The sequence below is a fragment of the Pinus tabuliformis genome, chromosome Q (genome assembly GCF_031772625.1).
Source record: "Pinus tabuliformis cultivar Carrire ecotype Pingquan chromosome Q, CPIR1, whole genome shotgun sequence".
Classification (NCBI taxonomy): Eukaryota; Viridiplantae; Streptophyta; class Pinopsida; order Pinales; family Pinaceae; genus Pinus; species Pinus tabuliformis.
In genome coordinates this window covers 285621955-285910312 of record NC_142296.1, presented here as the reverse complement: position 1 = coordinate 285910312, position 288358 = coordinate 285621955, and positions in this window count along the sequence as shown.

The window sequence follows — 288358 nt, the reverse complement described above, 5'->3', positions numbered from 1 at the left end:
AGGGCCATGGGAGTCAAAAAATGAGAGTCTAGTTTGGTAGTCTTGGGGTAGAGCTGGAGCATTGGCTGGTATCTGCAGAGGTGCATATCTGTTAGCCATATTTATGGGGTTTATAGGGTTAATAGGAACAAATGGGACAACAGGGATTACAGGTGTAACCGGGTTAAGAGGATGGGTAATAAGTGGGGAACTGGTTGAGGGAGTATGTGCAGATGGTGAAGATGGAAGGAGAGGACTTTGAGGGGTTGATGGTGAACTGGGGAATTGGGTGTGGAACGGAAAAGAACTTTGGAAGGAGTGGGAATGAGGATAGGTTGGTCCGAACTTATATTTGAATCAGCAGGCTTGTCCTGCTTTTGCTGTCTCCTTATGTTCTTTGGTATGATATTTGGGTTATCGACAATGATGGGTTGATTAGGGTCAGGGTTTGCCCTAGTGTGCCTTGGGTTTCTTTTGGGAGCCAGCTTCTAAGTATTCTTTTAGAACTTTATACAGAAGTTTTATATGTACAAGGACTGAACAAGCATTCTGGAATGACTATATAGGTCTCAAAGCTAAGATGAAGATTCCCTAGTTAGCTCTTCCCTAAAGCTGTCCCTGTGTTTACAGAAACAGTCCTAAGGCCTCTTGGCTAGTTTCAGGCTTGATGGTAGCTTTTGAAAATAGATAGTAATTGAGAAAATCTTAAGTCCCCAGTGGAGTCGCCATTTATGTTAACACCCAGGTTGTTCCCTATGACTCCCAAGGGAATACGGCTGGGGTAACCACTAACCAATCTTTGGATCACTGTTTCTAGCCAAACTGTGATCAGAGAGAGCCCTCTCTGATCACAGTTTGGCTAGAAACAGTGATCCAAAGATTGGTTAGTGGTTACCCCGGCCGTATTCCCTTGGGAGTCATAGGGAACAACCTGGGTGTTAACAACATGTATGTGTCTATGTTATTTAATCAATTGATCGATTAGATTGCAAATACACAGAAACTTGAAATGGAAAGACAGCAGAGAAATATAGTGACCAAATACCTATCCTCCATGGCTGCATCTCCGGTCTAACTCTCAGTGGTTGCTTTATTTTATTGTGGTTAATGCAGGTCACATAGGGTGGTTCTTGGATTCCCCAAGCCACTAGAGTGCATAGACTTTTTTTCCTACCAGCTCTTTGACCTCTCTGGTCTTACAGATCCACTCCGGGGTGGCTTGAATCTCTCAAGCTCTCTAGTGGTGGATGCTCCCTTTGGTTAGCTAGGCCCTCTGTCTTCTTTCTGCTTTTCTTTGCTTTACCGTCTTCTTCTGTTCTCTGTTCTTCCTCTCTGTGTTTAGTCTTCTTCTGTTCTCTGTTCTTCCTCTCTGTGTTCTATCCTCCTCTGGAGATTCTCATCCCTCTTCTGGAAAAATTAGATTACCTAAAATTTAATTGGGAAAAAAAATCTGAAATATATCTATTAAAATTATTTAAATATATTTAATCAAGGAACATATTAAGCTAACCATTAACACTGTGATAAATTATATAATATAATACTCGACAAAAAAAATGGATTTCTATAAAATTCCATATTGCATAAACATACAAATTTCATGTTATCAGGCATTTTAGGTTTGAAATAGAGTTGAACATTTTTTCAAAATATAAATGGCACTGAAATAGAATTTTTATTTAACTTAAATAATTATATCACTTACAAATATTTACAAATTATTAATTTATAAATAAAAAATATAACACATATCAATATTATGTTTTACAAAGAGCCATTCTCTGGTTAAGTTATTTTGTAGCTTTTTGATATATCTCATAATCCCTCGACAAAAAAAAAGTGGATTTCATAATAAAATTCCATATTGCATAAACATTACAAATTGAATCATTGTTATCAATTGATGCATTTGCAGGTTTGTGGAGCTTCTGAAATTTTAGGATTTGGCCAAATTATTATGAATTAATATTCTTGAAATGGAAAGACAGCAGAGAAATATAGTGACCAAATACCTATCCTCCATGGCTGCATCTCCGGTCTAACTCTCAGTGGTTGCTTTATTTTATTGTGGTTAATGCAGGTCACATAGGGTGGTTCTTGGATTCCCCAAGCCACTAGAGTGCATAGACTTTTTTCCTACCAGCTCTTTGACCTCTCTGGTCTTACAGATCCACTCCGGGGTGGCTTGAATCTCTCAAGCTCTCTAGTGGTGGATGCTCCCTTTGGTTAGCTAGGCCCTCTGTCTTCTTTCTGCTTTTCTTTGCTTTACCGTCTTCTTCTGTTCTCTGTTCTTCCTCTCTGTGTTTAGTCTTCTTCTGTTCTCTGTTCTTCCTCTCTGTGTTCTATCCTCCTCTGGAGATTCTGATCCCTCTTCTGGAAAAATTAGATTACCTAAAATTTAATTGGGAAAAAAAATCTGAAATATATCTATTAAAATTATTTAAATATATTTAATCAAGGAACATATTAAGCTAACCATTAACACTGTGATAAATTATATAATATAATACTCGACAAAAAAAATGGATTTCTATAAAATTCCATATTGCATAAACATACAAATTTCATGTTATCAGGCATTTTAGGTTTGAAATAGAGTTGAACATTTTTTCAAAATATAAATGGCTAATTAATAATTAACAAAAGAAATAGAATTTTTATTTAACTTAAATAATTATATCACTTACAAATATTTACAAATTATTAATTTATAAATAAAAAATATAACACATATCAATATTATGTTTTACAAAGAGCCATTCTCTGGTTATTACTAACAAGTTTCAGTAAATATTTAGCCATATAAATCATAACCCATAATTTAATATATATCACTCCCAATTACAAACTTGCCATCTAATTTAAGCTCCAAAATTTCATTGCATCTATGTACCGAACTTTGAATCAGCGAATTATTAAACGAACCGAATCGAACAACCGAATTTTCGAATATTTCCGGCCAGTACGACCGAATTTGGTAACTATGGCTATGATTGACAACGATTAACAAGGATTGATATTATAGACCTAAGGGAATAATAAACCCAAGGGATTGATATTATAAACCCAAAGGAATAATAAACCCAAGAGATTAATATAAAAACCCCAAGGGATTATGAACCCAAGGGAATAATATTAAACCTAAGGGACTAATATTATAAATCCAATGTAAATAAACCCTAAGATAAATAGTATAAACACTAAAATAAACATGATTGACCATCATTGATTTCCATATTGAGACAATCCTTATCACAATTCCATGTTGGACCATGGTTGACCATGGTTCACATCATAATAAACCATGGTTGACTCGGGAATAATAAACCCAAGCGATTGATATTATAAACCCAATGAATTAATTCAAAAAACCCAAGGGATTATGAGATCAAGGGAATAATATTAAACCCAAGGGACTAATATTATAAACGCAAGGTATATAAACCCTAAGTGGAGACAATTTTGGTCATAATGTGAGATCGAACCATCATTGACCACAATTGACGATGGTTGGTTATGGTTGACCATGATTTAGATTATAAACCCAAGTTAATAATAAACCCTAGGGATTGATATTGTAAGGGAAACATAAACCCAAGGGACTAATATTATAAACCCAACTTATATAAACCCTAATATAAATATTATAAACACTAAAATAAACATGATTGACCATCATTGACTTTGATATTGAGACAATCCTTATGACAATTCCATGTTGGATCGTGGTTGACCATGGTTGACATCATAATAAGCCATGGTTAAACGGGGAATAATAAACCCAAGCGATTGATATTATAAACCCAAAGGAACAATAAACCCAATCGATTAATATTGAAAACCCAAGGGATTATGAACCTAAGGGAATAATATTAAACCCAAGGGACTAATATTATAAACCCAAGGTATATAAACCATAACTAGAGACAATTTTTGTTATAATGTGAGAGGCGGACCATCATTGACCATAGTTGACCATGTTTGGTTATGGATGACTGTTGTTGACCATGATTGATATTATAAAGTAAAGTTAATAATAAACCCAATGGATTGATATTATGAACCCAAGGGAAACATAAACCCAAGGGATTATCAACCCAAGGGAATAATATTAAACCCAAGGGATTAATATTAGAAAGCAAACATTGGCAAACCCAAATATAGATATTACAAACACTAAAATAAACATGGTTTATTTTCATAGTGAGACAATCCTTGTGACAATGCGAGATTGAACTAGGGTTGGCTATGATAGACAATAGTTGACCATGATTGATATTATAAACCTAAGTGAATAATAAACCGAGGGGATTGATATTATAAACCCAAAGTAATAATAAACCCAAGCGATTATGAATGCAAGGGAATAATATTACACCCAAAGGGCTAATATTATAAACTCAACGTATATAAATCCTAAGATAAATATTATAAACACTAAAATAAACATGATTAGCCATCATGAGTTGTAACATTGAGACAATCCTTATCAAATTACATGTTGGACCATGGTTGACCATGGTTGACATCATAATAAATCATGGTTGATCAGGGAATAATAAACCCAAGTGATTAATATTATAAACCCAAAGGAATACTAAACCCAAGTGATTAATACTAAAAACCCAAGGGATTATGAACCTAAGGGACTAAAAACCAAAACTCCAAGGGATTGTGAACCCAAGGGAATAAGATAAAACCCATGGGAGTAATATTATAAACCCAACTTATATAAACCCTAAGATAAATATTATAAACACTAAAGTAAACATGATTGACCATGGTTGATCTTCATATTGAGACAATCCTTTTCACAATGCCATGTTGGACCATGGTTGACCATGGTTAATTTTCATATCGAGACAATTTTTGTCGCAATGCAACGTTGGACCGTGGTTGATCATGGTTAATTTTCATATCGAGTCAATTTTTGTCACAATGTGACGTTCAAGCATGTTTGACGATGATTGACAATGGTTGACCATGTTTGCTTCTATAAAAGATGGTTGATCATCATCAGCCATGGCTGACAATGGTTGACCATGATTATTCATGATTGTCAATGATTTTTATATGGATATAAATTTTGTCATAATGCGAGATTGAACCATGATTCAATACAGTTTACCATGGTTGTTTATGGTTGACCATGGTTGACTATGATTGATATTACAAACCCAAGTTAATAATAAACACAACGGATTGATATTATGAATCCAAGGGAAACATAAAGCCAAGGGATTAATACTAAAACCCAAAGGGATTATGAGCCCAAGGGAATAATATTAAACCCAAGGGACTAATATTAGAACCCCAACATTGGTAAACCTTAATATAAGCATGATAAACACTAAAATAAACACGGTTTATTTTCATGGTGAGACAATCCTTGTCACAATACGACATTCAACCATGGTTGACCATGATTGTCTATGATTGAAAATGGATGACCATGATTGATGTTATAAACCTAAGGGATTAATAAACCCAAGGGATTGATATTATAAACCCAAAGGAATAATAAACCTAAGGTATTAATACTAAAACCCTAAGGGATTATTAACCCAAGTGATAATATTCAACCCAAGGGACTAATATTATAAACCCAACTTATATAAACTCTACGATAAATATTATAAACACTAAAATAAACATGATTGACCATCATTGATTGTCATATTGAGACAATCCTTATCACAATTCCATGTTGGACCATGGTTGACCATATTTGACATCATAATAAACTATGGTTGGCGAGGGAATAATAAACCCAAGTAATTGATATTATAAACAGAAAGGAACAATAAACCCAAGTGATTAATACTAAAAACCAAAGAGATTATGAACCTAGGGAAATAATATTAAACCCAAGGGACTAATATTATAAACCCAAGGAATAGAAACACTAAGTGGAGACAATTTTTGTAATAATATGAGATCGGACCATTATTGACCATAGTTGACTGTGGTTGGTTATGGTTAACCATGATTTATTTTATAAACCCAATTTAATAATAAACGGAAGGGATCAATATTATGAAGCCAAGGGAAACATAAGCCCAATGGATTAATAGTAAAACCCCAAGGGACTATCAACCCAAGGGAATAATATTAAACTTCACGGACTAAGATTATAAACCCAACATTGGTAAACCCAAATATAAATATTACAAACACTAAAATAAACATGGTTTATTTGCATGGTGAGACAATCCTTGCCATTATGCGATATTCAGCCATGGTTGGCTATGATTGACAATGGCCGCTGACCATTATTGATATTATAAACCTAAAGGAATAATAAACCCAAGGGATTAATATTACAAACCCAAAGGAATAACAAACCCAAGGGATTAATACTAAAACCCCAAGGCATTATGAACCCAAGGGAATAATATTAAACCCAAGGGACTAATATTATAAACCCAACATATATAAACCCTAAGATAAATATTATAAACACTAAAATAAACATGATTGACCATCGTTTCTTTTCATATTGAGACAATCGTTATCACAATTCCATGTTGGACCATGGTTGACAACATAATAAACCATGGTTGTCCATGGAATAATAAGCCCAAACGATTGATATTATAAACCCAAAGGAACAATAAACCCAAGGGATTAATACTTAAACCCCAAGGGATTACGAACCTAAGTGGATAATATTAAACCCAAGGGACTAATATTATAAACCCAAGGTATATAAACCTGAAGTGTGGACAATTTTTGTCATAATGTGAGATCACACTATGATTGACGACAGTTGACCATCGTTGACTATGACTGATATTAAAACCCAAGTTAATAATGAGGCTAAGGGATTGATATTATGAACCCAAGGGAATAATATTAAACCCAAGGGACCAATATTATAAATCCAACATTGGTAAACCCAAATATATATATTACAAACACTAAAATAAACATGGTTTATTTTCATGGTGAGACAATCCTTGTCACAATGCAACATTCAACCATGGTTAACCATGGTAGGCTATGGTTGACAATGGCTGACCGTGATTGATATTATAAACCTAGGGGAATAATAAACCCATGGGATTGATATTATAAACCCAAAGGCATAATAAGCCCAAGTGATTAATACTAAAACCCCAAGTGCTTATGAACCCAAGGGAATAATATTAAAGCCAATGGACTAATATTATAGACCCAACATATATAAACCTCAAAATAAATATGATAAACACTAAACTAAGTATGATTGACCGTCGTTGATTTTCATATTGAGACAATCCTCATCACAATTCCATGTTAGACCATGGTTGTACATGGTTGACATCATAACAAACCATGGTTGATTGGGGAATAATAAACCCAAGTGACTAATATTATAAACCCAAGGTATATAAACCGTAACATAAATATTAAAAATACAAAAATAAACATGGTTGAATTAATAAATCCTAAGAATTAATATTTTAAACTGAAGGGATTAATGAACCAGAGGGATTATTAATATTATAAACCCATGGAACTAATAAAACCAACCGTTTAATATTATAAGAGATTATAAACCCTAGGATTAATATTATAAAACATACAATTATAAACCTTAAGATTATAAACCCTGAATCCAACATTATAAACCCTAAATCCCAAAATAAATATTATAAATGAAAATATTAAACTATAATTTATTCAATGTTGCAATATGACATTGAACAAATTGCAATGTAATGTCTCATTGTGGCAATGATTATCATGTTGCTTGATGCTTGTCACACGACAACCTTGTTTGTCACACTGTGATGTTGCTTGTCCCTTGGTTGACCACGGTTGATCATGGTTGATCATGTTTGACATTGATTAACCATAGTTGACCATGACTCACCATTTCCAACCATGGTTGATTATATTCAACCAATGTAGTGCTTGGAATGTTCTAGGTTTTCTTTTGTTGACAAGGATTCCCATGGTTATGACTATGGTTGACCAAATATAACCAGAAGGTTGTGACAATGGTTGTGACTATGGTTGACCAAAGATGACCATGAATGACCATGTTTGACCAAGTCTTTCAATGGTTGAACATGACTGGATGTGGTTTGATATATTTGGGCATAGTCAACCATAATTTTCTATGATAGAATATGTTTGTCCATCAACGGTTGACCACATTGAACCATACATATCTTGGTTTACCATGTTTGACCATTAGGGATGGGTAAAATAATAGGTTTGCTAGGTTGAAAGGGATGAGCATGGTTAACAAAGGTTAATCATGGTTGACTATAAATAACAAAGCGTGTACATCATTGAGCATGGGCGACAATGTGTAATGATATTAAAAATGTTAATTTTAATATCATATTTTTCAAATATCATAATTAATATTAATAATATAATTATTAGTATATAATTTATATTTTTAAATTGTTTTTTTTTTCTAGGTTAAGACTAAACTAAGCACCCACGGGGAATTGAACCAGTGACCTATCGCAACGAGTGCCTTAACAGCGCACCCATTCACCGTCAATCCGAAACCCCGTGGGCTATATTTTTAAATTGTTATTAATTACTTTATTATTTATTTATTAATATTAATTCTATTTATATCAACCATGTTAATGTGTTTAATTATATTGATATTGTTAATCAAGTATTATTAATATCTATATTATAATTTAAATGTTGTTTATAATATTAATGTTATTATGTTAATAATATTAAATGTTAACCATTTTAAAAATTTATTATGATTAATAATATTATTTTTCTATACAAATATTATTAACGATATTTTTAATAATATTATTTTTAATAATAATCTTAATAACAATAATAATAATAAATGATGATGGTGATATATATCAATATTAATGTTTAAAAGGATTAATATTAATGTTATATAATAATTTATATTAATATTAATAATATTTAAAGATGATTATGATTAAGCATAGTTGACTTAGGCTTGTTATGGTTGAACATTATTGGCCATGGTTTGATATATTTCAACATGTTAATCATATTTTTCTATGATAGAATATGTTTGTCCAATTTTACAATGTTTGACACCTTTAAACCATAGAGAGCTTGGTGACCATGTTTGGCCATTCTAACCTTGGTTGATCATAGTTGGACAATATAATTACTACTAATAATATCATTATTAGTACATAATTTTTAGATCTAAATTTTTATTATTACTTATTACAGAGTAAATATTATTAATATTATTTATCAAAACTAATGTTAATATCATTAATATTAAACAAAGTCTAATATTTGCTTTTAATTATATTAATTATTAATATTATAATTTAAACATTATTGTTCAAATATAACCGTTACTTGAAATTATGTCTCTACATTGCTAAAAATATTTAAGCCTTTGCCATGGTTTGCCTCTTCATCTGGCCCTTTTCTGAACTACACTTGTTGGTTCGAAATGCGTTGGTCAAAAAATCTGATGTGATTTCTACTGAAAGACTTTGTTTAATTCATTATGGATCACAAAAGCTTGAATACAAAAATCATTAATACTATCATTAATATTTTTTAAATATCATAATTAATATTACCGTTAATATAATTATTAGTATATAATTTATATATTTAAGCCTTTGCCATGGTTTGCCTTTCATCTGGCCCTGATGAACTACACTTGTTGGTTCGAAATGCGTTTCAAAAAATCTCTATGTGATTTCTACTAGACTTTGTTTAATTCATTATGGATCACAAAAGCTTGAATACAAAAATCATTAATACTATCATTAATAATTTTTTAAATATCATAATTAATATTAATAATATAATTATTAGTATATAATTTATATATTTATTTTTTATTACTTACTATTAGCTTTATTAATTAATTATGATATTTTAAATACTATTATAGCTTTAATATTATTAGGTTAATAATATTAAATACTAATAATTTTTTAATAATTTTAAAAATTAACTAAGATTAATAAGATTAATAATATCGTTTTCTAGACATTATGAGAATTATTTTCTAGAAAACTAAGTTTCTACATCATTGATTATGGGCGGCAATGAGTGATGATGATATGAAAAATATTAATACTATTTTTATATTCTAAATATTATTAATAATTTTAATATTATTATGTTAATAATATTAAATACTAAGCCCCATAGGGTAGGCGAGTTGGTAATCACAATGCAGTGAAGCTTGTTAGAAGGGCAGGCTTCGTACTGAATGTCACGGGTTCAAATCCCCGGGACTTACCCTAGAGCTCTATAGAGGGGTGGGCGTAGCTCCTAGTGGTTATAGAAGTAATGGTCAAAATCAACCCCATGTAACGCGAGTTGCGAGGCTGCCCCTATTGCCAATTCCACTGTAAGATATATATATATATATATATATATATATATATATATATATATATATATATATATATATATATATATATATATATATATATATATATATATATATTTTTTAATAATTTTTTAATTTTTAAAAATAATTAAGATTAATAACATTAATAATATTATTTTGTAGACATTATGAGCATTATTTTCTAGCTAACAAAACATTTACATCATTGAGCATGGGTGACAATGAATGATAATGATATTAAAAATGTTAATGTTGATATCATTAATACTATCATTAATAACTTTCTTAAATATAATAATTAATATTAATAATATAATTATTTAAATTAAACAAAGCATTTCTGTAGAAATCACATGAGATAATTTTTTGGCCAACATATTACGAACCAACAAGTGTGGTTCATCATGAGAATTAATATAATTATTAGTATATAATTTATATATTTAAATTTTTATTAATTATTTTATTATTTATTTATTAATATTAATATTAATATTAAATCTATGTATATCAACCATGTTAATGTGTTTAATAATATTGATATTGTTAATTAAATATTATTGATATCTGTATTATAATTAAAATGTTATTAATAATATTAATGTTATTATGTTAATAACATTAAATGCTAACCATTTTAAAAAATTTATTATAATTTTTATTTTAATAATATTATATTTTAATATTAATAATAATAATAATATATATATATAATATATAATATATATATATATATATATATATGTTTTAAATGATTAATATTAATGTTATATAATAATTTATATTAACATTAATAATATTTAAAGATGATTATGATTAAGCATAGTTGACTTAGGCTTGTTATGGTTGAACATTATTGGCTATGGTTTGATATATTTCAGCATGCTAATCATACTTTTCTATGATAGAATATGTTTGACCAGTTTTACAATGTTTGATACCTTTAAACCATAGAGAGCTTGGTGACCATGTTTGGCCACTCTAACCTTGGTTGATCCCAGTTAGACAATATAATTACTACTAATAATATCATTATTAGTACATAATTTTTAGATCTAAGTTTTTATTAATAATTATTACACAGTAAATATTATTTTCTAGACATTATGAATATTATTATATTACTTATGTTATCAATAATATTCTTTTTTATTAATAATATTATATTAAGAAGATTATTAATTATATTTCTTTTATTATTATTATTAATTATGTTGATATTTATTAATATTAATGTTTTTACTAATTAATATTAATGTTATACAATAATTAATATTAATAATATTAAATGTTAAAATACTTTTTTTTCAAAATTTGACTAATTCTATTAATGTAACAAAAGTAGTACAAGGAGGCATGGGCCTCTGCACAGCAAGTCCCAAATTATGCCATGTTTAACAACAAAAGATTGGAAAGAGACTGCCCCGCACAGGGAAACGAGTCCAAAACTATAAGAGTTTGCTACCCACGTAGGGGTAATAGCCTGTAGTGCTAGAGTGGAACAGTTTTTTGAAAAACCATCAAAATTAACAACATTGCATAAAAAAACACTAGAATAGACCCATAGTATTGGGAGTCGGGTACCCAGAACCTGAAAAACTTTGACCAACTAGGCGTTGTTAGGAGGAGGAGGTTCTTCCACTATCAGGCACGTGTACACCTCCATGGCACCTGTACACCTCCATGTCATCTTCTGCATCCTGCTTATCTCTCGGTGTTTCTTCCATGTCCTTGAAGCGGCTTAGAATGGTGCGTCCTTGAGCTGCTTCTATGCGTCCATGAGATGCCTTGCTGCTTCTATTCATCCCTAAGCTACTTCCATAGGATTTTCTGTTGCTGGTGCTGGTTTGCACCTATGTATTGCAGGCTGGGTCTTCAGAGTTTTGTGGCTTCTCTCTAAATGCCACCGAGATAGTCACTATTATGCAGGGACGTTCCAGCGTGTAGTGAAATTGAAATTGTGCAAAATGATTGGGTTGCAGAGATGATACAGAGGTAGCAAGAGGATGGGGAGTAGCGTCAACAAGCCAAGGACCTGTAGTCTGAGCCCGCCCCCGACCGCTGTGAGTGGCTGGGTAGCATCCACGGAAATGAGTCATCGAAGTGGAGGATGAGTTAGGGGGGGACGAGTCAGATTGGTTCAAAAGGGGGTGTGAATTGTTCTTCGTGTGCTACTACCCCTCCTGCAGTAGACAAGGCATGCTCACGTGGCCCAAATTGAGTGGACGAGGACGAGAAGGAGCAGTGCCAAAGAATGAGTGGTCAATGAGAACAGAAGGACCAGTTATCAGCGGTTCAGAGAAGAGATTCAAGACCAAAGAACCAGTCCAAAGGCAGTATAGAAGACTTTGCGAGAAATGTGCATCATCCACCATCTCAATGTAGCATAGAATTTGACAGCTTCTCCCCGTTGTGGTGTGCGAGCTCGGCTCTGAAGCAGCAGGGAGACAATTGCAGTTCAGAGGTGGTGAAGCCAGGGGAAGATGGTCTGAAGAGGCCATCTTAAAAACGAGATTGATGAAGCCTCGTCCCACACAGTGAATTAATATGCCATTATTTTTGGTGGTGAGCTTCTAGGTGGAAGCGTGGGTGGCCAAGTGGCCTCGCCACTCGCCAACCCAAGGTCGCTCCATAGTACCAGCATGCCTAAACACTTGCATCCATGAACTTAATGTTAAAATATTATTAATATTTAAATGTTACATTATGAATTCCAATAATTTATAACATTACTATTAACTTTATTAATAAATATAATATTATTGTTAAATTTCATTATTTATTATTAAAGGTAATATTAATATTAATATTAATATTAATATCAATAATATTATTATTATCATCTGAATATTAATACTAATTTTAGCTATTTGAAACATAATTAAATTAAATTGTAAACCTTAAACATAAAGCTTTAACTTGAAACTAAAAAATTCATGCTAAAAAGTGAAACAAAACCTAAAACAAAAATCTCAAAACTTAAAACTAATATCAAAACATTAAATATTAAAGGATACTTTAAACTAAAATCTTAAAACATAAAATCATAGATCTCTCAATTTTCACATTACTTCAATCTCCAATTGAACTACCCTAAAATAATTTTCAATATATAATTAATTAAATTAAATAAATAATAATTTATTATAATAAAAAAAATTGACATAACATTATAATCACAATAACCAATATAATTAATTAACATAATTAGATGATGTTGTTGAGGTTAATAATCCATTATGATTAAAAATGGAGTTGAGCGAGACAAAGTGATGACAATGACCATTTCTGTAAATAAAATGCTACGAGAAATAAAATAGTATGTGTGCCATTGCCCTAGCATGGATGCAATATAAGCACTAAACTATAAGCATTGTTTTAGGTTTTCTAGAAATAAATGGAGTTGTCATAATCAATTGGCCTTTACAACTACATTAGTAAATGTGGTTGTGCTAGTTATAAACTAATAACTTTTTTGGTGTGTGGAGAGACACTGAATCTTTCCTCATTTCCTTATCGACTACTTGTACTATTGTTTCCTCTACTGTATATTGATCGCCCTTAGGAAGAGTTACCATCCCTCTGATGGCACGGGGTAGGAGGGCTTCGCTGCTTCTGGACCAATCCATCGGGAAACTACTGAGTTCAGGCCATCATAACCTATTCCCATCTCATGAGTGTAATCAGAAAGAAAAGAAATTAAGTTAATTGTAGATTTTAAAGATAAATTTGATTAAAAAAAGTTAAATTTGAGGCAAAATAATCCGAAAATATTTCAAATTCCAAATTATTCTTTAAAACTGTAATCAAAATTAAATTCAACCCTTACCATTAGCACCTACAACCCTACCTTAGATGTGATGAATGTTCTGTGTGTGAGCTCTAGTGTGGTGAAAGGAGAACCTACTTTCTTATGTATGGAAACAAGTTTAGAGTTGAATCTAATACTTCCATCAAGCAAAGATTTGGCTAGTGTTTCCACCCTTCTTTTTATGCACCCAGATTCTAGGCAATACATACTTGATCTCTTGAACTTGAACATTATAATAAAATAAAAAATTAACCTAATAGGCTGATTATAATTTGTTTTCTTCCCTTCCTAGGTTTGCGTTGAAAATAATTTTACATTCTAATGACAGATAAATTACCATGTGTAGTTTTTTTATTAGTTCAACATCTTTCTGGACACCAGAGAAATTTGAGAAAACTTGTATCTTGCATGATTAGTAGCCAAGTGAAATTTAGTGATTAATTGTTATTTTTATTTTACAAATTAAATTAATTGTTAAATAATTGATTTTATTTTTATTTCTAAAATTCTGAAATCTATAATTAAACTAACAATATTAGCTTATCCATCAAGCAGACAATAATTTGCACTAAGTGTATCTGGTACACCAAGATCTTTCCACACATTGGCCCATAAAATCAAGGTCATCTGAGAAGCTAGAAGATAATCAAAGCGCCTCTTAAGGCCAATCCTGTGTGGATCCAATCCCCATACAAAATGTTGGCTCATAAATTTTTGCATGCACAAACATAGTATCATTACTTCACTATTATGCTGAAATTATGAGATGAGGCCACACAAACATGTGGAGGGCAAAGGCTATTGCCAGCCCTGCAATGCCACCCCCTATGATAACAATATCAATTTCTTGATGTCCAAAGAAGAACAACAATCCCACGCAGTAGTTTTCCTCCCACCTTTCTGCCTCCAACCTCACCTGCAGCAACTTTGTTCATGCGATCTAAAACAATGAAGCCCCAAAGGAGATATATGTTGATTTAAGGGGATAATTCTCAGAGGGATATCTAGAGAAAAATTGATGACAATGATCATTTTTGTAAATAAGTTGATTGAAGCCAACTAGTAGCACTTTATATACCTTATCATAACCTAGAATAAGGTCCTGTAAAATTTTCATGGGCTTGCTCATTCTCTCTCTTCTAGCATGCATTTCATAGACTGTTAGTGGATGATATTGAACTAAATAATTTGTGGCACTTTATTTAGCCTTCCGTCCAGGCTATGCTTGTGAGTAGCCTAAGCTCTTCTTTCTCTCAGATGAATGTAATATTTTTGAGACTTGGCCTTAGGTTCCTCCACCAAAATATTGGGCAAGAATTATGAGGGTTACCCCTTGAAACATGGAATATAGGGTTTGAGTTCTCCTTATGATCTTTGCAACCTTTGGCACATAACTAAGATTTGTTGATGACCCTCCTCATTTCCTATAAAACAACATATCAATTAACACTAGAATTGAGTCATAAAAAAATGAGATTAGGTATAATAAACCATATGTAACTTGATTGAATAAATTTATTCAACCATCATAATGTACATTAAGAAGTAAAGTTTGAGTTATTGTTAATTGAAATCACCTTGAAATATCCCTTTTAAGCTTAATCTTGCACATATGTCTCCATCACGCTCTCTCTTATCAATTTCTCCTTTTCATCTTGAGGAATTGAAATCTACTTCTTATCTCTTGAAAGAGACCATGAGGCACAAAGAGAATATAAACACTAGGCCATTACACAACCACACCTATGACAAAGGTGCACAAGTAGAATATTAACACATAGTCTTCCTAAAATTTATGAGAAAGATGGTGCATGAAAATTAACACGTAGTAGTCTTGGTAACTTTTATTAGAAAAATGGTGCATGAAAATTAACACTTAGTCCTGGTAACATTTTTGAGAAAGATGGGGCAAGTGTCCTCATGGTAACATTTATGAGAAAGATGGGGCATGAAAATTAACACATAGTCTTAGTAACATTTATGAGAAAGATGGGGCAATTCTCCTCCTTATACATTTCAGAATGTAAACAGACATGAGTTTTGGCACTAATTTTTTAATTTAATTTTTTCTTATCATTTTTTCTAATCCCACATAAGTGGAGATGAATAAGAGGCACAATAAATTTTTAATGATCATTTGGTAAAAAATTAATTTAAGTAGGGTTTAATCACTTGATTTAGATATGCAAGGAAGTTATCGCTTTAAATTTCATTCATTGATGGAGTGGCTATGACAAAAATATACTAGCATCTTTCAATTTTCAGGGTTAGATCAAAAAGATTAACAAAATGATTAAAGTGTCGAATTCCGATAGGAGAGATGACTATGTGTGTAATTAGAAGATATAATTACATACAAAGATAAGATAAAATTGAAAATATATATAGAGATTTTACACCTTGCATAGTTCGGTCAATATTGTTATGCATTTAAATAGTGTTGAAGGTTTACTTAAACAAAGAATAATTTAGGGAAATGGGAATTAGCCCAATTTTTTTTAGAATTTTGGGACATGCCAATTTTTTTTGAAAGAACACCAACAAAATCAATTTATTTTTTTCTATTTTTCTTTTAAACTAGAAATATATGAATCTTATAAGATTTTGTACCACTATCATATCAACATGGTCCTACTATTAACATGTCGTGAATAATGTTGCATCTGAGGTCCATATACAACTCTATGATGGTACTTTGTCAGCGCTTGAACAGCCTAACCACATCACGTCATCCCTACTTAACTCATAATTTTCTTTTACATTCAATTCATATAAAACTATATACAAAGCTATATATGTGTTATGACTATTAACAAATTGAATAACTTATTGGTGCACACACTAATGGAGAACCAGATAATTGTGAAACACTCTTATGCATCGAAATGAAATTGATGGCTCACAATGCATATAGGAATTTTTTGGAAGGGAAATAACCAATTCTCCTAAAACTTATGATACAACCAATTTGATCCGATCTAATTTATGCTTCTGTTCTATTATTTATTACCATCCAATTTCATTTGAACTAGGCAAAACCACCTTGCCGTACATCCCATTACTTCTTGTCAAATCACCATTTTTTTCATTCTTATTTGACAACAAAGATACACCCTCATTATTACATTGTCAAATCACCTTTTTTTTTTTCATTCGTATCTGACAACAAACATGCATTCATGTAGGATAGCACATCATATTCAACATCCACTAGAATACCAATGCGATGGTGGGTTTCTAACTCTACTTTCAGTGATTTCATAATCACCCTATGAGTGACCTTAGTTAAAGATTTATTGAATAAAGGTATTACATGTATGTGTCTATGTTATTTAATCAATTGATCCATCAGATTGCAAATACACAGAAACTTGAAATGGAAAGACAACAGAGAAATATAGTAACCAAATACCTATCCTCCACGGCTGCATCTCCGGTCTAACTCTCAGTGGTTGCTTTATTTTATTGTGGTTAATGCAGGTCACATAGGGTGGTTCTTGGATTCCCCAAGCCACTAGAGTGCATAGACTTTTTGTCCTACGAGCTCTTTGACCTCTCTGGTCTTACAGATCCACTTAGCGGTGGATTGAATCTCTCAAGCTCTCTAGTGGTCGATGCTCCCTTTGGTTAGCTAGGCCCTCTCTCTTCTTTCTGCTTTTCTTTGCTTTACCGTCTTCTTTTGTTCTCTGTTCTTCCTCTCTGTGTTCAGTCTTCTTATGTTCTCGGTTCTTCCTCTCTGTGTTCTGTCCTCCTCTAGAGATTCTGATTCCTCTTCTCTCTTCCTTCATTTCCTCTTCCACCTCTGTCTAATCGCCTTCTGCAGCTGAAATTGCACATGGTACTCAGCGAGATGCTTTTGAGTCTTAGTTGTATACTATATTCCAGTTAGTAGATATCTTAGTTGTATAAATTTTATAATGGGTGCTAAGTAGAACTGGAGTATAGTATAGTTACCAAATTAGAATTTTAATTTTATTAGGTACGGGAATAATTAGATTACCTAAAATTTAATTGGGGAAAAAAATCTGAAATATATCTATTACAATTATTTAAATATATTTAATCAAGGAACATATTAAGCTAACCATTAACATTGTGATAAATTATATAATATAATACTCGAAAAAAAAAATGGATTTCTATACAATTCCATATTGCATAAACATACAAATTTCATGTTATCAGGCATTTTAGGTTTGAAATAGAGTTGAACATTTTTTCAAAATATAAATGGCTAATTAATAATTAACAAAAGAAATAGAATTTTTATTTAACTTAAATAATTATATCACTTACAAATATTTACAAATTATTAATTTATAAATAAAAAATATAACACATATCAATATTATGTTTTACAAAGAGCCATTCTCTAGTTAAGCTATTCTGTAGCTTTTTGCTATATCTCATCATCCCTAGCCTATTTATTATCATAATATATATAATATATATATATATATATATATATATATATATATATATATATATATATATATATATATATTACTAACAAGTTTCAGTAAAAATTTAGCCATATAAATCATAACCCATAATTTAATATATATCACTCCCAATTACAAACTTGCAGTCTAATTTACGCTCCAAAATTTCATTGCATCTATCTACCGAACTTTTAATCAGCGAATTATTAAACGAACCGAATCGAACAACCGAATTTTCGAATATTTCCGGCCAGTACGACCGAATTTGGTAACTATGATCATAGCCAACCATGGTCAACCATGGTCAAATGTCACATTGTGACAAGGATTGTCTCACCATTAAAAAAACCATGTTTATTTTAGTGTTTATAATATTTATATTATGGTTTATCAATGTTGGGTTTATAATATTTGTCCCTTGAGTTTAATATTATTCCCTTGGGTTCATAATCCCTTCGGGCTTTAGTATTAATCCCTTGGGTTTATGTTTCCCTTGGGATCATAATATCAATCCCTTGAGCTTATTATTAACTTGGGTTTATAATATCAATCATGGTAAACCATGGTCAACCATAACCAACCATGGTCAACTGTGGTCAATCATGGTCTGATCTCACATTATGACAAAATTTGTCTCCATATAAAAATCATTCACAATCATTGACAATCATGGTCAACCATGGTTAGCCATGGTTGATGATGGTCAACCATGTTTTATAGAATCAAACATGGTTGACCATAGTGAATTGTGGTCAAACATGTTTGAACATTGCATTGTGACAAAAATTGTCTCGATATGAAAATCCACCATCATCAACGATGGCCCAACGTTGCATGGAGACAAAGATTGTCTCGATATGAAAATTAACCATGGTCCAACATGGCATTTTGATAAGAATTGTCTCAATATGAAAATCAACCATGGTCAATCATGTTTACTTTAGTGTTTATAAAATTTATCTTAGGGTTTATGTAAATTGGGTTTATAATATTAGTCCCTTGGGTTTAATCTTATTCCCTTGGGATTTTAGTAATAATCCCTTGTGTTTGTTATTCCCTTGGGTTTATAATATCAATCCATTAGGTTTATAATATTAATCATGGTAAACCATGGTCAAACCATATGGATATCGAAATCGTCCATGCTCAACCATCATCCAATGTTGTGTTCTGACAAATATTGTCTCAATATAAAAATCAATGATGGTCAACCATGGTTAGCCTTGGTCCAACCTTGCATTGTGACAACAATTGTCTCTATATGGAAATAAAAAATGGTCAACCATGTTTATTTTAGGGTTTATAATATTCATGTTAGTGTTTATATACCTTGGGTTTATATTTTTCATAGCTAAGGTTTATTATTCCGTTGGGTTTATAATATCAATCCATTGGGTTTAATATTATTCAACAATGGTCAACCATGATCAACCATGGTCCAATGTCGCATTGTGACAAGGATTGTCTCAGTATGAAAATCAATTATGCTCAACCACGTTTATTTTAGTATTTTTAATATTTATGTTAGGGTTTTTATACCTTGGGTTTATAATATTAGTCCCTTGGGTTTAATATTATGCCATTAATTTCATAATCCCTTAGGCTTTTAGTATTAATCCCTTAGGTTTATTGTTCCCTTGGGTTTATAATATCAATCGGTTGGGTTTATTTTGATGTCAATCATGGTCAACCATGGTCCAACATGAAATTTTGATAAGGATTGTATCAATATGAAAATCAACAATGCCCAATCATGTTTATTTTATTGTTTATAATATTTATCTTAGGGTTTATATATGTTGGGTTTATAATATACTCGTTTGGGTTTGATATTATTCCCTTGGGTTCATAATCCCTTGGTGTTCAGAACATTAAACACCATTTAATTAGTAATATAAGAACTTTAAATAGAGCGTGAAAAGAGGTGCATAGGACGAGACGATGAGGGATTGTGGAAGCGATGGGGTTCGATCTGCGCACTGCTGCCAGCCTTGGGGCCAAGCTAGCGAAACGAGGAGCCATAGCAGCAGTCGTTTTGGACCAGGAGACAAAAAGCGAAGTCCTCCGCCAGATTGAATTCTACTTCAGCAACAGCAATCCCCCACGGGAAAAATTTCTCAAGAAAAATATTCAGGAAAGCGACGACGAGTGGGTGTGCTTGGCTCTAACATGCGCCTTTCAACGAATGAGAAACCATCTTGGTCTGAAGGAAGCCGGGCCTGAGAATGTACCAGAAGAAATTGCTGCTGCTGTTGGCGAAGTCATTCGGATCTTGGTTTCCACCCTCCGGGTCTCCGATGATGGAAGCGGGATCTATGGTGGGACTGAGATTTTGGGGAACCTCCGGAGCTCTGCAACGATGGCGCCTTTCTCCCCCCTGTTCGCAGAGACCCTCCCCAAGACCCTCGACTGTTTGATAGAGAATTTATGCTGGCCGGTAGATGATCCCCATTTGCTGAACATTAATCCACGCCCGGCAGAGGTACGTTTACAATATTCGTTTCCACATTTTGGGTATTTTCTGCCACATTCTAACCAGCAGAATCCTGGGTTTTCCGGCCGGATCAATATCCTCCGGAACCCTCTGCCTGGGCGTGAAATTCGAAAGAACCCACAGATGCGGTGCCGAGAGGCGGCTGCTAGGGTTTTCTGCCCACCTAGAACAAAATCGACAATACGAACTAGAGGATCTGAGACTGGGCCTGGCACAGGAGCTTCCTCACTCAAGCCGGAGTGCGAATGGAAAAGAGATGGGGGACGCGCGGCATCCTGGTTATCAACTGGACAGAGGAAGCCCAGCATAAAAGTAAGGGGACTGACCACTGAGGACCCCTTAAATCTGGGAGCAGTGACAAAGTACTCCAAAAATGACTTGTATAAACCAGATCTGGAGACCCCATGGGGCGGACAAAATAAAAATAACAGGGGAGCGAGGGTTTCTCTATAGAAAATAACTAAACCAACGCAGATTTGCCACAAAGTGGCTGAATCATACTGCCAAGATACAGATTGGATCCAAATCTTCATCAAACTAACAGGGGGAAGCCACCGATGCATGTGACTCAGCACGAGATCAAACATACAAGAGTTAAAAAACGAAATACAAAACCAACTAGGAATACCCACAAAACAACAGAACCTGATCTGTGCAGGTCGTAACCTACAGGACCATCTTACTCTATAGGAATATGGGATCTGTCAGGATTCAACCATTTTTCTTAACCTAAGACTATGCGGAGGATGCAACGGATCAGGCTCAAAGATTCCAGGCTCCTTCCGTGATGCAGTCAAGGGGAAAGAAAAAATGCAGAACAAACCAATGCCACCACCAGAGCAACCAGGTCCATATATAGTAGAACAAAAACTGGAATTCCCAACACTCCAAGTTACTATACCAGAGGTAACTGCACTACACTCTGTATTCTCTAAACATGCTGTCATATGTAGATTTAATGGTTACTGGCCAAAATCTGATGCTTTACATCAATGGATTTACTCCCGCTGGACACCAGAATGTGATATACACCTATGTTCAAAAGGTTTTTTCATTGTTAATTTCCATACAGAGGAAGAAAGGGATAGTATCATCAATGAGGGGCCTTGGTTTTGGGGAAATACTGGCCTCTTTGTTACCCCTTGGTTCGCTGAATTTGACGCAAACACTATGAAAATCTCAATAATGCCTCTTTGGGTGAGGCTTCACAACCTCCCATTACACTTCTGGCATCATATAGTATTATCAGCCATTGGGAATTCCTTGGGGAAATTCCTAAAAATTGATGAAGACAGATACAGCAGAGGAATCTTCACCTTTGCCAGAATTTGCGTTGAAGTGGACCTGAGTCAGGGGCTGCCTGATCATATTTTATTGAACTATAACAACACTCAGTGGACTCAACCCCTAGACTATGAAAACACTACATTTAGATGCCGCAGTTGCCGGCAAATAGGACACCTCCAATATACTTGCCCACTGGCCAAAAAGAATCCAAAAGGAAACAAGAAACAACAAAAAAAGCCCAATGGGTGGCAACATATAGAACCGCTGGAAGAAGAGGACATTCAGCCAGAGCATACAGTGAACCAAGAGGAACCTGATATAAACATGGAACAGAAGGGCACATAGGAAGAAAAAGCACCAGACCCTCAAATGGAGGACCATATTCAGTAGCAGCGAATTCCTCAGCTGGAAGTTAGTGGCATCAAAAGAACTCATGGATCTGAAGGATCAGAATCCGACAAAGAACCTCCAGTGAACACACAAGAGTACCAGCAGGCCATCATTGTTCCCCCTCCTGACTCTCAGGGTTGGCATAGGGTGGAGAAGAAGAAGGGCAGGAAAGTATAGGCTTGATGTATTTTTTTATTTTTTATTTACTTTTTACCTTTATCATTGTATATGTCCTACTCATGGACCACTATATGCATATGCTCTAAGCATCTACAAAATGTAATTTATTTCATCTATGAATATAAATTACGACTTTTCCACGGGAAAAAAAAAAAATCCCTTGGTGTTATAGTATTAATCCCTTGGGTTTATAATATCAATCCATTGGATTTATAATATTAATAATTTTTAACCATGGTCAATCATAACCAACCATGTTCAAGCATGGTCTAACATTGCGTCTAAGAAAGATTGTCTCGATATGAAAATCAATCACGGTCAACAATGGTTGACCATGGTCCAATGTTGCATTGTGACAAGGATTGTCTCTATATGAAAATCAACCATAGTCAACCATGGTAAACCATGTTTATTTTAGGGTTTATATACCTTGGGTTTATAATTGTTATCCCTTAGGTTTATTATTCCCTTGGTTTTATAATATAAATCTGTTTGGTTTATTGATCTAATGATTCATACTCCTAGGGTTTAATATTATTCAACAATGGTTAACCATAATCAACCATGGTCCAATGTCGCATTGTGAAAAGGATTGACTCAATATGAAAATCAACCATCCTCGACCATGTTTATTTTAGTATTTTTAATATTTATCTTAGGGTTTTTATACCTTGGGTTTATAATATTAGTCCCTTCGGTTTATGTTATGGAACCAGCTCACAAAAAGATAGAAAAGATAGTTGAATGCCTTAGAATTCAGCCTCTTCGAGGGGGAAACCTCCTCTACATTACACAAATGAGCAATTCTTGGATGATACAAATGAAACGACCTCCTTTCTATATAGGAGTCTAAGGGGTCATAACATAATCAGATCCAACATAACAATAATAATGTAAGGGGATAATAATAACAATAGTGGGCTTCTATGAGGTACAATAGTAACAATATGGGCACTACGTGGGTACATCAATATAATAAGTGCGTTGTACTAATAACAATAACGGGTTACACTAGTAGTATAGGGGCCTAGCATGCCCCTCTCCTTCAAAAAGCGTTGTCCTCAACGCTTAAGTAGTTCTTGATGCTTCTGTATAAAATTCTTGTCCTCCCATGTGGAATCTTCAGTGGGTAAGTTCTTCAACTTGATGAGATACTCTGAAATTGATCGCTTTCATAGCTGTCGGGTTCTTGTTTCTGTGACTGCTTCAAGTTCCAATATCATTTTTCCTTCTTCTTCAATTTCTTGCAATATTGTTTGAATTGGGATCTTATGCAACTTTTGAATAAGTGGCCATACTTCTTCGCCCTTCTTCCATTCATCCCTTGATTCATTTATCCAATCTGGTTGGATAATAGAAATAACACAGAACAATGCTTCCACATCCTCATCCTTGAAGAGTCTTCCCATTTGGTAAGGTCACCATTTTTTAAGTACATGTAGTACTGCCAACATTTCCTTCTCATAAATAGCTTGCTTGAGATGTAGCAGTAAAAATACCCAATCACCTACATCAAAAATTTTTTCACTACGATGTTGATCTACCTATTGTTTCGTTTGATTTTGCACCAAACTGGCGTTATCCTTTAAAAGTTGGAGAACTTGTTGTTGACGCTCGATGTGATATTTCACTGCTTGAAACTTTTTCTTCTTGATATGTCCTTCTTTCCCTAGAGTTTGAGGAGTGGTAATTTCTTCCAATCCTTTACAAGGTATGGTCAGATTCACTTCTTGATGCTCGATGTGATCTTTCACTTCTTAAACATTTTTCTTCTTGATATGTCCTTCTATATTGATAGTTTGAGGAATGGTAATTTCAACCAATGAGTTACAAGATATGGCTGGATTCATTTCTTCTTTCTCGATGTGATCGTTCACTTCTTGCACCTTTTTCTTCTTGATATGTCCTTCTATCTTGAGAGTTTGAGGAGTGGTATGTTATGAAACCAGCTCAAGAAAAGATAGAAAAGAGAGATCAACGCCTTAGAATTCAGCCTCTTCGAGGGGGCAACCTCCTTTACATTACATAAATGAACAATTCTTGGATGATACAAATGACAAAACCTCCTTTCTATATATAGGAGTCTAAGGAGTCACAATATAATCCAGCCGACCTAACAATAATAATATAAAGCCACAAAAATAACAATAGAGGGATTCTATGGGGCACAGAAATAACAATATGGGGGTAATAGGGGCACAACAATATAAATAAGGGGTATAACTACAATAGTAATGGGGTAATCACTAGTATTATAGGGACCCAACATGCCCCTCTCCTTCAAAAAAGTGTTGTCCTCAACGCTTGAGTAGTTCTGGATACTTCTGCATAAAATTCTCATCCTCCCATGTGGAATCTTCAGCGGATAAGTTCTTCCACTTGATAAGATACTCTGAAATTGATCGATTTCGTAGCTGTCGAGTTCTTGTTTCTGTGACTGCTTCCGGTTCCAATATAATTTTTTCTTCCTCGTCAAGTTCTGGCAATATTGTTTGAACTGGGAGCTTGTCGCCTATAACCTTCTTTAAACATGAAACATGGAAAACTGGGTGCAATCGAGAAGCTGCAGGAAGCTCCAATTTGTATGCCATAGTACCAATCTTTTGCAACACCTTGTACGGACCATAATACTTTGGTGATAATTTATTATCCTTCTTAGCTTGCTTTAGGGACATTTGCTTATATGGTTGTAGCCGTAGGAATACCCAATCACCTACATCAAAACTTCTTTCACTGCGATGTTGATCTGCCTGTTGTTTCATTCTATTTTGTGCCAACACGAGGTTATCCTTTAAGAGTTGGAGGACTTGTTGTTGATGTTCGATGTGATGTTCCACTGCCTGAACCTTAGAATTTTCTCTTAAATATGATGTGATGGATGGTGGTTGATACCCATAAAGTGCCATAAATGGGGTCATTTTTGTTGCTGTATGGAAGGAAGTGTTATACCACCATTCAGCCAGAGGCAACCATTTGACCCATTGTGTCTGTTTATCAGATACAAAGCAACGAAGATATCCTTCCAAACATTTGTTTACTATCTCAGTTTGCCCATCAGATTGAGGATGATAAGATGAGCTATGAGCTAACTGAGTACCAAGACAAGAAAATAATTCTGTCCAAAAATTTCCAGTGAAAATGGGATCTCTGTCACTTACAATAATCTTTGGGTTTCCATGTAGCTTTTGAACTGTTTCCATAAATGCAGTAGAAACTGTACTGGCTTTAAATGGATGTGATAATGCACAAAAGTGTGCATACTTGGTAAGTCTGTCAACTACCACCATGATGACACTCTTTCCCTCAGACTTGGGTAAACCTGTGATAAAATCCATTGAAACCTCCTCCCAACGTTGGCTTGGAATGGATAAAGGTTGTAATAGACCCGGTGTCTTAATTGTTTCAACTTTATTTTGTTGGCAAACCAAACATTCCGCCACAAACTTTTGAATATCTGATTTAAGGCCATCCCAAAAAAATTCCTTCTTAACCCTGTGGTAAGTTTTTAAAAATCCTGAGTGCCCTCCTAAGGGAGAAGTGTGCAATTCCATAAGAATCTTTTGTTTTAGCTGGGAATTCTTACAGAGGTATAAGCGATCTTTGTACCATAACGAATCATTTTTCCAGCTAAATGTATCAGAAGTACTGGAATCTTGTTGTAGCTTTCGAATAAGTGCCCACACTTCTTCGTCATTCTTCCATTCCTCCTTTGCTTCGTTTATCCAATCTGGTTGGATAATAGAAATGGCACACAACAATGCTTCCACATCCTCATCCTTTCTTGAGAGTGCATCTGCCACCACATTTTGCTTCCCTTTTTTGTAGATGATTTCAAAGTCATAACCCAACATCTTTGTGACCCACTTTTGTTGCTCTTCAGAGGATAATCTTTGTTCTAAAAAGTATTTAAGGCTATCATGATCCGTTTTTACCTTGAAGTGTCTTCCCATTAGGTAGGGTCGCCATTTCTTAAGTGCATGGAGTATTGCCAACATTTCCTTCTCATAAATAGCTTTGCTTAAAAACTTTCCCTTGATTGGACGACTTTCAAAAGCAATGGGTCTTTCATCTTGCATTAGAACAGCACCAATTCCATTTCCTGAAGCATCACATTCCACAATAAAGGTTTTTGTGAAGTCCGGTGTAGCTAAGACCGGTGCTTGGCACATTGCCTCTTTAAGATGTTCAAAGGCCTTTGTTGCTTCCGGAGTCCATGAAAATGAATCTTTCTTCAATAATGTTGTTAGAGGTGCTGCTATTCTCCCATAATTCTTAACAAACTTGCGATAATACCCTGTCAACCCAAGAAATCCTCGCAGATGCTTTATGGATGTGGGGATTTTCCATTCCTTAATGGCTTTAATTTTGCTAGGGTCTACCTTAACTCCTTCATGAGATACAATATGACCCAAATATTCCACCTCCTGGACTCCAAAGAAACATTTGGATCTTTTTGCATATAATTGTTTCTCCTCCAATAGTTGTAGCACCTTGTCAACATGTTCAACATGATCCTTCCAAGACTTGCTGTAGATTAGTATATCATCAAAAAATACTAACACAAATTTTCTAAGGAATGGTTTGAAAATTGAATTCATCAAACCTTGAAATGTTGAAGGTGCATTGGTAAGGCCAAAAGGCATGACCAAAAATTCATAATGACCCTCATGAGTTCTAAATGCCGTTTTCGGAATGTCTTCAATCTTCATTCTGATTTGATGATATCCCGAACGAAGATCCAACTTGGTGAAGTAAATTGATCCATGCAATTCATCCAGTAATTCATCAATGACAGGAATGGGGAACTTATCTTTAATAGTGAGCTTGTTGAGCTCCCTATAATCTGGACACATGCGCCATGATCCATCCTTCTTGTGCACCAATACTACTGGAGCTGAGAAAGAACTTTGACTCGGTTGAATTATACCAGCCTCTAGCATTTCTGCAACCATACGTTCAATTTCACTTTTTTGGACATAGGGATATCTGTACGGCCTGATGTTTGGAGGAACACTTCCTGGAATCAGATGAATAGCATGATCATGATCACGCATAGGTGGGAGACCTTTGGGAGTCTCAAATACCTTGGAATGATTGTCCAGGACTTTTTGGAGATCTGGAGAAATAGATGATTCCAATGTGGAAACATCTAGCGAACATAATTGTGCAATTACACCTCTTTGCTCCTTTTTTAGAAGCTTTGTCATGCCATTAGAGCTGATTATCTTTCCTGGTTTCCCTGCAATACCCCTTAATTCAACTTCCTTTCCTTCCACAGAAAATTTCATGAAAAGTTCTTGAAAATTAAAAGCTATTGTACCCAAGGATTGTAGCCATTGGACTCCTAGTACAACATCAGCACCTCCCATTGGAATGGAAAGCATTGGGCTAGTCAATACATATTCTCCCATGGATAGCTTGATATTATGGCACTTTCCAGAACAATTTATTGTTCCTCCATTTGCAATCATCACTTGACACTCTGGTGCTGGATATAGGAAGCAATTCAATTCTTTTGCTACCCTACAATGAATAAAATTGTGGGTGCTTCCTGAATCAATCAACACTATTACCTTTTTCTTCTTGATTTGTCCTTCTATCTTGATGGTTTGAGGAGTGGTAATTCCCGCCAATGCATTACAAGATATGGTCGGATTTATTTGTTCTTCATCTAGGCTTTGTTCCTGGAATATATCCTCTTCTTTTGACCTTTCTTGCTCCTTTTCTTCTTCCTCTTCACAATCTATGTAGAATAATTTCTTCTCAGCACACTTATGACCCTTTGTGTATTTGCTATCACAATTGTAACAAAGCCCTTTTGCTCTTTTTTCTTCCAATTGTTGTGGTGTCAACCTTGTAGGTTGTGGAAGACTATGGGCAACAACACTTCCGTCTTTATAGTTGTGAATGGTATGCTTCCTAGTTGCCATAATTTTGCTTTCCATTTTTCTTGCTAACCTGAATGCCTTCTCTAATGAATCAGGTTCCCAAAGGCGCACATCATGTTGGATATTATCCTTTAAAGACCCTATGAACACATCAATCCTATGCTCCTCTGGAATATCTTTTACCCTTATGTTCAATTTTTGGAACTCCTCAATGTGCTCCATTATTGAACCCTTTTGTTTGAGACTTATCAATTGGCTAAAAAAAGTGTTGCTTTTTGTATCCTCATAATGTGCTATCAATTCTTCCGTAAAAATTGCCCAAGTGATAAATTGTTTACGAGAACAAAGCCATTGATACCATACAAACTGATTTGGTTCCAAATATAAAGTTTCCATACGTACCTTTTGTGTGTTTTGCACATTATTGAGATCGAAAAATTGCTCCATCTGTAATATCCATGTGGCGGGATCCTTGCCATCAAACTTCCTCATATCGATTTTTGGAACATGGTGAGTCTTCGATCCAACATTAGAGTCTATGGAATCATGATTAACATTTCTTTTGTTCTCATCATGAGTTTCCTTTAGTACTCTTTCACCCTTAGTGGTCATTTCTTGTAGCAACTTATTCATATTTATCTTCAATTCTTCCATCTTATCATCCATGCCATCAATTTTAGTGTCCATGCCATTCACCTGAGATTCCATGCCCTTTATCTTAGATTCCACGCCATTTATCTTAGCATCTGTTAGCTTTTGTGAGCGTGACATTTGTTGCACTTGTTCTTGTAATTTTGATATATCATGTAGCATTTCTTCCTCTTCTTCATGAGTCATGCTAGAGCTTTCAGGTTCCTTACTAGGTGTTTGCATTTTCTTTCCTCGGGGCATCAGTTACCGATAATAATGCTTTACTATGCCCTTTGAATTCCTTCAAACCAAGCTTATGCAAAAATTAAAAAAAAACTACACACCTTTTTTTACTTTGTAGAAGCCTGATATTGAATCTGATGTATCTCTGTAATTTCGAATCATCTAGTTCTGAAATTGTGACATGTAGTAGCCTTCTATGTCCTCTTTCCAATGCCACTAGTCTGATCCAAATTGGATTCTCCAAGAAAGAGTTATGCACAATCTCCCACAGTGACTTGATTATAGACTAGTTCAGTAGAGCGAACTTGTATGAAGTGCCACGTGTCACTGTTTCAACCTTTGACTCTAAAAAATATATAAAAGAAAACTACAGTCCGTCCTCTTTCTGTACCTTCTTACGAAATTTCAATCCGATGCTCAGAAAGAAAGTTATGACGATTTTCCCTAGGTCACCTGTTTTGAATGTAATTCAGGAGTCTGCAAAAAGACCAACTTCCTCAGATCATATCTCCGAAACTATCACGCGAAAACTCTGAAATTTGGACCCAAGGTTCAACACGATTTCTTCTCAAATGGGTTTTTTTTCGACTTCTGAAACGTCACAGAAAAAAAGTTATAGCGAAAATGCCACGATGACCTGTTTGGAGCAGCGAAACCCTAGAATCCAAAGCTCTGATACCAAATGTTATGAAACCAGCTCAAGAAAAGATAGAAAAGAGAGATCAACGCCTTAGAATTCAGCCTCTTCGAGGGAGCAACCTCCTTTACATTACATAAATGAACAATTCTTGGATGATACAAATGACAAAACCTCCTTTCTATATATAGGAGTCTAAGGAGTCACAATATAATCCAGCCGACCTAACAATAATAATATAAAGCCACAAAAATAACAATAGAGGGATTTTATGGGGCACAGAAATAACAATATGGGGGTAATAGGGGCACAACAATATAGATAAGGGGTATAACTACAATAGTAATGGGGTAATTACTAGTATTATAGGGACCCAACATGGTAATTCTTGCCAATACTTTACAGGATATGGTCTGATTCATTTCTTCTTTTTCTGGGGTGGGGTCGTAGTGTATATCCTCTTATTTTGATGTTTCTTGATCCTTTTCTTCCTCCTCTTCATATTCTATGTAAAATAATTTCTTCTCAGCACACTTATGACCTTTAGTGCATTTGCTATCACAATTGTAACAAAGCCCATTTTCTCTTTTTTCTTCCAATTGTTGTTGTGTAACCCTTGTAGGTTGTGGAAAGCTAGGAGAAACAACACTTCCATCTTTATAGTTGTGAGGGGTATGCTTCTTGGTTTCCATAATTTTGCTTTCCACTATGTCACAAAGCCCTTTTACTCTTTCCAATTGTTGTGGTGTTGCTCTAAACAAGGTGTTTCTCTTTGTATCTTCATAATGTGCTATCATTTCCTCCATGAAAATTGACCACGTAACAAGTTGTTTATGAGAACAAAGCCCTTCATACCATAAAAATTGATCTGGTTCTAAATATGAAGATGCAATACATACCTTTTGTAATAGTGGTACACCATGTATATCAAAATATTGCTCCATCTGAAGTATCCAATTTACTAGATCCTTGCCATCAAACTTCCTCATCTTGCTTTTTCTTGATTTTAGGAGCTCGATCTTGAAACGACTGTAACTCTGTACTTTCAGATCCTTAAGTTCTAAAATTGTGACCTGTAGTAGCCCTCTGCATCCTCTTTCCAATGTCAAAAGTGTGATCCAAATTGGATTCTCCAAGAAAGAGTGATGTGAAATCTCCCAAGATGATCTCATTATATACTAGTTCAGTAGACCCAACTTGTACGACATGCCACGAATCACTGTTTCGACCTTTGGATCTGAAAAAGATACACAAGAAACTACAGTCCGTCCTCTTTCTGTACCTTCTTACGAAATTTCAATCTCATGCTCAGAGAGAAAGTTATGACAATTTCCCCCAGGTCACCTCTTTGGAATGTAATTCAAGAGTCTGCAAAAAAACCAACTTCCTCATATCATATCTCCGCAAATATAGCGTGAAAAGCTCTGAAATTCGGACCCGAGATTCAGCACGATTTCTTCTCAAATGGGATTTTTTTTAGCTTCTGAAACATCACAGAAAAAAAGTTATAGTGAAAATGCCACGATGACCTATTTGGAGCAGCGAAACCCTACAATCCAAAGCTCTCATACCAAATGTTCTAAAACCAGCTCACAAAAAGATAGAAAAGATAGTTGAACACCTTAGAATTCAGCCTCTTCGAGGGGGCAACCTCGTTTACATTACACAAATGAGCAATTCTTGGATGATACAAATGAAAAGACCTCCTTTCTATATATAGGAGTCTAAGGGGTCATAACATAATCAGAGTCGACATAACAATAATAATGTAAGGGCATAATAATAACAATAGTGGGCTTCTATGGGGTACAATAGTAACAATATGGGCACTACATGGGTAATCAATATAATAAGTGGGTAGTACTAATAACAATAAGGGGTTACACTAGTAGTATAGGGGCCTAACAGTTTAATATTATTCCCTTGGGTTCACAATTCCTTGGGGTTTTAGTATTAATCCCTTGGGTTTATTATTCCATTCGGTTTATAATATCAATCCATTGGGTTTATTATTTGCTTCAGTTTATAATATCAATCATGGTAAACGATTGCCAACCATGGTCAATCATTGGGTTTTAGTATTTTAGTATTAATTCCTTAGGTTTATTTTTCCTTTGGGTTCATAATATCATTCCCTTGGGATTATTATTAACTTGGGTTTACAATATCAATCCTCGTCAACCATAACCAACCATGGTGGGATGTCGCATTGTGAAAAAATTGTCTCCATATAAAAATCATGGACAATCACTGTCAACCATGGTCACTCATGCTTGATCATGGTCAAGCATGTTTTATAGAATCAAACATGGTCAACCATGGTCAATCTTGGATTTTTGTATTAATCCCAATGGTTTGTTATTCCTTTGGGTCAAACATAGTGAATCATAGTCAACCATGGTCAACCATGCTCAAATGTTGCTTTGTGACAAAGATTGTCTCAATATGAAAATCAACCATAGCCAACCATAGTCAACCATGGTCCAATGTCACATTGTGACAAAGAATTAATTATTATTATGTAAATATGAATTAATTATTATTATTTTTATTTAATTAATTTATATTCATATTATTATTATTTAATAATATTTCATTAAAAAAATATTATTATTGCTTAATAATAATTAAATTTTTAATTGTTCTTTATTTATTTTATTAGTAAATTATTATTATTTATTTTATTTTTATTATAACTTATAAAATAAAATAAAATAAAAATATTTATATTTTTTCTAAAAACAATATTAAAATTTAATGCTTTTTAATAAATTAAGTAATTATTTATTTACATTCTATGAAGATATTAACAAATTATTATTATGACTTTGAAATTGTGTTGTTTTCTGAGGCATGCGTGAGGCGCTCTGCAAGAAGCGATTAGGGTTACTCTGCAACCCGTGACGGCGCAAACAGCCGACCGAAGACCCTGTACCCATACCAAATCGAAGCTCTGAGAGAACAGAGCACCAGCACTGCGCCAGTCAGGCGCCATGGAGACAACGCAGGGGGGGGCGACAGGGCCCTCCCCAATGCAGCAGGAGCAGGACAATGATCTCCTTTTTGGCTCGATCAATAGGGAGATCCTGAACAGAGAAGATTCGACACAGCAAGAGAACAAAAAGTCGGAAGATCCTCACGGCCAAGACAACGGACCGCAGGACAAGGGGAAAAAAGACAAGGAGGAGGCGCCAAAAGTCACCTCAGCCACCTGCAAACCTGTAGCTGCAGAAAGGCCAAGAATCGAACTTCAAGGACACCTGATAAATGCCAGAATCGAGTTCATGAAAGAACACGCCATAATAGGGAAATTCATAGGCTTCTGGCCTACGGAAAGAGCCCTATATGGATGGATAGCCGCCAAATGGAAACCAAAAGGGGATGTCCTGCTGCAATTAGGACCGAAGGGTTTTTTCACAGTTATTTTCTACTGTGTTGAAGACAAACTCAGAGTATTAGGAACAGGCCCTCACTTCTTCAATGCAGCGGGTCTGTACATGCGAGATTGGATACCCAGGTTCAACCCAGACAAGGAAGACCTAACCTGGGCACCAGTATGGATTCGACTGTACGGACTCCCCGATGAATATTGGGACGAAGATTCCCTCCGGAGGATTGGAAATGGCGTGGGAGAATATATCAGAACGGCTGAAGAAACCAAAACACGCAGATTCATATCATATGCTCGCATATGTGTCTTCATAAGGCTGAATGAAGCACTACCAGAGTCGATAACGCTCTCCCATTGGGATGAAGAATGGATCCAGCCCTTGGACTATGAGCATGTGCCCTTTCGTTGTAGAAGATGCCATGCTCTTGGGCACTTATTTAGGGATTGTCCTCTGAATGCCCCAGATCCGTCTCAGAACCCCTCAGCCACTCCCAATCAAGACGGGTTCACCAAAGTACCCAGCAGAAGGCGCTCGCACAGGAAAAACACCAACGGGCAAAAGATTCAGCAGAATAACACCAAAGGTCAAGCATCTAAGAATAGCTTTGAAGTTTTAGCAAACTCTTCAGAGAATGAGCCCATGACATTGGAGATCCGCCCCTCCCAGCCGTCTTCCTCTGCACCCCCTCCTCCGCCGCCCTCATCCCCCACCCGCAGGACTCCGGCTACACCCCCAGATCCTCCTGGGGGCGCTATGAAAGTCTTGGCTGAAAAGGATCAGGAAAGGGAAAAGGGAAAAATGAAGAACCCGCCATCCAGCACACATCCTTACGAGGAAGAAGGCAATCAAGTAAAACCGATGGAGGAAGAGCCCGAGAGCATTGACTTACAAGGCCTGAATATTCAAGAGCTGGAGTTAGCATGCAAAACAAACGATTATGACAACATCTCTGAATCCCAACTCAACACTCTAGAGGTCGTCATATCTAGAGCTTTTCAGCAGCAACACTTAGAGATCCAACCTGGAAGTTTATGGGATGGCAGCCAACCACCAAAAGAATCTAAGAAGCGAGGAAGGAAAACCGACTTGCAGAGAACAATAGAGCTCGGGCGGCTTCTACTAGACTCTGGAAGGTATGCGAAACTGACAAAGTATTACAAACCCACTGTTAGCAGTGATTAATGAAGTTAGTCTCTTGGAATTTAAGAGGGCTCAACAGCCCAGAGAAACGTAGAATGCTAAAAAACATGTTTAGAATGGAGAAACCACAGATCTGCTTCCTTCAGGAAACCAAATGCAACAGCATTACCATAGATAATATTCTCAAGAAGGCCTGGCCAGGATGCCGCTCAATAGCAGTGGATGCTTTTGGAGCATCAGGGGGCTTAGCCATAGCATGGAATGAACAAGCAATAGAACTCTCAGATTACAATGCCTCCCACCATTTAATACAGGCAACCTTCCATATTCAGGGAACGAAAGTGTATGGAAACCTCTCAAATGTTTACTTCCCACAGGACACTGGGAGTAAAATAGCTCTTCTCAGCACTCTTGAGGCTCTGAATAATAATAGAAGGTTCCCTCTGTGGATAATAGGGGGCGACTTCAACATGATTACGAAACTAGAGGAAAAGAAAGGAGGGCGAAACAAGCTGGAGCAAGACTCCAACCACTTCAAAAATTTCATACAAAACGCCTCCCTCATAGATCTACCATTCTGCAATGGAATGTTCACCTGGAGCAATCGCAGAGTGGGAAAGCATCACATCACCTCTAAGCTTGACCGCATCCTCATCTCGGACAACGCGATCCATCTGGGAGGAGACCTCAATGCAGCCATTCTCCAGCACACGGGCTCAGACCATTGGCCAATAGCCCTTCAGTGGCAACGGCTGGGGGATCAAATGCAAAGACCCTTTCGCTTTGAAAGCTTTTGGCTCACACACCCTGAATTCAAAGATTTAGTCAAATCCATTTGGACCTCCTTCGCTCCCCCAGAAGGATCCCGGATGTATCAATTTCAACAGAAACTCAAACACCTCAAAAACCACATAAAGAGATGGAACAGAGAAACCTTTGGGGACATATTCAAAGCCCAGCAAACCCTCAATATGGAGCTAGCAAACCTTCATCAGAAAATAATCACAGAAGGGCATACGGAAGGCACCTTAGAACAGGAAAGAAGCCTCCACAGTCAAATCCAGGAAAGGCAGAAGCAGGAGGAGCTGTATTGGAAGCAAAAATCTCGAATAAAGTGGCTAAAAGAAGGAGAACGCAACACGAAATTCTTCCATAGCACCACAATACAGAGAAGGATGAACAATAACATCCCTTTCATCCAAAAGCAAGGAGGAGAGAAGCTCGAAAAGCATGAAGAGATCGAAGCCGAGCTACGCAATCACTTCTATCAAATCCTACAGGAGCCCGAAGGAGACAGGAGATTAGCCATTGACAAAATCACTAGCAATATACCCAGAATAGTTATGGAAGAACACAATGAACTCCTTCTCCGTCCAGTTTCCCCTCAGGAGGTTGATGAAGCCATGTTCCAGCTCAAAGAAGGAAAAGCACCAGGGCCTGACGGTTTCACGTCCACATTCTTTCACACATTCTGGGAGCTGGTTAGACAAGAAGTCTGGCAAATGGTAGACGAGTCGAGATCCCTTCACTGGATGTTACCAGCTCTCAACACCACGTTTATAGCCTTGATCCCCAAGGAGAAGGAAGCCATCACACCAGATAAGTATCGACCAATTGCGCTGTGTAATGTTATATACAAAGTGGTCTCCAAAGTCGTCGCTAACCGGCTGAAGCCTCTGCTACCGATGCTCATTTCCCAGGAACAATCCGGCTATGTGGAGGGCAGACAAATTATGGATGGCATCTTCCTAACGCATGAAATCATTCACTCCCTCAATCAATCCAAAAAAGCAGGTATGCTTCTCAAACTCGATCTTTCAAAAGCCTTCGATAAACTCAGCTGGACCTTCATACAGCAAATGTTAAAAGCTTTTGGTTTTAATGCAATGTGGATACGATGGGTGATGAGCCTGATAAACTCATCTCAATTCTCCATTCTTGTAAATGGCTTCCCTTCCAAGCCTTTCAAACCCTCAAGAGGAATTAGGCAAGGGGACCCTCTTTCACCCTTCCTTTTTGTCCTCATGGCAGAAGGTCTAGGTCGTCATATCAAGAAAGCTCTGCAAACCCACCAGCTCAAAGGTATCTCTGTCCACAATACCCAAGCCACCTCCCATCAGCAATTTGTAGACGATACGATGCTTTTTGGCTACCCCTCAGCCCAGGAAGTCGCCTGCCTCAAATTCTTACTTTCTGACTTTGCTGAAGCCTCAGGCACGGATGTAAACTATTCCAAATCGCAAATCTTCTTCTTCCACACGCCTCCCTCTGTAAAATCTGCCATTGTTCGTATACTTGGAATCCCGAGTGCCTCCCTCCCCTCAAAGTACCTGGGAGCCCCCCTCACAGCCTCTGCTCTCAAGCACTCTGCATGGCGCTCTCTCTTAGAGAAGTTGGAATCCCGCCTCAGCTCATGGACGTATAGATCTCTAAATCTCGCCAGCAGAGTGGTGCTTATTAAATCCGTGCTTCAAGCCATGCCGCTATATCTCTTTTCCATTCTTGCAGCGCCCAAATGGGCCTTGAAGAGAATAAGACAACTTCAACGCAGCTTTCTATGGGGAGGAACAGCTACTAATAAGAAATGGGCCCTAGTCAAATGGCCCACAGTCTGCCAACCAAAAGAAAAAGGAGGTATAGGGTTGCGGGATCCGGAGCACAGTAATGCCATCATGTGTGCTAAAATCTGGTGGCAATGGATCACGAATCCGGAAAAGCCATGGGCCAAGCTCTGGACAGCTAAGTATGCAAACAATAGACCCCAGGAGGAGCTCATCCATTTCATCCCATGGGAAAATGGCTCGCTGGTTTGGAATGCGGCCAAACAGCACTATCACTTAATACAACAACATAGCTTTTGGGAAGTAAGAAATGGGCAAACAGCAAGGTTCTGGACCGATGCTTGGAGTCAGATGCCAAAGCTCCATCACACCCTCCACATACCCATGGAACACGTCAAACAGGAACAGCAGCAGGAAAAGATAAACTACTACTGGGGACCAGCAATGGACAATGGATTTAGAAAATGGAATCTTGAAACACAATGGGCAATCACCACTGATCTGCAGGATACAGGGGTTTTAGAAAGGGAGCTGAACAAAAGAAGAATACGACAGAATGAGGAGGATGACATATTAAGATGGGGATATCGCCCGAAAGGGGATTTCACCACCTTAGAAGCTTATAAAATTCTCTGCAATAATGATACTAACCCAGACCCCATCTGGACCAAAATATGGAAGGTCGGTTCCTGGCCCAAGATATCATACTTTTTATGGTTGGTCGGTCACAAAAAAATCCTTACATGGGATAAACTGCGAAGAAGGAACTTCCATGGTCCCTCGCGATGCCCAAACTGTGCCCATCAGGAAGAAACACTTCACCATCTACTGGATACATGCCCTCTAGCAAATCTACTTTGGGAAAAAGCGGGCTTCAGGTGCCAAAGAAGATGCAGAACACACAGCGATATTATCGAATCCCTTAGGCACTGGACACAAAACCCATACAAGAGTGCTCTCCTCAATGGTTTATGGAATCTTTTACCAGGTCTCATAGCATGGTGCATCTGGAAAGAAAGAAATAAGAGAATCTTTAAAAATCAGAGCACGCAGATAGAGGAGGTCTGGACAAAACTTTGTGGGAATCTAGGTGAAACTCTGAGCCTACACTCATGGACAAAAGAAGACTTCCCCACGCTGGATAAGGAGATCAGTATACTCAGCAATTGGCATCTAAACATCTCGCAACCCCAACAGGGGATAAATGCTAGCGCCCGCAGAAACTCAAGCACCGATACTTGGAACGCACCACCAAAACACTCTTTTAAGCTCAATTTTGATGGAGCTTCCAAGGGCAACCCTGGAAAGGCAGGCTATGGAGGAATCCTTAGAAACCATGAAGGCACACCTCTGAAGATATTTATGGGATCACTAGGATGGGACTCAAACAATTCAGCAGAAATCGAAGGACTATGGCAAGGACTTCTACTCGCTGAAACTCTCCAATTGCATCCCTTGATTGTGGAAGGAGACTCCCAAATCCTCATAAACATGGCCAAGAGATTGCAAAATGGCTCTCATGCAAAAAGAATCACAAACAGTTGGCGTTTGGCAGCACGCCTCGAAGCAATTGAAGTTGCCCTTCGCAGTGACAGGGTAATTTCCTTCTCCCACACAAAGAGAGAGGGAAACAAAGTTGCCGACCTTCTTGCCAACATTGGGGCTGAACACAACTACACTCTTCTCATAGGCGGCCCAACAGAGATCTTAGAAAACACTCAAGCCCAAGAGCTGAACAAGCTAATAAAAAATGATAGAGCTCTCCCGGATGCGGGTGCCACGTCGGGAGATCATGGTACGCCACATGGTGTACATGGGCAAGCATAAGGTCGAGTCTCTCCTTAATTGCTCCACGCCGCCCTGGCCAGCGAGCGTGAGAGCCAAAGGAAGACGGGACGGCCATTTATGGTCTGAGAGGAACCATAAACGCAGAGGCAGGCGGGAGTTATGGGGCACCAGCTCCAAGGTGAACCACCGATGCATAAAATTGCAGAAGATGGAGAATGTCGGGCAGTTCGATCTTCGGAGGTGGAGGTGTGGGTTTCAGGGCTCAGAGAGGATTCTAGGAGCCACCTGCGAATTCTCTGGTGCAGTGGAAGTGTTGGTAAGTGGGCAGTTATGGCGCCAAGGCAAAGGCCTTTCAGTCGACGCGGCACAGGAAGAAGAGATGCTTCGCGTCCCCCTGTCAATCGGGCTTCAAGTTGCTGCCGATGCCTTTGTCACAGGGTGGAGGAAGCCAACCCCATCCAAGCTCAGCAATTTATGGAAGCCAAGCCACAGAACCCAGAAGCTGCTCCACTTCCGGCGTTCGGCTCAGCGATTTTCTCTATCAACAATCTGCAAGGTAATTCGAGCATCCAGGCTCATGTTTCAGTCTTATTTGTGGAAGAGGCGAAAGAAATCGAGGGGGAACTATCCCAAGCTCCCATTCAACCAATGGATACTCCCCATGCCCCAATTCAGCCTGCAGAGAGTTCCAAAGCAGCTGAGGACAAAGCTGGGGCACCATCTGAGCCTGAAGCTGCTCTGCCAGCCTCCCAACCAGCAACAGCAAAGGGCAAAGCTAAATACGACTGGGGACCTCCACCAGAAGGAGAATACTGGATCTATCCAGAAGACTCGGAGGAGGACTCTGATGCCTAGTCGCGCGCTCAACACAATTCCAGCTCTCTGTAGGCACTCAGGTTTTTTTGTCTACTGTTTAATTCGCCACAATTGCTTAAGATATAGAGTTAATCGTTTTGCTTGGTCAGATAATTTTGACGCTCAAAGTAATTCCGAACCCCTGCGTGGGTCTCTGATGGTTTCTCTTCAAGGTTCTTTTCCGCCCCTGCGTGGGTTTGGAAGTTTCTTTCATGCCCCTGCGTGGGTCTCTGATGGTTTTTATTAAAGTTTCTAGTCCTCACAGCCCCTCTGCTCTGGCAAGGGCTCTCAGTTTGCACAGAATGCACATGAGATTGGTCTCTTTTTTGGCCCCTGCGTGGGCGCTTAAGCACTGGAAAAAGGCCCCTGCAAGGGCAATGGACTCAATGCAGCTCGATGAGCAAGAGCGCCAACCCAGGCCTCTCGCAATGTATAAACCTGAATGTAATCGTTCTCAGTTTTTACTGTAAATAATAGAAGTAGAATAGCCTTTAACGATAAAAAAAAAAAAAAAAAAACAAATTATTATTATTATTTTTATTTTTATTATACATTTGGAATGATTTGTGTCATAGATAGTAATGAAGCCTTATAAGTATATGAGCCACATTTACTAAAATAATTATTATTATTATTATTAAAATTATTATTGTTAATTAATATTTTTAATATTATTACTATAATAATATAATAATAATTATATTATATTATGATTATAATAATAATAATAATTATTATATTATTATTATAATAATATATAAAAATCATATAATATTATTATTATAATATTAATATAATAATATAGTTGTTATTATTTATATGATTGGTCTTTAAAAAAATACATATAATAAATAGTTGGTATTTAAAAAAATAACTTTGTGTGCCCTCCTTCGTCGGGTCCTTTTCTTACCTCTCATAGCTAGTGAGCCTATGTGAGTGAAAGAAGCCTTATATGTAGTTTGATGAGTCCCCTACTACCTTTCTTAGTGAGTCTAAATGAGTGGCCCGGCCGGGCTAGTATTTCTCCTTCCCTAGCCTTCTTATCTAAGCACATAATAATTATAGTTGGTTTTTAAAAAAATACACATAATAATTATATACTTAACATAATTATTGGTTTATATCAACCATATTGGAAAGTACAGTTATATATGCTTCATATAAGTCTATCCCCTTATATCAACCAAGTTAGTAAATGCCATTATACTAATATATAAAAATACAAAAATTATCATTTCTATTTAAAATTTAACATACTTATTTGACTTAAACACCAATTATCAATCTATCCATCTCTGTTAATTTTGTAGGTTGCAATTTCAATAATTATAACTGATCTTGTCCATCACAGTTGATATTATTATATAACAGTCTTCATTATTTTCCCTTGAGATTCTCAACCAAACAATGTTATAAAGACCCTCCGCCACAGCCCGATGGTTTTTATTATTCCCCACTTTTTCAAAAGCCTGAAACCAAAACTTTGCATCAAGTTATATATCATACATCAAAGTCTCATGTAAGGAAAAGGATATTATAAAGTAGCCAAGGTAAAACTTAAAAGCATATCGTGCTTCTAACAGTTGTATCGGGTGTTATTTATCATAAATCAAAGTCTCAGGTAAGGAAAAGGATATTATAAACTAGCCAATGTAAAACTCAAAAGCATATCGTGCTTTCAACAGTTGTATCGGGTGTTGTGAAACTGATTTTTCATGTGGAACAAAACCTTCTGATGCCAATCAACCTATGATGCTTGGATAAGAGTGATACTGTGCTGCATGTGGAACAAAAGCTCCAGATATCATGCTTGGATAAGAGTGAAAAATAATGTTCATGCATATAAAATGTCCAAGATAATTGGAGTGTTTGATCCAATGCATGTAAGCAACTTTAGGGTTGAACTTACAGGTTCAAATGGGAGCGAATTCCGATATCCTGAGTTTTAGCTTCTTGAGTTAGATGACCCCACAGGCCTTCTATTGATTTCACCGATGAATATTTTAGGACGATAGGACAACCCAAGTGGGTAGGAAAATGCCCCAAATTTACAACCGGAGACACTGTAGGAGCATTTTCAAGGAGCCTACTGTGTACCACTGAATTTACAAAATATTCAAAATTTACAATCGTATCTGGACAGACGAGAAAAGGCTCTGAGTAACGATTTTGGACATAGAACATTGTTGGATAACAGTGACCAAAAGCTATTGTGGCATACGCTTCGCCAAATTTCCATCACAAAAGAAAAAGCATACGATTCCACTTTAGCAAAGACTGATTTCTTATCTCAAACCCTACCAGCATCTATTGTTTTAATGAAAGTTGAGGGAGATACCGATCTCAACGTTTCAAGAGGACCCTGGCATGACGAATCTTCATCTTCAAATGACGGCAATGAACCCCATGTTCATAACATAGTTGCCAAATTCGGTCGTACTGGCCGGAAAAATTCGAAAATTCGGTTGTTCGATTCGGTTCGTTTAATAATTCGCTGATTCGAAGTTCGGTACATTAGATGCAATGGAATTTTGGAGCGTAAATTAGACGGCAAGTTTGTAATGAAATTGGGAGTGATATATATTAAAATATGGGTTATGATTTATATAGCTAAATTTTTGATGAAATTTATTATATATATATATATATATATAAATAATAACTTACAGTTTATGATAATAAATAGGCTAGGGATTATGCGATATAGCAAAAAGCTACAGAATAGCTTAACCAGAGAATGGCTCTTTGTAAAACATAATATTGATATATGTTATACTTTTTTATTTATAATATAATATTGTTTAGATAATCTTCGGCAAAATCACATAACCAATCTTTTGTCGACGCGTTTCGAACCAACCAGTGTGGTTCATCGTCAGGACAAGTTGAAGAACCAATCTGGCCTAGCTTGCTTAAATAGAGGTGCAGAGACTCCAGGGTTAAAAATACCAATGGCTAATTTTGACCAATGACCCTAGTCAAATTAGTTAAATTAATATTTACCTATTTTTTGTAACTTTTTATAAAGGCGTTAATTAAAAATATAAATAATAAATCAGTCTAATATTAATTAATTAATAAGAGAGTTCTAAGTAGTACCCTATCTAATAATCTAACGGTTATATCGCATTTATTTATTTCTACAAAGTAATAAACCCTAATAGGTATGGTAAGAATGGTAATAACTTTTTAGAATATATTATTTCTATCTATTATTTACATATAAAGGTTTATTCCAAAATTAATTTTAATAAGATATATATGCTTATTAACTGATATATAATTCCAAATAAATTGTTAACTCTTAATTCTACCTAGAATTTTGCTCCTTATGGTAAAAATCATAAATTAGGGTTATTAAAGACCAAACCAATATATCGTAAATATCTATAAGACCCCATGGTTAAATACTTAATATTTGGAAAAGATTCGTCGATGATACTGGTGTTGTCTGGTCTCACGGTCCTGATGAGCTGGATCATTTCTTTTGTCACCTCAATAACCAATCCGCCTCCATTAAATTCACGATGGAGAAGGAAGAGAATGGTTGTCTTCCGTTCTTGGATGTCCTCATCTCGAAGAAGGCGGATGGTTCCTTTTCTCATCAGGTGTTTAGAAAGAAGACGCATACTGAGCAATACTTGCATGCCTCGTCACATCATTTCCCCGCTCAGAAGTTAGGAGTTCTTAGCACTCTTGCCACCCGTGCTGTGAGAATTTCAGATAAGGAGAGCCTGGAAACTGAGAAGGCTCACCTCCTTGATGTCTTTGAGAAGAATGGTTACAAGAGGCACCTCGGTCAAAAAGCCTTCCTCAAGGCCAGGAAGGAGCCTTCAACCCGAAAGGTTCCTAAGGATCATGTTCTAGGTGTGAACCTTCCGTATATCCAAGGGACCACAGATAGGATTGCGAGGATTCTAAGGAGGTATGATGTATCCGCAACTTTTAGACCTCTCAATACTATCAGTGGCTCCCTCAGGTCTGTAAAAGACCCGGTTGACCCTAAGAGCATGAAGGGTGTCTATATCATTCCTTGTTCCTGTGGGACCCCCTATATTGGTGAAACTGGTCGTTCTATCAATCAGCGGATCAGCGAGCATTCTGCTGACTTAAGACATGGTAGGACCAAGTCCTCGGCCCTGGCTGAGCATGCAGGGAAGACTATGCATCATGTATGCATAGAGGAGGCTCAAGTCATTGCCAAGATTCCGCAGTTTCACCATCGCAAATTTAGAGAGGCCCTGGAGATTGAGAAAAGGCCGAGCAATCTCAATAGGGATGATGGCTGGAAGATTAGCCGTTGCTGGGTCCCAGCCCTGTCTTCCTAGCCTCCTCATTCTCCTTTGTATTTTGTCTCTAGGTTTCTGTCCTCCTTGTTTCTCTTTTGGCATGTTTATCCTATTATTTTGGTGTATTTTAGTCTTTCGGGCTTCCTGGTGAATTAACCTTAACCCATTTTTCATTCTTTTGGGCGGTCTTTTGATTAAATTCTGATTTTCCTTATTTCATTAGTATTCTATTATTTTCCTAGAATTGAGTTGGCCTTTAGCTTATGTCGAGTAATTAATTTTATTGAAATATTTATCATCAAACTTAAATAGGGATCTTTAAAGTGGGTTTATGGGTATATTATGTTAGATTAATAGTATTATCATCATAATATTAATATTTAATATCAATAAGATATATTAATAGTATTAATATTTAATATCATAATATTAAATTAAATATGGATTATTAAGGTATGTTTATGGGTATATTATGATAGTATTATCATCATAGTATTAATATTTAATATCATTATGATAGATTAATAGTATTAATATTTAATATCATAATATTAAAGATTTATCATCAAAATTAAATATGGATTATTAAGGTAGGTTTATGGGTAAGGTATTTTATTAATAGTATTAGTGTGAGTATATTTAAACTTAAAATATTAAGTATTTAACCATGGGGTCTTATAGATATTTACGATATATTGGTTTGGTCTTTAATAACCCTAATTTATGATTTTTACCATAAGGAGCAAAATTCTAGGTAGAATTAAGAGTTAACAATTTATTTGGAATTATATATCAGTTAATAAGCATATATATCTTATTAAAATTAATTTTGGAATAAACCTTTATATGTAAATAATAGATAGAAATAATATATTCTAAAAAGTTATTACCATTCTTACCATACCTATTAGGGTTTATTACTTTGTAGAAATAAATAAATGCGATATAACCGTTAGATTATTAGATAGGGTACTACTTAGAACTCTCTTATTAATTAATTAATATTAGACTGATTTATTATTTATATTTTTAATTAACGCCTTTATAAAAAGTTACAAAAAATAGGTAAATATTAATTTAACTAATTTGACTAGGGTCATTGGTCAAAATTAGCCGTTGGTATTTTTAACCCTGGAGTCTCTGCACCTCTATTTAAGCAAGCTAGGCCAGATTGGTTCTTCAACTTGTCGTGACGATGAACCACACTGGTTGGTTCGAAACGCGTCGACAAAAGATTGGTTATGTGATTTTGCCGAAGATTATCTAAACAATGTTATGGATCACAGAAGTCTAAATTCCTTAATTATAATATAATAATTTGTAAATATTTGTAAGAGATATAATTATTTAAGTTAAATAAAAAGAATTCTATTTTTTTTCTTAATTATTAATTAGCCATTTATGTTTTGAAAAAATGTTCAACTCTATTTCAAACATAAAATGCCTGATAATATGAAATTTGTATGTTTAAACATAAAATGTCTGATAATATGAAATTTGTATGTTTCTCTAATATGGAATTGTATAGAAATTCATTTTTTATTGAATATTATAATATATAATCTATCACAGTGTTAATGGTTAGCTTAATATGTTCCTTGATTAAATATATTTAAATAATTGTAATATGTATATTTCAGATTTTTTTTCCAATTAAATTTTAGGTAATCTAAATTTTTCCTGTGCCTAATCAAATTAGAATTCTAATTGGGTAACTATACTATACTCCAGTTCCAGTTAGCACCTATTATAAAAGTTATACAACTAAGATATCTGCGAACTGGAATATAGTATACAACTAAGATGCTTTAGTTCCAGTTAGCACCTATTATAAAATTTATACAACTAAGATATCTGCGAACTGGAATATAGTATACAACTAAGATTCAAAAGCATCTTGCTGCGTACCATGTGCAATTTCAGTATGTCAAAACTCCGAATTGGAATGCTGATGAACTAGTAGATATAGACTAGGATGCTCTCTTGATACCATTCTCACGGTGCAAATGTTCCAGAATTCCTTCATGTAGCCAACGAAGTATAGCCTGGGACAATGAACAGCTTTTCTGACAACAAAACTGGAAAATTACTGAATTATGTCGGTCATAGTAATGACCCTTCAAACTTGATAGGTTCACCTAGAATTTATCCTTTGCTACATTTTTGCACAATAATGTTCTCGAGAGGTTCTTACTTTTCGGAAAACTTATACATGTGACAAGTGGGAACCTAACTAGGAAGGAACGACAACGACTTGAAAAAGAAAAAACAACTAATCTCTTTTTGAAATTCTTCTTAGTTGGAGATGGTTCGCCATGGAAAAATGGGTCGTTTCATGTCAACGCATTGGGCTAAAGATATCCTTTAATGGGAAAAAGTATGAAAGGAAACTCTTGCAATAGCTATATACTTAAATTATAACTTTGAGGTTCATGGGAGAGATCCAAATGGATATGTTGGTTGTTTGTGGTGTATATGTGTGGTGTTCTTGATTAAGCTTATTAAGAATATTCCGTTTTTATGAAAATATATTTTATAAAAATTATGTAGATTGTATATTTGATGTTTATCATTATTTTGTGTGGTTAGTTAATCCTATGTTTGAGTCATGATAGTTTATCTCAGTGATCTATTAATGAATTGATTCCTAGAGGTATGGTAGATTCTCAAATTGATTCCTAGAGGTGGAGTTGTTAGTCTAACGCTGAAGAATTGAACATGGGCCAAGGATGGTATACCATAGTGAGGTTTGCCATTACACCAAAACTAGTAGGCATTAGTAAACTTCCAAACATGTAACATTACCTTGATGGGGTGGTTAGTCCAATAGATTGTAAGTGAAAATTCAATATTAATGGATACATTAACTATGTTAAATGACTAATCATTGAAGTGAAGAGGAAGCAAACAAGAACTCGCATATTGGCAACCTCTAGTTGAAGAATATCCAATATTTTTTATGGTGAACCTTCCTCTAGATGTTTTCTTCATAGTTATCAAAGATCTATATAAAACAAAAAAGTTTAAGAGTTGAGTTGTTGTTGTATTCTAGTGAATAGTATAAATTGGTTACGAGCAAATCCTTATACAAAGAAGATACAAAGTAAAGATAGAGATGAAATCACATACATAGGATAAAGTAAAGAGAGAGAACAAAAGTAGTGTTTGACTAGTAACAACACCTCTTATCGTAATCCACGATGATCGCCCCTCTTACATTTTGATGAGATACATCTATATTTATAGTGGACTCTTGACAATGACAACTTATTTAACTACCTAACTAAACGTGTTGGTAGACATGAGGTAAGTTGATTAGACTAGAAAGTGGATTCAATTGGAGAGTCAACCTAACATACATATTGATTGAAGGCCATGTCAACCTATGGGACTAGTAGACTAAGTTGACTAGCACCTCCAACATCTCCACCAACCTCACTTTATTCTTTATCCTAAAGAAGGGGAGACATAGAGTTTTAACATTTACAAAATTTGAGGGAAAAAATACAATAAGAGAATAATATGGTGAGAAGGAATAATTCTTCAAGGAAGTGCATCTATTAGAGACTCAAATTATTTTTCAATTGTGGTTGCTTCAGGTGTTGATGTAACCAATTGATCTATTGTCTCAAGTGGTTAAATATGCACATTTTTATCCATGGTCTTGATGTCTCTTCTTTCTTTCTCTATAGGAGGCTAATTTGATCCTTTCATCTCCACCTTAGCTATAGTTGATTGACATTGATGCAATTGTGGCACATATTTAGAAACACTTGGGTGTAAAATTTGGTATTTGAGTCAAGGATGTGAAAGCTCCTGTATTGTTGCCATTGTTTGAGTTTCCCCATATGTTCTTTTGTGTATTGTTAGGGCCCATGTTTGCAAATGTTGTTCAAAGGTGTTTCACTCATTGACTAAATACTCCACCTTATCTTCTAGTGACTTTTTTTTAAATGTTCTTCAATTGTTTAAACAAGGAACTATTCTAAAAAATATTTAATATTGATATTTTTTCTAATATGTATTGCACTAGATTATTAATCTTTTGTAGGTTGTGAAAAGTATTATTTTCCTCAACTTGCACCTCGTTCCTTCTCTAAGCCAATGGTTTCCTTGCATAGACTTGATCTAGAATCTCTTCTTTTGTTGTATTTTTGTGTAAATCTCTACTTCTACTCTTCCTTTGTTGTTTTTTTGTGTCAATCTCTACTTCTAGTCATTCTTTTAATAGAGCTTTCCTTTTGGTTCTTAAGTCTTTCACTAACTTTTTTTGAATCCTATACTTGTTGTAAGTGGATAACAAATATATTGTCTAGTTATTCAAAATTATATCCCTTATGGAAGCACAATCCATTGTTTATTCTAGTTGTTATTTTACTTTGTCAAATGAAGCAAACATTTGTTGTAGGAGAGAGCATGCTTCATCAACTCACATGCTTTCTTGTTGCACTACTATAACTACTCAACATCTCCCTTCATTTGTACATTGAGGTTGACTAGCTATTGTACAAGGACTACATATCCTCTAGTTTATCCTCCCCTTTTGTAGTGGTTTAAATATGTAGTTTTTATTTGGTAAGTTCCACACATTTTTTCTAGATATCCCCTTCATTATCGTTCTTCTCTAAGGACCATTTCCACATAACACCTGAGGCTGCTTGTGAAATGTGAACAAGTAATTTTAAAATATGTGTGATTGGTACCTTGTGTGGATCAATTGACATGGTTAATATCGAGGTTGACTTTGTTGATGTAAATGAGGTGATATTTGACATTTTATCCCTTTTCCTATGGAGTGGATCCTTAACTTTCCTTTTGGATAACTCTAACCTTTGTTTCTCATTGTCTCGCCAATACTATTGTACTAACTAGATAATGTTCTAGTGTTGGTGTATTCGAGTTCATTGATGAGATTGTTTTAATTGTTGTGTGGCTTCAATCAATTAGGGATAAAGGAGAAATAATTTTATGTCATTGTTGAGTCAAATGTGTATCCTATTTTTCCAGTTCTATAATAATCTTATCTTGTAGAGTATCCATCAGAATATTTGACTTCATTCTTCCTAAAGAAATTTATTCTTTAGCCTACTCTATGCTATGTTATTATTTTATTCCTATACTAATTTATTATTTTATTCCTATACTAATTTATTATTTTATTCCTCTACTTGTGTGGCCAAGGGTGGAGGGGAATATCTAGTGATATAAATTTGGATAGGCTTGGATCACTTGGTCCTTATATTTTTAATTTTTGGAGCCTTATTGGTTCCTACTTCTAGAGTAGTTTGACTGCTACTACTGAGATTCAATTTCTTCTCTTTCTTGTTCCTCCAACATCTTATATTTTATTATTTCATTAAATAAAGTATTGGCATGTCCCAACTCTTGTAGGATATGATATTTTATTGAAGAATTCATCATCATCTCCCTATATTTCATGTACCTTCTAGTTGACTTCGCTTTTCTGGTTTTTTCTTCTCGCACCTCCAATGTTATTTTCTCATATCTTTTCTTCTTTTGGGGAGCCATTGAAAGAGATGTCCTAAGTAAATTTGACCTAATTAATTCCAAAATCCCACACATGTTTTGTTAGGGCACTATAATACTAGTGATTCCCCCATTACTATTGTCATTGTATCCCTTATTGCTATTGTTGTGCCCCTATTGTCCCCATATTGTTATTATTGTGCCCCATAGTATCCCACTATTGTTATTTTTGTGCCTTTATATTATTATTGTTAGGTCGGCTTGGTTATATTGTGACCCCTTAGACTCCTATCTATAGAAAGGAGGTTTTGTCATTTGAATCATCCAATAATTGTTCCTTTGTGTAATGTAAAGGAGGTTGTCCCCTCGAAGAGGCTGAATTCTAAGGCATTGATCTATCTTTTCTATCTTTTTGTGAGCGAGTTTCATAACATGTTCTTATAATTTAGTCTACTTGGCTTGCTCCTTTTGTTCTAACTTCTTACTCAATGATGCTTCTGTAATTGTTGAATTAGCTCTAAAAGGTTAATTGTATAACTCTCCCTCTTATTACCTTCTGGTTAGTTGTCAATTACTAGGGTGATTAGTTCTTCATTTGGATGGAGGACTACTTTTGGTATGTCAATTATTTTCCTCAATTCCTTAAAAATAGAAAGTGAAATCAGTTCATCTACTAGGTCCTTGGGTTGCACCTATTTGTTGTTCATGTACAATACCTTAGTTGTATCCAAATTCAACTGAATATGGGATGATAGTGGTAAGTCATAATGGATATGTTGTGTGACTATCCATTTATTTCAGACATCCTCCATATTCTCCACCTAGTTCTTGAAGACATCTTATAGAAGAACATACTTCATCTTCCCTCACTACTTTAAGGAAAAGAATGTGTACTTTTTCAATACTGGAACTCTTCTTTTTTTTAATGTTGTGTCCTCAATTCACGAGAACTATGCCATAGTTATCCAAATAATTAAAGAGGCAATTGTGATCCACCTATCATATTTTTTCTATTAATTTTAGTTTGTCTTGATGATGTGTGAAAGGGGGTCATCCTCATTGAATTTCCTCCCCATCTCTATGATATGGCTAATCACCTCCAAGACTTTCAATTCTATGTTCAACAATTGACGTTCCAGAGTAAGACATAATGTCATGATGGTGTAGGTACATTTTATGTGTGGTTGCTTTAATTTCCTAATGATAAAGTGTAATATACCTCTCCAAGCACCCTTTTTTAACACTAAAAGAACTCAATTAACTCTATAGGAACTTATATTCTTCTCTCCCATACTAGTTTCTTTTATAAAGTTCATTCCTTCAATAAGATGTATATAAATATAATTTTTTTCTATTTAGACATGTGAAATCTTTATGATATTGGATTCTCATTTGTTTATAACATCTTCTCTTCGCAATTCCTATATTGATATTTGTATCTAAAGTTCCACTAACATTTTTGGTTTAAAAAACCTTAACCCCTTTTTCCTTAATATTCTCATTTTAGGGTAATTGGTAATCTATACCAAATCATTTTCCTAGGTAAAAACATTATATGATTTCCAAGCCCATCTAACGTTTGTATACTAGACATTTTCTTATTGATATGGATATTTTTGGTGTTCTCTTTGAATTTGGTTGGTTAACTTTTAAATTCATTTATAACTTACCTATCATACTTTTTGACAATATATTGTATTTTATAATCCAATGGTCCTATCAAATAAAAATATGTTTTTAAGCTTATTATTAAACTGGAATTATATACATAGTTACTTTAGTTCGAATGAAAATGAATATGAATATGAATATGAATATATATATATATATATATATATATATATATATATATATATATATATATATATATATATATATATATATATATATATATATATCACCCTTTACATGTTAATTTTATATAAACATAGGTCATATATCAATTATGTTGGATGCACCACATATGTGTTTGTTTGGTTATATTGTGTCACAATCACTGATATTAATATTTACACTTTCCATTTGTAGTTTCCATCTGGTATTAACCTGATAGTTTATTCATCCAATTCAATATGGGTTTATTGTTAGGATATTCCGACACATAGGAAATAGTTAAGTACAACTTGGTCTAGTATAGAGTTAGGTATAGAGTTAGGTAAAGTGTGTTTCTTTACCTTGTACATTTTGTAACTTACAATCTGACGATGATGATATGTATTGATCCGATGGTTCATTCTCTCCTCGGTATTACCGACACTTGATCCGTGGCTTAATACCCGATTGGTCCATGATTTATATTTAAAGCGCATGGAGGGTCATTTGTAGGGTAATTCGTCTATGAGAGAAGGTTATGTAAATTTTCATTCTTTTATTAATAAATTGCCTAAAGTGGTCGCGTTGGCTCAGGCCGTGGACTGTTTCCCTCTTTGAGGGTTTTAACCACGTCAAAAATATTGGTGTATTGATCTGCGATCTGGTTGTGAGCGGTGTCCTTTGGTGTTCTATCTGAGGAACTTACCCTGTAAATTCCTACATGGTATCGGAGCTATTTGAGGGCCGCATCCGTTGGTGATCCAAATATGAAGCAGGTAGAACTGCATCCGACTGTTGTTTCCCAGATCTACTATTTCTGACTACTTTCGGGCCGAGAGGACTTCTCTATTGTGTTGGGAGCATCTGTTCCATTGAGGAACCCCTTTCGTTTCACGTGAAAAGGCTTCCGGTAGCCCTAGCTGTGTCATTTTTAAGATCTGGAGGTATACTGTGTTTATTTGCAGTTTACAGTTATTTTCTCTCTATTTATTTCGGTTTTGGTTTATTTAGCCTTTTTTATTACCAAATTTATACCTTTCATTTCTGTGTATGCTCTTTGCCCTGTGACTCTGTGCGATCTCGGAAAATCAGAAACAGAAAGGAAGGATTTTTCTCATGTGTATGCTCTTTTCCCTGTGCCTTAGTGTGATCCCGGAAAATCAGAAACATTGAGGAAAATATTTAGTTTCCGACTAAAGCTAACTTTGAGCCGCAAGGTTCATTTTTGAAAATATTTAGTTTTTCGGCTAAAGCTAACTTCGAGCTGTAAGGTTCATTTTCTTTGCATGTCTGTGTTGGGTTTTTTGTTTTTTGTTTTGTAGGGAAAAAGAGCTTTCTCAAAGCAAGCACGCAACCCAAAGCACCCCCCCCCCCCCCCCTCTCTCTCTCTCTCTCTCTCAAATTTTTTGTATAGCTCAATTGGTTCAAAGCTATTTTAAGAGAGTAAAGGTCTTGGGTTCAAATCTCCTTTTTGTGAGGGCGTATTTTTCATTTCCGCACATTCCCGCACTTCATCAGCATCTTCAACAACCTTTTTTCAAAAGGCCATAACTTCTTCATCTAGAAGCCATTTTCAGAGCCATTTTTTTTAAACCAGCCTAATTTTTCGAGATCTATCCATTGGAACACTTAGTTTCAGCATCTTTAGCTTCAGTTTTTATTGAAATGGAAAGTCAATACCAAGTTACCCTTGACAGCACCAACTACTTCCAATGGTTTTCCTACATTGAGGATTTACTTAGAAGTAAAGGTATCTACAGAATAGCCTCAGGCCAAGAAAAGAAACCGAAGGATGAAGATAAGGCTGCTAAATGGGAAAATAGGCAAGAACAAGCATGTGGATTGATAGGGATGTCATTTCTCCAAATCTTAGATTCCATATTGCAGAACTTGATACTCCTGATGAAGCAATGAAACAAATCAATAATGTTTTTGGGATTAAAAATGAACTTAGAGCCCATCAACTTGAAAATGAGTTGCTTACATTGGACCCTAATAATTTTCTTGCATTGAAGATTTCTTGTCCAAGTTCAAGACCCTTAGATATCTCTTGGAAGGTGTTAAGGTTAAGAAGGAAGATAGTAACCTTATCTATTCCATTCTTACTAAGTTGGGACCACCCTACTCTGTGTTTGTTTCCACCTTCCATTCTACAAGAGAAGCCTTCATTTCTCAAGGAACAAACTACAAGTCCCCTTCCTTTGACTCTTTTTGTGATTCTTTAATAAGAGAACAAGAAAAACTCTTACACCTTGGTCTTCTTAATCTTGGAAACTCTTCCAAGAAAGCGTTAGCCGCCCAGCAGCAACCAAATTCAAAGAATCCTAAGAAGTCATATCCTAAAAAGAATGGTCCTAAACCAAACAAGGGTCCTAAGCAATTTCAGCCTCAAAATGAAAAATCATTTCAACAAAATGATAAGACAAATAAAAACAAAGGGAAGAAGACTGATAGACATTGCAACTTTTGTAATCGAGATGGCCACTTAGAATCCAAATGCTTTAAGAAGATCGAAGCCATGGAAGCAGCAATGAAGAAGCATAACATCCATTTAGAGCAATCTTCAACTTCAACTTCATCTTCAGGAATGGCACTTTCTGCATGTGGTTGTCAAGCATCTCGGTCTGGATATGCACAAAATTTATCTTCTTCTTCTCATTCTCATGAGTGGCTCATTGATTCTGGAGCTTCTTATCACATGGCCAAAAACAAAGCCATGTTTTCTTCTTTAAATGATTGTAACACCAAAAATATATATGTTGGTGATGATAGATCTCTTAGTGTTGTAGGGACTGGAACTGTTCATCTAGACAATGGTCAGTTTAATGATGTATTATGTGTTCCAGCCTTATCCTGCAACCTTCTATCTGTATATCAGGTAAAGAAACACACTTTACCTATCTGTATATCAGATAACCCATTCAGGTGAAGGTAAAATCGTTGAATTTTCACCTCACAGTGTTGTAATTAAGGACCTAAGAGATCTTAGATAGATTTTAGCTACTGGCATTGCTGATGATTCTACAAGGTTGTATAAGTTTCACAACTTTGGGTCATCAAATCTTCCCTCAGTATTTGTTGCTCATAATGATGAAGTGAGCAAACTTTGGCATGAGCGATTTGGTCACTTAAACTATCGCTCCCTTCAGCATCTATGTAAAGAAAATATGGTGACAGGTCTTCCTATGGTATCTTGCAGAGATGGTGTTTGTTCCGGATGTGTACTCAGAAAACATCATTGGGAGAGTTTTGAAAAACGTGCCTCTTGGCACGCCTCAGCCCCTTTACAGCTTGTGCATAGTGATTTATGTGGTCCACTTCCAGTTGTTTCATTCTCTGGCTACAATTATTTCTTAACTTTCATTGATGATTTCTCCAGACGCACTTGGGTATACTTCTTAAAACTCAAGAGTGAAGTATTTAACACATTTTTGGCCTTCAAGGCCTTTGTTGAAAAACAATCTGGACATCAAATTCTTAAGCTAAGATCTGATAATGGCGGAGAATATGTTAAAAACACATTCATCAACTTTTGCACTGAGAATGGAATTCAAATGCAACATACTGTTCCATATACTCCACAACAAAATGGTGTAGATGAAAGGAAGAATCACACCTTAAAGGAAATGGCTAATTGTATGCTACAATCTAAAGGACTTGGTCTTAGTTTTTGGGCAGAACAATTAATTGTGCAAATTACATAATAAATCACACTCCTACTAAGGCTTTAAAGAATATCACTCCAGAAGAAGCATGGAGCTCAATCAAACCAGATGTAAGTCACTTTCGTGTTTTTGGAAGTGAAGCGTGGGCCCATATTCCAGATGAAAAGCATAAAGCTTTAGAACCTAAGAGTGAAAAATGTACTTTTGTTGGATATTCTGAAGATGTCAAAGGCTATAGACTTATTCCATTTAAGTCCAAAAATGTTATCATTAGAAGAGATGTAAAATTTGATGAACATATATCGGCCTGCGAGCCTAGTCCGGCGGATGTGCCACCTCTCCCTATCTGTTCTACTTTTGAAAACATTTCTTCTTCAGATGATGAAAGTGAGGATGACAATCCTCCCCCATCATTTCAGGATCCTCCTTCAGCTCCTCAGCTTCCAAAATGGGTTCGTGCTACTCGAGATGCAGCAGGTGATCTTGCCAGTGATCCTACAGATCAGCGACGCACACGTTCTCAGTTTGACAGAGCCTCTTCTTTACTGGCTCAAACTCCAGTAAATTATGATCCTGACACCTTTGCAGAAGTTTCAGGCCATCTAGATTGGGAAGCAGCTATGAATGAAGAATATCATTCATTATTGGCAAATGATACATGGGATCTTGTTCCTCTACCAAAGGGACGAAAACTTGTTAGATGCAAATGGGTTTACAGAACCAAGTATGGACCAGATGGGAAAGTTGATAAACATAAAGCTCGTATTGTTGCTAAAGGTCTTTCACAGGTTGAAGGCATTGACTACAGTGAAACCTTCTCCTCTGTTGCCAAAATGAACTCTATCCACCTTTTTCTTTCCCTTGCTGCCTCATTCAAATGGGAAGTCCATCAGATGGATGTTAAATCTGCCTTCTTGCATGGGGACTTGCATGAAGAAATCTATATGGAACAACCTATTGGCTTTATACAAACAGACTCCACCCTTGTATGTCAGCTTAAGAAATCCCTTTATGGTCTCAAGCAAGCTCCTCGAGCTTGGTATGCCGAAATGGATAACTTTCTTTTAGAATCTGGCTTCTCTAGGTGTCATTCTGACAATACTGTCTACACCAAGAAAGTGGGCAAGTCTCTTATCATTCTTGTTCTTTATGTTGATGATCTTATCGTGACTGGTAGTGATCCCAACCTTATAAACCATGTGAAGTCTAGCCTTAAAAGGAAGTTTGAAATGACAGACTTAGGACACTTACATTATTTTCTCGGTCTTCAAGTCTTGCAATCCAAGGAAGGTATTTCCCTTTCTTAGTCCAAGTATGCCTGTGATATTCTACGCCACTTTCACATGGAAGACTGTAAGCCAGCCCCTTCTCCCTTTGAGTCTAGAGTCAAACTTTCAGTCACTTGTACTTCTCCTGAAGTTGATGCTACCTTATACCGTCAACTTGTAGGAAAACTTTTGTATCTAACCCATACTCGTCCTGACCTTTCCTTTGCCATTGGCCTTGTTGCTTGGTTTATGAAAAACCCACATGAAAGTCATTGGAAAGCAGCTAAAAGAATACTTCGTTATGTTCGAGGTATAGTTCAGTTTGGGATTCATTACAGTGTCGAAGCAGCTCCTCTATTGGTTGGTTTCACTGATTCTGATTGGGCTGGTGACCCTGATGATCGGAAGTCTACTGCCGGTTATGTGTTCACTCTTGGTTTAGGACCTATTACATGGGCTTGCAAGAAACAAGGTGCCATTTCTCTTTCTTCAGCAGAAGTAGAATATCGTGGTGCCGTAGAAGCTAGTAAGGAAGCCTTGTGGCTTCGTCAGATCCTGTCAGAGTTTGGCTTTCAGCAGCAACATCCGACTACACTTTCGTGTGATAATCAAAGTGCCATTCAGCTATGCAAAGATCCAGTCCAACATCAGTGCAGAAAACACATTGAACTGCACATGCACTTCATCAGAAAGCTCATTCATGGCCATGTTCTTGAAGTGCAATATTGTTCAACAGATGATCAAGTTGCAGACATCTTTACAAAGGCTCTCACAGAGGCGAAGTTCACTAAACTTCGATTTATGGTTGGAGTTCAGGAAGTTGTCACTAAGGGGGGATAGGCTCTAGTGCCTCCTTCCTTCTCCTATTGTGTCATATTTGTAAATCCTTCAATCCTATCCCAAGTTGTTCTTGAGGGGGGATGTTAGGATATTCCGACACATAGGAAATAGTTAAGTACAACTTGGTCTAGTATAGAGTTAGGTATAGAGTTAGGTAAAGTGTGTTTCTTTACCTTGTACATTTTGTAACTTACAATCCGACGGTCATGATATGTAGTGATCCGACAGTTCATTCTCTCCTCAGTATTACCGACACTTGATCCATGGCTTAACACCCGATTGGTCCATGATTTCTGTTTAAAGCGCATGGAGGGTCATTTGTAGGGTAATCCGTCTATGACAGAAGCTTATGTAAATTTTCATTCTTTTATTAATAAATTGCCTGAAGTGGCCGCGTTGGCTCAGGCCGTGGACTGTTTCCCTCTTTGAGGGTTTTAACCACGTCAAAAATACTGGTGTATTGATCTGCGATCTGGTTGTGAGCGGTGTCCTTTGGTGTTCTCTCTGAGGAACTTACCCTATAAATTCCTACATTTATGACATTTATATGAATCTTCTCTAGACCTTTCCAAGTGTGTATGTGTTAGTCATTTGTGACTCTATGAATTGTATTTTTACTTATGAGATCAAAAAATGACATGTCATCCGAGTGATCAATAATGTTACAGGTCGTTTTGTCACATTCAACCAAATGTCCTTGAACCTAGATCAATCATCATCCATTCACACTTTGCAATTACCCCCCTACAAAGACAAAGGCATGTCCTTTCCATAAGTTCTAACAATTTTGCATTATATTGGCGAAAAAACCTAACTTAGGTCCTCATTACACTTTCTAAGTTTAGTAAGTGTGATGTTGTAGGTTGCATCAAAGGAAAAAGAACTCGTCAACATAGATTTCTTCCACTACAAGTGCGATGACCCTTGAGATAAGGAAAAAAATATATGTAATTTCAAAGCTTCTTCTTTTAGAGGCTTCTATCATGATGTTTCCATTCTTTGTTAAATATTTCCTTGAATTCCTACAAATAATGTCTTATCACTTATCCCATAAAGCTTATCCCCTTCTAAAGTGGATCTTACCCTAGTTTAATGGATCTACAACCTCCTAATTTCTCCTATAAATGAATTATCTTCTATTAGGACATGGTTGGCTTTTGGAGACTCTTAGTTGTGTCCCCATGTTGCTTATTTGTGTCTATAGGTCCATAACCAATCCATATGCTTGAAGTATGATTGAAGGCTTTCTATTGTGGTAAAGGAAGCATAAGATATCTCGGACAGATCTACAAGGTCAAGGTCTACAAGAGTTGTAATCTTCTCCTACTTTTATTAATATAAGAATGCCTTGTTTTTCTATACATTATGCCTCATTTATGCATATGTAGAATAATGAATCCTTGTATTCTTGTTTAGAGTCTTTTGTATATGTTTTTTGTATGTTTTGGATCTCTTACTTGTTTTGGATGATTTGCAGGTTCCAATTTTAGCATTTATATTTGAAGCTAAAGCTTGAAAGTGGGGAGAAGAAGAGATCTTATATTGGCTTGCAAGTAGGTCTTTCTTCCATATTTCAAACTTCTCTAAGGAAATCAAAGCAGTTTTGTCTTGGTCTTTTCTAGATCAAGCCACTAGTTCTAGGGAGGTTGCTTATATCTGTAGAAGGAATTTATCAATAAAACAACATGGAAAATTCACTGGGGAATGACATTTTCTTTAGTGGTTTCCTTTGTCTAGCATCTTAGAACCTCTCAAAACAATTATATTTGACTTGTTCACATAGTTATTGAACCTATAAAAATATAATTTCAAGCTTTTTTAGGGTTAGTTTTGCATGTTTTAAGCCAATTTTGGCCATCACACTTTTTATTCTAAGAAAAAGTGGCCCAATGCACTTATCTATCTTTTTATGTGTGATGAATCATACTAGTTTCGATACATCACCTGTGATTATATTGTAAGTGGAAAAAAATTGCATTTTCCTTTCCTTTCTCTCAATTTTGTTTTGTTTGCAATGTCTTCTTAAGTATCTGGTTTATTCAAGGTCTATGTAAAGCTAGCAACTTGGTTGGAAATAAGTTTGATTTCCTTTTTTATGAGAGTTTGTTTCTTCTTATCAATTAGGGTTTCTAATCATTTGTCTTTGTTATTGATTTGTTAAAATGCTTTCATGTTACAATTATGATCTATGTGAATTCTTTTGATTCAATAATCTAGTCATATTTCATATTTCATTTCATTGGAAATTGAAAAGGAAAATAAAGGAAAAATTTATTTTCTCACACATTATAGCTTTGAATGTTTGAATTGGAATAGTAGAATTTAAATATGCTTTTTGGAAGTTCTTTTTTTTTTTCTGCGTCATTGTTTTAAACTCCTTCCCTTCTTTAGTTAGATCTCCATTCAATGAAAAAAACTTCATTTTCTCATGCTTGTTACATTCTAGGGGTTCAGATGAATTCATTTTGAGCCTTGAAACTGAAACCTTAATTAAGATATACATTAAATTTTATCAGTTAACTTATGGAGAATTTGGAACATTAAAGACACTTTTAGTGGCCTAGGCTAGAAGAGATTTTTTTATGTCTTTGAATGTAGGCATTGTCATTACATGTCAGCGTTAAATCCCAGGTACGTTTGGATTTCCACATACATTGGAGTATATGAGAATATTCTTCCACGTACGTTTTGGAATATAGGATGACATTCCACATACATGTATATAGGAACACCCCCATCATACATTTATGCATTAGAAAACACTATTACAACCCACGCTTCCACGTATCTCTGATTATATTTTGGAAGTCCCCACTAGGTTGAAAAACTTCAATATGTAACCTTTCTGGTCATGTTGTTACCTGTGATACACCCAACCTAACATTCAGGGAGATTGCATGCACGTACTTAATTGTATATTGCAATTCACAGTGACTTTGTAAAACTTTTATGCCTAATTACCCCTTTTTATTTATTTGTGTTTTTAATTTCTAAAATCAATTAATTAACCATGGAATAACATCCTTGTCATTCATGTAGAATGAAAATATTTCCTCCTTTACCTCCAGAGGCAACACCTGTACACTGTAGAAATAAGAAAACACAAAGTACCAAACATGGTACTTCAGAAGCTACCCCATCTGGAACTACATTTTAAATGAATCAACCATAATCATCACTTCCAATTATTACCAACTTGAAGATACATCCTTGGAAACTAGTGAGTTAGATATAGTTGAAACTTCTCAACCAGAAGTTACTGAGACATTAGGACCTGAAGTTATAGAACCTGGAATTGTAGACATAGAAATACTACAACCTAAGGAACCACAAGTTACTCAAATAATCACTTCAAGAACTTATTCTTGCACTCCTATGCATTTTTATTATCCACAACTTTTGTCTTCAAGTACATAAGAAGAACAAATTCCACGTAGTTTATTGAGTATAGAGGAAATTACTGAGGAAGAGCCTACTTGCCCTCAAACTCCTATTCACGTGATAGGAACTCCACTTTATCAATTTTTTCCTTTTGTTAACCATGATACTCAATTACATTCTCCTTTACTTCAAAACCCTTGATTTAATTCACTCTTGAACTCTCCTTGACAAATTTGTCCACACATTCCTTTGACAAGTCTAACCATGACGAAATCAACGACAATCACCCAACCTATATTTTCCATTATGAGTGAATCGACTGAAGTTGCAATGACCTCTATGTTCATTAGTTCACAAGAAACACACATATACAATAGTCGTTCAAGTCCACCTGGATACCAGTCATTGTGAGGAACCTTTTCCGAGTCGTCAACTGATCCTTGTACTTCTCCTTTACCTTCGTCATCTGGGATATTATCTTCTCCATATTTATCAAACACCTCAGAACCACTTCCACTTGTTTCACCCCAAATACTTTCAATCAACAATATGGTGCATTTCTCAATGGACTAGGACACCCACAAAAACATACTCCATCTTATATTAGGTACCCTCCCATCGGGGGACAATGTCCTCCTTTCACTTCCCATCCTCCAACTGGGGGGAAACTTATTGTTGAAATGTTCCCACCTGCTGAACAAATGTTACAAGTTGGTGTTCCACTTATCACAATTCCTCTTCCTACTAGTGCTCCATTTCCAGGAATGGTTGACACTCCTTGGAAAGATACCCTTCATGTGTCTTCTCAAGCTAGTCATATCCTAACTCAAGTTCTGACATATCAACCTTTCTAGGCTATGCCCCACGTTCCTACTTTTCAACCCATCTAGTCTGTACCTCAACTTCCTATTAGTAAACTTATCCAAGTCACACTTCAAACAACTCAACCTATTCAAGTTGTATCCCAAATAAAAACCACGGGGGCTTCACTAACAAAGAAATACCATATCATGTGCATTCGTATTGGGGCATAAAAAATAAGGAAAAAATGAAGTAATATATTGAGCATATAATAGGGGGGTAAAGAGCTTTTATATGTTGTATACAAATATGTGTGTTATAAGGTATTGTTTATACAAAAAATTGGCAACCCGAAGGAAAAAAGCAAGTGGGGTGGAGAAATAGAGGCTAAGGAGGATTGTGCGAGTATTGGGAGTGGGAGGGGGAAAGAAAAAACTATGGTAATATTAGGTCCTTAGTATCCTAATATAATTTTACTTAAATTTTTAGCATTACCATGGAATGACTCAGGATGTTTGAGAGTGGTTCTGACCTCATTAGATTTCATATGGAGAAAGTAGAATTTTACATCTCACTCAAACTCCAACAGACTTATTAGTTTTTTAGGATTTCAGGATTGGGAGGATTGCAATGTTTCCATTCGACTTTTTTATTTAATAGGGTATGGAACTCGTATTTATTTAAGATAACCAAGCCTTCTATGTACCTTGATTTTAGTGACATTGGTTTTCGAACTCCTCTATCATGACCCTACTAAAAATATACCCATCAGTCAAACAAAAACTTGACTTGACATGCTATGTTTTTTCTATCTTACATTAATGCTTAGAGGGTGACATTAATGAAAAATATCCTAGGATAGGCAATTATTTTGATGATATGTAGGTATTTTTTGTAGCATGATTGTTTGGATGCTAGAGGGCATCCATAGCCTATCTGTTGATGTATTTTTGATTCAGAGATTAATTGCACTAAATGGTATTTTGCTTATGTGCCCCCTTACATGCTATATAAATGAGAACTTGTAATTTGTGTACTTTTGGTTGATGAAGATTATAACTACTAGATGAATGATGTTATATGGTTTAATCCATGTTCTTATGTTTTTTATCACAAACTCATATTTCTACATGATTTTGTTGACATACATGAATCAAATATATACAACTATATATTATATAAAATTCACTCCAAAAATTACTCCCAACCTGGGATATTTTGAAAATGTCACTCCTCACTCCTGCCTCCAGTCCCACTTACCGCTTATATTCCCACATCCCACTTCTGATCCCTCTCCTACGAAACCCTTCTCCAGAAAAAACATGCATCACATTACTAATACCTCTATGATCTATGACTAATGTGTGTATTAGAATTTTTTACTTCTTGCTCAGCTCATGATCCTACCAATGACGGGGCAGTAGAGAAGACAATAGATATGGAACCTTCACCCTTTCCTTACATCAGTGATGAATAGGTTGAATGAAATAGTGAAATAGAATAGTGTTTCGAAGAAGGTGCCTTCATTATAAGGGAATGCATGTCATACCTTTAGTTAATTTCAGTTTAGATGTTGTTTCAAATTTATCAATTTGAATTTTGGATATATTTTTTCTATTATTTGATCTTTATTTTACTGTTTTTAGCATGCATGATCTATTATTACTAAGAGGTTGCAGATCCTTAGTTAATTAGAATATTTATGCATGAGAAATTCCCATCTTAGGTAGAGGACATAGATCTCTATGAAGGGATGCATGCTTGCATGCTTCAGTTCATCTCTTGATGGAGACACACTTACTTTCCACTCTTACCATGACACTACAGTGCACTAGGTGATCAAGTTAGGGCTATAGTTTGACAAATTCAAACTAGATAGGATTTTTTGTCTATACATATTTATTGTACTTTCTCTCCTCTCCCTATTTTATAAGTGAGATGAAAGGTGTGACATTGTGTTGGTTATCGAGGTTTTGTTTTGAACTGTTGTAGTGTATATTTTTTAGTATTCAATAAGAAATAGATGTAATGGAAAGTTCAAAATTATGTGTTTTCCATTAAAATCTTCCACAACATGTATTTGTAAATCATTCAACTTATTTCCTCCTCTTTTTATTGAAACTTTCAAGTTTTCAGCTACCTAGTATTTAGGTTATTCTTTCTAGGTGAAAAATATTCTTACCATTGTTAATGAAAATAAAGGGGTATAAGAAATATTAATGAAAAAATGGATCCCTACAATATCTAGTGAAAGTAGGGGATTATTAAATTGGAAAGATATATTCAGTTCATATTTGTAGGGGGTTAAATAAAGTACTTTTCAAATATATTTTAGAATATGTAGTCAAATTAAGGGTATTGTTTAGTATGCCACGATCACATGTGCTATGTTAGAGGTTTGTTGAGTGAATCCCCTATGATACAAACTAGTCAACCAGTAATGGGGATTCCTCAAATTCCATCTACCCAACATGTCTAGGGTGTATTACAAACCCCACCTAATCCACTTGGTCAGAATACACCGTACGTATAGGTAAATCAACCTGTTCAAGGCATGCCATAGGTACAAACTAGTCAACCTTGTATAGGAATGATGCAAATTCCATCTAGAAAACCTTTACAAGGTATACCACAAATCCTTGTTGGCCAAAAAAAACCATACCACAAGTAACTTATTAAGGTTAGTACATCCATAGTCAACCTTTCCAACCTTATCAAGGTTTTCATGGAAATGGGAAACTTGGTATGGGTTATCATACTTGTTAAACTCCTCCTTACCCTGGTAGAATGCAAATGGTAGTGGCTCAAGCCATTCAATTTTATCTAGGACATCCCCCACTAGTGGTTAAACTTTACCCAAAAGGTTACTAGTCTCCACAAATAGAATTCAATAGGAAGTTGTCATTTATTGTAACATTAGAGTTACCATATCTCTCCGAGATTGCTAATGACCCAATCTATCATTCTCCTTGGTGGATGACTATTCTAGCTAAGTTATCGAGTGATATTCCCAAGTTTGATGGGAACCCTAGAGAAGACCTATGAAACAATATCATGATTTATCATTTCTAGTGGTCTTCTAACTCCTTAAATAATGATTCCATTCGTTTTCGTATTTTCCTGCAAACTCTTACTGGTTTGACAACAAAATGGTATATATAATTACCCATATCTTAATTTAACAACTTCAATGCTTTGGACATAACATTTTTAACTCATTTTTAGTTACACATTCATTACAAGACTAGTACCAAGATTTTCAACTCTCTAAAACAATCTGACTCTACTCACATATCAAATCCCATACATGAGTGAAGTCGTCATTTTCGATTGGTCAAAAACTTTATTCTGGATCATCTTTTGGTAGAATGTCTTGTTAAATATTTACTACCTGATATAATCAAGGATGTTTCCAAAGGAATATACATTACTGAAGAGTACATTATTACTCGTGCCTAGTATCTAGTTCTATTTTATACCTAATGAGGCACACAGTACCAAAAAATACCTAATGCTCTACGACCATATCATACTATTCCACCTCCTCCTTCAAAGGAATCACATGATGATAATGGAATGTTTGAATCGATCTGTAAATAGATGATGATTAAGTCTTCCAGTAAACCAAACCAAAAGTTTGTTCCTATTGTGAAAAATTAAAGCCCCTCTCTCACTACTCATGTGAATACTTCCAATATTAATATTATTCAATATAAGAGAGGAAAGTATCAACAACTAGGAATTTAAAAGAATGGTAAAGGAAAGGGAAAACAAGAAAACCCTCCACAGGACAAACATAAAAATCAGTCTCTTGATGAGAAATGCAAGCCACATTATCCTTGTCTCATCTGTAATGGAGATCATTCCACCAAAGATTGTCTATATCAAACATAAATTAATTGATTTTTTGAAAGTTTCATATACTGCACCTACTATATTGGCAAACCCTTTTTCGAACTAGGAGACAAATATCATTGCGCAAAATCGATCCTCCTCTTCCCAATTATTGATGTTAAATTCTACATGAAATAAGGAATATGTCTGTTAGGCCGCCAAATTAACATTCACTTTCACTCTATTTTTCACATTTATCCGCATTTTGTTACCTCATTCCATTACATCATCATTACTACATGAGTTCACATCTACATTTTCCAAAGTTATTAATTTCATGTATTTAGAGTGAATTTATGATTAAAAGTTAGAGAAATAACATGTATTTTCTTATACCTAAAAGTTGCTTGAGTTTGATGACATATGTAGATCATTTGGAAGTTTCCAAGGCACCCTTATGTGTCCTCCCAAGATCAAATTCGAATTTCAACTCAAGAGGTGGACCATATTCCAAGGAGAAAGGTCATGGAGATCTAGATGTGTCATGGGATTTATATCTAGTATTTAGGGATAAGTTGAGACAAGTATGGATCTAGTAGATATTTAAGGGATCTACATTTATTGAGTAGATATCCCTAATTCATGTATAAATAAGAGAAGCATCCTTCAAAGGAAGGAAGAGAACAGTTATTAGTTATTCATTAGCATCAGATTTATGATTGTTCATTCAACATGAATAATATCATTTTCTCCAAATCACGAGTTATGAGTGTTGTTTGATTCTTAAGGTGTGATAGTTGTTCATGTGTGCTCATTGAGGAATGGAAAGATCCCCATAATGAGATAAGTACACTTTGTTGTAGAGTAATCTTGTGAATATACTAATTTTAATTTTGATGTTCATCTTATTTCTTTGTTGTAAATACTTGTAGATAATATCAATATGACTTCATGTTATGACCATGTTTTGTTGTGTGAAGGTTGATCTCCTTTCAGTAGCTAGTTTTGATGTGAGAAGGACAACCAGTAACTCTTAAGTTAGGAGCCTCTTCTCCATGACCTAGATTGAACTGAAACAATATTTACTTTCTTATATGCTTTCCTAGATTACATTTATGTGAAGATTGATTTCCTTTCAATGGCTAGTTTTTATGTGAGAAGGACAACCACTTCCTCCTAAGTTAGGAGACTCTTCTCCATGAGCTAAGAACTGAATTGAAAAGAACATTTACTTTCTTTCATTTATATGCTTTCTTTTCGGCTTTCTTAGATGTTTGGCAATGTTATTATAGAAATATTGTAGAAGGGAAATCAAGACTCTTGAACAAGAGACTCTTCTCTGTCTTCTAAAGTAAACTAATTCCATTGTCAAACATTTGTAATATGCATTTCCATTCTAAACAAACTTCCTACACTTGTTTCATATGAGGTCCCATATATTTTGGTTTGCTTCTAAGTTTACGAAACCCCCAAGTTGGCAAAATAAGTGATAGGGATTTAATAGAAAATTAAATCACCCAAGATTTTGGCGTCATTGTTGGGGAAGGAAACTTAGATGTAATCTAGTTAGGACGATTGTTTAGGAAGCATTTTCATTTAGGATCATTTTGATTTAGGGTTAATTACATTTAGGCATTTTCATTTAAGTTTATTCTCATATAGAAAACATAGAAATAGAACAAAAATAAAAAACGCCCATTCACTAAAAATAAAAACAAAAACACAATAAAAATCCATATGTATATATGGAAGAACGATGAGTATAAGTTTGGAACAACTCACTCAGATCCTTGCAAATGTCAGGATCTCCCCTTCTTGTGCGAAGAAGAGATCTTGACAGCAGCCAAAAGCTTAACTACTCCTCCAGAAGAAAACAATAAATTAACATTCGAAGAATCATGTATGTCTGATGATGAACAATTATTTGAATAGGAGATTGAAGAGGACGAAGAGAAGTTGCAACATGATCTAAATCAGAGTGGAAATCACGCCTATGAAAGCTTTATCGAAAGGTGGTTTTGATGGTTTCAACAAGTACAACATTAGATCAATTTCATTTTTATTTCATTAAATCACGCTCACAAAAACTAGATTCAATCATCATTGTATATTTTCATTTTAAAATTGTGAAATTGAAAATGAATATATTTTTATTACTATTTTGTGAATGGTTACATTGGAAATTTAATTACACGTAATGGTTTGTAATTTTCAATTAGCATAGAGTAGGTAGGATGAAATTTTATTTTTTGAATAAGTATGTTCTCCTCCTGCGTCTTTGCACGATCTCGAGGATCAGAAGGTAGAATGTTTATAAATGTTTTCAGGGTTGCAATATGCTTGTCTCCATTTTCTAAAAAAAGCATCCTAAATCAATAAAAAAATCGTAGGTTATTTTAGGGTTAGAATAAAATTTAAATTCTTTTTAAAAGATTTTAATTTTAAAATGATATAAAATATTAGAATAAAATTCAATTTTATTTTTTTCCTAAATGATTTTAATATATAAAAAAAAAATTGAATAAAATTCAAATTCTTAAAAAGAAAAAATTTGATTTAAAAAAAAAAAGAGAAATTCAAAAGAAATTTAGGAATGAAATTCAGTTTGTTTTTAAAAGATTTTTAAAATAACATAAATTTAAAAAAAAATAAAAAATCATTAGAAATAAATTTAATCTCTTTTTAATTGTTGCAACATAAAAAATTAGAAATAAAAATTTAAATTCTAGTTAAAAAAAACAATATAAAATAAATTTCATTTTTTTTTTATTTTTAGTTCTTAAAAACAATACAAAATAAATGATTAAGAAATTAATTTCTTTTTAAAAAAGATTTTAATTAAAAAAAAATAACAACATAAAAATAAATATACGGTTTAATTTATTTTTCTTAGTTTTTTTATACAATACAAAATAAAACCATTTTAGTTTAAAAAATAAAATAAAAATAAATAAAAACAAAAATCAATTTTAATTTAGTTTTAAAAAAATTAAAAAGAAATCAAATTTATAAAAATAAATAAAAAACAACAAACAATATATAATAATAATAATAATAATAATAATAATAATAATAATAACAACAACACAACAACACATTTTAAGAACTAAATCAAACCATCGAGATTTCATTTTTTTGAATATGGATTTGATTTTTTAATCATTCAATCAGGTCATGGGAACTCTTCCAACTGCAAGGTGTTGAAAAATTGTCTTTTATTGATGAAGCTCACCTACTGACAGAGGTTAACAAGGTTGAGTGCACATAGAAGACAGAGGAAATGTGCAGAAATATTGTGATGTATGACTTGTTATTTGTGATCGTGAGCCATCCTTTGGTTCTGTTGCTGGCACCATACGTTTTTTTCAATTTATGATCAAGGTAGCCATCTTTCATGGAAGAAAAGACTTGGAGTGATTGAAGAAATTGATCCTAGAGCTAGTGGGGGATGAACGGTTTCTTTTGCCTTTGCGATGGTACCAAGATGGCAAGATAACAACGAATCCCAAAAATAATGGAGATCTTAAGTAAAAACCTAAATCCTCGAAAATCCATGAGTAAAATCAAGTTTCTGTTAGTAAAATATGGAAGAGATCACACCAATCCCTCATGCAAATTGTAGAAGATCTCCTTTGAGCTAGACTTTTGAAATCCGAAAATTGGTTGAGCGCTACACTGGCTGAGATCCTAAAATTGGGTGAGTGCTTCACTGTTGAGTGCTTCGCTAGAAGAGGAAGTTGTGGTTGTGGCAATACACTCAATCTGTTGTTATATGATCAAGGAGGTGCAGAGTTATAGAGACGCATTCCAAAGCCGTTTAATTTGCATATATGTGCGCTGTCTAGAATCTGACAGATGAGCCATGTGAAGATAGATGGTTTGCCAAAGTCAATGATGTCATTGCATGACCATACACAAAAACAGGTGAATTGAAGTATGGAAAGATAATAAATTTTTGAAATTAGCATTGCAACGATGTTTAGTTAGGTTTGAGAATGTGTTGCACCAGTAAAAGGATTAGTTCTGTCGAAGAATGTGTTGCATCGGTCAAAGGAGGACGTTGACATGAGCATGAAGAGTAGCACCCACCGTGGAGCCCTTATGTTGGATTGTGGAGCTAAGCTTTATGGTAAAAGGTTTTGTAGGGTTTTTGTTTATTCCTCATCGTTCCATAAGGGTTTTGAACATTAGTTATTGATGATGCACATGGAACACTTGTTTGTGATGAGAATGGTAGAATAGTTGTAGAGCAATTCAATGAGGAAAGCGATATTGATATTTGTGTTGAGAAATCTCCAACAAATCATCAAGAATTGTAAAGATGACTTGATAAAAAATTGAATTCATACATGATAGGCATCCAATGACTTCTTGAGTGATGTGTTCATAATATGCATCTGCTACCGAGGCATCCAATTTTAAAATAAGTTGCAAAGATCTCAAAAGTTCATTTGCAAGATTTTCTTTGTAAGGAATCAAACGTTGACAGATGCATAGGAGTCCAAAGACAACATTTTTTTCAATGGCACATGGCATAACTATTGATTGCACTATAGCAACAATATGCTCATAAACACCCTGCCACAGAGCATAATTCTATCTTGGTTGTTTAGAGTAATTGCAATGAATAATTCAAGGCAAAAAACAACAGTGTCTTCATATTCATGTGAACTACTACCCTTTTGTGGTCAACCTGCTGCCCAAATGAGGGCCCTATGATGAAGAAAAGGGTTTTGGCCTTGAGTACATCTATGGCAATTATTTCCAGCTCCTTGAGGCAAATGAAAATGTTGAATTTTGAATTCGCACTGAACATAATCACTAAATACTTGGAAACATCATATCATCTCAGAATCCTTTCCACTATTCATTCATGTCCATGTGGAAATAAGGATATTTACATGTACTATGTGGCTGTTGTGCATGAATGATGGCATTCTACTTGTGTGTATTCACCCACATAGATGTGTATACTTGGTGTACATTTGTGGTTTTGTTGTGATACCATGTCGAAAGGAGAGAAGGTCATGGTAAATGTTTGTGATCTAAGCCAAGGACTTGTTCGTTAACTCTCACCTACTTTTCTTGGAAAAGCCATTGAAGGAATTTTCCAAGCAAGAGATGTATGACTAATGGATTGCAAATATGTTGAAAAGGATGACGAGAATTCGGTTTTGCAGGAACTGATGGAGAAGGCGGACGAGTTCACTCCATCAAAGTGATTGAGGAGTTGTAGATCGAGGTATCATAAGGTTGTTCACCAGACATATGAAAAACATCAAGACACCTTTTGACATCATTTGCTGGCACTTCTAATAAATGCCAAGTTCTCTAGTTGTTAGACATAGCTGAGCAACGTTCGGGCCCGTCCACATCGTGGAGAACAACGCAAGAATTTTGAACCTTTTCCACCATCGCACAGACCTCCGACGAAGACTAGGACCACACATGTGTAAATAATGATGAGGATTCTAGTGCAGAAGTTGAGGGGCACCCACATTACTACAAATTACGTGTCCCCAAGAGCTCTTGCCACTGATATGTTCTTTTCCGAAGGAGTGACGCTGTGGCCAATTGGAGTACGTTTAAGCGATTAAGGGAGGTGGATGATGTGGCTTCGATGGTTGTGTTCTTGGCGAGCGACGAAGGAGCATCGGTTGATTCTCAGGTTGCTTGTGTCAATAGAGGTGTGCTTGGATAGTGCTCGTTGCACTTTGTTTTCAAAAAAGTTAATAGATTTGATTTTATTATATTTTTTTGTTATTTCTACTTTTTTTTATAACCGTACAAAATAAATTTTAGTTTTTTTAATCTATATATATATATATATCAAAACAATACAAAACAATTTTTGTGATTTTATTATTATTATTATTATTATTATTTAATAACAATACAAAAAAAAAGTTAAAAAAAAAACCAACAAAACAAATAACAAAAAAACTGAAGTACAATAAAAATAAATCAAGTAGAACACTGCAGTTTCATTCTTCTTTACAAAAAAATGACAAAAAATAGCTCATGCACAATGGTGTCAAGTGGTGTTGGTGAGTGGAAAACAGTGTAAAAATTATGAATGAAATTTTTGAAAATAAAGTGTTAGTTGCCAGAGGAAAGGAAGGAGAAAAAGGACATGAAGGCATGGGCATACTTTTACAAGAAACTCAATAGGAAGCTTCATCTTCAGGAGTCAGATCCATAGGTCGGTCAACATACAAGGACAAAATATCAAAGAAACGGAGGAGGCAAGCATGGGGTCATGCTTGAACATCACCAAGAGGGAGATGTTGGCCCTCGTCTTTGGTCTAATTTTTCTTAATAAAACATACTTAATTCTTATATTTTCCATCAATTTTCTATCACAACCACCTCATTTTGATGTATTTTATGCATATTCATGTATTTAAATTTAATTTTTGAATGCCCAGTCAAAATCAGATATGTTAAGAGGTGTGGCAATTGCCAAATAATAGGAAGACCAATAGTATCATATGAAATGCCACTTAAGCCACAAGTGTGCATAGAACCATTCGAGCAATGGGCTCCTAGGTGTCCTGCAAATATGACATCCATATAGCTATTACGAGAATTTTTTATTCTATCAAAAATTTCACTTGAAATTCAATTTTCATAAAAACTTCTAGAAATTGAAAAATTAAAATTAAATACCTGAACGTGCATAAAATACATCAAAATTAGGTGGATGTGACGGAAAATGGATGGATAATATAAGAATTAAGTAAGTTTCCTTAAGAAAAAATGGACCAAAATTGAGGGCCAACATCTCCCCCTTGTTGATCTTCAAGCATGTCTTCATGCTTGTTTCTTCCCCTTGGACCTTGTTACCCAGCTGTGTATCCTGTTCCTGACCCTGATGCCTCCTGTTGTGCTGCCTCTAATAGATAATCTATCCCCATGTTGTGTTATTCTTTATACAAAGTAGCCTTGACCTTCTGTTTTTCATATTTGTTTTTCAACATGTTCTTTTCTTTAAGCCACTTGAATGCCTATTTGCAAAGTATGTCATTCTTTCTATTTAGTTTGCCTATTTCTTCAGTTAATTTTTCATTCTCCTTAATCATCTTTGCATTACTCTTCTTACTTGCCTTATTTTCCTTTTTCAATTGCTTTTCCATAATCTTATTTATTTCTAGCTGGTCTGTTAATTCTTTGATTTTTCTCGAGTGTAACTCTTTACGTTTTTGACCAAACCTTCCTGTTCATCTGTACTGTCTTTGTCATTATATTCTCTAGGGCTTTATTTGTTTCCTCCACTTGTCCGTTTTCTTGAGGATTCAAGTCATATTTAAATCACTAATGAATTAAAAATAAAAAATCATTAATTAACAACAGCTCAAGATGCATGAATAAGCAATGAAGGAGACTCCTAACTTGAGAGATCTTTGGTATTCCTCATCACAATTCACTCATCATTATGCTATTGTTAGAAAATTGAAATTGCATAAAACTACTTAAACACAATAAATATGAATTCTAGTTTTGATCCATTAATTTAACAGAAGGAAAATTAAACTTGAACACTTTGTTGTCCCTTCTTATCAAAGTGATAAATAAACTAAGATTCATCAGAAATATAAATCATTACACGCCAATACAAGTAAGAAAACCTGAAACAAAGCCAATAAACAAATCTGAAGCAACTAGTTCATGAAAATTAAGCTAGTTAACAATGAAGTGTACTTAGCTTGGAGTGGGCACCCTCCACCCTTACCTTTCGCACTTGAGGATGCTATAACTACTGCAACTTCAGTCACTCATCCATACCAATGAAAAAAAAGATGGAAGTAGAACAAGTTCTTCAAATTAACTTCAAATATTCAAATGTCTCAACATAAAGTTATAAAGAAAACTACATACATAAGCCTTCAAAGTTTTGGCTTTAAATAGAATATCATGAAACAAAATGATATAAAGTCCCTCTAACAACTATATCTACTCATATCCATCTATCTAAGTCGAATCCATCCAATCTATCTCTAAAAATATGGACAGTCCCATAAAATCATAAGACTGCCCTATTTCCTAGGGATTTTCTGCATGATTGGTCTTGTTTGACCAGCTTTGACTCGGGCTAATTTAGCTTGTTTAGAATGAACCAATTGAAGTTTGTTTAGTCCTAGTTCGCAAGCTTTCAATACATGTATCCACCTCAAGCCTAGGTGTCCTGCAAATATGACATCCATATAGCTATTACAGGAATTTCTGATTTTGTCCAAAAATTGCACTTGAAATTCAATTTTGCATGCCATAATGGCAAGTCTTCTCGCCAAAGAACAATCGGAATAAGATAATGTCCCTTGTTTGTTGGATCTTGCAAGTGGCTCAACATTAGCTCATCTATTAACACTTCGCAGGATGTACTTGGGTACCATGGCACTCATTAACATTAATGGTGAGTTTACCTTTCATTAGTTAATGACATTCATGAATGGCCGATAATCTGATGACTTCTTTCCATGTTCGACATTGACACATTTATTCACATGGAAAGAATTGTGCCACGATATGGAACGACATGAAGACTATACAATTTAGTAGTAGGTTCAACAATATTTTGTACTTTGGAACAGATGTAGCAGTAGTAATAAAGGATCCACGTTCACGACTCCATCCATCATGTATGCAACCAAGACATAGATCACATACTTGTATTCTTCATTCCATGATTTAGCAAGGAGCTACACTATTCTACATCTACACAGTTTGTCCACCTAGGTAAGTAAAGTTATGTCCTTTTCTAGCCTTTTATCATACAATTCCTTCAATACTGAAATTATAATAGGAAAATGTTTCACCATGTTAATTTTCATACCTCATATTCACATTCATACTCCATTATCACCTTTAATATGTCATACATGTCCTTTATACACATGTCATCCTAACCAGCATACTTTTTCCAAACAACTACTATTGCATTGTGATTCAAACGTTACATGTTTTGCAAATAATGATCGAAGAATGAATGGTTGATTAAATGTTTTCAAAGTCTTTTGATGCAACACAAAAATAACAAAAGTATTGCTACACAAGAACCAATACTAATCAAATTTTGGTTGTTACACAAGAACCAACCAAAACAATATGTTGCAATCAAATATTTTCAGAAAAAAAAAAAAAAAAAAACTTTGTAAAAAGGAGAAAATTTTTCAAAAAGAAAATTATGTGAAGTTAAAATATCGATATCAGCCAAAGTCGATATAAAAGAAAGACAATGCAAAAATATTAAATCATAATTAAGTGATTCAATGCAATAGATTACATGAGGACATGCAATAACTTAAGTTGTGGGCTATGTTGGGCTGCCAAATTAATATTCACTTTCACTCTATTTTTCACCTTTATCTGCATTTTGTCACCTAATTCCATTACATTTTCATTACATAAACTTAGATTATCATTACTACATGAGTGCACATCTACATTTTCCAAAGTTATTAATTTCATGTATTTAGAGTGAATTTATGATTAAAAGTTAGAGAAATAACATGTATTTTCTTATACCTAAAAGTGGCTTGAGTTTGATGACATGTGTAGTTCATTTGGAAGCTTCCAAGACACCCTTATGTGGCCTCCCAAGATCAAATTCGAGTTTTGACTCAAGAGGTGGACCATATTCCAAGGAGAAAGATCATGGAGATCTTGATGTGTCATGGGATTTGCATCTAGTATTTAGGGATAAGTTGAGACAAGTATGGATCTATTAGAGATTTAAGGGATCTACATTTATTAATTAGATTTCCCTAATTCATGTATAAATAAGAGAAGCATCCTTCAAAGGAAGGACGAGAAAAATTATCCGTTATTTGTTAGCATCAAATTTATGATTGTTCATTCAACATGAATAATATCGTTTTCTCCAAATCACGAGTTATGAGTGTTTTTTGATTCTTAAGGTGTGATAGTTGTTCATGTGTTCTCATTGAGGAATGGAAGCATCCCCATACCGAGATAAGTACACTTTGTTGTAGAGTAATGTTGTGAATATACTAATTTTAATTTTGATGTTCATCTAATTTCTTTGTTGTAAATACTTGTAGATAATTTGAGTATGAATTCATGTTATGGCCATGTTTTGTTGTGTGAAGGTTTACCTCCTTTCATTAGCTAGCTTTTATGTGAGAAGGACAACCAGGAACTCTTAATTTAGGAGTCTCTTCTCCATGAGCTAGACTGAACTGAAACAAGATTTACTTCCTTATATTGTTTCTTATATTACATTTATGTGAATATTGATTTCCTTTAAGTAGCTAGCTTTTATATGAGAAGGATAACCAGTTCCTCCTAAGTTAGGAGACTATTCTCCATGAGCTAAGAACTGAACTGAAAACAATATTTACTTTCTTTCATTTATATGCTTTCTTTCCTACTTTCTTAGATGTTTGGCAATGTTATTATAGAAAGATTGTAGAAGGACAATCAGGACTCTTGAACAAGAGACTCTTCTCTATCTTCTAAAGTAAACTAATTCCATTGATCAAACATTTGTAATATGCATTTCCATTCTAAACAAAATTCCTACACCTGTTTCATCTAAGGTCCCATATATTTTGGTTTGTTTCTAAGTTTACGAAACCCCCGCGTTAACAAATTAAATGACATGGATTTAATAGACAATTAAATCCCACAACAATGTCTTGGTGGATAAAGGACTATGGTAATCAGAATCCTTCAAATGGAAAGGTTATTGATCAACCTTCCAGTTATACTCCACTTACTTTTGGTCCTATGCAAATTGAGAAACCAACTACTGGACTAATAATTAAACCCCCTCCCAAGGGAGTTATTCATAAATCATCATTTAACCCTCGTGTGAGAGTTGTACAGAATTATAACATAGTTGAAGATCTTGCTTAGGATCCTTCATTTATGTTGATTCTCAAAGTTTTGCAAAAATTCCCAATGTAGAGGAAATCATTGTTAGCGGCGAGTGGAGAAGTAGATCCTTCATATTCATCCCTTGTTATTTTTAATCATGAATACCATATTCCAAAACATCCAACACAACCTGTATTCATGATTCTAGTTGTTGTTGGAGGCAAAATTGTCTTTCGCATGATAGTAGATGAAGGTGCCTCTACTTGTATCATGTCACTATTATGTTGGAAAGCCATAGGTTATCCACCACTTAACTAGTCACCAATGACCATTAAAGCCTCTGACAAAAGAGGGTTCAAACCTTATGGAATCTTAAACTCATTATAAGTGGAATCAACAGGTAAACAAGTTTTAGTAGAGGTAGAAGTCATTGATGGACCATTAGATTATAACCTCTTATTGGGATGCACTTGGATTTATGCTATGGCAACTATTGTCTCGTCTCATTTTTAGACGATTTATTTCCCTCATCAAGGGGGAATTGTGGCTATTCATCAAGTTTCCTTCTTCACCATTGATTCCAAGACTACTGGTAGCATACTTGTGGATAAAAACTCACTTCCTTATGATAATATTACAGTAGGATTATTAAGAGAATCATCCTTACTGAGAAATTTCGCGCTCCCTCCTACCAACATTTGTAGTACAATTGCTCTGATTAATATGATTTCATCTAGTACTATTCCATATGATCCTAGGATAGTACCTAACAATTCCAATATCGATTCTCTTAGTAATTGTATGTTGCACAGTAAGGCTATTGAGTTGGCTTATGAAGCTATTCACTAGCCCTCCCCAAAAATTACTGAAACGAATGACTTAGTGAACTTGGTCCACTGCCATCTTAAGATTAAGGATTATCTTCAGATTCTGAACTTTTGACGATATTTTCCTTATCAATGAAGGCATCATGGAGAATATGTCATTAGACAAGAAACCCTAAGATGATAATAGTCAACGTTACCCTTTTTTACCCCAACTCGAATTCCTTGAGAATAATTTTAAAGAATTCTTTTCACCGAACATTACTAAGAACCATCAAAGTTCCACCTCCTTTTAGGAGGTAATTTACGAGAAAAAATTGGTGAATATCAAGGAAACCATTGCCCTCGATATTTTGGTCCAACATAGATGGTTGGAAACATGCAAAAGAGAAAGTTGAAGTCTGTACCATAAAGCACATAAGAAGGCATAAATGAGAAATAATTTATTTTGAAGTATTAAAATAAATTCAAAAATAAATGAATAATGTGTTGACAGTATGATGCATGTGTTGTACTTGATGGCAACCAACTCATAGAAGATCAACTCAATTATATATATCTAGATGAATCTACGGAAGAGATATCACATGTGACAGAGTGCATGGGATGCCATACAACTCAAAGGAATCAGATGACAGTTCTCAGGTTAGCTTTGCCATCAAGTCCAAAGGGGGAGATTGTTGGCATTATGAGACAAGTGTTGTCCTTGATGGCAAATCACACAGATGATAAATTATAGTGCAACAAATTCACGCACTTTCATGAAGATAAAAGTTTCTTTCATGTAGAGAAAAGTTCACGCACTTTCATGAAGACAAAAGTTTCTTTCATGTAGAGAAAAGTTCACGCACTTTCATGAAGATAAAAGTTTCTTTCATGTAGAGAAAAGTTCACACACTTTCATGAAGATAAAAGTTTCTTTCATGTAGAGAAAAGTTCACGCACTTTCATGCAGAGAAAAGTTTCTTTCATGTAGAGAAAAGTTCATGCACTTTCATGCAGAGAAAATATTCTTTCATGTACAGAAAAGTTCACGCACTTTCATGCAGAGAAAAGTTCCCTTCATGCAAGAGAAAAGTTCACGCATTTTCATGATTGGTTCATGGTTTTAGTCCGACAGGTTTTGATCCTATGGTTTTGGTCCGTGGTATTGCATCCAAAAGTGTTGATCCCAAGTATTGGGTCCGTGGTATTATGTTATTATGGTTTTGGACCGTGGTATTGTAAAAGGCCTAAGACTATAAAAGAGGAAGGAGATCATTTGGCAAAGTATCATATGAATTATTGAATATCTGATAAAGTGCTAGATCTGGAATACTGTGATTGGGTTATGGTGCAGATCTGGATCTGAGCTAAAGAGGGATCTCACCGGCTGATGGAGAACAAGATCTAAGGATAAATCGGGATCAAATGGTTTGAAATGAACTATCTCTATATAGTTGATTATGCTTATTCTAGATCTGTATACTGACGCTTGTAATGATCTGAACTGGGCATAACTTAAGCTTGAAATCACTGCAAGTCATGATTGAATATTTATAGATCTATACGTGGGTTGGCTTTGGTGAAAGTGCGTATGTACTGTTAGCCTCCTATACCAATAGGTTTTCATTTCTCATGATTGACAGTGGAAGTGCCAAAAAATGTTCATCTTCCGTGGTACTAAGGTTCCATTTTTGTGAAAGAAACAGACAGTTAAAAAATGTAAAGAGGGTATGCCTTAAAAGAATAATCAAAAGGCAAGAAATGAACTGGTGAAAGAAAAAATAAGTGAAATGAACCCCAAATAAAGACCATGAAAGTGGCTAATCCAAAATGCCACTGCTACTTTGATGGGTGGTCCAACAGCTTAAGCTGGGCCATACCATGTTTTAAATTGCATGTTTTAGACTAGAAAGGAAGTACCTTCTCAAACAGTTCAAGCTTGACAGATGACTAGGTGGATAGAGAAAGGAAGGAACCCAACTGCTTAATCTGGGCCTTTGGAAGTCATAAGGGTAGACTTAGATAGGAGGACAGCAAAGAGAAAAGAGAATTATCAGGGTTTGCAAGGCTAAGTGCACCCATCCAAAGGAAGAAAGAATGTCAGGCATATTAGGCAGGGTAGGCAGTTGAAGGTTGCAGAAAACAAGATCTAAGCATATGACATGAGAAAAATCACATATGATGTCACCAGTAGGAGAAAGGCAAGAGCAATGGCCTATTTGGCAAACTACCAAACCATCACTAACTTCCCTCATCCCCTTCAAAAGTTTCTTACTAACATCCCCTTGAGCACTGTAGGATCTGCCTGAACAGTCCTCCTTACATTTCTCATTTGTAAATTTCATGTCAAGTTGTGACCTCTCTCTCTGAAAAGAAGCCACATTTCCTATGTAAAATCATTCTTCACTCCCATCTGCTTCTAAAGCTAAGTTTACTCATCAAACTTAGCTCTCTATTCCTCTCTCACATCCCTAATCCATATTAATTTCTAATTTTACTATATAAATCCCTAAGTACTACCCCTCCCCCTACTATTATAGCATTCTATGCAAAGAACCCAGAAAATATATAAATATCCCCCCCCCTTTAGCATTATAGCTAATTAGCACTTATATGGGAGACATTAGTCCATCAGGGACTATAGTGAACCCTTACATGGGAATTACTCTAACCCCTGGTTAGATTAATAGCCTACACTAAACCCTCTCCTACCCTTTTTCCGAAAAAACCTATGAAAAATCCCCCCCGCGCTCAAACCTAATGTTAAGTGTTGTTCGACCCCGACACATTAACCCTTATGCGCTTTGAAACCCATTTAACCCTCCTAACCCAAAGTTCTAAACCCACAGTATTTAAATGATTATTTTATTGTTTGGCGGGTCCCCACCCAAACTTGCACGCTGGGTCGGGGCGCCCGCCAGCCGCCGATCTTCCCCTGCCCCCAATCCAAAGGTGGGCGGTTAATCTCATTCCTGGACCTGTCGTGGTTTAGCGTCCGGGGAGCGGGTGGTTTTGCTCCTGTACGCTGGACGCGTGGCAGCCACCAAGGTTGTTCGGAGCCCCTCTCCCCATTACCGCCTTTCCCCAATAGCGGTGCGGGGAACCCGGAAACCGCCCTCCCGCAATCCGCCTCCCCTGTCGCGTCACTCCTGCATCATGACGACGTCATACCCAAAGCCCCCGCCACCGCGCCATGTCGCCCTCCACGCCATCTTGCCGCCCCCACATCCCTCCACCATGTCCCGCCACGCTGGCTTCCAACTCAGCACCCATGTCATCATCCGTACCCGGGCCCCACTGATGACGTCATGCTGACGTCATCGTGGAAAAGCGCCAAAAACCCATATATGCCGAATTTGTCGTTATAAACGCGCAATTGAACCATTTTGTGTCATTTTCGCCGGAAAGGAGAGGGAGCCGTTCTGTTCGTTTATTCCAAAAATTGCCTCCAGACTTCGAATTCAAAGCTTGGGACGCCGCTGCTTACGAATTCAGCTACATTCTCCATCCATTGCTCAACCCGGCAGCTCTCGGCGCTAATTATCCAGGTATTTGCCGAAATTTACCTATTTTGCCCGTGTTCATGCCATTTCTCTGCAGAGTTATCCACTAAATACCTGGTAAATCCTAAATTAAATACTGTCATTCAGTAAATGCTGGCCCAAAAGAATCCACATTGTCCCCTTGTTCAAAATTCACTGTTGAACAATCATTTTCGGCCTTAATTTGCAATTTACCCTCCAACTGCCCGGCATTGTTCCCTTTTGCCGAGCATATCATTGAAGAACTACATTTCACCAGCTTATAGTCCTGCCCCCCCTCTGCAATTCATCCTCACTGTTCACAATCTTGGTGAATTTACCAGAGCAGAGCAGAGGCAAGTCTGCTTAATCTACTTACTCCTCTTTGAAGATATATCTAGCATCACCTGCATTCAGTCTGCCACCTGACTTCTAAAAAGATTTACAAGCTATTACATTCACATTGTTACATGCAGAAACTGCATTTCAAAGACAACACCTAAAGGCTATACAATGGCTGCACCCACAGCTCTTAGTGTTGCCCCCATGAATCCACCTAACAAAGAGCTTGAGGCCATGCCTCTTGCTGATAGAGATTACCTCATCCAAGACCTTGTGGGTGACAGGAACCATTTACAGACCTTCCAAGAATTGAGGGACAACTATTTGAGAAACAATGACACATATGGGATATAGGAATCCAATCTACCTTACTATTTTCTCCCATCTGTTAACATTTTTCCAGAAATCATCCGCTTATGAGCTGAGAATTATGATCCAAATCATAGAGCTATCAAGTCTCCATCTGGGAGCATACTCTTCCACATCAATGCTGACTCCATCAACCAGATGCTCAACTTCAAACAAACTCAGCTGTTGTATCCCTTCTCCATGAACTATCTACTGGATACAGGTGCCAAGCTTTCCACTGCTGACATTGAGAAGATCACCAAGACATTTATGAGAGCTGACCGCCAGCCCACAGGGCCACCTCCTTTCTTGCATGTCCATTTTACTGATGTAGGCCAACTTCTGGTTGACATGATTTCTTATGTGTTGGGCCATAAAACCAGTGAGCACGTTGATGAGACAGTGCTGGTGTTATTAGCTGCTTACAACCCAGGCCAACCTCCTGCTTACAAATATAACTTTGCTAAATTCATAACCAACAAGATACATGACCAACTTTTCAAAGTGGATAGGGAGGGTATATTCAAATATTCATCATATATCTACCACTTGTTCATGTATTATCAATCCGAGGCCTTTCAATGCCCTATTAAGAAGCTGGATTCTAGGGGAGAAAGAAGGTCTGTCATCTTCTGGTCATCAGTTTTCCACCAAGTCCAAGATTCACCATATTCATACTGTGAATTTATTGATCAATTTGTCTACCCGGTCTCTTGCCTATTGATGAGATCCCCTCCTCCCAGAGTGTCATTTGAAATCCAGAAAACTCTGCAGCTGTCCAAAAATTATAAAATAGGTGATTGGTACCTATACCAAAATCATACAGTCATCAAAATTTATGGCTGCGAGCTCTGTCCATATAGGCTCCTGAGATATGTACCAATGAGACTGTTTGCCTTCGAGTACTATAGGCAACTTATTAACTCTGACCTCACCCACTTTCATAGTGCCAAGAAGAAAGCCCACCTCAAGTTCAAACACCACCTGGGCCCCTTTATCATGAACAAAAAAGAGGGATGGCAAGAGGCTGAGCAAATCCTCAAAGATAAATATAAGCTATCAAGAAGCTTCTGCTGGGTCCCTTATGACCCTGAAGGCTTCATCAGTGCTAGAAGAGTCAAGTACAGGCTGCTAGGCTATGAGCACTGTAAAATTCCAAAAATTGAGCAGTATGCCAATCAGCAAGAATGGTTGCAAGACACATTAATTGAGGAACTAACTCAAGAAGAAATAATGCAAAGAAATGTCAAGGATTTGGAAAAAACTCTTGACTTAGATTCTGTGCAGCAGGTAATTTTCAAGCAGCCGCATCCGGTTGGAGAAGGAACCTCAACTACTACAACTGCACCAGCCACCCAGGTGCCATCTACAGCAGCATGAGGCACAGATAAGGGCAAAGGAATAATGGGTGCTGAAGAAGAGATAGTAAAAGAAAAGCTTGCCTCCTCAATTGGGCAGCAACAATATCAAACCCCTCCACCAAAAACAGAACCACCAACAGTGCCTCCATTGCAGACCCCTGCACATGAGGAGAGGGGCAAGAAACGGGACAGAGAAGAGTCCACTCCCGCTAGTGGATCCTCCCAGCTACCTGAAGCCAAGAGGCAAAAGTTTGACTCCCAGGTCATAGAAGAAATAAGCGAGGAAGTCCTTGAGAGTCCAAGGAAAGAAGGAGGAGACAGTCAGCAAACGGCTACAAGCTCTTTTGAACAAGAGCAAGGATTACAGCTTGGCATGGAGGTGTCCTCCTCCACTCAGAAGAACAAGAAGCCTTCAAGCACCAAGGCTTCCTTCAAAGAGATAAAGGCACAAAATGAGCTGTTGAGAGTGGAGGTATACAAGCAATTCCTCAAAGCAACACCAGCTAAGAAAGAGAGGCTGATGTCAGTGTATGATATACAAGAGGAAAAGATAATCCTCAGCCACTTCAAACCCAGAGTACCGCAGCCTCACTCAGCTGCAGATTTTGTAAAAACAAAGTTGGAAGTCATGGCAAAGGACATTCACCCCATGGACCAAATAGAGCTGCACAAGCAAACGGGGGAAATGGTCTATGCCACCTTGGTAGACAGGGCCACAATGGCCCATGAATTGAAAGAATCGCTGAAGAACACCAACATTCAGCTAGATTTCGAGAGAATGTCCTCCACGGCCAAGGACAACAGGATTAAAACACTGGAGGACATCATTGTGGACCTAGGACATGATCCTAAGGACCCAAAGGGTGTGAGGGCCCTCATGAAAAAGAAAGAAGATGATATTGCTGCATTGAGGAAAAGACTAAAACTGCTTCCCACTGAGCATCCTCAAACAGCAGAATTGCAAAAGGAAAAGGAGTCTGATGATCAACTCGATCTAATAATGCAGCTGAATCAAAAATTTATTGATCTGGAGAAGGAGCTAGAAGAGGCACTGCAAGACAAACAGGGAGAATCAACCTCCCAACCTGCTCAAACTACCTCAACCACTGCCACAACAACAGAGGCAGTAGTAACCCTTGCAACAACTACAACAACAATAGAAGCAGCAGCAACAACAACAACAGCTCCTGAGTCCAGCTTAAACATGGATGAATTGACAAAGGTTATCAAAGAGCTGCAGCTTCAGGCAACCGAGATCAAGCAGGCCAAGGAAAAATTGGCAGAACTGGAGGCTAAATATGACAAATCAAAGATGACTGTAGTAGATCAGACTAGAGAAATTAAGGCCCTCAAGGACAAAATAAAGGCCTTAGAGAAAGAGCTCAAACTTGAAAATAATCTGGCAGAAATAAAGAGGATTTTGTGGGCCCGGATTGACCACTCCCTTACTAGACAATGGAAGTCAATCAAGACAGTGCATGAACAAATGGAATTGATGGGCCAAGCACAAATTGAGAGCCAAAAAGCTAGAACAGTATTAGGGAACAGGCCAACAGAATAATAAATTTTCTCAACAATCAGACCAAGGAGGAGCTGGCAGCCCTGAACATCATTAACAAAACAGATGCTGTGCTTACTGCTAAAAAGGTGCTGACCCTCAGAAATTTTGTACAAACTGTAGAGAGAAAATGTCATGAAATGCAGGCTGAGGTGGATGAATACAAGCTCAAAATGGGAGCACTGCAAGAAAAGGGATTGCGCAGCCTACTAACCAGCACAGGAAGACTGCTCCCTCGTGAGCAATATGCTGCCAGGATGACAAATTTTATTGAAAATCAAATCACTGCATCCACCAGTACCTCTGAGGAAACATGGCCTCCAACAGGGCAGGGCCTCTATGACAAGCTTGAAAATCTATTTTTTATTGAACATGAAATCAATCACTTATTTGAGGTTCCACCAAATTTTTATAGGTATATAGAGGCAGATGAAACCTTGGTAAAAATACAAAGACACCAACTTCCCAAAGAGGATTGGTGGCAGGCAATGCTACAAATTTTGCCTCAGTAATATCAGTTGCTCGGTCCTAGTCAACTTCAACTCAGCCAAAGGCAAAAAGCAGAATCTGGGCAGTATACAAGGCGGCCAAAAAGGGGTGACTCAGCATGAAGACAGCGACAGCAAGCCAAAACATAGGAAATGCGCAAATTTTGGGCAGCACGGCTTCAGCCGACTCCATCGGTCATAAATTCAACATTCTCTGACCATTTTGGACTGCTAATACACTAAGCAGTTACTGCAGCATTTATTTTCTCAGCTGCAATCCTCCAGGAGTTGGCACAATATTAATGAGCCATTAACTCACCAGCTAGATATTTTCTAATGTAAATTTTGTATATATACCTCCCCTTGCAACGTATTTGGGGTTGGTGATTTTCACTCTAAGGCAATATATTGTATGTTTTTCAGATGATCTAATACAAAAGGCTGGAAAAGCTCAATGTTTCTCGAATGCTTGATGTCTCAATGATGCTCTGCGTGCTGTTGCAGAATTCCTGTGCTGTCTAATGGAACAATAAGTTTTCTCAATCTATGTATTATCTTCTTATGTTTGTTTGAATCGTATGCATGTTTCACCAATCTAATAATAGAGAAAAAGAATAGTACAGGATATGTTTGATTACACCCTGTATTCAATCTCTGTTGTTGAAAATGTTTTCTTCAGAATTAATCATGAACATGAATTCTTAATTGCTCATGTTTATATCAATTCTATAAATATGAATGTTATATAGGAATTCTTCAGTGCTCCTAAGTAATATTCCCACTGTTCTCCATATCAGCTTACTGAAAGATCCTTAGTTGCCTTTCATGCCCTGATTACATCACACCCAATTACAGATTTAAAGAATTGTTCCTTAGACACTTATCTGGCTCTGTAGCATCACTGTTGTATCAACGCAGACATATCAAGCAATTAAAAATCATTGACCCCATGCCCAATGGCCTAGATCACCTTGTAACCATATATCTGTTCTGACTAAAATCATCATCCAGCAAAATTCAAAACAAAACCTTGAGCATCATAACTAGCCTAAAATATTATACAAACAAAGTTAAATCACAAGAGAGAGCCCTCTCTGGTTACAAGTAGGCTAGAACTTGTGACCCAAAGATTGGTTAGTGGTTACCTCGGCCGTATTCCCTTGGGAGTCAAAGGGAACAACCTGAGTGCTAACATGTACGTAGGTTTGGTTCATTGTAGTAGCATATACCATTTGAGCTATGATGTTTAAAGTTACAGGTGGTTCAGGTTGTTGATGTGTTCTGATGACTGTTTAATGGTGTCAGTATTCTACATATTCAGTTTGATTGATTGTGTTGATGGATGAGATCTAATAATGGATCAGGATCATAATGACTCATATTTATGTGATCTAATGGACTAGATCTGGTTGCTAACTCACATATTATCCTTGTATATGTATTGATCTGGTGATTGGGTGATTCAGAAGATTGATTGATTATGTGCTTCAATAATATTAATGGGTCCAGTATGAAAATTGGATGAAACGTGGCCTTTCAGATTGTGTTGTGCTTTAGGAGTATCCAGTATGAAAATGTATGAAACGTGGTACCTGGAGGAGAGAAGATTGTAGGTTGGCGCCTACGTACTATTATCTTAGCTGGTACAAGAGCTAAGGGGGTGGTAGCTCCCTTCCAGTAGCAGTTGAAAACTTTGGAGCATTGTATCAAGTAGCAACATGCGTAATAGTAAATGGATCGGCTAGTACAAGAACTATGGGGGTTGTAGCTCCCTTCCAGGAGAGTATGGAGAACGAGAGAAGGTTGTAGCCTTCTGCAGGTAGAAGCCTGTGTATTGGTATAAGTCTGCACCAGTACAGAACTATTGTAAAAGGTATTTCTTATTAAAGAAGATTGAGACAACTTGCAGCAGGTGGTTTTCACCCACATTGGGTTTCCACCTTACATCATGGTGTTCATGTGTGCTTCTTGTGTGTGATGATCTGTTCTATTTTACTACTCCGGTTTACTGCTCATATGGTTAATAATTTTCTGATGCACTCATTAGAGATCAATTAACTGAATCATAAGTTTACTGAATATACATGGGTATTCTTAACTGAAGCAACATATATGACTCAGACTCTGGAAATGAAAAAGTTATATTGATTTGATAATACTGATTCACCCCCCCCCTAGTATTATTTCCAACATAATGAACACTTTAAAACTGCATGAATAAATTCAAAAATAAATGAATAATGAACACTTTAAAACTACATGAAAAAAATGTTTATTCCAAATTCCAAAAGTCAAAGCAGTCAAAAGGTCCACCCTGCACTCATCGATATGTGTGCATATTAAGCACATAAGAAAGCATAAATGAGAAATAATTTATTTTGAAGTATTAAAATAAATTCAAAAATAAATGAATAATGAACACTTTAAAACTACATGGAAAAATTGTTTATTTCAAATTCCAAAAGTCAAAGCAGTCAAAAGGTCCACCCCGCACTCATCCAGATGTGTGCATATTATAAATGTGGTTTTCACTTTTACGATTATTTACAGATGTCACCCTCAATATCGGAGCCCCCTCCCCCTAAATCTTTGTTTGAATTTTATAAATATGGTGGGAATAGATTTCATGCGATTATGAAATAAATACAATGTGGATGGGAGGCTGAATGTAATTCAATGTGATTATGAAATAAATGCTTTGTGAATGCAAAGCTAAGTTAAAGATATCAGTTGAGAGAGGGATGGAAGGCTAAGTTGGTAAAATGAACTGATAGGAGTAAAATAATTTTAGAGCTGTAGCAAAAGAAATTCATGGGTGCAGGAAAGTAAATACATGAGAGAAAAATAAGAGGGAGATTTTGCAATAGTACATTCATGAAAGTAATGTATAGGTGAGGAAGAATAGAGCTCTTTATGTAAACGAGTTTTACACAATAAAAATGAGTTTTTACACAAAAGCAAGATATTTTTTATTTTACAAGGATAAAATTCAAAACAGAAATGGTAAACATAGTAAAAATGAGTTTCTACACAGAAACAAGATATTTTTGTTTTTACAGGGACAAAATTCAAAACATAAATGTTTTACCAGCCATGGACTTACAAGAAAAATAACACATGGTTTTGCAAATCCATCCAAAAATTTATTGGAGTAAAATGAAAATTTACAGGGCAATGCAAAAGGAGAAGGAGGACATGGTTTTTGAAAACAACACATATGTTTCAAAATCTACGGGAAGAGAAACAATACATGGATTTAAAAAAAAACCCAAGTATTTTTGAAACAGTATATGAATTCATAAATCATTCTAATAAGTAATTAGAATTATGAATTTCATTTAAATATTTGGAAATATTAATTTAAATATACTATTTAAATCCAAATATTTTGTGACAAAAAGATGCATTTAAAAGATGAGGATAAGTGTTCAAGGCACATGACAGCAACAAGATAAGCAAGGACAAAAGTGCATATTCAGCTCAACATTTCAGAAAAAAATGTAGTATGAGGGACAATAGTGCATATCCAACCCAACATTTCAAAACAGAATGCAGTAGAAAGAGGGACAGCACAAACATCTGCCAGCAAGACAAACAACATTGCTCATTCAAAGGCTCAGTCACCATCAGAATGGCCATAATGATCCAAGTAGATGTTGGTGGCCCCCACCTATCCCACTTGGACCCCCACAACTATCTCTTTTAGTTTTTCAGTTTCCTTAATTGTAGCACATTTTACTATTTTTAGCATTTCTTTGGGTCCTGAACTTCTGGAGCCGTTTTGAGGCCCTAAATGACGTTTTTTTGGGAAATCTCGGAGCAATATGGGTCCATGGACCGATGTTCCTCTTCCCAAAGTTATATTTCTCAGATAGATCCTTCTAACGATCTATTGTACATATCAAACGGAGATTGGGTGCCAAAGTTATGAACCCAAGAAGTTGATGTACCAACTTGCCCAAAATGGGGCCCATAATTTGGCGTTTCATCTTCTAGGGTTAGGTTTTGAGATTTAAGGGTTTTCCATTGTTTATCAACAATAAATAGGCCTTTCAGCCTCATTATAACACAGTTCAGAGGCATGTAGCCACCACATCTCTTGTCAAAGATAAGATACCATCGCCCTAGCTGGTTTATTTCCATTTCTGTTTGTAAGCATATTTCAGTAATTTACAGTAATGAAATGAAGTATTATTTCCATTGCATATCTATATTTATGGTTATCTCTGTAATTTATTTTGTCCCTGTTTAAAATCTGGATCAATGGTATCAGAGCAGTTTGCTTTTTCTCTATTTTTCTTTGCATGTCCCCAACGAGGTCGGGATATATGGAGTTAGGGCTTGAACTAGTCGAACCTTTGCAAGACTAGCCTCATAAATCCCGACGGCCTCCCATGGTGGATGAAAAGAAAGACGAGGGTGCATGAGATCCTATCAAAATCTTGCTCGAAGAATCCCTCGAGCGACAAAGGAATGTGATGATAGACAACTTTACGCAGATCCTTCAGCGGCTACCCAAAGGTGACACATCGGCTTCCAATAGCTACTCTAGAAACGCCACACTGTTTAAGGTACAAGTTAATTTTGAAATCCCCATATTCGAGGGTCATATGACACAAATGCCATAGATAAATGGTTAAATCTACTAGAGGGTTATTTTTCTGTTCATGGATTTTCGAGTCGGGAAAAGATTGTTTTCACTCTTGTCAAAGCAGCCCCCCATGTCAAGGACTAGTGGGAAACCTACTACGAGTAGAAGGATGAAAGTACAAGCTCACTATTTTCAGTTGCACCCACTTGCAATTCATTCCGGGATGCCATCAAGGAGCAGTACTACCCTATAAAAAGCTATGAGGACAAATACGTAAAGTGGACCACGCTGTGGTAAGGAAGGGACCAAGCTGTGCTAGAGTTTACCAACATTTTTCATACCCTTCGAACATAGTTGGGTATCAAATATTCTGAGCTACATCTGGTACTCAAATACTACGGCTGCCTACACAGATACATCCAAGAAGAGATGGAGTTCCTCAACATCTCCTCACTCGGCATGGCATACCGATACGCTGTCAAAATCAAGCAAAAGTTCAAATAGAAGAAGTGATACTTTGGGTCTGTGAATCCGAAGACCAAAGGAAAAAGCCAAGGCGGGGTGACCCAAGACAACACGTCAAAGCCGCAACAAAGGAACAACACTAGGAAGCTAAAGAAGGACACAGGAAAGTGGTGTGAGTTCCACAAGAGTCCCACTCATAACACAAGTGAGTGTCAGACCAAGTAGTCGCTGGTGGTTGAGTTGAAGGCTCCCAAATTAGATGAATGTTTCAACCTGTTGAGGGCCCTGAAATCGGGTCAACAACAAGGGGGATACCCACCCGGTCGGGAACCTGGTTGGCGGCTCCGTGCCCGTTTGGTGTAGCGGGTCCGACTGGGGATAACGGGACCAGCTTCGTGTTTTAAGGGGGTGTGTGTGTGTAGAGTTTGGTGATGTGTGTGTGTGCAGAATATGATAATGAAAATATGGAATTATTTCTAAGCTAATCTAGTTCTAAACTCTGAGACTGAATTTTATACTACTTTAATCTATCAAGAACAACACATCTAATCTACGCTAACCCGGGATAGAACTTTTTCCATTATGCGATCTAGAAAGATTTCACACAATAACTGGTAATGAAGATTATTCAGCTATTATGAGAATATAAATCAATTAAGATGAACCATCCTGCATAAAAAGTTAAGCAAAACGGTTGTGAACAGCATATCGCATAATCAGTTATTCATGTATTAAGAACAAATCAATGACTCCACCGTACAAAAGTGCCAAATGGTAGTCCATTCATTCATACGTTAACATATAAACAACATCAGCTGTATATTACTCTAAGAATGCAAGCAGAAACTCGTCAAGAGATAAAAGTACCATTTATGACTGACTTTATACTCACAGACCTGAAGCAATAATGATCTATTTGTACTTACTTCTAATGCCTACTAAGAGTACAGAAGTGCAACATCAGTAGCAGGTATTAAAATGCAAACATAAATAAATCTTGATCCGTCCATTCATCAAAAACCCCCTCCGAGGGTGCAAAAGTGCATGTTCTGAGGACAAGTTTTTTGACAAATTTCCGGACCCTTTTCCAATGCAACGAGAAGGGTTAAATACTACTAACCGGCTAATTTTAATTACACAAATTTAGGGAACGGCTTCAAATGACCGCCCTTTTACTAAAACAAATTTATTTCTAAAAACTGAATCTAATTTCTAACCACTTTTGTATCTGCTCCTTAGTGTTGTAAGCGATGCGCTGTTCGCTGTGAAAGAGTCGGCTACTTGTCCTTTCCTTTTTTTCAAGCTTGAAAATTAGAAATAACAAGAGTTGGCACCTCTTTCTGACAAACTACAAGATATTTTTGAAAGTGTTCTTCTGGAGGAGTGTCTTCACGGCGTGTATACTTAGTACAACTCAGATTTCTTTCAAACTGATTGTGTTGTTGCTATTTCGGTTTCCGGTCGTGCGAATGACTCAATGAGCTGGGGATTTTGTTGCCTGAACGATTTTCTCAATTGAAACTTGTTTCCATTCTTTGTTCCAGGCTTTTCTGAGACGTCTTTCCCCTTAAGCGTTTTTCTTTTTGCTTTACCCAATTTGGGATTCAGGTTCTTTCATAAACGCTTTGCTTTTGTGCGCCTTTGACTCTGAGTCCTAGATAGCCTATTTCCATCAGAATTTGTTGAGTGATACTCTAGGATCCGCGGTCCTGCTGTATGCGGTATCCATCTGCGAAGTCATCTCCTCTCTGTTCTTCTAGTTCTGGCGCTTTTCCTTAGATGTTTCCTGCATATAGATTTATATCAGTTGCTGACTTATAGTTCACGTAAATGAAAAGAGACAGAAGAAAAGATTGACATGAAAGCAATTAAGTTCTAATGAATGCATAATCATGTCACCCATTATGACTTGACTCTTCGAAAAACGCAACATAATCATCTTTGGATACACAGGCGTACAATCATTAATTTCCCGTAAGGTGCGCGCCTAATTTTAGGCTCACAGATCATGCCGAGGAATGCCTGCGACGAATGGCTTCTGCGATTTGCATCGCAGCATCGAAGATTGCGATGTAAATAAGTGGTATCGCAACAATTGATGGTCTCATTTGTCGCACACCATAGATCGCAGGTCGCAGCTTTGCATGGTCGCAGATCGCATATCGCAATATCGCAAGGTCGCAAGGTTTTTCGCTTTGTCACTTTGTGCTGCTTATGCGACATTACGATGTGCGACGTCGCATATCGGCCGTCGGCGGTTCTTTAGGTTTTCCCCTTTTGAGCGCTTTTAATGCACGCGATGCGATGAGTTCTCGCGTCGCTCCTCCTCAGTGTGTTTATGCGCTTTGGGAAAGCGCTCCTTTTTCCTTTGCGACGCGATATAGCTCTTAGGGAGTTAATACAAAAGATTTTTCAAACAAAAATATTTTTTGGATTTTTTGGTTAAGGGTCCCCCTTTGCTTGATGTTATTACTAATATCAAACAAAGAGGGGGGTTGTTGGTGACCACAACAATGGCGATTCACTGTGAAGAACCAGTTATCTCTGCATTTCTATTGACCGTTCACTTCCGAAACAACAAAAATTTTATATGTCTAAATTTTGTTATGGACAGATAGAGTAGATTGCCCCTCACCTTGTCGACGATATTTTGTCTCAACCCTTTTTATATCCCAATTTCTTGCTTCCTCAGGTTTTTTTTCTTGCATTCGCATCAGACATTACTTGGTCTTGATAAAAAGATAAAATAAGGTCTTCTCTGCGTACTGGCTTAAAAGTATGCTCATTTGTCGTAGGTAGAGCCTCTGCTGCCCGCAAGCGTCCATAGCCTCGACAGGGTTACCATGTTATCCAGCAATGATCCTTTTTCCTGCTTGAGGTTACTCGCAACATTCCAGAGAAAAATCCTTTTTGACACACTTTTCCTTTTTTAATTCTCTAAAGAACAATGTCTTGGTTTGGTGGCCAAATTATGACACAGTCATTCACCTGATTTACACTTTTGCTGAACAAGCCGGCTCGTGATGAGACCTCTTGTCTTTTGATTGCAACAATCTTAAGTCGTTTCCCTGTTTTGATAGACAGTATTGGCAAAGTCAGCAAGTTATAATATCTATGATCATGATAAGTCGGCTCGTGATGAGACCTCTTATTCTTTGAGATATAGTGTTTTGTTTGGATTGTTTCTCTGAATGCTGTAATTTCCTTTTAGCAGGGAGGAAGTCATTGTTTTTCCTTAAGAAAGCTCTGGACGACAATAATAGAGTTTTTGAAAACAACAGTTTTGCAGAGAATGCTTATTTTATTATTGATGATACCTTTCATGGTGCTGATACAAAACAATTCTTTTACCAGAGGTTGCTTTTGTCAAAGTTTTTTTTAGAGGTCGAAACGAGTATCGTAATCAAAGTGAAGTTAACTCTATTTGTCAATAATAAAATTCAGATTTTCAAAATTTTTGCTATTTGTACAAGCGAAATCAAAATCTGATAGAGAATTGGCGTGCTCTTTCATGAATCCTTTTTAAATGATCATTTACAACGGGTTTTATTCATAAAAAGAGAAAAACAAAACAAAATAAAAACTAAAAACTAAATCTATCCTACAAAAATTAGAAGAATTCTCTTCTATGGAAAATATAATTTAAGAATCAGTCCATTGACAGGTAAAGAATCTCTCCTTCCTGCCAGATCCTGCAACACGAATGTAGATGGGCCTACGACTTCTACAATCTGAAAAGGGCCAAGCCACAGCTTCTGAAATTTCGTATGTTTTCCCTTTTCTTCATCAGCCTTATCCCATTTCAAAACTAAATCACCCATATGGAAGTTTTTTCTGGTTATGATGCTTGAGTCAAAAGAAGATTTTATTAGCGCTTGGTGATGAGCATGGGTTTTCCTAGCATTTTCTCTTTGTTCTTCTAGTTTGATTATTTCCATTTGTCTTAATTGTAAAGAGGAAGTAGATACTTCATCGATATATTGCACTAAAGACAAAGAGGGAATGACTAGGTGAGTCGGAAGAACCACTTCTCTCCCATAAACTAAATTAAAGGGAGAAGTGCCGATTGAAGCTTTCTTTGTGATTCTATCAGCCCATAAAGCATTTACCAGCGCTTTGTGCCAATTCCTTTGGTTTTGGTCGACTGTTCTTTTGATAATTCTGATTAGGTTCTTGTTTGTTGATTCGGCCAATCCATTACCTTGCGGATAGTAGTTGGCAGAATATTTCAGTTTGAAACCTCTTTTAAGCGCAAACTCAGTCATAGTATTTCCAGAAAAATATGAAGCGTTATCAAACATTAATGCTGTTGGCAATCCAAACCTAGTGATGATAAATTGATCTATGAATTCAATAATATTTTCATAATGAACTGTCTTGAGAGGAACTGCTTCTACCCATTTGGTAAAATAATCAGTTGCCGTAAGGATATACTTATGCTGCTTAGAAGAGTGAGGAACGATCTCACCTATTATGTCCAAGCCCCATTGACTGAATGGTTGGTCGATGATGACTGGTTGTAGCGGCATGGACGGTTTCCTTTGTTTTCCTGCAGCAGTCTGGCAGACTTGGCATTTCCTTACGTGATTGTATGAGTCTTTGAATAGCGTGGGCCAATAATATCCTGCACACAAGATTTTATGTGCAGTCGCATCTCCGGCATAGTGTCCGCCCGCTGGTCCATCATGGAGTTCCTGCAAAACCTTTTCGGCTTCAGTTTTCTCAAGACACCTAAGAAGCACAGAATCGTAATTCCTTTTAAACAAGACATCATTTATGAGCTGGTATTGTTTAGCTTTTAATCTCAGAGCTCTTTTCTTGGTATGATCCAGACGTGATGGAGCATACCCGTTCTTAAGAAAATAAATGGTGTCAACATATGATGATTCTGCATCGTTTAGGCTTACCTCATATGTTTGTACCTCTTCAGATGAGTTCTCCGGGATTTGCGATGCTCCGGCTAACATCTTGCAGAAGCCTTGACCTCTTACGATGTTTGCTGGTTTGATCTCGAGATCATATTCTTGTAAAGCGGTAATCCAATTAGCTCTCTTTTCGCCCACGTCTTTCTGCACTAAAAGGTTTCTTACCGCCGGAAACGGTACTACGACTTTAGTGTGGGCTTTAAGCAAGAAAGGTCTGAAATATTTGATCGCTTTGAAAACAGCATATGCTTGTTTCTCTACGTCTGAGTAATTAATTTCAGCACCTTGTAAGTTCGAGCTAAAGAATGCGATTGGAGCCTCCGCTTTCTCTTGATTTGCTTGGGTCAAAATCGCAGCATAGGATTTCTCTGAGGCAAAAGTGTATAAGGTAAAAGATTCCGAAAAATTTGGGGTGGCCAAAGATGGAGCATTGATGATAGCTTGTTTGATTAAGTTGAACGCTTCGTGCTCATCTAGACCCCATTTGAAATTTGAATTCTTTTTTATCATATTTTGTAAGGGAGAAATAATACGTGAAAAATCCGGGACAAATCTTTTGACAAAATTGATCTGTCCAATGAAGGATTGCATGGCTTTCTTGTTATGGGGTATGGATATTTCGGAAATTTCCTTGATTCTGTCGGGTTCTATATGAATACCAGATTTCGACACTATGAATCCGAGCAATTTCCCTTCGCTTAACGCAAAGAAAGATTTCTTTGGGTTGAGCGAAATCCCATACCTCAAGCATCTTTGAAAGATTTGCTTCAAATCTTTGAGGTGGTTGTTTCGTTTTTTGGAGTACACTGTTATATCATCCAAGTAAATCACCACTGATTTATTGACTAACCCTTTAAACGCGATGTCCATGGCTCTCTGAAAGGTAGCTCCGGCATTGATCAGACCAAATGGCATCTTCCGATATGCATAAGTGCCCCATTTGGTTCGGAACGTAGTCTTTAACTGATCATCGGGATGCACCAGTACTTGATTGTATCCTGAAAATCCATCCAGGAATGACATTAATTCTGAGCCTGCTACTGCCTGTAATATTTGCTCCATAGGTGGGAGGGGAAAGTTATCTTTCTGACAGGCTTTGTTGAGATTTCGGAAATCGATACAGATTCTAATGTCTCTGTTTTTCTTCCTAACGGGCACCATATTGGATACCCATTTAGAATGCCTGACGGGGAAGATTATTCTGGCTCTCAACAACTTATTAAGCTCAGTTTTTATCTGATTTTCTAGGTTAGGGCGTATTTTTCTGAGCTTCTGCTCGACAGGTTTTTCATTGTCAATCATAGGGATAACATGTTGAATGATAGAAGTGTTGTATGTTTTTAGTTCATCGTAATTCCAGGCAAAAACGTTTTTGTATTGTCTCAGAAGACGGATATATGCTGATTTCTCTTCAGGGGCTAGGCCGTGACCTAGGTTAACGTTTTGTGGCTTCTGATCGGTCCCTAGGTTTACTAATTCATAGTTCAGGGTAGAACTGCAAAGTATAGCATTGGCAAACCTTTTAAACTAACTTTTCAAATCATATAAATCTTCTAACTTGACCACCGATTTCGGTATAGCATTGTCAGAGCCATTTTGTTGTATTTGATGATCATGATGGTCTTCGTCGATTATCTGATTTGAGTAGGATCCTTCAGAAGTAAGGAAATTTACGATGTCAGGATCGTCGTTGAACACTCTCCAATTGGTGATATTGTCAGGGATGGATGGTCTAAAGATTAATTCTATTGAAAACCTATCAGGACTAAAATCTTCAGAAGGGATAAGTCTAGAGGCTACGTTAGCTAACAGGTCTGCGCTCACGTTTTGAATTCTTGGAATTGACGAGATGTTGAATGCTACGAAATGTGCAGTGAGATCTTGAACTAATGATTGATAATGCTTTAAATGACTTGACAGGCAATGTATGGTGTTACGTACCTGTTTTACGACGATCTCCGAATCTCCAAAGACTTGAAGATACTTAACGTTTAATCTGATTGCTTTGTATAGGCCTTGAACCAAGGCTTCATACTCCGCTGTGTTGTTCGTGCAATCGAACTCAAGTCTGCATGTGAGCATAATCTTATTCCCGTCTGGGTTAATCAGAACGCATCCTGCTCCTGCCCCCTCATTTGATTTAGATCCGTCAAAATATAATTTCCAAAATGAAGATGTATTTACAGAATTATCTAAAAAACTAAAACATTTTGAGTCATCAGTTTGGGAGAAATTTTCAACTTGGGATAAAACTGAATTCTCTAAGTATGGTGAAATATGAGCATTGAAATTACCTAGGAAAGAATCTATTGCGTAATTGCCTACAATGCTGCTATTGTACGTTATGGCCTCATTTTCTCCTTCCAGTTCTGTCACTATGTATTTTTGGTGCAATTCTCGTTCAACCTTTATCTGATTTGGTTTACCATTGTATGGTAACCACATGTGCGACCAATCGGTTGAAAAATATCCGTGGAGTTTTTCCGACCAATCCCTGCTAAGAATCAAACCATAGAATTCAGGGATATCAGCTACTAGAATGTCGATAACCTGACACACTTTTGGGTTAGACGACAATGTTATGGTCACCTGATTGAGTTCACCAATCACTTCGACTTGGGATCGATCAAGTTGAACTATACGTAATGCGGATTTTTGAGGTTGCACATTCAATTTGGCACATATTGACCTGGGTAAAATATTCGTTGAAGCACCAGAATCGACCAAGCAATTGTGCACGTTTTTGTTGAAGATTTCATATGTGAGAAGAAAGGAGGAGTATGAGATCTTGATCTTCCTCCAATCAAGGCGATGTCATTTGGATCAATTTTATTGATCGTGTTGGTTGGAGGCCTTCCCAGATTGTGGGAAGCTACAGCTGTAGGTAAAGATGTAGTAGGCACAGCATGTAATTCTTTCATCATTATTTTCTGCTGGTGTTTCAATTTACTCAATTCGTACAGAGTGATATTAGCCCTAGTCTTCTTCATATCATCAATGATGTTATATTCCATTTCATCCGACACTATTAGTGTTCTTGATGGAGGCGTTTGATCAGATTGGACTGGGCTAATCTGGGTCGCTTTAACAGTTGTCTTTTTTGTTGCGACCTTTTCTTTTGTTGTAGGGCTTGCGCCCTTTTGTTTTGGGGTAGTTAGGGGAGGATCAAGTTGATTTTTGCTTCTCATGCTAACAGGAAATTCTTCTTGATCCTCTTCTTGTGGGAGGATGAAGTCCCACATTCCTTGTAGTTCTACGACCTCTTCCTCGTCGGTCTGCCCTTCAGTGGTATTCTCTTCTTCTTCGTCTTCTTCAGATTCAACGTTTGAGACAACACTAGGTGGTCTTACCTCCATGGGAGGATTTCTTTTAAAAGTCCTAAAGGGATTTTTCGAAGAAGTCTCTGCTACTTGTTTCTTAATATCAATCATCTCATTTGACATGGCTTTCAACACTTTTTGTAATCCTTCCAAATCGAAAGGATCTTTCGTTTGCTTCTTCTTGGTGTCTTCTTTGAAAGAGATCTTCTTAGATTTGCGTTCTTCTATAGAAGATCTCTTTTCTAGGGCTACCACGCATTTTTCCACTGCTAACGCTTCTGTTAAGTTGTCGACTAAGGTGGTCTTGTTTGCCCTATCTACGAAGATGGCCAGGTTTGGAGGTAAAGCCGTGATGTACCATTCACATCTTACTTCCTCGCTGGGTTGTGAGGCAGCGGGGATTTTGTTGAGGATCTTATTGAACCGTAAGTTAAAATCTTTAATGGGTTCTCTAGCCTCAGCCTTAAGATTAGATAGGTCATTGATCAATGTCGCCGTGGATCTGTCATCACCAAACTTGGTGAGGAACTGACTTTGAAAAATGTCCCAGCTTGTGATGGATCCGGAAGGTAACGAAAAGTACCATGACCCGGCTGTTCCTTGCATTGTATAAGGGAAAAGCCGGACAATAGCGTCTTCGTTAGTGACTCCGTTGAGATTAACGGAAAGCATGAAATTATTGATATGTTCCTCGGCTAGCATGCCTGCTTCCGGATTGAATTTAGGCAGCCATTTCTCAGGATGGGCCGGTATAGGGCTCAGGGGTGGAGGCATTAAAACCGCCCCAGGATTGTTCCATGGAGACTGGGCCATCGTTGAGCTGCTAATTAATGGAAGTGCAGAAGATGATTTCTGATGCTGAGAAGATGAAGATATTAAGATCTTTGATGTTTGAAGAGGAAGGTTTGTAGAAGATGGGTGAGTGAGTTGGAATGAAAGAGTGGGTGGTTGACTTCGCGGTGAGGGAGTTGATATGGATGAAGTGGATGAAGGAGTCTGATTGTCAGACTCTGGTGGTGTTTTCCTTGCTCTTTTCCTGGTAGGGAGAGGGAGTTCACTTGGTTGTATGCCAAATTTTTCACTCTTTGATCTGGTAAGGGGATGAGCAGGGTTGTACTGCGAAGTCACACTGCTTTTAGATTTATCAGACTTCTGGTTAAAAATAGAGAATCCCTGGAGTTTACGAATCAAAGTTCAAATTTCAGGGGGTTCAAAGATAGATTGGTCTGATATATTCGAATATGTAGCAGCGGTAGATACTCGAGCGACTTCAAATTCCGGGTTTAACCGTGTTGGAGAAGTTGAGGGAGTTGATGAGGGTGTATTACTCTCAGAATGGTATTTAGATGTTGCTTTAGGTGCCATTCATAGTTCGTGCCCTCCTTCTAGTGCCAAATATGTTGAGGGCCCTGAAATCGGGTCAACAACAAGGGGGATACCCACCCGGTCGGGAACCTGGTTGGCGGCTCCGTGCCCATTTGGTGTAGCGGGTCCGACTGGGGATAACGGGACCAGCTTCCCGTTTTAAGGGGGTGTGTGTGTGTAGAGTTTGGTGATGTGTGTGTGTGTAGAATATGATAATGAAAATATGGAATTATTTCTAAGCTAATCTAGTTCTAAACTCTGAGACTGAATTTTATACTACTTTAATCTATCAAGAACAACACATCTAATCTACGCTAACCCGGATAGAACTTTTTCCATTATGCGATCTAGAAAGATTTCACACAATAACTGGTAATGAAGATTATTCAGCTATTATGAGAATATAAATCAATTAAGATGAACCATCCTGCATAAAAAGTTAAGCAAAACGGTTGTGAACAGCATATCGCATAATCAGTTATTCATGTATTAAGAACAAATCAATGACTCCACCGTACAAAAGTGCCAAATGGTAGTCCATTCATTCATACGTTAACATATAAACAACATCAGCTGTATATTACTCTAAGAATGCAAGCAGAAACTCGTCAAGAGATAAAAGTACCATTTATGACTGACTTTATACTCATAGGCCTGAAGCAATAATGATCTATTTGTACTTACTTCTAATGCCTACTAAGAGTACAAAAGTGCAACATCAGTAGCAGGTATTAAAATGCAAACATAAATAAATCTTGATCCGTCCATTCATCAAAAACCCCCTCCAAGGGTGCAAAAGTGCATGTTCTGAGGACAAGTTTTTTGACAAATTTCCGGACCCTTCTCCAATGCAACGAGAAGGGTTAAATACTACTAACCGGCTAATTTTAATTACACAAATTTAGGGAACGGCTTCAAATGACCGCCCTTTTACTAAAACAAATTTATTTCTAAAAACTGAATCTAATTTCTAACCATTTCTGTATCTGCTCCTTAGTGGTGTAAGCGATGCGCTGTTCGCTGTGAAAGATTCGGCTGCTTGTCCTTTCCTTTTGTTCAAGCTTGAAAATTAGAAATAACAAGAGTTGGCACCTCTTTCTGACAAACTAGAAGATATTTTTGAAAGTGTTCTTCTGGAGGAGTGTCTTCACGACGTGTATACTTAGTACAACTCAGATTTCTTTCAAACTGATTGTGTTGTTGCTATTTCGGTTTCCGGCCGTGCGAATGACTCAATGAGCTAGGGATTTTGTTGCCTGAACGATTTTCTCAATTGAAACTTGTTTCCATTCTTTGTTCCAGGCTTTTCTGAGACGTATTTCCCCTTAAGCGTTTTTCTTTTTGCTTTACCCAATTTGGGATTCAGGTTCTTTCATAAACGCTTTGCTTTTGTGCGCCTTTGAATCTGTGTCCTAGATAGCCTATTTCCATCAGCATTTGTTGAGTGATACTCTGGGATCCGCGGTCCTGCTATATGCGGTATCCATCTGCGAAGTCATCTCCTCTCTGTTCTTCTAGTTCTGGCGCTTTTCCTTAGATGTTTCCTGCATATAGATTTATATCAGTTGCTGACTTATAGTTCACGTAAATGAAAAGAGACAGAAGAAAAGATTGACATGAAAGCAATTAAGTTTTAATGAATGCATAATCATGTCACCCATTATGACTTGACTCTTCGAAAAACGCAACATAATCATCTTTGGATACACAGGCGTACAATCATTAATTTCCCGTAAGGTGCGCGCCTAATTTTAGGCTCACAGATCATGCCAAGGAATACCTGCGATGAATGGCTTCTGCGATTTGCATCGCAGCATCGAAGATTGCGATGTAAATAAGTGGTATCGCAACAATTGATGGTCTCATTTGTCGCACACCATAGATCGCCAGTCGCAGCTTTGCATGGTCGCAGATCGCATATCGCAATATCGCAAGGTCGCAAGGTTTTTCGCTTTGTCACTTTGTGCTGCTTATGCGACATTGCGATGTGCAACGTCGCATATCGGCCGTCGGCAGTTCTTTAGGTTTTCCCCTTTTGAGCGCTTTTAATGCACGCGATGTGATGAGTTCTCGCGTCGCTCCTCCTCAGTGTGTTTATGCGCTTTGGGAAAGCGCTCCTTTTTCCTTTGCGACGCGATATAGCTCTTAGGGAGTTAATACAAAAGATTTTTCAAACAAAAATATTTTTTGGATTTTTTGGTTAAGGGTCCCCCTTTGCTTGATGTTATTACTAATATCAAACAAAGAGGGGGGTTGTTGGTGACCACAACACAACCCTCAGTCAAAACTTGACAAGGGGAATGGCAAAGGGAATCAGATCATTGATGCGTAGTCCAGCTCCATTGTTGCCACCGCTAAGATCTAGAAGAATGAGCCCGAAGATCCAGAGGAGGGGGAGCATCTTTTCCACTCACAGATGTGGGTGAAGGGTTCGACGCAACAATTCATTGTTGATAGTGGCAGCCAAAAGAACCTCATTTCAGGAGAGGTCGTGAAGTGGTTGGGCCTACCGAATACACCACACCTGCAACCGCATAGTATCGGGTGGCTTCACCAAGGATGAGATCTCCAAGTTCGCCAGCAGTGCTGCCTTCCTTACAGCATCAAAACCTTCACAGATGAGGTATTGTGTGATATTACACCTCTGGATGTTTGTGATGTACTGTTAGGCCAGCCATACTTGTGGAGGCGACATGTTGTGTATGAGTCAAGGCCTCATGATGTCATTATTTTTTTGTGTAATTCATTATACAGGATACTAGAGGTAGCCCCACCTACCACCACCTCTTTGATCACTACTAATAAAGGCAACAAGCTCATCTCACAAACTAGAAAATTTATTTTTTGTCTGGTTCACTCCCAAAGTAAGGGAAATATCGTTGCTACATCCATGACCATCGTGAAGGGTCCCTCCACGCAGTAGCAACAGCAAAGGGATACGGTCATGAAAGAACACAGGAACAACTTCTCCTCACCCACAAGGGTGCCAAAAAAGTTTTAGCTGGGAAACAAAGTCTGGTTGCATCTGCAGAAAGAACGACTTACAAGGGCTCATGAGAAGCTTTGACCACGCCAACATGGTCCTCACACCATTACCAAGGCTATGGGAAATAATGCTTTGAAGCACAACATTCCCCCATTCCTTCGCTTGCACCGAGTGTTCAATGTGGACTGTTGGCGACCATGCTTCCTACCATTACTGGACACATCAGAGATTGCAGAATAGCTCACCAGGGACCAAGTTCAGCAGATGGAGGAACTCAACGCAATGGGGACCATTACATCCTAAGGGGGGAGGAATGATCCAGGTGGATGTTGGTGGCCACCCACCTATCCCACTTGGACCCCAACAACTGTCTCTTTCAATTTTTTAGTTTTCTTAATTGTAGCACAGTTTACTATTTTTAGCAGTTTTCGGGTCGTGAACTTTTGGAGCCATTTTGAGGTACTAAATGACGTTTTTTGGGAAATATGGGAGCAACATGGGTCCATGAACCAATGCTTCTCTTCCCAAATTTATAGTTCTCGGATATATCTTTCTAACGAGCTATTGTACGCATCAAATGGAGATCGGCTGCCAAAGTTACGACCCTGGGAAGTTGATGTACCAACTTACCAAAAACAGGGCCCACAATTTGGTGTTTCATCTTCTAGGGTTATGTTTTGGGATGTTAAGGGTTTTCAATTGTTTCTGAACAATAAATAGGCCTTTGAACCTCATTGTAACATAGTTCAGAGGCATGTAGCCACCACATTTCTTCTCAGAGATAAGCTACCATTGCCCTAGCTGGTTTATTTCCATTTCTGTTTGTAAGCATATTTCAGTACTTCACAATAATGAAATGAAGTATTATTTCCCTTGCATATGTATATTTATGGTTATCTCTGTAATTTGTTGTGTTCTTGTTTAAAATTCAGATCACAGAAGCAACAGATTTCAAGCAGTCAGTAAACCAATTCCAAACTGGAATGCACATTACATGCAGGCAATTTAGAGTTTCTTGTAGGAAAATTAGAGATATTATCTTATATTTAGTTTATTATGCAAGATTTCTCTATAAATAGCCACAATGAGCAACAATTCACTTTAAAGGCTGAACATAAGATCAGAAATAATATAGACTTCTTAGTACTTAGTTATATTTTCAGAAATATCTACAGTTTTCTGGCAGATATCGTTTGTAATAATTTTTATTCACATTTTCCTAAGATTATTAGAGAATATTTCTTAAATCAATTCATTTTTGGTATTTGATATTAGTTTAGCAGAATATCTCAGGATATTTTTTAATTATTAGTATAAATACTTCACTGTTTGAAGTATCAAGGGTTGATTTCCGAATGTAATTTCCTTCAGCATATTGTAATTTTAGAAGCACCAGAGCATCAGTAATACAAGGACATTTCACAAGATTCCTGTGGTGTACTAAATGGTGATGTCCCTCTTCTATTTATTTGTGTAAACATTGTCTTTCCTTTCTCTGTCATTTTGAATATCTGAATTAATCAACAGAAACTGTGATAAATAGGATTCTTTACTTAGAGCGCCCTATTTTGGCTGTTTTGAATTTTAGTGTCTTCCAATCATGTTAGATCAATGAATTCTTAATTTCTCTTTGGTCTCTCTTGAACCTTACACTTCTGCTATTCCACCATCCATTTAATTTATGAAAATATCCACTTAGTGCAACCTAGCTTGCCCTGTGAGAACTCTAAAATTCGATGGAAAACTCCAGTTTAGTTTATAGACTCCATAGCCCAATGGAATTATAACACTTGAATCAACCAAACCAATCAAACAAAACAAACAAGCAGAGACATAACTATTCCAAAATTCACCTAAAAAATGCTAAATTAAACAGAGAGATCCCTCTCTGAAGTTGGCAGGGCTAGATCCCAAGTTCCAAAGCGATTTTGATGTTGTCCTATGTGTTTACTCCCTCAACCTAAAAAATAGAGAATGAAAACATAATGGAGACCATACTTGGGATCTGAAAATTTCAGGTTCCAAAGAAAAGTATATCAAGTTCCAGATCTGATTACTGATGGTGGACAGTGATCAGACACAAGAAGGTTGAATCATACACCTGGCGACTCCACAGGGTTTCAGCTCAATCGGAAGACTCCACTGGTAGAAGAATTCAGAAATCAAGACATTCATGACGACTCCACTGCTTACTGGTTAGGTTGTTTCCTAGAAACAAGATGACAAGGTATGTGGTAAACCCTATATATTGTGAAGTTATAAAAGAAATCAAGGATTACTTAGCAGATTTTCAAATAGATGAAGTGTTTTCAATGACCGTGCTTCATTGTTTGAGATCTCTCAAATCTTCTTCTAAAGGTAAAACTTGTTTTGTCGAATTAGTTTTTGAAAGGGTTGAAAAGGAGATTGAGATTTTAGATGTTCAAATCCAATGATATAACTTCCAAGATCCTAAACAGCTCTTGGAAATTATCCCTCCTCTCAAACGAGAATTAGTAGTGATGCATGTTAATGTTCAAATTGAGCATTTTTTTGAGAGTAAATCAGATGAATCATATCGGAAATTGTATAATGATATAGAAAGCATATGTGGAATACCTAATCATGACCATAAATTTGCAGAATACTTTGAGCATCAAGTAACATGTCATATCTTTCATGATCCCATAGCTATCTATATGGAGAAGTTTCTCGCTGCAAAGTCCCAATCAATTTCTAGTGCCTCCCCTATTTTCCATGATTCCAGAGCTCTCTCTCATGAAGATCAAGCTAACAATTAGTTTCTAGTGCCCTTACAAGCTCTAGTTATAATTCTTCTTAAAGACAGGGAAGGAGCCAAGCTATTGGATCAGATTTTGATTGGCTATATTGGATATTTTACATTGTGTAAAGTCCAACATTTGGTCTTAGAATAATATTGTATATACATAAATAAGCTTACCGGGTAAGCATCTTTTCAGCATTCATGTTTTCAGTGTGCAACATTGGTTTCAATTGTTAGTTTGCACTTTTACAGTTTGCAATACAAAATTCAATGTGTAGCTTCAGTTGATATTTCAGTTGTCAGTTTGTTGTTTTACAGTTTGCAGTAAAAAATTCAGTTTGTAGTTTCAGTTCATATTTCAGTACATAGATCAATTTTTGGTTTAAAATTTAGAACAAATGACTAAGGTTTTAAGTTGTAGAGGTTTTTTATGACAGAGAAAGGTGCAGATTCGAGATCAACCCAATGGATTAAGCTACTAGTCTACTGTGTTCTTGACACTTCACCAAGAAGTGCCATCCCTAGCTTGAGCCATTGTTAGGGTCCTATAATTTTTATAGGATATCTTGATTGTAGCTGATCATTATTATGTTTGAGATGTTGTAAATAATATTTCTGCCTGCAAATTATTTCCAAAGAGACACCAAGTACCAAGATTTAAGGAGATTTTTGCATATAAATATTCGGATTAGATCATACTACAGGGATTTTCATCAGAAAGAGCTTAGTGTCGGAAATAATATTGAGAGGGGGGGTGGGTGAATTAGTATCATCAGGTCAATTATTTTTTATTTCACAATCAGATTTGTATACGCTACTTCAGTTAGTGAAAACCGCGTATATATGCAACTACAGTTAAGGAAACCAATGTATAACCAACAAACTTGTAATTTAAATTATTCTTCAGATGTTGCTCATTAATCTGTGCATCAAACCATATAAACAGTAACCAGGAATAGTAAAACAAAATAGGCAGTCACACATAAGAACACAAGATATAAGGTGGAAACCCAATGTGGGTGAAAACCACCTGCTGCAATTCGTCTCTATCTTCTTTTAATTAGAAACTTCCTTTTACAATGATTCTATACTAGTGTAGTTTTATACTAGTACGCAGGCTACTACCTGCAGAAGGCTACAACCTTCTCTCGTTCTCCAGCTTCTCCTGGAAGGGAGCTACAACCCCCTTAGCTCTTGTACTAGCTGAGGTACTAGTATGTAGGTGCTGACCTACAAAAGGCTACAACCTTCTCTTTTCTTTCAGGGACCACATTTCATAAATTTTCAGACTAGATCCATGAATAATATCAATCAAACATCAAGTATATCTGCATCAACCAATCTCTTTTGCACCAAACAAAACTGAATCAAATAGTCACTTCTCTGAATCTTGTACCCAGAAAACAGTAACAGTTACCAGACACCAATTCTAAACCCAGAACACTGCAGCAATAAACAAAAGTAGCTAAAACATATTTCAAGAGATGTACGCTACTTCAATGTGTACAACCTGCGTGCATACGCTGATGAATTAAGGCCGACATGTGTATACGCGATTTTGAATTACACATCCAACATGTATACGCACCTTTGCTTCACTGAACCTGCATACAGATCTATGAAAGATAATTTATCCTTTTCACTTATTCAGACATCAGTTATACCCAGATTATTAGATTTATAGATCAAGTCGTGCACCAAAAATAACAGATCAAAATCACACAAAGATACTACTATTCAAGCCTTAAGATCTTGACCCATCAATAGTACTTATCCTTTTTCTTGTGTTCAGGTTCCTCCTTGATTCAGATCCAGCTATGCACCGTAACCCAATGACCAGTATTCCAGATCTAGCTCTTCATAAGATATTCAATTCTTGAGTCAATACATTTACACAATACCATGGTCCAAAACCATAAAGAATCAATACCTTGGACCAAATACCTAGGTTCAACACTTCTGATGAGATACCATGGTCCAAAACCATAGGTCCAAATACTAAGGACTAAATACCATGGATCAAAAATAAGTTTTCCCACACGTATGCACTTTTTCGTCCATGAAAGTGCATGCATACGCATAAGCGATTTTTGGTCGGCAATCCCGCATGTATATGCAACTTCGTCAGAGGTAACCTACGTATACCTCTTTTTCTTTCATTTCGAGAGCATGAACGGTGATCTACCATCTAAGTGAGTTGCCATCAAGGACAACACCTGTGTCATAATGCCAACAATCTCCCCCTTTGGAATTGATGGCAACCCCAAGTCACTCAAAGTCATTCTCCCCCTTTGACATCAAGGGAAAATGGTTATGCTCCCCCGTGATTTCATGATGAAATCTCTACTCTGCTGAGCTATCCATGCTCCCCTTAACTGTAGCAAGGTCTGCAAGAAGATGTTGTACAAGAAGGTACATAACTTTATACATCATAAACAACCTTCCTACCACCAAAGGCTCATACATACATCCATCTCCCAACCAAGTGGGGATTGAATCATCCACCCAACCAAGTGGGGATACACTGAAAGTTTACACAAGATAAAACAAGAACATTGCATTATACATCCTAGGCATAGTGGGGAAATCAAAGTAGGCCATTACATGACCTTGATAAGAAAAGAAATACATGAAATAGAGACGAAATATCTACAACCAGACTATGATAGTTATGAACAACTATCATCAGAAGCATCTGTCAATCATCATTTAGATCATAAACCATGTTCTCCTTCTTCACTTGTTCCCCATGAAACCAAAACACTGTGAACTTGAAACAAGATCTTCTAGGATAATGGAAACAATGCATTATTAGAAGAATATGTATGCTTCCCTCTGAAGCTGTGCCAGATGGTCTCTGTCAGACCCATATCAGACTCCTTTCATCTTGAGCCTGGCCCATTGTTTGTCTTCAAACCAACATATACGCGATTGTATCCACATAAACCGGCATATGTACGCGGATTCTCCTCATTAAACTCGCGTACAACCACTTTTCTCTGAAAAAGACAGGTTTCAACAGCAAGATGATGCATCAACTACTCCCATCTTTTGTCTGAGGCATTCAAATGTCTCCTTGGGCGGTGGTTTGGTGAGTATATCAGCAACCTGTTCCTTGGAGGGAACATACTCCAATTTGAGCTTTTGTTCAAGCACTTTTTCTCGAAGAAAATGATATTTGATAGGTATCTGCTTGGTCTTTGAATGCATGACCGAATTTTTTGAAATATTGATTGCACTTGTATTATCACATAAAATGGAGATAGGTGGAGTACAAGTGATTTGAAAATCTTGCAAAATTTGCATCATCCAAAGAAGTTGTGTGCAGCAAGATGCAGCAACCACATATTCCACTTCAACTATAGATACATAAATTGAACTTTGTTTCTTGCTAAACCAAGATACTAATTTGGAACTCATAAAGAATGCACCACCACTAGTGCTTTTTCTGTCATCGACGCTTCCTGCCCAATCTGCATCTGTATATGCATGAAGTGTGAGATCTGTATCTCTAGGATACCATAAGCCATAGTTTTGTGTCCCGTGAAGATATTTGAAAATTATTTTAACCGGCTGAAGGTATGATTCTTTCGGATTTGCCTGGAATCTTCCAGCTATTCCCACTGCATGCATGATGTCTGGTTAGGTACCTGTCAGATAGAGCAGACTACCAATCATGGATCTATAGGTTGGTTGATGTACTGCTGCTGAATCATCATCGGCGCTGAGGCTGCATCCTATTACCATAGGGGTACATACTGGTTTCGAATCTTCCATGCCATATTTCTTCAAGATATCCTTGAGGTACTTGGTTTGTGACAAAAAGATACCGCCTTTATTTTGTTGGACTTGTAAACCAAGAAAATATGTAAGCTCACCAAGCAAGGACATTTCAAATTCTTTCTGCATCATCAAAGCAAAATTTTGACTCATGGCTTCTTCATTGCTACCAAAGATGATATCATCAGCATACACAACAAGTATTAGGAATTTATCATTATCAATTTTTACATATAGATTGCTATCATTTGATCCTTTTGAAAAACCCTGTTGATGGAGGTATTTTCCAGATGATAATACCAAGCCCTTGGAGCTTGTTTAAGACCATAGAGTGCCTTCTTTAGTCTGCATACAAGTTTTGGATCATTTCCAAGGATGAATCCATCTGGTTGCTCAATATACACTTCTTCTTCTAAGTCTCCATTTAAAAAGGTAGATTTCACATCCATTTGAAATACTTTGAACTTTTGAGAGCTAGAAAGAGCAAGGAACATTCTTATGGCCTCAAGTCTAGCAACTGGTGCAAACGTTTCTTCAAAGTCTATGCCTTCTTGTTGAGCATAACCTTTACAAACAAGTCTGGCCTTGTTTCTAATAACATCTCCATTTTCATTCAGCTTGTTTTTGAATATCCATTTTGTCCCGATGACATTCTTATCATTCGGTCTAGGAACCAACTCCCAAGTGTTATTCTTTTCAATCTACTCTAGTTCTTCATTAATGGCCTTGACCCAGCATTCGTCTTTGCATGCTTCTCTTACATTTTGTGGTTCAGTGGAGGAGAGCAATGCTAGATAGCTTGAGGCTTCTGAAATAGTTCTTCTTGTTTGTACACCCGTCTCTTTCTACCCCAAAAGTTAAGTTTCTGGATGATTCTTCTGAATGTAGCTAGATGGAGCCTTTTACTCTATCCTTATCTGTTCTTCTAGTGCATCATGGGTTTCTTCTTCATCATAAGTCTAATTTGATGTTGAAGGATAGTCTTCATCATCCTCGAAATCTTCGTATTTTACCTGCCTAGGAATATTTCCTTCTTCATCAATCACTACATCAATACTTTCAACAATTTTTCCAAGTCTTTTATTGTAACACTTATATCCTTTGCTGTGGGGAGAGTAACCAAGGAGGATGCCCTCATCTACTCTAGGTTCAAACTTGCCAAGGTTTTCATCAGTCCTTTTGATATAACATTTGCTTCCAAAAATTTTGAAGTATTTTACCGTAGGAGTCTTACCATACCAAAGTTCATGAGGAGTCTGAGTGCTGTTTACCCGGACATTTGTCTTGTTGAGAATAGTAACGACAACAAATGCAGCTTCACCCCAGAAGGTTGCGGGAGTTCTAGACTCATCAAGCATAGCAAGAGCCATTTATTGAACCATTCTGTTCATCCTTTCTACTACTACATTTTGTTGAGGAGTCCTTGAAGTAGATAATTCTCTTCTTATTCCATGTTCTTCACAAAAATCGAAAAATTCATCCGACGTAAATTCCCCCTCCTCGATCAGACCTGAGGCATTTGATTCTGTGATCTGATTCATTTTCAACCAAGGCTTTGAATGCTTTGAACTTTTCAAAAGCTTCATCTTTATGATTCAGAATTCCTATCCAACACATCCTGGAAATGTCGTCAATGAACAATATGAAGTATTATTCTCCTCGAGGGGACCTTTTCCTAGTTGGACCACATACATTAGTATGGACAAGTTCAAGCGACCTACTAGCTGATCCTTCCTTCTCAGGGAAATTAGTTCTGGTTTGCTTACCAAACTCACATGATTTGCATATTGTATTGTCTAGAATTCTGATGTTAGGGAGATCACGAACCGCCTGATATTTGCATGCTTTCCTTATCTGAGAGAATCTTAGATGCCCCAATCTTCTGTGCCATAGCCAGTGTTCATCACTCTTGCTTAGATAGAATTTTTGTTGTCCTCCCTTGAGTATGTATAGATTAGTTGGAGTTCTTATTCCTTTGATCACTGTTTCTCCTGTATCAAGCTCACGAAAAATACATCCATTTGATCGAAATATTACCTCATTTCCTTGATCACACATTTGATTGACACTCAATAGATTATGCTTTAAGCCATCAACATACATAACATTTCCAGCTTTGACCTTTTCTTTCAAAAGAACAGAACTTTTACCTTTTATGAATGCAGGGGTGTCGTTTCCAAATGAGACCTTCTTTTCCTTTTCTAAGGCACTATATGACTGAAGTTTTTCTTTATCACCTGTCATATGTTTCGAGCATCCACTATCAATGAACCATTAATTTTCTTGTCCTTCCGCATATAAGGCTATACCACATCTTTCTGGTTGTGGTTCTTTCTTTCTCCATATTTTGGGACTCAATGAAGCTTGCTCCTTCTGAGTTGTTTGCCGAAACCTACTCCTACATTCAGAATCTTCATGATCGAAGTTGTTACAAATAGAACATTATATTTCATTTTCAAGAGTAGAAAAGTTATTGTAGGTCCTTTTCATGATTCCAGTCACACTCCCTTGATTTCGTGCTTCTCGGGTCATGATGGTCTTGTAGGCAACACATTGAGTTGCTTTGTGTCCAAAGTTATGGCAAGAGAAACATTGGCCATTGAAGAAATTCCTGCGATTATCAAACCTTCCGTCCAGGTGATTGTAATTTCCATTGCCATTCATTCTTGAGGTAAATTGAGAATGATTTACCTGTGGTTGGTTGTAGCTTCTGTTCATCTTTCAGGTAAATTTCCCTCGATTTACTTGGTGATCTCTATTCATCTTTGAAGTAAATTGTCCCTGATTTACCTGATGATCTGCATTATGCCTTTGTTGTCGATTGTCAACTTGTTCACTTCTCCTTGCTGCTTCAAGATAAATTTTGGAGGTAGATGGCTTTTGTGCTTGCGATGCTTCTTCAGTATACCCAAGACCTATCTTGATTAGAGGAGAACATTTCACTTTGATAATCTCATCTAAAGTTTCAGATCCTTTAGCAAATCTAAGATTAAGAGCTTCTGTTTTCTCAATATCTTTTCTAAGTCCCACAATTTCACATTCTAACTCTTCATTGTGTTTTTCCCTTTCAGCAAGTTGGAATGTCAGAGTATCTATAATCATATTCTTTTCTTCTAAACAAGTTTTAAGTTTAGAAATTTCTTCATAAAGACCTTCTTCATCTATAGCATCTAAGAAATCATCATCTTCAAAAGCCATCAAAAGTCTATAATTTACCTTTTTCATCTTCATCACTATTTGAAAATCCATCACTATCTTCATGTGTATAATAGCTCTTCTTACTTACATTCTGTTTTCTGTTCCATCTAACTTGTTCCTTACCTTTGTCAAGCTTATATTTATGAGGACACATGGCTACATAGTGACCGACTCTTCCACAAGCAAAGAATTTAAAAGGTAGCTTACCTTTGAATCTTCTAGAACCCCATTGAAGATTCTTGACAAAGTTTGATTCTTCCTCTCCTTCTGACATATGTCCTGACTCATTGTATTCTCCTTTTCCCGAGGATTTGAATGTAGGTTCTCTCATGTATGATGGTCCCCCTTTTCTCATTTCGAAAGAAATTAGGATTCCATGCAGCTATGACATGGTAATGCTTTGAAGATTCTGCATTTCTTCTATGGACAAAACTTTTGATTCAAACTTAGAAGACAAAGATCTTAGAACCTTTTCAACCAAAGTAGCTTCTTTTATCTCTTCACCCAAGTTTTTAATACAATTAACAATCTCATCTATACATAAGAAATAATTAGCCACACTTTCATCATTGTGCATTCTGAGATTCTCATATTGGATTCTTAGAGTTTGTAGTTTTGCATGTTTTACCTGATCATCTCCCTCATAGCTGAGAACGATCTTGTCCCATATTTCTTTTGCGGTTTTGAGCCGCATAACCTTGATGAATTCTGATTGAGATAAACTCCCTAATAGAGTATTGAAAACCTTTGCATTTGTTTCATACTGCTTCTTACCAGCCATATCTATAGGAGTTGCTGATGGAAATGTGTATCCTATTTCCACAATATCCCAAATTTTTGTACCAAGACATTGAAGATAGGCTGTGATTCTTACCTTCCAATAGACGAAGTTGCTTCCGTCAAAGATTGGTGGCCTGATAGATGCCTCCTTTTCGTAGTTGCTCATGATGATAGATCTTCCTTCAAGTGATCAAGCTTCTTCTGAAGGACCTGCTCTGATACCAATTGTTGGAAATAATACTGAGAGGGGGGGTGAATCAGTATTATTAGGTCAATTAATTTTCATTTCACAATCAGATTTGTATACGCTACTTCAAGTAGTGAAAACCGCGTACGTATGCAATTGCAGTTAAGGAAACCAGCGTATAACCAGCAGACTTGTAATTTAAATTATTCTTCAAATATTGATCATTAATCTGTGCATCAAACCATATAAACAGTAACCAGGAACAGTAAAATAGAATAGGTAGTCACAAATAAGAACAAAAGATATAAGGTGGAAACCCAATGTGGGTGAAAACCACCTGCTGCAATTCGTCTCTATCTTCTTTTAATTAGAAACTTCTTTTTACAATGATTCTATACTGGTGCAGTCTTATACCTGTACGCAAGCTGCCACCTGCAGAAGGCTACAACCTTCTCTCGTTCTCCAGCTTCTTCTGGAAGAGAGCTACAACCCCCTTAGCTCTTGTACTAGCTGAGGTACTAGTACGTATGTGCTGACCTACATAAGGCTACAACCTTCTCTTTTCTTTCAGGGACCACGTTTCATAAATTTTCAGATTGGATCCATGAATAACATCAGTCAAACATCAAGTATATCTGCATCAACCAATCTCCTTTACACCAAACAAAACTGAATCAAATAGTCACTTCTCTGAATGTTATACCCAGAAAACAATAACAGTAACCAGACACCAATTCTGAACCCAGAACACTACAATAATAAACAGAAGTAGCTAAAACATATTTCAAGAAATGTATGCTACTTCAATGTGTACAACCTACATGCATACGCTGATGAATTGAGGCCAACATGCGTATACGTGATTTTGAATTATAGATCTAGCATGTATACACACCTTTACTTCACTGAACCTGCGTACAGATATATAAAAGATAATTTATCCTTTTCACTTATTCAGACATCAGTTATACCCAGATTATCATATTTATAGATCAAGTCGTGTGCCAAAGATAACAGATAAATATCACACAAAGATACTACTATTCAAGCCTTAAGATCTTGACCCATCAATAGTACTTATCCTTCTTCTTGTGCTCAGGTTCCTCCTTGATTCAGATCCAGCTATGCACCATAACCCAATGACCAGTATTCCAAATCTAGTTCTTCATAAGATATTCAATGCTTGAGTCAATACATTTGTCTAATGATCTCCTTCCCCTTTTATAGTCTTACGCCTTACACAATACCATGGTCCAAAACCATAAAGAATCAATACCTTAGACCAAATACCTGGGTTCAACACTTCAGATGAGATACCATGGTCCAAAACCATAGTTCCAAATACCAAGGACTAAATACTATGGACCAAAAATAAGTTTTCCCACACGTATGCGCTTTTTCATCCATGAAAGTGTGTGCATACACATACGCAACTTTTGGTGGGCAATCCCACGTGTATACGCGACTTCGTCAAAGGTAACCTACGTATACCTCCTTTTCTTTCATTCTGAGAGCCTGAATAGTGATCTACCATCTGAGTGAGTTGTCATCAAGGACAACACCTGTGTCCTAGTGCCAAACCTGTGTCATAATGCCAACACTTAGAAGCATCTTTCCAATGGTATATTATTCATTAAAATCCAATTCCCAGATTGAAGGAAAGAGAAAGTTGAAGTCTGCACCAAAAAGCACATAAGAAGGCATAAGTGAGAAATAATTTATTTTGAAGTATTAAAATAAATTCAAAAATAAATGAATAATCAACACTTTAAAAATACATGAAAAATTTGTTTATTCCAAAGTTCAAAAGTCAAAGGAGTCGAAGGGCCCACCCCACTCTCATGCATTATTTACCCCCAAAGTTAAAAGCATCGAGATCCATGAACCCCTCCGACATTTAACGAAAGGGGGGTCATGAAAGTGGTTTTCACTTTTACCATTATTTACAGATGTCACCCTCACCTAATTTCAGACCCCCCTCCCCCTAAACCTCTTAGGGTTGGGGTCAGGAAAGTGGTTTTCACTTTTACCATTATTTAGAGATGTCACCTTCACCTAATTTCACACCTCCCTCCCCCTAAACCTCTTAGCGCCCACCCCCCTCTAGAATCCATTAACTATTTTGTTTTGAATTTTATAAATATGGCGGGAATGAATTTCATGCAATTATGAAACAAATACTATGTGGATGGGAGGTTGAATGGAATTCAATGCAATTTTGAAATAAATGCTTTATGAATGGGAGGCTAAGTTAAAGGTATCATGTGAGACAGGTTCAGGGATGGAAGGCTAAGTGGGTAAAATGAAGTGAGAGGAGTAAAATAGTTTTACAGCTCCAGCAAAAGAAATTCATGGGTGCACGAAAATAAATACATGAGAGGAAATAAGAGCCAGATTTTGCAATAGTATGCTCATGAAAGTAATGTACATGTGACGAAGTGTAGGAAAATAAATGCATGAGAGAAAATAAGAGGGAGATTTTGCAATAGTATGCTCATGAAAGTAATGTACATGTGAGGAAGTGTAGGAAAATAAATACATGAGAGAAAATAAGAGGGAGATTTTGCAATAGTATGCTCATGAAAGTAATGTAAAGGTGAGGAAGAATAGAGCAGTTTATGTAAACGAGTTTTACACATAAGAGGACAAGTAAAAATGAGTTTTTACATAGAAGAAAGATATTTTTGCTTTCACATGGATAAATTCAAAACAGAAATGTTTTACCAGCCATGGACTTACAACAAATTAAATAACACATGGTTTTGCAAATCCATCCAAAGATTTACAGGAGTAAAAGGAAAATTTACAGTGGAATGTAAAAGGAGAAGCAGGACATGGTTTTTGAAAACTCAAAATCCATGGGAAGAGAAACAATACATGGATTTAGAAAATAACCCAAGGATTTTTGAAATAGTATATGAATTCATGAATCATTCTAATAAATAATTTGAACTATGAATTTCATTTAAATATTTGGAAATATTAATTTAAATATATTATTTAAATACAAATATTCTGTGACAAAGAAATCTATTTAAAATACCATGTATAAGGCAAGGCACATGACAACAGCAAGATAAGCAGGGACAATAGTGCATATTCATCCCAACATATCACACAAAAATGCAGTAGAAAGAGGGACAATAGTGCATATTCACCCAAACATTTCATAACATAATTCAGTAGAAAGAGTGACAACACAAACATCTGCCAGCAAGACACACAACATTGCTTATTCAAACGCCCAGTCACCACCAGAATGCTCAGAAACAGTAGATTTCATGCAGTTAGTAAACCAATTCCAGATTGGAATGCGCATTACTTAGAGGTAGTTCAGAGTTTCTAATAGTCAAATTAGAGATATTATATTATCTTTAACTTATTATGCATGATTTCTCCAGAAATAGCCATAGTCAGCAACAAGTCACTTTAAAGGCTAAACATAAGATCAGAAATAGTATCAAATTCCTATTGCTTAGTTGTATTTTAGGAAATATCTACAACTTTTTGGTGGATATTGTTTGTAATAATTTTTATTCATATTTTCCTCAGATTATTAGAGAATATTTTGTAAATCAATTCCATTTTTGGCATTTGATATTAGTTTAGCAGAAGATCTAAGGATATTTTGTAATTATCAATATAAATACTTCATTATTTGAAGTATAAAGGGTTGATTTCCAAATGTGATTTCCTTCTGCATATTGTAATTTTCAAAGCATTGGAGCATCAGTAACACAAGAAACATTCATAGGATTCACGTGGTGTACTAAATGATGATGTGTCTCTTCTATTTATTTGTGTAAACATTATTTGTCCTTTCTCTATCATTTTGAATATCTGAATTAATAAATAGAAACTATGATAAATAAGATTCGTTACTTAGAGCACCCTATTTTGGATGTTGTTAATTTTAATGTTTTCCACTCAAGTCGGATCAATGAATTCTTAGTTGCTCTTTGGTCTCTACTGAACCTTACACTTCTGCTCTTCCACCATCCATTTAATTTCTGAAAAGATCCACTTAGTGTAACCTAGCTTGCTCTATGAGAACTCTGGTGAGCACCAATATTGCAGCAATAATGCTGCAACTCCTGGGCTGCATACTTTACTCTTATCAACCTGATAGTTCGTAACAAACTTGGAAGCGTCGGTGTTTTATGCACAAGTACTAGTTCTCATTGCAGGTTGTCACTTGGTCAGCCGATGCAAGATCACTAGGAGCTCAAGCCAAATTCAATGGATTCTAGAAGAAGCTCTATATGTGATGAAAGGAAAGAAAGATTGATGTTATTCTAACTACAGAAAGGAGAAAGACTGAAATGTAAAGCAAACCTAGTGAACCATAATTAACCAACTAATTCTACTTTTGTAGAAAGCACTATGAAAATCATGAAAGGAATGCCATTACTTATTCAAGGAATCAAACAACATCTAACTATGCTATTTGTGGAAGTAAATAAGCAAAAAAAATATTTTTGGATTTTTATGTGAATTTGATATGCATGTAATTTATTGTGTGTGAGTGTGGCAGCGAATAGGTGGTGTTGAAGAGTGGTTTTGGGACTTTAGAGGATGTAGGATGGTGTGGATGGGTCCTAGGAGGTCTCAGGTGGCCTTCTGGAGGCTTTTCCCACACTCAGCCTTCAAAAGAAATCCTACAGGAAAATCTATAGGAGGACACAGGGAATCTATAGGAGGAAAACAGGGAATCTATAGGAGGCCTACAGGAGGAGGCCGAGAGAAGTTTTCAGTATTTTGAGGGTGTGAGAGTGGATGAAAAAGGTGGATGAAGGTTGGAGTGAGGTGTTAGGGCACGTAAGGTCTACCGTGAATAACCAAGAGAAAAAAATATGAGTGGGTTTGCTCAAGGAGAGAGGAAGAAGTTCTATGGAAAAATGCAGGAAACTAGGGCAGAATTGAGGTGATATTTGGGAGACCTATAGGGCATGGATCAGGTGGAGGGTGTGATTGCTAATAAATTGGCCTACTTCTGGAAACGATCTGCTGCATAGAAATAGATAGTCAACCAAGGAAATCAAGCAACAAGTGAAATGAATGCATTTAGGAAAAATAGAGTTTTGCATAAAAAAGGTCTAAACTATGATCTATGAAAGGAAATGCTGAGAAATGTTGTAAGAAAGGAAAGCATGAAAGAATACTATTGCAAATCAAAAAGTGAGCATAATGAAGAAGATCTAAAGCAACCCGGAGTGGACTATTAACCTACTAAAAAGCTGCAAACACTAGAAGTCCTATGAAGGAGGAAAATATGTTTTTTGGGGGCAGCAAGAGGGTCTTTGCCTCAAATCATGGTCCCAAAGGGAGGAATAGAGGCCAAGGAACTGTTTCTAGCCTTTTGAATCTTTGTTTATCACTATTTAACATGCTACAGAAAGCGCAAATGGAAGAAAACTACTGAATCATCAAAAGCAACCTATTCTTAACCATAAAAGGAATACATCTAACAACAACCTAATCTACAAACTGAAATAAAGCATACAAATACAAGTAAAGAGGAGCTTGGCTGCTTGGATTGGGCCCTAACCCAAGAGCTTCAACCCTCTAAGGTAACTCAGTGCTAGCTCAAAAAGGATCCCATCTTTATTATCAAAACAATAGCAAGATTACATGAAACTATCCCAAAATAATAAGCTCGAAGTTGGAGCAGAGATTACATAAGCAAAAATCCAACAAAAATTTTACCTTAGTGAGGCCCTAGGCCCCTCTACTTATAGAAATGAAGCTACCAATAGGTTCGTTAAAGTCATGGAGTCTTGGCTCCCAATACTCGAGATAATCATCAATCATCCTCCACTTGCTCGGTTGCCTTCTAGTGCATGATTCAGCTACTTGTACTCTGAGTTGAATGAAGGGGAATTCAAAGTGAGGAGTAATAAATGACGGGGAGTCCCCCCTATACGTCCTCTCCTCTGTCTTCTTCGAGTTATTGCTGCCATTTGTCCACTTGATCCTTGACTTTGACCTCAAAATCAATCAATAATCTGCATTAAATACATGTTAGACCATATGGCACAATAACTAACTCAGCTCACTCTATAAGCATAAATATAATCAGAAAATAATACAATAAGCTAAGAGAATGGTTGAATTGACTAGGTTAGGAGGTAAAATGAGCCCATATGATTACCCATTTATGAGGCTCATCATCACCCCCTTACTAGAAGTGTTGCTCATCCTCTGAGCAACTTAGTCAATCTCCTCATCTTTTATGGCCTTGGTGGCCTCCGTAGCATCCCAGGCTTCTGATGTGGTCTGCTGTTCTTTGCCATAGAATCTTGTCTTCCTGTCTATCTCCTTCCATTGCTCTTCCTCTTCTTCTTCCCTTTTACCTTATAGCATGCCTAACAGCAGTGGATGACTCAGTTTGAGGCTAATCCAGTTGACCTTTAGCCTCTGCATGGAGTGCTTGTACATTGGCACTCTTTTCAGTGCCTCCTTCTACCTCATGGGGGAATGATACTCCCTAATCTGCAAATTGTGTTGTAAGGTGTTCCATCTCCTCATGCATGCATGCACACAGTCATCCCCAAGTAGCCTTTGCATATCATCAAAGTGTGCAATGGCTTGTTCCTGATTGGTGAGATATCTGGGGGCAATCTGAGGGTCATTGGCAAGCAGGTTGTGTGTGTTGATGAGTGCCATAGGATCTGATGGCTCATCTCTTATCATTAGTGGCTTATTCTCCTCCTTTATCATCAATATTTTTATTTCTTCTACCCTCAATTATTCATGGTTCATCCATGAGTCCATTGCCATTAATTGCAGGTCCCCTACCTTGGCATTGGGGTCCCACACATTCATGTCTGTGAGGGCCATGTTATGTAGGTAGAATTCTGCCATATTTGCCTTATCCTCTGAGGTGCTTTGGTCACACAAATCCATAAACTACCTGTAATCTTGGAAAGGCATTGTGCCTATTTGTTCGAAAGTCTTTATATGGAATTCTAACCATTTGTCCTTGAGATAGAGGCCATAGGATTTGGCTAGTGTTCTGCATTGCAATGCCTCCATGGATAAGCTGGCCATGCATGCCAACTGAGTCTCTTTCTCTTGCAGCTCCCTCCTTAGCAAATCATTTTCAGTTTCAAGGTGGCTTTTTGTTTTCCATATGGCCAACATCCTCAACTCCTTTGGATTTGGCTATTGCATCCACCTATGTGTTCTTACTATTTCTTTCTCCAATTCAAAGAATAGTGGTATTGCAAATTTTTGTGGGATTATCCTTCCTCCTTCAAGTATATTGTAATAGGAGGCAAGACTAGGCTAGGGATTAGGTTCTTATAGTTGTGTTGCTTCCTCCTTTACCTGTGGCTATCCTTCTATCCTTTTCTCAAGTTTTTGGGTCTCTTGTAGTTTGGACAGTGTCTCCTGTAGAACTGCTTGAGCCCCCTGTAGGACTATTTTTTGGTCCTATAGTACTACCTTTTCCTTTCATGTGGAAGATCTAGGAGTCCCCCTTTCATATGTTACAGGTGTCTTGGAAAGGGATTCTTTCACTTGGCAGAGGGTGAATCTTCAATTGTAATTGGCACTTTAGAATAGGGTTGAGGTTTGCCTGTTTTGATCCTTGTGCTCTTCCTAGCCCTGAAATACATGGAGGCCTGTCCTTTCCTCTTTCGATTTGGCTTGATTGGTGTACTGAGGGTAGTGAGGGCAGCTTCTACCTCCCTTTCCAAAGTCTTAGGGGACTCTTCTCCTTGTTCTGCCTTTTCTGCCTCTTTTTCTCCTCCTTCTGTCTCTTTTTCTGTCTCTTCCTACTATGTTTCTTCAACTCTCTCATCCTCTATTTTAGTTTCTTCCTCCTTCCTTTCTTGTTCTACTAAGTCATAAATGGCTTCACCTTCTCCCTCTTGCTGCTCTTCCTCCTCATTGCCAGTAGGACTGACATCATAGGTTAAGGCCTTTATGTCATCCTCAACTGTCATGTTTCAGAAAACTTCCCATGCTATAGGGAGTGTAAATGTATGGAGGGCTTCCTCCACTAGGATTTTGATTAACCCATGGCGAGCTAGCTACTCTGAATTTCCTGTTTGAACCTTAGTGCTCGAGTCAATGAGGGACTGCAGGAGGAAGTAGGGGATACTGAGCTTCTGAGGTGTTGGAGTGTCCATGCCATACCTTAATTCATGGAGGATTCTAAAGTGATAACCATAGACAATGTTGTACCTCCCCTCATAGGAAATGTATTTGATTATTTGATAGCTAACCTCATCCCAAGGATATGGTATCCTAGCCCTTCTAATGCCATTTTTATCCTCTACATGGGTTTCATTGTCTTGGAAAAAGTTTTTCTTGGTAGCCTGGACAATTGGTTTCTCATCCTTACTCCAAGGTAGCCCAAGAGGAAGGGTATTGACCCTACTGATAAATTCAAGGGTTAGCTTCATCGAAAAACCTATAAAGGTGACAATGGCATGTGTTCTTGTGTGGGTACCAGAGAGAGAGCAAACTCTTGGGCAATTTCCTCATCAAACCCTTGGAATTTCTCAAAGAAAATTTGCCCTTGTGAAGATGTCCACTGTTAACACCCAGGTTGTTCCCTATGACTCCCAAGGGAATACGGCCGGGGTAACCACTAACCAATCTTTGGATTACAGTTTCTAGCCAAACTGTAATCAGAGAGGGCTCTCTCTTTATGATTTGTCTCTGTTATGATAGTGTTTTAGGCTAGTTATTATGCTCAGGTTTTTGTTTATGTTTTGGTTGAAGTATGTCTTTCAATGCCTAAGATGTAATGTTTAGACAGTTGTATTTCATTGGGCAATGGAGTCTAGAGCTGTGAAATGTTTGAAATGCTTCAGTGGGAATGTTCAGACTGCAGGGCCTATTGGGTATCTCAACAAACAAAATTTAAAGTTTAAGTGATGATGTATGATGATGCATGTTTAGCTAATGAAAAGCAATTAAGAATTCTCCATTAAACTAATGCTGTGAAAGTGAAATATATTGTTCAGGAGCAAACTTGAATTCCTGAAACAAGGGTCACTGTGAAAGATATATTCTGAAAGTGTAGCAATTAAGAATTACACTTATCAAGATTATAACTGAGGAAAAAACATTCATTAACAACATAGATTGAGCTCAGGGTATTCCTTGAATAAATCCTAAAGGCTATTCTTTTTCTTTGCTGCTAAATACTTAGAACTTAGAAACATTTATGGATTGTAAAAGATTGAAACACAAAATGCAGAGAGTTACAGAAAACTTATTGTATATGAGATGCACAGGGATCCTGCCAACTTCAACAAACACCGTGAACGCATTCAAACAACTCAGAACTCTGGAAATTCCATTACTTCTGTTATTAAACTTTGTGAAGATTACAGCATAGGAACTTCTTCAAAAGAAATCAACAACAACCCTTGCAAGCTTATGCGAGGGGCAAATATATACAAACGGTAATACAAAATATCTATGGCGTTGAGTCATCTGAGAAATAAATATTTCACCAACTTTGTACATAACAGCAGATAAAAAGTTATTGCTGTCTTTAATACATCATAAATGTTCATTTATATCAGTCAGAAGATATTTTGGCCTTTGGAGGCCACTGAGTCGGTTGGAATGATCTGCTTTAAATGCTGGAAAATGCGCTGATGTGGCTGCTCTGCTGTAACTTTTCGGTCCTGTCATCTGTAGCTGTCCATCTTGATTTGCTGGCCGAAAGTTCTGCTGAGTTGGCTCAGCTTTTATCTTTTCATGCATGCTGATTTTACTAAGTTTTCCTGTGCATGCCAATTTAATTTTTTTGATGAAAAACTTGAAGAATGGCTTCCTGGTCTATAGGATCATCTGTATTGCCTTTGTCCACCATTCCTGTGTGGGTAGTTGATGCCTAAGAATTGCATCCATAGTCTCATCTGCCTCTGTGTATTTATAGAAGTTAGGAGGCACTTCAAACAGGTGATTAATTTCATTCATTATGAAGAATAAATTCTCTACTCTATTGTAGAGACTTTGTCCTGTAGCTGGCCCTGTTTCTTCTGAGGTGCTGGGCCTTTCAGTGATCTGACTTGTGGCAAATGTATTGACCCTCTTGGCATACTGCTCATGGGTAAGCAGTTTCCCTGCACTGTTCAGTAAGCCAGGGAGACCTCGGTTCTGTAATACCACAAATTTGTCCATAAATCTGTTCACCTCGGTCTGCATGTCTTGGGTCCTTCTCTCCAATGTCTGCACTAAGTTTCTCAGTGTAAGGACCCTTTTTACCAACATAATAGTCTCAGTCCTGTTAGGAATTCCCATGGTTGCTAACTGAGAACTTGTTCTGTTATTGAGCACATTGATCATCCTGGTGGCAATTTCAGGCATATTGCCTAGAGCTGCCCTTGACCTCTGAATTTCCTACTGTGCTTTTCCAATGAGCTCCAACTGCTCATGGATTGTATCAATATACTGCCATTGGTCAGTAATAGACTGGCCAATATTGGCCCATAACACTGTCTTGATCTCGGCCACCACTTTATCCAGTTGGAGCTCCTTTATCCTGTCTTTGAGGGCTTTTATTTCCCTGCCCTTTTCTGCCACGGTCTGCTTGGATTTGTCATATCTTTCATTTACCTTGGCTAATTTCTCTCTGGCCTCATTTAGTTCTGTCATTTGTGCTTCCAAGGCCTGAATCTCATTTCTCAGCTTTTGCATATCCAGTCTTGGGGCCTTTTCTGTTGTTGCTGGTGGTGCTGAGGTGGATGGTGCTGTCTGTCTTGTTTGTTGAGGAGGAGGAACAGTAGTTGGAGCAGTTTCCTCAAGGTTTATTATTTCAGGAGGAGGCTGGGAGGTCTGACCTTCTTCTCTTTGCTTCAAAGCTGCCTGTAATGCTGCCTGTGCAGCCTCTGATTCTCCCAGCTTTTCTTGAGTCTGGATTAGCTGCTTATATAGAGATACCAGCAAGGCTGAGGCATCTTGATCATGCCTCTGCTGGACAATTTCATCTGTTTGAGGATGAATTGTGGCTGGAATTTTGATCTTTCTCCTCAAAGCTGCCATGTCTGCATCCCTCAACTTCAATATCTCTTGTATACCCTTGATATCCTTGGGATCATGCCCAATTTCTATGATTATATCTTCTAAGGACCTAATTCTGTTGTCCTTAGCTTGAGAGGATGCCCTTTCCAACTCAAGTTGGGCAGCTGTATTATGAAGGCCATTCTCTAGCCTATAATTATCCAATGTTTTGTCTGCCAAGGAGGCATACACCATCTCACCTGTTTGTTTGTGTAATTCAATTTTGTCCATAGGCTGGATGTCCTTGGCAAGGACCTCAAGATTGGTCCTTATATAATCTGCAGGAGACTGGGGCTGTGCTACAGCTGGCAAAAAATGACTCATGATCATTTTGCCTTCACTAACATCATACGCAGACATCAGTCTTTGCTGGTTAGTGGGAGCCATTTTCAACAAATGATTGTATAGTTGTATCTTTATTGGCTCATTCCTCCTCTTTATGTCTATGAACTGCTGTTTGATTCCTCCTTCAGCTTCTCTTTGGTGGCTTGAGGAGCTGACTTCTCCTCCTACTGTTCTGTTCTGTTCCTCTTGGAAGGAACTAGCAGATGCTTCTCTACTGGGTGGGCCCATGCCCAGGGACTGCCCTATTGGCATTTCCTCCTCAGAGAAAGGATTCAGTCTCTGTCTTTTCTCACCATGACTTATTGATGTGGTTAAGGGAGTCTCTCTGTCCCTTTTCCTGCTTATATCCTCCTTTTGTGGAGTTTGGAGGATTGATGCTTCAGCTGATGTTTCTTGCCTAGGAGGCACCGTGTTTTGGGCCTGCTGTTCAGTGAAAATTGGGGCCTCAACTGCCCCTTCTTGCTGTGGGGGCTGCTCTTTGTCATGTTGCCCTTCTTCTTGTTGTAATTCCTGTTGTTGTTGTTGTTCTACCTGCTGTTCCACCTCTTTTTCTGTTTGCTCTTCAGTCATGGGAGGTGGTTGCTCTTGTTCCACCTGCTTTTCTTTGCCTTTGCTGGATGTCTGTTGAGTGTCCATGGCAGCTTGCTGATGTGTTGTTGAAGAAGAGGCAGATGCTCCAAGTTGCCTTTGATATGATAAGGAAACCTGTCCACAAGTTTCCAAGTCAGCCTCTTTTTTCAAATTCCTAGCCTCTCTCTCTAGCATCTGCTCTCTAGTAGTTGGCTCTTCTAGAGTGCCCTCTTTCCAGCTCAAAGAATTTGCATACTTTTCAACATGAGGCAGCCTAACATGTGCATAGTTACCCAATTTGTATTTTATCCTTCTGAGGGAGATAAAATGATTAGGGTCATAAGGTATCCATTTGAAACTGGTTTACAATTTGAAGCCCTCTAAGATCATATCTGCCTCCTTCCATCCCTCCTCTCTTTTATTGTATAGAAAAGGGCCTAGCTGGTTCCTTACCTTCAGCTGCACCTTCTTATTCCTACTTTGGAAATGGAAGCAGTCTGCATTTCCAAACTGCCTGAAGTATTCTAGGGCAAAAAGTCTCATAGGGACATACCTTGGCAGCCTGTAAGGGTCCAACTCACAGCCATATATTCTGATTACTGTGTGGTGTTGGTAAAAATACCAATCACCAATGCTGTAGGATTTGGAGAGATGGAGAACTCTCTGCATGTCATCGGTCAACCTTGGAGGAGGGACACCATACAGCAATGTCATAGCTGGGTGAATGAACAGGTCTATAAATTCACAGTATGTGTATGGTGATTGAGAAACATTATGGAAAACTGAGGTCCAAAACACAACTGACCTTGGATTCCCCTGGGAATTTAGTTTCTTGAGGGGAATGGAGAAACTGTCTGGTTGATAAAATAAGAACAGATGGTAGATGTATGAGGTGTATCTGAGCACCCTTTCCCTTTGCAGATTCATTAGTCTTTCATGGATCTTTTCTGCAATATAGGTGGCAAAGTCATAGTGTACAGCTGGAGGCTTTCCAGGAGAAAATATGGACAGCATTGCCATTATAGTGTCATCAACATCCTCAATTCCCTTGTACCCCAGAACGTAGCTGATCAAATCCACCAGCATTCTGCCCAAGTCATTCAGGTAATGATATCCAATGGGAGGAGTCCTCATAGTTTCAGAGCTTGGCTGCATGAATAACTGATTAATTTTAATGATCTGGGCACTTGACAAATTATTCCCCTTCTTCACTAAGTCCAGCATGGAGAGAGGAGTCAATGGCCTTGCAGTATGGAAATGCAGCATTTCATTTATAGTTTCTGGGGTGATATGGAACAAGATTGAGCCTGTAGGGCTGAGAACAACTCTTTGGCATGGATCATAGCATTCCTGGCACTTGTGGATCAAGTCTGGAAGGGCATTGACTTGAGGGAGGTTGTAAATGGGAAAATTTGAGTCCCAAATCCCTAAAATATCAGCTCCACCAAGGTGTTGGGCTTTCAATTCATTTAGCATGTGAATATTGAACTTGGAACCCATTGGGAACCAGTCTATCATCTGATAATCTACATCTCCCAGGGCTTTCCATTCTAACTCCCTTTGAGGGGCATTCAGAGGCTGGATATTCAGGGCTATTGGTGTTTCCATGGCTAGTAAGGCTTCTGAATTGTATGTAAACTATTTTGAGTGAGCAGAACAACGCAGAGGAGTTTCTTTACAATATAAACATGAATTGTATGGAACAGAGGGTGAATTGAGCAAACAGCAATTGAAATACCGTTTATAGGATTGATTAAAACAGTAGCAGGACTGACTAGAGTATTTCTATGGTGAATTTATGTAATGGAGGTTTCTAGTTCACGACTGCGCGAACTACCTGTGAATTCAGGTCAATTTTTCAAATGCAGGCTTGGCAGAAGGTTTATTGCCTCGCTAGTCGGAAATGAGTGCAGGTCACTAGATGCTTAATGGTGATTTTGGTGTTTTATACTCTCTTAAACAGTTTGCTTACAGAAACATGGATAAAACCAGGTGCAGGGAACAATTTTGAGAAATACCTTTCGAATCGTCGATAACAGTTGCGAATGCAGGTACGGCGGAGGAACCCACGGTTTCAGAGTCGAATTGTGCAAGTTGGCGCTAAATTGGTTGTAAAATGCATGCAGGAAAATCAATAGTCGTTTTGGCAAAAGTGAGAAAAAACACACATATTTGGCTAAAATATGGATTTTTGGCATATTGGCGCGTTTTTGAGATGACGTCAGCATGACGTCATTAGGTGGGGTCAAGGTTGGATGACGTCAGCATGACGTCACCGGGTGAGGTGGCAAGCTGTGATTGGTCCATGGGATAATGAGGTGGCAGACATATCAGCACAGGGGTGGACCAGAGTGCTGACGCGACGGCGGGGTGGCACTGACATGGCTCCAACGTGGTGATGACGCAGGCATAACAGAACGGCGGTAAATGATAAGCGGTAATGGTTTTTCTCGGACCGCCTTAGATACGGTCAGGGTTTTGTCAGAGGGCGACCCGAGAAATTGTGAGGGCGACGCGTGGCAAAGGCCTGACGTCACCCTCTGACAGTTTCTCGGGCGCTAATCTTCGGACGTCGGGCCCAACCCAATATGCATAATGGTCGTCCGATCAAAGGCAACCGATCGGACGGTTGACGGGTCGCTGAACAGTGCGGACGATACGGTAGCGGGGAGGTAATAAAATATTATTTCTTTTGAACGACGTGCCCAGCGGGACTTTGGGTTTCGGCGGGTTTATTTGGTTTTTTTAATGTAAAATGGAAATATTAATATCACCGCGCCGATACTTTGGATAAAATGGCAAAGTGGGTTTTTGGGCGCTTTTTGCAAATGAAGCGGGTTATGGGTAAAAAAAGGTTTTTCATATGTTTTTCTTAGCAAATGGAGGTGTAATGGGTCAAAATGGATTCAAAAAGGGGAAGGGGGTTAGGTTTAGGTTTCTCAAACTGACCAGATGTCAATTTGATCCCTGACAGAGAACATATGGCTATAATGCCAAGGGGAGGGATATTATACAATGCTTGGGGGTTTATACACCATGGTGTTATAATAGTAGGGGAAGGGGTGACATAGGGGAATTATATAATATAAGTTAGAAATTAATGTGGGTGAAAGAGTGGATGAGGGGTGATATTACTAAGTTTATTTGAAAATAACTTAGCTTAGGGAGTAGATCAAAATGAAAAGAGTTTTAGACAAGAAATGTGGCTTTTAAAGGACTAAGAACCACCATAAAACCACCAATTCTTCCATGAATCTCAACTGATGAGGGGATGTTAGTAATGAATAAAAAAAGGGGAAAATTGGGAAGTTAGACATGCTTCTTTGCTTTGCTGCAACCTGATAAAGAAGAGGACTTCTCAATCCATTGATTCTGCTTTGTGAAATAGGTTAGCACACCTTCAATTATAAGGAATGACACTTCTGCAACCCCATCTGCCTACCCATCTATTTGCCTAGCATTTTTTGTTTCTTCTTGGAGGGTGCACTTAGTCTTGCAGACCCTTATTTGCCTTTTCTTTTCTCTGGCTTTTTTCTTTTAATTTTCTATCTAATGCTACCCTTATTGCTTCCAAGGTCCCAGATTAGGCAGTTGGGAGCCTTACTTCTCTACCTAAGCTACTTGTCTGCCAAGATTAAACGGTTTGGACAGACTTCTTTCTCTATTCTACAACTGAAAATTTAAAACATGGCATGATCCAGATTAGGCTGTTGGACCATCCATCAAAATTGAGTCTATATCAAGCTATATGCACAGCTTGTCTTCTCTTGGAAATATGGGATCTTTGCATCATCAAAGCAGAGCATATTTGGACCTTTCCTTGCCAATCATGAAATATGAAACCTATTGGTATAGGTAGCTAACAGTGGCTCCACATGGGGATGGTTTTTCATTAGAAAGACCAAGAACAGCAGGTCAGAATGCCTTGGCCTTTGACTGCTTTCACCAATACTTGCAGTATGCTGCCTTAAAATGCCAAAATTGTGCTCTTCCCATCTTGGTAGATCTCTGATCCTATTTGCCTTTTGCTGATAGTTAATAAACTTGAGAAACTGCATTTTTACATCCTACAGAGAGTAATATATACACTTGAATATGTACAATGGAAACTCAGGCTGCACTTATGGGTGGTAGTCAAAATAGTGCTTCAGCATCCTACCATTCACAGGACCTTCATCCAAATCAGTTTCATTAAGACTTTTAAGGAAATAAGTGTTGTTTCCTTCTACTGCTTGGACAGCAAATGGCCCTCTCCAAAGGGAATCAAATTTTCCATGTTTTCCTTTATCTTCCCTTCTTGAATCCCACTTGAGGAATTTGTCACCAATGTTGAAATCTTTTGCCTTAGTCCTTCTGTCAAAGGCCTTCATTAATTTTTCTTGTAAAACTTGAACTCTGCTGTAGACTTGATCTCTAGTTTGCTGCAAGCATATTATTTGATTGATCCTTCTTTGCATATCATTTGGTTCAGCTTGGCTTTCTTGAAGAAGTTTCATAACAGGAACTCCTAGTGATGAAGGGAATTTGGCTTCTAATCCATAAACCAACTCATATGGGCTGGTCCCAATTGATCTCTTGGTTGTTAGTCTATCTGCCCATAGGGCATTCACAAGCTTCTTATGCCAATTCTTTTTGTTCTCTTCTAGCACTTTCTTTATAATGTTTACCAGGCGTTTATTTGATGACTCAGCAAGGCCATTTCCTTGGGGATAGTATGAAGTAGAATGGCCCAAGGTAATGTGAAATTTGTGGCAGAAATTCACCATCTTCTTGGATCTGAAAGCAGCAGCATTGTCTGTTATTATTTTGTCAGGACAACCAAATCTAGCCAATATGTTATTCTCCAAAAACTGAATGATTGTTGAATCATTTGCTTGTCTGCATGGAATAGCTTCAATCCACTTAGTGAAGTAGTTTGTGGCTGCTAAGATCCATCTATGTTGGCCTGAAGATGAGGGATGAATTTCCCCAATGAAATCCAAGCCCCATTGTTGAAAAGGTCTCTCTGTTGCAATAGGCCTTAAGGGAAGTGGCAGTAACTGTCTCTTTCCCTCAAACACTTGACATTTGTGACATGAGGTTGTGAATTTCTTGACATCAGAGAACATGGTGGGCCAGTAGTAACCAACCCTTAGTATTTTATCCACAGTGGACTTCCAGTACAAGTGTCCACCACAGTCACCTGCATGAAATTCTTTTATGATATTGTCAGTTTCATTCTCAACTAGGCAGTTTAGCAATATCCCTTCATGGTTTTTCCAAAATAAATTTCCATCCATAACACAGAATTTAGAAGCTTTCATTTTTAAGAACCTACATTTAGTTCTGGACAATCCTGGGGGAGCACACATGTTTTGCAATACATAACATATATCAGAGTACCAAGGGGATTGTTCAAAGGCTACATTGATCTTTGGAGTCGCCAGCTCCGGTTCACTGTCCAGCTGGTTGATGTCTAAGGCTTGGAAGTTTGCTTCTGTCATTAGTTTGGCCAAACCTTGCCCTTTTATTAGTTTTGTAGGTTTATCTCAATATCAAATTCCAAAATGTTGGCAATCCACTTTCCTCTTCTGCCCTCTAAATTTTCTTGGGTGAGAATGTCTTTGACAATAGGACTTGGTACATAAGCTATAACATGTGAATAGAGGATGTAGATCCTAAAGTCTTTGATGGCCTTGACCAAAGCGTAAGCTTGCTTCTCCATGATATGGTATTTTAGGGGAGCATCTCTAAGATCTCTACTAAAGAAAGCAATGGGTTTCTCATTTCCTTGGTCATCTTTCTGTAATAAAACAACAGCAATAGTATGTTGGGAGGCAAAGGAAAAAATGATGAAATCTTTATCAAATTGAGGATTTGTTAAGACTGGAGTTTGAGTAAGGGCCAATTTTATACCTTCAAAGGCTTGATTTGCTTCAACAGTCCATTTCACTTTTGAATCCTTCTTTGGCATATTATTTAGTAATCTGATCAGTTCTGCTAGGTTTGGGATAAACCTTCTCAAGAAATTGATTTTTCCCAAAAACCCTTGCAATTCTTTGATATTTCCTGGGTGGGGCATTTGTAAGATAGCTTGTATCCTATCTGGATCTATCCTAATGCCATCTTTAGAAATGATGTGGCCCAATAGTTTACCTTCCTCTAAACCAAACAGGGATTTCTTGGGATTCAATGAAATTCCATATTTCCTACATGTTAAGAAGATCTGCCTAAAGTGTTTCAAATGTTCTTGGTCAGATTTTGAGAAGGGTGTGAGGTCATCCAAATAAATGACAAGGAAGTCATGAATCTCTTTGGCAAAAGCAATATCCATTGCTCTTTGAAATGTTGCCCCTGCATTTTTCAATCCAAAAGGCATTTTTACATATTTGAAAGTTCCCCATGGGGTTGTAAATGCGGTTTTGTCTTGATCATCAGGGTGTACTAAGATTTGATTAAAACCTGAGAATCCATCGAGTAATGAGATCCTTGAGGCACCTACCACTCGTTGAAGAATGTGATCCATCTTGGGTAAGGGATAATTGTCCTTGAGGGATGCTTGATTCAAGTTCCTAAGATCCACACAAAGCCTTATTTCACCAGTTTTCTTTCTTGTAGGGACCAAATTTGAAATCCAATCAGAAAACCTGATTGGTGCTATGATGCCTGCTTTAAACATTTTTTGTAGTTCCTTTTCAATTGATGGGAGAAGCATGGGGTTGATCCTTCTCAATTTCTGTTTGAATGGCTTTTGATTAGGCTTGAGAGGGATCGTATGCTGGATAACGGAGGTGTCATAGGATTTTAAATCCTCATAACCCCATGCAAAGACATCCTGAAACTCTTTGAAAAGGTCAATGTATTTGGGTTTTTGATCAGGAGGCAGAGATGCAGATAGCTTTATTATCTTGGGCTTATCAACCGTGCCAATGTTGCATTCATCAATGGCTGCATTTAGGGGATGCATTTTTGGTTTTCTAGGGATGTCATTTGAGTCAAAGATGTCTTCTAATGGAGTTAGGCCTGTTGGGAGAAAATTGTCTCTCAGCTCTATGATTTCATCCTCTACAACAGCTGCTTCCTCATGATTGGTTTGTTGAATTTGTTGTATGTTCTCCTTGTTGAAAATAGTTGGATTTAGCATTTGTTTTGCTGTTTTGGGTGATATTGGGTGGTTAGTCTGTTCAAACTGTATTTGTGATTGACTTGCTCTTTCAAGTATTTGTGATTGACTTGCTCTTTCAGGTATTTGTGATTGACTTGCTCTTTCAGGTATTTGTGATTGACTTGCTCTTTCAGTGTCAATATTTAGTCCTGCAAATTCTTGTTGCAAGGTCAAGAAGTTGTTTATTTGTGCATCATCTTCAAATACTTGCCAGTCCTTGACATTGTTTGGGACAGAAGGTCTGTGTTTTACCTCAGCTGTAAAACAGTGGTGGGGCTCAAAAGGCAGCTTACAGGTACTTGCAAATGTGGCTAAACTGTGGGCATGCAAGTTATGGGTTCTGGGAATCTTAGTAATTTGAAATTCAGTGAAGAAGCTTAGTGTTTCAGCCACAGCAGACCTATAAGACCTCAGTCTCTTGTCATTGGTGACAAAATTGCCCTTCACTTGTTGGATGACTAAATCTGAATAATTGAGACCTTTGTGGCCTGTAAGAACCTTACTAGGTTGAGGCCTAGTAAAAGAGCTTCATATTCTTGCCATATATTATAGTACACTTGAAATTTAGTCTATAGGCTCGGCCTTCTGCATGACTGTCTTGTTTATTATGTATCCAAACTCCAGCTCCTGCCCCTAATTTGTTGACTGACCCATCAAATTCAAGGAACCACAGGATCTCCTGTTCCAGAGAGAACTTAATGACCTCCTTATGTGTTGGAATTGTAAGTCTAAGCTCTGGTTTGCCATCTGGTTTGCTTTCTAGGGCAGTCTCCTCACTTGATGGAACCTGTTCGCTTTCTTGAGCAGCAGCTGTGTTTAATGTTTGCTTAATCATTGTTTCTTGGGTAGCAGTTTGCTCATTAGTGTCTTCCTCTTGTATGAGTCTCTTGGGTTCAACCTCATTATCTGAGAGAGTTGCATTATCATTGAAGAGAATGTATGAGTCTATGTCTGAGTGGACAACATATATGGGAAAGTTTTGAGGCTTTTCTTCACTGCTGACCATGTATTTCATTAATGTTTCTCTGTATAATCTCTTTGGTTGCCCAAAAACAGTGATGGTGGCATATGACATATCTAACTGCAGGGAACCTTGAAGTTTAGCCCCCCATGACCTTGATAACAGCATCCCATACTTGGGTGGGATGTCAGCAACTACAACATCCATTAGAATTGTTTTGTTTGGGTACTGAACAAGAGACACACATAGATCTTTTATCAGGCCTAAGCACTTGACTTGGCTGGAATCAAAGGAGAACAGGTCCTTGTATGGTCTTGTGATATCCAGGTTTAGTCTTTCCATGACTGATTTCGGCATCAGGTTGTGAGAGGCACCCGAGTCAAACATTGCATTGTGTAATATTTTGTCATGCACATGCAGGCTGACATAGAAAGGTAAAATGCCTACACCTGCTGTCTTTCCATCCACCTCAGGGCCAAAAAGTAGCTCTGGGGTATCATCCAGCACATTAACATCATCTTTGTTGCTAGTAAGTTGGAGAGATTTCCTGATTTGTTGTTTGTAGATGCTGTGTTTGGCCAATTCTGAGAGAGGAAATGCTATCTTCAATTTACTAATTTCAGTTTCTAGGTCAAAGGGTTTTTCGGATTGGGCCTTTTGGCTGTGGATGACATTTCTTTCCTTGTTCTCTAACTCTTCTTCTTAATTCTTATCCTGATTTTGAGGTTTGCCCTTCTTCCCCATCTCTTGGGGGGTGACACTTGGGTTAGGGTGCAAGGATGATGCATCCATGGGCTGCTGTTTTGAAGAAGCTGGTTCAGTGACTTCTTCAATGGTTACTTCTTTTGTAAGCGAATCTGTTGGGTCATTTGGCTCTGTAACTATGGCTCTTTTGAGCTGCTGATTATCTTTTATCTTTTCAGGCTGTGTTACATTTACAGTTCTTCTCCTTAGCTTGTATTGCTTATGGACTTCATAAACAGCTGTGTCATAGCCTTGTTTGAAGTCAAATGACTCACCTGATTTGATTGGGAACAGCTTGATTACCTCATCCTCATGGTCTTCTTGTGTCAAAAAGACTTGACTTTCACCATCTAGACCCATTAAATTAATCTGAGAATCTTCATTGGGTTCACTTGATGTGGAAGTTTCAGCATAGTTTTCTTGGAAAGGGGGTCTTATGTCTTGGTCAGTACTGGGCTTGCCAACGTTTGGGTTTTGAGTTCTCCTAAAATTTGGATTCCTAGGAGGGTTGTTTTGTGGTGCTTCCCATGAGGACTTTCTCTCAACCGATTCCACTCTATCCCCCAATCTCTTCATACCAGTGAGTATTGCATCTAGTTTTTGATCAAAGACTGAGGGTTCTTCTTTGAAAGTGGTTCTCTTTTCCAACCTTGCTCTGTTTCTTTTGGCAATCAGGTTAGCTTCCACTGTGACAGCAACCTTTTGGGCCTCTGCAAGGGTTTGAGGGTCTCTCTCCTTCAACTGATAGGCCATATCAGGGTCAAAACCATCAGGAAATTTGTACAAGGCCAAATCAGGGGGAGGTCTTAAATTTTGCGGGATTGCGTTATATACATTGTTAAATCTTGCACAATACTCCAAAACAGTCTCTTGGGGACCTCTTTTGATAGTGTCATATTCCCCAAGTATGTGCAGAGGATCTTTCTTTTTCTCCCATCTGTTAGTAAAGGCTTGATACAACTCATCAGGAGTTGTGATGGAATTTGCATTCAGGGATCTAAACCAAGTTCTTACATCCCCAGTTAGGCTTTGAACAAACATCCTCATTCTCACACTGTCATCATCTATTTCATAAGTTTCAAAATGGTCTTGCATCCTTTTGGCATGCTGAATAGCTGTCAAAGGGCCAGTGGAGTCAAAATATGAGATTTTGGTTTGGTAGTCTTGGGGTAGAGCTGCAGCATTAGCTGGTATCTGCAAGGGTGCATATCTGTTAGCCATATTCACCAGGTTTGGGGAATTCACAGGAGCAGCTGGGATAAAAGGAACGATGTGTGCCACAGGGGTAACAGGTGTAGCAGCACCTAGAGTGTTGTTCAAGGGGATATGTGTAGTGGGTGAAGATGTGCTAGGAGGGCTTTGAGATGTAGATGGTGAACTGGGGGAAACAGGGGTAGACCTAAATAGAACTTTGATTGGGGTTGGAACCGGCTCAGGGTGGGCTGTCTCAGGAGTCAAATCACTAGGATTTTCCTGACTTTGCTGCTTCCTAATTATTCTAGGGATTATATTAGGATTCTCAAACACAGCTGGTGGATTTGGGTCAGGGTTTGACCTAGTGTACCTGTTTTCCCTTTTAGGAGCCAGCTTCTGAATTTGTTTTTGGTATTTTCTAAGATATTTTAGGATTGTTTAAGGGACTGTTTAAGCTTTTTAGCACCACTGTCTACGGATAGACAACAGCTTGAAAATTATGCTTAGCTCCCCAGTGGAGTCGCCATTTATGTTAACACCCAGGTTGTTCCCTATGACTCCCAAGGGAATACGGCCGGGGTAACCACTAACCAGTCTTTGGATTACAGTTTCTAGCCAAACTGTAATCAGAGAGGGCTCTCTCTTTATGATTTGTCTCTATTATGATAGTGTTTTAGGCTAGCTATTATGCTCAGGTTTTTGTTTATGTTTTGGTTGAAGGATGTCTTTCAATGCCTAAGATGTAATGTTTAGACAGTTGTATTTCATTGGGCAATGGAGTCTAGAGCTGTGAAATGTTTGAAATGCTTCAGTGGGAATGTTCAGACTGCAGGGCCTATTGGGTATCTCAACAAACAAAATTTAAAGTTTAAGTGATGATGTATGATGATGCATGTTTAGCTAATGAAAAGCAATTAAGAATTCTCCATTAAACTAATGCTGTGAAAGTGAAATATATTGTTCAGGAGCAAACTTGAATTCCTGAAACAAGGGTCACTGTGAAAGATATATTCTGAAAGTGTAGCAATTAAGAATTACACTTATCAAGATTATAACTGAGGAAAAAACATTCATTAACAACATAGATTGAGCTCAGGGTATTCCTTGAATAAATCCTGAAGGCTATTCTTTTTCTTTGCTGCTAAATACTTAGAACTTAGAAACATTTATGGATTGTAAAAGATTGAAACACAAAACGCAGAGAGTTACAGAAAACTTATTGTATATGAGATGCACAGGGATCCTTCCAACTTCAACAAACACCGTGAACGCATTCAAACAATTCAGAACTCTGGAAATTCCATTACTTCTGTTATTAAACTTTGTGAAGATTACAGCATAGGAACTTCTTCAAAAGAAATCAACAACAACCCTTGCAAGCTTATGCGAGGGGCAAATATATACAAATGGTAATACAAAATATCTATGGCGTTGAGTCATCTGAGAAATAAATATTTCACCAACTTTGTACATAACAGCAGATAAAAATTTATTGCTGTCTTTAATACATCATAATTGTTCATTTATATCAGTCAGAAGATATTTTGGCCTTTGGAGGCCACTGAGTCGGTTGAAATGATCTGATTTAAATGCTGGAAAATGCGCTGATGTGGCTGCTCTGCTGTAACTTTTCGGTCCTGTCATCTATAGCTGTCCATCTTGATTTGCTGGCCGAAAGTTCTGCTGAGTTGGCTCAGCTTTTATCTTTTCATGCATGCTGATTTTACTAAGTTTTCCTGTGCATGCCAATTTAATTTTTTTTATGAAAAACTTGAAGAATGGCTTCCTAGTCTATAGGATCATCTGTATTGCCTTTGTCCACCATTCCTGTGTGGGTAGTTGATGCCTAAGAATTGCATCCATAGTCTCATTTGCCTCTGTGTATTTATAGAAGTTAGGATGCACTTCAAACAGGTGATTAATTTCATTCATTATGAAAAATAAATTCTCTACTCTATTGTAGAGACTTTGTCCTGTAGCTGGCCATGTTTCTTCTGAGGTGTTGGGCCTTTCAGTGATCTGACTTGTGGCAAATGTATTGACCCTCTTGGCATACTGCTCATGGGTAAGCAGTTTCCCTGCACTGTTCAGTAAGCCAGGGAGACCTCGGTTCTGTAATACCACAAATTTGTCCATAAATCTGTTCACCTCGGTCTGCATGTCTTGGGTCCTTCTCTCCAATGTCTGCACTAAGTTTCTCAGTGTGAGGACCCTTTTTACCAACATAATAGTCTCAGTCCTGTTAGGAATTCCAATGGTTGCTAACTGAGAACTTGTTCTGTTATTGAGCACATTGATCATCCTGGTGGCAATTTCAGGCATATTGCCTAGAGCTGCCCTTGACCTCTGAATTTCCTTCCGTGCTTTTCCAATGAGCTCCAACTGCTCATGGATTGTATCAATATACTGCCATTGGTCAGTAATAGACTGGCCAATATTGGCCCATAGCACTGTCTTGATCTCGGCCACCACTTTATCCAGTTGGAGCTCCTTTTCTAGCTCCTTTATCCTGTCTTTGAGGGCTTTTATTTCCCTGCCCTTTTCTGCCACGGTCTGCTTGGATTTGTCATATCTTTCATTTAACTTGGCTAATTTCTCTCTGGCCTCATTTAGTTCTGTCATTTGTGCTTCCAAGGCCTGAATCCCATTTCTCAGCTTTTGCATATCCAAGCTTGGGGCCTGCTCTGTTGTTGCTGGTGGTGCTGAGGTGGATGGTGTTGTCTGTCTTGTTTGCTGAGGAGGAGGAACAGTAGTTGGAGCAGTTTCCTCAAGGTTTATTATTTCAGGAGGAGGCTGGGAGGTCTGACCTTCTTCTCTTTGCTTCAAAGCTGCCTGTAATGCTGCCTGTGCAGCCTCTGATTCTCCCAGCTTTTCTTGAGTCTGGATTAGCTGCTTATATAGAGATACCAGCAAGGCTGAGGCATCTTGATCATGCCTCTGCTGGACAATTTCATCTGTTTGAGGGTGAATTGTGGCTGGAATTTTGATCTTTCTCCTCAAAGCTGCCATGTCTGCATCCCTCAACTTCAATATCTCTTGTATGCCCTTGATATCCTTGGGATCATGCCGAATTTCTATGATTATATCTTCTAAGGACCTAATTCTGTTGTCCTTAGCTTGAGAGGATGCCCTTTCCAACTCAAGTTGGGCAGCTGTATTATGAAGGCTATTCTCTAGCCTATAATTATCCAATGTTTTGTCTGCCAAGGAGGCATACACCATCTCACCTGTTTGTTTGTGTAATTCAATTTTGTCCATAGGGTGGATGTCCTTGGCAAGGACCTCAAGATTGGTCCTTATATAATCTGCAGGAGACTACGGCTGTGCTACAGCTGGCAAGAAATGACTCATGATCATTTTGCCTTCACTAACATCATACGCAGACATCACTCTTTGCTGGTTAGTGGGAGCCATTTTCAACAAATGATTGTATAGTTGTATCTTTATTGGCTCATTCCTCCTCTTTATGTCTATGAACTGCTGTTTGATTCCTCCTTCAGCTTCTCTTTGGTGGCTTGAGGAGCTGACTTCTCCTCCTACTGTTCTGTTCTGTTCCTCTTGGAAGGAACTAGCAGATGCTTCTCTACTGGGTGGGCCCATGCCCAGGGACTGCCCTATTGGCATTTCCTCCTCAGAGAAAGGATTCAGTCTCTGTCTTTTCTCACCATGACTTATTGATGTGGTTAAGGGAGTCTCTCTGTCCCTTTTCCTGCTTATATCCTCCTTTTGTGGAGTTTGGAGGATTTATGCTTCAGCTGATGTTTCTTGCCTAGGAGGCACCGTGTTTTGGGCCTGCTGTTCAGTGAAAATTGGGGCCTCAACTGCCCCTTCTTGCTGTGGGGGCTGCTCTTTGTCATGCTGCCCTTCTTCTTGCTGTAATTCCTGTTGTTGTTGTTGTTCTACCTGATGTTCCACCTCTTTTTCTGTTTGCTCTTCAGTCATGGGAGGTGGTTGCTCTTGTTCCACCTGCTTTTCTTTGCCTTTGCTGGATGTCTGTTGAGTGTCCATGGCAGCTTGCTGATGTGTTGTTGAAGAAGAGGCAGATGCTCCAAGTTGCCTTTGATATGATAAGGAAACCTGTCCATAAGTTTCCAAGTCAGCCTCTTTTTTCAAATTCCTAGCCTCTCTCTCTAGCATCTGCTCTCTAGTAGTTGGCTCTTCTAGAGTTGCCTCTTTCCAGCTCAAAGAATTTGCATACTTTTCAACATGAGGCAGCCTAACATGTGCATAGGTACCCAATTTGTATTTTATCCTTCTGAGGGAGATAAAATGATTAGGGTCATAAGGTATTTATTTGAAACTGGTTTGCAATTTGAAGCCCTCTAAGATCATATCTGCCTCCTTCCATCCCTCCTCTCTTTTATTGTATAGAAAAGGGCCTAGCTGGTTCCTTACCTTCAGCTGCACCTTCTTATTCCTACTTTGGAAATGGAAGCAGTCTGCATTTCCAAACTGCCTGAAGTATTCTAGGGCAAAAAGTCTCATAGGGACATACCTTGGCAGCCTGTAAGGGTCCAACTCACAGCCATATATTCTGATTACTGTGTGGTGTTGGTAAAAATACCAATCACCAATGCTGTAGGATTTGGAGAGATGGAGAACTCTCTGCATGTCATCGGTCAACCTTGGAGGAGGGACACCATACAACAATGTCATAGCTGGGTGAATGAACAGGTCTATAAATTCAATGTATGTGTATGGTGATTGAGAAACATTATGGAAAACTGAGGTCCAAAACACAACTGACCTTGGATTCCCCTGGGCATTTAGTTTCTTGAGGGGAATGGAGAAACTGTCTGGTTGATAAAATAAGAACAGATGGTAGATGTATGAGGTGTATCTGAACACCCTTTCCCTTTGCAGATTCATTAGTTGTTCATGGATCTTTTCTGCAATATAGGTGGCATAGTCATAGTGTACAGCTGGAGGCTTTCCAGGAGAAAATATGGACAGCATTGCCATTATAGTGTCATCAACATCCTCAATTCCCTTGTACCCCAGAACGTAGCTGATCAAATCCACCAGCATTCTGCCCAAGTCATTCAGGTAATGATATCCAATGGGAGGAGTCCTCATAGTTTCAAAGCTTGGCTGCATGAATAACTGATTAATTTTAATGATCTGGGCACTTGACAAATTATTCCCCTTCTTCACTAAGTCCAACATGGAGAGAGGAGTCAATGGCCTTGCAGTATGGAAATGCAGCATTTCATTTATAGTTTCTGGGGTGATATGGAACAAGATTGAGCCTATAGGGCTGAGAACAGCTCTTTGGCATGGATCATAGCATTCCTGGCACTTGTGGATCAAGTCTGGAAGGGCATTGACTTGAGGGAGGTTGTAAATGGGAAAATTTGAGTCCCAAATCCCTAAAATATCAGCTCAACCAAGGTGTTCGGCTTTCAATTCATTTAGCATGTGAATATTGAACTTGGAACCCATTAGGAACCAGTCTATCATCTGATAATCTACATCTCCCAGGGCTTTCCATTCTAACTCCCTTTGAGGGGCATTCAGAGGCTGGATATTCAGGGCTATTGGTGTTTCCATGGCTAGTAAGGCTTCTGAATTGTATGTAAACTATTTTGAGTGAGCAGAACAACGCAGAGGAGTTTCTTTACAATGTAAACATGAATTGTATGGAACAGAGGTTGAATTGAGCAAACAGCAATTGAAATACCGTTTATAGGATTGATTAAAACAGTAGCAAGACTGACTAGAGTATTTCTATGGTGAATTTATGTAATGGAGGTTTCTAGTTCACGACTGCGCGAACTACCTGTGAATTCAGGTCAATTTTGTCAAATGCAGGCTTGGCAGAAGGTTTATTGCCTCGCTAGTCGGAAATGAGTGCAGGTCACTGGATGCTTAATGGTGATTTTGGTGTTTTATACTCTCTTAAACAGTTTGCTTATAGAAACATGGATAAAACCAGGTGCAGGGAACAATTTTGAGAAATACCTTGCGAATCGTCGATAACAGTTGCGAATGCAGGTACGGCGGAGGCGCCCACGGTTTCAGAGTCGAATTGTGCATTTTGGCGCTAAATTGGTCGTAAAATGCATGCAGGAAAATCAATAGTCGTTTTGGCAAAAGTGAGAAAAAACACGCATATTTGGCTAAAATATGGATTTTTGGCATATTGGCGCGTTTTTGAGATGACGTCAGCATGACGTCATTAGGTGGGGTCAAGGTCGGATGACGTCAGCATGACGTCACCGGGTGAGGTGGCAAGCTGTGATTGGTCCACAGGATAATGAGGTGGCAGACATATCAGCACAGGGGTGGACCAGTGTGCTGACGCGACGGCGGGGTGGCACTGACGTGGGTCCGACGTGGTGATGACGCAGGCATAACAGAACGGCGGTAAATGATAAGCGGTAATGGTTCTTCTCGGACTGCCTTAGATACGGTCAGGGTTTTGTCAGAGGGCGACCCGAGAAATTGGAGGGCGACGCGTGGCAAAGGCCTGACGTCACCCTCTGACAGTTTCTCGGGCGCTAATCTTCGGACGTCGGGCCCAACCCGATATGCATAATGGCCGTCCGATCAAAGGCACCCGATCGGACGGTTGACGGGTCGCTGAACAGTGCGGACGATACGGCAGCGGGGAGGTAATAAAATATTATTTCTTTTGAACGGCGTACCCAGTGGGACTTTGGGTTTCGGCGGGTTTATTTGGTTTTTTTAATGTAAAATGGAAATATTAATATCACCGCGCCGATACTTTGGATAAAATGGCAAAGTGGGTTTTTGTGCGCTTTTTGCAAATGAAGCGGGTTATGGGTAAAAAAAGGTTTTTCATATGTTTTTCTTAGCAAATGGAGGTGTAATGGGTCAAAATGGATTCAGAAGGGGGAAGGGGGTTAGGTTTAGGTTTCTCAAACTGACCAGATGTCAATTTGATCCCTGACAGAGAACATATGGCTATAATGCCAAGGGGAGGGATATTTATACAATGCTTGGGGGTTTATACACCATGGTGTTATAATAGTAGGGGAAGGGGTAACATAGGGGAATTATATAATAGAAGTTAGAAATTAATGTGGGTGAAAGAGTGGATGAGGGGTGATATTACTAAGTTTATTTGAAAATAACTTAGCTTAGGGAGTAGATCAAAATGAAAAGAGTTTTAGACAAGAAATGTGGCTTTTAAAGGACTAAGAACCACCATAAAACCACCAATTTTTCCATGAATCTCAACTGATGAGGGGATGTTAGTAATGAATAAAAAAAGGGGAAAATTGGGAAGTTAGACATGCTTCTTGGCTTTGTTGCAACCTGATAGAGAAGAGGACTTCTCAATCCATTGATTCTGCTTTGTGAAATAGGTTAGCACACCTTCAATTATAAGGAATGACACTTCTGCAACCCCATCTGCCTACCCATCTATTTGCCTAGCATTTTTTGTTTCTTCTTGGAGGGTGCACTTAGTCTTGCAGACCCTTATTTGCCTTTTCTTTTCTCTGGCTTTTTTCTTTTAATTTTCTATCTAATGCTACCCTTATTGCTTCCAAGGTCCCAGATTAGGTAGTTGGGAGCCTTACTTCTCTACCTAAGCTACTTGTCTGCCAAGATTAAACGGTTTGGACAGACTTCTTTCTCTATTCTACAACTGAAAATTTAAAACATGGCATGATCCAGATTAGGCTGTTGGACCATCCATCAAAATTGAGTCTATATCAAGCTATATGCACAGCTTGTCTTCTCTTGGAAATATGGGATCTTTGCATCATCAAAGCAGAGCATATTTGGACCTTTCCTTGCCAATCATGAAATATGAAACCTATTGGTATAGGTAGCTAACATCCACCACTTGTGGATGTGCATGGAGCCTAGTCAAGTTAGTGGGCTCCTTTCTCATAAACCCTCCTATCATTTTGTTTATACACTTTTGGGAAACCAAATGTGGAGATGGATACAACAAATTTTGAGAAAAGTAGAGAAATAAAGGAGACTGTGGTTTTTTTTTTTTTTTTGTATTTTCTCCTCTCCTAAAGACTTTATTTCCTCCTCAAATTGAAACCACTTTTGCATATATTGATATTCAATAGGAGACAGGCATGAAACCTACCTCTTTAGACTGAAAATCGTGCTAAAACTCGTGTTTTCTCCCTTCAAAACAACTCACTACCCCTCTTTAGAAGCCTGTTGTCCCTCCAATAGAATTCTTATAGGTGCTCCTGTAGAACCTGTAGGTGCTCCTATAGAAAATAACGAGAATACGAATATGGGAGAGATCAATGGAGGATGATGGTTACGAGGTTGTGAGGGCACAAGGAGAGAATGAAGGAAAAGGTGGTGAGAGTGCTCGAGGAGGAGTACTTATTACTCTTTATGGATATTTCCGATGATGAGGGGTGAGCTGGCAAGGTATACGTTGGCCATATTCGGACCGTTGGTCCCCACCTGCTTGGTCATCATGGCTTCTCCTTGTAATTATCTCCCATAATTTCATCGCAGTTCACACTTCCTCCACTACCTGTCCTTGGCATCTTGTGCTGGAGTTGACTGTGCACATGTGTGGGTGACATCTCAGATGAGTGGAGTCAACTAGATGAAGGTGGCCAAGTTAACTGGCCACCTTTCTCTCATTCAACCTCAACCATCTCGTTGCTTTTGCATGACTTCTAATTACACAAATGCAAATAGAGGAGAGATTTAGTTACTTACCTATGATCTGAATGTATTTGTTGTGAGGTGTTGTGGCCCTATCTCTGTTGCATGCCTTTATTTCTTTTGAGGCATGATGTCTGCTTGCTAATGTGTGGCTATGTCTTGTGTATTTTCTTCTCTAGCTGGGTCTGAGCTTCAGGTGCCTTCTCAGCCTTCATGTGTGCATTATCCTGCTGCTGGTGCTCGGCTTTGATGAGATCAACTGCTACAGGAATTCTTATAGGGGCTCCTGTAGCTGCTTCTCCCCTTGAAACTTCAACTTTTTCCTGTGCTTGGAGATTGAGGATGATGACATAGGTATATATAAATATGGAGAGGTAGTAGGTAGGCTTCAGGTGAGGTGGATGGTGTTGTTTCCTCTCTTTTTTTTTTGTTTTTTTTTCTTTTACTGAAAAAATGTTTTTTTTTGTGTTTTTCTTGGACAAGAAGAAAAATAATGCTTGGGGTGTGATGCAGGCTTGGAAATGATAGCAAGGAGGTTTGAAGACTGTAGGAGGGTTTATATGTTCTTCATGAAGCTTCCCTATCCCTCAAACTTCCTTTTTTATCCATTTCTTGCCCTCTGTAATTCCTACAGGAGCCTCCTGTAGAAAACATAGAGCCTCTTATAGAAAACATATTTTTTTGAAAAAGAAGCACAGTGGGGTGAAAGAAATGCCAAAAATGATGGAGAAAAGCGTGAAGAAGATGAGATGGGCATTCATATGAATGTTAGGGTCCCCTTGGCACCTTCTTCTGCTCTCTGTAGTCCACCTACAAACCTTCAATGCAATAAAAACTCATTTCTTTTCTCTCTCTTTTTGTTTTTTTTGTTTTTTGAAAAACAAATAGGGTGCCTAAGAAAGGTTTTCACCCTAATTTCCCACCCTGGGCACCTCCAAGGGAGTTTTTCACCCAGGGATCTTATTCCTTTTTCTCTCTTTTTTGACTTCACTGGGCCACCTCAAAAGAGGTTTTCAACCCAATGATGGGACTCAAGCGCCTCATGGAGGTTTTCACTTGAGTCCTTATTATTTTTTGTTTTTTCTTTTCTTCAGTGAGTGGGTGAAGTGGAAGCTAAGACATGCTCCACTACCATCACTGTTTTATTCAGACCTTCAATAAACTCTCGCTTGGAGAGGGGTTTCTTGTATACTTTCAAATGATGTCCATTTACAAGCATGGGGATGGCTTCATCATCCAAGGTTCTGATCAGAACTGAACCATTGTCATTACATTTCTCCATAGTGTAGGGTCCCAGCCATCTTGTCCTCAGGTTTCCTTTGAAATCTTTGTATCTTGAATCATAGAGTAGTTCCCAATCTCCCTCTTGGAATTGCTTCTCCTTGATATTTTTGTCATGCCATATACTTCTTTGAAGCTGAACTACCTCTGTATGGAGAAGGGCTTGCAATATGTTTTCATCCAATCCATTGAGCTGAAGTAATCTCTCCTTCTGTGCATGGTTGAGGTCTAGGTCTAGCTGAGCTACCATCCTTAGTGTATTGAAGTCAAATTTTATTGAGAGCAAAGCCTTCTTCCCATAGACCAGTTCATAGGGTGTGAACCCTGTGGTGGTCTTCCATGTTTTGTTGTAGGCCCAAGTGGCCTCAACTAATCTGTCCGCCTAGTCTTTTCTACTGTTGCTCACTACCTTCACTAGGATCCCTTCCAATGCTTTTTTAGTGACCTCCACTTTCCAATTGGCTTGTGGATGGTAAGGGGTGGAAGTCCTGTGCTTGATTTTATGATGTGTGAGAAGGTCTTCAATCAAATTGGGAGTGAACTGACTACCTTGATCTGTGACCAACTCTCTTGGATACCTGAACTTGTAGAATATGTTTTCTCTCAAAAAATCAGCTACTTTTTCCTTTGTCGCTGCTTTGATTGCTTTTGTCTCTACTCACTTTGTCAGGTAATCGGTGCACACAATGATGTATTGTTTCTTCTTTGCAGGAGGGTTGATAGGACCCACAAAGTCCATGCCCCAATTCTCAAATGGTTCAAAGGTCACTTGAGGTTGCATGGGCATCACATCCTTTGGAGTAGGTTTCCCCATCCTATGACAACGGTCACACTAGCTGGTATATCTCCTCACATCCTAATGAAGAGTGAGTTAGTAGTAGCCTACTTGCAATATCTTGAAGGCAGCTCTTTTTGCTGCAAAATGACCTCCACAAGGCCCATCATGACAGGTCAGGAGGATGTCAAAGACTTCCTCCTCCCTGACACATCTTCTCAAGATCTGATCTGGGCCAAGTTTGAAGAGATTGCCCCCAATCTAGGTGAAAGGGGCGCTTTTACTTACTATCTTGCTCTTCTCTTTTGAGAACAGGTGTGGTGGGAACTGTGCTGAAACCAAGTAGTTTACTATATCAGCAAACCATGGAGAGAGTACTGAGATAGAAAACAGATGTTCGTCTGGAATTTGGTCATCTACCATTCCTTCTTCACCTACAGGCAAAGTTACTCTAGACAAAAAGTCAACAACAACATTTTCTTTACTAGGCTTATCAATAATGGTCAAATCAAACTGCTGCAGTAAAAGCAACCATTTAATAATGTGAGGATTTACATCTAGTTTCTTCATGAAATATCTAATTGCAGCATGATTAGTGTGCACAACGATTTGATAGCCTATGATATAATGTCTGAATTTTTTTAAGGAATGCACAACAGCTAGGAGTTCCTTCTCGGTCACTGTATAGTTTAACTCTACCTTTGACAAGTTCTTGCTTATAAAGTATATGGCATAAGGTAACTTTTCATCAATTTGTCCTAAGGCTGCTCCTATCGCTTTGTTCAAGGCATCTGTATGAATGTGAAATGGTAGGGACCAGTTTGGGCCTCTGAGAATTGGGGCAGTCACTAGCTTGCTCTTCAAGGTATCTAGGGCTTCTTGATAGTTTTTTGACCATATGAACTCAACATCTTTGCCTAAGAGGCCAAAAAAAGGAGAGGCTAGCTTACTGAAATATTTAATGAATCTCTTGTAATACCCAGCTAAGCCTAGGAAACTTTTGACATCTCTCACCTTTTGAGGAGGTGGGACCCTTTGGATGATGGCAATTTTGTTGGGGTCCACTTGCAGTCCTTGCTGTGATATTGCATGACCTAACATTGTCCCTTCAGTCATAAAAAATTCACATTTTTCTAGACTAAGGGATAGGCTCATCTCAGTACACTTGTGTAGAACTTTTCCTAGGTTAGATAAAGATTCTTGAAAGTCAGAACCATGAGTAAAGTCATCCATGTATATCTCTACTGCATCATGAACTAATTCAGAAAATATACACAATACCTCTCTTTGGAAAGTGGCTGGAGCATTGCACAAACCAAAAGGAAGGATCCAATATGCAAAGGTACCCCAAGGATAAGTGAAAGTGGTCTTATCTTGGTCTTCCAGGCTGATTTGAATCTAATTATACCTGCTAAACCCATCTAGGAAAGAGAAAAACTTTTCCCCACCAGACCGTCTAACACTTGATCTATGAAAGGTAAAGAAAAATTGTCCTTTTTAGTGGCCTTGTTCATTTCCTGATAGTCGACACAGATTCTCCACTTACAATTTTTCTTTGGCACTAGCACCAAAGGAGAGACCCATTCACTGCTAGAGATGGGATAGATGAATCCTGCATCAAGCAATTTTTGTAGTTCATCCTTAAGAATATCTTTAAGTGTTGGATTCATCCTCCTTTGAGGCTGCCTGACTGGTTTGCAATCTTCTTTGATGTATATATGATGAGTACGTACTGAAGGGTGCACTCCCTTCATCTCCTTATAACTCTAGGTGAAGGCATCTAGATGTTTTCTCAATAGGTTTCACAGTTCCTACTCCTGGGAAGTGGGTAGGGATGGATTGATTTTCAAGGTTCTTTCTGGGCTGAAATCTATATTCTTAACACACAGAGAAGTAGGATCGGCCACACAGAGATCAGTTGAGGGGTTGTTTCGGTTTTCTCTTACTATGTCTTCTAATGGTGATACACCAGGATGTGGATTCTGAATCAAATTTTCAATCATATCATCCTCATCTTGTGGTTTCCCCCCATGGCAATTTCTAATGTACAAAGTGGTGCAGAATAAACTTCATCCCCATCTTCCTCCTCCAACCAGAGAGGTAGATCATGTTCTAGCAAGGGTTGGGTAGGAGGATATAGGATTAACTGCTTGGACATGTGCCCATTCTTTATGGTCATGTTCCGAGCTCGATAGCCAATGTAGGCATTGGCTGTAGCCAACTAGGGTCTTCCCAGAATGAGAGGATACCCAGTGATCTTTGCCTTTGGTTGGAGAACTAAGAAATCATCATGGTACTCCCGAGAATCAATGGAGACCATCACATCTTCCACAATCCCCTCACGGTTCATTGTGGAGCAGTCTGTTAGCTGTAGCAGTATCGCATTCTTCCTCAAGGAGCCTTGGAGGTTGAGTTTGAGCATTGTTGCATTTTTCATCACATTAATGGCAGCTCCTAGATCAATCAAGGTATGCGGGATCATTGTGCCATTGATGTGGAAATCAACTACTAGGCTTCCAGGGTCCAAATATTTTTGACTGATTACCTGCCCGAACATTAGGTCGGACAGTTGTCCTATGACATTGATGGTTGAGGTATCTCTCTTCCACCTTCCTGGATGCCTAAAGCACTTCTCTTTGATCAAACTATTGTAGATAGGCACATATTTTATGGCTTGGAGAAGTGGTATCTTTACACATAAATGTTTCAATTCTCCTAGGAGTTCAGTCTCTTTCGGGGTAGGCTGGACTATTACAGATAGTCTCTTAGGAAAGGGTGGACTTGCTTTAGTTTCTCTTTCATCTTTATCTTCCTCAACCTTCCTGGGTGGAGGCTAGCTATCTGAGAGAACTTTCCCAGATCGCAAGTTGATTTCTTGAATCTCGACACCATAAGTTGGGCATGATGGTTCCCCACTATACACTTGCTGAGCCTATCTATTGTTCGGATTTGGATTTGGCTGGGCAGGCATTTGGGGTTGCCTTGGTGGAGCAAAAGGTAACAATTGTGGTTAGGTAGGTGGTGGAGGCATAAGAACAGGAAGAGAGTTGTATTGGGGCCTCCACCCCTGATGAGATGCATTCCTCTAAAATTAATGGGTGGTTGGTTGGGCATGATATTGAGATGTGAAGGACCAAGGAGGTGGTGTGGACTAGGAAGGATGAGCAAGAGGACCCCAAGAAGGTATGGAGGGCCCTTGGTTGGGGTTGTAGTATGCCTGAGATGTCCCTTGCATCCCCTGTTGGTATGGTCCAGGTCCATGCACCCTTCTTTGGTTTATGTAATAGAGTTGTTCAGTGACTCCCTCAGCCCCTTGATATACAGCTTTAAGTCTGAGAAAGGAAGGGCACTTATCTGTAGAATGATTTTCTTCACAGACTGAACAAACCTCTATAGAGTTCAATGGGCATTCATTCCTAGGATGCCTCCTGGTGCATCTAGGGCAAAAAATGGCTAAATCCCTCTATGCTTCCTCTTTTTCTCTTTTGACATGTAAAGTGTCCATTTGCATGGCAAGAGTCTACAACATCTCATGCTTGAAGTCTTCCAAAATGTTTCCAATTTCTCATTTAATGGATGAGTTAGAGGAAGAGGTACTGGCTATGGGTTGACTCCCCCTACCTTTCTTTTTGGCTGCTCTAGAATGGTTTCTAAAAATAGTCTTTATGTCCTCATAGGATAGTTGGTAGGTGTCTACCTCGGCCAGTAGATGGAGGGTGTCTAAAAGATCTTCCCAGATTCCCCTGAGCAGGACCAACTTCAGAGACTCAGGGTCAAGTGTACACCCGACCCTTTTGTAACGGAGTTGGAACCCCTCTTCATAGTCTTCCAGGGACTCATCACTTCCTTTGGTCATTTGGAAAATTTCTTCTTTAGTATCTTTCGACCGAAAATACTCTCGATACTTGTTGTTAAAGGCTTGCTACATCTGAGCCCAAGTTGTGATGTTATTGCTAGGTAATTCCATGAACCAACGCAGTGTTGCATCCTTGAGAGTAGAAGGGAATAGTTTCAACTTTTGCTCATCTTATGTATAATCATAAGTCTAACAGATGACAACAAAATCGAACAAGAAGGTGCCAAGATCTTCTATAGTCAAACCATGGAAATGACGTAGGGCGGAAGGGCTTATATTCTTTATTTTGGTGTCCCCATTGGTCTCCCAAATGGGAAAGGTACCCTCTATTCTCTCTCCATTCCCCCTAGCATTTTTGTTTTTAGCCATTGGCTCCAAAGGAATTTTTTCTTCTTCTTCCCCTATAGGTTCTTCAAATATGTATAGCTCTTCACCTAAGGGTTCTTCTTGATTGCAGCTACCAAAGAAGAGAGAAGGCTGGCTATGTGAAGTAGTGGGGGTGTTGGGGAAAATTTTTCCCGAGTTATCTCTATTCCTACGAGGCATGAAAGTAAATATTGTTTGGTTGGTTTTTGTTTCTTTTTCCCCACACTGATAGTACCTGCAAAAACTGAGATTGTGATTGAACAAAAAAACTTGCAACTAACAGAAATGAACTTGCTAAAATGAAATTTGTAGAATTGAAGAGGAAAGCAAGGAAATGCAGAACTGAAGGAAAAGGAATGACTAGTCTACTTTTGCTGAAATAAACTATTAGCAGAATGTTGTAATAGAAAATAGAAGAAAACAATAATCACATAATACTCTGATGCTTCCTCGGTAACGACGACAGAAAGTGGTGAGCACTAGTATTGCTACAATAATGTTGCAACTCCTCGACTGCCTACTTTACTCTTATCAACCTGATAGTTCGTAACAAACTTGGAAGCGTCGGTGCTATATGCACAAGTACTAGTTCTCACTACAGGTTATCACTTGGCCAGCCAACACAATATCACTAGGAGCTCGAGCTAACTTCTATGGATTCCAGAAGAAGCTCTATATGTGATGAAAGGAAAGAAAGATAGATGCTATTCTAATTGTAGAAAGGAGAAAGACTGAAATGTAAAGCAAACCTAGAGAACTCTGATTAACCAACTAGTTCTACTTTTGCAGAAAGCACTATGAAAATCATGAAAGGAATGCCATTACCTATTCAAGGAATTAGACAACATCTAACTCTGCTATTTCTGGAAGTAAATAAGCAAAAAACATATTTTTGGATTTTTATGTATTTTTATGTGAATTTGACATACATGTAATTTATTGTGTGTGAGTGTGGCAGTGAATAGGTGGTGTTGAAGGGTGGTTTTGGGACTTGAGAGGATGTAGGATGGTGTGGATGGGTCCTAGGAGGTCTCAGTTGGCATTCTGGAGGCTTTCCCACACTCAACCTTCAAAATAAAGCCTATAGGAAAATCTACAGGAGGACAGAGGAAATCTACATGAGGAAAACAGGGAATCTAAAGAAGGCCTACAAGAGGAGGCCGAGAGTAGTTTTCACTATTTTGAGGGTGTGAGAGTGGGTGAAAAAGGTGGATGGAGGTTGGAATGAGGTGTTAGGGTGCCTAAGGTCTACCATGAATCACCAACAGAGAAAAAGATGATTGGGTTTTGTTATCACAAAATCTGACCCTGATAGGCTGTTGATCAAGTAGACTCTGAGTAACTATTTCAAACAAATATTTTGGTTGAGGCATAACCTCCTCAACCTGAGAGGGCTCTCTCACTAGGTTTAGGATTTTTGATTAATGATTAGATGGATAACTCTAGGAACAAAATGAACAAATGTATAACTGGTTGATTGATTGAATCAAAGATTAGCAAACATCTATTGGGCTATGGAGTCAAGATAGTCTTCAACAAAACAACATGATCAACAAAACATGGAAGTCAACGCACTTAGAGTTTAGGTTTATAAATAACACAGTAACACAATGAATCAACATAGTTTACAAGCATGTGAAGGAAGTTAGGGAATCTTCCAATGAATTCTAAGTATCACAAGCTCATACCACTGTAAATAAGTAATTGAACAAGGCCATAGGAACATCAAACACATAAACTCCTTGTGAATCTTGAGTAGTCAAACTGATCTCTATATTAAGTATGAAAACCATAGACTCTTATAATAACACAACTTTCTTTTGCTATTGAAATTACCAACCCTGAGGAATTCGATTCTCAAGCTTTATATAGATTTTTACAATCTTGGATACTAAGATCCATCTTTAGGGGAATTCAAATTCCTAACTTTGACACCTATCTTTCCATAAAACAAACTACTTAATTACAACTTGACAACTAGCTGTCTTTAAGAGTCCTAATACAAATAGGAGTGAAACTCCTAAAAAATGATTCTAACAATCTTATCTATGTCTTCAATACATTCTTTAATCAGCTGCCAACCATGTCTTCGAGCTTGATGATGTCCACAGTGCTGTTGCAAAATCTGCTGAGTCATGACCTAACTGTCCTGAAAACTAGAGACATAGTTCCTCCTTTTAAGGCCCTTAATCCCTTCTGCTTATCTTCGAGTATTTTTTCTAGTATACATGTGGCATGCACTCATAACCCATTAACATTTCATCTTCCACCTGTGCAAAGAAAAGGAAACTCGAAAATATGGAGGAAAGACAAAACATGGTTGTGCTACGAAAATACTATGTTTTTGTCGCACATCTTTTATATCATTTATGAAATACTTCCTGGGAATTTTCTTTCTACACCACTACCATCTAAGACTTCATACATGATCCCATGTCTACCAACAACTTCAAAATTTGGAACTAATCAAACCTTACCTCCAGAAAGAATCCATAAGTGCTAAATGATCATATTCAACAGTTTTGTAGTGCGCTACGAAACTACTATGTATGCTGTTTTTCAACACAGACTTCAAACATTTGTAGTTTGGGAGTTTTTCAAAATTCCATCAAGACCGATATGGTCAACCAAAAATCAAAATCACTTACCCTTATAGATGTTCTTCTTCATAGTCGTTCTTCCTTTTATATGCCAAAACTCTTTTTATGTGCCAAAACTATTTTAATATATCTCCTTCACTGCCCCTTTCCAACATCCTGTTTCATTATTGTTGTAGACCCTTTTCTAGATTTGGTTAGTTGTATTTCTTGGTCTTCAATTTTCCTCTTCAATCTCCTATTTGTAGCTCTCAGCTGAGCATTGATCTTCCTTACAAATCTGGCTTCTTTCATTGCAGGAATAGTCCAGGTAAAGTATTGAGTTTCACTATGTACTATTTCTGGTTTGGACACCTTTTCAGCTTCCCAAAGAGCCTTCGTCCTTTTGAAATTTGTCCTTTCAGCAGCATGCTCTCTTGCTCTCACTCTTAGTCTAGCAATTTCATTGTTGGCAGCTTTTAACCTTTCTTCCATAACCTCATAACTGGTTTTTTCTGTCTAAGTGGCAGGAACTATGCTTTTGTCACCTTCAGGTCTTGGAGATGGAATGTAATTAACTCTTCTTGAATAGAAGATGTTTCTTATGTTCTCCCCAGCTCAATATGGGGCTCTAACATCTTCTTGGATTGCTTGGTTAAGGGTTTTCTGGGTTTGAAAACAAATGTTGTGACATCATCCTCAAATTCCAATTTCTTAGAGGGTTTCATTTTCTTTGACTTTCCTTGATCAAATTTTATCACATATTCCTACACGAAAGGGGATTCTGCAATATCAATGGCTTTTAAAATATCATTTAAATCACCCTTCAAGCTAGAACCTTCTCCCAATATCACTTTTTTACCTTTCTCCTTTGCAATTTGACTTCTAGTCAATCTCTTTTGAATTGGTTTGTTGGTTGAGTGTTCTTATGTCATTCCCTTAACCTCAGGCATCTTTTCCTTTGTGGTTTTAGGAGTTTCAAGTATGACTACTAGTGCTTTTCTTACTTGTTCTTTCACCTGCTTCCTAGGTTTCAACTTAACATACCTTTTTTCCCTGGACATTACAGACTTGCTGGTTTCTGCTGATGGAGTTACTTTAAACCTAGGGCTAATGTCTACACCTTGTTTTTCTACTCCAAAGTCACATAAAAACAAAAAAGAAGACCATTCTTTGTTGATCCTCTTGAGTTCATGTAGAACTATCAGTTTAATTAGACCATGATGAAACAAGGAAGTTTCACATCCTTGAGATCTCAATTGTACTTTATCTGCCATCTTAGCTACACTTCGAAATAAGAAGTAAGACATATCTAGAGAAATCATACCAATAAAATGTAACAGGGGTTTAAAATGATATCAATAAACCTTTTGATATCTTCCTCCACAGGTTAAATAATGTTGAATGGTGAAGAGCAAGTTGGTATAGCTGTTCTTGATGTAGTCTTTAGGAACTACCTTAGTTAAGTCGGTTTCTGAAAACTCTGGCTTTAGGAACACCTTACATGGTCCCATGTCAAATCTAAAGTTTTTCAACCATGTCTCTTGCCCCCTAGGAATTTCTATCACCAACGCTATGACCTCTGGTGAAACTTGCAAATTCAAAATTCTGACCTTTGTGCTAGATCCAATGAAATGTAGTGCAAACTCCTTTGTCACCTGAGTATGTCCTCCCTGCAATTTCTTACAAAACTTCCAGCATCCTGCTTTCTTGAAGGCTTCTACAACGGCTTTCTCTCTGATCAAGAACTCAATGCTTTCAGGCTCTATTCTCAAGAAATGACCAGACCTGTGACATTTCTTCTCCTCTATCATCTTTCCTTCTTAATTCCTATGACAAAACTAGCCTCGCTTGAAATACTATTGATCAACCTTGCTTGCCAATGATGGTTAGCTTTGCCTGAATTATGGATGAGGAAAACCTTCGTGGAAGATTACTAAAGCTTATTGTTCGAAAACAATTCTGTTTGAGGGTTTGCATGCAAACTAAAATGATGAGAATAGCCAACCCTTTCGAGTTTGAAAATATCTATCATAATGAACCCTAAATTCGAAATGATGAGTTTGGATGGTAGCATGCTTAAGGACTGACTCCTGACTAACACCTAATAATGAAAATTTTAATCGAATGCTAACAGATTGATGTTTGACAAAGATTGTTCTATGAATTCCTACTTTCGTAGTGCACAAGGAAAAGTGCTACAAAAAGAGCAGCACTTTCGTAGCAGAAAATAGACATTTTACACTGTCTGCGCTACGAAAATGTGGTTTTACGGCTAATTCCAAAAATTTTCAAAATGGCTTAAGCTATGAGTTTCTAAAAAGAATGTAAGACTTAAGAAACATGCAAAAAAGGATGTTAGGCTTTATTTGGACATGAAAAATTAAACCTTTGAGACTCCTAACCTACCACCTACCCATTAAAACATAGGGTGACTTGACACTAATCAAAGATCATGACTAGGAATAATATAAACCCCTATTTGGTGATAACAGGTTTGCTCAAGGAAAGACGAAGAAGTTCTATGGAAAAATGCAGGAAACTAGGGCAGAATTGAGGTGAGATTTGGGAGACCTATAGGGCATGGATCAGATGGAGGGTGTGATTGCTGATAAGTTGGCCTACTACTGGAAGAGATCTGCTACATAGAAACACACAGTCCACCAAGGAAATCAAGCAACAAGTGAAATGAATGCATTTAGGAAAAGCAGAGTTTTGCATAAAAATGGTCTAAACTATGATCTATGAAAGGAAATGTTGAGAAATGTTGTAGCAAAGGAAAGCATGAAAGAAGACTATTGCAAATCAAGAAGTGAGCATGATGAAGAAGATCTAAAGCAAAGTAAAGCTGGATTATTAACCTACTAAAAAGCTGCAAACACTAGAAGTCCTATGAAGAAGGAAAATCTGTGTTTTTGGGGCAGAAAGAGGGTCTTTGCCTCAAATAATGGTCCCAAAGGGAGGAAGAGAGGCCAAAGCACTGTTGCTAGCCTTTTGAATCTTTGTTGATCATAGTTTAACCTGCTACATAAAGCGCAGATGGAAGCAAACCACTGAATCATCAAAAGCAACATATTCTTAACCATAAAAGAAATACATCTAACAACAACCTAATCTACAAATTGAAATAAAACATACAAATACAAGTAAAGAGGAGATTGGCTAGTTGGATTGGGCCCTAACCCAAGAGCTTCAACCCTCAGAGGTAACTCAGTGCTAGCTGAAAATGGATCCCATCTTTATTATCAAAACAATAGCAAGATTACATGAAACTGTCACAAAATAATAAGCTGGAAGTTGGAGCAGAGTTTACATAAGAAAAAATCCAACAAAAATCCAACCCTAGTGAGGCCCTAGGTCCCTCTACTTATACAAATGAAGCTACCAACAAATTCCTTAAAATCAGGGAGGCTTGGCTCCCAAAACTCGAGATAATCATCCATCATCCTCCACTTGCTCGGTTTCCTTCTATTGCATGATTCAGTTGCTTGTACTCCGAGCTGAATGAAGGGGAATTCAAAGTGAGGAGTAATAAATCAGGGGGATTCCCTCCTATACGTCCTCTCGTCTGTCCACTTCGAGTTATTGCTACCATTTGTCCACTGGATCCTTGACTTTGACCTCAAAATCCATCAATAATATGCATTATATACATGTTAGACCACATGGCACAATAATTAACTCAACTCACTCTATAAGCATACATATAATCAGAAAATCATATAATAAGCTAAGGGAATGGTTGATTTGACTAGGTTAGGAGGTAAAATGAGCCCATATAATTACCCATTTATGAGGCTCATCAAACTCCTCTAAAAATTGATGCAAAACTCCAATTTAGTTTATAGACTCCATAGCCCAATGGAATTATAAACTCTAATCAACCAAACCAATCAAACAAAACAAATATGCACAATCATAACTAGCCTAAAATTCACATAAAACAAAGCTAGATTAAACAAAGAGATCCCTCTCTGAAGCTGGCAGGGCTAGATCCTAGCTTCCAAAGTGGTTTTGACGTTGTCTTATGTGTTTACACCCTCAACCTCCAAAATATAGAACAACAACATGACCTACAAAGATATTCCATGCATTGATCTAAATATCATGGTACATGAAATTAAAACATATCCAAATTCCAAACACGTTAGACAATGTCTACATCCAGTCCATAGTAAGAAAAGTATTACGATTAAAGCAGGAGTTGTGAAACTTTTTCATGTTGGTTTCATTTATCCTATTCCTTTAACCAATTAGGTCTCTAATATAGTTCTTGTAATGAAGAAATAAGGTAATATATCAGTATGTATCATTTATGGATATATTAACCATACTTGTCCAAACGACAACTAGTCAACCCCTTATATCGACCAAATTGTTGATGATTGTGTCGGGAGTGAGATTTTGTCGTGCATGGACAGATTGTCTAGCTACAATCAGATAAACATACTCCCTCCATACCAGCATAAAATTGCATTCATATATCCATGGCGTATGTTTTCTTATCACAAACTTCCTTTCGGTCTGAAGAATACATGAGAAAATTTATGATGAGAAATGAATTATGTTTTGCAAGATATTGAACATATCATGCAACCATACATTGATGATTTTTCTGACCATTCTAATCATCGTCAAGACCATCAGATGCATCGTAGACTGATATTATTATGATGTTGACATTATAAAATATGTTTGAATCCACATAAGTGTGTCTTCTTTGTTTAATATGCTTGTCTTCTAGGATTCGTTGTGTCCAACCAAGGGATTCATATTCATCCACTGAAAGTCTAGGAAATTCTTGGTTTTCCTGATCCTTCTAGTCTCGTTCAGTTACAACATTTGCAAGGGAAGGCTAACTTCATACAACGTTTTGTTCCTAATTATGAAAAAGGTACCAAAGTTTTCACTCATTTATTTAAAAAATGGCTTCCCTTTCATTGGGATAATACCACTCAAAAGGATTTTAATGCCTTTAAATATGTATTAGCCTGAGCATCATTATTATATCCCCCTAATTATCATTGACACTATTTCCTATATCTTATTGTGTATGTCACTACTATCAATATGGTATTTTTAAAAGAAGATGAATTAGGTGATGGACACCCTATTTACTGCTGGAGTCATAATTTGACCGATACTGAAGCCAAGTACTCTCATGTTGAAAAGCTAGATTTGGTAGCTATACAAGCTATTCAAATATTTCATCACTATATTATCCTTTGCAAGACTATAATGATTTCCAATTGAAATCCAATGACCGAAATCCTCTTACATCAATATTTGGGGAGAATATACTCAAAGTGGATCTTTTTCCTCCAATATTTGATTTGGATTTCACTAAATCCAAGTCTAAGAAATAGTTAGCCTTTATCAAATTGATATGTAGCCATCCCTTTCATAAGTCAGACTCAACAACTGATGACTTTATCCCTGATGAAATGTTGCTTATGATCGACTCCTATAATCCATGGTATGGAGATATAATCATTTATCTCCAAACCAAAATGTTTGGCCTAACACAAATCATTCTAATTAACATCACATTCGATACCAAGCTTGCCATTATAGAATAATCAGTGACAGTCTTTATCATCATGGTGTCGATAAAATCTTTTAATGGTGCCTCAATCATGAGGCGTAGCACCATCCTCACACATATGCCCAAGTAACCATCCAAGAAGGGTAAAAATGCGATGAGATGCTACTGTGATTAGATTCAAGCTCCGATGTGACCTTAAGGAAATGGAATCAACAAAAAAAATCAACAAACCTATCCACATAAGCAGTAGAAACCTCAGGAGACATGTCAGCCACTCAGACGTCCTATCCCTGGGTCCCATTGATGTCCTAGACATCTTAAGCCTTAGTCGCTATCATTCCATAAGAATGACAACATCTAGAAACCTAGAGTCACTCTTATAGGCTTGCCTAACAGTGACCAGAGACCCAATTTGTAAGTTTTGTGCCAGCATCCCCAATATTTGAGCCACTTTTTTAGGTCGAGAGCCCAGGTCACTGCTAGAATGGAATGATAACTTAAGATCAATCAAACAATAGGGAAACAATGAAGCAAAAGCAATAAGTTAAATAAGAACTTAATCCTACCCCTGCTAGCCATGAGAGACATTGTGTTAAACATATCATCAACATATAACCTACAGGTGTAAACAACTTAATTAAGTGTAGGGATATCATACTTATCTAAGAATTTCTATGAACCATTGTTCCCTCATTTCATTTTCTCAATTATCATCTATTAGGCCATAGATAAGTTATCCATTTATTTATAAGTAAAAACATGCTGAGATCCATACATAGTTGTTGTCATAAAACACACATAACCAACATAATAACAACATAAATACTCATGAAAGTACAACCATATAGACCACATATAATCCATCAAAATACTCATAGAAATAAATTTTCGTTACTGATGCAATACACCAACCGATGATGGGACTACCACGTTCCACCCAACCATAGATTTCTAAGCCAAGTCTCCCTTTAGCTGATCACCCCAGTGCCATATTCCAAGAATGAATGTGGGACTCATAGAAAACATCACAAACACTAAATAAGCATAGATGCCAACAGAGTTCTCCGCCTACACGTGAGGAGTTTGAGTGCCCCCTAGTCTCTCAGGATTTACCATAATCCACAGTCTGATACATGGATCACTAGGCCCTACACTAAGACAGACTCTCTAGGATTTATCATACATCCCATGATGGGACTACTAGCCCTAACATAGAGAAATCCACCTCTTGGCTTTACTTTATATCCTTCCATTCATCGGTAAAGATTCCTAGGCCTACTGAGGCACACAATCCTGGATTTACCACAATCCAATGTCTAGCTCAGGGGTTACTAGGTCAGTGGATTTACTGTGATCCATAGTCTGTTCCAGTAATCTCTAGGCCATGTGTTTGTCATTTCAGAGGTCCAGCACACTCAGCGTCGAATCCATTCGACCATTGGACATTAACCGATGTTTGAGAACCCATATCATCAAAGCTATCAAGAAATCGCAAGGCTAGGTTGAAGAACATTGTCACACCTGGAAAAACCCATGCCATGATAGATGCAATACCATGCATGCCAAATATAGCAAGAAAAATACACATGCAAATTGATACCTATAATGAATCCTATTGTATTTGCTTCATCCTACCTTTCCCCACTTGATCCTTGCTTCCTCTTTCCTTCTTTGCCTTACTTTCTCCAATGCCAAAGTGGTTGAAGAAAACTCTAAGTGTCCAAGTGTGAGTGAGAGAGAGAATAATGAGTGAACTCCAAAAGTGAATTGATCAAGCTTGCCCACTGATCCTCAATTTTTTTTTTTATCAATGAGGCCTCTATTTTCTTCAATTTTGATTATTTTTCTTCATTTTCCTCCTCACATGCAACCTTTGACCTTTGACCTTCCTTTTCTCCTAATTTCATTTATTTTCATAAATAAATGTGCCAAAAATGTTTTTTTTTCCTTTCCAAAGCCTTAGTCATTTCCCTTTCCAATTTCCTTAGCCATAAAAAACCAAATGAACACCCCCTACGATGTCTTGCCACATATTTAGCTTGGAATACGTGTCCCATCAATGTTGGGTTGTGTTATATTATCTCCATGACTAGCCCACGTAGTTAACCAAGGGGGTTAGAGGGGGGCTGGAGCCCCCCTTCGATGCACCGATTGCGTAGCGGGGGGGTCACAGGGGGTTTGAGCAATGCAGGTAACCCCACTCTATGGGGTCCGGGACAGCACCCTGGAAAATTTTGGTTTTGGAACCTATGTTAGGTTGGGCGGACCCACCTATGGTTTTGTGCATGATTTTCGTACATGTTTTTGGACACGATGGTTTTCGGTCCATGGTTTTAGACACGATGGTTTTCAGTCTATGGTATTGGATTCTTCATCATGTATAAATATGTATTGTAAAATTGAAAGGAACATAATGAAAAATCAAGCTGGTAGTCCTGGTTTTGGGATCCAAGGGAAAATCTCTGTGTATATGTGTTTTATGTGTTATGCTCTCACATTTTTTATTTTATGTGTTTTAGAATTCGTATGCATGTAATTTCTGTATGGGGTTAAAACATACATTTGGTATCAGAGCTGGTTTGGCTTCAAGGGGACACCTTTGTTGCTGAGGGTTTTCGCTCAGGCCTGTGGTAGACCCTGTTCAGTGGGAGATCTGCAAGATCGATTCTGGTGGTGAAAGAAGATGGCGAGCAGTGGAAAGATAGAGATCATAAATTTAATGGTCAGAGTTTTGATTTTTGGAAACTCAAGATGGAGGATCTGTTGGTGGATAAAGATCAATAGATCGCGGTAGATCCCAGTACTAAACCAACAAGAGTGTCTGATGAAGAATGGAAGAATTTGTATCGAAAGGCAAAGAGCACAATACGATTATGTGTCTTAGATTCAGTATTATTGAATGTATCAGGGGAAGCTACGGCGAAGGCTTTATGGGACAAGTTAGGGACTTTGTACTAATCTAAGTCTCTCGTGAATAAACTGTTCCTGCGGAAAAAGTTGTATAACCTGAGGATGAAAGATGGAGACTCTGTGATAGAGCATTTGAATGCATTTAATACTATGGTAAGTCAGTTAGCATCTATTGATATTAAAATTTCAGATGAAGATATGTGCATCAGTTTGTTGTGTTCTCTACTAGATTCTTGGGATAGTCTGGTTATTGCAATAGGTAGAAATACAACTGCCTTGCAGTTTGATGAAATAGTCTCATCCTTGTTGACGGAGGAGATGACATGGAAAAATATGGAGAGCTAGAATGGTGATGCCTTGTCTATACGAGGATGGTCCCAGAATAGAAACAAAAATAAGTCATCGAGTGGGAGGTCTAAATCTAGAGGGAGATCTAAATCTCCAGGAAAACATGTGAAGGTGGTGTGCTGGAAATGTGGAAAGGAAGGGCAATACAAAAGGGACTGTAAATCCAAAGCTCCTAATGAAGGAAAGGGATCTGATGATGCTCCTTCTGGAGAGGTGAAAACCACCTCAGAAGAAGGTTGGGATGTGTACTTGGCTTCTTCAAGTACACATGTAGATCATGAGGCATGGTTGATTGACTCAGGTGCATCCTTTCACTTCAGTCCCCATAGCGAGTGGTTCTGCAAGTATGGGAAATACGATGGTGGTGATGTCTTCTTAGGGGATGATAGGAAGGCTAGAATCATTTGTCATGGACAAGTAAAGTTGAAGTCGCAAGGTGGAAGGGTTAGAACACTTCCGAGTGTTCTACATATTCCTGCATTTGCCAGAAATTTGATTTCTATAAGCAAGTTGGATGATGCAGGTGTAAAAACAATGTTCGAGAAGGATACCTACAATATGGTTTGGGGAGCACTGGTATTGATGCAGGGAGTTTGGGTTGGAACTCTGTACAAGCTGCAAGGTAGCACTGTTGTTGATGGGTGCAACAGTTTTGTGGTTCCTGAAAGTGGAGCAGAAAATCGAGTGGTCTCTGGAGAGAAGACCATGTTGTGGCATCAAAGGCTTGGACATATTGGAGAGAACGGCCTTCGAATACTTCATGGAAAAGGTATGGTAGAAGGTATGAGTAATATAACTTTGGATTTTGATTTCTATGAAAATTGTGTATATGGGAAGCAGAATCGGGTGAGTTTCCCCTCCGGTGGTAAGAGGGAGAAACAGATATTAGAGCTTGTGCACAGTGATGTGTTTGGACCTGTGAAGGTTCCATCATTGGGTAAGTCTATGTAGTATGTATCATTTATAAATGGCTTCTCAAGGAATACATGGATATATTTCCTTAAGAAGAAATCTGAAGTCTTTGACAGGTTTAAAGAATTGAAGGCTCTGGTGGAAAACCAGACAGAGAAGAAGATAAAGGTGATGAGGACAAATAATGGTGGAGAGTTTTGCAATAAGGAATTTGAAGAATTATGTAAGAAGTGTGGTATAGCATGATAGAAGAATACTCCATATACACCTTAGCGAAATTGAGTTGCAGAAGAATGAAAAAGACATTGATGGAAAGGGCAAGAAGTATGCTCAGTCATGCCGGGATAGGACAGGAATTCTGGGTAGAGGCGGTGGAGACAACATGTTACCTGGTCAACATATCACCTTCATCAGCATTGGAGGATAAGACTCCACAAGAGGTATGGACTGGTAAGAAACCCTCTCTTTCACATCTGAGCATATTTGGATGTGATGCATATGTACATGTTCCAAAGGAGAAATGAACCAAGTTGGATAGTAAATCTGAAAGGTGCATCTTTATTGGGTATGAGGATGGTTTAAAGGGTTATAAGCTTTGGAACCCAATAACAAGGAAGGTTGTGTACAACCGAGATGTGGTGTTCAAAGAGGTAAAAGATGTTATTAAACATGAAGTCCAACCAAAGGAACTTGAGAAGATAGAGTTTGAGCTAAAGGATGAAGAATCAGACTCTATAGAAGAGGAGGAATCAGAAGATGAAGAGCCACAAACTCCGGGTGTGAGAAGATCAGTTCGAGAAAGAAGGCAGCCAGAAAGGTATAGTCCATCTGCTTTCTATTCAAATTCTTCTTTATCTATTACTGATTATGATCCCAGAACTGTGAAGGAAGCAGTAGATTCAGAGGATGGAAAACTCTAGAAAGAGGCCATGGTTGATGAAATGGCATCTTTGCACAAAAATGAGGCTTGGGATCTGGTGGAGTTACCAGCTGGAGGGAAACCCATTGGCAGCAAATGGGTGTTCAAGAAGAAGACAAATACAGAAGGAAATGTGGAGAAATACAAAGCTTGGTTGGTAGCAAAAGGTTATTCCCAAGTGCTGGGAATTGATTTTGGTGATATCTTTTCTCCTATTTCCAAGGTAGCTTCTATTAGATAACTTTTATCTGTTGTTGCTGCTTTTGATTTTAAGGTATAATAGATGGATGTGAAGACAACATTTCTTCATGGGGATCTAGAAGAGGAAATCTACATGAAGCAACCTAAAGGCTTTGCGGTGAAGGGTAAGAAAGAACTGGTATGCAAGTTAAAGAAGTCTTTGTATGGGTTAAAACAATCACCAAGGATGTGGTATAAGAAATTAATAAATCTTTACGGGGACTTGGCTTCACCATAAGCAAAGCAGATCACTCTGTGTATTTTAAATTAACTGGTGACCATGTTATTTATCTAGTCTTGTATGTGGATGATATGTTGCTGGTTGGAAATGAAAAAGAAATTATCCAGGATTTGAAGACCCATTTGTCCTCCAAATTCGACATGAAAGATCTTGGTTCCACAAACTATATTTTGGGCATGGAAATTAAAAGACGTCGAGCAAAGATGAAGCTATGGTTAAATCAGAGGAAGTATGTCGAGGCAATATTGCAGAGGTTTAATATGTAGTATAGTAAACCGGTGAAGGTTCCTATTCCTGTAGGTATAAAGTTATTTTCTTAATAGTGTCCCAAGACACAAGAAGAGAAAGAGGATATGTCTTATGTTCCATATGCAAGTGCAGTCGGTAGCTTGATGTATGTGATGGTCTGTACTAAACCAGATATTGCACATGTAGCTGGAGTATTGAGCAGGTTTATGTCAAAACTAGGGAAGGAGCACTGGACAACAGTGAAACAGGTTTTCAGGTATTTGCGTGGCACTAGTGACTATGGTTTGTTCTACCAAGGAAGAATAGGATTGGATAGAGTGTTGGATGTTCATGTCTTTGTTGACGCAGACTAGGCTAGAGATCTGGATCAGAGAAGATCTACAAGTGGGTATGTGTTTAACCTATTTGGAGGTGCAGTCATTTGGATGAGTAAGAAACAATCTGTAGTGGCACTATCAACTACAGAGGCAGAATACATGGCAACCACTCATGCAAGCAATGAAGTAGTTTGGTTGCAAAGATTGTGTTCAAGTATGGGGTTAGTACAGGGATCTATAATGATAGACTGTGACAACCAAAGTGCAATTTTCTTGGCAAAGAACCCTGCATATCATTCAAAGACAAAGCACATTTATGTTCATTATCACTTTGTGAGGGATATGAGAGAAGAAAAAGAGGTGTTGTTGGTAAATGTGGACACTTTGAAGAATACTGTAGATGCATTGACAAAGTTTGTGAGCTCTGAGAAGTTCTCTTGGTGTAGAGAAACAATGAACATTGCAGGGATGGATAAATGACTAAGATCTCTTGTGGTCCCCCGTGGAAAGAAAACAACAAGTGGGAGAATGTTGGGTTACGTTATATTCTTTCCATGACTAGCCCACGTAGTTAACCAGGGGGATTAGAGGGGGGTTAGAGCCCCCCCTTCGTGGCACTGATTACGTAGCGGGGGGGCCACAGGGAGATTAAGGGATGCAAGTAACCCCACTCTATGGAGTCTGTGGCACCACCACGGAAAATTTTGGTTTTCTAACCTATGTTAGGTTGGGTCAACCCACCTATGGTTTTGTGCATGATTTTCGCACATGTTTTTCGACGCGATGGTTTTCAGTCCATGGTTTTGGATGTGATGGTTTTCGGTCCATGGTATTGGATGCTTCGGCATGTATAAATATGCATTGTAACATTGAGAGGAACATAACGAAAAATCAAGCTAGTAGTCTTGGTTTTGGAATCCAGGTAAAAATCTCTGTGTATATGTGTTTTATGTGTTATGCTCTCGCATTATTTATTTTATTTGTTTTACAATTCGTATGTAGGTAATTTCTTTACGGGGTTAAAACCTACAATCAACCATGGTCTTATATATTTTTACATGGAATTTTTAACAGGGTTGTTACAGAACCCTCCCCCTTGAGGGACACTGTCCTCGGTGTTCATTGACGCCTATAACCAACAAGTGCTAAAAACGAAATATACTTCCCATGGAGATTTATAACATGTACCATTACATTATTTATAATGACCACCTACTAAAACATGAAGCACATATCATTTACTGGAGCTTTATAACACAACCTATTATAATATTTACAATAATAACATCATATACACATATGCACATTTTATAGAACAACAAATAAAAGGATACGATGCCTACATCCACAACAAGGGAATATAGAGGCTCACACCTCCACCCTCAAGGTAATACCAGGATTCACCTCCTTCCCAAGAAGTCTAGAATCCACTGCAATGTCAAATCTGCATCCAATGTTTAGCGCTATAATCATGTACGACTTTTCCTCTCAGTGAACAATTATTGGCTCATTGTTCAAGGTCACACTCCTAGTGTGGATCTGATTCCATACAGAAATGCTAATGACCGAAAAAATCCATCCACAACCTTCCCTTCTCTACTACATAGTCCCTGAGGAATCCAGTCATTCGCCTTCCAAGTTCCCTCACATCTTGTATCTGGGGCGATCCATCCCTTGGCAAGGCTTTCTTGCATCGGAAGGTCAAAAAACCAAGGAATATACGTGATCCAGGTGGATATTGGTGGCCACCCACCAAATCCACTTGGACCCCCAAAATTGTTTCCTTCAGTTTTTTAGTTTCCTTAATTGTAGCACAATTTACTATTTTTAGTAGTTTTTCAACTCCAAAACGTTTGGAGCTGTTTTGAGGCCCTAAACGAAGTTTTATTGGAAATATTCTGCCAATGGTTTTCTACCCTAAAATGTGTTTTATGTCGTAGTCCTCGAAGATATCTTTCCAATGGGTTATCATGCGTCAAACAGAGATAGTATGACCAAGTCACGACCTCGGGAGTTTGGTTTTCCAACTCACCCCAACGGGGCCCATAAACTCTTAGTGTTACATCTCCTCGGGTTAGGGTTTTGGTTGTTTAGGGTTTTCTCTTATATTTCAATAATAAAAAGGCCCTTGAGCCTCATTGTAATGCAGTTAAGGTGCATGTAGCCGCCACATCTCTTCTCAGAGATAAGCTACCATTGCCCAAGCTAGTCTTATTTCCATTCTATTTGTAAGCATATTTCAGTATTTGATATTAATGAAATGAAGTGTTATTTATACTGCATCTTTGTATTTATGGTTATATCTGTAATTTTTTGCATTCCTGTTTAAATTCAGATCACTGGTATCAGAGCAGTTTTCTCTTTCTCTTTTTCTCTTTGCATGTCCCCGACAGGGTCGAGATATAAGGAGTTAGGGCTTGAACTGGTCAAACCTTTGCAAGACCAGCCTCGCAAATCCCAACGGCCTTTAATGGTGGATGAAAATAAAGACAAGGGGGCAGGAGATCCCATCAAAATCTTGCTCAAGGAAGCCCTTGAGCGGCAAAGGAATGCGATGATGGACAACTTTGCCCAAATCCTTCAGCGGCTACTCAGGGGTGACACATCTACTTTCAATAGCTACTCTAGAAGCACCACACCCTTTAAGGTACAAGTTAACTTTGACATTCCCATATTTGACTGTTAGATAGATGCAGATGCTATAGATAAATGGTTAAATCTGCTAAAAGGATATTTTTTGGTTCATTATTTTTTCAGCCGGGAAAAGATCACCTTTGCACTTCTCAAAGCAACCCCCCACGTCAAGGACTAGTGGGAAACCTACTGTGAGTAGAAGGATGAAAGTATGTTCTCACTGTTTTCAGACACACCCACTTGGAACTCATTCTATGATGCCATCAAGGAGTAGTACTACCCTGTGAGGAGCTATGAGGAAAAATACATAAAGTGGACAACGCTGTGACTGGGAAGGGACCAAGATGTGTCAGAGTTTACCAATGTTTTTCATACCCTTCACATGAAGTTGGGTATCAAGGATTCTGAGAATCATTTGGTTCTCAAGTACCTCGGTTTCCTGCATAGGTACATCTAGGATGAGATGGAATTCTGGACATCTCCTTGCTCGGCACGGCATACTGATATGCGGTCAAGATTGAGCAAAAGTTTAAACAGAAGAAGTGAGACTTTGGATCTGCAAATCTGAAGCAAGGGAAAGGTGCCCCCAGACTGTACAACAAAGGAAAAGCCAAGGCGGGGTGGCCCAGGACAACCCGCCAAAGCCGCAAGCAAAGAATAATGCTGCAAAGCCGAAGAAGGACATAGGAAAGTGGTGTGAGTTCCATAAGAACTCCACTCACAACACAAGTGACTGTCAGGCCAAGAAGTCACTGGTGGCCAAGCTAAAGGCTTTGAAATCAGATGCATGTTACAACTCTAAGTCAGAGCCTGACAAAGGGAAGCAGATTATCGATGCAGAGCCCAACAACACTGTGCCACCATGAAGATCTAGAAGGAGGAACCCAAAGATCTAGAGGAGGAGGAGCACCTCTTCCACTCCCAGATGTGGGTAAAGAGTTCCCCGCTACAATTCATTGTCGATAGTGGAAGCCAAAATAACCTCATTTCAACAGAGGTCATGAAGTGGCTGTGCTTACCAACCATAGCACATCCACAACTGTACACCATCGAGTGGCTTCACCAAGGACAATATCTTCACGTGAGCCAGTAATGCCGCCTTCCATACAACATCAAGCCCTTCACGGATGAGGTATTATGTGACACTTCTCCCCTTGATGTTTCTGATGTATTATTCGGCCAACCATACTTATGGAAGTGACATGTTTTGTATGAGTCAAGGCCTCGTGCTGTTATTGTTACTTTAGAAAAAAGTTGTACGGGATACTGAATATAGCACCGCCTACTGCCATCTTTTTGGTTACTGCAAAACAATGTAGTAAGCTCATTTCCAAATCTACGAAATTTGTTTTCCTGATGATATGCCCTGAGGGAAAGAAGAAAATGGTGGCCACGACCTCTAGAGAAGGCCCCTTCACATGACAACAATAGATGGACAAGGTCATGGAGGAGTACAGGGACATCTTCACCTCCCCCATAGGGGTGCCTCTACAATGCCAGGTCAAGCACTCCATTGATTTGACCCGAAGTGTGCCGCTTCCCAATGGACCAATCTATCGGCGCTCCAATCTAGAGAACAATAAATCAAGAGGTATATTTAGGAGCTCCTACAGAAAGGTCACATCCTTCTGAGTTCATCACCCTATGGGAGCCCAATCATGTTGGTACAGAAGAAGGATGGGACTTGGAGACTCTGTATTGACTATAGGGCACTCAGCAAGATCACTGTCAGGAATAGGTACCCGATCCCATGATTGATGACCTTTTGGAACAACTCAAGGGGAAAAATACTTCATCAAGATCGACTTGAAGTCTGCCTATCACTAGGTACCAATCGAACCCTCTGATGTGTGGAAGACTACCTTCAAAGCCAAGGAGGGCCTTTTTTAATTGTTGGTTATGCCTTTTGGGTTGACGAATGCTCCTACAACCTTCATCAGGCTGATGGTTGACATCTTGCAGCCATTCACCAACTCATTTGTAGTGGTATACTTGGATTACATCCTGATCTTTAGCCATAGTTGGGAAGAGCACCTCCACCACATCCGACAAGTTCTCCAAACACTGTGGCAATACAAGCTATGTGCCAATTTAGAGAAATTCGCTTTTGGCATTACCCAGGTTCAATATCTGGAATACATTATTGATGAATGAGGGGTGCATGTCGATCCATCCAAGATCCAAGTCAGTCAGGATTGGCCAACCCTAACCACTCTGACAGAGCTTCTCAGCTTTTTGGGTCTTGCCAATTTCTACCACAGGTTCATGTTGGGATTCTCTCATATCACTTGGCCTTTGAGTCAAGTCACCAAGGGAGGAACGAAAGAAAAATTATTTTGGTCTGAATCTCAATAGAAGACATTCTCATATTTGAAATATCACCTCTGCTCTGCACCAGTGCTCAGTTTACCAGACTTGCAACAACCATTTAAGATCAAGACAAATGCCTCTAACTATGCTATTGGGTCAATCCTTACTCAACAGGGGCATCCAATGGCATACCATAGTGAGACACTTTCAGACATAGTCTGAAAGTATCCCACTTATGACAAAGAGATGTATTCCATTGTGTAGGCTTGCCAACAATGGAAGCATTACATTGTGGGGAAGGAAATGGTCATCCACACAGACCACCAACCCCTGCAGTTCATACAGATGCAGAGGAAGTTGCAGAGTGATAGCCATCAAAATTGGTCCACATACTTGCAGTAGTTCCACTTGAATATCAAGTATAAGAAGGGTAGCACCAATAATGTTGCAGACTGCCTCAACCCACAACCGATCATGGCGTTAACCACCATGCTCAACTCTTGTGGGCACAAGACTTCTGATTGGCCATTTCTTTACAAAAGCAACCCAGAGTTCGACCACACATTATGTTGTTGGAGGGTCACCAAGTTCCATATTTTCACCTCTAGGATGCCCTGCTATGCCACTTGGGACACCTTTGTGTTCCTTCAAGCAAGCAATCCAAGATGATTTGGGATGCGCACTACAGTTGAACTGTTGAGCATTTCAGGCTCGAGAAAATAGCGACAGTACTGTAGAAGTATTTCTACTGGCCGAATCTTCGATAGGATGTCGGGAAGGACATTAGATCCTACACTACCTGTGTCATTTCCAAACCAATCATCAAGAAGCAAGACCTCTATACTTCGCTTCCTACCCCTAGTCAACTTTTGGAATCCATATCCACCGATTACATGTCGAGCCTTCCTTCTTGTTGGCTTGATGGGGCCTGACCTAGGTACTGAGTTATTTAGCCAAAAAAATCCCTACACTACTGGCCCTTTCAGCATCAGATCGCAGAGTGCAAATTGATGTCTCACCCGAAGCAATATGGAGGGATTCTAGAACCAAGTTTTCGCACCCTTGAGATGTCTGAGGGGTCAACTTAGTGCAACCATGCCTCCCTTCACGTAGGTCACTTCGCACACTATGCTGACCTACGAGACCTTTGCGATCTGTTATAATCACTTTCGCACAACCCTAGATAGGGGCTAATATGCTTTTTCCCAAAGTTACACTGCATATCTTACTTATCCTCATATCGATGTTAGTCAACATCACTTAAACAGATACATTAACTCACATTCACTTAATCTACATAGTTATGTATGTTCGCACACCATATAAACAACAGAAATGCAATTTATACCCAATATATTTAATGTAGAAAACAGGAAATAAATACAAAGAATTGATGTAAAACTACTCTTTATTAATGCTTCAAGAGTTACAGACTTGACTCACCCTACATACTCAGCTGCAGGGCTCTGCGTACTCAGGTGTAGACTACTAGGCCTTTATGCACTCAACTGCAGAGACTTCTCCTACACTATGACCCAAAGACTCGACCTTACAATTCATATATGACTCAATTCTTCATCCTTAGATTCTTCTTTTACAACTTAGAGCCTCGCTCTATTTATACAATCCCATGGTCTGTGGACCATGGCTAGATCTCTATAGCCGAAATTACATTACAAAATTGAGGTTGGACAACCTTATGAGTCTTTTACAACTTCGTGCTATGTGCCCACAAAATGCGGAGTCTTTACATCAAATTTACATATTTTAACCAAAATGTGGGCTCTAAGCCCCAAAACTTTCCTTGGGGGATCCCATGCCCAACAGGCCCCCAACACAAACATTGTGACTCACCCTTCAGTCACTCTATTGGTGCAAATATCTTTGCGCAAAGACCTCCCAGCTCTGCCTAGATTTCTGCAAGATCAGCAACGCACTGAGCAGTCACCTATTGCATTTCCTGGATGCGGTGTTTAGAGACTGCATTAGCTGAACTGCTTCCCTGAATCTGTTCCTGTGTCCCTTGCATTTGCGTGAGATTTTGTTTGATAGAGGTTGTAATGATGAATGCCCCATCAATCCATGGTTGTATGTGCACCTTCAAAATAGCTTCCTTGTGTCGAGTAGTGTCTACCTATTCCTTGAGCACTTTTTCCTGCTGCGTCCACGCGAGCCTCTGTGTAAGGGCCGCTATCTGTATGGTCCCTTTTACTTCATCGTATTTCTATTGCAGCTCACGTGCCTCTGTTTCTAAGTACTGTATGTTTGAGTCCTCCTACAGAGTGGTGAGAACCTTGAACGACTCTTCAAATAGCTTAGTACAGTCCTTCACTACACTGTTGAGCTCCACTATTCCTATTGTAATGGCGCTGGCACACTGTTCCTTCACATCTGGCAGCATTGAAGGCTGCACCTTCAATTGTAGCTTGACTATTTGAAGGTTCAGCTTAAGCTGAACCTTGGCCATCTCTTCCTTAGCCTCACGCACCCCTGCTACTAGTTTCTAGATGCGCACCTCCACTGGTTCCTCTGCTTGGATGGCCAGCTTAGGGACCATCTGGCAAGCTTCATCGACCACTTGCATAATATGTCAGTTTTATGCCACTACTTTGTTGTGCTGCAGGCTCAATTATTCAACGTTGATGTAGTACTTGCTCATGACCTGGAGCACGCGACCCTCCCTAGCTTGCAGTTCTGTAGTAACTCCATCCTGCAAAACATAGAGCATCTCCTGAGGGAGCGCAGCCATGTTTATCCTAATTCCCTTTAATCCACTGACCGTAGGCCTGTCGGCCTCATTTTTCTGTAACTAGTGCTCCTTCTGGCAGCACTATAGTGTTGGTTATGCAGGCGTGCAACATTTCCTCAGCCTCGGCCGTACCTACAGTGAGGCTAGTTGACAGAGTACCAGCCTGTGGAGTGCGCACCTGCAACTCCTGTAGCTGCACCTGAATGGCCCCCAACACCATCTGGCTTCCTCTGCGAACTGCTAGACGGCCTCTGTGGTGACATCATGCACCATCTCCCAATGTCGTGGAGATCCCCCTAAGTGAGGGTGATCAGGTCAAAAGAAGTCTTTAAGGCCTTTGAATTCTTCTATGGCCCCACCTGCTCTCTCAGGCATTGTGTGGATGTTATATGTGGGTCTGTGCCACCTTCCTCTGTTTCAATCTCCTGTTCAGGCGAAGGTAACTTTTCTTCCTCACGCTCCTTCTCAGCTACCTTCTCCTACTATTCTGCTACCTTTGCAGCATCCCGTGCCTCCTGCGCCTTGGCTGTTGCTACTTCGTTCCTTCTCTTCTATGCCAACTGCGCCATCCGCAATTTTGCCTCCTCCTTCTTCCTCTGTGCAACAGACTTCTCTACTCCCACCATGGAGATGGTGGGAGAGCACCACTCCGATAGCCATGACTCAAGGATGGTGAATATGAAATCATCCATTGCTAGATAAGGGAGCTTGTTCCAAGTCTTTGTGGGGTCCTTGCATGCCCTGATGTATATGTGATGAAATTTCGTGTTGAACTCCACGAAGCTCTGCAAACTATTATAAACCATTTGTGATAAGCGTGGCTTGCAGTTAATCCCCATTTTGATGTTCATCCATGAACACCGAAAATATTTTGTTCCCTCTGATCCTCTGCGCATCTTTAGTTGGCCACAGAGAAGTGTACTTTGCTGCCTCCAGAAGATCCTATGGAATCATTGGGAACTGGCTATCCTCTAGTAATTTCCAAGCCACCAGCACTATGGATAGTAGAGGCCATGCATAGTGGAAAGTCTTCCCTTGGTCCTGCGCCTCACAACACTTCTCTAGGAACTCTTTACACAAGTAATCTACCCAGTTAAACTGGGCCCCCTCTGTGCACTACATGGCAAGTGAAACCACTGACGTGGGCACCTCATCCACATGGCACTTCTGCATAACCTTCTAGGCCAATAGTTTTGTCGCGACTTTGGCTGTAGTGTTGTTGACACTAGAGATTGAGTACCCTCTCTTTTTCTTCTCTAGCTTGAACTTCTTCTTCATGGCCTTCGCCATGGCCAAATCATCACTTTTACCCTTGGATATGTTCAATGGATCCTCCCCTTTGCAAGGGAGCCAGGTAATTCTATGAATCATATGATCCTTGATCGGGATGGGATCCTCTAGCCATAAACACCCATCATGCACCAAGCATAGTAGCTACCTGATGATGAAAATAGTCACTGGGGTGTGATGGTAATGTGGCACCTAGAGTAGGTTTAACAATCCTACTTTCTCTACCATGAGATCCCAATCTTCAAATTTTAATATCGACACTTGACCGAAGTGTGCTCCATTGAAGATGATTTCGTCAGGGATCAGCGAGGTCTACCAAGAACTCTTTCTCTCATCGGGGTCCTTGGACACCCTTGCTTTCCCCTTCCACGGAGGAACATGTGTGGGCAGCCTGGTCAAAGGGTCCACACTCTGGGTTTCTATTTCCATTTCTTCATCCTCCTCCTATACCAAGATTTCTTCAAAGTCTTCCTCCTCCTCATCAGCTTCCAAATTGATCACCTTCCCCTTTTCTTCCATGGTAAGTTTAGTTCTCAACATGTTTTTAGGGGACATGTGCACTGGTACCATAGGCTGCTTATCTTTCTTGGGTCTCGGCATGTGTGACGATTTAGGGATTTCTACAACTATACCGACACTTTCTGGGGCTTCTCTTACGGTTATGGCCTACACAACCTCCTCAGAAGTAATTGCTCCGGTATCCACGACTTCCTCAGGCATTGCCATCATCCTCGTTAGAAGGTCCTGTGTTTCCTTCGGCAATGTTTCAAACACTGAGCTTGCTCTCAAAGCCTCAAAGATTGGAATGTACATACACAATTGATAGCACAATAGATCAGTTCTCAAAATGGAAAGTGTTGATCGCTAGACAACCACTTATAATTTATAGCGCCTTTTGAATTTGAATTCGACCATTCCCCCCATTTTCGTTCCATTAATGCTCCCTTCGCGGAATATTTTTCCAAATCTAGTCCCTAACGTTCACCTTAAATGCCTGCCACCCGCTGCATTTGGTCTCAAACCAAGCATCACATCATGAATAGTGACTGTAACTGTCACTTTCCATCCAACCCGTGCGACAACGCAGCTACGCTCGCGCTGTTGCGCACCTTGTGACACTTCACTACTGCTCGTAGTCTTATTATCGTGCAGCTCTTGGGCAGAGAAGTTTATAGTCTCATGCCTGCCTTCAGCTGCCTGGAGCGCTAATATTGTGCTTCCTATAGCTAGTCAGATGGCCGAGCCACCTGTGTACACGTTCAAATGACTGCCATTGACTTTTCCTGGGAAGATTTCTCCATTTAAATTTTCCAACTGCGTTGCGCCACCATCTATGATCTCCTTAATAACATACGGTCCCATCCAATGCATTCTAAGCTTTCCTGGGAATTGATCAAACTTACTATCATATAGCAACACCAAATCATTCACCTTAAAGGTGCACAACTTAATATGTCGATCTTTCCAGGCCTTTTTGCACTGCTTTTGAACCTACTAGTGGAATCCAATCAAAAGTCGTTCTTCTTCGAGCTCCTCCAACTATGCGAGCCTCTCCTCCAGGGCTTCGCGATCTGTCATACCTGGGAGCACTACTTGCAAATTAGGCATGATGTATTCCATAGCCATTATAGCTTCCACTCCATATACAAGCCAGAAAGGTGTCTGTCCCATCAATTTCTTCCATGTCGTCCTATAAGCCCATAATACTATGGGTACACGTATGTCCCAATCACTTCGTTGCACATTACATACTTTGTTCAGTGTGTTGCATACCTTCTTGAATGCTTCTACATGGAGAAACTTTTGTGCGATTTTTCTTCCTACATATTGTCTTTCCAAAATAAAGAGCCATTTGCACATTTTCTCCCCCAACACATGCTTATTGACCATATCTCTCAACGTGGAGCTCATATGCATCCCCGTAGGTTGTTTTCCATATGCCTGCACCCACGTAGCCAAATGTGCATGCAGATCATTCCGTACATTGTACTTGTTCATCGATTACAGCCTAGACTTCCCAAATCATGTGTATCATTCTTTTACATTCGCGCCAGTTGTCAAAGCTCCCTTTGTGTGTACGCCACCACCTTGCGGGCGTAGTGCGCAGTACCCAATTCAAGACCTGGAAATGTTGCTTTTCCAACACCTCCCTTACAAATTTATTCAAGAATGTATCTACCTCACTTAGCCCTTCATAAGTAGGTAGGTCTCTTACTTCTATCGATATGCAATGCAGTGACCATGTCATCACATTACAGTTTAGTGTAGTTACCTCGTGTAACCGATTTTGTCATTGCTCCGTCTCCTCACCCGAATCCGAAGTATAGGAGCTTTCACGCTCCCATGCAAGCCGCCCATTCATGGTTTGATTCACCCAGTCCTGGTTTCACACTGTTATCTTATAGGTACAGTCCAAATCATCATCACTTTCATAGTCGCACACCAGCTCTATATAGCACGATCCTTCAGCAGGGTCTACGAGTATAACTACATGCAATGACTTCTTCTAAAAAATCATCTTGCGCTTCTTCGTACTAATCACCCCATTCATGTTAGTGGCCCAATCAATTCCTAGGATAGGGATTGCTATCATCAACAATATCTCTCACTTCAAAGTCTACTAATGTGCTCGCTCCCTCAATATCCACAGTGATTCCCTGCAATCACCCCATGGTTATTATCTTCTACTGGTTCACCATTCGTAGCTGAATAGGAGACCACTACAGCGTAGGTCTCCCCATTCACTCCCATGTCTGCTTCGAGAAAAAATTCACATCCGATCCTAAATCCAGAATTACTTGGTCCATTTCATATTCTCCAATCTGCACGGTTAACCTCATTTCTTTTCCCATCCTTGTCTTATGTTTTCCAATCCTTCGGACTATGCGTGCTTCTCCTGGCGTGGTCCTAGTGCATCTATTAAAGAGTTTCGGTAATCCTCTTACAAATTTATTGTCATGCAGTAACTTCATACATGTTTCCAAGAATGTTGTGAGCATGGATGGGTCCATCTTCGGCTCCGGTCTATCTTTGCTTCCTGAAGTGGAGGCATCAACGAAGCTCTTCTTAGCTTCCATGAATGTTTCGTGAGTGTGCTCTAGATCAAACTCCGCTTCTTTTGCTGGAGCTTTGTGAACCCAAGTAGTATCTTCTGGTTGTTTGCCATTGTCATCTCCCGTCACGTTTCCACTTCGAATCACAATGTTCACATTTGGATCTTCCTCGCACGACTCATACCTCATCATCTGCAGGTTCTGAGTCGGGGATGTGGTAGCGCTCCTTTGTTGTGAATCCTAGTTATCAGCGTAGGAAAATCTTCCGTCTCATGATCAAACAAGGTACAATACAAACATGATGGACACGTTTGGTTCATTCAAGCATAGGAATAATGTCCTGGCCCTCCGTAATTGTAGCATATCAACTGACCGTGATCTCTTCGAGGTGTTCCTCAGCCTTGTCCATGGCCCTGAAATCTTGTTCATGCCACTCCTACATTTTGGTCTAGGGGCCATGATTTCACCTCAACTCTGTAGGTTGGAGTTCTATCCATCATCAACTCATAGCTTCTACAAGTGTGCTCATCATGTCCCACCGACCTACAAAAGTTACAGAACAATTGCTGTGAATTTTGTGTATACTTCTGTAACAAATGACAGTTGTTCGTAGCATGTTTTCCACCTATTTGAAAAATCGCACACCACAAAGTAGGCACCACGCTAGGTCCTACTTGTGCTTCTGGCATTAATGACATTGGTCCTCTTCCTACAAGTTAATTTGCAAAAACCAAGCAATGGTCCCTGTCATGACCTAAACCTTTGGATTTTATGCACCACACCCCTTTGCACACTTTTGGTCAGCCTGTCCTATCCTATTTCAAACTTTGCATCTCAAGGCATAAATTCTTCAACTATGCATGGATCTGCTAAACTCCCAAGTTAAGATCTTGCATCGGCATCTCATGCAGCCTAATCGCGATTTCTAAGGCCTTTGCCTAAGTTGTTAAATTCTGTTGTGATAGCGCGCTCCTTAAATGTGCCGTTAGCGATGCTACAAACCATTCACGATGTTTCCCATCCGACAAATTCATATTAGCTTCACAAATCCTACACTTCAGCCTCTGATACAGTTCCCAAGGAGTCTCTCTTGGTAGCATCATGATTTCTTTGAATCCAATGATTGATTATGCTTTAGAATTTAGCCTACTAAATTCTTTGTTTAGTGCTACTCGGATATCTGCGATTCTCGCATTTGGATTATCATTGGAGTGCTTAATATACCAGGTTGGCACACGGTCCTACAGGATGCTAACCAGTGTCACTTTCTTTATACTATCATTTGTAACTCCTTGTGCTTCCCATACAGCTCTTATAACAAACCAAAATTGGTCTGGAACCTGATTTCCCAATCCCTTGAACATAGGCAACTTTATCGTTCTTGCCATACTAAATTGTGGTTATGGCAGAGGTGGTACGAGTGATGATGGAGGTGACAATGGTGAAGCTAGTGGCGGTGTGGGTGGAGGTGGTATTCATGGAATTCTTTGCCTTATCAGATGGATCACATTTCGCATTGAGACCTTCGAGAGCTCTTCCTCGTCCCCTCATGGAGGTGAAATCAAGGGGCTATTTTTCGGTTCCTTACTTCCTTCGTTCCTATAAGTTTTTCCACTTCACGTAGCTCCAAACATCAAGGTAACTCGATAACCCTCTTTTCGCACAATAGAATTTTAATCCAAGTAGTTAGAGACTTTACCTACTTACCTCGCGGACCTTTGAGAAAGCATCGCTCTACCTCGTTGTAGCTAATTGAGGTGTCAACCTTGAACTCAGTAATGAATCCTCCTATAATCCGATCGAGCCAATGATCAATGGCATGTGCGATCTTATCCTCTGATGCTTCCAATCTTCGCACTAACTCTGGGGTCCACATAATAGGACTGTCTAGCTTTGATCCGAATCGGATCCATAAATGACTGTCAAAGAACCCTGACTGTATCGGGATGAAACAAATCCTTAAAGAATCCAAAAAAGCAATCGGAAACACCCTGAACCAATGGCCATGGCAGCCGGCATGGAACGACAACGACCTTGGTCAAAGCGCGCTAACCAAGGCCCATGGAGACTGGGGAGGAGGTTGATGTAGCCCTTGGGAGCCCCGAAATGGGAAAAGGAGCTGATTTTCAATACTGGGCAAACAGGGCCAAAATGGAGGGGCCTTAAGCCCTTGGTCACGTTGGGAGCTGGAGAACCACGGACGAAGAAAGAAAAGTGCCAATGTATGAAGGTGGGACCCACAACTTGGAAACCGACGGTATTGATCGGGGTGCCCTTGAATGGTAAGAGGTTTTGGAGGAGAGCGGAGTGATCCCACTCAGTGATCGACGCGTGGCAGCGGAGGTGAGACAAAAACCATCATGATCGCGTGTTATCAGTCGAGCAAGTTAACCATGCTCTACGTGTGTATGACATTGGATTTGGAGGAGCCCAGATTAGATGGCTGAGATTGCGCCCGATAGACAGAGGCATAATCGACAGGGAATTAAGCCACGATTTAAGGGGATTTGGAATCCATTGACTGCCATGATGGAGAAAGAACATATCCATGACTTAATTGAAGAAACGAATCGGTGAATAGGTTGGTGTTGTTCTGATGGGGACACGTGGCTACTTCCCGAGCATTTATGCTGATGCCGAACAGGGAACTCCAGACACACAAGCGGTAGGCGAATCGATGCAGGCGGGAGAGGAACCAAACATGCATGGAGATCGAATGGCTAAAGCCATGAATAGAGATAGTTGAACGAAGATTCAGAGAGAGAGCGAAGAGTCCAAGTGACCAAGAGAGGCAGTGAACAATGAAACCCTGAGAGGAGGTCTAAGCACAGAGAGCAGTAAAGCCAAGCAGAGGAGACAGAGGGCCAAGCTGACCAAACGCAGCATCGAGGACCAGAAAACTTGAAGAATCAAGCCTTCCCATAGAGGAATCTGTCCGGATTGAGCACCATAGTTGTCTCTTTCCACTGGAGACCAAGGGTCACAGAGCTGGTAGGAAGAACAAGAGTCTGTGTACTCCGAGTGGCTTGGGGAATCCAAGAACTAGCCTGCCAAGCAAAATCTATTACGGGAGAACTCATATTGAGTCCCTACATTGTAATTTCTCTGCTGAAAGACACAATAAAACAAAGCCACCACAAAAGCTAGACCGGAGACGTAGCCTTGGAGAATAGGGTGAACTCCTTATTAAAAATTGTTTGTGTCTTTGTGTTTCTCACTGTATTTCTCTACTATCTTTCCATTTATTTTCTGTGTATTTGCAATCTGATCGATCTGTTGTTTCAATCACAGAGAACACACACACCAACACATGGGTGTGTAATACCTTTTTGTTTAATAAATCTTCAACTAAGGTCACTCTTAGCGTGATTATCAAATCAAGTGGTATCAGAGCTCTAAGCTATAAGGTTAGACAAGCTTGTGTTGGTTTAGCTGTGAATGCTCACTAGATCAAAGATGAAATTAGGAGAAGGAGAGTTGGTGGAAACTAATCTTGAAATTGGGAGAGTCTATTCTTGGAAGACAATGTTAGAAGAAGGTTCTATAGGGCCAGACGCTCAATTCATAGAAAGTTTCCTAGCTATAAAGTCTATGGTAGAAGAAATGTATAGGGACTTTAGAAAGCATAAGGGTGAAGATTCATCAGGCTATAAGCAAGATAAAGAAGAAGATGAATCTCATTCCCATGACCACTCCAAAGGAAAGGGGAAAGAGGAAAGCTTCCCTACACCTCCTAGTAGCCTTCTGCATAATAAGAAGGCATCTTTGATTAAGTTAGATGTTAAATTTGATTTGCCTATATATGGTGGAGAGCTAAATGCTGAAAAGTTGGACAATTGGATTAGACAAATTGATGTGTATTGCAGAGTACAAAATATAGACTCAGACAAGAGTAAGATTTAGCTGGCAAGCCTACGCCTAGGAGGCATTGCCTTGGTTTGGTGGGAAGGCAGAACCCAAGCTAATATGAGGCAGCATGGTAAGACCATCTCTGTCTCGAGTGAATTTGTTATTGCAATCAAAAAGCAGTTCTATCCATTGGCCTACATGCAACAAGCCATGATGATTTGGCAAACTCTTCAGCAGTTGAAAGGGCAAAGTGTACAAGGGTTTACTCAAGAGTTCAGAAAGAGAGCATTGATGTTAGGTATTTCATTAGACTCACCAGAAACTCTTTTGAAGTACATTGGTGGTCTACACAACTACATGAGGCATACCATCCTCATGTTTAATCCCACTAGTATAAATGAGGTATCTGTACAAGCTACTCATCTAGAACCTCGAGGAAAGAATGGAAATCCAGAAGTTGGGGGACCATCCCAAGCCACTGTAAGCAAGAGCAAGGAGAAAAGAAAGCAGAAGTGGAAAGAAAGGAAGGCTAACACTACACAAAAAGGCAAAGCTTCATGCACTCACTGTAAAAAGGAGGGGCATGATGATGAGCACTGTTGGATTCTGCATCCAGAGTTGAGACCTAAGAAGTCTGAGGGAAAGAAGACCGAGGGAAAGAAGAAGAAGACTGCTGTAGCTATTCAGAATGATTTGGGGTTAGACTTGGGAGATGAAACAATCATTGCAGCCACAGGTATAAAAGGTAAGAACTCTGAAGCATCTACTAGTAATTTTGCTTAATCTGTCATTGATGAAGAACATGAGAGAAAAAGGCATGAGCTTTTTCATATTTGAGTTGTTTCCAAAAATCAAAAGATTGATACTTTGTTTGATAGTGGCTCACAAGTAAATCTGATTTTTGAAGCAATTGTAAAGAAATTGGGATTAGCAACTACACCTCATAAGAAGCCATACCCATTAGGATTGTTGAATGATAAAGCACAACTACAAGTGACTAGACAGTGTAAACTAAAGTTTTCTTTTGGGTCAACATTTGTAGATGAGGTTGAGTTAGATGTAATTCCTTTGGATATATGTGGAATTGTTTTAGGAAGTCCTTACTTGTATGATAGAAAGAGTATTTTCTATAGAGCCAAGAACAAGTATCTACTTGTTAAAGATGGAATCAAATACTTTGTAAGAGCTCATAAGCTCAAGAATAATTATACTCTCATAAACTCAGGACATATGAAAAGAATGATAAATTCATGCAAACAGTTCTTACTAATGGTTGTAAAGGAAAATAAAATTGATAAAACCAATGTATTTGACGGTTGTAATTCTGATCAGCAAGCTGATATAGAAAAGATTGTTTCAGAGTATGATGTCTTGTTTCAAGAACCTCAAGGTCTACCACCCAAAAAGGGAATAGTACATGATATTATTTTGTAGCAAGATGTTCCTTTACCTAACATTGGGATGTACAGGTTATCTGCTTTAGAGAATGCTGAAATCAAGAAGCAGGTGCAGGAGTTGCTCGAGAAAGAGTTCATCAGGCCTAGCACATCACCATGTGGGTCACCAATCGTTTTGGTGAGAAAGAAAGATGGCTCGTGTAGAATGTGAATTGATTATCGAGCACTGAATAAGATAACAATAAAAAATCTCTATCTCCTTCCTCGGATAGATGATCTTTTAGATCAACTGAAGGAAGCTGTTTATTTCACCAAGCTGTATTTGCACAGTGGATACCATCAGGTCAGAGTTGCAGAGCAAGATGCATGGAAGACTGCTTTCAAAACAAAGCAGGGATTGTATGAATGGCTGGTTATGCCTTTTGGCTTAACCAATGCCCCTGCTAATTTCATGAGATTAATGAATGATGTACTCAGACCTTTTCTTGATGATTTCGTTATTGTGTATCTGGATGACATTCTGATTTTTAGTAAAACGTGGGAAGAACATTTAAAGCATGTTAAGCAGAAATTAGATGTTTTGAAAAGAGAAAAACTTTATGTTAAACTCTCCAAATGTGAATTTGGCAAAACCTCTCTAAATTATTTGGGTCATATAGTAGGGGGAGGTGAATTGAAAATAGATCCCTCTAAAGTGGCAGTCATTGTAAACTGGCCTAAACCCAAGTCTGCTACAGAAGTGAGAAGCTTCTTAGGAGCAGCACAATATTGGAGGAAGTTCATTTCAAAATTTTCCTCAATTGCAGCTCCCTTACATGCTTTGACAGGATTGAACAAGGTGTTTCAGTGGGGAGACAAACAGCAGAAAGCCTTCGACACCTTGAAAGAAAAAATTAGTACAGCACCTGTACTAGCACTGCCAGATCTACAAAGACCATTTGAGATCCAAACCGATGCCAGTGACTATGCCATGGAAGCAGTGTTAACACAACACGGTAAACCCATATGTTATTATTCTGAGACTTTTAATCCTGCAGTAGTCAACTATCCTACATATGATAAGGAATTGTATGCATGAGTTTAGAGTGTGAAAAAGTGGAAACATTACTTAATGGGCAAAGAAGCAGTAATACATACTGATCATCAGCCACTTCAATACCTACACTCCCAAAATAAGTTGCAACAATCAAGACACTACATATGGATGCGTTTTCTACAACAGTTTCATTTAGTCATCATATATAAAAAGGGCATACATAAAAAGGTTGCAGACATGTTATCTAGACCCATTATAAATGCATCTACCATACTTAAGCATAATTTTGTGCTGCATGAAAGCTACATAGAATAGTATGCTCAGGACATGGACTTTAAAGATGTATATGCAACTTTGATTCAAGGAAAAAGAGTAGAAGAATTGGACTATCATGTGAAGGACTGACTCTTATATCATTGCGGGGACTCTGCATTCTGCAAACTAAGAGAGCAAAGATAATTAGGGAAGCACACACTTCTCTGATATTAGGTCACTCTGGGGTAAGTAAAATAGTTTCACAGCTGCAAAGGTTCTGCTATTGGCCAACAATGAGTGAGACAGTTTCTAGATATGTAAAGGGGTGTGCTATGTGTGTTAAAAGCAAGACCAGCAGCAGAAAACTAGGCTTGTACACTCCATTGCCAGTTCCTTCTCACCCTTGGGAAAGAATTTCCATGGATTTTATTGGAGGACTGCCTAAATATAGGAAAGGTCATGATTATCTATATGTTGTTGTGGATAGGTTCAGCAAAATGTGTATTTTGATACCTTCTAGTAAATAGATTACAGCTGAACAAACTGCAAAATTATTCTTTGAACATGTATGGGTTCATTTTTGATTACCCACTTCTATTATATCTGATCGAGACACCCGATTTGTGGGAAAGTTTTGGTCTAGCCCGTGGCAACTAATGGACACCAAATTAAATAAAAGCACAACTTTTCATCCACAAACAGATGGCCAGACAGAAGTAGTTAACGGGACAGTGATCCAGTTACTGAGAGGATATTGCAGCAAACACCCTAAGCTTTGGGATGAACACTTGTGTTATGTGCAGCATGCTTACAATAGAGCCAAACACTCTTCTACCCAGAGATCTCCTTTTGAGACCTACTTTGGTTTCATACCAAGGTCTCCCTTGGATTTTGTCTTTGGTAAAGGTACCATGGTTGATGGACACAGTGATGTGGACAAGGCAACTAGGTTCATTGAATAGATCTAGGAGATCCACCAAGTAGTATAGGAACAACTGGAGAAGAACCATGCCAAGTATAAGGCTAGGCATGATAAGCATCGGATGGAGCATAGTTTTCAAGTTGGAGACCAAGTCTGGCTATATATCAGCAAGGACCAGATGCAAGGTGAAGGCAAGAAGCTAAAACCTATCAGGTATGGACCCTTCAGGATACTTGAGAAGATTGGTGAAAATGCTTTTTGCCTTGATCTACCAGCTTACATGCACATCTACTTAGTCGTGAACGCAGATTGCTTGAGGTTGTTTGAACCTTCAATGACTGAGGACCCTGAAGAGTAGAGTCAATTGCCTTCTGTTGATGACCCGCTACCTGAATATCTTAATGAGTTGCAGGAAGATATAGTGCTGGACAGGAAGGTAAGGACGACGCACAGTGGACAGGTGCAATACCTTAGGATTAGGCTTAAAGGTTCGAAGCTGAGTAGTGCAAAGTGGATTGATATTGGACAAGTGAGACAACAGTTTCCTCACTTAGTCGATGCTTGAAGAAAACCAACTTTTGGTGGTCCAAAAGTTTTTCAGTAGGGAGGCCGTGATCCGAATTGGATCCATAAACGACTTTCAAAGAACCTTGACTGTATCGGGACAAAACAAATCCTTGAAGAATCCAAAACAGTAATCGGAAACACCCTGAACCAGTGGCCATGGCAGCCAGCGTGGAACGACGAGGACCTCGATCAAAGTGTGCTGAGCGAGGCACATGGAGACTGTGCAGGAGGTCAATGTAGCCCCGGAACAGGAAAAGGAGCTGATTTTTTATGTTGGGCAAACAGGGCCGAAATGGAGGGGCCTTAAGCGCTTGGTCACATTGGGAGCTGGAGAACGACGGGCGAAGAAAGAAAAATGCCAACGTATGAAGGTGGGACCCACAACCTGGAAACCAGCGGTATTGATTAGGGCACCCTTGAATGGTAAGAGGTTTTGGAGGAGAGCGGAGAGATCCCACTCAGCGATCGATGTGTGGCAGTGGAGGTAAGAGAAAAATCGTTGTGATCGTGTGTTATCAGTCGAGCAAGTCAACCACGCTCGACATGCGTATGACGTTGGATCTGGAGGAGCCCAGATCGGATGGTTGAGATTGCGCCCGATAGATAGAAGCGGAATCGACAAGGAATTAATCTGCGATTTAAGGGGATTTGGAATCCGTTGACCGCCACGGTGGAGGAAGAACGTATCCACAACATAACCAAAGAAATGAATTGGCAAACAGGCTGGCACTGTTCCGATGGGGACACATGGCTACTTCCCGAGCATTTATGCTGACGTCGAACAGGGAACTCCAAGCACGCAGGCGGTAGGCGAATCGACGCAGGTGGGAGAGGAATCGAACAGGCATGGAGATCGAATGGCTAAAGCCATGAACATAGAGAGTTGAACGGAGATTCATAGACAGAGCAAAGAGTCCAAGCGACTAAGAGAGATAGTGAATAGTGAACCCTGAGAGGAGGACTGAGCACAGAGAGCAGTAAAGCCAAGCAGAGGAGACAGAGGGCCGAGCTGACCACAAGCAGCATCGAGCACCAGAGAACTTGAAGAATCAAGCCTTCCCATAGAGGAATCTGTCCGGATTGAGCACCATAGTTGGCTCTTTCCACTGTAGACCAAGGGTCGCAGAGCGTGTCGGAAGAATAAGAGTCTGTGTACTCCGAGTGGCTTGGGGGATCCAAGAACCACCCTGCCAAGAAAAATATGTTACAGGAGAACTCATATTGAGTCCCTGCATTGTAATTTCTCTACTAAAAGACAGAATAAAACAAGGCCACCACTGAAGCTAGACCGAAGACGTAGCCTTGGAGAATAGGGTGAACTCCTTATTAAAAATTGTTTATGTCTTTGTGTTGCTTACTGTATTTCTCTGATGTCTTTCCATTTATTTTCTGTGTATTGGCAATCTAATCGATCTGTTGTTTCAATCACACAGAACACACACACCAGCACATGGGTCTGTAATACCTTTTTGTTTAATAAATCTTCAACTGAGGTCACTCTTAGGGTGATTATCAGATTAAGCTTCCACCTTCCTTGGCTATCCTCTAGCTTCACGATCCACTCGTACAACACAATAGGGAAAGACATGAAGAAGATTTGTGGATCTCTGTGTACAAGTAGCAGTCTGACCACTCTTCTTTTGACAGTTGTGGATTTCTATTCTCCTACGCTGAAAACTTGTGAATTATTCTATCCAACTAGCCTTCAATTTCCTTCTTAGTTGGATTCCAATGATATGGCATCAGACATATCTATGTAAATTCTGGTCCCAGCAATAGAACCACTTTTTGGCTTGACGGGGCCTGACGCAGGTTTAGAGTTATTTAGCCAAACAAATCCTTACACTACTGGCCCTTTCAGCATTAGCCGGTAGAGCGCGGACTGAATTCTCACCTGAAGCAGTATGGGGGGATGCTAGAACCAAGTTGTCGCACCCTTGAGATGTCTGAGGGGTCAATTTATTCCAATCATGCCTCCCTTTGTGCAGGTCACTTCATGCATTGTGCTGACCTGCGAGACCTTCGCGATCTATTATAATCACCTTCACGCAGCCCTAGCCAGGGTCTGAGGTGGTTCCGCGACACTATGGCATCGATCTGCGTTATTTCCCCAAGTTACACCGTGTATCTTACTTATCCTCTTATAGATGTTAGTCGACTTCACGTAAATAGATAATTTTACTCACATTCACTTAATCTACACAGTTATATATGTTTGCGCACCATACAAACAACAAAAATGCAATTTATACCAAATATAATCGATGCAGGAAACAAGAAATAAGTACATAGAATTGATGTAAAACTTCTCTTTATTAATGCTTCAACAGTTACAAACTCGACTCACCCCGCGCACTCAACTGCAGGGGTCCGCACACACAACTGTGGACTACTAGGCCTCTGTGCACTCAACTGCAGAGCGTTCTCCTACTCTACGACCCAAAGACTTGACCTTACACTTCAGATACGACTCAATTTTTCATCCTTAAATTCTTCTTTTACAACTTGGAGCCTCGCTCTATTGATACAATCCCATGGTCCGTAGACCATGGGGATATCTCTATAGCTGACATTACATTAAGAGTAATTTATAGTTCCTCCATTTGCAACCATCACTTGACACTCTGGTGCTGGATACAGGAAGCAATTCAATTCCTTGGCTATCTCACAATGAATAAAATTATGGGTACTACCAGAATAAACCAACACTATTACCTTTCTCTTCTTGATATATCCTTCTATCTTGAGAGTTTGAGGAGTGGTAATTCCTACCAATGAATTACAATATATGGTCGGATTCATTTCTTCAGTCTTTGGGGTTGGTTCCTAGTGTATATTCTCCTCTTTTGATGTTTCTTATTCCTTTCTTCCTCCTATTCACATTCTATGTAGAAAAATTCTTCCCAGCACACTTATGGCATTTAGTGTATTTTCAATCACAAATGCAACAAATCCCTTTTGCTCCCCCCCCCCCCCCCCCCACCCACAATTGTTATGGTGTCAACCTTGCATGTTTGGAAGGCTAGGAGTATCAAAACTTCCATATTTGTAGTTGTGAGAGTTAAACTTCCTCGTTGCCATAATTTTGTTTTCAACTTTTCTTGCCATCATGAATGCCTTCTCCAGTGAGCTAGGTTCCCAAAGGAAAACCTCATGTTGGATGTTATATTTTAAATTCCATACGAAGACATCAATCCTATGCTCCTCTAGAATATCGGTTACCCTAATATTTAATTTTTGGAAGTCTTCAATGTGCTCCACCATTGAACCCTTTCGTTTGAGATTTATCAAGTGGCTAATGAAGGTGTTTCTTTTTGTAACTTCATAATGTGATATCATTTCCTACATAAAAATTGACCACGTGAAAAGTGGTTTACAAGAAGAAAGCCATATATACCATACAAACTAATTAGGTTCTAAATATAAAGATGCAGTATGTACCTTTTGTGAGTGTTGCACATCCTGTAGATCAAAATATTGCTCCATCTATAGTATCCATGTTACTAGGTCCTTGCCATCAAACTTCCTCATATCGATCTTTGGAATGTGCTGGTTCTTAAATCCCCCATTTGGGTCTCTAAAATTGTAATTCATATTCCTTTTTTCCTCATCATGATTTTCATGGATTACCTTGTCATTGTCGGAAAGCCTTTCTTGCATCAACTTTTTCAAACATTCCTTCAAACCATCCATGTCTTCTTTTAAACCATTCATGACACATTTTAAACCATCCACGTCACCTTTTATTTCTGATTTTAAACCATTCGTGTCCCCTTCGAGTTCATCTTTGGTTGCTCTTTGTGAGAACGAAATTTGTTGCACTTGGTCTCGTAATTTTGATATATCATGTTGCAATTATTCCTCTTCATGTGTCATAGTAGAGCTTTCAGAGGGCTTAATTCATGTAGAATTGTTCTTATTGGGAGGAATATTAGAACCCAATACTTATATATATGCTTCAATATTCCCTTGGAATCTATTCAAGCTGATTTTTCAAACAAAAGTTATGCAATTTTTTAAATCAAAATACATATGTTTTTCTTATTTTTTAGAGCTCAATATTGAAATGGTTGTAAATGTGTAATTTAAGATCTCCAATTTAAATAAATAAATAAATAAATAAAATAATTGGTTTCCCTTGGAGTCATCTTTCCAACCCCATAACTTTGAATGAGATTGGATTCTTCAAGAAGTAACTATGTCAAATCTCCCACGATGACCTAATTATGGATTGGTCCAGTAGAGCGAAGTTGTATGGAATGCCGCATGTCCCTTTTTAAACCTTCATCCCTGAAATTGATACACGACAAACTAAATTCTATTCTCTTTCCACCAATTTTTACGAAATTCAAATCCTATGCCTGAAACGAAAGTTATGACGGTTTGCCCTAGCTCACCTATTTGAGATTGAATTCTAGATCCTGAAAAAAACCTAACTTCCTCAGATCATATCTCTAAAAATATAGAAAACCAAGATTTAAAATTTCAAAACAAAATTAACCAAGATTTAAAATTTCGAAACAAAATTAACCAAGATTTATAATTCATGTGTTTTAATTTCATATTTTAAATCTTCATAGAAACCAAGTTATGGAGAAAAATCCACGATGACTTGTTTGAAGCAACGAAACACTAGAATCCAAAGCTTTGATACCAAATGTTATGAAACCAGCTCACAAATACATAGATCGACGACTTAAAAATTATCCCCTTTGAGGGAGGAACCTCCTTCAAATTACATAAATGAACAATTGTTAGATGATACAAAAGAAAATAGCTCCTTTGTATATATAATATTCTCAGGGGTCACAATATAATTAGAACCTACATAAAAATAATATTGTAAGGGCACAAAAATAACAATAGTGGGCATCTATGGGGCATGAAAATAACAATATGGGGGCTACATTGGCATGACAATAATAATAAGGGGGATACACTAGTGTTATAGGGACCTCAACACAAGATATGGGTGCAGTACTTGCTAGCTTATCAACTAGACATAGCCTTACTATGGTAATAGAGAGCATCAATCGGTTGCTCCAATCCTACCAAAATATGGGCCTGTTAGCCTTGCTGGAAAAAGGCCCAAAAATGGATCCATATAGGCTCTTAGAGTCTCCAAATTTGCTTAAAATCATGCCAATGGATCCATTAATGCTCTTGAAATCTTTTTTCTTAAAGATCATCCAATGATCAAAATCCGTGCAAGAGGAGAACCCTTGGAAGGGTAGAAATACACTATTGGGAGACTAAAATTCTTAAAAAACCATGAAAAACCCACAAATGCAGGCTTAAACAATGAAAGAATAGTTGTTGTTAGATCTGGCTGATCAACGGCCCAGATCTAAGCAGCTGATTGCATCGGTGGTGGCCATCGGAAGTAGTCAGAGCAGAGTCGCGTGATATCGGGCAGAGTGATATGTCAATCACCGATATCGGCGATATCGCTATCAGTGGGGAGAATATGCCATGTTATATGAAGGCTCGAGCATTGAGCAATTAACGATTGTGATTTATCACATCGCTATAATCGCATCGACACTATACGACTGGGTGGGGCCTATGCACAAGTATAAGGGCAGTGCGATAACTAGACCCGATGGTTATATACACCATATTGCATAGATTTTCAGGTTCGAAGAAAGCCATTTTTCAACGTTTTTTCGTATCTTTTCATTATTTTAATGAAATACAAAAGGAATGGGGGATGGTTCTGATGCAATAAAACCCAGACCCAAAAGGGTTTCAAAATAAAAATACATATATTTTGAAGTCCGCAAAACCCCACTTTTAATGTATTTCGCATATTTTCTTTGTTTTAATTGAAATACAAAGGGAAGTACGGAACAGGTCGAATGTGACTTCCGACGGCGACAAGGGCGAACCCAATGGGTTTTAGAATGAAATTGTATACATTTTCAAATCCGAAGAAAGCTATTTTTAATGTTTTTCGGTGTTTTTCACGAATTTTAGAAATACAAAGAAATACACAGGGCTAGGCCAAATGCGACTTGTGATGGCAACAAGGGCAGACCCGATGGATAATTAAACCATATTTTAGGACTTTTGAAGTCCAAAATACACAAAGAGGGCGAGATTTTTACAATATGGTTTTGTTTTTTGTTCATAACAGAATGCAGTCAGTATCCATGTTTTAAAGGGATTTCATAGGCCCAGAGAGCCATTCCACCACAAAGCAGAAGCTGGAAAGTGATTAGGGAGCATAGACACAGCCAAATCAACCAGAATAAGTCATGGATCATGCATAACTAGACCAAAACAGAATCGACCAAGAGGGCATCAACAGTGCTACTTATCTAGAACCAACAAACATTTTGGGGCATCTCTGGCACAAGGGAGCTCCCAGACAATGCAACAAACCACCCAAAATATCTAAAAAATGGTTACTCTACTATTAGAATCAGAAAACTCTGATCCCATGCTTTCCTAGAGGGCATCAAACCAGTTAAAAATGCAAATCAGACAGATTAAGACTCAAAGCGTCTTAGAGCTCAGGAGCATTGTAAACAAGCTATAAATAGTTTAATGTAATATGTAATAGAGGTTCAACTTCTATAGATTATTCCTCCTCTATTCCTTCAAGCTTCTCATCTTCATTCTAGCAATATAAGATTCTTTTCCCATTATATGTTCAACGTCCATTTTCTTTGTTGTTCTATGCTTGCGCTTGAATAGTTTGTTCATTTTTTCTTTGTGTCTAAGGCCAAATAACTATCATCTTATCTCTACTTTGATAAATTAGATTTGAAAGCTTCTTTGCTGCCTGTAGCTAGCCATACATATGTGGTCATATACGCATCTACTAGTACAGTCAGTATTCTCTTTTATTGCATGTAGCTAGCCATTGATTTATGTTTATGTATGCAATTTGCTGGTATAGTCAGTATTCTCCATCTATCCATTGAGTTTATAACTTATTGAGCATTAGTGGTATAAAGCCTTGTATTGGTGAGAGCATTCATGCATGCCTTGAGTGAAAACAGAGCTGAAGTGGTTATCTAACTTGATCCAAACCATAATTTATTCCAATAGTTCAAAGAACAATATTGAAGATTATATGTTACCAGGCATCTTCGAGCTACGACCTAGGAGAGTTTCTTGGAGTGATAACATAATTGGCGCTGCTACAGGGGAGAGAAAACTGAAGCTCAGCTTCCCTTGGAAACGACATAGATCCAACTTTGATGGTAGACAAAGTCTGGGCACTTTTTTGGTTGTAATCATCTATCTGGTGACTCTACTGGAGGCTGAACCTCTTGGCGACTCCACTTCATAGTTTTGGCTCTGTTTGTGAGACATACTCTGAGAGATCCTGAAAAGCTACAAGCTGACCCAATACCTCACCCTGAAAAAATCATCAAAGAGAGAAAGGTATTGGAGAAAGGAGCATCACGATCAAGTAAACATAAACAATCTTCTATATCTCTTCAAGAAAGGCTTGTAATAGAACAAAAACATGTTGAGAGTATAGCATCTAATACTAGAAGTGAATAAAAACTATCAGAGATTCATAAAGCTCCTTATTCTTTAGGTTCGCCTTTTGTTGTAAGCCCAAAGGAAACCTCATCTCCTATCCATTCACACTCCTTTAGTCTTATCGATCACTCCTCAGCCCTCTATCATTCAAAGTACCAATACTCTTTTAGCCACCATAACTATGGTAGGTCCACAAGCACCTACCAAAATGGAAAGAATCATAGTTGCTAGGTATGGACCTCTAATACTGCCCACTCCTTTGAATTCCATGCCTACTGGAGAATATCAGAAATATAGGCTTAAGTTCACTGGGACTGAAGGTGTTACTGCTAAAGAACATATTGAGTCATTCTATAGCTATGCTGATAATCTAGAGATTAGTGAAGATAATGTGTGGATGAGAGTCTGTGTCCAAAGCCTAGATGGAGAGGCTAGAAAATGGTTCAGAGAACTAACCCCAAGATCTATAGCAGATATTGAAGCTTTAGATGATGCATTCCTAAAGCATTGGGGGATAAGAAGGATCTCCTCTACTACCACATTGAGTGTGGAAATTAAAGAGGGAAAATGGTGAGTTGTTGTCTGAATTTAATAAGAGGTTTAACCATATGTACAACAAGATACTAGCTGAAGTAAAACGCACTGCTACCTCTGCTAAACTCACCTATGCCAGTGCTTTTGATTTTGACTTCTGCCTACTGTTGAGAGAGAGGCGATGTGCTAATTTGGATAACATGCAGGATGTAGCCTTGGAAGTAGAATCGAACATGATGGATATAGAGAAGCTCAAGGGAAATGTTGGTAGAAGAAGACAAAGGGGCAAGTCTTCATCATCCTCTAATCCTAAGATAGATAAAATGACCAAAATGATCGAGTCATTAGCCTCTGAAATCTCCAAATTGAAGGTTGAGCAGAACCTGGGGAAAGGAAGAGTGCCTAATACCTTTGCTCCTAGAAATGAAAATCCAAATCCATATAGAAGAACAAACGAGCAATTGCAGATTTTGCAAAGAAGCAAAGATGCTGATGAAGACCAAAGAGTGAAGGCTCCTTTTCAAAATGCAGTCATGGAAGAAGAGTAGTTTGAAGAAGATAATGAGATCCATTTTCTGGAAGACAAAGGCAGTGCTTCATTTATTACCTCAGCTACCTATGAAAAGTCATTATGCAATGACCAGATCAGCCGAGATTGGGATGGTAAAGCTATTCTGGAAACTGTAGATCAGCAAAGATATAATTTTTGGTCAAAGATAATTAATGCCAAGGAAACTCTTGTTCAAAGATATTTTGTCCCTGCAATACAGCAAGCTAATAAGCAAAAACAACTGGCAGTTGATCCCATCATCTTCAAAGATCCAACTCATGAGGTAAGAGGTCTTGACAAGTCTCCTTCTCCTTTCAGTTTTCAATCAAAAATTTAGAAGCTAAGAATACTTATGCCTCTGATTGAACTAGTGAAGAATGAGTCCTTCAAAAGAACCATCCTCAAGGCCCTTGAGCCTAAAGCCATCCAAGCCTCCACTAACCATTTAAATATGCAAGATGACAAGCCAACTGTTATTCTCAGCCCAATGATTGAAAATTGTGAGGACATCTCCCCATCATTCTATGTCTCTCTGACCATTCATGAAAAAATCCTTCACAACTACCTTTTTGACACTGGAGCCAGCCATAATCTAATGCCCAAGGCTGTCATGGATGAGTTGGATCTTCACATCACTAAGCCTTATCATGACCTATTTTCTTTTGACTCTAGAAAAGTGAAATGTCTAGGATTAATCAAGGACCTAGCCATCACTTTGTCTCAACTGCCTATGAAAAGCATGATCATGGATATTATGGTAGTTGATGTACCCCCCAAGTTTGGCATGTTACTTTTCAGAAGTTGGATCAAGAGATTAGGTCGATCATTACAAAATGATCTGTCTTATGCTATTATCCCAGTTTTCGGAGGTGAGAGCAATAGATTATACAGAGAGGCGCAATTGGCTTATATCATCACCGATGAGAAGAACCCTACTAATCATCACATCTATGTTGTTGACACTGATTTTGGAGCATGTATTCTTCATATTGAAGAATCCCAATTGGCCTCCATGCAACTTAAAAAACTAGTTTGCCAAATCACTGAGGAAGAAGGCCCATAGATTTGCGACATGTTCTTTGATGGAGCCTACTCTAAAGAAGCTACAGGGGCAGGTGTAGTCCTTGTGTCCCAACACAGGAATACTTTCATTTATCTTTCAAATTAACCTTTCAGGTCACAAAAAACATAGTAGAGCACGAAGATTTGATTCCCGGCTTAAGCGCTGCTAAAGAAATGGGTATTAAAGGCCTGAAAGTGTTTGGAGATGCAGACCTCATCATTCAATAGGTAAATAAAGCATTCCAAGTAAAGCATCCAAGGTTGAAAGCATACAAAGATGAGGCATGGATGCTCAAGGATTCTTTTAATAATTTCAACATTTCTTACATTCCAAGAATGAAGAATCAGCTTGCCAACTCCCTTGTTGTGTCTGCTAGCACGTTTATTCCTCCTTTTCCTCCTAAATTGACATATGAAGTTCAGGTAAAATACAGATCATCTCTGCCTGACAATGTCAAATATTGGAGAGTTTTTGAAGACGATGAGGAAATTAACAGGTTTTTGCAAGTCGTTGAGGAATTTTTCGAAGCGCACATCGATCAGGAAAATGAAGCCATGGGAGAATGCAGCCAACCCAAGTTAAAAAATGAGATCAACCAAGGAAGCATCGTCCAGCTACCTAGTAATCACATACCAAAAGGATTGGTGCCTCTAGAGAAGCTTTTTGATCATAACGACATGCCCTCTAAGCCAACCAAAATAGATAATGAGTCTGCTATCTGTAAACATAATATAGGGAGCCCAGCCCATATGAAATTCATCAATCTGTCCACTCATTTGTCTTCTGCGCAGAATTTTGAGTATTCCTCATGAAGCAATTCACTGATATTTTTTCCTGGGAATACAATGATCTTAAAACCTATGATACAAACACCATTCAGCACAAGATCCCATTAGAAAAGAACACTATCGCTTTTAAGCAGAAATTAAGACCTATCAACCCTCTCTTATTGCCTTTGATTGAGAAAGAGGTCAAAAAGCTGTTGGATGCCAAAATTATATTTACCCTAAGGTATTCAAAATGGATAGCTAACCTTGTGGTAGTGAGAAAGAAAAATGGAGAAATCAGGCTTTGTGTTGACTTCAGAAATCTGAACAAGTGCTCTAAAACAAACAACTACCCCCTGCCTAAGATGGAACACTTGCTGCAAAGAGTTTCAGGGGATAGAGTCATGTCTTTCTTAGATGGGTTTTCAGGTTACAATCAAATTGCTATACATCCTAAATATTAGGAAAAGACCGCCTTCACTACTCCTTGGGGCACTTTGATGTACTCCAAGATGCCTTTCGGACTTATGAATGCTAGTGCTACTTTTCAGAGGGCCATGGACATAGCCTTCTTGGGAGAGAGCAACAAGTTTGTCCTTATTTATCTTGATGACATAATAGTCTTCTCCAGCAGCCACAAAGACCATTTACAGCATTTGAAGAAGGTCTTCCTAAAGTGCAGAAAATTTGGAATTTTAGTGACCCCAAAGAAGTCATAGTTTGCTCTAGAAGGAGGCAAACTTCTAGGACATATTGGTTCCGCTGAAGGTATGAAGATTGATCGAGCAAGGATTCAAGCCATTCAGACATTGTCCATCCCAAGGTCAAAAAGGGACATTCAATCCTTCCTGGGTAAGATTAACTTTGTAAGGAGGTTCATTCCAAACTTTGTAGAGCTTGTAAAGCACATCACTTCCATTCTGAAGAAAGGATCAAATTAAAATGGACAGATGCTTCAAGAAGCTCTTTTGAAGCCATCAAGCAAGCTATCATGGAAGCTCCCACTCCAATCAACCCAGATTACACTAAGGATTTTTGTATCTTCTCTTTTGCCTCTTATGTTACACTTGCAGCAGTTCTGTTGTAGAAAAATGATGAAGGCATAGAGCACCCCGTGGCCTTTTTTAGCAAAACTTTAAGGGATGATGAACTAAGGTATGACCTTATTGAAAAACAAGCTTATGCTCTCATAAAGTCTTTAAAGGAATTCAGAATTTATATTCTACATTCCAAAGTAGTTGCATATGTACCTTTAGCCTCAGTAAAATATGTCTTAACTCAGCCAGATATTGATGGGAAGAGAGCTAAATGCATTACAAAATTCATAGAGTTTAACATAGAGGTGAAGCCCACTAAGCTTGTCAAAGGCCAGGGCTTGGCTAAACTTATGGCTGAAGAAAATTGCAACTTGTTAGACATAAATTCCATGGGTCTAAATTTAGATGATGAGCAGACAAAGGGAGCAATAGAAGAGCAAAAGTAGAATTAGTGCTTGGCTGAAAATCTAGCCACATGTGAATGGTATTACAACATAGTTCATTTCTTGAAAAAGCTAGAAGTCCCTCCAGGGCTTAGCTCATGTCAAGCTCGTTCCATTAAACTCAGATCAACCAAATTCTGCATTAATAAAAATTTTCTTTATTGGAGAGACCCATTAGCAATCCTCTTGAGGTGTCTAGATAAAGAACAATCTGTGGAAGTCATACACCAGTTCCATTCTAGCATTTGTGGAGGGCATCATTATTAGAAAACCACAGCTCACAGAATCTTGAGGGTTGGATATTATTGGCCTACTTTGTTCTCTAACGTGTTTTCTTTTGTAAAATCTTGTGACAAGTTCTAGAGGTTTGCAGGAAGACAACCGCTAAAATCTCTACCCTTGAAGCCAATACATGTCAATGGCCCCTTCGAACAGTGGGGCTTGGACTTTATAGGTGAGATCAACCCACATTCCAGTGGCCAACACAAATAGATCTTAGTAGCCACTAATTATTTCACCAAGTGAATTGAGGCTATACCCACTAAGAATTCCAATCATCAAGTTGTCATAAAGTTCTTGAATGAGAACATTTTCACTAGATTTGGTTGCCCAACCAAACTAGTGACTGATAATGTAGCATATTTCAAGGCAAAAGAATTGATGGGCATGAATGAATCCACGGGCATTCAAGTGATGCATTCTACCTCATATTATCCTCAAGGCAATGGTCTGGCAGAATCATCTAATAAGAATCTAGTAAGGGTAATCAAAAAACTGTTATATGACAACAAAAAGTGCTAGGATTCCAAGTTGAAGTTTGCACTATGGGCTGATAGAGTTAGCATAAAAAAATCCATAGGGAATTCTCCATTTAAACTAGTTTATGGCACTGATGTTGTTTTCCCCATCCAGCTGATTCTCCCTGTGGCTAAGTTCTTGCAAGAAGAACAAGATGAAGAGAATGACATGGTAAGAAGAATGAATAACCTGGTTGAACTACAGTAGATCAGAGAGTAGCTAGTTGAAAAGTCAAAATCTCATCAAAATAAAATCAAAGAAACCTTTGACACGAAGGCAAAAGTGGAAAATTTCCAAGTTGGTGATTGGGTGCTTAAATGGGATGCATTTAAAGAAAAGAAAGGTAATCATGGCAAGTTTGACTCCTTAGGGACAGGTCCATTTGTCACCGCTCAAATTTAGCAGAACAATATATTCATTCTGCACAGTCTGGAAGGAGGAGATACTTTTGGTAGCCCAATAAATGGGCAGTTCTTGAAACTTTATTTCATTTAAGCCCTTAAAACCTTGTCATTTTAAATATGTTTTTCCAGTTTTTATTTCATTACAAAATAGACTCCATGCCCAATGGAACACTAGAAGGAAGATTTGAATTTGTTTTTTCAGGAAAGGCATTGATCTGTGATCCTTGAAACCTCACAGGGAAGATTTCATCCCCAAAGGAGCTAGTGTTAGCCTTATTGGCAAAAGACCCAAAAATGGATCCATATAGGCTCTTAGAGTCTCCAAATTTGCTTAAAAGCATGCCAATGGATCCATTAATGATCTTGAAATCTTCAATGTTTGCTTAAAGATCATCCAATGATCAAAATCCGCGCAAGAGGAGAGACCTTGGAAGAGCGGAAATACACCATTGGGAGGCTAAAATGCTTTAAAAACAATGAAAAACCCAGAAACACAGGCTTAAACAATGAGAGAACAAATTCCGTTAGATCTGGCCGATCAACAGCCCAGATCTAAGCGGCTAATCACATCAGTGCTGGCCATCGGAAGAAGTCGAAGCAGAGTCGTGTGAGATCGGGCCGAGCAATATGCCGATCACCAATATCGATGATATCGCTATCGGCGGGGAGCATATGCCATGTTATATGAAGGCTCGGGCATTGAGAAATTAGTGATTGCGATTCATCACATCGCTATAATCGCAAGAGCACTATACCATGGGGCGAGGCCTATCCACAAGTATAAGGGCAGTGCGATAACCGAACCTGACCGTTATATACACCATATTGCATAGATTTTCAGGTCCGAAGAAAGCCATTTTTCAACGTTTTTCGCAGTTTTTTGTTATTTTAATGAAATACAAAGGGAACGGGGGACAACACCGATGCAATAAAACCCAGACCCAAAAGGGTTTCAGAATAAAAATATATATATATTGAAGTCTGCAAAAGCCCATTTTTAATGTATTTCACGTATTTTCGTTGTTTTAACGAAATACAAAGGGAAGCAGGGAACGAGCTGAATGTGACTTGCAACGGTGACAAGGGTAGACCCGATGGGTTTCGGAATGAAATTGTATACATTTTCAAATCCGAAGAAAGCCATTTTTAATGTTTTTCAGTGTTTTTCATGTATTTCAGAAATACAAAGAAATACACAAGGTCAGGCCAAATGCGACTTGCGATGGCAACGAGGGCAGACCTGATGGATAATTAAACCATATTTTAGGACTTTTGAAGTCCAAAATACATAGAGAGGGTAGGATTTTTACACTATGGTTGTGTTTTCTTTTCATAATAGAATGCAGTCACTATCCATGTTTTAAAGGGATTTCATAGGCCCAGAGAGCCATTCCACCACAAAGCAGAAGCTAGAAAGTGATCAGGGGGAATAGACACAGCCAAAATCAACTAGAATGAGTCACGGAGCACGCTCAGCTAGGCCAAAACAGAATCAGCCAAGAGGCATCAACAACATCGCTTATCCAAAACCAAAAAACATTTTGGGACATCTCTGGCACAAGGGAGCTCCCAGACAGCAGAACAAACCACCCAAAATATCTAAAAAACAGTTACTCTGTTGTCATAAGTAGAAAAGTCTGATCCCATGCTTGCCTAGAGGGCATCAAATCAGTTAACAATGCAGATCAGACAGATTAAGGCTTCGAGCCTCCTAGAGCTCTAGAGCATTGTAAACAGGCTATAAATAGCTGAAAGTAAGATGTAATAGAGGTTCAACTTCTAGAGATTATTCCTCCTCTTTTCCTTGAAGCTTCTCATCTTCATTCTAGCAATATAAGCTTATTTTTCCATTATATGTTCAATGTCCATTCTCTTTGTTGTTCTATGCTTGCACTTGAACAGTTTGTTCATGTTTTCTTTGTGTCTAAGGCCAGATAATTGTCATCTTATCTCTGCTTTTATAAATTATATTTGCAAGCTTCTTTGCTGCCTGTAGCTAGCCATACATATGTGGTCATATATGCATATGCCAGTACAATTAGTATTCTCCTTTGCTGCCTGTAGGTAGCCATTGATTTATGTTTATGTATGCAATCTTCTAGTATAGTCAGTATTCTCCATCTATCCATTGAATTTATAACTTATTGAGCATTAGTGGTCTAAAGCCTTGTATTGGTGAGGGTGTTCATGCATACCTCGAGTGAAAACAGAGCTAAAATGGTTATCTAACTTGATCCAAACCATCATTTATTCTAATAGTTTAGAGAACAATATTGAAGATTATATGTTACCAGGCATCTCCAAGCTATGAACTAGGAGAGTTTCTTGGAGTGATAACATGGCCCACAGAGCAACCTCCTACATTCCATACAGAGGACTAGTAGGCAGGATGTTAGAGGCACAATTCATTGGAATGAAGTGGAAGCCACTATAAAGGACATTGATGCATGTGGGGATTTCTTTAACATCACTCTGAGTTGTACTAGACATCATGGTCTGATTCCACTCAAATATTTTAGGATTATTGATGTGACTCCTTTTGTTTATGATCAATTGTTCAGAGCTTGGGTTCAATTCCCCACCATGACTAACTCCCCCTTTACTTTTCCTAACATTTATATGTAGAGTTCATGCTACATATGAGGCCATATTACAATAGCACTAGATCATAGTTTGATGGATCCGATAGGAAATGTAGCTATGATCATGGCAAGGCATCTAGGGACCTTGCGCATGCACCACCACTTGTCAGATTGGTGCCATCATAGTCTCGAAGTGTGGTATTTATGAATAAGTTAGTGGACTCATCATAGCTCGACATTGAGACTAGGGATATCATTGCTAAGAGCATGGATATTGTTAGTGTCCTATATTATAGTAGTCAAAATCCAAGCTCAACCTTTTATTATTTTGGTCATTTTCTAAATCTTTTCCATGATTTCTTAGAGATCAAGTCATTAGTATTTTAAGAGAAGTGTGGGGTCATATGATTGGTTTAAGTCTAAGTAGGATTATGTTTAAAATGATTAAAGTAATGATGGAAACAACCATTAATTTCCTAATGTCTAAGTTTAGAAAGTTTGAGGGAATGTGTCGATTTAATAATAAGTGATGATCACAATGGATTCAAATTTCCATCATTGAGTCAAGTTTACTGGTGTCATGTCAAGTGAGTTGTAAGGTCGAGTCATCATATCATCTTTGTAAGTTAGTGCCGAGCTTATCATTTGTGTTGCACTTTCATATTTGAATTTGTAACCAATCATTGCAAACAATGGAGGCTTGGAACCCATGCAAGGTGAAAAATGCATGTATTTGGATTTCAAAAAGCCATCGAACCAATTTCTCCTCTTCCTCAGATGTTCTGAACAACCAAAGGGAGCTGTTGTGCTTTGTCTATAGGGGTTCGTTGTGATTTTGCGAATTGGAGGCTTTCTTATGCTACGGTCACTCTCAGTTTCCAAATTTCTCTTTTGTAAGATAATTCACGTTGTATGTTGTCATTTTTATCTTTAGTAATTTAGAAAATTGCCGAGAAAATATTAAAAGGCTCATAAATTTGAATGAACAAACTTTCTTATTGTGCTGCTATCATAACCATGAAGTTTAGTAGTAGATGGGTTTTTTGTGCTATTTTAGTTCATGGAGGATCAAGGAGGTTGTTAAGACTGTCAACATCACTAAAAAAATATTTTCTTTGTTTAGAGACCCTGGTGCTCAACCAAACCTATGCAGGTGAAATTACATTGTGCTTCTACGCTAGATAATGATTTTCAAAGAAGGAAGGTTTGCAGTTTGGTAAGGTGTTTCTTAATAGTATCTGATGATTTAGGAGTCATTTTCCACCTATTTTTCACATTCATAGCTACATGTGATGATTAGAAGTATACATATGGTCAATTCGTTGCGCTTTTGAAGTAGTGCAGTGAATGAGATATGCTTTCACTTAGTTAGCATTTGACCTTTTAGTTTGACTCCAAAACTCATGGAATTGATTCTCATGGTTATGAAAAATGTCCTTATGTTTCTTGTAGGTTAAGCATTCAAGTATTGGTCATATAATATGAAAAATAAACTCGATGCACTTTTGCTACATGGAATTTGCTCTGTTTTTAACTCGTTTAGAAGTTAACCTCAAAATGGTTTTTGACCAAATGGAAATGAATTTTGAAAAAGTAAAAGAGGTTTTTGTCAAAAGTTAGCTAAGTTACAATAACATCCTTCATTGTTTTAATAGGTATCATATATTGGAATATTTGAATGAATATTTACAACCACTTTTTCATATTTCATCATTTCCAGTTTTAGTCATGATATGCGGATGTGGATTACGAGGACATGTAGATAAATTTTCGAAAACTGAGAGAGGTTTCTCTCAAGAACAATATCATATGAAAAAAAATTCTTAGGTTTTGTAACAATTATCATGATTAAACATATACGACCTAGTACTTGACCCCTATTTTCCTGAAATTTAGTCCCTGTTTCCTAGCAAGGAATTTCTAAATCTAATGTAACTGAGCCTATCTTTGGGGAAATGGTTGATCTCGAACTCCTAAGTACAAGGATGATATAATTTTATATATTTCATTAATTTTAGTGTCCAAATAGTTGGTTGGTCAGGGTTAGAAGAATAAACACTATGCATTGTACTTTTCTCATATTTTTTCAGTGAATGAAGAAGAATGAGGTTTAATTTTATAGGGATTCATGAGTCAGTTTATAATGGTGATTTTATTTATTGTGTTGTAAGTTTCCTCGCTTTTTATAATCATTCTTGAATGTATTTCTTCATGTTTTCTTAAGCAAGGATTTATCTAAGAACTCACTATCAAAGTGCTCTATTATAGCTTACTGAACAATTAATGTTTTTCTTCTTTAATGACATTTAGAATTCATTTTTCTGTTAGATTCCTTATATGTCATTTTTCCACCATTCCTCTTCTCACCCTTCTACAATGAATTTAATTGAAAACACTAGAAGGACTACCTACCTTACCCCCATTGAAACATCCCTCATCTTTTCATCCTCTCACTAGAAAATCAATAAACTTAACATGATCCCATGCCCAATGCATTTTCCCTCTTCCCTACCATCAAATTGTTAAAACATTTCCCCCTTTGATCTCCATACATAGCCTAACACATAAGTGACTGAAGATTCAGACAGAGAGAGCCCTCTCTGAATCTGGAAGGGCTATATTTCAATTTCAAAGTGGTTTGTGGTTACCTTTAGGTTCCTTTTCTCAGCCGGGAGGAATTACAAAGTGCTAAAATAGTGGAATCATTACCGGGGAGAGAAAGATTCCATATTCCCTAAGAATGAGCGAACAAGTTTTAAATCTGATTATTGATGGTGAACTGTGATCATACACAAGAAGGATGTGCATTATTCACCAGGAAACTCCATTTCCAAGCAGTCCAGAGTTTAGAACATCTATGGAAACTTCACTATCCAAAAAATTTAGAGTTTAATGTGTAGATCCAGTTGCCTAGTCAATCGAGATGACATGTTATGTTGAATATACTTATTGAAGGTTTTAGAGAGTATTTTGATATTTTGATGATGATCAAGTTGAAGAAGATTTCTCAGTTTCTTTTCCTAGGTATTTAAGATTATGGAAATGTTCCGAGGATAAATATTTTCTAGAATCATTTGTTGAAAAATTTGAGAAATATATTTAAGACTTAGAGATTTTAATTCATCCCCACAATTTCCATTGTCAAAATCAGTCCTTTGAGAACCTTTTCCAACTGAAATAATACGGTTCTTCCCTATGATTTTCATATTAATGAATGTTATGATTCTAAACACACGTTTGACAATGCACATTTGAAGTCATGGTTTGACATAGTGAATACATATAAAAAGCTCAGCCATGACAGGCCATTCATTTAATATCTTGAGGATCATCGAACAAATCATGTGTTTTAGGATCTTGTAGCTCACTATATGGAAGGTTTTTTCATCTTGTGTTTTCAATCATGTTTCTGATATGGAGACCAGAGGCATCATGAGTTTTCACAACCATTACACTATCCAATTTCGATATGGTGCAAGCACAATCAACAAATCTACTTATTTCAACAGCTACATGATTTGTTGCACTAGCATTTTAGTATCACTCGATTTAACAAATTTTTCTATAGCTTAGAATAGGTAGGGGTTGTTATAGACATTTTTGGGCCCTACAACCCCAAGCATGAAATGTCCATAAATAAAGGGCGCCTAAGTCCCTAAAAGTGTTGTTCCAACCCCTAAAGGAATAAGGTCAACAGATTACAGCTTCTCCCAGAAGTTCTCCACCAGAAACTGCTCAGAATGGGTCAAAACAGGATCATTTCAGCTGCTCCACTGGCTAGGTGGGTTGCATTGCACCTAAATACACTATGAGGGTGAGTTGAATTTCAAAAATCCCTTCTGTACGGTGCGATGGGCGAGAAATGACAAATGGCAGTGTCATTCCGCGAGGTGGAGAGGCCATGGAAGCTTCCAGAATCTTCTCCTGTGACACTTGCCTCACTGAATTCGACCAAGGATGAGTAAGAGGCCCTCAGTCTCCAAGTGGAAGCAAGAACTGACAGAGAGAAGACACTAATCAAATCACAAGCTGACTCATCCTCCTTACAAATATCTATATATGGATCCCTCATCCCAGAGATCCGGAGGCTAGAATTTTGCATATTGTAAGGAATTGTTGTTGGTTTCTAGAGACAAACATCAGATTGTTGGGTGATTTATGCTTTGTTTGAGGTGAAGAGGGGCTTCTTTGCTGGGAGGTTGATGCTGGGTCAGAACCACTGGTTGTAACTCCTCCTGGATCTTTTCTTGTTTATCAATAAAAACTATTTGAGTTTTCCTCCATGCTTTTGTATCATTGATGCTTGTTACATTTTGTATGGGTAACTTAAATCTGATCCTAAGTTTTTTATGAATATAGATCGATGTCTTTGTATAGTGCTCTTCTTCTGTGATCTTACAGGTACTTTTTGAAGCTGGGCAAGCAAGGGAGCAAGTAGTTGGAGACTATCAAAGAAGAGAGGGATTGGATCAAAGGATTAGCGCAAGACACAGGTTGGTTCTTTCTATTCCCCTCTATCTATAATTCATAAAGGAAATACAAAAGTAGTTTTTCTCTATTTGTTTCTAAGGCAGCTGTCATACCTTAGTGGGATAGAGCAGTTCTAAATAGACACTTTTCCCGGTAACAAAATGGTGACTGCACTGGGGACTGTCTAATAAGTTTGTTCGTGTGTCATTCTTTGTTGTTTGTTTCATAAACTTATAAGTAGTTTTCGAACTGCATTTGCCATAACAAATGCAAAGTAGATAACTACTACTTCAATCCATTTACTGGATTTGTTTATGATTTGAATAGCTGATTCACAAACTATCTGATTGCCCTTGTGATAGCTCTTAGATCCTCCTTAGATCTACCCCTGATTGTTGCATTACTGATTGCTTTTTACTCGGCCAAAAACCAAGGACTGAACTGCAAACTGTGACTCGGAACCCGGACAGAGTCTCGTTTCTGGCCCAGCGCAGGTACTGTTCAGAGATCCTGAATTTCAGCGCACTTCCCGAAGGGGAAACCTACACTGCATTTCAGATTCTCTGTGTTACAGGTGCGCTGATCAGACTGGCTCTGTGCAGTTGTGGTTCTTGTGCTTCATTCTTTCCAGTTCTATCCCTGAATTTTGCTACCTGTGATTAGTATATGTCTGTTTGAAACCTCTTTTCCTTGCTGTTTTTCCGCCTCCTTTGTACAAAATAACTGTAGATGTTTTTGTGTGTTTGTTGAGTCGTTTATAGTTTTCCATTGCAAAAGTAGAATAGTCGTACTGTCGTCCTTTGATTTGAATTTGTCGCAAGTGTCAATTTCGATCATAGGAGAAAGTTTGATTGCTGTTGATGGTTGATTATAATGCTACTATTTCCTTTGGTTTGAATTTACAATTTTCTAGTGTCAAGAACGAGTGTTCATTTCAAAATCGTAAGGTGTCGTAATCATCTCTGTTTTTGATTTCGAAAAAAGAGCTTGTTTATATTTGTCGCTTGAAAATAAATTCAGATTTGTACATAAACTTTCCTTTTAGCATCAATACTAAGAAAGTCGAAAACAAATACATGCATGTGCATTTGCATATAGACAGTCTGTTTGGCTTGATTTAGGAAAGTGAATTTACAGTGTGCTATTTGCTCTTTGTGAAAATATTCTGTCTTTCTTTTCCCCTAGTAGCTAGGATTTTCATTGCACAAAAGAGATAAAAGTTTGTTTATCATCTTTATATTGAATTTTAGGAATTACATCTACATCTCGTGGTGAACCCGAAAGGCAAACTTCATAAACAAGATCAACTTAAAATAAATTCAATGAATCTAACAACGCTTTGGAACTTAACGCACAACATTTAGAGGTCTAGGCTAGAGACGTATTCCGGTGTCGTAAAGCCTGGTAACTGTTGTCCTCACTGATGGTTGGGTGATTCCTCCACTTTGAGACGATAAGTGCTAGTACGGACTTGTGCTCCCACGTACCATCGAGTATATTTTGGGAGACCCCTATAGGATTAAATCCTTTATCCTTAGGAAGCCGTGTCTGCCGCCCTATCGATCACAATGCACTGAACACAGCATTCGGGAAGATTGACTGCCGTACCGTAAAAAGTATTCTGCAGTTTTGTGATTGGTTTGGTACTCCCTCTACCTAGATCTCCAGAGTAGTCCCTTTCATTCCTTTTCAGACTCCTTAACGGAAAAGGTCCATCTGAGCACTTGTCACTTCAGGCTCATTAAAAATCGAAGGCGACTAGAGTCATCTTCTGTTTTTCTCGACTCTTAAAAACTGAAAAAACAAGTTGTGTCAAAGCATCTAAAAATTTATTTTAAACGGAAACATACTTCCCCTTTATTTTAGTTGATTGAGTAATCCGCAATCGTGGAAGAAAGTCAATTGAAACCTCATCGTTCGCGAAGGCTTACGAGTCAACCGTCTTTGTCTCCGAAATCGAAGCTAGTACGGACAAAGCGAACTCGTTTAACTGGTTCCAAATCTCCTATTAAAGTTAGAACAAGTGTTCCAATGACATCAGATACTCTGGTTAATCCAAACATTTCTGGAATCCCTGCCTCTACAGAAGAAGTTCAACAGCCACAGAGGGACAGTGATACTGATCCTAGTCTGAGAGTAAACACTTGTGTTACCGAACTAGTTCCATCTACAACCGGTTCAGAGAGTCTTGTTCTTCAAACATCTGTCGCTGCTGATTCCATACCTTCTTCGGCACCAGAAATATTCTATGGACCTGACGGTCTTCCCCTTCCACCTGGTCTGATTGCCATAGAATAAATTGTAGAAGATCCTCCAACAACTACTCCAACAAAATTTGGAGTCAGGATCACTCTATATCCTTCTTCATCAGAAGTTAGTCTACCACCAGCGGAAGCTCCTGTAGAATCACTAGGTAATCTTTTGGATAGACTACAAATGTCTGAACAACCGTCAACATCTAGGACTGTGTCGTCTGACACAACGACGGCAGAACTCCCTGCTATCACTCCGACAATGTTCGTCGGTATACCATTGTCCCGACTAGCTCTCAACCGCTAGAAGGAGCCCACTCAGGGGCTACTTCGACAGTATGGTATGTTCCTGTTTCTTCATCCGGAATAATATCTGAAAACTCTTATGTTGATTCTCAACAGATTGATCCATTTGGAAGTCAATTTGGGCAGTCTGGGCCCCAAGGGCAAACAATTCCCTTGAGTTCTGGATTACCACCATATGGGGGGCAGTATACCCTTTCATTATCCCCTCCGGGAGGATATCCATACGGGAGTTCACAACAACATTCAGGTTATATTGGAATTACCTCAAGCGGTTGGGTACCAATACTACCTCAACAACCAAGAGTTGTATACTCGATGCAACAATGCTTACCTATGTCAAACATACCAACTACGCCAGCTATTGTGACGGTGTCACAAGTTCAAGTGCTACCTGTTGTATGCCAACCTCAGGTTTCTCAGGTTGTAATGCAACAGCCCCTTGACCCTGCGACTCAACCACAATCGCCGACTGGTGGAATGACACAGGTTCAGACGGGTACAATTACCCCTCATCTTGGTCAAACTGTTAGTATCGGTCAACAGCACATGGCTTCACAACCATGGCTAGTACAATACCAACAACCGCAATTCCAACAAGTATACCAAGGTTCTGAGCAACAAATCTTTGCTAATAATGGGCAGCCGTACATTCAAAACGGTCAAAATCAACCATTTTTCAACGGTCATGTCCACCAACCTTACCAAACATACCAGCATCAGATGCATTATGCTGGTATGCAAAGACCAACTGCTCAGGCAATCCCATCTTATCCTAGGTATGCTTCACCTAACCTGAATCAGCAGTTACCCTTTGTGGCAGCTTTAGAGTTACCTGATTTAAATCGGTTAACAAACGATCCAATCGCTTATGCCCTTTGGTGGCCAGCGATTCCACATAAACTTCCATCAGATATTCCTAAATTTAATGGAAATCCAGGTGAAGATCCATCGAATCACGTGATGACCTTTCATCTATGGTTTTCATCAAACACCTTGAATGATGATTTGATAAGACTTCGCCTCTTTCAGAGGACGTTAACGGGTCCGGTGGCAAAATGGTACATCGAATTTCCTAGAGCTTCGTTCGACAACTTCAGTACCTTAGCCACAACCTTTTTAACCCATTTTCAGTTACCAATAAGGTACAAAATGGGAACAGAACTTCTTACCAACTTCAAACAGACAACGGCCACTCACATATTTGATCATATACATGAGTGGCGACATTGTCGTAGGATGGTAAAAACGTACGTCCCCGATCAGCTCTTAGCTGAATGGTTTATCAAGTCATTACTGCCTTCCATCACGGAAGATGTGGCAAAGGGGGGAGTCGTAACAGAAGAGCAAGTTATCGCTCGTCCGCAATATCTGGACTTGATTTACACTCAGTCCGGCACACTCTACGATAAAATACCTGACGCCCCTAGACTGGAATTCTCAATTCCTCCTCCTCCTAAATCGAACAATGACTCTCATGCCGGCGATGGCGTGATTGGCACAATAGACACGAAATCGAAAAAGGCTACATCTAAAAAGGCCCATAAGATTTCAAGTCAAAATGCAAAGGATGAGCTTCTTGGTTCGGAAGTAAATGCCGTATCGACAGATAAAGGCAAAGAAACCAAACGACCAGGAAGCAAGAAGAAAGGCAAAGGGAAGAAGAAGAAACAGGAGGAATCATCACCTGAAAAATCTTTTTCAAACCCTCCTGGAGATAGGAAACCAAAAAATCCATGTCTCATATGCGATGAGGATCATTGGACCACAAGCTGTCCACAGAGAGCTGAGGTTAAAAAGTTCTTCAAGAATTCGAAAACCTCTGCAGTGTTAACCGATCCGTTTCCAAATCCAGGAACAAATCTGGTTGAAAGTGAAAATGCTACCCCGTCTCAAGTGCTAATGTTGTCGGTTTCAAAACAGCAAAATGATGCTTTGATATCGACAAGGAACAAAGATTATGGGAATCCACAGCTGTTGAACAACAAGGATAAAGATCAACCTAGTAGTTCGACAACAACTTCGACGGAAGTTGCATCACCCATCATTCTTGAATTGACAATAAAACCATTCATCAAGCGTTTGGATAGATAGGTCTAGAGAATATGGTACCCCTTCAGATCCTTGGTCGCAAGTGCATGTCACCGATGAAGGAATTGTCTAATCAATGGTAATTGAAGGAGCACCATGGAATGATTCCCACCATCGTTCCCTTCTTCCGGATTGTGGAGAAGATACTCAAGATGACCTTTATCATCCTTTAGTCTTTGATTTCCTATCAAATACTGTAAACACGGTGGATTCCGAGCGAAACTTGTCCAACATTGAAGAGACAATAGCCATAAATATCTCAACCAAAACAGATGTTGTAGAGAATATTTATGTTGGCAAATGTTGTTCTCCTTCAGAACTGGAAATATATAACGCTCTTTTTCGCGAATTCAGAGATGTCTTTGCTTGGTCATATAGTGAAATGCTGGGCATTGACTCGAGTATCGTTGAACACGAAATTAAGATGTATCCAGATGTCAAACCAATATGACAACGGCTAAGGCAGGTGCACCCCAAGAAAGCTGCTGCCATTAAGGTAGAAGTTGAAAAACTTCTCCATGCTGGTTTCATCTACCCGGTTCCTCTAACCGATTAGGTATCGAATATCGTCCCTGTTATGAAAAAACAAGGAACAATTAGAGTGTGCGTCGATTATAGGGATGTAAATCAAGCTTGTCCAAAAGACAACTGCCCTACACCCTTCATTGACCAGATAATTGATGAATGCGCCGGATGCGAAATCTTTTCATTCATGGATGGATTCTCCAGGTATAATCAAATAAATATCCACCCATAGGACCAGTCAAAGACTGCATTTATTTGTCCGTGGGGTACATTCGCATATCGAAAATTACCCTTTGGTTTAAAGAACGCAGGGGCAACGTTTCAGAGGGCAATGAATTATGCCTTCCATGACATCAAAAACATCATTCAACCGTACCTCGATGACCTTCCGGCTCATTCACAAAAGCGGACTGATCATCCGCAGCATTTAAGAGTGATATTTCTACGTTGTCGACACTACAAGATACGACTCAATCCACACAAATGTGTATTTTGCGTCAGTTTTGGTCGTTTACTTGGCTTTGTAGTCTCCAAGGATGGGATTCGTCTCGACCCATGTAAGGTCTAGGCAATCATAAATTTTCCTCCACCTTCGAATTTGCTTCAGATTCAGAAACTCCAAGGGAAAGCAAACTTTCTGAGGAGGTTCATTCCAAATTACGCCGAACTTACTAAAGGTTATACACGTATTTTAAAAAAGGAAGTACCCTTTGTCTGGGATCAGGTTGCGCAAGCTTCCTTTGATGCTTTAAAAGAATCCCTAATGAAAGCATCATTAATGTACGCTCCTGATTATCAAAAAGATTTTAACCTGTATCTGGCTACAGAAGATACAACCGTCGCAATGGTTTTAGTTCAAGAAGTCGATGGAATTGAACATCCTATATATATAAGTAAAAACTTAAATGATACAGAAAGCAAATATTCTTACGTTGAAAAGCTAGCACTCGCAGCTGTTCAAGTGATACAAAGATTTCGACACTATGTCCTCTTTCGGAAAACTACCATTCTGTCATATTGCAACCCCATGACTTATATATTGTAGCGACAGTTGCTAGGGGGCAAATATTCAAAATGGATAGCAATCCTACAAGAGTTTGATCTGGAATTTGTAAAATCCAAGTTGAAGAAAGCTCTAGCTTTCGTAGAATTATTGTGCGATCTCCCATCATCATCCAACGATGAAACATCCGAAGAAACAATCGTGGACGAAAATTTGTTTCTGATATCTACAAGCAATGAGTGGTATGGGGATATAATCATTTATCTCCAAACCCAAAAATATAGGCTCAAAACCTCCCACTCTGAACAAAAACGTATTCGATACTAAGCAAAAGACTACATGATCGTCGGTGATACACTTTACCGTCGCGGTATCGATACAGTTCTGAGAAGGTGCCTCACCCATGAGGAGGCCGAAAAAGTCCTGAATGATTGTCATTCAGGCGCGTGTGGGGGGCATCAATCTGGATATGCTACAGCGCAAAAAATCTTACGAGCAGGATACTTCTGGCCTACAATGTTCAAAGATTGCATAACCATAGTCAGAAGTTGCCATGCTTGTCAAATTTTCGATAGCAAAAGCAGAAGACCACCCACACCTTTACAGCCAATAGTTGTTGTTGGGCCATTCGCCAAATGGGGCATCGATTTCATGACATGTAACCCCACCCCGACAGGGGGGCATGGGTATATCATAGTCGCAGTTGACTATTTTACCAAATGGGCCGAGGCGATGCCTACATTAGATAATATTGGTGAAATAGTTGCCCTCTTCTTTTTCAATCATGTAGTCGCCAGATTCGGCGTACCACAGGCTATAGTCACAGATCATTGATCGCATTTTCGCAATCACATGATGGTCGAATTAGCTGCCAAACTAGGGTTGTCTCACGACAGCTCTACTCCATATTATCTGCAAGCCAACGGACAAGTTGAAGCAATCAACAAGGTCCTGAAACGTATGGTACAAAGGATGATTGGAGTTCACAAAAGAAGATGGCACCTAATCCTGTACTCAGCTTTGTGGGCTTACCGAACATCGGTAAGGAATGCAACTGGGTTCACACCTTTCCAACTGGTTGTTGAGGGCCCCGAAGTCGGGTCGACAATAAGGGGGATACCCACCCGGTCCGGAACCTGGTTGGCGGCTCCTTGCCCGTTTGGAGTAGCGGGTCCGACTGGGGGTAATGGGACCAGTTTCCCAATGTGAAGGGTGTGTGTGTGTGTGTAGAGTTTGATGGTATTGATCTAAAGGTTTCTCTAAACTAGTCTTAATTCTAACTGCTAAACTAACTCTATGCTAATGTAATCTAATGAAGATAAACAATACATCCAGTCTACGCTAACCCGGGGTGTTTTCTTTTTTTATGCGATCTAGAAAGATTTCAAACAACAGCTGGTAATAAAGATCATTCAACTGTTATCAGAATATAAATCGATAAAGATAAACCATTCCGCATAAGAAGTTAGGCAGAGTAGTTGTGAACAGCATATCGCATAATCAGTTTTCTATATGTCAAGCATAAATAAATGACCCCACTGTACAGAAGTGCCAAATGGTAATACAGACATTCATACAGTAACATATAAAGAACTCAGTTGTATATTACTTTAGGGATACTAGCAGAATTTAGTCAAGAGATAAAAGTACCATTTATGACTGATTTCACTAATAAACTTCAAGCAATAATGATTTATTTCTACTTGTTCTAATATCTGCTAAGAGTACAGAAGTGCAACATCAGTAACAGACATTAAAATGCAAACATAAATAAATATCGATCCATCCATTCATCAAAAACCTCCTCTAAGGGTGCAGAAGTGCATGTTCTGAGGACAATTTTATTGACAGATTTCCAGACCTTTCTCCAAATGCCATGAGAAGGGTTAAATACTACTAACTAATTAATCTTAATTACACGAAATTAGGGAATCGGCTTCAAATGACCGCCCTGTTAGGATATTCCGACACATAGGATATAGTTAAGTTCAACTTGGTCTAGTATAGAGTTAGGTTAGAGTTAGGTAAAGTGTGTTTCTTTACCGTTGTACATTTTGTAACTTACAATCCGACGGTCACGATATGTAGTGATCCGACGGTTCACTCTCACCTCGGTATTACCGACACTTGATCCGTGGCTTGACACCCGATTGGTCCATGAGTTCTATTTAAAGCGCATGGAGGGTCATTGTTCGGGTAATCCGTGCATGAGAGAAGCTTATGTAAATTTTCATTCTTTGATTAATAAATTGCCTGTAGTACCCACGTTGGGACAGGCCGTGGACTGTTTCCCTCCTTGCACTCTGAGGGTTTTAACCACGTCAAAAATACTGGTGTATTGATTTGAGATCTGGTTGTGAGCGGTGTCCTTTTGGTATTCTTTCTGTGGAACTTACCCTGTAAATTCCTACATGGTATCAGAGCTATTTGAGGGCCGCGTCCGTTGGTGATCCAAATCTGAAGCCGGTAGAACTGCATGCGGCTGTCGTTTCCTAGATCTGCTGTTTCTGACTGCTTTCGGGCCGAGAGGACTGCTCTGTTGCGTTCGGAGCATATGTTCCAGTGAGGAACCCCTTTCGTTTCACGCGAAAAGGTTTCGGTAGCCCTAGCTACGTCATTTTTCAGATCGGGAGGTATACAGTGTTTTTTTTTTTTTTTTTTTTTTGCAGTTTACTGTTATTTTCTCTCTGCTTATTTCGGTCTCAGTTTATTTAGCCTTTTTTTTTAACTGGATCTAAACCTTTTTTCATGCGTATGCTCTTTTCCCTGCACCTTAGTGTGATCTCGGAAAATCAGAAACATTGAGAAAAATATTTAGTTTTTCGGCTAAAGCTAACTTTGAGATTTTTTTTAAAATTTCTAGTTTTTTGGCTAAAGCTAACTTCGAGCCGCAAGGTTCGTTTTTCTTTGCATATTCGTGTTGGGTTTTGTGTTTTGTGTTTCGTAGGGAAAAAGAGCTTTCTCAAGGCAAGCACGCAAACCGAGGCCCCCCCCCCCCCCTCTCTCTCTCTCTCTCTCTCTCAAATTTTTTGTATAGATCAATTGGTTCAAAGCTATTTTAAGAGAGTAGAGGTCTTGGGTTCAAGTCTCCATTTTGTGGGGGCGGATTTTTTCATTCCCGCACATTCGCGCACTTTGCCGGCTACTTCAACAATTATTTTTCAAAAAGCCATAACTTCTTCATCCGGAAGCCTTTTTCAGAGCCGTTTTTTTTAAAACCGCCTATTTTTTCGAGATCTATCCATTGGAACACCTACTTTCAGCATCTTCAGCTTCAGTTTTTCTTAAAAATGGAAAGCCCATGCCAAGTCATTCTTGACAGCACTAACTACTTCCAATGGGTAGCCTACATCGAAGATTTACTTAGAAGTAAAGGTCTCTTCAGAATAGCCACAGACCAAGAGAAGAAACCAAAAGATGAAGACAAGGTGGCAAAATGGGAAAATAGACAAGATCAAGCACGTGGTTTGATAGGGATGTCTATTTCTCCTGATCTTAGATTCCACATTGCGGAACTTGAGACTCCTCATGAAGCATTAGAAAAACTTGCTAAAGTTTTTGGGATTAAAAATGAAATTAGAGCCCATCAACTTGAAAATGAGCTGCTTACTTTGGATCCTAATAATTTTTCTTGCATTGAAGATTTCTTGTCCAAATTCAAGAACCTTAGATATCTCCTGGAAGGTGTTAAAGTTAAGAAAGACGATGGTAACCTTATTTATTCCATCCTTACTAAGTTGGGACCAGCCTACTCTGTATTTGTTTCCACTTTCCATTCTACAAGAGAAGCTTTCATTTGTCAAGGACAAGACTACAAGCCCCCTTCCTTTGACTCCTTTTGTGATTCCTTAATAAGAGAACAAGAAAAACTCTTACACCTTGGTCTTCTTAATCTTGGAAACTCTTCCACGAAAGCGTTAGCCGCCCAGCAGCAACCAAATTCAAAGAATCCTAAGAAGTCATATCCTCAAAAGAATGGTCCTAAACCATTTCAGCCTCAAAATGAAAGATCATTTCAGCAAAATGATAAGACCAATAAAAACAAATGGAAGAAGACTGATAGACATTGTAACTTTTGTAATCGAGATGGCCACTTAGAATCTAAATGCTTTAAGAAGATGGAAGCCTTGGAAGCCGCAATGAAGAAACATAACATCCATGTGGAGCCTACTTCAACTTCAACTTCCGGAATGGCACTTTCTGCATCTCATTGTCAATCATCTCAGTCTGGTTATGCATTAAATGTATCTTCTTCTTCTTCTCATTCTCATGAGTGGCTCATTGACTCTGGAGCCTCTTGTCACATGGCCAAAAACCAAGCCATGTTTTCTTCTTTAAATGATTGTAACACCAAAAATATATATATTGGTGATGATAGATCTCTTAATGTTGTAGGGACTGGAACTGTTCATCTAGACAATGGTCAGTTTAATGATGTATTATGTGTTCCAACCTTATCCTGCAACCTTCTATCTGTCTATCAGATAACTCATTCAGGTGAAGGTAAAATTGTTGAATTTTCACCTCATGATTTTGTAATCAAGGATCTAAAAGATCCTAAACAGATTCTAGCTACTGGTCTTGCTGATGATTCCAAAAGGTTGTATAAGTTTCACAACTTTGGGTCATCCAATCTTCCCTCAGTATTTGTTGCTCATAATGATGAAGTGAGCAAACTTTGGCATGAGCGATTTGGTCACTTAAACTATCGCTCCCTTCAGCATCTATGTAAAGAAAATATGGTGACAGGTCTTCCTATGGTATCTTGCAGAGATGGTGTTTGTTCCGGATGTGTACTCGGAAAACATCATCGGGACAGTTTTGACAAACGTGCCTCTTGGCACGCCTCAGCCCCTTTACAGCTTGTGCACAGTGATTTATGTGGTCCTCTTCCTGTTGCTTCATTCTCTGGCTGCAAGTACTTCTTAACTTTCATTGATGATTTCTCCAGACGCACTTGGGTATACTTCTTAAAACTCAAGAGCGAAGTATTTACCACTTTTTTGGCCTTCAAAGCATTTGTTGAAAAACAATCTGGACATCAAATTCTTAAGCTAAGAACTGATAATGGTGGAGAATATGTTAAAAACACATTCATCAACTTTTGCACCGAAAATGGAATTCAAATGCAACATACTGTTCCATACACTCCACAACAAAATGGTGTAGCTGAAAGGAAAAACCGCACCTTAAAGGAAATGGCTAATTGTATGCTGCAATCTAAAGGACTCAGTCTTAGTTTTTGGGCCGAAGCAATTAATTGTGCAAATTATATAATCAATCGCACTCCTACTAAGGTTCTAGAGAATATCACTCCAGAAGAAGCTTGGAGTTCCATTAAACCAGATGTAAGTCACTTTCGTGTGTTTGGAAGTGAAGCATGGGCCCATATTCCAGATGAAAAGCATAAAGCTTTAGAACCTAAAAGTGAGAAATGTACTTTTGTTGGATATTCTGAAGATGTAAAAGGTTATAGACTTATTCCATTTAAGTCCAAAAATGTTATCATTAGAAGAGATGTAAAATTTGATGAAAATAAATCGGCCTGCGAGCCTAGTCCGGCGGATGTGCCACCTCTTCCTATCTCTTCTATCTTTGAAAACATTTCTTCTTCAGATGATGAAAGCGAGGATGATAATCCTCCCCCACCTTCTCAGGATCCTCAACTTCCAAGATGGGTCCGTGCCACTCGGGATGCAGCAGGTGATCTTGCCGGTGATCCTACAGATCAACGACGTACACGTTCTCAGTTTGAAAGAGCCTCTTCTTTACTGGCTCAAGCTCCAGTAAATCATGATCCTGACACTTTTGCAGAAGCTTCAGGCCATCCACATTGGGAAGCAGCTATGAATGAAGAATATCATTCATTGATGACAAATGATACATGGGATCTTGTTCCTCTACCAAAGGGACGCAAACTTGTTAGATGTAAATGGGTTTACAGAACCAAGTATGGACCAGATGGGAAAGTTGATAAACATAAAGCTCGTCTCGTTGCTAAGGGCTTTTCACAGGTTGAAGGCATTGACTACACTGAAACCTTCTCCCCTGTTGCCAAAATGAACTCTATCCGCCTTGTTCTTTCCCTTGCTGCCTCTTTAAAATGGGAAGTCCATCAGATGGATGTTAAATCTGCCTTCTTGCATGGGGACTTGCAGGAAGAAATCTATATGGAACAACCCATTGGCTTCATACAAACAGACTCCAGCCTTGTTTGTCGACTTAAGAAATCCCTTTATGGCCTCAAGCAAGCTCCTCGGGCTTGGTATGCCAAAATGGATAGCTTTCTTTTAGAATCTGGCTTTTCTAGGTGTCATTCTGACAATACTGTCTACACCAAGAAAGTGGGCAACTCTCTTATCATCCTTGTTCTTTATGTTGATGATCTTATTCTTACTGGTAGTGATCCCAACCTTATAAACCATGTGAAGTCCAGCCTTAAAAAGAAATTTGAAATGACAGACTTAGGACACTTACACTATTTTCTCGGTCTTCAAGTCTTGCAATCCCAGGAGGGTATTTTCCTTTCCCAGTCCAAGTATGCTTGTGATATTCTTCGTCATTTTCACATGGAAGACTGTAAGCCAGCCCCTTCTCCCTTTCAGTCTGGAGTCAAACTTTCAGTCTCTTGTACTTCTCCTGAAGTTGATGCTACCTTATACCGTCAACTTGTCGGAAAACTCTTGTATTTAACCCATACTCGTCCTGATCTTTCCTTTGCTGTTGGCCTTGTTGCTCGTTTTATGCAAAACCCCCGTGAAAGTCATTGGAAAGCAGCTAAAAGAATACTTCGTTATGTTCGAGGTACAGTACAGTTTGGGATTCATTACAGTACCAAAGCAGCTCCTCTGTTAGTTGGTTTCACTGATTCTGATTGGGCTGGTGACCATGATGATCGGAAGTCTACTGCCGGTTATGTCTTCACTCTTGGTTCAGGACCTATTACATGGGCTTGTAAGAAACAGGCTGCCATTTCTCTTTCGTCAGCAGAAGCAGAGTATCGTGGTGCCGTGGAAGCTAGTAAGGAAGCCTTGTGGCTTCGTCAGATCCTATCAGAGTTTGGCTTTGAGCAGCAGCATCCCACCACACTTTGGTGTGATAATCAAAGTGCCATTCAGCTATGCAAAGATCCAGTCCAGCATCAGCGCAGCAAACACATTGAACTACACATGCACTTCATCAGAAAGCTCATTCATGACCATGTTCTTGAAGTGCAATATTGTCCAACAGATGATCAGGTTGCAGACATCTTCACAAAGGCTCTCACAGAGGCGAAGTTCACTAAACTTCGATATATGCTTGGAGTTCAGGAAGTTGTCACTAAGGGGGGATAGGCTCTAGTGCCTCCTTCCTTCTCCTATTGTGTCATATTTGTAAATCCTTCAATCCTATCCCAAGTTGTTCTTAAGGGGGGATGTTAGGATATTCCGACACATAGGATATAGTTAAGTTCAACTTGGTCTAGTATAGAGTTAGGTTAGAGTTAGGTAAAGTGTGTTTCTTTACCGTTGTACATTTTGTAACTTACAATCCGACGGTCACGATATGTAGTGATCCGACGGTTCACTCTCACCTCGGTATTACCGACACTTGATCCGTGGCTTGACACCCGATTGGTCCATGAGTTCTATTTAAAGCGCATGGAGGGTCATTGTTCGGGTAATCCGTGCATGAGAGAAGCTTATGTAAATTTTCATTCTTTGATTAATAAATTGCCTGTAGTACCCACGTTGGGACAGGCCGTGGACTGTTTCCCTCCTTGCACTCTGAGGGTTTTAACCACGTCAAAAATACTGGTGTATTGATTTGAGATCTGGTTGTGAGCGGTGTCCTTTTGGTATTCTTTCTGTGGAACTTACCCTGTAAATTCCTACACGCCCTTTACTAAAAGCAAATTTATTTCTAAAACTTTAAATCTAATTTCTGACCGTTTCTGTATATTCTCTTTAGTGCTGTCAACAGCGCAACGTTTTCCTGGGAACAGTCGGCTGGCCGCCTTCTTCTTTCGCTCGGGAGATAAAAGTGGAAATAACAAGAGCTGGCACTTCCTTCTGACAGACCAGAAGATATTTTCGAAAACCTTTCTCTAGCTAGGTGTATTCGCCGCATGTATACTTAGCACAACCCAGGTTCTTCTCGAACTGATTTTGCTGTTGCTATTCCGGTTTCCGGTCGTGCGAATGACTGAGTGGGTTAGGAGTCGCGCTGTATGGACAATCCCCTGTTTCGAGAATTGTTTCTGCTCTTTGTTCCAGGATTTTCTGGAGCGTCTTCCTTCTCATGCGCTTCTTCCTCTGCTTTACGAAGTCTGAGCTTCAGGATCTTTTGTGAACACGCTGCTTTTGTGCGCCTTCGAGTCTGAGTCCTGGATAGTCTAATTTCATCAGTGCCGGTTGGCTTATAGTCTGGAATCCGCGGTCCTGCTGTATGCGGCATCCATTTGTGGAGGCATCTTCTCTCTGCTGTCTGATTGGCGCTTTCCCTTTTCCTTTAGATATTTCCTGCATATAGATTTATATTAGTTGCGTGTCTTGCAGTCTACGCAAAGAAGAAGGGAAATAAAAAGATTGACATGAAAGCATTAAACTCTAATGAATGCATAATCCTAACATTCATCATGACTTGACTCTTCGAAAAATGCGATGCAATCATCCCTTGATACTCAAGCATGCGGTCATTAATTTCCTTTAAGGCGCGCGCTTAATCTTGGGTCTATCGGGTATGTCAGAGAATTCGTGCGATGAGTCTTTTCATATCGCAGATCGCGGTTCGCCGATATCGCAAATCGCAGATCGCTGTCATCGCAGATCGCTGATCGCAGATTTTATTCAATGGTTTATGCCGCCTAGTGCGAAGTTTGCGATGTGCGATGTCGCATATCGGCGATCAGCATTTCTTGAAGGTCTTCTTTTTAGAGAGCGCTTGGGATGCATGCGATGCGATGAATTTCGCATCGCTCTTTCGCAGTTTTGTTTTCCGCGCTTGGGTAATGCTTCAGCCTTCCCTTGCGATGCGATTTAAGCCTTAGGGAGAAAAATACAAAAATTTAGAAAAATATTTTTGGGATTTTTCTTTCAGGGTCCCCCCCTTTGCTCGATGTTATTGCTAATATCGAGCAAAGAGGGGGGGGGTTGTTGGTGACCACAACACTGGTATATGGCCTGGAAGCAGTCTTACCAATCCAGTGTGAAATCTCGTCTCTCAAACTCGCAATTGATATCCTCCCCGGAACTTCAGAAGAAGAGGCTCGTTTCTTGGAATTAATCCAATTGGATGAAACCCGTCGTGATGCCGATTTGGCCAATGAAGCCCATAAGAAATGAGTCAAGGCGCAGTTCGACAAAAATGTCAAACCCCATGTCTTCTCAGAAGGTGACTTAGACTTGCTTTACGACCAAGAATCCGATAAATTGGGAGCAGGTAAATTTAAGTCTCTATGGATGGGCCCCTATATTGTTAAACGAGTGTTAGCAAAAGGAGCCTACGAGTTAATGGATTATGACAGAATTCCGCTGGCACAACCTCGTAATGGGTTGTACCTCAAGCGTTACTATGCGTAATGGTAACCTGTGTGCTTTTGTTATATTTTTGTTTTCGCTAAAGTGTTTATTTTGGTCAAGTAATCCACTTTTTACATTTGTTGCAGATGTCAAACCTATTGGAGTCATGTTTTGGATATGCCGACGGAGCGAGTCGTAGTTCGCGAAACCTATCCTCCGCAGCCTTGGCCATTTTTGATCGAAGCGGTGAGTTAGTAAGTTTCAGAGGTGTATGTATTGGTCGATCAACGAATAACATCGCTGAATATAGCGCATTGATAGAACTTCTCTCTGATGCCATCACACATGGTATACGCCGACTAATTGTCAGGCTAGACTCACAACTCGTAATACTACAACTCAATGGTATATATTCCGTCCGAAACCCAGCTATTTATCACATGTTCCTAAGGGTTAAGATTTTGGAAAGACAATTTGATCTTATTCAATATCAACATATTTCCAGAAACTTAAACACATTAACTTACTCATTAGAAAACTATGTGTTAGATAGACATTTGCAACATTTATAAAAAGAAACACATCATCAATGTTTTGCATGTGGATCATGTAGCTCAACCAAAATAAAACTCCGAAAATCAAAAATATATATAACTGTTTATGGTTTACACATAATGTTCTGTAACCAAGACAAAATCGGTCAAATGACCCAAAAACTCAAAATGCTAGGGGGCACCCTAGTCTAATGATGCTCGTGATAGCAAGTCACAGCCTGTGCGATCATGCGTAAGAGACGAGTCCATCGTCTGGACACACCAGTAGTATGCCGCTGTAACCGCAAAGGTAGCTCGTCAGTCCTCACATCTGGAATACCGAGAGTGAGGCCCTCAACCTGCTCCTGTAATGCTGTGACAGTCTCGGCCATGTCGAGGTCACGAAGAATAGCCCTTCCGACGGCCTCTCCTGCTGGGGCAGCAGCTGGCACTCTCAGGCGAACTACTGGACGAACGGGACCAACATCTGCATGTACACATGAGTTTGATTAAAGTCTTGATAGAATAAAGCACAAGGACATTATAAACAAAAAACGATAAACAGGAATATGGTCAAAGATTTTACCAATGGCGCTCCACTTCTCACCATCCAGCAGTACTAAATCTGGATCACCCTGGAAGTCCATGCCAATGTATGGATACTCAGAATAAACCATCTCCTGACGATCAAACCACCTGAAGAAGGTATCAGAAAATGAAATCTGAGACTGGCCAGCATGCCTAGACATATGGTCAACCCATCTCTGCATACATGGTTCAGTAGGAGAAGGTAAATCGAGTGCAATGTACTGCGGCTGCATCAGTGGTATCTTCTCCAAGGCAAAGGCAGTCAAAATAGAACCATACCCAAAGTTCTTCAACCTCTCGCTCTTTATCTTGGTCAACTGTTCTTTCATCACAATAAGTACTGCGTCGCACCACTTGAACACCTTCGGTTGGAGGCATTCCAAGGCATGCTGCATGTAAAATCGGTTGGCTACATGAAGAGCCGCACCACCGGCCATCCTACCAAAAGTAAACAGAATAGTGCTGAGGGACCTGTCAGTGACATCACAGATAATGATCTTGCCATCTTTACTCGGCTGAGATCCTTCTCTGTAGTACCGGTGGACATAATCTCTCACAGAATCGCCTCCTCGAGCTGAACCTAACAAAGAGATGGGGGCACGCCGCCTCGACAAGCCAGTTAAGAAATAGATGTCTACTACAGTCAAGGGGATAGATTTGCCCTTGATATGGAAAACCTGATTGGTAGGATCCCAAGAATCGAGCAAATACTGCAGTAAGTTGATCTGCTGTCTCATGCTAGAAATGCGGAAGAACTTTAGCAAGCCACAGTTCTGCAGCGCGTTCACTGTAACTGGATCATGTAGGGCAAGCATGTCCTCTTCTTCATGCTCACGTTCTCGCCATGTAATGGTCATCTTACTCCAAAGATCTCTGAAAAAACAAATAAGAGAAGAGTTAGATCCTGATTTTGGTGAGAAACAGCCAAAATTTCCATAAAAAATAGTGCATCAAATTCCTTTTTTGCGCCCAACGCACCTGCAGTAGTGTTCTAGGTGCGTTGAATGTCAGGTAGCCTTTAGATAGGCCAACATTCAACGCAGTTTTTGATACACTGAGGGTGCGCTGATGGCAGAACGAGTTGTTTAAACCCCAGGGACCCAGAAAAGCTAGGAATCAAGCTCAAAATGTGAAATGGAAACCATGAAATGAAAGAGCTCAGGTTTAGCTCCTACCTGGTCCAGACGACGACGGGAATCGTCCACGGAATCTCCCGAAATCAGCTGATGAAAATCAAGGGGGAAAAGCACCTCCAAAGCTCCAACAAACCAAGTTCAAATGAAATGGTAAAATGAGAGGTAAAAACACTTTTTCATTAATTTTACTTAGTTCAAAGTAAAATATTAGTGTTCTAACTCGTTTTCAAGAAAATATTGTTCATTTCTAACTAGTTTGATGAAGCAGTTGAAAATACAGTACGATCTTTGAAAGGACAAAGCTATTTATGGTAAAATCAAAACAAGACCATCCAATCGAGCAGTTTTAGCACATGGTTCAAGCTCGTTAAAAAATAAACATAAGACATGAGCAAATGTTTCCACCCGCGTTTAAGCTCGTTAAAAAATGAACTATTCCCCGGTAAATAACCATCATGAATGTAGTACTTCAGCCATTAAAGCCTTGGTCATGTTCGCACCGTCACCTCCACTTTTTCATTGGCCAATCATTCACCTCCATTTGATTGTTTACCCATTTTGAGGAATAGTTGGAAGAGTGATTTCACTAGCCATCCTTGTGATACTGCCGTGATTGGAAAATTCCGAACCTTACCTCGAATTAGCTGCTACCCGTTTTATCACTCGTTCCTCAAAAGATGAGTCTCCTTTAAGATCTTTTCAACTGACTCGTAAAATATGAAAAGATTGTCGAGCCATTGGCCTCTCCAGCTCGTTAAAGGGACAGGAAGTGCTATCCCTCCTCTAGATTTTAATCTTTTTGGACCTGAGGGATTATTACACAAAAAGATTGAGCGCTTGTTTTGTCCGGCTCGTTAAAACTATCGAAAATTCATCCCTTCTATATTGTTTTATACTTTTTCGGACTTAAGAGATTAGACGACGAAAAGGAATTTTGGAGTTACCTTTATGTTCTTTTTCAAACTCTCTAAAATTGAAAAGGACCGAGTTATCTTTGTCGTTAAACTCGTTAAAAAGATCAATAGTGACAAACTTGTCTTTAGATGAGAACGAGTTTCACTATCGCTAGGCTCGTTAAAACATAGCGATGGGTTTGCCCGAAGGGAAATTTATAGAACAAGCATATGTTATCCTCCTCAAGCTTGACAAAAATAAAGAGGTACTAGTCAGCAATGACTGGGGAAAATTGGGAAGAAAACTTAAAGAAACTTTGTTGGTAGCAAGTCGCTCTTGAACATGACACTTCCACTATGTGTCCAAGTCGGGTTGGGTTGTTTCATTCACGATCACATCACCATGGTCACGCCATACCATCCACATTTGGGGTTAATGCTACCAATCCATCACATCAGTGTCGCCGATATGTTCAAGAGAAGTCATCCAGAGAAGTCACCTGTGTCTCACCCACTACCATACATTATACTCCATTCTTTCATGACCGCCACCCTAAACCTTATATCACCAGATCGTTTTCACCTCCATCAAAATCATTTTCTCCGTTCCTCGTCATTGATGTGGGATTCATTAAGGCCCTCCTGTGACGGATCACTTCTTGTCGACATCAGCTCATTATCCAAGAAGTTGATCTAGGAACACCCCATTCAGTACTTTGAAGCTTGCATGCCTCAATGGCAAGTTTCTCACTTCCGGCGATAGGTTTACATCAATGGCCTTCGACCGAAAGATTTTGCAAGGTGTTCAACGCCAAGTTCTTTATTCAAACCATGTGAATTGTACTGCAGTACCATGAGGATCATTATCATTATGGGTGATTCCTCTCGCGCTTGTTAACGGTTTACATCATTGACCGGTAATCAAGCGATGTCTTTCCATGTTCGACTTCAAAACATTTCTCACATGGATCGACTTGTACTTCGAGTGAAGATTAGACGAGATTGAAGACCCCGGATCTAGCTTCATCCATCCAGGCTACGATATATATTCAGGGAAATAAAGACATTAAATGTACATCATTGCTGCACAGACAATCATCCACTCAAAAGGATGATGGCTCTACCAGAATCATCAGTCTACACTCAGACGATTGTCTGTCCTATGTACATGAAAATGAATTTATAAAGCTGAGCATGGGAATGCCCGCCTCAGCTAGATCATGAAAATAGTATGAAGATAATGTATTGTATTGTATCTTATTACAGGTCTCCTCCCAGTATTGAAAGAACTTCGGATCCTCATAATAAAGCATTTCACCTGACACCAAAAGGTTAACGGCCTCATACTTTAGGGGGCAACTGTTATAGACATTTTTGGGCCCTACAACCCCAAGCATGAAATGTCCATAAATTAAGGGCTCCTAAGTCCCTAAAAGTGTTGTTCTAACCCCTAAAGGAACAAGGTCAACAGATTACAGCTTCTCCAAGAAGTTCTCCACCAGAAACTGCTCAGAATGGGTCAAAACAGGATCATTTCAGCTGCTCCACTGGCTAGGTGCGTTGCATTGCACCTAAATACACTGTGAGGGTGCGTTGAATTTCAAAAATCCCTTATGTAGGGTCCGATGGGCAAGAAATGACAAATGGCAGTGTCATTCCGCGAGGTGGAGAGGCCATGGAAGCTTCCAGAATCTTCTCCTGTGACACTTGCCTCACTGAATTCAACCAAGGATGAGTAAGAGGCCCTCAGTCTCCAAGTGGAAGCAAGAACTGACAGAGAGAAGACACTAATCAAATCACAAGCTGACTCATCCTCCTTACAGATATCTATATATGGATCCCTCATCCCAGAGATTCGGAGGCTGGAATTTTGCATATTGTAAGGAATTGTTGTTTGTTTCTAGAGACAAACATCAGATTGTTGGGTGATTTATGCTTTGTTTGAGTTGAAGAGGGGATTCTTTGCTGGGAGGTTGATGCTGGGTCGGAACCACTAGTTGTAACTCCTCCTCGATCTTTTCTTTTTTATCAATAAAAACTATTTGAGTTTTCCTCCATGCTTTTGTATCATTGATGCTTGTTACATTTTGTATGGTTAACTTAAATCTGATCCTAAGTTGTTTATGAATATAGATCCATGTCTTTGTATAGTGCTCTTCTTCTGTGATCTTACAGGTACTTTGTGAAGCTGGGCAAGCAAGGGAGCAGGTAGCTGGAGACTATCAAAGAAGAGAGGGATTGGATCAAAGGATTAGCGCAAGACACAGGTTAGTTCTTTCTATTCCTCTCTATCTATAATTCATAAAGGAAATACAAAAGTAGTTTTTCTCTGTTTGTTTCTAAGGCAACTGTCACACCTTAGTGGGATAGAGCAGTTCTAAATAGACACTTTTCTGGTAACAGGGGTGCTTTCATAGTTCTAAGAATGCATTTTAGCAGTATGCATTATAATATTTTAGCGGTAGACTTTTCAATTTGTAGTGTGCAATTAGCATTTTTAGTTTGTACAATGATACTAGTTTCAATGGATTTGATAACAAAATAAGTTGGTTGTAGTTGAGAGCAGGAACCAGGTTGTAAAGTTATGATTGGGAACAAATCGAGGGATAGGCACATGGTCTACAATGTTCTTTGGTACCTAACAGGAAGGATTTCATCCCCATTGGAGCCAATGTTAGTGTGATAAATTAAAGTAGTGAAAAGGAAAACTCAGTCTTTTATTATTTTGGTCGTTTTGCAATGTTTTGCTATGATCGCTTAGAGATCAAGTCATTAGTGTTTTCAAGGAAGTGTGGGATCATATGATTGGTTTAAGTCTAAGTATGGTTATGTTTAAAATGTTTCAAATAATTACGGAAATAACTCGTTAATTTCCTAAGGTCTAAGATTAGAAATTTTAGTGGAATGCATCAATTTAATCATGGGTGAAGATAATGGATTTTAGTTTCCATCATTGAGTCAATTTTAGTGGTGTCATGTCAATTCAGTTTTAAGCTTAAGTCATCATATCATCATCTTTGTAAGTCAGTGTTGCTCTTATCATTTGAACTACACTTTAATATTTCAATTTGAAACCAATAATTGCAAGCAACAGAGACTTGGAACACATGAAAGGTGACAAATTCATGTATTTGGCTTTCAAAAAACCATAGAACTAGTTTCTCCTCCTCCTCATATGTTATGAACAACTAAAGATAGTTGTTGTTCTTTCCCTGCAGGGGTTTATTGTGCTTTTGCAAATTAAAGGCTTTATTGTGTTGCGATCACTCTTAGGTTCCAAATTTCTCTTCTCTAAGATAATTCACGTTGTATTCTTCCAGCTTCATCTTTAGTAATTGAGAAGAATGCCCAGAAAATCTCGCAACCCTCATAAACTTGAATGCACCACACTTTCTTATGCACTACTGTCATAAGCATGAAGTTTAGCAGAAGATGGGGTTTTTTGTGTTATTTCAGTTCATGGAGGATCAAGCGAGTTTTTCAGACTGTGAACATCACAAGCAAGCTATCTTCTCCATTAAAAAATCTTAGTGCTTAGCCAAACCTATGCAGGTGAAATTATGTTGCGCTTCTATTATAGATAATGATTTTCAAATAAGAGAGGTTTTCATTTTGGTCAGGTGTTTATTAATAGGTATTTAATGATTTAGGAGTTATTTTCTACCTTTTTGGCACATTCAAAGGTACAGGGGATGATTAAGTATACATATGGTGAATTCGTTGTGCTTCCTCACAATCAACATTTTGACCTTTTAATTTGACTCCAAACCTCATGAAATTTATTCTCATGGTTATAAAAAATTTCCCTGACTGTATTTTAGGTTAAAAATTCAAGTATTAATCATCTAATATGAAAAATAAGCTCTTTGCGCTTTCACTATAGGGAATTTGTTTCATTTTTAGCTCTTTTAACAGTTAAATTCATAATTTATTTCTGACCGACTGGAAATCAATTTTGAAAATATAAAATAGGTTTTTTAAAATACATGTGATATTACAATAACATCCTTCATGTTTTTAATAAGTGTCACATATTGGAATATTCGAATGAATGTTTACAACCTATTTTTAGATTTCATCATTTCCTCTTTTAGTCATGATATTTGGGTGTGGACTATGAGGAGCTGAAGAAGAATTTTCAAAAACTGAGTGATTTTTCTCTCAAAAACAAACTCATATACAAAAAGTCCTTCGATTTTGGAAAAATGGTCATGATTTGAGAGATGTGATATAATCTTTGAACCCTATTTTCCATAAATTTGGTCCCTACTTCCTAGTAGGTAGTTTCTAAATCTAATGTAACTAACTCTATCTTTGGGGAAATGGTTGAGCTAAACTTCCTAAGTCCAGGGATGATATAATTGTATACATTTCATGAATTCCAATGTGCAAAGGATTGGTTGGTTAGGGTTAGAATAAGAAACATTGTGCATTATACCTTTTTGATATCTTTTCAGTGAATGAAGAAGACATAGGTTTGATATTACAGGGATTCATAAGTTAGTTTCTAATGGTGATTTGATTTCTTGTGTTGTAATTTTTCTCTCTTGTTATCAGCATGCTTGAGTGTATGTCTTCATGTTTAGTTAAGGAAATATTTATCTCATAACTCATTGTTGAAGTTCTCTATTATAACTTAGTTAACAATTAATGTTTTTCTTCCTTAATGAAATTTCCAAATCATCCTTCAGCTAGATGCTTTATATGTCACTTTTCCACTATTCTTCTTCTCACCCTTCTACAATGATTTGAATCACCAGAAGGAATTCCTACCTTGCCCCTATTGAAAATTCCCTCATCTCTTCATCCTCTCACTGGAAAATAAATCAACTTAACATGACTCTATTCCCAATGAATTTTCCTAAGTGACTAAAGGTTCAGACAGAAAGATACCTTTCTAAATCTAGAAGGGCTAGATTTAAACTTCAAAGTGGTTTTTGGTTACCTTTGGGTTCCTCTTCTCATCCTGGAGGAATTACAAAGTGCTAACACATGCCACATTGGTCGCTACACAAGTCGCATTGTGTCAAGAGATGAGAAAACCACCATAGTTTCCTCGTGATGCACTGGTTCAATTTGTTGTTGATGAAGTGCTTGAGGCTCTACCTCATGACCATTTTTTGGCATATGCATGTATGTGTTGTGATGCCATCCATGAGACTTGGAGGATGTATGACCAACATGACATAGGAGAGGTACATATATACAAATTTTTTGACTCTTATTGTCAAATTATACATTATTTATATTAATAAATTTGTATCAAATTACATTTATTTTAATAATCTCATGATAACATGTAGGGTTTTATGGTTAATAAAGGTTGGGATAACTAACACTAATAGAAAAAACTTATGAAAAATATTACGAACTGCGTGTAATACTATATTTTCTATATAAAAGAAAATTTAGAGAAAAATGAGTGCTAACTATGAAAATGTTGATGGATACCTAAAAAATAAAAAAAAATAAAAATAAGGAAAAGTATAATCTAGATTCACAATTTCACCCATATACACAAGGCTATATGAATGATTTTATGAGGTCATCTGAGGTATTGGTTCATCATCCAGAGCATCCTCCATTGGTGCATGCTTCCATGGATTCTCTGACACCTCCACTTCCATCGCACTCACATGGTGGAGAGTCACTATGTAGAGCCATGTGGAGAACTAATCAAGGTAAACCTTTTTATTCCTAAGATATCAACCTTTTTTTTATGTTACATTCATGCTAATTAATTCATAAACTACTTATAATGTCTTTGTCATTGTGAACTTAGGCCTAGATGTAGGGTGGTGTCAAGAATGCAAAGATGTGGGTGCAAGAATGGGATTGATGTTTTAGAGGTGATACTAATGTGGTCCCATCGATGTGTGCCCAAATAATTGAGCCACATGTGCAAGAGAACCAAAATTAGATTGATCGAATCCTCATGATCCCACACACCTTTGGTTTGAACTAAAGTCACTTTATTAGATTCATATGAAATTAAATGTAGAAATAATTGCAAGATCCCCATATAAATCATAAAGTAACTAATTACTAAAAGCTAAAAACCACTGGCATGAATGGGAATTATTTTTAAAGAACTGAATGGCCTTCGTAGTCTTCATTTTCAACTATTAAATTTTCGAGCTCTTTCCTTTATTTCCAAGACATATAGATGTATTTTCTTATATTAATATTCCATCTATTTCAATTTAATAATTTTGTGTTTTTATTTTTTTCCTTTTGCAATAATATATGATTAGGTTCTCTTACTTTGTTTCCATTACAATAGGTGCATACTATGAATTTGAGTAGCTTTTTTTATTATTTATCACCTTCACCTTTATAGCTTCTGTAGTCTCCACAATATATATACATATATAAATATACCGTGATAGCGCATATGAGTACACGCATCGATCCTTTGGATGCATTCCATAACCACACATACATTTGTATTCACAACTCACTGTAAAGGAACAACGTATGTAGTACATATATATGTTTTAATACACTCTCTCATATTTCACATGTGGTATATTAATTTTTATTTTAGTTGCAACAAGTGCACAAGAATGTTTAACTAAGATTGTATTAAGGTTATAATATTTTCATGGATTCTGGATATTTCGATCAAACTATTGACAATTCCATTTCCATCAATGGATGATACTACCATCCACATGGAATTTGGAGATTCTCGTACCTTCTATGCTATAGATTTCATCTTAGGATGGATGGTGTCGATCTCTCTCTCTCTCTCTCTCTCTCTCTCTCTCTCTCTCTCTCTCTCTCTCTCTATCTCTCTCTCTCTCTCTCTCTCTCTCTCTCTCTCTCTCTCTATATATATATATATATATATATATATATATATATATATATATATATATATATATATATATTTCATATTCTACTCTCTTAACACCATTATCTCTGAATCCCTTGGTTGTGTAATTACTAAGGTTGCCAAACATTCTTCCAGGGGATGCATTAGGGATATGGAGTCAATATTTGATATTCTTTGCGGCCATTACTGAGGATGAATGATGGGTTTTCTGGCCAACACTTGAGGTAATATCCAACATTTGTTTTACATCAATTTGGATTTTTTTATTTTATTTTATCTAAAATCCTTTGTGCTTTCTTGCAGGCTGTACTCAAGGTAGCACACCATGTCTTCAACTATTGTAGCAAAAACCTCGATCATTTGGTATTTTAATATTTCATCTTCATTAAAATTTACAAGGGTTTTCCTTCCTAACCCAAATTTACAAATTATTTGCGCAAGTACACTTGGAAATATGAATTTGGTAATAAAGGGCAGGAATCCAAGACTCTTCATTAGTTTCTTCCTCATTTACAAGCATGGATTCTATGTTCTTTTCTAGGTTTCTTCCTCTTTTCACGAGGTTGACTTGCAATGAAACTAAGGCTTTCAAACTGATGTAGCAAGATGGCATTTTAGGTTGTAATTCTCTTAATTTTTCCATGCCCAATTGCAAATATAATTAAGGTTGTTATTTTTTGCACTGAATTAAAAGATGGAGATGACCTTTCTCCTTTCTATTACTTCTTTTAAGTCTTGGGTGGAAGCATGAAGATGGGTTACACTTTGGGGCCAAATGTGGCGATGAAATTTCAAGTTTTTCCTCTTTTATAAAATTGAAGCCCTCAAAATTCATACAAGTATTGTGAGTTTTAATTCGAAGTAAAAAGACAAATTGTGGAGAATTTCTTAGTTTTCCCAATGACTTTTTTTAGAAAAATATTTAGTGTTGTATAATACGTCAATTTTCCATTAAATGAAATGTTTGTCCTTGCAATGTTTCCCAATAGTCTAAAATGTGTAATTTAAAATATATATCTATAGATATATATACAAGCATGATCCACACAGAGAAAGATAAGATTTTCATATTAAAATTTTACTTTTAATGAAAAATTATATATATTTTTATAATTTTTCGAAGTTGGTGAAGTAATATTTCAATTGCATTTTGCAGACACATGTGTTCACATAAGGTTTTTTTAAACTATTTAAATAAATTGAGAAACCAAAAGCATCATTTTGAAGAGGACTTGTAAACAAAGATCGTGGTATATTTTTAAATTTTTTTCATTGTGTATATTTTATGATACTTATTTTTTATTCAACCTATTTAAAACAGTTCAAAAAATTCAAGCATTATATTAAAAACAAATTATATTAAAAATATCACATGAATTCAAAAATTTCAAACTCATGCCATTGAATATAGGATTCCTTCATGAATCCAATGTGATGAACTCTGCCACCTGAGGACAAATTTAACCCTATGTCTGCTAGGGTACAAAATGGAGTTGCACAAACTTTTGCATAAAGGGTGCTAAAATTGCTGATTTTAGCACTTAAGAGGTTCCATCGAGCACCTAAATTTCAAATTTAAATAGCTAGATTGAGAGTTTTGTAAACCATCGATCAATCCATTTATGTGGTTAACAAGAGCTCAATCGAGCTATGTAGCTCAATTGAGCTATTATGCTCCATCAAGTCTCTATTAAAAAAATTGAATGATCCAAAATTAAACTTTTACCTCATTTTAGAATTCCAAATCTTATTACAATTTATGTTATAATGTCATGTAAAAACCTTATTGAATGTAATATTAATATTAAAAGAAAAATATTTTTATTATTAAATTAAATGTTGAAATGATATTAATATAAAAAAAATTAATACTAATATATTTTAATGTCAACATGAAATTTATTAATTTTGTATTAATATAATATTATTAACTTTAATATAATATAAAATTTCTTATATTATAATATATACTAGCACAACCACATTAATAAATGTGGTTGATATATGCCATATGCATCAACAAAAAAGTCATTAACACAATCTAAAAGATTAATACAAGTTGACTCAATATATGTGTTCATTTTATTTAATATAATTTTTTTTTATAAATCTAACATAATAAAATATATAATATTTTTAAAATATTTAAGTAATCATAAACTAAAGCTAACTTTAAAGAAATAAAACCTAAATAATTTCAATTGGAAGACATGAAGCGCACTATGTATCTTTGATGGAGGTATCTAGAACATTAATATTTTGAAAAAATTTAGATAATATTTCATGGAAAGTTATCATTTTCCCTCCAGGTTAATTTTACAACACACATTTGAAATATTTCATTTTAAATATGTATTATATAATAATAATAATAATAGTAATAATAATAAAATTGTTGTACAACATCAAAATAAAAATGAAAAATAAAGTATTTAAACATAATATTTTAATTGTCAAAGTATTTTAAAATTTTTGAAATATAGAGTGAGACAGAGTGGGAGAGAATGGTAAGAGAGGAGGGGGGGACACAAGTATGGAGAGAGGGAGAGGAGGAGAGAGTCTCTTAAAAAGAGAGGGATCTCAAGAGATGGAGTTGGAGGAAAAAATAGGGAAGGAATAATTTTAAGACATATAGAGAGAGAAAGGTGGAGAGAGAGGGGGAGAGAGAGAGATAGAGATAGAGATAGAGACTTAGAGTGAGAAGGGAGAGATGAAGAGAGGGTTTGTATGTTTGGGAGTGGGATAGAAAGATAAAGAAGGACTCTAGATGGAGATAAGGGGGAGAGAGATTGAGATAGGGAGGGACATAGTCAACAGAGTTGCAGGACAAAGCTTGAGAGAGTGAGTGAGTGAGTGAAGCGGGGGAGAGATAGAGAGAGGTGGGATAGAAAGGAAGAGAGACAGGACTTGAGAGGTAAGAAGAGAGAGATATGGAGTTTGATGGGGAGAGAGAGGGAGGTAAGAATAAAGATATATAGAGAGAGACATGTGTACAGGGCGAGAGAGGGAGTGGCAAGGGAGATGGAGAGAGAGAGAGGGAGTAACAAGGGAGATGGAGAGAGAGAGAGAGGGAGTGAGGAGAGTAGGAGAGAAGAGAGATATAAGGGGAGATAGATAGAGATAAGGGGAAGAGATATAGAAGGGGAGAAATAGGGAGAGAAGAGTAAAAGAGAGAGAGAGAGGGAGAGGGGAGATATAGAAATATATGGAGAAACAATGTGTATTTTTGCAGAGGGTGATATAGAGAGATGATGAAGGAGAGACAGAGGGATAGTCAGATATATATGGAAGGGGGAGGGAGGGAATAAGAGAACTTTCCATCATATTTGAGTTTTTAAAAATTGAATAAAACTTAAATTTCCATCATAAGGAATCAATTGAAATACTTGGATAACTACTTCTAAACTTAAGAAAGTTGATAAAATTATAGAAATGTTTCCATATATTGTTTTTCAACCTTTATATTAAATTTCAATACAATTTACTTATATCATGTTATGACTAACCTATTGTAGATAATCTGAAAATAAACAATGTTGAATAAAACGTACTTCTTGTTTACATGACGTATTTTAATATAAAATTGAATAAAATGTATTTCAATCATATTTGTGTTTTTGTTGAAACTTGAGATAAGAAATTGATTGAAATACTTTAAAATGTTGTCCATTCAATTGTATATGGGTGAGTCACAAAAATTTTCATGTATATATATATATATATATATATATATATATATATATATACATACATATATATATATATATATACATACATATATATATATATATATACATACATATATATATATATATATATATATATATATATATATATATATATATATATATATATATATATATATAATACATATGACTTTATAATTCAAATAATTTATTTTTAAAATTGAATTGTAATAACATACATGTTGATTGCACTAAAAGACACTTTCTACATGCCAATATGAACCATGATTTGAATTATTTCCATGTTCAATATTAAATTGATACATGATATATTTTAGTTCATTTTAAGTATAAAAGTGACTTGCATCATAACTTTTAAGATTATACTTATTTTCTTAGTCTATGAAACTGGAAATCAAAATTGAACATATATTTTACTAATAAAAGTTATAGTATATAGAAAAATTATTAAATTAAAGAAATAATTTTAACAGATCCATTCAAATTTCAAGAATTAAAGAGCATCCATAAACAAGATTAATACAAATACATAAACTGAAATAGTGAATACATGTATCAATAAACTATCCATATGAAAATATATACAAATTACAAATATCACGAGAACACCCATAAACTTAAATGATAAACATCCATTAAATAAAATAATGTCCATGATGATCCATAAGCTCTCCATGTATGAAATATAAAAATTCTCTCTATATCACACATGTGAATATGCCCTATGAAATGAGCATGAAAATATACAAACTATGACACTCTAATCACCACTAGAATTCCTGTGTGACTTCTGCCATGCAAGGTAAGTGTCCATAGCCTATTACTACAATATAACACATTAAAATTAAAACTAATTAGATCATTATTTGTATAGGAAAAAGTGGAAATAAATTATATTGAACCATATTTTTAATTACATATAATACATGAATCTACTAACCTCAGTTGAGTCCAAATGCAGTCTGATATTATGGGGGTCTAATCATGAATCTAGGTTTGGTGCTGTTATGAAACCAGCTCACAAAAGGATAGAGAAGATAGATCAATGCCTTAGAATTCAGCCTCTTCGAGGGGGAAACCCCCTTTACATTACACAAATGAATGATTCCTTGATGATTCAAATGAAAAAACCTCCTTTCTATATATAGGAGTCTAAGGAGTCACAATATAACCGAGCCGACCTAACAATAATAATATAAAGGCATAAAAATAACAATAGAGGGATTTTATGGGGCATGGTAATAACAATATGGGGACAATAGGGGCACAACAATATTAATAAGGGATACAAATACAATAGTAATGGGGGTAATCACTAGTATTATAGGGACCTAATAGGCCCCTCTCCTTCAAAAAAGTGTTTTCCTCAATGCTTGAGTGGTTCTGGATGCTTCTGTATAAAATTCTCATCCTCCCATCTGGAATCTTCAGCAAATAAGTTCTTCCACTTGATGAGATACTTCGAAATTATCGATTTCGTAGCTGTCGAGTTCTTGTTTCTGTGACTGCTTCCAGTTCCAATATATTTTTTCCTTCCTTGTCAAGTTCTGGAAATATTGTTTGAACTGGGAGCTTGTCGCATATAACCTTCTTTAAACATGAAACATGGAAAATTGGGTGCACTCGAGAAGCTGCAGGAAGCTCCAATTTGTATGCCATAATACCAATCTTTTGCAACACCTTCTACGCACTATAATATTTTGGTGATAATTTATTATCCTTCTTAGCTTGCTTGAGGGACCTTTGTTTATATGGTTGTATCCATAGGAATACCCAATCACCTACATCAAAACTTCTTTCGCTTCGAAGTTGATCTGCCTATTGTTTCATTCTATTCTGTGCCAACAGGAGGTTATCCTTTAAGAGTTGGAGGACTTGTTGTTGATGCTCGATGTGATGTTCCACTGCTTGAACCTTAGAATTTTATTTTAAATATGATGTGATGGATGGTGGATTATATCCATAAAGTGCCATAAATGGGGTCATTTTTGTTGTTGTATGGAAGGAAGTGTTATACCACCATTGAGCTAGAGGCAACCATTTGATCCATTGTGTATGTTTATCAGATACAAAGAAACGAAGATATCCTTCCAAACATTTGTTTACTATCTTAGTTTTCCCATCAGATTGAGGAAGATAAGATGAGCTATGAGCTAACTTCGTACTGAGACAAGAAAATAATTCTGTCCAAAAATTTCCAGTGAAAATGGGAGCTCTGTCACTTACAATAATCTTTGGTTTTCCATGTAGCTTTTGAATTGTTTCCATAAATGCAGTAGAAACTATACTGGCTTTAAATGGATGTGATAATGCAAAAAAGTGTGCATACTTGGTAAGTCTGTCAACTACCACCATGATGACACTCTTTCCCTCAGACTTGGGTAAACCTGTGATAAAATCCATTGAAACCTCCTCCCAAACATTGGCTTGGAATGGATAAAGGTTGTAATAGACACAGGGTCTTAATTGTTTCAACTTTATTTTGTTGGAAAACCAAACATTCCGCCACAAACTTTTGAATATCCGATTTAAGGCCATCCCAAAAAAATTCCTTCTTAACCTTGTGGTAAGTTTTTAAAAATCCTGAGTGCCCTCCTAAGGGAGAAGTGTGCAATTCCATAAGAATCTTTTTCTTGAGTTGGGAATTCTTACAAAGGTATAAGCGATCTTTGTACCATAACGAATCATTTTTCCAGCTAAATGTATCATATGTACTGGAATCTTGTTGTAACTTTCGAATAAGTGCTCACAATTCTTCATCATTCTTCCATTCCTCCCTTGCTTCTTTTATCCAATCTGGTTGGATAATAGAAATGGTGCACAATAATGCTTCCACATCCTCATCCTTTCTTGAGAGTGCATCTGCCACCACATTTTGCTTCCCTTTTTTGTAGATGATTTCAAAGTCATAACCCAACATCTTTGTGACCCACTTTTGTTGCTCTTCAGAGGATAATCATTGTTCTAAAAAGTATTTAAGGCTATCATGATCCGCCTTTACCTTGAAGTGTCTTCCCATTAGGTAGGGTTGCCATTTTTAAGTGCGTGTAGTATTGCCAACATTTCCTTCTCATAAATAGCTTTGTGTAAAAACTTTCCCTTGGTTGGACGACTTTCAAAAGCAATGGGTCTTTCATCTTGCATTAAAACAGCACCCATTCCATTTCCTAAAGCATCACATTCCACAATAAAGGTTTTTTTGGAATCTGGTGTAGCTAAGACTGGTGCTTGGCACATTGCCTCTTTAAGAGGTTCAAAGGCCTTTGTTACTTCTGGAGTCCATGAAAATGCATCTTTCGTCAATAATGTTGTTAGAGGTGTTGCTATTCTCCCATAATTCTTAGCAAACTTGCGATAATACCCTATCAACCAGAGAAATCCTCGCATATGCTTTATGGATGTGGGGATTTTCCATTCCTTAATGGCTTTAATTTTGCTAGGATCTACCTTAACTCCTTCATGAGATACAATATGACCTAGATATTCCACCTCTTGTACTCCAAAGAAACATTTGGATCTTTTTGCATATAATTGTTTTTCCTCCAATAGTTGTAGCACCTTGTCAACATGTTCAACATGATCCTTCCAAGACTTGTTGTAGATTAGTATATCATCAAAAAATACTAACACAAATTTTCTAAGGAAGGGTTTGAAAATGGAATTCATCAAACCTTGAAATGTAGAAGGTGCATTGGTAAGGCCAAAAGGCATGACCAAAAATTCATAATGACCCTCATGAGTTCTAAATGTTGTTTTCAGAATATCTTCAGTCTTCATTCTAATTTGATGATATCCTGAATGAAGGTCCAACTTGGTGAAGTAAATTGATCCATGCAACTCATCCAGTAATTCATCAATGACAGGAACGGGAAACATATCTTTAATAGTGAGCTTGTCTAGCTCCGTATAATCCGGACACATGCACCATGACCCATCCTTCTTGTGCACCAATACTACTAGAGTAGAGAAACAACTTTGACTAGGTTGAATTATACCAGCCTCTAGCATTTCTGCAACCATACGTTCAATTTCACTCTTTTGGGTATAGGGATATCTACATGGCCTAATGTTTGGAGGAACACTTCTTGGAATCAAATGAATGGCATGATCAATATCACGAATAGGTGGGAGACCTTTGGGAGTCTCAAATACCTTGGAATGATTGTCCAAGACTTTTTGGAGATCTGCAGAAATACATGATTTCGATGTGGAAACATTAGCGAACATAATTGTGCAATTACACCTCTTCGTTCCTTTTTTAGAAGCTTTGTCATACCATTAGAGCTGATTATCTTTTCTAGTTTCCCTGCAATACCCCTTAATTCAACTTCCTTTCCTTCCACAGAAAATTTCATGAAAAGTTCTTGAAAATTAAGTGCTATTGTACCCAAGGATTGTAGCCATTGGACTCCTAGTACAACATCAACACCTCCCATTGGAATGGAAAGCATTGGGCTAGTTAATACATATTCTCCCATGGATAGCTTGATATTATGGCACTTTCTAGAGAAATTTATTGTTCCTCCATTTGCAACCATCACTTGACACTCTGGTGCTAGATATAGGAAGAAATTCAATTCTTTTGCTACCTTACAATGAATAAAATTGTGGGTACTTCCTGAATCAATCAACACTATTACCTTTTTCTTCTTGATTTGTCTTTCTATCTTGATGGTTTGAGGAGTGGTAATTCCAACCAATGCATTACAAGATATGGTCAAATTGATTTCTTCTTTATCTAGGCTTTGTTCCTAGAGTATATCCTCTTCTTTTGACCTTTCTTGCTCCTTTTCTTCTTCCTCTTTACAATCTATGTAGAATAATTTCTTCTCAGCACACTTATGACCATTAGTGTATTTGCTATCACAACTATAATGAAGCCCTTTTGCTCTTTTTTATTCCAATTTTTTTGGTGTCAACCATATAGGTTGTGGAAGACTAGGGGCAACAACACTTCCATCTTTATAGTTGTGAGTGGTATGCTTCCCGGTTGCCATAATTTTGCCTTCCATTTTTCTTGCTAACATGAATGCCTTCTCTAATGAATCAGGTTCCCAAAGGCGAAAATCATGTTGGATATTATCCTTTAAAGTCCCTATGAACACATCAATCCTACGCTCTGAAATATTTTTTACCCTTATGTTCAATTTTTGGAACTCCTCAATGTGCTCCATTATTGAACACTTTTGCTTGAGACTTATCAATTGGCTAAAAAAAGTGTTGCTTTTTGTATCCTCATAACGCGCTGTCAATTGTTTGTAAAAATTGCCCAAGTGATAATTTGTTTACGAGAGCAAAGCCATTGATACCATACAAACTGATTTGGTTCCAAAGATAAAGTTGCAATACGTACCTTTTGTTTGTTTTGCACATTATTGAGATTGAAAAATTGCTCCATTTGTAATATCCATGTTGCGGGATCCTTGCCATCAAACTTCCTCATATCAATTTTTGGAATATGGTGGGTCTTCAATCCAACATTAGAGTCTATGAAATCATGGTTAAAATTCCTTTTGTTTGTATCATGAGTTTCCTTTACTACCCTTTCACCATTAGTGAGTATTTCTTGTAAAAAAATCTGTCAAATCTATCTTCAAATATGCCATGCCTGTCTTCAAATTTGTTTTCAAATCTATCTTCAAATTGTCCATGTTAGCTTCCATGCCATTCATCTTAGCTTCCACGCCATTTATCTTAGCTTCTGTTAGCTTTTGTGAGAGTGACATTTGTTGCACTTGGTCTTGTAATTTTGATATATCATGTAGCATTTGTTCCTCTTCTTCATGAGTCATTCTAGAGCTTTCAGGTTGCTTACTAGGTGTTTGCATTTTATTTCCTTAGGGCATCAGTTACTAATAATAATTCTCTACTATGCCCTTTGAATTCCTTCAAAATAATTTTTCAAACCAAGCTTAAGCAAGAATTTAAAAAAATCTACACACCTTTTTTCACTTTGTAGGAGCTTGATATTTCCTCTGATGTATCTCTGTAATTTCGGATCATCCAGTTTCAAAATTGTGACTTGTAGTAGCCCTCTGTGTCCTATTTCCAATGCCACCAGTCTAATCCAAATTGGATTCTCCAAGGAAGAGTTATGTGAAATCTCCCACAGTGACCCGATTATAAACTAGTTCAGTAGAGCGAAATTGTACAACATGCCACGTGTCCCTGTTTTGACCTTTGGCTTTGAAAAATATATACAAGAAACTACAGTCCATCCTCTTTCTGTACCTTCTTACAAAAAATTTCAATCTGATCCTCAGAGAGAAAGTTATGACGATTTTCCCTAGGTCACCTGTTTGGAATGTATTTAGGAGTCTGCAACAAGACCAACTTCCTCAGATCATATCTCCGCAAATATAGCGTGAAAATATTTGAAATTTGAACCCGAGGTTTAGTGTGATTTCATCTCAAATGGTTTTTTTTTTTTGCTTCTGAAACATCAAAAAAAAAACGTTATAGCGAAAATGCCACAATGACCTATTTGAAGTAGCGAACCCTAGAATCCAAAGGCTCTGATTCCAAATGTTATGAAACCAACTCACAAAAAGACAAAAAAGATAGATCAACGCCTTAGAATTCAGCCTCTTCGAGGGGGAAACCTCCTTTACATTACCCAAATGAATGATTTCTTGATGATTCAAATGACAAAACCTCCTTTCTATATATAGGAGTCTAAGGAGTCACAATATAACCTAGCCAACCTTACAATAATAATATAAAGGCACAAAAATAACAATAGAGGGATTCTATGGGGCACAGTAATAACAATATGGGGGGGGTGACAATAGGGGCACAAAAATATTAATAAGGGATAGAAATACAATAGTAATGGGGGTAATCACTAGTATTATAGGGACCTAATAGGTGCTCCCCTGCCTACGGCTCGATAATTGGGGCCTACATTGATGGAATTGCATCATCAGTGCCTCTAAAATTAGGATCCCACTCATTTCTCCACATAATAGTTGCATCAATGACACTCTACATATCGTCCTATGTACACAATGGCAAGGACAAATTGTAATTAGTTTACAAATTAATTAGCATATTTATGTAACTTAAAAAAAAAGAAAATGTTAAAATCTTAGGAATAAATAAGTTAACCTCAATTGTTGGTCCATGTGGTTGTACATACTGACTCTCCTCCACATTAGTGAGCATATAAGGTTGAGGTGGAGGTGGAGGAGAATACATGGAAATGTGCTCTGGTCGAGGATGCCCTTGCTAATCAAGTGCCCCCTCGAATGACCTCGTAAGCTCATCCATGTAGTTGAGACATGTCTACATGTTATCATGAACTTATTAGAAATTTTAATATAAATAATTATGCGTAATTTGACAATAAGAGTAAAAAATTTCATATATATATATATATATATATATATATATATATATATATATATATATATATATATATATATATATATATATATATATATATATATCTTACCTCGTATGTGTCATGTAGGTCATGCACCCTCCAAGTCTCATGAATGCCATCATGATACATAAATGTATGTCTCAAAAGCTAGAAATGCATCATCATATAAGGGAACTGGTGGGTCATGAGGAAATGGTGGTGGTCTCTTAATCTCTCCATGCAATGCAACATGCACACTAGTCAATAATGGCCACAAGATTTTTGCAATAGTCTCTTGCATCTCACCACCATGTTACGATAATTGTTGTAGTTGTCCATGTAATACCAAGCTCTGAGATGGTAGTGGAAAGAATCTTGGAGGTGGTAGTACATGCCTAGGGTCCCTACGAGCCCCCTCATGCTCATAGGTATGTCCTATGTCGGTGCCATAAAAGTGTAATCCAACCTCATATGTAACACAAACTCTATATATAAATGCTTAGAGAAATAAATGGTGACCTGATCATGGTTGGGGAACTTTCCCAAGCTCCAATGAATCTATCATACATGAAAGGGGTTGCATGAACATTACTAAATTATTTCAGTGGGATCATACCTTTGTGGCTGGTAGGGAGATTGAGAGGGATGTCAAAGAACTCCCCACAAACATCAATTTCCTTGGTGGCCTCTTTCACCGCCTCCAAAGAATCTGGGCATCTAACCTCATGCCTCCTGACCCTATGTATGAACTACAATATGTGGTTATGTGGGCCCAATGTCTACTATTTATCAATCAACACAGTAACGCTATCCAACATTAAAGAAAATGTAAGACGGGTAATTGAATTGGTAGGGATATTCTTTAAATCGTTTGTGATCCATGTATGAAGGGTTGTAAAATCCTTTAATGTGATTTGATTTATAGCATCATCCCATGTAGGGATTGATGTTGCACTTTGAGCTTGCACACATATAGAATAACCTCTCGCACTATTATGGCCTGCAGTTGCAGTGTGTACATGAGATGCCTCAACATATTACATATAATACATATAAACTAATCTAATAAAAAAGTATTGACAGAAAAGCCATTTCTAAACTCAAGAATAAAAATCGAGCCTGAAGTCCTAAACATTAGAGTCCATTTGTTGATAATTTATCAACCAAAATACATTGAGTTCCATTTAAACACAATCGAAAGAACTGATCAAATCTACCCTCACACTTTTTCTCATATCAAAAGAATGCATTTTACTCATAGCGAATAAACATGTAAATATATATGTAAAAAATTGAACTAAACTTATTTAAAAAACTAATAAAATCTCATGCCAACGAAATACTACACTAGACTTTACATTCTTAACGTCTGGCTTTGACACATGACATGTACTAGGTGCAAGCACATGAAGACAATGTTTCTTGTACTACACATTACATAATGAAACAATGTGGTACAAATTAGAAAATTGAGTCTAAATGCTTTTATTTACTAGACCCAATGCACTTTTCATGCTAGATTTAATGTATATATCAATGATGCATTGTTGAAACATGAGCTTACACACACACACACACACACACACACACACACACACACACTGTGCACACACACACACACATTATGTTTTAAATGATTATGTTATGTTAAATGTTAAATGTTATAGTTATAGTTATATTTCGTTATAGCTATGCACAATGTACATGTTACACTATGTTATGTTATGTTATGTTTTGTTATGTTAAATAACTTTAAGTTATATATATATATATATATATATATATATATATCTCTGTGTGTGTGTGTGTGTGTGTGTGTGTGTGTGTGTGTGTATAGTTATAGTATAATAGTTAAATTATATATTTAGTTATATAATTATATTATGATCTATCATGTCATATATATATATATAACAATTTTTTTATTTCTTTTAACTTCAAATATTGATATTTTATTTTTAAAACTAGAATTATAGTATATTTATTATTAAAAAATATTTAAAATATAAATTAATTTAAATTTAAAATAATAAAATAAGGTAAAGTTTCTTATTTTATAAATACAGATTCACTATTAGCAACCATATTCATCATGTAAATCTCAAGCTCCTAATTTACCTATTTATTGTTTATAGTTACATTGTTTTCTATTTTGGAGTTTTTTGGGGTATATTTTTGGTCAAATTTACTAGAAATTTTAAAATGCATTTTAAATTACAAAATTTTTAAAAAAGATTGAAAATTTATTTCACAAAATTCCTAAAGAGAAACTTTTAAACCTAAAATAGTTAGAAAAAAAATGTTAAAATTACCATTCAAAATCAGAAACTATGGATTTAATACACAAAACATCGCAGTTAAGAGACCATTTCAAAACCTAAATTATAGTTTTTATTTGTGGTTTAAAAGACTTTCCAGGTTGTTTTGAAGGGTTTTTTGATGGTTTTATACGTTGATTTTGTGGTTTTCTAAGTTGTTTTGAAGGGTTTTTTTTTATGGTTTTCATGGTTGGTTTTGTGATATTCTAAGCTTTTGTCAAGAGTTTTTTTGTGGGATTCCAATATTTTTGTATGATTTTTTTTGAATTAATCATTTTTCATGGTTTTTTTATATGATTAATTTTTTTAAAAATTAATTTGTTACATTTTGCGAAAAAAGATTAAATAAGAGAGACAAAGAATAGAGAATCTACCTTAATTTGAGCCTCTACGAGGTTGGCGGGGTGGTTGGCCAGATTGATTTGAATGCTCCTTTTCTCAATCGAGCTCCAATAAACTCAACCGAGCTACTCTTAAACTCTTGGTCGAGCTCCCACAATCTGTACAAATAGCATGTGTATACTACGGGAGAAACATATATTAAAAAAAGGGCTCGATCGAGCCTTAAAACTCGATTGAGCCAGATAGCTCAATCGAGTGCTATAGCTCGATTGAGCGTTATAAGTTGATCAAGGTTATTTTTTAACCATTGATTGAGCTACCTTTTTAGTGCCTAAAGAGCTCGATCAAGCCATTGATTTTTCCACCCAAAAATGCCCTCTTCCACCAAAAAGTGTAACTGAGCTCCATGTTTTCGCCCTCTTAGCATATTTATCTTTAAAAACTTCCATGGCCACACACATGGTTTTACCAACGAATACGTAAAAATGTAATTTCTTGTGTATTGTTACTCTCTTTATTGTAACCTTTCATGGGTTAGAGTTTGTTATCAAAATAACAGTCACTTTCTTTTTCGATGTATTTGCGAAATTATGTACTTCGATGTAACTTTACACTATTATTTTTGTTAATTTAATGGTGAATTTGGGTATATGGTTAAGATTTTATTGTTCACACTCTCCATGGCATTGCCCTCTTTGAAGAATTACCATAACAGATGATTTACTCATGAACTAATTTATTTCTTCTTTCTTGTAAAGTGTAGAATTTATTATGGGCTTCCTTCTAGAATATAGATAGAGACAACATTTCCTTATCAACTTATACAAACACTCTTAGTCAACTGTAAACATTAGGACTGCTATTTTATTTTACTTTTGTTTACTTACCATACATAGTTACAACACAATTTACTTCTTTCATACTTGAAAATTATTTAGGCATACAAACTGTATATTTTTTCTCTATGCATAGAAATAAATGTTAGCATGCATCAATGATAAACATCAGTCTCACCATTGTACCAACATGTATAAAAAGAAGGTATCAATATAATAACATAGACACAACAAGAGCATATCTATATTATCAAATGTGAGAAGAATGATTACAACCATGATTGGCGTATTAAGTCTTCCTTTATATCCTAGCTCCTCTCTCTCTCTCTCAACAACTTCTTGACAGCATAACAGTGCACAAATTTTAATCCCAATTACTATGGAATGCCCTCCAATTTATAGGTGATGGGAGGCTCAATTCTTTCCAATTTATTCATAAGTTTCATTTGGGCAAAAGCTAGATGTTTCTTCTACTTTATTTCTCTTTCCTTCTTCATTTTCCTCTATTAGGATTGGAAATTTCCTTTGACAGGTCTGAGGTGAATTTTTCCAGCTTTTCGGAGCCAACATTGAGTGTAAGACAAAGTGTCAGTGAGTCAACTCATGTTTTGACCTTCGGAAGCTCAGAAAAATCAAGTAATGTGGCCTTATAGGAAAAAGAAAGTCTTCATCCCTAAGTTAACGCATTCGACTGGGTAGTAGACTGTGTTAGCATACTTTATAGTTGTTTATGGGGGGCATTACCATGGGAATTGGGCCTACAACATAGGTTTTCTTCTAGTACAAAGTATTCTTCTCCTCTAAGCAGATGAGGAGGTCATTTTTTGTATAAAAAATTCTCCCTAAAATGTGACGTCATAGAAGGATACGATGGCCGAAATACTTTACAACCTTTAACTGAGGAGAGAGAGGATCAAAGATTTGGAATTGAGGGAATTCTTAAATCAACAACATATGTCAAAAATATATAAACATGTCCTGAGTTGGGTATTCCCAAGCTTAGTAGCAAAATCAAAGTGATTTCCATTGAAGGTATGAATTCCATGTCCACCAATAGGCACAATGTGTAAGCTTGTAATAATTTGATCAATTTGATGAGCTGTCTCCAAAAAAAATATGTGCAGCTTGGGAGAGGAAACAAAGTTAAGTGGTGTAAGCCTCTACCAAAGGTCTTGGTCACTGCTTCCAAAAATAACATATTTCTACACATGTCAATAAAGGAGTTGAAGCTGAACATGTGATAACTTGTCTGATTACTACTCAATGATGAAAATTTTTAATAGATACGAGGGTGGCCACTTATAAGGATGATGGTCTCCAAGATGTGCAGTACCATCTAGCGAGTGTGAATACAATGTGTTGAAATAAAACACTTGTAGAATCATTCAACAAGGAGCCAGTGATGAAAAAACCCAATCAAATGCTGGGTAACTTCCACTAAGGATGCAAGTTCCAGGGTACTGAGATACTTTTGAATCTACTTCCTAGATAAGGTGTTGAACTCGATAGGAAGAGATCTGTCAAAGGTAGAAAATGAGGTGACCTAAATCAGTTAACACAAAGTGAGACAAGAATGATTTTGTTGGAGATAGTTTAGGGAAATGGGAAATCATAATAAGGAAAAATAGGAATATGAGTGAATGGTTGATACAGGAAGTAGAGCGCAGGCATACCTTTGAAAAATAGTAGTGTTGTTGTTGCGACAACACCCTCCAAAATACTTCCTACACCCAAATTTTGGAGCCTACCATGGATCTTGTGATTGGTCGTTCTATGGTCACTCCTTGCTTGGTGATGTTTTGTTAAGGTTTTGGATTCCCTTTTTGGATTGAAGGTGTCAAAGTCACTTGCTCACACATGCTAATTCCATAATGAATTCATGAGTGCACTTTTCCCTGCAAGCTTGAAAAGGCCTAGTACAGTCCATCAAGACAATGTATACACTATGCTCAACCCATGCCAAAAATTAGTGCACATTTTCATTGATAGTCTCTTAGTTTTTGCATTTCTACTTCTATTTTAGTGAGTTTTCCAAACCATCACTTTTGCGTACCTTCATTTTCACGACTGTCATTTTCATGTTTTTGACTGTCACTTTTTCTTGATTTCACTTTAATTATTGTCGTTCTCATGTTATTTTCAATCTAGCATATGTCATTCCCACCTTCATTGGTGTATTGCAAGTGTCATTTGCACTTTCCTTTCTATATCACATGTGTCACCTTCTGGCATGTGAAGTGTCGCTCATCACATGAAGTGAATTTTTGGTTTGTCTCAAGGGGTAATATTTGTGATAATAAGTTTTTATTATCATGTAAATATGTATTGCATTCATTCCCAAAATTTTAAGCATTGTCACACAAGTGTCCTCACTGTTGTCACAAAGTGTATCTTTAGTGCCGCGCTTGTTCAAACCCATTGCAAATTTGTTGCATTAAGGAAGGTATGTTGTCCATATCTTCTAAGTGTTCCTTATTGTATCGTAAAGTGATACAAGTTTGTGATCATGCTCAGACTCTCTCTTTTACTCATCTTTAGCTCAGTGATCCAACACTTAGTCCAACTGGGAAAACTCCTCGACTGGGCCACTTAGCCTCATTCTTCCTAGCCTGAAATTTTCATTACACAATATTAGCCCTCAAGCAACACCCTTGCCCCTTGGAACTGCGTAATGGGTAGTCTCTACCTTCTAAAACTACCCACTATGAAATCTAAGTGCTCAAGCCCTACTCCTAAGCTCCATAATTGCACAATCTTTCTTCCAGTCTAGCATGAACTGTGCATTATGAAGTCTTTGTCCTTAAGCCTTAACATTGGGCTCCTAAAATGTGCAACTACGTAATCACTTATTTTCCTTGCCTCCCAGAACTGCGCAGTACGAAAAATCAAGGCTGAAGCCTCCAACCTGAGCCCTTGAGTCCCTTAACTGTGCAATCCCTCTACCCAGGCCTCCCTTAGCTGCACATTCAATAGCCTCGAGGCTCAAGCCTCCTGACTGAGTCCTCGAGTCCCTCAACTATGTAATTCCTTGGCATCTATCCTTCTAGAACTGTGTAGTGGGCATATTCAAGCCTCAAGCCCCTGCCTTGAGCTCTTAACACCCTTAGTTGCACAATCTCCTAAACCTATCCTTCCTCAAATATGCATTGCATAGTCTCAAGCATCATTACCAGATCTTGGCCCATAGAATTGTGAAATCCCCTTATCGATTCACTCAACTAGTCACCAGTTCCAACCCCAAAAAGTGAGCTCATGAAGTATGTTATCTTATGGGTTTTTTAGACTGACATTGGCTTGTCATAAATGGTTTTCAATTGAATGTACTCTATCTTATCATGATAGGATGATGATGGAGGAAACAGAGAGGAGGACCACGCTAGAAGGCACATATGGAGCTAAAGAGATAAGATGATCATCAGGAGAGAATACTAGGGAATGCTAGATTACAACAAAACATCAAAGATCAAGACCGCATGAAGGCTCCAACTGATTCATAACCCTTTGGAGGGTGGTTATGAATAACAAAGCATATCTCTCATGAAGATGAAGAACTGCGCATCTCTTATTGAAGACAAAGAAGAAGCAAAGAGTGGCTTGACATTTCCATGTCATCAGTGTGATATCATGTCATGAGTCATCATGTGCCACATTATTTCTGGATTATGTAAATTCTATATTGGAAAATGTAATGTAAAGCGGAAGTCCAAGAGTCATCCATGTAATGTGAAAATTCATGTGGGAGTGGAGAGGTTATAGAGAAGTCAAAAAGTCATGAGAGTAGTCCAAGAATTACATGGGAGCTGAATGATCACCCCATTTTTTATATATACACCCTCATTATACATGCAAAGGAATTTTCACCTTGTCTCCTCCTACTAGGCATTAGAGAGGAAGATAGTTGTCTTGGACGAGCATGTGACTGATCTAATGCTCCACTATTGGGGCTACTGGTCTTCGCTATCTTGATGTATCTTCAAACTTTTACTTAATTTAGAATCTCGTTGAGCCGACACGCTTTCATGAATACGTCCTTAATATTGTAAGACCATTCTTTGAATGCTTGGGATGTATGTTGTTTCTCATCTATACTAAGGAAATTGAACTTTTTTTGGTGCCTTTGGTACTTATCTTGTAAAATATGTGTTTCATTTGCTTTAAAAATCATTTCCTCATTGTGAATTATTTAGTTGGTTGATCAATGAAACATTCTTATGTATTTGGTTGTGTGCCTTTTTTAGACTAGTACTATTACTTGTCCTTAAAGGGCTCACTTTTTTCTCCCCTTTCGGTAAAAGGACCTTGATACTTTCCGTAGCTGAAAATTTCACAAGGCATGTTCCCTTGTTGATTCGAAGATTCCTATGTATTACTCTCCTGTGGTGAAATTTGTAGCCAAGGAAAATCTACAACAATACATGGCAGTCAGGTCAATACTCTTGATGGGGCTCCTATTCCAAATGTTGTGAGGACTAGTTGGGACTTCACATTGGGGAGATACCATGGTTGAAAGATTTCCAACACCATCAACAAGTAGGAATGACATCAGGGTGACCAGGAATCTTAGACTCAAGAACACCGAAGAGTGTTAGGATACAAGGATGCAGGGACATTAGGGTATCTAGCCTAAACTCATAGGATGGTAGGGTTCAAAGAAAAGCTAACAAAAGAGGAATATGATAAGAAGCTGCCATGTTCAAGGTATTGAAAAGAATAATGCTACCAAAAGATCCTTCAAAATACAGATAGAAAAGCCTTCGTTTTGTCCAATTTTTCCCAATCTGGTTAAGCTTAACGAGTACAAATAGGGCAAACTTGGATGTCTTTTGACATTTAGAGAGTATGAAAAGAACGTAAATATGACTCCAAGCGGGTACCTTTTTCATGGTTGATGATTGGGTGCAACAAAGGGTTAATAGTATACCCAACACAATTACTTTTTTGTATGTTAGTCAATTGATTATGGACAAAGAGAGAAACCTATGCTCAATAGACGTCTTCCTAATTTTATTACGAGTACGAGGGGACATAGTAAACTCGATAATATTAGTAAATTTTGTTAATCAATTTAGACGAAGAAAACTCGAAGTATCTTTTTTCATTTCAAAGTGTGAGAAAAAGAGATAAAAACAATTCCTAAAATCTTCTTCGTAGGAGTTTTACAAGCCCAATGAAGGTAACTAGGGAGTTTTCCACTTGAAGAGCGAGAAAAAGTCGTAGAAAAGAATATTCTCATTCCAAGTCAATGGTGGTCAATTCTACAAGGAATCACTTAAAAGATATTATGTCATATGGAAATATTGGCAAAATAGTTATCTAGTGTATTTATAAAGAAAGTAGGAAATAATTACTCTTAAAATAAGACTAGCTGAGTTGAGTCATACCTCCAAAGTGGCTATAAAAAGGAAAGTCGACCCTCATTTGCACTAGTTGAAGTTGGTGAGAGTGGTCTACAGAGAAAAAGGAGAAAAAATTCCTTAGCAAGTTATGGGAATACCAGGAAACTATTCTGCTTCCCATCAGTTCCAAGTAACAACATACCTTGAGTTTTCATTTTGATTCCTTAATTTATGTTTTTTACCAGTAATTTTAAGTTTTTAGGCTTTCCTTATATGCATTGGCTAGCTAATGTGGTCCCCCAGACTAGGGGGAATTTTCTTATGCTCTTCTTGTAAAGGAGGAGCATGTTATCACACTGTATTCAGTGAAGAAGGCCGCGTTAGTTGGCCAAGCAGTAAGAAAAGGAAAATTTCATAATTTCTAGGGTAATTTTTCCAGAAAAAAACTAAATAAGGGTTCTTGTAATGTAGGAATCAGCTGATCAAAATGAGTCTTTGGAGAGAAATTTATCATGATCACGAGGAACTACAAATGTTAAATGATCCATCATGTTTAGTCGCTTTGACACGATGAGAGTTATAGAAGTATGCTATAAATGATCTAATGAAAAGTCAAGAGGGCCTACTTAGTTGGATAATCCAATGGTGAGATGAATAACAAGGATTGTTCAGTATTGGGGATCACGAGATCTTCATTGAGCGATATGACATCTATTTCCTCACTAGTTTATCATGTAAGCATGCAGGAGTAAACTTAATAGGAGGGAGAGTAGATCATAGGACCATTATGCATTTGATTTTAACACATTTTATAGCAGGTAGTCGACCGGTAAGTAACAAAATTCCAGTAGAGTTGGTGGAATCAAGACCAATGAGGTATATTCTATGGATGATACTGCGACTGGTAGGGGATAACAATAAACATGTGGCTACAAAAGGCCAATTTTTTTTGGCATTGGATTGATTGTAGGCACATTTGTTTAACTGGTGTGAGGGTGTCCTCTATCAGGTGAAAGTAGAGTTAACATAATGAAAGACTCAAGCCCAAAGAGAATTTAGGTATGGCACGCTGATTTTCTCCTTCATACTAGAGAGAGTGTATGTTATGAGGCCCCAGGTGAGTCTGGTCGTAGTTGGTCCAAGAGAACCTAGATAGAAGCAGTGGGCAACCTTAGTACCTCGGAAAGGAGGTAGACCGATCAGGCACTATTTTGATGATGACTTATTTGAGTGGCTCTGAGGCCAGATTCCCATGATTGAGGACTTCTCATATGATGGAATGAACTATAAAGTGATGCAGGAGAATTTGGACTTAGCCAGCAATGTGAAGGTTTGTTCACATGTTGTGGCTAAATGAATTGAATTTCATTGAACTAAGTGGTCAAAAGCCAGTTTTAGACAAGAGGGTTGGATCTCTTGAAAATGATCTGTAATTCATTATTGTAATAGTTAGGAAATTGTCTTATTTTAGACTAAGGGATAAGTTGTTAGCATAGGTGTGAAATAGAGCTTAAAAATAAAGATTTGATTGTTAGATTGATTAAAATAGAGATCGAGTTGTTCGAACAATTATAATAGGATTTGATTCATAAAAAGAAGAAAATGTAATGAAGAAAGATTAGCTGAGATGATTGAATACCGCCATCAACCGTTGGATGATTGTTGATCGTGGACCATTGGATTATATCGCATCACATCATTCAAGAGTAAATGAACCTTGGCTGGGAGAAATTATGATTTTCGATGTCACTGCCAACCATTAGAGCTGGAGAGAAGAGATCAATGACATAGAGTGAGGTGTTGTCTTCTAAAGTGAAATTCAACGCGGGAAGTCAACAGGGAAACAACTACTGTTCAATTGTTGTTCAGTTGTTGTTCAATTGTTGTTCAGTTGTTGTTTAATTTTTGTTCAATTGTTGTTCAATTGTTGTTCAGTTGTTTTTCAATTGCCATTTAGTTATTGTTCAATTGTTGTTTAGTTGTTTTTCAATTTCTATTTAGTTGTTGCTCAATTGGCATCCTACACCATTTTTGGTATCAAAGCACAAAGATTGAGTTTCACTACAGTAAACATGCCACCAAGGAGAGGAGCTGGCATAGGTTGAGGAAGACCTAAAGCAAATGTAGTTCTACTGGAGGAGGTCAGGAGTCTGCGTACAAGGATGGAAACAATGGAGACTGCGTAGAGGAGAGTACCTGATAAAGGAGTTGAAAGTGTTACAGAAGAATCTTCTGGGGAAGAAGAAGAGGATGAGAATGAAACTACTAAAGTTATCAAGATGTTTGCTAAAGTAGGTGGAAAACCAAAGATCGAATTTCCTGTGTATGAAGGGAGTCTCAATGCAGAAGAGCTAATGGATTGGATCAGTTCACTAGATAAATATTTTGACTATGAAGAGGTTGATGACATAAATAAGGTGAAATTTGTAGTTACCATATTGAAGGGTCATGCAACTATTTGGTGGGATGAACTACAAACGTCGAGAAGAAGAAAAAGAAAGTCAAAGATAAAGCAATGGGACAAAATGGTGAGTAAAATGAAAGCCAAATTTATGCCAAAAGATTATCAGTTAAATATTTTCAAACAGTTACAGAATTTAAGGCAAAAAGGAATGTATGTTAAATAATACACACAAGAGTTTTATAGATTGAGTATTAGAGCAGGACATACAGAGGATTGATATGGAGAAGGTAGCCAGATATATCAATGGCTTAAGATATGAAATACAAGATGTTGGGCCTTAGTTTTGTCTCATTTTCGCTCAAACTCTTGCATGCTACTGTTTCATTAAATGATTATTGTTGCAAGTATTTGTTACTTCTTTTGTTTTAACAGGATTAAAATACCATTAATGGAAGTTTAATAAAGGTTTGTATTTTGTAGGTTAAATTTGATTTGATCATGTTTTTAACCTACACTTACCTACCTGCACTGTGCAATAGATTCCTGCACCAATTCAGTTCTTACAGTGTGCCTGCACCAGTGCAAGTTTTACAACGTGCCTCCACCAATTTGGGGCTTTCACACATTGACACATTTATGGGAGAATCTGAAAGAGGTTTATGATGAAAATGTCATTTGAACACTTTCGCATAAGCCAAGACATACCTAGGCCATACAGATTTATATTTAGACAATAATTAATGCTACATCCCGGAATTTGTACCAGTTTCCAAACTACCTATTTACACCTCGATTCTGTGTCTATCATAGTGAATCTCATAATTATGAAACATGGGTTTTTCTCCTAGCATAGGAAGTTGACTAAGCCTCAAGCCGTTTTCCAAAATTCATAATGGTTAAGGAGATACAAAAGGGGGCTTTGGAGGAAGTTTGTTAAAAATACCAACCTTTCCAGAATTCTAGAAAATTCCCAGATTTGGGAAATTCGTGGTAAATCTCAATTATATCAGTAGGGAAATGGTTGTACTGATATTATATTAATGATAATTATTTGGGATTCAATCCCCATGATGTTTGCAAAGTATTGGCTTGTTTTATGCCAAGTTTGGAATGTAAAAAGATTATGAAAGAAGAGCTATGGCTCCAAGCCTAGCTAATTAATTTTCAAGCACGCATAGGTAGGCACAACGCAAAAGGGAGGAGAAGTTGTTCCAGTGTAGTAGCACATGGATTACAGTGTGGAATGCTTCTCCTACTTGCTGGGATTAACCGACATCTCCATTATGTAAAAGACTGTGTTTTTTAATTAATTGAAGCAATTTTTATTCATGCTTTTCCTATTCATATATTGCATCTAATGATTTCTATTTTTGTGTGAACTAGGCACTCAAAGAGGGTGCGAGCTGGCTGGGTTGACCACCAGACCAACTTCACACCACTATCATATTTTAAATAGCATTTCAATTTTTTTCCGTTTGCTGTGAATTTGATTTCTTTACAGTTTCTTTCTGCCTTCGATTGATGGTATCTAACTTGCTCCATATGTTTTATTTCGAAGAATTAATTCGATTTGTTGCAATCCATTATTCTCAGTTTTAAGGTTAATTTAAGTTGCTGCAAATTGTTTCTATTTCATTTGCTGCATTATTAATTATACTTTCACCTGAAATATTTTAAACAAACATCGTGTCCTTCCATAATCCACAAGATCAACTCTGCTTTTATGAGCTCCAACTCGAATTCTATAAATTAATATAGATCTATTAATTTATATCCAAAGCTATGATTTTTACATTTGTTAAGCTGATATTTATAAATAAGGAAACTACACTATGTTTGAATCGATAAATGTTTAATTAATATGATGGTTTCCTTTAACTTCTGGATTGTTCTTACACATAATTAGTGCAAGAAGATTTTTTGCTTGCACTAGTGCAAGTAGAACGTTACACAGAATTAGTACAAGTAGATTTTTACACAGAATTAGTGCAACCAGAATTAGTACACGCAGAATTAGTGCAAGTAGAATAGTTTGAATTGCTTTTGAATTTATTCCAGCATTTACAGTCTTTTCGTTATTGTGTCGGCGCCACTTGATTTCCAGTTCTGATTTCCCTTCTGTTTACTTGCAATTAGAATTTCCTTTTGCATTGGTTTCTTTTACTTTCCCACATGCTTTTAATTTTTTGGATTGGTGTTTCTTGCACTAGTGCAGGATTACATTTATTTTCGAGATTAATCACGAGATAGACTAGAATTTGTTTTGCAGGTTACCAAGGACTCTCTCTGGCATTTCTAGTGTTGTGTCTTGAAGTTCACGAACTTTCCAGACTAACAAATTAAATGTTGGTACATTTATAGACCCTATGTTGCACCCAAAGTTTTGGCACCGTTATTGGGGAGGTGCTTAGGGGATTGACCTTGGTGACTTGTTGAATTTGGTTTCTATTCCTTCACCTAGTTTCTCGTGCAATTTTATGTTCTTTGAATTTATTTCTTTCCTGCATTTTTGCTTTAAGGTTTCTCATTTTATTTAATGTTGTAAGAACTCCCAACCCACCCTACACATATATATGCATACCATTCATGTGCTAACAAATGTACCAGTGATCTCGTTGAAGATAGAAAAATGGTATTTTGAGGCATTTTTAAATGAAGAGTTTGAGGCTAACATCAATCATTCAATGCACCTATTTTACTGATTAGTCGGAAGAAGCATTCAAAGAAGGAGTATCGAAGTAGTACATGGAGAATCTCTTTTAGTTTGGTAAGAAATGGAAAACATTGTTACTTTTGAATTTCCTATCAAAGATCTAGGAGTGGTTGAAATGCATAATATTTCCCCATCTGCACAACCAAAATTTCATGGTTTGGAAAATGAAGACCCAGATACATTCTTATTTGAGTTTGAAGTACTTGGTAAAGGATATGGTTATTGTACTAATTCTCAAAGGTTGCAAGTTTTTGCTCTCCGACGGTTCATGAGCCTTGGTGGGAACTGTATTCAAACATGGGAAGACATGAAGAATGTATTCTTGGAGAAATATCAAAACTATTGCCAAGCCGGTGAAGATATTTTTGGAATAACACAAGGGGAAAATGAAAGCTTGGAGGATTATGTGGAGCGATTTAGATGCAACCTCCAAAAATCAAAACAGAAGAATTTGGTAAAAGATACTTTGAAAACACTCCTACTCAAAGGAATCAAAGATGAATTTTTAGAACCTTTAAATCTTATAGGAGCAGGTGATGTTTCTCACTTACCATATGATGATGTTTGTAAATTGTGCATTAGTTATTCAAGAGGAATCTCCAAGATCGGTAAGAATTCTCAAGAACTTTCTTCTAAATTTTTGGAATCTACCACAAAAATAGGAGCTAAAAAATCTTTTCTAAATTTACAATTGTATGATTTGCAGGAAGAATGGAAGCAGTGTAAGGAGAATCATTAAACAAGTTATTTTCCATCATTGTTGGGGTTTCAACAAGTATTTAAGGAATCAAGTAAGGAAATAAATAGACCACCAGGTATAACTCAAAACTCATCATCATTTAATACTTGGAATAATATTTATTGTCCCCAACGGTTTCCTAAACGCATCGACAACCCTACAATTCCATGGAAAACTTATAATCCTCCTCTGATTCAATACCTGACCTTATGGCTGAAATGGCCCTCTCCTTGGCCTTCATCCTTGAGCCAGATATCTCCATGGCCTCAAGAATCATTTGGATCCTTATCTCTATGGAAATCTCCCATGCAAATTCAATCATATGAGCACCACCAACAACCACAATTTATTTCCAATACACCATTATGTTATCCTCCTCCATGTTCCCAACTGCATGTGCAACCTTATCTTAACCCTAGTCCATACTGTCATCCATATCCTAACCTTAATCCATACACTAACCCTAGTCCATGCTCCCATCCATACCCTGACCATAATCCCAATCCAAACCTTAGTCCAAGCCTTATCCAAAACCCTAATCCAAACCATCAAGTTGCACAATAGTTTGAACCACCTTTTCTTTTCCTGATTCCCATATTGAACGAGATGTTACACCTTCCATATTGGGAAAGGGAATGAATTTCGAAACTTCGCCCATTATCGCAGAACATTTACCCCGGGAAGTTATAATTCAAAGACCACCTGAGGATCAATCTTTCATTGGAACTTGTTCTGAAAATATTGTTAAAACTCAAAACCCTATAATCTCTCTCAGCCTTTCTTATGAATCTAAATATCAAATTTTTTAGCCCGAACTTGAGGGATTTATCTTTTGTCTTTCACCAGATTTTTTGTGCTTACAGGAGAATGACTATCAAATTGTGGAAGACTTGCATCAGTTTGAGAATCATAAATATTTGGATTCCATTGAATCTTGGTTTCGAGTAGCCATCAACCCATCTTATTTCTTCATCATTCAAAAACTCTTGGTACCATGTCAATTAAAGAAACTGGTTTCTCACGCTTTGGTATGTATTGAAGTTTATTCTTTAAAACTAAGTGTGAGTATAATCAGCATTTTTTTACGCACATGGCTTCATTGGAAGTATGCCTACACTTAAAGGTGATATTTCTCTCTTTAAAAATAGGGTAGGGTAATGAATAAAGATGAATAACAACACTTGAACTTGTGATTACATAAAAGCACATCTTTTGAAATTTTTATTATTACGCATTCTCATGGTAAAACTTGTCAAAAGTACTTTACACTTAACGCTTCATATTTTTAAAGTGACTTTGATTGTGGATCAATATGTATTGTTATAAGTTACATGTAATACTTTTCTCTTATTATAACAAACTATCATCCAGAAAATCTTTTCAAGTCCCTCTTCGAAGGAATCAATGAAAAACCTCTTATGGTGGACCACGTTTCCAAAAACCTAATAAGCTTTCATAAAGAACCTTAGTATGATAAACTCAAGGATTCTTTTTGGTCATTATCTGAGATGTTTTTTAATAAAGTTCTTAGGGTAGCATAACCAACCAGTAAAGAGTAGTAATTAAAAGATTTTCACACCATTCTGCACTCTTAAGGAGTAGACTTGCTTCCCCACCTATTAAGTATCCTATATGAGGTTAATCATAATCAAAGTTTTTTTTAAACATAAAAAAATTAATTGAGGGATAGGAGGTCTCATTTCAAGCTAACCTACTATGATCATGGGTCCTAAGGAGAATGACATTACCACACTAGACACCAAGCTAGGGTAATGGCTTTCAGTTGAAAAAATAGAAGACAAGAGGTCTCATTGCGAACCGGCTTGTTCATTCTTGTTAGTTCTTGTGAATGGCACTGTCGATAGCTAGCTACCAAGCCAGGACAACGGCCTTCAATTAACTTCTAAAAAAGAGAAAAAGGTAAAATATTCTTAAATGACTCTGAATCTATATCTAATAGGTGGGAAAAAAGCATTTCATAAGGCTAAAAGGTACCCCTGTCAAAGATATAGACGCCTGCTGGTACTAGGGCCATGCCTGTGGTATTAAAGTTGACTCTACGCTATAATTTACTTGGTTGATTTTTCTTTTCCTGAACTCACTATAAATCTCTTTGAGAATGGCTTTAAAATCCTTCTATTTTTATACCCTAGAGTTCTATCTTTTTGGAATGATTTTTATGGATGTGGGGATCCTCAGTGCAGGTAATTCATTGTGCCTAGACAAGAGAAGCTTTACCTATACATAGATAATGGTAAAATAATCATTATGGGAAGATATTACTATGTCTACCTATAACACCATATATTTTAAATCATGTCACTCATGTTTATAATGAGGATGTTAAAGTGAAACTTTTGATCACAGATGCCTCCGAGATATTATTTTTGAAAATTTTAAAAGTTGTCTATTTTTCTCAAATAATAACACCATCCTTGCAATTTAGTTTTTCTATGGTAGTTTTTGTTTTAGGCTTTCTTGAAATTAGTTTAAGTAAATAAAGAGTCTAGCAGACACTCTGTTTTTAAGAGCAAGCTTTATCAAGTGTAGTAAATGTAATCATGCAGAATTGCAGGAACATCATTATGAATGTTTATGCATGTTTATAATTTTGCTTTTTTGCAAAGAAGTAACAGTACCGGATTTTCTCGCATGAGGACATGCAAGATGGTTAGCATGGGGGGATGTTGGGCCTCAGTTTTGTCTCATTTTTCACTCAAACCATCTCATGCTATTGTTTCATTAAATGATTATTGTTGCAAGTATTTGTTACTTCTTTTGTTTTAACGGGATTAAAGTACCATTAACGGAAGTTTAATAAAGGTTTGTATGTTGCAGGTTAAAGTTGATTTGATCATGTTTTGAACCCACACTTACCTGCCTACACTATACAATAGATTCCTGCACTAGTTAAGTTCTTACAGCGTGCTTGCACCAGTGCAATTAGCATGCTTGCACCAGTGCAAGTTTTACACCGTGCCTCCACCAATTTGGGGATTTCATACATTGCCACATTTGTGGGAGAAAATGAAAGAGGTTTATGATAAAAATGTCATTTGAAAACTTTCACATAAGCCAAGACACACCCAGGTCATACAAATTTATATTTAGAGAATAATTAATGCTACAGCCCCGAATTTGTAGCAATTTCCAGACTGCCTATTTACACCTCAATTTCCATGTCGATCGTAGTGAATCTCATAATTATGAAACATGGGTTTTTCTCCCAGCATAGGAAATTGAGTAAGCCATAGGTTGTTTTCCAAAATTCGTAATGGTTAAGGAGATATGAAGGGGGCTTTTGAGGAAGTTTGTTAAAAAAACCAACTTTTCCAGAATTCTAGAAAATGACCAGATTTGGGAAATTCGTTGTAAATCTCAATTATTTCAGTAGGGAAACGGTTGTAACGATATTATATTAATGATAATTAGTTGGGATTCAATCCCCATGATGTTTTCAAAGGATTGGCTTGTTTTATGCCAAGTTTGGAATGTAAAAAGATTATAAAAGAAGAGTTATGGCTCCAAGCCTAGCTAATTAATTTTAGTCAATCAATTAAGCAAAGGGCAGAAGCACACACAGGCAAGCACAACGGAAAGGGGAGGAGAAGTTGTTCTAATGTAGCAGCACGTGGATTATAGTGTGGAATGCTTCTCCTACTTGCTGGGATTAACCGATGTTTGCATTATGTAAAAGACTGTGTTTTTTAATTAATTGAAGCAATTTTTATTCATGCTTTGTCTATTCATCTATTTCATCTAATGATTTCTATTTCTGTGTGAACTAGGCACTCAAAGAGGGTGTGAGCTGGCAGGGATGGCCACCAGACCAGCTTCACACCGCTCTCACCTTTTAAATAGCATTTCAATTTTGTTTGTTTGTTGTGTGAATTTGATTTCTTTACAGTTTCTTTCTACCTTCGATTGATGTTATCTAACTTGCTACATATGTTTTATTTCCAAGAATTAATTCAATTTGTTGCAATCCATTATTCTCAGTTTTAAGGTTAATTTGAGTTGCTGCAAATTGTTTCTATTTCATTTGCTGCATTATTAATTATACTTGCACTTGAAATATTTTAAACAAACATCGTGTCCTTCCAGAATCCACAAGATCAGCTCTGCCTTTATGAGCTCTAACTCGAATTCTATAAATTAATCTAGATCTATTAATTTATATCTAAAGCTGCAATTTTTACATTTGTTGAGCCGATATTTATAAATAAGGAAACTACACTATGTTTGAATCGATAAATGTTTAATTAATATGATGATTTCCTTTAACTTTTGGATTGTTCTTGCACATAATTAGTGCAAGAATATTTTCTGCTTGCACCAGTGGAAGTATAATGTTACATAGAATTAGTGCAAGTAGATTGTTACATAGAATTAGTGCAAGCAAAATTAGTATAGGCAGAATCAGTGCAAGCAGATTGTTACACAGAATTAGTGCAAGCAAAATTAGTACAGGCAGAATTAGTGCAAGAAGATTGTTACACAAAATTAGTGCAAGAAGAATTAGTACAGGCAGAATTAGTGCAAGTAGAATATTTTGAATTGCTTTTGAATTTATTCCAGCATTTACAGTCTTTTCGTTATTGTGCCGGCACCGCCTGATTTGCAGTTCTGATTTCCATTCTATTTACTTGCAATTAGAATTTCCTTTTGCGTTGATTGCTTTTACTTTCCCACATGATTTTAATTGTTTGGATTGGTGTTTCTTGCACTAGTGAAGGATTACATTTATTTTTGAGATTAATAATAATATAGACTAGAATTTATTTTGTGGGTTACCAAGGACTCTCTCTGGCATTTCCAGTGTTGCATCTCGAAGTTCATGAACTCTCCGGATTGAAAAATTAAATGTTGGTACATTTATAGACCCTATACTACACCCAACACAAGACAAGATTAGCTTGCTGAGTCTAAAGAACATTGAAGATTCCTATCAAGCAAGTTTGAAGGCAGAAGAGAAGATGTTGAGAAAACAAAATCAGAGGAATAGAGGGAAAAGTTCAGCAAGAGGTAGAGGAACTACCAGACCAAGGGTTCAACAACATTAGAATGAAGTAGGAAGTTCAAGTAGCAGACCACCACAAAGAGAAGATTTTAATAGAGGAATATTTTCACCCAAAGGAAGAGGTCGAAGAAGAGATATTCGTTGTTACATGTGTGGAGAATGGGGACATGTATCGTGGGACTATCCTCATAATAGAACAACAAGTCAAAGGAATGTGAATGTGTCTAAGGCAAAGAAGGAAACACCTCGAATTATAGAAAAGGAAGAATCCCCTAAAGTAGGAAAATCCCTGTTGTTGAAAAGGGCATTGCTTAAGGTAGAGAAAGAGAGGGAAAAACTAGCACAGAGGAAGAGTTTATTCAAAACTACATGAAAATCCAAAGGTAAATGTTGTAAAGTGATAATTGATAGTGGAAGCACTGATAACCTTGTTTCTACAGAGATGGTGGACAAGCTAGGATTAGTGAAGACAATACAACCTAATCCTTACAAAGTGTTGTGGTTGTAGAAAGGACACTAGATTATTATGACAGAAAAATACAAGGTAGAGATACAGATTGGTATGTATAAGGATGATATATTATGTGATGTAATTCCTATGGATGTATGCCATGTATTGTTGGGAAGACCATGGTAGTTTGATCAGAACACTATCCATGATGGGAGAAAAATACTTATACCCTAGAGAAGAATGGAAATAAGCATACACTACTGCCATTAAAGGATGACGCTAACAAAGGAGCACCTGGAAATAGTGTTATGCTGATGAGTGGAAAAGAGTTGTTACAAGAGGTCGGAAAAGGTAAAGAAATGCATTTTGTTGTTCTAAGGAGACCTAAGGTAATTTTAACTTCCACAAAATTAAATGATTTACCTGAAGAAATCAAAACTTTGTTAAATGATTTTGCTGATATTATTGTGAATGAGTTGCCAAATGCATTGCCACCAATCAGGAGTATTAGTAATCATATTGATCTAATACGAAGAGCAAGTTTGCCAAACAAAGCAGTGTACATATTAACTCCTCAAGGGAATGCAGAAGCTGGAAGAAAAGTGCAAGAACTGATGGATAAGGGACTAATCTGAGAGAGTCTTAGTCCATGTGTTATACCAACAATACTCAGTCCAAAGAAGGGATGTGAATGGCGTATGTGTACAGATTCCAGAGCCATAAACAAGATCACTATCAAGTATAGATTTTCTTTGCCACACATGGATAATTTGATGGATTGTTTGAGTGGGTCAAAGTATTTTACTAAAATAGATCTGAAGAGTGGATATCATCAAATAAGATTAGAGAAGGACATGAATGGAAGACTACATTTAAAACAAATAGTGGGTTGTCTGAGTGGTTATTGATGCCTTTTGGACTCGCTAATGCACCTAGCACGTTCATGAGATTGATGACTGAAGTTTTGAAGAAATATGCAGGAAATTTTGTTATTGTTTATCTTGATGATATTCTAGTTTTTAGTATAAGTAAAGAAGAACATCTAGAGCATCTTAAATTGGTTTTAAGAACTCTGCAGGAAGAGGAACTACTGATAAATCTAAAGAAATGTAGTTCATAAAATAAGAATTAAGCTACTTGGGATTTGTAGTTTCTAAAGAAGGGTTGAAAATAGATCCAGAGAAAGTCCAAGCAATTTGGGACTGGTCTATTCCAAGGAATATATTTTAGGTAAGAAGTTTTCATGGTCTTGAAAGTTTTTCTCGGAAATTTATCAGAGGGTTTAATCAGATTTGTGCACCAATTCTTGAAATAGTCAAGGAGACTAATCAGTCATTCAAGTGGACAGAAGAAGCAGACAGGAATTTTGAGTTACTAAAGAGGAAAATCAAAAAGAAACCAATTTTAGCTTTACCCAATTTTGGAAAAGTATTTCAAGTTGAAACTGATGCTAGTGGAGTTGCAATTGGAGCAGTTTTGAGTCATGAATAGAGACCAATAGCATACTTCAGTGAGAAATTAAATGAAGAAAAGAAGAAGTACTCTTCTTATGATAAATAATTTTATGCTATTGTACAAGCCTTAGAAAATGGAGACATTATTTTCTACCAAAGGATTTTATATTGTATTCTAACAATCATGCATTGCAATTCATAAACAACCAGCCAAAATTGAACCAGAAACATGCCAAGTGGGTAGAGTTTTTTCAAAGCTTTACTTTTGTGATAAAGCACACAAGTGGTAAGTTGAATAAAGTCATTGATGCTTTAAGCAGGGTAAATTTCATTGTGCAAGAATTAAAAGTTGGTGTTGTAGGATTTGAAGATATGGTTGAAATGTATACAGATGATGCAGATTTAAAAGATATTTACACAGCAGTACAAAATCTAATAGCTCATAACTGAAGTCAATGGTTAGATTATATTATCCAAGGACGTTTACTATTTAAAGGCAACAAGTTGTGCATTCCCAAATGTTCTATGAGGGAAAACATAATAAAGGAGAAACATAATGGAGGATTATTTGGTCACTTTCGACAAGACAAAACATTTTCTCAGGTAAATGCTTTTTATTATTGGCCAAAGATGCAGACTGATGTTAAGAGACTTGCTGAGAAGTGTAGGATATGTCAGCATGCTAAAGGGAGAAGGGATAATACAAGATTGTACGAGCCATTGCCAATACCAGATCGACCATGGGATGCAGTTAGCATGGATTTTGTTTTGGGGCTACCTAAAACTCAAAAGGGGAATGATTCTGTTTATGTTGTGGTAGATAGATTTTCTAATATGGCACATTTCATTGCATGTAAAAAGACTAGTGATGCAACAAATATTGCTAATCTATTTTTTTCAGAAATTGTAAGATTACATGGCTTGCCTGTAATTATTGTGTCTGATACAGATACAAAGTTTGTAGGACATTTATGGATAACTCTTTGGAAGCAACTAGGAGCTAACCTCAGTTTCAGTTCAGCATACCATCCTCAAACAGATGGACAGACCAAAGTAGTAAACAAAATCTTGGGAAACATATTAAGAAGTTTAGTGTATGAAAATCCTAAGACGTGGAATTTAGCACTATATCAGGCTGAGTTTGCTTATAATGACACTCAAACCGAAGTACTGGAATGAGTCCATTTCAAATTGTTTTTGGGATGAATCCAAGAGGTGTGTATAAGCTCATAAATTTGGGTAAACAGGAGACAAGAAGTGCAAAAGTTAAAATAGTTGCAGATCAGATGCAAAGACTACAAGAAGATGTCAAAGGCGGATTGCAGGAAAGCAGTGGCAAATACAAACAAAGAGTAGATATGAAAAGAAGGGAGAAAGAATTACAAGTGGGAGATTTAGTGATGGTGTATTTGAGAAAAGAAAGATTTCCTGCTAAGACTTAAAATAAACTAAAAGTGAAAAATATAGGACCATGTAGAATTGTAAGAAAGTTTTCAACTAATGCTTATGAAATTGAATTTCCAGAAGGGATTGGAATATCACCTATCTTCAATGTTGCAGATTTGTATCCATACAAAGAGACAGAGACAGAGCTACTAGAGGGAACTACAAAAGATGAAGTTCAAACCTTGAACTGGAAGAACAAATGCCAAAGACAATTAAGAGGGAGGTGGAAGCTTTTTTAGAGAAAAGATTATCCAAGAGAGCCATAGGAAAGGTTTATTTTCAATATCTAGTCAAATTCGAAGGACAACCAGTGGAGGATGCTATTTGGTTGACAACAGTAGAGTTGCAGAAGTATGGAGTAAACCCTGAAAGTCAAAGGGATGATTCTTTTCTTCCCTGAGAGTCTGATGCAGGAGCATCTGGACTTAGCCAATAATGCGAAGTTTTGTTCACATGTTGTGGCTAAATGAGTTGAATTTCATTGACTTGAGTGGTCAAAAGTCAGTTTTAGTCGAGAGGGTTGGATCTCTCAAAAATGATATGTAATTCATTATTGCAATAGTTAGAAATTGTCTTATTTTAGACTAAGGGATAAGTTTTTAGCATAGGTGTGAAATAGAGATTGAAAATAGAGATTTGATTGTTAGTTTGATTAAGATAGAGATCGAGTTGTTCAAACAGTTAGAATAGGATTTGATTCATAAAAAGAAGAAAATGTAATGAATAAATATTAGCTGAGATGATTGAGGATTGAGTGAGGGGTGAGAGTTGAGTGATAGAGAGGGTTTTGAGATTGAAACAAAGGTCTGTTAATTTGCTGAAATCGAGCCAAGAGGATTGAGATTCTGTAACTATTATTTTATGGAAGAAATTGATTCAGTGTGTGACTATGTGTCAATTTTGTTGAAAACCTTCGTTTACCTCTGTGTATTTGCATTCTGAAGTGCCTTCAGGTATTTTCTCTATTTTTCATATTTTAATTATAATATGTGTTTATGGGTTAATTGTAGTCATTAATATTAATAACGGGGGTAGAAAATCATACAAAGGCTTGATCATGGTTGAAGGCCCGTCTTCCATCCTTACCATCGATCTAAAGTTCAACTGCTTACATCATAGTCAACAATGGGGTTAGGCCTTGTTTAACTTGTGTGTTGGTTGTAGACCCGCAGACCGTCGAATCCGATTGATTCTGTTATCCAATGGATATCGGGGTTTAAAGTGATTGGAGTTTAAGTCCAAACCCGGACCTAAATTTCTATAGATCAAGGTCTGTAAACCATATCAGCTTTATGAGGTGGGTAAGCATCGCGCAAGTTCCCTGTGCGATATCGCTGTCAACCGTTGGATGACTGTTGATTGTGGACTATTGGATTATATCACATCACATAATTTAGGAGTTAATGAACCTTGGCCGGGAGAAATTTTGATTTGCGATGTCACTTCCAACCATTAGATCTAGAGAGAAGAGATCAATGGCGTAGAGTGAAGTGATGTCTTCTAAAGGGAAAGTCAATGCAGGAAGTCAATGTGGAAATGGTTGTTGTTCAATTCCTGTTTAGTTGTTGTTCAATTGTTGTTCGGTTGTTGTTCAATTGTTGTTCAATTGCTATTCAGTTGCTTTTCAATTGCTGTTCAATTATTGTTCAATTGTTGTTCAATTGCTATTCAATTGCTATTCAGTTGTTGTTCAATTGGCCTCCTGCGTCATAAAGGGGGGCCAAAGCTACTTTTTCCACCTGTCACATAATGGGGGACACTAGGTAATAGGATAAATCAATAATAAAAAGTAATTCTTGTCTTTCTAAGCTTAGGCAATTTTTTTTTAAGGGTGAAAAAAATTTGACACAAGGCTTGGCTTGACACAAATGTGTCTCTCGTTCATCGTGTAGATATACCACACCATGTGAGGCACAGTGATAAGCTAGCTTAGACAGGAGAAGTAGTAGAGGTTGAGACACACGCCAAAGATGGGGATGACACACAGATTTGCGTGAGGTTTCTAGGAACCTCGAAGGGTTAAGCATGGGTTTGTAGCCTCTTTCCATGAGAGATATACTGATCCATATGCAGCAGCACACAATGGGTGTACTAGAGTGGTTTTTGGTTCCTATGAGGAGGTTAGCTAGAGAAGTGATATGTTACCATGAGCAGAAAGCTTAGAAGGATTAGAGGATTTCCATAAAGTGTTAGAGAAAGGCTAAGTGAAGCCATTTTTTATAAAAAATCCAAGGTTTGGGAATGTTTTAATGTAAAAGACCCGAAACAATCTATATATATACACATTTTTTTGGCAATTTTGTGATGTATTTGATATTTTTTATGTAAATTTTATAACGAAAAATTACATTCATGCAAGTGACTAAAAAGAAAGTGACAGATGCCAATCCAATACATAGTTTCCCAATGAATTATCTAATGCATTAGATTCTCTTGAAATGTTTTCATAAGTAAGAAATTCAAACTGAAGCTCCAAAAGACTTACTCTTAAAAAGTGACGCAACAAGATGAAATTACAAATGTGATAATGACTGGTCAAATGCATAACTCCTAGCTAAGAGTCTAACCTAACCACTGAGTTAATATGTCGAGAGATATAGTTTTAGTAAGGAGTTCAATGACCAACCTATACTAAGCAATATTATTGGTGGAATAACCAAGGAAGACCCCACCAGAACTAAGTAGTTATGACTCAGGTGTGTAAATATCCCAAGTAGCTAATGCAATGTCTCATGTGTGATGACTAACACCATCCACATATCCAATGTATGGCGAGAGTGAAGTGGACATCTATGAAGAAGAAGACATGTGCATGAGACAAATAACCATCAAAAGCCAAAAATATCTAGACACACAAAAAAGAAACAAAACTTATATACATGAAATTACAAAGAACATGCTTAGTAGAACACCAAGAAAAACACTTTTTGAGATATACGAGTGGGATTCCATTGTTAGAAATACTAAAACGGGGGGTGAATCTATATTCCTTAGCAATTAGCACTTTAGATCTTTTCAAAGCATTAGTTAATATTCAATTACTATTAATGTTTATGTAGTAATAATAGTAAATAAAATAACACAGTAGGAACAATAATTTTAGGTGGAAAAATCCCTCCAAGTCAAAAACACCAAACATTTTTCTAATAAATTATTTAACTTTTAGCCCCAACTAAAATGAAAGAAAAAACTTCCTATAATTCTTGAAATCATTCTTCTCCAACTCCCAATCGAAGGATGCCATAATTCCCTGGTTTCTTCACTATTCAACTGAATGGATGCCCCAACATCCTAGACCAAACTACCACCCTAAAGTGTTCACAGGCTTCAACCTGTAGGAGACTTCATGCACTAGCCTAGCACCTCCCTAACACCCTATAATAACTGAAATAAGACAAGGTTGTGGATTCCCAAACTAGGGACAACAATCCACAATACAATAAGATGTACAATGATCTTCATGTACTTAACCAAATACCCAATCACTCTATGACCTAGAACCCAACCTTGACATCGTCCCAACAGAAACTCCTATACTTCCCAATAATTCCTTTTTGACTCTAGGCATATTGATTGTTTTACAATAATGACTCTTGAAATGATGAAACTTATATAAATGACACTTTTACAAACTTTACAATGATGACTCTTGGCCTTGACACTTCTTCACAATATACGGATGGCTGTCATGTCTTCAAAGGATGTCTTACTGCAATGCTTCCTTTCATTTGATACTTCTACACTTGAATTGTTGCTTGAAGTTGTACTTGAATCTTCTTCTACCTGCATGCAAAACTTTCCCGGCAAAACCAATCACAAAACAAAAAAAAATACCCTTCAACTTACCTCTGCCTGCAAAACACATGTAAGTGCATAATATTGAATAAATACAAATTAAAATTACAATGCGTACCTAAAGTGTGATTGTCACCTTTTTTGTTGAGTTGTTGTAGCAGTAAACAAAGACTCCCACTCTTGATAAAATCCTAGACTCTATGCAAGACTATATCCAAAACTGACCTAAAGATATATACAATAAAAACTGATGACATACCCTAGACTTGTGATGGACCAAGTTCTAAGTAAAAAAGCAGAGACCACTCTATCAACTATGACAAGACAAGTAACATGAACTTACAACATGATATAGATTTAGAAAAATTGGTGTAGCATCAAGAATATGTATCATCAAATGTGTAGTATCAAGAATAGGACATCCAAAATGTGGTATCAAAACTAACTATGACATATAGAGACATAGAGATATCACTGAGACCCTCTATATACTTACGTTGTCTCGCAAAAACATATGTTAGAGATGATATTCATATTTCAAATGTAAACACTAATCATACATACCTTGTTGTAGGAGACTTACCCTTGACTGTCAATGTGTGGTCCTTATTGCATTAATCCTTGAATGCATGCTTTTTCTTACCTTGTAGGAGCTTGATATTGAATCTGTTGGATCTATGTAATTTTAGTTCTCTAGGGTCTGAAATTTCTTCCTCTACTAACCATGTGAATCCTCTTTCCAACCCCATCAGTCTGATGGGATGCTTCAAGAAAGAGTTATGCCCAATCTCCCACGATGACCTCATTATAGACTAGTAGAGTAGAGATAACTTGTATGAATTTCCACATGTCACAGTTGCGATCTGTGGCTCTAAAAACACTACTCTACAAACTATCGTCCATCGTATTTTTGTGTCTATTTACAAAATTTGAATCCAATGCTCGGAGACAAAGTTATGACATGATTCCCAACATCACCTATTTGACATGGAATTTGGAAGCTTGCACAAACTCTAACTTCCTCAGATCATATCTCTAAACATATAGCGAACCAAGATATGAAATTAGGTCACAAGGTTCATCAAGATTAAGGGTAAAATGGGTTTTAATTTCCACTTCTAAAGCTTCACAGAAAAATAGTTATAGCTAAAATTCCATGGTGACCAGTTTGAAGCCACAAAAACCTACTAGAGGAGGATATGAGGGTCATTATTTATATGAATGTCTTGAGTTGAGATGGTCCTCAACAAGTGAATGTTGGAGGGGTTTTAGGATTTTTTTTTATTATTAATTATTGACTATTCAATGACCACAACCAATTATGAGTGTCATGCCAAAACCCCATAGGGTTTTATCCCACTAAATGGGGTTACTATGTTCAAACACGAATATGTCTCAAATCATGAAGAATTACTTTGTGTGTCATATATCAATGGAAAAATATCGATGAGTAGAATAAATATAGAAGATACTTTACTCATAATAGAGTAAGTTGTCAAGTCAAAATTCCCATACAAAGTCTAGTAGCCCCTCGTGCTGCTTGGGTTGACATCAATGACAATCACTAATCAAAAATCTCCCCCTTTGGAATTGATGGAAACACAAGTAATCCAACTACATTGATACCTCTTCCTACTACCTTCTCTCCCACTTTTTCATCAATGGCAAAGGATAACTCCCCTTAACAAACAACCATCCTGCAGACCTGTAGACACCTCCACTCCCCCTTTCTACTCAAGTAGATAAGACAAAGATTCTAATAAAAACTTGGGAGAATCCCAAGATTTTGGTGAAGATACTCAAATGCTTCAGGAGGGAATGGTTTGGTAAATATGTCAGAAATTTGTGCCTTTGTGCTAACATATTGAAGCTTGCTATTCGTTTTGGTGATCTTCTCTCTAACAAAATGATATTTAATTGTAATGTGCTTCATTTTGGAATGCACCATAGGAGTCTACGATATACTGATGATGTTGGTGTTGTCACAAAGGATGGGAATAGGCTCATCAAACTTGACTTGAAGATCTTCTTAGGTTGTGTTATATTCTTTCTACGACTATTCCACGCAGTTAACTGAGGGGTTAGAAGGGGGACGGAGCCCCCCTTCGTTGTGTCGATTGTATAGTGGGGGGAGTCACAGGGGGTTTGAGGGGTGCAAGTAACCCCACTCTATGGGGTTCAGGGCAACGCCCCTGAATTTTTTTTTCCGATGCTATGTTAGGTTGGGTGGAACTACCTGTGGTTTTGTGCATGATTTTCACACAGGGTTTTGGACACAATGATTTTCGGTCCATGATTTTGGACGCGATGGTTTTCATTCCATGGTATTGGATGCTTCGGCATGTATAAATATGTATTGTAACATTGAAAGGAATATAATGAAAAATCAAGCTGGCAGTCCAGGTTTTGGGATCCAAGGGAAAATCTATGTTTATATGTGTTTTATGTGTTATGCTCTTTCATTGTTTATTTTCTGTATTTTAGAATTCATATGCAGGTAATTTCTGTACAGGGTTAAAACCTACATTTAGTATCGAAGCTGTTTTGGCTTCAAGGGGATGCCTTTGTTGCTGAGGGGTTTCACTTGAACCTGTGGTACAACCTGTTCAGTGGGATATCTACGAGATCGATTCTGGTGGTGAAAGAAGATGGAAAACAGTGGAAAGATAGAGATCAAGAAATTTAATGGTCAGAGTTTTGATTTGTGGAAACTCAAGATGGAGGATTTGTTAGTGGATAAAGATCAGTGGATCATGGTAGATCCGTGTACTAAACCAATGGGAGTTTTGTTGTTGGGAAAAGTATCCAATACGGAATGACCCTATCCCACTCTAAGGGTGATAGTACCTCAGCAACAATCGAAGCAAAGCTATCTAAGATTTCTTCTTTATGAAAGTAAAATAGGGGAGAAAGAGATCCACTAACCGATGTCTTTCGCTAATGGTTGATCCAATCTTCTCTCCTTGCTGCTTGCTCCCAGCTCCTTGCTATTTCACTGGCCCAGCTACACCAAGATCATGCAAAATGGCAAGAGAGGGAAACTACAAGAAGCATACATTCACAATTGATTCAAGGATTAGAATAAATCAAATACACAAGTATAACAATACATCATTGAGACACATGCATATAGAAGAACCTCAAATGCTTTATTAATGGAAGAAGTAAAGTTCAGGAAGTGATACAACCATAAGAGGCCCAATCCAGCATCACCTTCCCAGCAGAAAGAAATCTCCTCTTCACCTCCTTCAAAGCAAATCACCCAATAGTTCTAAACTCAAACCAACAACAATTCTTTACATTCACCAGATTCCAGCCTCCCTAGACCTCATGAGAGAGATCTATATATAGGAGTTTTGGAGAAAGGATGAGTCAGCTTGAGGCTGGCATGAAGCTGACTAGTGTCCTCTCTCACTTCAGTTATTCTTCAGTTCTTGAGTCCACTTGGAGGTTCTTGCTTCCACTTGGAGATCTAGAACCTCTTACTCATCACCAGTCGAATTCCCTGATTCAAGTGTCATTTTGGAAGCTTCCTGGGCATTGACACCTTGAAGAATGACTGTGCCACATGTCCAAACTCGCCCAGCGCAGGTAGCCTTCTTTGCAGTTGACACTCAACGTAGGTAGACAGTGGAGCAGTTGACATTCAGCGCAGATGCTCAGTGGAGCAGTTGACATGATCCAGAATTGCCTTGTTTTTGAGTGTTTTCAGGTGGAGAACTGTTATTCAGTGCTGTGGTTTGCTGACCTTGTTCCTCTAGGGGTAGGAACAACTTGTTTAGGGACTTTGGATCCCTTAGATTATGGACATTTCATGCTTCATGCTGTAAGGCACAAAAATGTCTATAACAGTTGCCCCCTAAAGTATGAGGTCGTTTATCGGGTGAAATGCTTTATCAGGAGGATCCGAAGTTCATTCAATCACTGAGAGGTGACCTGTAATAAAATACAATACAATACATTATTTTTCATTCTACTTTCATGATCTAGCTGAGGCGGGCATTCCCATGCTCAGCTTTATAAATTCATTTTGGTACATAGAACAGACGATCGTCTGATGGTAGACTGATAATTCTCTGCTGAAATTATCATCCTTTGAGTAGGATGATCATCTGCTGCAATGATGTACATGTCAAATGTCTTTATATTTCCTGAATATATATCGCAGCCCGGATGGATGAAACTAGATTTGGGGTCTTCAAACTCGTTCGATCTTCACTCTAAGTACAAGTCGATCCATGTGAGAATTGCGCTGAAGTCGAACATGGAAAGACATCGCTTGATTACCGGTCAATGATGTAAACCGTTAACAAGCGCGAGAGGAATCACCGATAATGATAATGACCCTCAAGGTATTGCAGTACAATTCACGTGGTGTGAATAAAGGACTTGGCGTCGAACACCACGCAAAATCTTCTGGTCGAAGGTCATTGATGTATACCTGTCGCCGGAAGTGAGAAACTTGCCATTGAGGCATGCAAGCTTCAAAGTACTGAGGGGGTTGTTCCTAGATCAACTTCTTGGATAATGAGCTGAAGTCGACAAGAAGCGATCCGTCAAAGGAGGGCCTTAATGAATCCCACATCAGTGACATGGAACGGAGCTGATGATTTTAATGGAGGTGAAAACAATCTGTGACATATGATTCAGGGTGGCGGTCATGAATGTATGAAGGATAATGTATGGCAGTGGATGGGACACGGTTGACTCTTTCTGAACAAAATCTCTTGAACATATAACGACACTGATGCGATGGATCGGTAGCATTACCCCAAATGTGGATGGTTTGGTGAGACCATGGTGATGAGACCGGTGAATGAAACAACCCAACCCGATGTGGTACGGAGGAAAAGTGACATGTTCAAGAGCGACTTGCTACCATTAAAGCTTTGAGGTTCTCCCAATTTTTCCCCAGTCATTTCTGACTAGTACCTCTTTATTTTTGTCAAGCTTGAGGAGGATAACATATGCTTGTTCTATAACCTGCCCTTCGGGCAAGCCCATCGCTATGTTTTAACGAGCCTAGCGATAGGGAAACTCATTCTTGTCTAAAGACAAGTTTGTCGCTATTTAATCATTTTAACGAGTCTAACGACAAGGAAAACTCGGTCCTTTTCATTTTTAGAGAGTCTGAAAAGGTACAGAAAGTTAACTCCAAAATTCCTTTTTCGTCATCTAATCCCTTAAGTTTGAAAAAGTATAAAACAATACAGAAGGGATGAGTTTTCGATAACTTTAACGAGCCGAATAAAACAAGCGCTCGACCTTTTTGTGCAATAATCCCTCAGGTCCAAAAAGATTAAAATCTAGAGGAGGGATAGCTCTTCCGGTCACTTTAACGAGCTGGAAGGCCAAAACTCGGCAAACTTTTCATATTTTACGAGTCAGATGAAAAGAGCTTAAAGAAGACTCGTCTTTTGAGGAACGAGTGATAAACAGGGATAGCAACTGATTCCAGGTACAGGTTGGAATTTTCCAATCACGGCAGCGTCACAAGGATGGCTAGGTGAAATCACTCTTCGCAGCTGTTCCTCAAAATGGGTAAACAATCATATGGAGGTGAACGATCGGCCAAATGACGGTGGAGGTGGCAGGTGCAAACACGACCAGGGCTTTTATGGCTGATAAATTTACGATCACAGAGGTTATTTACCGGAATAGGTTCATTTTTTATTTAAAAATGAGCTTAAACTCTGGGGGAAACATTGCTCACTGCTTTTATTTATTTTTTAACGAGCATGAAGACCGCGTTAAAACTGCTCGGATCTTGTGTTTATTTTTTAACGAGCATGAACTTTATGTTAAAACTGCTCGAATCTTATGTTTATTTTTTAACGAGCATGAACTATGTGCTAAAACTGCTCGAATCTTATGTTTATTTTTAAACGAGCATGAACTATGTGCTAAAACTGCTCGATTATATGGTCAAATTTTGATTTTTTACCATTACTAGCTTTTCTCTTTTCAAGGATAGTACTGCATTCTCAATTGCTGCAACAAACTTTGTTAGAAATGAATAATATTTGCATGAAAATGAGATTATAACCCTAATATTTCGCTTTGAACTACGTAAAAAGCCATTAAAAGGTGTTTTTACCTCTCATTTTACCATTTCATTTGCATTTGGTTTGTTGGAGCTCTGGAGGTGCCTCTTCCCCCTTGATTTTCACCAGCTGATTCCGAGAGATTCTGCGGATGATTTTCAGCGCCGTCTGGACCAGGTAGGAGCTAAACCCTAGCTCTTTCTTTTCATGGTTTCCTTTTTCAGTTTTGTGCCTGTTTCCCAGCTTTTCTGAGCCTCAGGGGTTTTGCCAGGGCGCCCTAACTTCAGCGCAGGTTCCCCATTCGAAACTTGCGTTGAATGTCAAGATGCCTTAAGGCAGCCTGACCTTCAACGCAGGTGGGACACTTCCTGCCTGCATTGGGCTCAAAAAACTGAGTTTCCAACACCTTTTTTGATGAGTTTTCGCCAGTTTTTCATCAAATTCAGGAACTTACTCCTTCTCTTGTTTGTTTTGCAGGGATCTTTGAACAAAATGTCCCTTACATGGCGAGAATGAGAACATGAAGAGGAGGACATGATTGCCCTTCATGACCCTGTCACGGTGAACGCGCTGCGGAACTGTGGCCTGCTGAAGTTTTTCCGTATCTCTAGCATGAGAGCACAGATCACTTTGCTGCAGTATATGCTTGATGCTTGGGATCCCATTAACCAAGTATTCCAGATTAGGGGAAAATCCATCCCCTTGACCATAGAGGACATTTACTTCTTGACTGGACTGTCAAGGCGAGGTGCCCCTATTTCTTTGTCAGGTACGGCCCGGGGGACTGACTCCGTGAGAGATTATGTCCGCCAGTATTGCAGGGAAGGTTCCCAGCCGAGCAGAGACGGCAAGGTTGTTATCCGTGAGATTACTGACAGGTCTCTCAGGTCCATTCTGTATACCGTTGGTAGGATGGCCGGTAGCGCAGCTTTACATGTTGCCAACAGATCTTATGTGCAGCACGCCTTGGAGTGTCTCCAACCGAAAGTATTCAACTGGTGTGATGCAGTACTTGTTCAGATGAAAAGTCAATTGACCAAGGTAAAGGACGGGAAGCTGAAGAACTTTGGATTTGGTTCTATTCTGACTGCTTTCGCCTTGGAGAAAATCCCACTGATGCAGCCTCAGTATATTATACTCGACTTGCCTTCTCCGACCGAGCCACGCATGCAGAGGTGGGTCGATCACATGTCTAGGCATGCTGGTCAACCTCAGATTACTTTTATTGATGCCTTCTTCAGGTGGTTCGAGCGCCAGGAGATGGTCTTTTCCGAGTATCCATATGTGGGTATGGATTTTCGAGGTGATCCGGATTTGGTGCTACCGGATGGCGAACAGTGGGGCGCTATTGGTAAACTCTTTGACCATATCACTGTTTACTGTTTTATTCATAATGTTTTTGTGCTTTATTCTATCAAGACTTTTAATCATACTCTTGGGTGCCTGCAGATGTTGGTCCTATTCGTCCAGCAGTTCGTCCGAGACCGCCAGTTGCTGCCCCGGTAGTGGAGGCTACTAGGAGAGTTATCCTCCGCGACCTTGACGATACTGAGACCCTTACAATTGTGCAGGAGCAGGTTGAGAGCCTTACTCTCGGCATTCCTGATGTGAGGATTGATGAGTTACCTTTATAGCTGCAGTGACACACTACTGGTGTGCCTAGACGATGGACTCGTCTCTTGCGCATGATTGCACAGGCCGTGACATGCTATCATGAGCACCACTAGGCTAGGGTGCCCCCTAGCACTTTTTGAGTTTAGGTCATATGACCAATTTTGTCTTGGTTACAGAACATTATGTATGAACTATAAATAGCTTATATATATTTTGATTTTCGAGTTTTATTCTGGTTGAGTTATATGATCTATATGTACAATCATTGATGATGTGTCTCTTTTATAAATGTCGCAAATGTCTATCTAACACATAATTTGCTAATGAGTCGGTTAATGTGTTTAAGTTTCTAGAAATATGCTGATATTGAATTGAATCAAATTGTCTTTCCAAAATCTTAACCCTTAGGAACATGCGATAAATAGCTGGATTGCGAACGGAATATATACCATTGAGTTGTAGTATTACGAGCTGTGAGTCCAGCCTGACAATTAGTCGGCATATGCCACGTGTGATGGCATCAGAGAGTAGTTCTATCAACGCAATATACTCAGCGATGTTATTCGTTGATTGCCCAATACATACACCTCTGAAACTTACTAACTCGCCGCTTCGATCAAAAATGGCCCAGGCTGCGGAGGATAGGTTCTGCGAACTACGACTCGCTCCGTCGGCATATCCAACACATGTCTCCAGAAGGTTCGACATCTGCAACAAATGAAAAAGGTGGATCACTCGACCAGAACAAATACTTTAGCGAAAACAAAATACAACAAAAGCATGCAGGTTACTATTTAAGCATAGTAACGCTTGAGGTACAGCCCGTTACGGGGCTGCGCCAGTGGAATTCCGTCATAATCCATTAACCTGTAGGCTCCTTTTGCTAACACCCTTTTAACAATATAGGGGCCCATCCATAAGGAATTAAATTTACCTGCTCCCAATTTATCGGATTCTTGGTCATAAAGCAAGACCAAATCACCTTCTGAGAAGATACGGGGTTTGACACTTTTGTCGAACTGAGCCTTGACTCGTTTCTTATGGGCTTCGTTAGCCAAAGCGGCATCACGACGGGTTTCATCCAATTGGATTAATTCCAAGAAACGAGCCTCTTCTTCTGAAGTTCCGGGGAGGAGATCAATTGCGAGTTTAAGCGACGAAATTTCGCACTAGATTGGCAAGACTGCTTCCAGGCCATACACCAGTTGAAAAGGTGTGAACCCGGTTGCGTTCTTTACCGACGTTCGGTAAGCCCACAAGGCTGAGTACAGGATTAGGTGCCACCTTCTTTTATGAACCCCGATCATCCTTTGCAACATACGCTTCAGGACCTTGTTGGTTGCTTCAACTTGTCCATTGGCTTGCGGATAATACGGGGTAGAGCTGTCGTGAGATAGCCCTAGTTTGGCAGCTAATTCGACCATCATGTGATTGCGGAAATGCGATCCATGATCTGTAACTATAGCCTGTGGTACGCCGAACCTGGCGACTACATGATTGAAAAAGAAAAGGGCAGTTGTTTCACCAGTGTTATCCAATGTAGGCATCGCCTCGGCCCATTTGGTAAAATAGTCAACAGCGACTATAATATACCCATGCCCCCCGGTCGAGGTGGGGTTACATTGCATGAAATCGATGCCCCACTTGGCGAAGGGCCCAACAGCAACTATCGGCTGTAAAGGTGCGGGTGGTCGTCTGGTTTTGCTATCAAAAATTTGACAAGCATGGCAACATCTGACTGTGGTTATGCAATCTTTGAACATGGTTGGCCAGAAGTATCCTGCTCGTAAGATTTTTTGTGCTGTTGCATATCCAGATTGATGCCCCCCACATGCGCCTGAATGACATTCATTCAGGGCTTTTTCGGCCTCCTCATGGGTAAGGCACCTCCTCAGAACTGTATCGATACCACGACGGTAAAGTGTATCACCGACGATCATGTAGTCTTTCGCTTGATATCGTATACGTTTTCGTTCGGAGTGAGAGGTGTTTGGCCTGAATTTTTGGGTTTGGAGATAAACTAGGATATCTCCATACCACTCATCGCTTGTAGATATCAGAAAAAACTTTCGTCCACGATTGACTCTTTTGATGTTTCATCGTTGGACAACGATGGGAGATTGCACAATAATTCTGCGAAAACTAGAGCTTTCTTTGACTTGGATTTTACAAATTCCAGATCAAACTCTTGAAGGATCGCTATCCATTTTGAATATTTTCCCCCAGCAACTGTCGCGACAGTATATAAGTCATGGGGTTGCAATCTGACAAGATGGTAGTTTTCCGAAAGAGGACATAATGTCGAAACCTTTGAATCGCTTGAACAGCTGCAAGCGCTAGTTTTTCCACATAAGAATATTTACTTTCTGTATCATTTAAGTTTTTACTTAAATAATATATAGGATGTTCAATTCCATCGACTTCTTGAACTAAAACCATCGCAATGGTCGTATCCGCTGCAGCTAGATACAGGTTAAAATCTCTTTGATAGTCTGGGGCGTACATTAATGATGCTTTTACTAGACATTCTTTCAGAGCATCAAAGGAAGCTTGCACCACCTGGTCCCAGACGAAAGGTACATCCTTTTTCAAAAGACGAGTATAACCTTTAGCAAGTTCTGCATAATTTGGAATGAACCTCCTCAGAAAGTTTGCTTTCCCTTGGAGTTTCTGAATCTGAAGCAAATTTGAAGGTGGAGGCAAATTAATGATTGCCTGAACCTTGCAGGGATCGAGACGAATTCCATCCTTAGAGACTACAAAGCCAAGTAAACGACCAGAACTAACGCAAAACACACATTTGTGCGGATTGAGTCTTATCTTGTAGTGTCGGCAACGTAGAAATATCGCTCTTAAATGCTGCGGATGACCAGTCCGCTTTCGCGAATGAGCCGGAAGATTGTCGAGATAAGGTTGAACAATGTTCTTGATGTCATGGAAGGCATAATTCATTGCCCTCTGAAACGTCGCCCCTGCGTTCTTTAAACCAAAGGGTAATTTTCGATAAGCGAATGTGCCCCATGGACAAATAAATGCAGTCTTTGACTGGTCCTGTGGGCGGATATTTATTTGATTATACCCGGAAAATCCATCCATAAATCAAAAGATTTCACATCCGGCGCATTCATCAATTATCTGGTCGATGAAGGGTGTAGGGTAGTTGTCCTTCGGACAAGCTTGGTTTACATCCCTATAATCAACACACACTCTAATCGTCCCTTGTTTCTTCATAACAGGGACAATATTTGATACCCAATCGGTTAGAGGAACCGGGTAGATGAATCCAGCATGGAGAAGTTTTTCAACTTCTGCCTTAATGGCAGCGGCTTTCTTGGGGTGCACCTGCAGAAGCCGTTGTCTTACTGGTTTGACATCAGGATACATTTTAATTTCATGTTCAACGATACTCGAGTCAATGCCTGGCATTTCATCATATGACCAAGCAACGACATCTCCGTCGCCAATTTGTTGTTGGGAAAAGTATCCAATACGGAATGACCCTATCCCACTCTAAGGGTGATAGTACCTCAGCAACAATCGAAGCAAAGCTATCTAAGATTTCTTCTTTATGAAAGTAAAATAGGGGAGAAAGAGATCCACTAACCGATGTCTTTCGCTAATGGTTGATCCAATCTTCTCTCCTTGCTGCTTGCTCCCAGCTCCTTGCTCTTTCACTGGCCCAGCTACACCAAGATCCTGCAAAATGGCAAGAGAGGGAAACTACAAGAAGCATACATTCATAATTGATTCAAGGATTAGAATAAATCAAATACACAAGTATAACAATACATCATTGAGACACATGCATATAGAAGAACCTCAAATGCTTTATTAATGGAAGAAGTAAAGTTCAGGAAGTGATACAACCATAAGAGGCCCAATCCAGCATCACCTTCCCAGCAGAAAGAAATCTCCTCTTCACCTTCTTCAAAGTAAATCACCCAATAGTTCTAAACTCAAACCAACAACAATTCTTTACATTCACCAGATTCCAGCCTCCCTAGACCTCATGAGAGAGATCTATATATAGGAGTTTTGGAGAAAGGATGAGTCAGCTTGAGGCTGGCATGAAGCTGACTAGTGTCCTCTCTCACTTCAGTTATTCTTCAGTTCTTGAGTCCACTTGGAGGTTCTTGCTTCCACTTGGAGATCTAGAACCTCTTACTCATTACCAGTCGAATTCCCTGATCCAAGTGTCATTTTGGAAGCTTCCTGGGCATTGACACCTTGAAGAATGACTGTGCCACATGTCCAAACTCGCCCAGCGCAGGTAGCCTTCTTTGCAGTTGACATGCAACACAGGTAAACAGTGGAGCAGTTGACATTCAGCGCAGATGCTCAGTGGAGCAGTTGACATGATTCAGAATTGCCTTGTTTTTGAGTGTTTTCAGGTGGAGAACTGTTATTCAGTGCTGTGGTTTGCTGACCTTGTTCCTCTAGGGGTAGGAACAACTTGTTTAGGGACTTTGGATCCCTTAGATTATGGACATTTCATGCTTCATGCTGTAAGGCACAAAAATGTCTATAACAAGTTTCTGATGAAGAATGGAAGAAGTTAGATCGAAAGGCAAAGATAACAATATGATTGTGTGTTTCAGATTCATTATTGTTGAATGTATCAGGGGAAGCTACGACTAAGGCTTTGTGGGACAAGTTAGGGACTTTGTACCAATCTAAGTCTCTAGTAATAAACTATTCCTACGGAAAAAGCTGTATAACCTGAGGCTGAAAGATGGAGACTCAGTGACAGAGCATCCAAATGCATTTAATACTGTGGTAAATCAATTATCATCTGTTGATATTAAAATTTCAGATGAAGATAACTGCATCATTTTGTTGTGTTCTCTACCAGATTCGTGGGATGGTCTAGTTATTACAATATGTAGCAATACAAATGCCTTGCAATTTGATGAATAATCTAGTCCTTGCTGACAGAGGAGATGAGATGGAAAAATATGGAGAGCGAGAATGGTGATGCCTTGTCTATATGATGACGGTCCCAAAATGGAAACAAAAATAAGTCATCGAGTGGGAGATCTAAATCTAGAGGGAGATCTAAATCTCCAGGAAAACCTGTAAGGGTGGTGTGCTAGAAATGTGGAAAGGAAGGGAACTACAAAAGTGACTGTAAATCTAAAGCTCCTGATAAAGGAAACGGATCTGATGATGCACCTTCTACAGAGGTGAAAACCACCTCAGATGAAGGTGGGGATGTGTACTTGGCTTCTTCAAGTACACATGTAGATCATGAGACATGGTTGATTGACTCGGGTGCATCCTTTCACTTCACTCCCCATAGAGAGTGGTTTTGCGAGTATGAGAAATATGATGGTGGTGATGTCCTCTTGGGGGATGATAGGAAGGCTAGAATCGTTGGTTGTGGAAAAGTAAAGTTGAAGTTGCAAGGTGGAAGGGTTAGAACACTTCCGGGTGTTCTGCATATTCCTTCATTAGCTAGAAATCTGATTTCTGTAAGCAAACTGGATGATGCAGGTATAAAAACAGTGTTCAAGAAGGATACCTGCAATATGGTTTGGGGGGCACTAGTATTGATGCAGGGAGTTTGAATTGGAACTTTGTACAAGTTTCAAGGTAGCACTATTGTTGATGGGTGCAACAGTTTCGTGGTTCTTGAAAGTGGAGCAGAAAATCTAGTGGTCTCTAGAGAGAAGACCATGTTGTGGCATCAAAGGCTTGGACATATTGGAGAGAAGGACCTCCGAATACTTCATGGTAAAGGTATGATTAATAGCTCTCTGGATTTTGATTTTTGTGAAAATTGTGTATATGGGAAGCAGAATCGAGTGAGATTCCCCTCTGGTGGTGAGAGGGTGAAACGGATATTAGAGCTTGTGCACAGTGATGTGTTTTGACCTATGAAGGTTCCATCACTGGGTAAGTCTATGTACTATGTATCATTTATAAATGACTTCTCAAGGAATACATGGATATATTTCCTTAAGAAGAAATCTGAATTCTTTGACAGGTTTAAAGAATTTAAGGCTCTCGTGGAAAACCAGACAAAGAAGAAGATAAAGGCACTGAGGACAGATAACACTGGAGAGTTTTGTAGTAAGGAATTTGAAGAATTCTGTAAGAAGTGTGGTATAGCATGACAGAATACTACTCCATATACACCTCAGCAAAATGGAGTTGCAGAAAGAATGAACAAGACATTGATGGAAAGGGCAAGAAGCATGCTCAGTGGTGTCATGTTAGGACAGGAATTCTGGGCAGAGGCGGTGGAGACAACATGTTAGCTGGTCAACAGATCACCTTCATCAGCGTTGGAGGATAAGACTCCACAAGAGGTATGGACTGGTAAGAAGCCCTCTCTTTCAAATCTGATGGTATTTGTATGTGATGCATATGTACATGTTCCAAAGGAGAAACTAACCAAGTTGGATAGTAAATTTGAAAAGTGCATATTTATTGGGTATAATGATGGTTTCAAGGGTTATAATCTTTGGAACCCAGTAACAAGGAAGGTTGTGTATAGCTGAGATGTGGTGTTCAGAGAGGTGAAAGATGTTATTAAACATGAAGTCCAACCAAAGGAACCTGAGAAGACAGAGTTTGAGCTAAAGGAGGAAGAATCAGACTCTACAACAGAGGAGGAATTCGAAGATGAAGAGCCACAAACTATGGGTGTGAGAAGATCAGTTCGAGAAAGAAGGCAACTAAAGGTATAGTCCATCTGCTTTTTGTTCCAATTTTTCTTTATCTATTACTGATGATGATCTGAGAACTATGAAGGAAGCAGTAGATTCATAGGATGAAAAACTATGGAAAGAGGCCATGGTTGATGAAATGGCATCTTGGCACAAAAATGAGGCTTGGGATCTCGTGGAGTTTCCAACTAGAAGGGAACCCATTAGAAGAAAATGGGTTTTCAAGAAGAAGACAAATGCAGAAGGAAAGGTGGAGAAATAAAAGCTCGGTTGGTAGAAAAAGGTTATTCCCAGGTGCCGAGAATTGATTTTGGTGATATTTTTTCTCTTGTTGCCAAGGTAACTTCTATTAGATTACTTTTATCTGTTGCTGTTGCTTTTGATTTTGAGGTAGAACAGATGGATGTGAAGACAACATTTCTTCACGGGGATCTGGAAGAGGAGATCTACATGAAGCAACCTGAAGGCTTTGCGATGAAGGGTAAGAAAGAATTGGTATGCAAGTTAAAGAAGTCTCTATATGGGCTAAAACAGTCACCAAGGATGTGGTATCAAAAATTTGATACATTTATACGGGGACTTGGCTTCACCAGAAGCAAATTAGATCACTGTGCGTATTTTAAATTAATTGGTGACTATGTTATTTATCTAGTCTTGTATGTGGATGATATGTTGCTAGTTGGAAATGATAAAGAAATTATCCAAGATTTGAAGACCCATTTTTCCTCCAAATTCGACATGAAATACCTTGGTGCTGCAAAATATATTTTGGGCATGGAAATTAAAAGAGATCGAACAAAGTGGAAGCTCTAGTTAAACCAGAGGAAGTATGTCGAGACAGTATTGCAGAGGTTTAATATGCAGGATAGTAAATCGGTGAAGGTTCCTATTACTGTAGGTGTAAAGTTATCTGTTGAATAGTGTCCCAAGACACAAGAAGAGGAAGAGGACATGTCCCGTGATGCATATGCAAGTGCAGTGGGTAGCCTGATGTATGTGATGGTCTGTACTAGACTAGACATTGCACATGCAGTGGGAGTATTGAGTAGGTTTATGTCAAAACCAGGGAAGGAGCACTGGACAACAGTGAAGCGAGTTTTCAGGTATTTGGCACTAATGATTATGGTTTGTGCTACCAAGGAAGACCAAGATTGGACAGAATGTTGGATATTTGTGGCTTTGTTGATGTAGATTAGGCTGGATATCTGGATCAGAGAAGATCTACAAGTGGGTATGTGTTTAACCTATTTGGAGGTGCAATTAGTTGGATGAGTAAGAGACAATCTATAGTGGCACTGTCAACTACAGAGACAGAATACATGGCAGCCACTCATGCAAGAAAGAAAGTAGTTTGGTTGCAGAGATTGTTTTCAAGTATGGGGTCAGTACAGGTAGCTATAAGGATAGACTGTGATAGCCAAAGTGCAATTTTCTTGGAACAAAATCCTGCATATCATTCAAATACAAAGCACATTGATGTTTAGTATCACTTTGTGAGGGATATGATAGAAGACAAAAAGGTGTTGTTGGTAAAGGTGGACACTTTGAAGAATACTGCAAATGCATTGACAAAATCTGTGAGCTCTAAGAAGTTCTCTTGGTGTAGAGGAACAATGGGCGTTGCAAGGCTAGATAAATGACTAAGCTCTCTTGTGAACCACTGTGGAAAGAAAACAACAAGTGGGAGAATGTTGGGATGTGTCATATTCTTTCCACGACTATCCCACGTAGTTAACCAGGGGGTTAGAAGGTGGGTGGAGCCCCCCCTTTGTTGCGCCAATTACGTAGCTGGGGGAGTCACAAGGGATTTGAGGGTTGTAGGTAACCCCGCTGTATGGGGTTCGAGGCAGCGCCCCAAAATTTTTTGTTTTTGGATGCTATGTAAGGTTGGGTGAACCTACCTATGGTATTGTGCATGATTTTCTCACATGCTTTTGGATGTGATGGTCTTCGGTCCATGGTTTTGGACGCGATGGTTTTTGGTCCATGGTATTGGATGCTTCAGCATGTATAAATATGTATTGTAACATTGAAAGGAATATAATGAAAAATCAAGCTGGTAGTCTCAGTTTTGGGATCCAAGGGAAAATCTCTGTGTATATGTGTTTTATGTGTTATGCTCTCGCATTGTTTATTTTCTGTGTTTTAGAATTCGTATGCAGGTAATTTCAGTACAGGGTTAAAACCTATAGATCTTGCAAAGTTTGCTTCATCCAGAGAACTTGAGTACAACAAGTTGTTGTCGTGACATATTTTGCTTCTACTATGGATAACGAGATTGAAGACTGCTTTTTACTTAACCATGAAACAAGAGAACCGCCTAGATAGAATGGTTCTTCAGTGGTACTCTTATGATCCTCACCACTTCCTTCCCAATCTGCATCAATATAATCTTGGATGACCAGATCATTTCCTTTGGGATACCATAGACCATATTCCACTGTGCCCTTAAGATACCAAAGAATTCTTTTAACAGAAATAATATGAGATTCTTTTGGTGCTGTTCAGAATCTTGGTACTTGTCCAACTGCCTACATCACATCAGAACGACAGGTTGTCACATACAGGAGACTACCAATCATGGATCTATACAACCTTTGGTCCACATCCTTTGACAAATCTTCTAAGCTTAGCTTGCAACCTGTTATCATGGTGGTAAGGACTGGCTTACAATCTTCCATCTAGAATTTTTTAGCATTTCCTTGATGTACTTGGCTTGATATATGAATATTCCTTTATCATGTTGAGAAATCTAAAGCCCCAAAAAGTATATCAGCTCACCAAGCATAGACATTTCAAAATCACTTTTCATTTTTATGGAAAATTCTTTACTTAATCTATCATCATTGGTTCCAAAGAGTGTTCGTACATGTTCCTATGACGTTTTAAGACCCGTCATTTCCAAAAGACATTGTTCCATCCTTATTTTATTTCAAGGATATGAACTTATTTCTATCTCCAATCATATGTGTTGAGAAACAACTGTGAACATATAATATGTTTATGTTTCTTTGAGTGTTGAGAGTGAGAGAAAACTTTTCATTCTTCCTTTTCCATACTTGTTCATTCTGATTTTGCGAGAATTCCTTTAAAGAGATTCCAAGTCTAAAATCTTTGGCCAGGTGTCCAAAATTGTTACATTTGTAACATTTGACATCATCTCTCAAATGATCAAATCTGTTGATATTCTACTGAGTTCTAGAATATCCATTTCAGAGAGATCTCGTGGAATTATATTCATTTCAAACATACATGCTACATTCTACAGCTCTATGTCCAAACCTTCCACATGAATAACAATGACCATAAAAGATAGGTTGATACCTAGGAGGAAATCTTCTTGGAGGAATTGTCTTCCATGGTTCTTCCTGTGATTCTTAATCTCTTGATCTAGCTAGGAGATCTACCTGCTTGGTAGATTTTTCATATCCATCTTCTTTAGATTTCATAGAAGGACTTGACTCCTTTTCAAAGTTTTCTTTATAACCTAGACTAGTCTTGTCGCTGCATGATCGTTGGTTGGTGATGAGTTCGTCCAAAGTCTTTGTGCTATTGGCATAGTTTTAAAGAGTTATTCCATTTTTTACTTCCTTCTGTAAAGAAATGATTTCAGCTTCCAATGCTTCTCTTTCCTTGTTTCTTTCCTTTAATTCTTTCCTGAGTGATTCTTCAATTCGTTTGTATTCTCCAACCTTGATCTTAATATTTAGGAATTGTTCCATTTCTATCTTTAATTCGTCTTCAAGAGTGTTGACTTTATTCTTCACAGCCTGGAGCTCTTTGATAACCCTGATCACTTCATTTTGAAATTCAACCTTAGTCATTTCCTCCTTTTCATCTCCTTCTTCATCAGGTGCCTCTTGCTTATTGAGCTTGGCCATAAACAATACTCTTCCATTGAATTCGTCTTCATTATCACTGTCTTCTTCAGATGAGGAGTTATCTTCTTTGGAGAAGAAATTTTTCTTAAACCATTTGTTCTTACCTTACTTGTTGAACTTCCTAGGACTTTTCTTTCATTTTGTAACAACCTCATTTTTAGTTGCTCAAATTTTTCCCTGAAAATTTGAAGCTTTTCTTCTTTCACCTTTGAGTCACCTACAGATATATTTTCAAGCTTGCCCCATATCTCTTTAGCATTTTTACAAGCCAATATCTTAATATAAACAGATTTGATAAGCCCACTGATAATAAGATCTCTAGCCTTTGCATCATATACCATATTTTTCTTACCTTCTTTATCCTCGGTTGGTGTGAAGCCTTTGTCAGCAATTTCCCATACTTTGTATCCTTGCGCCAGCAAATGAATCTGCATTCTTCCTCTCAAAAGTGCGTAGTTATTTCCATTGAACAAAGGAACTCTATTCTTAGTATACTCCATGATATCCTTCTAGTTGTTAGACTTCTATTGAAAGAACTTGGCTCTGATTATAGACTTTGAAGCTCTTCAAAGGAATTCTCACAAAACTAGAATGAACATGTATGGAAAAGGAAGAATGAAAAGTGTGCTCTCACTCTTAAGGCTCAAAGAAATAGAAATGTATGGTATGTTGATAGTGGTTTGTCAAGGCATATGACTAGAGATAGAAATAGGTTCATATCCTTGAAAGAAAAGAAGGATGGAATAATGTATTTTGGAAATTACGGGTCTTCAAACTTCATAGGAGTAGGTGTGGTCACTCTTTGGAAGCAATGATCAAAGATTAAATAAAGACATTTCCATAAAAATGAAAAGTGAGTTTGAAATGTCTATGGTTGGTGAGCTGACATACTTTTTGGGGCTTCAGATTTCTCAGCAGGATAAACATATATTCATATATCAAACCAAGTACATCAAGGAAATGCTCAAAAATTCCATATGGAAGATTGCAAGCCAGTCCTTACCCCCATTATAACATGTGGCAAGTTAAGCTTAGAAGAACCGTGAAAGGATGTGGACCTAAAGTTGTATAGATCCATGATTGGTAGTCTCCTATATGTGACAGCCTCTCATCCTGATGTGATATAGGATGTTCGACAAGTAGCAAGATTTCAAGAACCGCCAAAAGAATTTCATATTATTGTCATCAAAATAATTCTTCAATATCTTAAGGGAACAATGGAATATGGTCTATGGTATCCCAAAGGAAATGATCTAGTCATCCAAGCTTATACTGATGAAGATTGGGAAAGAATTGTTGATGATCGTAAGAGTACCACTGGAGCAACATTCTATCTAGGTGGTTATCTTGTCTCGTGGTTAAGTAAAACAGAGTCTTGAATCTCGTTATGCATACCAGAACTAGAATATGTCGCAACAACAACTTGGTGTACTCAAGTTCTCTAACGAAGCAAACTTTGCAAGATCTTTAAGTCAAGTTTGATGAGCCTATTCCCATATTTTTGGATAATGCTGGTGCCATCAATATCTCTGTCACACGGAATTTGTCAAGGGTGCGGACACGACTGACCTTCCTAGAAGTCTAAGACGTTCTAGTGACAAACAAGACAAAATGGAGTGATCTTTCTCTAAATACACCTTTTACAACATGAAAACTACAAGTGTTTAGGCTTACCTTATTCCAAAACGCTGTTGTTGAAGTCCGTTCTTGACGATCCGGATGAGCTCCTCCTTCAAGTCAATTCCTGCAACCACAAACAATCAAACAATTACCAAGCACTTGCATTTCATATAATAAAACATATATCCAACATGCAGACCAAGGAACACATGAAATAACTCATTAACACAAGCTATTGAGAAAAATAAACCAGTTTGTATTAATAACGAAACAAAGAAACTCTTACAACCTGGCCTTGGTGTTGTGCAAGTTCCTCCCAGGGTCCATCAAGGGTTTTCCTCTACTTTGACAAAGCTCACCCTCTCCCAAGTAGAATCAAGTGAAGACAATCTCTCCTCACAAAGGCTCTAATGGAAGACCTAAATCCTGCAGCATTTACCCAAAGAAAATGTATAGCTCCAACCTCCTCTCCTTCTGGCTCAATGCCTTTATTTATAGTGCTGTAAAGAGGTTATTCAGGTCCACTATCAAT